This window comes from Tamandua tetradactyla, chromosome 6 (assembly GCF_023851605.1).
Source record: "Tamandua tetradactyla isolate mTamTet1 chromosome 6, mTamTet1.pri, whole genome shotgun sequence".
NCBI classification, from domain to species: domain Eukaryota; kingdom Metazoa; phylum Chordata; class Mammalia; order Pilosa; family Myrmecophagidae; genus Tamandua; species Tamandua tetradactyla.
In genome coordinates, this window is record NC_135332.1 from 103,670,007 (window position 1) to 103,953,303 (window position 283,297).

Below are 283,297 nucleotides of genomic sequence, written 5' to 3' on the forward strand. Positions count from 1 at the left end.
AGAACGTCATTTTGTCTTACTGCTGCATAATATTCCATTGTATGTATATACCACATTTTGTTGATCCACTCATCTGTTGATGGACACTTGGTTTCTTTCCATCTTTTGGGAATTTTGAATAATGCTGCCATGAACATCAGTGTGCAATGTCTGTTTGTGTTGTTGCTTTCAGCTCTTCTGGGTATAAACCAAGTAGCGCTATTTCTAGGTCATAGGGCAGCTTGATATTCAGTTTCTTGAGAAACCACCAAACAGTCTTCCATAGTGACTGCACCATCATACTTTCCCACCAGCAGTGCCCAAGTGTCCCAGTTTCTCTACATCTCTCCAACATTCATAGTTTCCAGTTTGTTTAATAGCAGCCATTTGTACAGGTGTGAGGTGATAGCTCATTATAGTCTTGATCTGCTATTCCCTTATAGCTAATGAAAATGATCATCTCTTCATGTGCTTTTGAGCCATCTGTATTTGCTCTTCAGAAAAATGCCTATTTATATCTTTAGCACATTTTATAATTGACTTGTTTGTTCTTTTTTTCCTCGAGTTGTATGATTTCTTTGTATATACAGGAAATTAAACATTTGTCCAATATGGGATTTCCAAATATTTCTCCCATTGAGTTGGCTGCCTCTTCACCTTCTTGACAAAGTCTTTTGGGGTGCAGAAGCATTTGATTTTGAGGAGTTCCCATTTATCTATTTTTTCTTTTGCTGCTTTTGCTTTGGGTGTAAGGTTTAGGAAGCTACCTCCTATTGCTAGGTTTTGAAGATGTTTCCCTATATTTTCTTCTTGAAGCTTTGTGGTGCTAGTTTTTATATTTAGGTGTTTGATCCACTTTGAGTCCATTTTTGCGTGGGATATAAGATAGGGGTCTTCTTTCATTCTCTTGGCTATTGATATCAAGTTCTTTCATGCCTAATTATTGAAAAGACTATTTTGTCCCAATTCAGAGGATTTGGGGGCCTTGTCAAAAATTTGTTGATCATAGATTTAGTGGTCTATTTCTGCACTCTTGATTCAATTCCATTGGTCGATGCTTCTTTCTTTGTGCCAGTACCATGGTGTTTTGACCACTGTGGCTTTATAATAGGTTTTAAAGTCAGGGAGTCTTAATCTTCCCGCTTTGGTCTTCTTTTTTTAGGATGCTTTTGGCTGTTTGGGGTCTGTTTCCCTTCCAGATGAATTTGATAGTTAACTTTTCCAACTCCTCAAAATAGGTTATTGGAATTTTTATTGGTACTGTGTTGAAACTGTAGATCAACTTGGGGTGAATTGACATCTTAACCATATTTAGCCTTCTCATCCATGAGCAGGGAATGTCTTTCCACCTATTTAGATTTCCTTTTATTCCTTTTATTTCTTTCAGCAGTGTTATGTAGTTTTCTGTGTACAAGTCCTTTACATCCCTAGTTAAGTTCATTCCTAAATATTTGATTCTTTTAATTGCAGTTTTGAATGGAATTTTTCCTTAATTGACTCCTCAGCTAGCTCATTGCTTGTGTATAGAAATGCTACTGATTTTTGCACATTAATTTTTTATCTCACCACCTTGCTGAATTTTGTTTATTACCTCAAGTAGCTTTGATGCAATTTTCTCAGGATCTTCCAAGTATAGTATCATATCATCTGCAAATAATGAGAGTTTTACTTCTTCCTTTACAATTTGCATGTATTTTATATCTTTGCCTGCCTGATTGCTCTAGCTAGAACTTCTAGCACAATGTTGAATAATAGTGGTATAGTGGGCATTCTTGTCTTGTATCTGATCTTAGGGGGAAAGCTTTCCATCTCTCTCCATTGAATATGATGCTGGCTATCGGTTTTTCATATATTTCCTTTATCATGTTGAGGTAGTTACCTTAGATTCCTATCTTTTGGAGTGTTTTTATCAGAAAAGGATGCTGAATTTTGTCAAATGCTTTTTCAGCATCAATCGAGGTGTGATTTTTCCCTTTCAATTTGTTAATGTGTTGTATTACATTAATTAATTTTCTTGTGTTGAATCATCCTTGCATTCCTGGTATAAACCCCACTAGGTCATGGTGTATAATTCTTTTAATGTGTTGTTGGATTCAATTTGCTAATATTTTATTGAGAATTTTTGCCTCTATGTTCATTAGGGAGACTGGTCTGTGGTTTTCCTTTCTTATAGCATCTTTACCCAGTTTTGGTATTAAAATGATATTAGCTTCATAAAATGAATTAGATAGAATTCTTTTGTCCTCAGTCTTTTGGAAAAGTTTGAGCATGGTTGGTGTTAGTTCTTCCTGGAAAGTTTGATAAAATTCCCCTGTAATACCATCTAGCCCTGGGCTTTTCTTTGTAGGAAGATTTTTGATGACTGATTGAATCTCTCTACTTGTGATTGGTTTGTTGAGATCTTCTACTTCTTCCTGAGTCAGTGTACTTAATTCCAGGAATTTGTCCATTTCATCTAAGTTGCCTAATTTGTTGGCATATTGTTGTTCATGGTATCCTGTTAAGATTTCTTTTATTTCTTCAGGGTCTGTGGTAATGTACCCTTTCTCATTTCAGATTTTGTTTATTTGCATCCTCTCTCTCTTTTTTTTTTTTTTTGTCAGTCTTGCTAGTGACCCATCAATTTTATTGATTTTCTCAAAGAACCAACTTTCGATTTTGTTGATTCATTTTATTGTTCTTCTGTTCTTCCATTCATTTATCTCTGCTTTAATCTTTGTTATTTCTCTTCTTCTATTTGCTTTGGAATTGGTTTGCTGTTCTTTCTCAAGCTCCTCCAGGTTTGCTGTTAAGGCTTTGATTTTTGCTCTTTCATGTTTTTTAATATAACCATTTAAGGCAATAAATTTCCCCTCTCTGCACAGCCTTTGCTGCATCCCATAAGTTCTGATAAGTTGTTTTCTCATTTTCATTCATCTCCAGATAGCTACTGATTTCTCTAGCAATTTCTTCTTTGACTCATTGGTTGTTTAAGAGTATGTTGTTTAATCTCCATATATTTGTGAATGTACTCATTCTTTGATGGTTATTTAGATACAGCTTCATTCCATTGTGACCAGAGAAAGTGCTTTGAATAATTACAACATTTTTAAATTTATAAAGACCTCTTTTATGCCCCAGCATATGATCTATCCTAGAGAATATTCCATGAGCACTAGAGAAGAATGTATAACCTTGTGCTTTGAGGTGCAATGACCTGTATATGTCTGTTAGGTCTAATTCATTTACCAAGTAATTTATCTTCTCTATTTCCTTGTTGATCTTCTGTCTGGTTTTTCCATCTATAGAGGAGAGTGGTGTATGGAAGTTTTCTACTACTATTATTGAAACATCTATCACTCCCTTCAGTTTTGCCAATGTCTGTCTCATGTACTTTGGAACTCCTTGACTGGGGGCATAAACATTTATAATTGTTATATCTTCTTGATGAATTGATCCTTTAATTAGTATATAGTGTCCTTCTTTGTCTCTTACTATGTCTTTACATTTAAAGTCTATATTGTCCGATATTAGTATAGCTACTCCTGCTTTCTTTTGGTCACCACTTACACAGAAAATCTTTTTCCATCTTTTCACTTTCAATCTATTTGTATTCTTGTGTTTAAGATGATTCTCTTGTAAGCAGTATATAACTGGATTATGTTTCTTAATCCATTCTGCCAATCTGTATCTTTTAAATGGTAAGTTTAGTCTGCTAACATTCAAAGTTATTACTGAAAAGGCATTTCTAGATTCTACCATCTTATCTTTTTTATTTTGTTTGCCACATTATATATTTTTTTCTCACTTTCTTTTTGTATTCTTTAAATTACCCTTAGTGATACTCTTCAATTCTGTGTCCTCCTCCAGACCTCCCTTGCCTGTCTTTTTTTTTCCAGCCGGCAGAACTCCTTTTAGTATTTCTTGTAGGGACAGTCTCTTGTTGACAAACTCTTTCAGGACTTCTTTGTCTGTGAAAACTTTAATCTCTCTCTCAAATTTGAAAGACAATTTGGCTGGGTACAGAATTCTTGGCTGGAATTCCTTCTCCTTCAGGATCTTCAATATATCATACCACTGCCTTCTCACCTCCAGGGTGCAAGTTGAGTATCTGAACTCAGTGTTTTTTATTTCCCTTGTGTGTAGTAGATTGTTTGTCTCTTGCTGCTTTCAGGATTTTCTACTTTTCTTCAACATTTGACAGATTGATTAGCATGTGCCCTGGGAAAGACTTATTTGGATTTATTCTGTTTGGAGTTCTTTGGGCTTCTTTGACTTTATATGTCTGTCCTTTATGTGGGTTGGGAAGTTTTTCCCCATTATATCCTCAAAGTTTTCTTCCTAGCCCTGTACTCCTCTCTTCTCCTTCTGGGACACCAGTGATTCTTATATTTGTATGCTTTGTTTTGTTTATCATTTCCCTGGGTTCCCATTCAATTTTTTCCATCTTTTTTACCATTTGCTGTTTTGAGTCTTTGAAGTCAATTATCCTGTCCTTTATATCATTAAATCTGGTATTGTGTGCCTCTAGTATGTTTTTTATTTGGTCAACAGAGTCTTTAATGTCTGTGATTTTTGCTATTTTTCTATTTATTCTTTCAAATTCCTCTTTGTGATCCTCTACTGTCTTCTTGATCTCCTTTATGTCATTTGCTATCCCACTTATTTTATTAACTAGAATTGTATGAACATCCTTGATTAGTTTTTCCAATGTCTGTGTCTCCTCTGGTGTTTTAATTTGGTCATTAGGCAGGACTATATCTGTCTGCATTGTGATACGCTTAATGAGCTTCTGCTGTCTTCATCGCATGTAGATATCTTGAGTGGTTTACTTTGGGAGTTGATTTCTTGCAGTAATCTAAGGCCTTGTGTTTACGAGATGATTGTACAGCAGGGACCAGGGCATGGGGTGGAGCACTCAGTATGGTGATTTGTTTCAGGACAGGTATGGGTGCAGACTGGGGATGTTGTGCTGATGCTTGTGAATGTGGGCATCCAGTGGCCAGAGAGGACGTAGCTGTGCTGGTGCACTGGTCTGGGGAATGTAACCCTGATGTGCACTGGTCTAAGGCATGGGGCCCTTTGTGTGCATGTGTAAAGCTGTGGCAGCAGGTGAGCATTATGCCTTCATGGATTAGGGGCAGATATGGCCTGGCTGTGCAGGTCAACGCTTTCTCATAGCTGGGAAGTGAGGCTGAGGGCTGTGCACATGCACGGTTCTAGGTCTGCTATAAAGTGCGATTCCCAGAGCTGAATGATGTGATTGTGAGCCCATGCACATGTGTGGGCCTGGGAGTGCCATAAAGAGATTCACTGAGCTCAGGGAAGGCAGGGTGAGGCTGTGAGATACTATGAGTGGAGCCTGGGGTAACCTAGGTATGGAGTTGCAACCTGCAGGGAACAGGGAGGAAGAGGTCAAGAATGTGCACTGGGGTCTGGTGGGGTGGGGGTGCCTGGAGTGTGGGGAATGGGAGAGGGTGATGGGGTTCAGGTGCATGGTGAGTGGGGCAAGTTGCCAGCCATGGGGCTGCACCAGTGAGGGTAACATGCCCAAGGAATGTGGCCTGGCTTACTTCCTAGTCCTGCACACCAGTCCCTGCACTCCCACAGGCTCTGCAGCTTCATGCCTCCATGCAAGGCTCCAGCCTTCTGCCTCTCAGTTCCTCGGACTCTGCAACCAGGGCTGCCACATGTGGTGCAGAAGGCTCTCTCAGGTCTGGCATACTCCCGAAGCACCACCTCAGTCGCCCTCCTGTCCCCTCTCCAACCTTTCCAGGGACAGGGTTAATTTCGAACCACTCTAGTCAACCATCTTCCCAGAAGTCCCCAATTTGGATTCCTTTTATTTCTTTTTCCTTCCTGACTAGTTTAGCTAGAACTTCTAGTACAATGTTGAATAATGATGGTGACAGAGGGCATCCTTTTCTCATTCCCAATCTTAGGGGAAAGGTTTTCAATCTCTCATCATTGAATATAATGCTGGGTATGGTTTTTTCATATATGCCCTGTTCTAGTTTGCTAACTGCCGGAATGCAACACACCAGAGATGGATTGGCTTTTAATAAAAGGGAATTTATTTTGTTAGTTCTTCAGAGGAAAGGCAGCTAACTTTCCACTGAGGTTCTTTCTTACGTGGAAGGCACAGGGTGGTCTCTACTGGTCTTCTCTCCAGGCCCCTGGGTTCCAACAACTTTCCCTGGAGTGACTTCTTTCTGCATCTCCAAAGGCCTGGGCTGAGCTGTGAGTGCTGAGATGAGGAATGCCGTGCTATGTTGTGATCTCTCATTTAAGCACCAGCCAGTTAAGTCAAACATCACTCATTGCAGCAGACACGCCTCCTAGCTGACTGCAGATGTAATTAGCAACAGATGAGGTTCACGTACCATTGGCTTGTGTCTGCAGCAACAGAACTAGGTATGCTCACCTGGCCAAGTTGACAACTGAATCTAACTAACAGATGCCCTTTATCATATTAAGGATGTTTCCTTAGATTCCTGCCTTTTGAAGTGTTTTTATCAGAAAAGAATGTTGAATTTTGTTGAATGCTTTTTCAGCATCAATTGAGACAAATCATGTGATTTTTCCCTTTCAATTTGTTATTGTGCTATATTACATTGATTGATTTTCTTGTTTTGAACCACCCTCACATTCCTGGTATGAACCCCACTTGGTCATGGTGTATAATTCTTTTAATGTGTCATTGGATTTGATTTCTAAGTATTTTGTTGAGAATTTTTGCATCTGTATTCATTAGGGAGAGTGGGCTGTAGTTTACCTTTCTTGTAGCATCTTTACCTGGTTTGGGTATTAGAGTGATGTTAGCTTCATAAAATGAGTTAGGCAGTGTTCTTTTTTTTTCAATCTTTTGGAAGAATTTGAGCAGCATTGGTGTTAGTTCTTTTTGGAATGTTTGATAAAATTCCCCTGCGAAGGCATGTGACCCTGGGCTCTCCTTTGTAGAAAGATTTTTGATGACTAATGGAATCTCTTTACTTGTGATTGGTTTGTTGAGAACTTCCATTTCTTCTTGAGTCAGTGCAGTTTGTTCATCAGTTTCTAGGAATTTGTCTATTTCAACTAAGGTGTCTAATTTGTAGGTGTATAGTTAGTCATAGTATCCTCTTATTATTATTTTTGTCTCTTCATGGTCCATGGTAATGACCCCCTCTCATTTCTGATTTTGTTTATTTACATTCTCTCTCTTTTTTTTTTTCTTTGACAGCCTAGCTAGGGATCCATCAATTTTATTGATTTTCTCAAAGAACCAACTTTTGGTTTTATTGATTCTTTTCATTGTTTTTTTGTTCTCCTATCCATTTAATTATGCTTTAATCTTTGTTATTTCTCTTCTTCTGTTTGCTTTGAACTTAGTTTACTATTCCTTCTCTAGATGCTCTAGGTGAGCAGCTAAGTCCTCAGTTTTTGTTCTTTCTTCTTTTTTAATATAGACTTTTTTTAAGCTTTTTTTATTGTTTGAATTTTTTTATTAATTAAGAAAGATTAACTAACAAAACATTTAGAAATCATTCCATTCTACATACACAATTAGTAATTCTTAACATCATCACATAGTTGCATATTCATCATTTCTTAGTACATTTGCATCAATTTATAAAAAGAAATAAAAAGACAACAGAAAAAGAAATAAAACGATAATAGAGAGAAAAAAAACACTATACCTAACATGCAGCTTCATTCAATGTTTTAACATAATTACATTACAATTAGGTAGTATTGTGCTGTCCATTTCTGAGTTTTTGTATCCAGTCCTGTTGCACAGTCTGTATCCCTTCAGCTCCAATTACCCATTATCTTACCCTATTTCTATCTCTTGATGGTCTCTGTTACCAATGACATATTCCAAGTTTATTCTCGAATGTCAGTTCACATCAGTGGGACCATACAGTATTTGTCCTTTAGTTTTGGGCTAGACTCACTCAGCATAATGTTCTCTAGGTCCATCCATGTTATTACATGCTTCATAAGTTTATTCTGTCTTAAAGCTGCATAATATTCCATCGTATGTATATACCACAGTTTGTTTAGCCACTCGTCTGTTGATGGACATTTTGGCTGTTTCCATCTCTTTGCAATTGTAAATAATGCTGCTATAAACATTGGTGTGCAAATGTCCGTTTGTGTCTTTGCCCTTAAGTCCTCTGAGTAGATACCTAGCAATGGTATTGCTGGGTCGTATGGCAATTCTATATTCAGCTTTTTGAGGAACCACCAAACTGACTTCCACAGTGGTTGCACCATTTGACATTCCCACCAACAATGGATAAGTGTGCCTCTTTCTCCACATCCTCTCCAGCACTTGTCATTTTCTGTTTTGTTGATAATGGCCATTCTGGTGGGTGTGAGATGATATCTCATTGTGGTTTTGATTTGCATTTCTCTAATGGCCAGGGACATTGAGCATCTTTTCATGTACCTTTTGGCCATTTGTATTTCCTCTTCTGAGAGGTGTCTGTTCAAGTCTTTTTCCCATTTTGTAATTGGGTTGGCTGTCTTTTTGTTGTTGAGTTGAACAATCCCTTTATAAATTCTGGATACTAGACCTTTATCTGATATGTCGTTTCCATTGTGTAGACTGTCCTTCTACTTTCTTGATGAAGTTCTTTGATGCACAAACGTGTTTAATTTTGAGGAGCTCCCATTTATTTATTTCTTTCTTCAGTGCTCTTGCTTTAGGTTTAAGGTCCATAAAACTGCCTCCAATTGTAAGATTCATAAGATATCTCCCTACATTTTCCTCTAATTGTTTTATGGTCTTAGACCTAATGTTTAGATCTTTGATCCATTTTGAGTTAACTTTTGCATAGGGTATGAGATACAGGTCCTCTTTCATTCTTTTGCATATGGATATCCAGTTCTCTAGGCACCATTTATTGAAGAGACTGTTCTGTCCCAGGTGAGTTGGCTTGACTGCCTTATCAAAGATCAAATGTCCATAGATGAGAAGGTCTATATCTGAGCACTCTGTTCGATTCCATTGGTCGATATATCTATCTTTATGCCAGTACCATGCTGTTTTGACCACTGTGGCTTCATAATATGCCTTAAAGTCAGGCAGCATGAGACCTCCAGCTTCGTTTTTTTTCCTCAAGATACTTTTAGCAATTCGGGGCACCCTGCCCTTTCAGATAAATTTGCTTATTGGTTTTTCTATTTCTGAAAAATAAGTTGATGGGATTTTGATTGGTATTGCGTTGAATCTGTAAATCAATTTAGGTAGAATTGACATCTTAACTATGTTTAGTCTTCCAATCCATGAACACGGTATGCCCTTCCATCTATTTAGGTGTTCTGTGATTTCTTTTAACAGTTTTTTGTAGTTTTCTTTGTATAGGTCTTTTGTCTCTTTAGTTAAATTTATTCCTAGGTATTTTATTCTTCTGGTTGCAATTGTAAATGGAATTCGTTTCTTGATTTCCCCCTCCGCTTGTTGGTTGCTAGTGTATAGAAACACTACCGATTTTTGAATGTTGATCTTGTAACCTGCTACTTTGCTGTACTCATTTATTAACTCTAGTAGTTTTGTTGCGGATTTTTCAGGGTTTTCGACATATAGTATCATATCATCTGCAAACAGTGATAGTTTTACTTCTTCCTTTCCAATTCTGATGCCTTCTATTTCTTTTTCTTGTCTAATTGCTCTGGCTAGAACCTCCAACACAATGTTGAATAATAGTGGTGATAATGGACATCCTTGTCTTGTTCCTGATCTTAGGGGGAAAGTTTTCAATTTTTCCCCATTGAGGATGATATTAGCTGTGGGTTTTTCATATATTCCCTCTATCATTTTAAGGAAGTTCCCTTGTATTCCTATCCTTTGAACTGTTTTCAACAGGAAAAGATGTTGAATCTTGTCAAATGCCTTCTCTGCATCAATTGAGATGATCATGTGATTTTTCTGCTTTGATTTGTTGATATGGTGTATTACATTAATTGATTTTCTTGTGTTGAACCATCCTTCCATACCTGGGATGAATCCTGCTTGGTCATGATGTATAATTCTTTTAATGTGTTGCTGGATTCGATTTGCTAGAATTTTGTTGAGGATTTTTGCATCTATATTCATTAGAGAGATTGGTCTGTAGTTTTCTTTTTTTGTAATATCTTTGCCTGGTTTTGGTATGAGGGTGATGTTGGCTTCATAGAATGAATTAGGTAGCTTTCCCTCCACTTCAATTTTTTTGAAGAGTTTGAGCAGGGTTGGTACTAATTCTTTCTGGAATGTTTGGTAGAATTCACATGTGAAGCCGTCTGGTCCTGGACTTTTCTTTTTGGGAAGCTTTTGAATGACTGATTCAATTTCTTTACTTGTGATTGGTTTGTTGAGGTCATCTATGTCTTCTTGAGTCAAAGTTGGTTGTTCATGTCTTTCCAGGAACCCGTCCATTTCATCTAAATTGTTGTATTTATTAGCGTAAAGTTGTTCATAGTATCCTGTTATTACCTCCTTTATTTCTGTGAGGTCAGTGGTTATGTCTCCTTCCATTTCTGTTCTTATTTATTTGCATCCTCTCTCTTCTTCTTTTTGTCAATCTTGCTAAGGGCCCATCAATCTTATTGATTTTCTCATAGAACCAACTTCTGGTCTTATTGATTTTCTCTATTGTTTTCATGTTCTCAATTTCATTTATTTCTGCTCTAATCTTTGTTATTTCTTTCCTTTTGCTTGCTTTGGGATTCGTTTGCTGTTCTTTCTCCAGTTCTTCCAAGTGAACAGTTAATTCCTGCATTTTTGCCTTTTCTTCTTTTCTGATATAGGCATTTAGGGCAATAAATTTCCCTCTTAGCACTGCCTTTGCTGCGTCCCATAAGTTTTGATATGTTGTGTTTTCATTTTCATTCGCCTCTAGGTATTTACTAATTTCTCTTGCAATTTCTTCTTTGACCCACTCGTTGTTTAAGAGTGTGTTGTTGAGCCTCCACGTGTTTGTGAATTTTCTGGCACTCTGCCTATTATTGATTTCCAACTTCATTCCTTTATGATCCGAGAAAGTGTTGTGTATGATTTCAATCTTTTTAAATTTGTTGAGGCTTGCTTTGTGACCCAGCATATGGTCTCTCTTTGAGAATGATCCATAAGCACTTGAGAAAAAGGTGTATCCTGCTGTTGTGGGGTGTAATGTCCTATAAATGTCTGTTAAGTCTAGCTCATTTATTGTAATGTTCAAGTTCTCTGTTTCTTTATTGATCCTCTGTCTAGATGTTCTGTCCATTGATGAGAGTGGCGAATTGAAGTCTCCAACTATTATGGTAGATGTGTCTATTTCCCTTTTCAGTGATTGCAGTGTATTCCTCACGTATTTTGGGGCATTTTGATTCGGTGCATAAATATTTATGATTGTTATGTCTTCTTGTTGAATTGTTCCTTTTATTAGTAGATAGTATCCTTCTTTGTCTCTTTTAACTGTTTTACATTTGAAGTCTAATTTGTTGGATATTAGTATAGCTACTCCTGCTCTTTTCTGGTTGTTATTTGCATGAAATATCTTTTCCCAACCTTTCACTTTCAACCTATGTTTATCTTTGGGTCTAAGATGTGTTTCCTGTAGACAGCATATAGAAGGATCCTGTTTTTTAATCCATTCTGCCAGTCTATGTCTTTTGATTGGGTAATTCAGTCCATTAACATTTAATGTTATTACTGTTTAGGTAATACTTTCCTCTACCATTTTGCCTTTTGTATTATATATATCATATCTGATTTTCCTTCTTTCTACACTCTTCTCCATACCTCTCTCTTCTGTCTTTTCATTTCTGTCTCTAGTGCTCCCTTTAGTATTTCTTGCAGAGCTGGTCTCTTGGTCACAAATTCTCTCAGTGACTTTTTGTCTGAAAATGTTTCAATTTCTCCCTCATTTTTGAAGGACAATTTTGCTGGATATAAGAGTCTTGGTTGGCAGTTTTTCTCTTTTAGTAATTTAAATATATCATCCCACTGTCTTCTAGCCTCCATGGTTTCTGCTGAGAAATCTACACATAGTCTTATTGGGTTTCCCTTGTATGTGATGGATTGTTTTTCTCTTGCTGCTTTCAAGATCCTCTCTTTCTCTTTGACCTCTGACATTCTAACTAGTAAGTGTCTTGGAGAATGCCTATTTGGGTCTATTCTCTTTGGGGTGCGCTGCACTTCTTGGATCTGTAATTTTAGGTCTTTCATAAGAGTTGGGAAATTTTCAGTGATAATTTCTTCCATTAGTTTTTCTCCTCCTTTTCCCTTCTCTTCTCCTTCTGGGACACCCACAACACGTATATTTGTGTACTTCATATTATCATTCAATTCCCTGAGCCCCTGTTCAAATTTTTCCATTCTTTTCCTTATAGTTTCTGTTTCTTTTTGGATTTCTGATGTTCCATCCTCCAGTTCACTAATTCTAACCTCTGTCTCTTGAAATGTGCCATTGTAGATTTCCATTGTTTTTTTCATCTCTTCTACTGTATCTTTCATTCCCATAAGTTCTGTGATTTGTTTTTTCAGACTTTCCATTTCTTCTTTTTGTTCATTCCTTGCCTTCTTCATGTCCTCCCTCAATTTATTGATTTGGTTTTTGAAGGGGTTTTCCATTTCTGTTCGTATATTCAGAATTAGTTGTCTCAGCTCCTGTATCTCATTTGAACTATTGGTTTGTTCCTTTGATTGGGCCATATCTTCAATTTTCCTTGTGTGATTTGTTATTTTTTGCTGGCCTCTGGACATTTAATTACCTTAATTAGTTTATTCTGGAGATTGCTTTCACTTATCTTACCTAGGGTTTTCTTGCTAGATGAATTTGTTGTCTATCTGTTCATTGACCTTCAGTTCAGCTTTTTCTGGGTCTCTAGCTTAAGTTTTGTTTAACAGAGGGTAAATTTTCAGTTCTTATTTTCTTGTTTCTTGTCCTGCTTGTAAGGTGCCTTTTCCCTCCCTAGCCTTAGGAGGGTCTACATAGGTATCACAGACTCCAGCCAGGTTTTCCCGGACTAAGCTGGCCTCCTTTCAGGGGGAAGGAATCACCTGCATCAGTTTTCCCTGAGTGTGAGACCCAGCAGGTTGAAAGACTTTCCTGTGAAGTCTCTGGGCTTTGTTTTTCTTATCCTGCCCAGTATGTGGCACTTGTCTGTCTGCGGGTCCCACCAGCAAAATATATTGTGGCTCCTTTAACTTTGGAAGGCTCTCCCTGCTGGGGGGCATGGTGGAGACAGAGGAAAGGTTGTAGGCTTGTTTTTTTTTTTTTTTTAAGCTTTTTTCACATTTAAATTTTATTACCAAAGGCAATTCACTTGTGCTAGGAAAAGTTTAAAAACATTTTACAAATGTTATACAAATATGTTATAGTCTGATATGAGAGGACATTTCTGAAGAACTTCCATACCTTTAAAAAATAGACATGGCTGAAGATAGTATATCATCAGGTACAAAGACCCTGAGACAAGGGTATGTAAAATACATTCCTTTTGATATGATATCAAGAAAACATTTTTCCCTCTGGAAAGACTTACAGGATTAACTTTAAGAAGATAGTAACCATTTGCCTACTTATTATATTGTGCCTTATGTTTGACTTCAATAAATATGCAAGCTAAATGGATTCTATTGAATTAATAAGATTATCTTTTAAAATCTATTATAAATAGATTATAAAAATCTATTATAAATAGATTATCTTTTTGTTTGTTTGTTTTTGTTTTTGTTTTTGTTTTTTATTAATTAACAGAAAAAAAGAAATTAACCCAACATTTAGAAATCATACCATTCTACATATGCAATCAGTAATTCTTAACATCATCACATAGATGCATGATCGTCATTTCTTAGTACATTTGCATCAGTTTAGAAGAACTAGCAACACAACAGAAAAGGATATAGAATGTTAATATAGAGAAAAAAATAAAAGTAATAATAATAGTAAAAAAAAAACAAAACCTATAGTGTAGGCTTGTTTTAATGGCTTCAAATTGCGAAGCCCTGGGATCTGAATTCCTTGAGAGAGGGACTCCACCTGAGTTGCACCTCACCCCTCCCGTGGGGATGGCCCATGTGGCAGACAGCCCCAAAAGCAGCCTGCTTCTGTGCTTGGGGCAGTTGCAGCCTGTGCAATCCCGGCGCTGAGTCCAGAGGCAACCAAGCCTCCGCAGAAACAGCCGCAGAAGGCTCCGTTTCATCCCCTTTCCTCTCTTTCAGTCAGCCCAACAGGTGACCTCTGCCCCGATCAGTTTCACCTGAGCTGGGGGCCCACCCCTAGTAGTCAGAATTTGTCCATCAATGCCACCACCGGTGTTTGGTTGGACTCAGTCCCTGCTACTGTTGGAAACCCTTTCCTTTCGCTCCGGGAAGCTGCCTGTGGCGCCGGTCGCCAGCCGCCACAGCTTGGTGAACTCACTTTTCCGAGACTTGCAGCCAGTCCAGGAAGCCGCCCGTGAGGGAGGGGCGCCAGCCACCAGCCTCCGCGGCTTGGGGAAGCGCACGCTGCTCGGGAAACTCACCGCTGCGGAGACTCACAGCCGGTCCAGCTGGTCCAGACTGGGGAATGCTGTGTGTCTGGTCTCTGCCTTGGCTCCTGGAGCTGTTCTGTACTGTTTCTGGTCACTTAGTAGTTGTTCTGGAGGAGGAACTAAAATGCACTCACCTTACCAAGCCACCATCTTGGCCCCTCTTTTTTTAAGCTTTTAATGTAGACTTTTAAGACAAAAAATTTCCCTCTCAGGCTGGAGGGAACTGCCTGAAAATGTAGAGCTGTGTTCCAGTAGCCATGTTTCTTGAAGATGATTGTATAATGATATAGCTTTCACAATGTGACTGTGTGATTGTGAAAACCTTGTGTCTGATGCTCCTTTTATCTATGGTATGGACAGATGAGTAAAACATATGGATTAAAAATAAATAAATTATAGGGGAAACAAATGTCAAAATGAATTCAATAGGTTGAAATGTTAGTGATCAATAAAAGGGATTGGTAAGGGGTTGTATTAGTTAGGGTTCTCTAGAGAAACAGAATCAACAGGGAACACTTGCAAATATAAAATTTATGAAAGTGTCTCATGTGACCATAGGAATGCAGAGTCCAAAATCCACAGGGCAGGCTGCGAAGCCGATGACTCCAATGGATGGCCTGGATGAACTCCACAGGAGAGTCTCACCAGCCAAAGCAGGAATGGAACCTGTCTCCTCTGAGTCCTCCTTAAAAGGCTTCCCATGATTGGATTTAGCATCACTAATTGCAGAAGACACTCCCCTTTGGCTGATTACAAATGGAATCAGCTGTGGATGTAGCTGACGTGATCATGTCCTAATCCTATGAAATGTCCTCATTGCAACAGACACACCAGCACTTGCCCAATCAGATGAACAGGTACCACAACTTGGCCAAGTTGACACCTGTCCCTAACCATGACAGTCCACCCCTTGTCAACTTGGCACATATATATATATATATATATCACCTTAGACCATAGTTAATTTCCAAATGAAAACAAATAAGCACACATTTTTTTCTTTTATCTGACAATACTCAACTGTCCTGCATATAACTGGAAACACATTAAATCTCTCCAGAATAGCATGCAAATCCTTGGGCAACATTCATTCTCAAACTTGATATCTTACAACTTAAATAGTATAACACAAACAAAACAGCATTACAGCCCTCGTTTCTGTAACTGATCACGTGGTCAAAGTTCATATTTATCACTACCTTCTTCCACTACCCATTCCATGTTCCCTTTCCCCTCAGCAAGCACTTCAGCTGACCGTGGTTCTTTGCCTGGTGGGGTGACCCAAACCTTCATTCCTGAAGTCTCAGAGCCATTAGTGGTCCTGCCTGGATTGTGTTGTTGCAGTTTTCCATTGATTTTAATCACAGGGCATGGTAGTACTAATAGACGCCCCAGGGGATCTCCTATATTCCAAGAAAACTCTTCTTTACCTCCATTATGTAGTTGCAGTCCTACTTCCTTCTGATAGTCAGGGTCAATTACCCCAGACAATAATGTAATCCCCTTCTTGGTGTGTTGATCCAGAGGCATAAGTAGCCCAAAGTGGCCAGGTGGCAATCTTAACTTCCAGTTCAGTGGTATCACTGTTGTTTTTCCTGGAGAAAGCACACCCCATTTTGGAACTAAAACCTGTAGACAAGCAGAACTCAGGGTAGCAGGAACAGGAAGCAAAAATTTTCCCAGTGGATCACTAGGAGTAATAGTGAGTGGCACCACACCCATTTCCACCCCTTGGTTCCTGGACCCATGGATCCTGGCTATGGGAGAAACAGCACCATACAGCGGATGCTGATTCAGAGCATACACAGCTTCCTGGAGAACATTACCCCAGCCTTTCAAGTTTTTGCCACCTAGTTGGCACCGTAATTGAGTTTTCAAAAGGCCATTCCACCGTTCTATCAATCCAGAAGCTTCTGGATGATGGGGAACATGGTAAGACCAGAGAATTCCATGAGCATGTGCCCATTCCCGCACTTCATTTGCTGTGAAGTGTGTTCCTTGATCCAAAGCAATGCTATGTGGAATACCATGATGATGGATAAGGCATTCTGTAAGCCCACGGATAGTAGTTTTGGCAGAAGCATTGCGTGCAGGGAAAGCAAACCCATATCCAGAGTATGTGTCTATTCCAGTTAGAACAAATTGCTGCCCCTTCCATGAAGGGAGTGGTTCAATGTAATCAACCTGCCACCATGTAGCTGGCTGGTCACCTCGGGGAATGGTGCCATATCGGGGGCTGAGTGTGGGTCTCTGCTGCTGGCAGATTGGGCACTCAGCAGTGGCTGTAGCCAGGTCAGCCTTGGTGAGTGGAAGTCCATGTTGCTGAGCCCATGCATAACCTCCATCCCTACCACCATGACCACTTTGTTCATGAGCCCATTGGGCAATAACAGGAGTTGCTGGGGAAACAGGCTGACTGGTATCCATAGAACGGGTCATCTTATCCACTTGGTTATTAAAATCTTACTCTGCTGAAGTCACCCTCTGGTGTGCATTCGCATGGGACACAAATATCTTCATGTTTTTAGCCCACTCAGAAAGGTCTATCCACATACTTCTTCCCCAGACCTCTTCGTCACCAATTTTCCAATTATGGTCTTTCCAAGTCCCTGACCATCCAGCCAAACCATTAGCAACAGCCCATGAGTCAGTATACAAATGCACCTCTGGCCAGTTTTCCTTCCAAGCAAAATGAACAACCAGGTGCACTGCTCGAAGTTCTGCCCACTGGGAGGATTTCCCCTCACCACTGTCCTTCAAGGACACCCCAGAAAGGGGTTGTAATGCTGCAGCTGTCCACTTTCGGGTGGTACCTGCATATCGTGCTGAACCATCTGTAAACCAGGCCCGAGTTTTCTCTTCCTCAGTCAATTCACTGTAAGGAACACCCCAAGAGGCCATAGCTCTGGTCTGGGAAAGAGAAGGTAATGTGGCAGCAGGAGTGGAAACCATGGGCATTTGTGCCACTTCTTCATGTAACTTACTTGTGCCTTCAGGACCTGCTCTGGCTCTATCTCGTACATACCATTTCCACTTTACAATAGAGTGCTGCTGTGTGCGCCCAACTTTATGGCTTGGTGGGTCAGACAACACCCAACTCATGATAGGCAACTCAGGTCTCATGGTAACTTGGTGGCCCATGGTTAAGCATTCAGTCTCTACTAAGGCCCAGTAGCAGGCCAAAAGCTGTTTCTCAAAAGGAGAGTAGTTATCTGCAGCAGATGGTAAGGCTTTGCTCCAAAATCCTAAGGGTCTGCGTTGTGATTCTCCTACAGAGGCCTGCTAAAGGCTCCAGACAGCATCTCTATTTGCCACTGACACTTCCAGCACCATTGGATCTGCTGGATCATATGGCCCAAGTGGCAGAGCAGCTTGCACAGCAGCCTGGACCTGTCGCAGAGCCTCCTCTTGTTCAGGTCCCCACTCAAAATTAGCAGCTTTTCTGGTCACTCGATAAATGGGCCGGAGTAGCACACCCAAATGAGGAATATGTTGTCGCCAAAATCCAAAAAGACCAACTAGGCGTTGTGCCTCTTTTTTGGATGTGGGAGGGGCCAGATGCAGCAATTTATCCTTCACCTTAGAAGGGATATCTCGACATGCCCCACACCACTGGACACCTAAAAATTTTACTGAGGTGGAAGGCCCCTGTATTTTTGTTGGATTTATCTCCCATCTTCTGACACGCAAATGCCTTACCAGTAAATCTAGAGTAGTTGCTACTTCTTGCTCACTAGGTCCAATCAACATGATATCATCAATATAATGGACCAGTGTGATGTCTTGTGGGAGGGAGAAATGATCAAGGTCTCTGCGAACAAGATTATGACATAGGGCTGGAGAGTTGATATACCCCTGAGGTAGGACAGTGAAAGTATATTGCTGACCTTGCCAGCTGAAAGCAAACTGTTTCTGGTGGTCCTTACTAATAGCTATTGAGAAAAAAGCATTTGCCAGATCAATAGCTGCATACCAGGTACCAGGGGATGTACTGATTTGCTCAAGCAATGATACTACATCTGGAACAGCATCTGCAATTGGAGTTACCACCTGGTTGAGTTTACGATAATCCACTGTCATTCTCCAAGACCCATCTGTTTTCTGCACAGGCCAAATAGGAGAGTTGAATGGGGATGTGGTGGGAATCACCACCCCTGCATCTTTCAAGTCCTTAAGAGTGGCAGTAATCTCTGCAATCCCTCCAGGAATACGGTATTGCTTTTGATTTACTATTTTGCTTGGTAGGGGCAGTTCTAGTGGCTTCCACTTGGCCTTTCCCACCATAATAGCCCTCACTGCACGAGTTAGAGAACCAACGTGGGGATTCTGCCAGTTGCTCAGTATGTCTATGCCAATTATGCATTCCAGAACTGGGAAAATAACTACAGGATGGGTCCGGGGGCCCACTGGACCCACTGTGAGATGGACCTGAGCTAAAACTCCATTGATCACCTGGCCTCCATAAGCCCCCACTCTGACTGGTGGTCCAGAGTGACGTTTTGGGTCCCCTGGAATTAATGTCACTTCTGAACCAGTGTCTAATAATCCCCGAAATATCTGATCATTTCCTTTTCCCCAATGCACAGTTACCGTGGTAAAAAGCCGTCGGTCTCCTTGGGGAAGACTTAGAGGAAGGTTAACAGTATAAATTTGTGGCACTGTAACAGGTTTCTCCCCCATAGGGACCTGGCCTCCCCTTCATTCAAGGGGCTCAGGGTCTGTAAACTGTTTCAAGTCTGGAAATTGGTTAAGGGGCCGTGACTCTGTGTTTTTGTAATTCAGGTTAGACTTCTGTTCCCTTGACCTAGAACTCTTTTGTTTATACAGCTCCAACAAGAATTTAGTAGACTGCCCTTCTATTGTATTTCTAGGCACCCCATGATTTACTAGCCAATGCCACAAATCTCTGCATGTCATATAATTTTGATGCCTCCTTTGAGTTTGTTGTCTATTATAATACCCACGTCTACCCTGTCTTTGGTGATTAAGTGCTGCCACCTGGCTTCTGCCAACTCGGGATCCTGTCATCCCCATTGTGTTTAAGGATTCCAGCTCAGTGACAGCAGTTCCTACAGTAATATCTGACCTACAGAGAAGTGCAACCACAGAGCTCTTGAGGGATCATGGTGCTAGTCTCACAAATTTATTTCTCACTGTTCTGGTAAAAGGTGCATCCTCTGGACATTCCTGGGGTGTAAGAGCAGGCTTTGCATGATAAATCCACTCTAACATCCCAATCTCTCTAAGCCTCTGGATCCCCTCATCTACATTATACCAGGGCAGTTCTGGCATTTCAACCTCAGGTAATGTTGGCCACCTTTTGATCCATGTTTCAACCAACCACCCAAACAAGCTGTTAACACCTTTTCTAACTGCTCTAGCTATAACATTGAATGCAGAATCTCTGCTTAGTGGGCCCATATCAATAAATTCAGCCTGATCCAGCCTTATATTCCTCCCACCATTATCCCACACTCTTAAAATCCATTGCCACACATATTCCCCTGATTTCTGTCTATATAAATTGGAGAACTCACACAGTTCTTTTGGAGTATAACGTACCTCCTCATGTGTGATACTTTGTACCTCACCTTTAGGGGCCTGTTGGGACTTTAGTCTGGTTATAGGTCTAGAAGAAATGAGGGGTGGTGGGGGTGGGTCATGAAAAGAATTAGAAATATCTTCCAAGCCATTTGCTTCAGGGCTTTCATTTGCAATTTCATCTGGTGAAACAGGATTAATAACTCTAGGGCTAATCCCTTCAGGAGGAGGTTGGGTGGCCAATTCCTCAAGGCAGGCTGGAGGTGGGGTGGCTATGTCCTCAGGGCAGACTATTACAGGGTTATCTAAAGAAGGCTCAGCATGGTCTAGGGTTTCAACCTCACCCCCAGCATCATTATCAATCCATATGTCACCATCCCATTTTTCAGGGTCCCACTCCTTTCCAATCAATGCCCTCACTTTAACGGCAGACACCATGCAAGACTGAGATTTCAGTTTACGTTGTAAAGTTGCTACTCTAACAATAAGATTCTGAGTCTGATTTTCAGAGATCTCAAGTCTACGGCTACAGGAAATAAAATTTTCCTTCAGGATACTCATAGAAACCTCTATATCTTTCAGACGGCACTTAAGCTTCTTGTTTGAAGCCTTAAGCCCATCCCTTTCACCCTTTAATGTAGACAGTGTATCTAACAACAACCAACCAACATCTCTATAACTCTTATTTCTACAAAACTCTGTAAAGGTGTCAAAAACATTATCCCCCAGAGTCTGGCTTTGTACAAGCGAAGCATTAGGAGAATCGAATGATGATATTTGACTATCTCCTTTGCCAACTCAGTCCATGGATTGGGAGTGTCATTCTGATTACAGGAATCAGAGTCCTTAGTGTCTCTGAGCCCAGTCAGAGTAGAAAACCATTCATAAAAACCCATTTTTAAGATTCTGTTCCTTAAGAACCACTCCTAGTACCAAGATGTATTAGTTAGGGTTCTCTAGAGAAACAGAATCAACAGGAAACACTTGCAAATATAAAATTTATGAAAGTGTCTCACGTGACCGTAGGAATGCAGAGTCCAAAATCCACAGGGCAGGCTGCGAAGCCAGTGACTCCAATGGATGGCCTGGATGAACTCCACAGGAGAGTCTCACCAGCCAAAGCAGGAATGGAACCTGTCTCCTCTGAGTCCTCCTTAAAAGGCTTCCCATGATTGGATTTAGCATCACTAATTGCAGAAGACACTCCCCTTTGGCTGATTACAAATGGAATCAGCTGTGGATGTAGCTGACGTGATCATGTCCTAATCCTATGAAATGTCCTCATTGCAACAGACACACCAGCACTTGCCCAATCAGATGAACAGGTACCACAACTTGGCCAAGTTGACACCTGTCCCTAACCATGACAGGGGTATAGAAAAAAATAGGGGAAACAAAGGCTAAAATATATTGGATAGATGGAAATACTGGCAGTCAATGAGAGCGAGGGGTAAGGGGTATGGTATGTATCAGTTTTTTTCTTTTTCCTTTTTATTTCTTTTTCTGAATTGATGCAAATGTTCTAAGAAATGATCATGGTGATGAATATACAACTATGCAATGATTTTGTGAGTTATTGATTATATACCAAGAATGGAATGCTCCTATGTTAAGAATGTTCGTGTTTGTATGTTGTTATGCTTAAAATAAATAAATAAATAAATAAGAAAAAAGGGAAAAAACAGATTAAGAGAGAATTTATGTTCTGGAAAGCATCTAAGGAAATAATCTACAATACAACATACAGTGACAAAGAAAAAAACACATGAAAGTCCCAAAAGGAGATAATAGAAAACATGTAGAAGAGAAAAAAATTGAAATAAATAATGGCTGAGAATTGTCCAATATTAATGAAAGAAAAAAATGTTCACATTTAAGAAGTACAAATCTCTGAGCAATATAAATAAAAATAAATCCACATCAGCCTCTCTCTCTCTAAGCCCAACTCTGCAAATGAAATCATTGCCCTCCCCCCTACATGGGACATGACATTCAGGGAAAAAGTCTCCCTGGTGGCATGGGAGGTGAGTCCAGGGATGAGCCTGACCCTGACACCAAGGGATCAACAATGCCATCCTAACCAAAATGGAGAAAAGAAGTATAACAAATAAACTATCATTGGCTGAGAAAATTCAAATAGAGTTGACAGGCTACTCTGAAGGTCACTCTTATGCAAGCTTCAGTTAGACATTGCTAACCTACGATAACTTGCCAAACCCCAGCCAAAACCATTCCTGCCCATCCTAAAGAAACCTAGGACAGTATATAAGATTCTACAAAGACTCCATGTACTAGGGTAACTTTCCAGAAACCTACAACGTCCAGATGGGTCCCTGGTCCAGATAAGTCCTGAAACCTAGCCCAGCCTCTCCAGAACACCAGATAGTTCCACTTCCCTGCCCATATTAGTGACAGATCCTTCCAATATCAAAAATTTAGATAAGTCCTGAAATGTAGAGGGGCCAGCCTTTCCAGAACATCAACTAGTTCCATCCTCCTATCCCATGTTATTGACAGCCCCTTCCAACATGAGAAAGTTAGAATGGGCATAGCACAAATGCCCCTAAAGAGAGGGATAGAAAGATCAAAGGTGATGGTGGAGCTATACAGAGAAGGTACTTTGAGGACTGCCAGGGCTGCATTGCATCCACATGACCCCCATGTCACCCCCCCCAGAACCTCACCCCCTGCACCCCATGTCCCTAAAGTTTAGGATAAGGATAAAATGAGTATGATTGCTGAATCATTATATTGATACTTCTTTTAGTCTCCAGTGTCTTGGAGCAGCTAGAAGGAAAAACCTAAGATTGTGAAACTGAAACCCATACCAAACTCTGAAATCTGTTCTATAACTACTTGTTACAATGTATTTTGAAATTTATTGCTTTTTTGCATATATATTTCACACAAAAAAATGTTAAAAAAGGGAAAAAAAAACCTAAAGAAGACTGGCATTACCAAGAAGAAAAGCACTATGCTGGGACCCCAGGGAAAGCTTCACTGGACATTATCCTTGACTGTGCACCCGAGAGAAACTTGTTTAAAGAAGTCCTAGGCCAGGGACCCTGGAAACAAAGTACAGCTGCCATGGGCTTCCACCTTCTAGTAGGAAACCACCTGAGCTCTCTTTCCACCCATCCTGGAAGGTAATGGGGTAGTGAGCATGCATCTTCACTTACCTGAGCCTCTGCCCCTCCACCTGTAAGTAAAGGTTAGCAGTATTTACCGTAGAGGGCTGTCATAAGTATTAAATGGCATTCCATGCGGCAAAGATTTAACACAGTGTTGTAGGTGGAACTATGTCACCCAAAAAGACGTGTTCCAGTCCTAATTTCAGGACTGTAAATTTGACCTTATGTGGACGTGGGGTCTTTGAAGATGTCATTAGTTAAAATGAGGCCAAACTGGGTCAGGGTGGGCTTGAATTCAATATGGCCATGGCCCTATATGAACGGGAGAAGTGGACACTGATAGAGGGGAGAAGGCCGTGCAAAGACTAAGGCAGGGAACGCTGTACATTGCCAGCAAGCTCCCACCAGAAGCCAGGAGAGAGGCAAGGGACAGATTCTTTCCTAGAGACATCAGAGGGAGCAGGGCCTTGAGACACCTTGACTTAGGACTTCGCGCCTCCAGAACTCTGAGGCAATAGATTCCTGTTGTTGTAAACTAGGCTGTATGTGCTACTTCATTATAGGAGCCCTAGAAAACTAAGACACATGGTGCACTGCTTAAATGTGGTACTCAGTAAATGCTAGTTCCTTCCCCAGACCTCATTTTTCCCCTTAGCAACTTCACTTGACAGGAAAGAACCTGATGCTTGTATTGTAATGTTGGGGCCAAATTGCAAACACAAGTTTTGTTTTATGGTTAAAAATCTCATATCCAGCTTTCACAGAGTGACTGTGTAATTGTTAAAACCTTGTGTCTGATGCTTCTTTTATCTACCTTATGGACAGATGAGTAAAAACTATGGATTAAAAATAAACAAATAATAGGAGGAATAAATGTTAAAATAAATTTAGTCGATTGAAATGCTAGTAATCAAAGAAAGGGAGGGGTAAAGGGCATGGTATGCATGAATATTTTTTATTTTCTTTGTATTTCTTTTTCTGAATTGATGCAAATCTAAGAAATGATGATGATGATGAATATACAACTATGTGATGAGGAAAAAAGAACGTTCATATTGTATGTTGATTGGTTTTATTAATAAAAATTTTTTTAAAATCTCGTATCTTTTCATGGATTTTTCCAGGAAAAAAATCTTGCATTTCAATTCCATATTTTTAGAGTCTTGAAAGCAAAGCGCTTGTGAATATGAATATAAAGACTTTTCAATCACATTCCACAGACAAGATTTGGGAAAAACTTAATCTGAATGATTCGGAGGTATCAGTTTGGAAATAGGGAGTGAGAGAAGGACTAACAGAGAAATGTGTGCATTAAATTTGTGTATTAGGTTTGTATATTAGATATTAGTCAAGATTTCAATTGATTTCTGAGAAACAAAGAATAAGTGACAAAAGTTTATTCTTCACATTCGCAAATGAACAATTAGACAATATTCAATTAAACATAAGCTTTTTCTGTGCAAACATTATTTCAATGTGAAATCATTTACATAAGTGTCACTGTGAAGTCCTTCAGGAAATTGAAAAGTCCTCAGCTCAATTGTTACAAGTGTGCCTTAAATCTGAATTTCCAAATAAAATTCCTCAGTGACTTTCATCTCAAAATTCAAGAGTCACTCCAATTTTTTAAATCCTTTAACTGTTTTCAGTTAGAGGCTGTTACGTTATGAAAGGCACTATTTATCACAACATAACAAGGACTATAGCCACTGAATTTCCATTTCCCAAGTGCCATGATTATTGGAAGGAAAAGTTTCAGAGGGTTCTCCACCATCTCTAAGGAATGTACTTTCCTCTGACTTAACTCTCTAGATTATTCAGTAGCCCTGGGAACAAAGATTTCCAAAAAAATTCACTTATAGACCAATAAGGCAAAGAAATATCTCCCCCACTGTGGGTACCTCTTCTCCTTTGTAGACAGCTGGCTATGGTCAGAATCCCTTGGGTTCTAGAACTATGAGAGCAGAGATCATGGTGGGGGTGGAGTCTACGTCTAAGATTAAGCAGCAGATAAATATGAAAACCACAGGAGTACCACAGTTCAAATTGTCAAGGATGGAGCCAAAGAGTTGCGGGGGGAAGAAGTATTAATTCTGAGTATATAGTTCAGCCCAATACACTAGAGTGAATGCAAAATAGACTTTACAGGGACAAAATGAGCCCACTATTTGAATACTATTAAGCCATAGCTAGTAGAGGATGCTAGTCAAAATGTACAACTACTCCAACCAATAACATACGCAGCTTGCTTTTGTGAGCCAGACCAGGTGTGGGGTATGGGTGAGTCTGTCCAATTTCAAGTGCTGAGAAGTGTGGTGAATGATCAGTGCTCTTTGCTCAATTGTTTATTCCTGAGAAAGCCTCTGCTAAAGAAAGTTTTTGTATGGGGGGGTTAACCAAACTCTCTCATGGGGGACAAGGTGACAATGTATGTCATAGAGGTTGGGACAACATTCTAGGACAGATAGAGTAAAAAGCTCACCGTTCAGCTGACAGCCAGGGCAAGAGAAAGCTCCCAGCCCTGGTGCTAAGAAACTGATGCAAGGAATTTCTGGAGGAGGTTATTAGCAAATAGATTCCATGGAGATGAAACTAAAGGTTACTGGAGGAGGTTATTAGCAAATAGATTCCATGGAAATGAAACTAAAGGTTAAGGGAGTTGTACTGCCAGAAAAAAAATATATATATCCCAAGCCTAGCGAAGAAGGGCCCATGAATTCTCAGCTTCTAAAGTAATTCCTGGATCTGAGTATTTGCACCAATAGCCACTCTTCTGGTGGGCACAGGAAGCAACAATCCAGGAGATTCATCCTAAGGAGATGAAACAGGACTGAACCCAGAAACCCAGGGCAGTTGTGCAACTATGTGTTTTGAGAAGGAAACATCAGATGGCTTTGGAAACACAAAAGGAAGAGAGGCGCCCTTATTTTCTGCCTTGGAAGGTGTTCCATTTTACAAGGCTGTGAAAGGGAGAAGGTTGAACAGGAAAATCACAGGGGGTCTAGGTGAGGAAAAATACAATTGCAGCGCAAGGTAAATTTGGAAGATTTGTCTATAGGAAGGATTTGGCCTCTCAGAAGTTTATCCACAGGAACTCAGAGGGTAAGTCGTGGGATGAATTCATTCACGTACAAGAGGTTATTTCTTTTTCTTCTTTTATTTTCTTTCTTTTTTGTCCTTTGAGCTCAAAGACCAATCCAAGCAATTAAAAAACAAAAAAACAATGTGAGGACGTCACATCCAGGTAAGGTCAGTATCTGTTTACTGCCCAACATGGCAGAAATCCTGTTTGATCTTTATCAAATGCTGGGAATGACATTTGTATAGATGTTATATGTTTCCTTTTTTAAATAATTTTAATTTGGACATTCTGTACTTTAGGAACTAATGAAGTTGTCAAAGTATGGAGGTATTCTTCAATCACTTTCATTATGTTACTATGGATGTGAAGAATTGACAGGTAAAAGTTGAAGTGTTAAGTAATAATCTTTCCTTGGTTCAAAGTAAAAACAAATCAAACAAATATAGCTCACCATTAATCTAGGAAATTAAATTGAATATTTCATATACATATATAATACTGGAATTTAAGTGCGGATATGCATGAGCTTTCAAAATTATCTCCATCTATTTAGCTGACAGCTACTGACTCAAGAAATTGCTATGTGGAAGTATCCCGAAGTCATCTAGTGATGGTTTAATCATCTTTGTGTAACTTTGACTTTTAAGTACAAACACCATACTCATTTTCCCACGCATGGTATACTACTAGCATATGGAAGGGACATGATTTCCTGAAGACTTCCTTACAAATCAGGACTATAGGATGAAGATTTCTCAGAAAACTATGAGCATTCTTTTGCTCCTGCTGTTAAAACATATTTTGTAGACTTAAAATAAACCATGGAACCAAACCTTGTGAGTTTTCATCTTCTGTAACTGGATTTCTCAATATGCCAAGTATTTTTTTTTATGTTGCTCATTTTAGTAAAACCTTTCTTACCCCCCGAGTTCTCAATGGAATGACACCCAGCCCATCACTTTTCTACCTCTTTCGTAAGTACCCTGTTACATTGCCAAGGCAACAGTAACTTACCATGACATCATGATGAGTAGTTGGCCTTTTACTCTATTTCTGATAGCAAATACAATCCTTGGCTTTCAAAAACATGGTGTTTTTAAAAATTCCTACAGTCAAGATTTTTTCTTCAAGAGATATCTGCCTGGTGAGACAGCAAGCCTTCATCTTCCCACTGTGTCTTCAGCCAAAAGCTCTTAGCCAATCCATCCCATTTCTTTCACCTACCAGATTCAGTCTCCTGCAAATAACCTAGATGTGCTGGCGATAGGCAAACACTGGCAGGAAGCTTCACAACAGTAGTTTTTAAACTTCAGTATGACTAGGAATCCCTGGTCTGCCTATCAAAAAACATATCTGGCCTCCACCCTTCCACGTTTCTGATTCAGTAGCTGTAGGGCAGAATCCAAGCATCTTTACCACAAGCTTCTGTGTAGATACTAAGGTGAGAAATAATAGTCTAGGTTTTTAAAATTCAGGAGACCCAGCATCAGATAGTGAGACAGTGTTACGTGGGTTATGTGGAAGTTACATGAAAGTCTTGAGTGTTAGAGGAGTATGTTGTATGCAACCTACTCTCAAATGTTCAGGTAACAGACGATAAATGATAGAGAGATGGTAGGTAGATAGATAAAAAGATAGATAGACAGATAGAAAGATACAATAATAAATGTGGCAAAATGTTAAAAGTTGGTAAAACAGGGTATCTGGGTGAGGGGTATATTTGAGTTCAATGTATTGTTTTTGCATTACTTTTGCAAATTTCTTGTAAGTTTGAAGTCATTTCAAAATAAAAAGTTTAAAAAAGGAAGAAAAAATAAAGAACAAGGGTTACCTGCAATCAGGATTGATAGGGTATTTGATTAGAAATGCACATTCCTAGCCCCCACCCCCTAAATTAGAATCTGAGCTTGGGGTCCAGGGATCTGCATTTTTTTTTCAGCTTGCAAAATTTTGGTCATTTTAATTTTTTTAACAACAACAATAACAACCAAATGGAAGAAATGCCTCCCAAAAATAAGATGAAAAATTTCAAGTAATATGCCAATACCAATAATAATAATAATAAAATTACTGTGGCCAGTCAACACTGAAGATTTTTCTCTTATTGCTGCAAAAATAAGAGGACACATATTTCAAGGGATCTGTATTTTAACGAATGTGTCTAATGACACTAGTAGACCAGGCAAGCCCAGATCCAACTCATAGCTTCGCCACCTGAATAACCATAAGCACATTTTTTTAAACTTCTCTGAATCCGTATCATCTGTAAAAATGATGGCTGTTTCTGAATCAGGTTTGGTGCAGCTAAAGGGGATAGTTAACAGAGCAAAGCAAAAAATTACCATAAAATCTATTTGTGAGAAATGATGGAGTCTTTTATTGGGAGTAAGGGGGCAAAGGTTAAATTTTTATTGTGGTAACATATATGCCATATAAAATTTCCCATTTCCACCACTTTCAAGTATACAATTCAGTGGCATTAATAAAATTCACGATGTTGGGTTACCATCACCTCCAAGCATTACCCAAGCGTCTTCATCACTCCGAAATGATGGAGTCTTTTTAATGTCAGACAAAAAGAGGGTATATTTTTCTTTTCAAAATGTTGTACCATAAAACACCAATAAAGTTTTGAGAGAGGTCTCCTAAGAGATAGAGCAGAGGGCCACAGAAGTGAGGATTTAATTTCGATATCTATCTATCCATAAACTATTCCATATTTCAACAAAATCTGGATTCTAGGGAATGTATTGCACATCTAAAATTCCAGAAGGGAGAAAGGTGGAGAATCTCTGCCTTGGAGAATGGTGCCTGAATATAGTTTACTCCTCTCTGGGTACCCTGCACCAGCAGGACATTTCTTGGATTGAGAAAGAAAGACATTTCTGCCATACTCTTGTTTCCTGAGCGTAGTCCACTTAAAGATCATTCCCCAGCAGTCAATGACCTTCCTGGTTGCCAAGACAGTCAAAATACAGTTGTAATGATGCATCCATAATCAAGAAAGTGAATTACCACCCTCAGATTTCCACTGGCTATCTCACAAATCTGAGGTTGCCAGGCTGTGGTGCAGCTGCTCTGGGGTTAGGGTAAAAGAAAAGCATAAAGGTTCTTTTTCCCCTGTTCCCAATTTCAGGGGAGGCAGTGTCAGCTTCAATTAAAGGCTGCTGTTCACTTCTTAATGGCCCTCTGAAAATAAACAACTTGCAGAAAAATGACTCCCTGCCAGTGGCAGTGATGACTCCAAATGCCCCTGACCCTTTCACTCTGCTCAGCCTCCTCAGCTTGAGGCGTACGGAGAACAGAGGGCCTGATGTTGAGAGTAAAACAATGAAGACAATCAAATAATTGGAAAATAAAACCTTTTGGGAAGGGCTGAAGGAAATAAGATATTTAGCCTGGAGAAGAGGAGGCTGAGAAATGACCTAATTATAGGCTTCAAGTACATGAAGAATTAATCTACAGCAGATGATGACCAGCTGTTTTCAATTCCCATTGAATACAGTACAAGAGAAAATTGGCTTAGGGGGTAATATAAAGGATTTGGGATAGATAAAAGAAGGAATTTACTGGGTTTTGAGGGTCACAAAGGTTAAGAGAGGATAGGCTCTATTACTTAGGGAGGTGACAGATGCTCTTTCTCTGAGATTTCCTGATTTGGACAGGTTTATTGAAGTGCATTGAAGGGGAAGGAGAGCCCAGTTCTGTGGCCGCCCATTACACCTGTGTGTTTTATTCTTACAGCTTCTCCTAGATCTGTTTTTGTTTTCCATAAGTCATTGTGAACACATCACATGATATTCATCAAATGTATGCTGAGGATGGTGAAAGAAAACTCCACGGAGTCCAGTTTATGGCTGTCCAACCTCTAACATTTGACAGTTAGAAACATCTATTGAGTATCTTCTAAGTTTCAGGTGCCGTGGAAAGTCCATGCCTGCCTTAAAACCAAAAAAGGGCTTCTTCTTGAAGCCAAGGGAAAAGGGGGCTTTTATAGAATCTGATTTCTGCTTTTCTGCCCTGGCTGCAGGCCCCACCCCTGGGACCCTGCGACATTGGGCCTGAGAGGCAGGTGTGGAGTCTTGGTCGAGGCCCCTCCCGGTGGCGGGCCCATTGCCCGCTGTTCCCAGCCTCCCTCCCCCTACACTTGGCTGAGGCTTCTCTGTGTGTCCTGTCCGCAGCACCCACCCTGCCCCTAGTCCTGGGGTGAGCTGATTCTCCCAGATACCGCCTGCTCTTGCTTTTCTGGTATTTTATTTAGACAAGAGATGGGAATGAGTCAGGAGGTAGGAGAAGAAGGAAGAAGATTAGTTTAAGTCTCTCTTCTCTCAGCTTTAGAGCCAGAACCAGGCAACCGCTGGGTCAGTGGAGGTCAAGGTTAAGTGGGTTTCAGGGAAAGAAGGAGAGGGAAGCCTATTAGAAAGGGTGAGAGCCTGCTGGAGCCCCACCCCAGAGGAGAGGGTTGAGAAGGGGTAGAGAGAGTGTGGCAATGGTCTTACCTCCCCACTTCTCATTCGCAGCCCTCCCCTCCTCCCCAAATCAATCCACTCGTTGTTTCTTTAAAATAAACAAACAAAAATATGGTAGTGTTTCTCAATGACACTGTAAATGCGTATGTGTGTGTGTGAGTGTTGGGTAGGTAGCAGGGAAAGCATTTTATAATCAGTTGAGGTACTTTTTAAGCAAGGACACACCTGTCTCCTCCCACCAGAGATTCTGATATGCCTTTAGTGGGCTGCCATTCCATCACATTCTACCAAATCATAATCATCCCTTTCGAGTTCAGAATCTCCATTCTTTGCTACAAACTGTTGTAAGAAATACATTTTAAATTGTGATCCAAGATAACATGCACACACACATGCAACTGAAAAGAAGAGAGTTCACAGAACAGTACCTTGTACTACTTTCATATGTTCTATTCTGTTCTATTTCAGTCACTTTTTTAAAAATGCTGATCTACTTCACTAAATTGATTTTAACCCAGAGGTTGGAAATAACTACCATAGGGAAAAGGTGGCAGCTTTGCTCCAGGCCTGAGACACAAGAACTCATATTTTTATGTCTCCTGCCAACCCTAGGGTGTGGGCCTAAGATAAGGGAAATAGGCCAAGTATCAAACTCAGCCTCTCTATTCTAGAACTTAAACTTAAAGGGTTAAAAGAATCCTAGAGGCTTAAACCGGTAATAAAGGACACATTTGTTGGGATTGTCCTTGTACTTTATGCATCCTTTGGAGTGCTTCTGGTGGTGGGAGCTGAGCAAAGAAAATGTGGGGATTCAGGATCCTAATAAAGAAGGCCTATTTGATATGAAGAAGATGCCAAGCATAGAGGGAACCTAGCAAAATGGAGAGAGGAATATTGAATTCCAAGCACAGCTATGTCTCTTCAGTGAAGCCCAGATTCTATTTCATGTCTTTTGAAACAAAGCAGCAAAATCAACCACAAATGACTGTGGGCATCGCCAACCCCAGTGGCTACTATAAATCAGAGGTCTTTCTCCTCCACTGCAGGGCTGTTAGTCAAAGCTGGCCTGAAAAAATGGCACTAGGGCTGAGTGTAGAGAGCTTTTGCAATGGAAACAACAGCAAAGGTTAGACTACCAGAGCGATTTGATATCAACCATTGAGTTCCAGAAGGATATAGGATCCTCAACTCCCTTACCGGTAAAATGGAGATTATTTTCCTTGTAATTATGGGACCAGATTTTGGTTCAGGGCTCAGCCAGGCAGCCATACTAGGACCAGGGTGTGTTACACCAAGACTTTGCTTCATTTTACTATACCTACTGAGCGGTGTCATATGCAGAGGAAACAAGTATGGCTGTGGAAGCTGACCATACAAGGAAACTGAGTAGTCCACCAGAAAAAAACACTGCATGTGCATATGTGTGCACATAAATATTCATATAAATATTCAAATGGAATAATGCATGTGCTGGTTTGAAACTGTTATGTACTCCAGAAAAGCAATGCTCTTTTAATCCAATCTTGTGGATGCTGACCAGTTGTAGGTGGGACCTTTTGATTAGGTTGTTTCCACGGAGATGGGACCCTGCCTGTTCAAGGTGGGTCTTAATCTGCTTGCTGGAGTCCTTTAAGGGACAGACATTTTGGAGAGAGCTCAAAGCCAGGAGAAGCTAAGAGAGAAAGAAAACACGTACAGAGACATTTTGGATCAAAGGACCAGCAGATGTCACCATGTGCCTTCGCATGTAACAGAAGAACCCTGGATGCCAGGAGACTTCTTTGAGAAGGTATCCTCTTTTTTGGTGAATTAATTTGGACATTTTCACAGCCTTAGAATTGTAACTTGTAACTTAATAAATCCCCTTTGTAAAAGTCAGTCCATTTCTGGCATTTTGGCAGCTTTAGCAAACTGAAATGATACACTCAGACAAATCATGATTCCTACTCTCAGAAAGCTCCCGAGTTAATAGAGGATGTCAGAGGTAGAAATAAATTACTGAAATAAGGCATCTTGCAGGCTATGATAGAAATGTGAGTTAAAAAATGGAAGCATCTGACTCTAACCCTAGCCTCCTATATTTCCAGTTCACTTTCTCTAACACTGGTTCTCTGTTAGGCTAAACTGCACTTCCCTCCAAGGGGAATATAGAAAAGTGTCAAGTATTTTTGGTTGTCAGATGACAAGAGGGTGCTGCTGGCATGTAATGGGTGAGACTCAAGAATACTAAATGCCATATGTCTTGTAATATGTGGAACAATCTGGCTCAAACTGCTAACAGCTCCCTTATTGAGAAAATTTTCTTGTAACTCCACCCCAACAATTCTTTGAGCCCATTGGAATCTCCAATCCATTGACTCTACCATTTCTTCATTCATTAAAATACTCATCAAGTGTCTACTATATGACAGGTTAGATATAGCTAAACCCAGATCCACTCCTCCTGCCATTAGGGAGTTTACATTCTAATGGGGCAGTAGAAAAAAGATTGATAAAAAAAATAAATAATATAATACCAGATGGTGGGAAGTGCTTTGAAGAAAGCAAAGTAGGGTCTTGGATAAGAAAGTGACTTGGGAAAGAGTAGCTATTTTAGATAGGATGGTCATAGAAAATATCTCTGTAGAGTAGATATTTGGGTAGAGACTAGCAGTAAGTGAGATAAGTGTTCACCATGTAAAAATCAGGAGGAAAACATTTCAGGCAGAAGGAATAGCAAGTGCAGAGCCTCTGAGTCTAGGGTGTGTTTGGCATACCGTAGGTCCAACAAGGAGGCTGAAGCAAAGGAAAGAATGGTAGGAAACAAACATGGAGATTTAGCCAGTGGTCCATCATATAGGACCTTATAGGCCATGATTAAGACTTCGAATTTGATATTAAATAAGATAGAAACCCAGTGGAAGATTTTGAGCAGGGAGTAACATGATCTGTTATATGTTTTTTAGAAAGATCAGTCTGTGGAAAAGAAATAGAAGAGGACAAATTTGGTAGAGGTGAAGCCAAATTTAAAGTCCAAAGAGGAGCATCCAACTAGCCAAGTACCTGCCATGAACCTACACCACAGCCACAGGGAAAGAGAGAGGAAGTACCACCTTCTGAAGGGAGTGGAGGCAGAATTCTGACTCCTGCCAAGTCTCACATGAAACAGGAGTCCCCCAGACAGAAAAAGGAATCAGATCCTGAAGCATCAAGAAAATGAGAAATGGCCACAACACAGTGGGCTCAAAAGGACTTGGTGACTGGATAACACAGCCATGGAGAGGGAGACAGAGGATGGCAGCCCAGTTCTCTGGTTTTGGTGACTAGGTAGATATTCACATTTATTCATCAAGATAAGAAACACAAGACAAAGCTGCTTTTGTGGGGAAAGGTGCTTAAAGTAGACCCAAGTTATGCTAAATCCAGCAGGGAGTTGATGATAGAAGAACTCCAGGGTATGGCCTAAGCGAAAGATACAGATGTAGAATACTGTGATGTTTGTGGTAATTACAGCCATAAAAGTGAAAGTGAATGAAGTCTGTTAGGGAGCGTGGAGAGAGAGAGAGGGTAGACTTCTGAGCTCAGCAGCTAGAAAACACCAAAGTTTAAAAGGTGGGCAAAAGGAAAGGGAGAAAGCAAAAGAAATGAGAAGAAAGAGAAGTATAGGAGAAGACCCAGTAGAAAGAAAGAACCAAGGAGTGGTCAAAAGCGTTAAATGCTCAAGTTAGGGCTGGTAGCCCTCCCCACCCCCCCCTTAGTCCACCATGGCCCCCAGACATCCCCATAATGTGGTAGTACTCTAATTTCTTGCCTCTATCCTCTCCTAAACTATAAGCAGTGTGAGGTCAGGGACTGTGTCTATTTTGGTCATTACTGAACCCAGAGCCCAACTTATCTTATAGTGGCACTAGATAAATATTTATTCAATTGCCACAAAGAAGACTGAGCTACAGAGAGACAGTTATTCAAGATCTTTGCCAGAGCATTTGTAGTGAAATGGTAAGTGAAAGTCTAATGACAGTTGGCTAAAATGTACATGAGAATTGAGAAAATAGAGAAATCACACAAAAAGAACTACAATCCATACCTTACATGATATAAACTCCAAATGTATCATAGACCTAAATGTAAATACTATAACTATAAAACTTGCATACAAAGATTTAGAAGAAAATGTCTGTGGTATGGAATCAGGCAAAGATTTCTTTGATCCAGCATTGAAAGCACAATCCCTAAAAGAACAAATGGGTAGACTAACTTTCATCAAAAGTAAAAAATTCTTATCTTCAGCATCACTGACAACTCCTCGTAGTGGCTGTGGTTTGGGTGAGATGAGAGGTGACAGAGCTGCAGACCTGGTGGGGCATGTGCCCAGCTCTGGCTGGGCCTCCATCTGCCCCCCTGTCTCTGGACCCCCGAGGCTGCACAGGTGCTGAGCCTGCCAGGCCAGGACACTGGGAAAGTACTTCCTGGTCCAGAGCCTGCTCCGGAGTCCCTGGGACCAACTGTTCACTGCCTTCTGCCAGCGGTACCAGAATCCTTATGGCACCCCGTCAGCATGGAAGATGACCCCCCAGGGATGAGCCTGGCCCTGACACCATGGGATCAACAATGCCAACCTGACAAAAAGGGGGGAAAGAAGCATAACAAATAAGGTATCAGTGGCTGGGAGAGTTCAAATAGAGGCAAGATGCTACACTGGAGGTCACTCTTATGCATGCTTCAGTTAGACACTGCTACCTATCATAACTTGCCAAACTCCAACCAAAACCATTCCTGTCAATCCTAAAGAATACCAAGGGCATTATATGAGATTCTACAAAGATTCCATGGGCTAGAGTAATTTTCAAAAACCTACAAACTCCAGATGGGTCCCTGGACCAGATAAGTCCTGAAATACAGAGGGACCAGCCTTTCCAGTACATCACCTAGTTCCATCCCCCTGTCCCATATTATCGACAGCCCCTTCCAAAATGAAAAAGTTAGAATGATGTATTAACCATGTGAACTTTAATAATAGTGGGTGGACCAAAATCTGCCAGGTCTCCTCTGGCTTATTTAGCATCTCCAGAGCTGTGCAGAATTTGGTCTGCCCTGGTTCACTAATTGTGGTGATGAGCTTTGAACTTTATGGAAGGAAAGAAAAGTTGATTGTGATGATAAAAAAGTGTTTAAGCCCTCTAGCTTCCTATATTCTGGAGCAGCTAGAAGGAAACATACGAGAGGATCATATGGTAGCCAATGACAAACTCTGGGATCTATCCTGTAACCACTTTTTGAAGAGTGCTTGAAAACTACTGCTTTTTTATTTCTTTGTTTTGTATATATGTTATACTATACAATAAAAAAGTTTTTTAAAAAATGGTAAATGAAAAAGGCATAAGAAATTGTTTATAGGATATTACCTCATTTTTTATATTTGTTTAAGCAGAGAAAAACATTAGGAAAAAAATACACTACACATTAAGCAGTAATTATTTCTGCACTGGAAGGTTAGGGTAATTTCTTTTTCCTCTTTATTCTTCTCTGATGTCTCCAAATTTTCTATATAAAAAGACAAAGTTACGTTTAAAAAGAAAAAAAGACATTGCTTCTCACTAAGGCTGTGGGAGAGACATAAATGAACTACTCTGAAAATCTAAATAATAAATCTTTAGCAAAACAATAGAAGCTTTAAAAATAAAATCAACTGGACTCATCTTCCAGAAGGTAGATACAGTTCCTAATGGTTTGCAAGCTTTGCCAGTTTTCTATGCCTGCAGTTGGAATAAACTTTTCCATTATTGTATACTGGAGCATCTTGGTGAAATCTCCTAGAAAGTGGTCTGCTTGTGCCCGCCTCAGAAGACTGCAGGTTAAGGTGTGTGGAATTAGCCTTGAGAGCCTTCAACCAGAGACTTACTCAGATTTGAAATCACTATAGATCTTCCTTCTTTAGCCTTCATGAATCCACCCATAACATGATCGTCTATCTGCATTTTTCCTATTTGTGCTAAAAATGCTGGAATTGATTCTGAGCTTGACTACTCCTGACAAGTCATTGGCTATATTTGATCACCAATAATTAGTCATAAAATTGCTAAATATTCTTATTTTTCTCTCCCAAGTGTAGCTACTCTTGTTTCTAACTTCTAAATTTACTCCCCTCGAATCTGCTTGAAGGAGAAGAATTGGGATGTTTAACAACTGGTCTAAGTGAATTTGGAAGAATTCAGGGAGCTAAGAGGAAAAGCAATTTTTGAGAATATAAAGATTGAAATATTGATTACTTTTATGTTGCGACCAAGGCAAAACATGCATTAAATTACAGTTATCCATGTTGAACTTAGCAACTACATAAGTCGGGTAACAAAAGACAGGATGTAGCATGTGCCCTGACCAATTCAGTCTTGTTCTCTTGGTTCCTTTGGATTAATCTTTGTCAGCGGCTTTCAATCTTTTGACTGTGACTCTTTGGAAGAAATACATTTTACATTGCTTCCCAGGATGTGAATCTACTTACTCTAATTTTGTATGATGCACTCATATTTTCAAATATTCTTTTTTTAAAATATTGATTGTAGCCCACTAAATTTATTTCCAACTAAATAAAAAAATTGGAACAGATCACATGCCTAAAGTTGAAAGTTGAAACTCTAAAGTTTCTAGAGAAAAGCATAGGAGACTATTTGTACAGCCTATGCAACAAAGTTTACTTAAACAGGACACAAAAGGCATTTGTCATATAAGAAGAAAATTGTACATTAGATTTAACCACTCATGTTTCAGTTTGTTAATGCTGCTGGATTGTAATATACCAGAAATGGACTGGCTTTTATAAAGGGATTTATTAAGTTATAAGTTACAATTCAAAGGCTGTGAAAATGTTCAAACTAAGGCATCAACAAGAGGTTATCTTCTCTTAAGAAAGACCAATCACGTCCAGAGTTTCTCTGTCACATAAAAAGGCACATAGTGATGTCTGCTGGCCCTTCTCTCCTGAGTGGATTTCAAAATAGTTCTCTCGGCTCCTGTGGGTCCTTCCTTAACATCTCCCAGGGCATTTTGTCTCCAAGCATCCGCTCTCTGTGCCAGCTCTCCAAACATCTGTGCTTTCTCCAAAATGTCTCCCTTGTAAAAGACTCCAGTAAGGGGATTAAGACCCACCTTGAATGGACAGGAGTACATATCCATGAAAACAACCTAATCAAAATGTCCCACACAATAAGTCAATAAATCTGCCCCCTCAAGATTGGATTAGAAGAACATGGTTTTTCTAGGGTACATAACAGTTTCAAACCAGCACAGCACATTACTTGGTTTAAAAAAAAAGAAGAAAAATTTTTATGTTTTAATGCATTTGGACGTTCCCCATTTCAAAATGTCTACATCAGGCAGGCCATGGTAGCTCAGCAGGCAGAGTTCTCACCTGCCATGCCAAAGACCCGGGTTCAATTCCCAGTGCCTGTCCATGAAAAAAAAAAATGTCTGCATCAAAATTCCTGATCACCTGCTCTGTGAGGTATGCTGACAAGTACTCATGGATTCTAAAAGATGAGCAAGATGTGCTCCTACCACCCAAGAGTTTGAATATTTAGTAAGGAGGGTTAAAGAGGTATGTAATAACTATTTCCCCTTAGAGTGAGTCACAAAGGACCAGTATCACATGTGGTCCCAGAAAGCTCATCAGTTCAATAAATCACATGTTCACCAAAAACATGCAGGTTTCTTGGGGCATGTGGGAAGGGAGTCTCACATAAATCTTGTCTTATCTCAGAAGTCCTTTAGGTTACTCTTTTCATTTTCCAGAGCTGCTATGACAAATACCACACACTGTGTTGGCTTACACAACAAGGATTTAATGGCTCACAGTTTTAGAGGCCAGAGACCCCCAAATCAAGGTATTGGCAAGCCATTGCTTTCTCTTGGAGTCTGTAACATTCTCGTGATGCTTGCCATAATCCTTGGGGTTCCTTGCATTGCATCTCTGCCTCCATCACACAGCAATGTTCTTGTTCTCTTCCTGTTGCTTTCTCTGATTTCTGGCTTCTATGTCTTCTGGCTTCTTCCTGTTTCTGGTTCCTACTGACTGCTTGTCCAAATTTTCTCTTTATAAAGCTTCCTGAAATATGGATCAAGACCCACCCTGATTCAATCTGACCACATTTTAACTAATAAAAAAATCTTCAAAAGATGCTGTTTACAAATGGGTTCACACCCCTAGGAACTCAGATTAAGATTAAAAGCATGTTTTTGTGGGGGTATAGGATTCAATCTACCATAGTTACCAACAGGGATAATAGTTCAGTTTTTAGAGACTCTTTCAAAAATCTCAAAGCCCTCAAAGACTCCATGAAACCCCTGAAACGATAAGGAAAAAAATATTATATATCTTTATGTACATGTTCTGGGAAGAGATCTACAACTTTAATTAGACTGTCATATCACTCTGTAATTCAAAAAAATTTCCCTTAGATTTATTTTAGTTATTTGAGCAAGTAATTGTTACTCATTTGATGAGGAATTGACTGTAACTTCAATGGCAATAACTGTTAAAATCATGTAGATGGAAATATGGTTTGAAAGTATTTATGTACTGTAGAAAAGCCATGTTTTAATCCAAATCAATTGCATGGGAGCAACAGTTTCTTCTAATCCTTATTCAGTACTGTAGGTTGGAAACTTGATTAGGTCATCTCCATGGAGATGTGACTCAATCAATTGTGGGTATTAAACTTGATTTGACGGAGACATGTCTCCACCCATTCTATGTGGGTCTTGATTAGTTTGCTGGAATCTTGGAGAAGCCTTCAGAATGCCACAGAACCACGAAGCAGAGAGTCCACTAGTCAGCAACCTTTGGAGATGAAGAAGGAAAACATCTCCCAGGGAGCTTCATGAAGCTCGAAGCTTAGAGAGTAAGCTAGCAGATGACGCCGTGTTCACCATGTTCCCTTCCAGTGTTCCAACACTGAACATCATTGGCCTTCTTGAACCAAGGTATCTTTCTTTGGATGCCTTTGATTGGACATTTCTATAGCCTTGTTTTAATTGGAATATTTTCTCAGCCTTAGAACTGTAAACTAGCAATTTATTAAATTCTCCTTTTTAAATGCCATTCTGTTTCTGGCAGATCACATTCTGGCAGCTAGCAAACTAGAAAAGTGTTAATCAGCTGATTTGTGCTTCTATTTGTCTGAAGACTATGGCTTTAGGTACATCATTCTGATGGCTCTCAAAATTTCCTATAGTTTGAAAGTGAACTGGAAATATAAGGAGTTTTATTGACTTTACTTCTAATTAAACATCATAAGTCATCATTAGATTTCATCCTACTTAGTAAGCAGCCTGTCCATTTATTAATCATTTGCCTTGGGCAATTAAACTCTGTATCTCAATTTCTTCATTTATAAAAAGGGGATAATAATAAAACCTACCATATAGGGTTGTCATGATAATTAAATATGTTAATATTTGTCAACATTTAGAGTAATACATGGCCCAAAATAAATGGCATAGATGTGATAAATAGATACATAGCTTTGACTTTAATGTCAAAGTCCACGAATTTATCCTAGTCAGCCTTGGATAATATGTGCAGTAGAAGTTCTTGACAAGCTTTTTGTTGCTCACTTTCTGTAAGAAACTTAGATGTAAGAATTGTTGTCTGAGGTGAGGCCTCAGTTTCTCTAAGCCCAACTCTGCAAGTGAAATCATTGCCCTCCCCACTATGTGGGACATGACATCCAGGAGTGGAAGTCTCCCTGGTGACCTGGGAGAGGACTTCCAGGGATGAATCCAGACCTGGCACCATGGGACCAACAATTTCATCCTGACCAAATGGGGGAAAAGAAGTGTAACTAATAAAGTATCAATGGCAGAGAGAGTTCAAATAGAGTCGAGAGGCTACTCTGGAGGTTGCTCTTACGCAAGCTTCAGGTAAAACTTGCTACCTATCATAACCTGCCAACCCCCAACCAGGACCATTCCAGCCAATCCTAAAGAACACCTAGGACAATTTATAAGATTCCACAAGGGTTCCAGGCACTAGAGTAACTTGCCTGTAACCTACAACCTCCAGATGGGTCCCTGGTCCAGATAAGTCCTGAAACCAAGCCCAGCCTCTTCAGAACAACAGATAGTTTCATTTCCCCACCCCGTATCAATGACAGACCCTTCCAATATAAAAAATTTAGAATTGCCATAACCCAAGCAACCCCAGTGAGAGGTATGGAAAGATCAAAGGTAATGGTGGAATTATACATAGAAGATAATACTTAACAAATGAATATGAATGCTGAATCATTAAATTGATATCTCTTTTAGTCTCCAGTATTTTAGAGCAGCTAGAAGTAAAAACCTAAAATTGTAAAATTGTAACCCATGTCAAAGTCCAAAATATGTTAATTGTGGTGCTGTGCTTGGAAATTTATAGCTTCTTTTGTATATATGTTATTGTTCACAAAAAAAAGAAGGAAAAAAAGTCAATTGTGATGATAAAAAATTAAAAAAAAAGTAAGTCCTTGATATAGTATAACAGAGAAGACAGGATTTAACAAATGAGTGTGACTGCTGAATCATTATATTGATATTTCTGTTTTGTCTTGGAGCAGCTAGAAGAAAAAAACGAAAATTCATGGAACTGTAACCTATACCAAACTTTAAAATCTGTTCTATAACTGCTTGTTAAAATGTACTTGGAAACTTATTGGGTTTTTTTTTTTTTTGTATATTTGTTATAGGTCATAATAAAAAAAGACTAAAAAAACACTATAAAAAAAGATTTAGTGTCAGAGGAAGCTTGCTTAAAGAGAAAGCAGACTATCCATATCTTAGATATTCTAAATTATGTCCCTGTATAGGACTAGGCCTCAACTGAGATTTATACTTTGTCGCATTTGCCTTGGCACTTATTGCATTTACTGAACTGTGCTTCTCCTATGCCGGTGAATTTACACTGAGAGGCACTTCAAGAGGTAGTTACTTAATTTCTCCCTGTGTTTATTAGGGAAATCAATGGGATGTTATTCATTCTAGAAGACGTTGTTGGTACACCACCCAGAGTTCTTTACCAGGCTCATTCACCCATCCATGCACCCATCCCTAGTTACCTGTTCTTCAGATGATAACAGTTCAAAGCATTACCAGTCTCATTCACAGATGTCTCGCAGACAGCATGACACACTTCCCAGCTCCAGTGGCAGGCCTTAGCCAATGGCTGACTGATAGAGGGGTGCAAAAGCCAAGCCACCTTAGCTCAAGGCAGGACAATTCCATGCTGCCTCTCAAGCTCTAAAGCCCCTCATGGGAGCAGGTGTCCTTCAGTTGAACCCACTTCTTTCTGGGATCCTTTCCCTGCTCCATCCTGCTTCCCTCACTTACTTTCACATTCCCTTGAGAACACCCCATTATTAAATCACTCGTGCAAGAAACCCATCTTAGGCTCCACTTCTAGGGAACCCAACCTAAAATCTTCCCTATATCAGGCAGTAATCATGTATGCTAAGTGTAAGGTAGAGTATTTACTCCTAGTATTCAGTGCCAGGAACTGTTGTGCTCCTTCAACCTTTTCTTAGTTTTTATCTTATTTTCCCTATGAATCTTCTAACTGAAGGTGTTTTTCTCTTTACTTTGGTTACTGTCTTAGCTTGTCAGAGCTGCTGCAACAAAGTATCACAAACTGGCTAGCTTACACAAAAGGAACTTATTGTCTCAGGGGTTAGGAGATTAGAAATCCAAAATTCAGGTGTTGGCACGATCATGGTCTCCCTGAAGTTTGTGGCATTCTGGTGTTAACTTGCTGGCAATGCATAGCTCAATATCTGCCTCCATCACGTGGCCATCTGTCTCCTTCTGTCTCCTGCTACTGAGTCCAAAATTTCCTCTGCTTATAAGGACTCCAGCTGTTTCTGTTTGCTAAAGCTGTCAGAATGCAATATAAAAGAAATAGGTTGGCTTCTCCAATGGAAATTTATTAGGGTATAAATTTATAGTTCAAAGGCCATAAAAATGTCCAAATTAAGATATCAGGAGAAAGATAACATCTGGGGTTCCTCTGTCCCATGAGAAGGCATCTGGTAATGTCCACCGGTCCTTCTCTCCAAATTGTCTCGGAGCTTCTATGGAGGTTTGACTCCTGGGTTCTGGTTTCAATGGCTCTGTCCAAAATGTCCCTGCCTTTTATTCTCTTATAAAGGACTCCAATGAGGAACATCTCAATTGAAATGGCACCAAAAGGTCCCACCCACAATAGGTCTGCCCCCATAGGTATGGACTAAAAGAACACAGGCTTTTCTGGGCTACATAACAGACTCAAACCAGCACACCAGCTGTATTGGATTAAGGTTTACCCTGATGCAGTCTGACCTCATCTACCTGAAAACATCTCCAAGGATCCTATTTACAAATGGGCTCACACCAACAGAACTGAGAGCTGACCTGAACATGTCTTTATAGGGATGTGTTTCAATGCACAACAGGTACCAAATTGTCAGCCCATTTCTGTTATGGACTGATATCATGCTATGTATTTCTGCATAGCAACTTTAGCCTTAGCTTTATCTTACTGTTTTACATTTTTTTCCTCTGTCATATCAATTCATCAATATATGCTTTGAAACTAGGTAGAATATAGCTGATTTTAAAAGAAGTCACAGTTAGTTTCCCTAATTCTTTTTTTGCAGAATGAATTGGACATTATTGCCTTTGGCCTGCCCAAATGCCAATTCCCTTCGTTCCAGTTCCAGCGTGCTCAGTTTCCCTTCTGGAACCGCAGTATCTGAATTCAGCTCTTGTGGTTCAGGTGTGGTGGCTCCATTCCCTTACTCCAGGAGTGGGTGCAGCCAGGCTAGTCACAAAATCAGAGCAGTGTAGACCCCGGCTATTAAATGAACTCGGAACTAGGAAGGTATGGAGTACAACTGAAGTCATGAGGTTCCCTTCCAAGAACTTCAGTCAGATTAGTGGGAAAGGAAAACCTTTCTCCTCACCCCCAAACACCCCTGGGGTTGCTGAGAAAACAAACCTGGGGTGATTAGCAGCTATCCATCCTGCCCCAATAAGAGGCTGTCAAGGATGGAGTCAAGGCCAAGAAAAGTAAAGATAACTGTGCATGAGAGAGAGACCTCATCTTAATGACATAAATTGAGTTTGTTATTTTCAGTTGTGTACCAGTTTGAAACAATTATGTATCCCAGAAAAGCCAGGTTTCAATCCTGACTCAATCTTTTGGGGTCAGACCTATTGTTTAGGGTAGGAAATTTTGGGTTGTTTCCATGGGGCTATTACACACCCGATTATGGTGTGGCCTTTGGATTAGATAGAGATGTGACCTCCATTTGAGGTGAGTCTTGTTTAATTTACCAGAGTCCTTTCTTTTTTGCATGGGCAAACTCCAGGAATTGAACCCAGGTCTCTGACATGACAGGTGACAAATTTTCCATTGAGCCACTGCTGCACCACCCTAGAGTCCTTTACAAGGGAAAACATTTTGGAGAAATAGCAGATGCAAATGCTTGGAGAGCGGAAGCAACAAAGGGAAGTCAAGAAATGAAACCCAGCCCTCCAGAAGGCAAGTGAGGAACAGAAAATAGAGGCTGGGAACAACAGAGCCCAGGAGCAGGGGACCAGCAGATGATAGCCAGGTGCCTTTCCAGCTGACAGAGGTGTTCTGGATGGCATTAGCCTTTCTTGAGTGAAGGTCACCTCTGGTCAGTACCTTAATTTGGACATTTTCACCACCTTAGAACTGTAAACTGGTACTATAATAAAGTCCCTTTATAAAAGCAATTCCATTTTTGTTATGTTGCATTGCAGCAGCTTTAACAAACTAATACAAGTTGCATGAACTTTCCCCTAAATCCAATTTGACTTGGATTTCTGTCACCTGCAAACAAAAGATTCCTGAGTAATGCATGAGCCTTTGTAACATAATCACAAAGCCACTGAAATATAAGGCTATTTTAATGGGTAAAATCCACATAAGGGACAATGGCTGCAGATGATAGCGTGTATAAACCAACACAAATAATAGGTTTTTCTGTGTTACTTGTTCTAAAGTTCAGAAAATTCAGAGACAAAAAATTGTTTGCAACCTAAGCTTTAATGCTACATATGTGTTTGTCTTCCTTGTTATACAAATTTGTGAGGCTATTTCTATGCATCCTGAAAAAGTAGAATTCTTAGAGCAATTTTCCAGTTGAAATTGATTTTATAGCCTTAAAAATTTTAACAGCAATTGTCCAAAAGAAGGTAACTTTGAGCACAGTAGAAAAAGAGGTTGACAATTTGAAAAAAGGCACATCTTAGTGAAGATAATTGCATGTTCAGGCAGGGTGTAGGGGGTGCATCCATCTCAGTGTTCATGGAGGATGGCTGCTGCCTGCTGGGTTAGTATCATGTTTCCCATTCTCCATGATTGTTTTCAATGGTACTCGAAGTTATGAGTGTCCACATTTTGTATTGGCTGTCCCCAGAGTATTCAGAGCCTAAGAAATAGAACCAAACTTCGGGAACTTTTTTTTTTAAGTTTATTTTGGGCTTATTATTTAGGTCCTTGAGCTTCGAATAATGGCAGGGTCTGAAATCCCTGTACTACCATTAACTAGTCCTGTGACCTAATGAAAAGTAACTTCCCCTACTTCATCAAGCTTTGGTTTTCTCTTCTGAAAATAGGAATAGGAGTGGCACCTTTCCCATATGATTAGATGAGGTAATGGATTCAAAGAGCTAAGAACAGTGCTTGGCACAAAATAAGCACTCAATAAATGTTAGCTTGAAGAGGGGTAAGCCAACTCAGCATTCCATTAAGGAATAAGGAATTAAGGAAGTGATTTCCACACAAACCAAAAGGTTTTCAACACAGTTGAATTCAGGGGCTCCTAGGACATACCAGTACATACTCTCTCCCTACCTCTTGTCTCTTCTTTCTTTTATGGGGCCCTGAGTCTCAGGCAGGCTTTCCTCAAGATGGCCCCAGCAACTCCAGGCTTATATTGTCCTAGAGATAATCTAATCAAAAGGGTTTCCACCCTACAATATGAATCAGGATTAAAGGGCATGCTTTCCTGAGGTACACAACACTTTCAACCAGCGCAGTTTGTTTACCTGGATGTTTGTTAGGGAGTACCTTAGGGACCAACACCATGGAAGGGAGGGGATGGAAGCAGGATATGGTGTAGGGAGATATAAGGTTGAAATGCCCATAACAGCCTTCACTGACACTCCGTCCCCCATCCCTCACGGGGAGGAATCCCAAGTTAGGGCTGAGAGCTGGCCTTTTATACTCTTGTATCTATCAGTCATTAGATGTGCACGGCCTGGAGAAGGTGGGATCTTGAGCAAGACAGCTGAGGCAGTTCCTGCAGGGGCTGACAACAGAGGGCTGCCTGAAGATAGCACCCTGAGTAGCAGGGAGTGGGGGTGTAGGGTTGGGGGGTCAGGACTGCGGCAGCACATCAGAGACCACCAGGGGGGCAAGTAAGTAGTGGTGGGCGACCAAGCTTTGTCCTGGTCCCCTGAGATGCAGGGAGTACACCATGTTAACTAATAATTTTATAAATGTTAACAGCCAGTAAGAATATTGAATTAAAATTAAAAGTTGAAATGAGGACAGTTGTGTGCTTGTTACCCCAAATGTCAAAACGGCTAGTTGGTCTGCTTAAGGTGATTCCTGTGATTGGATCCTATGGGAATTCTGAATCGATTGTGGATGGCAGCAGTCTGGAACAGCTACCAGTTTCAAGAGGATAAAGGTGAGCTGAGAGCATCTGCAACCTGGAAGAATTTATGATTCCCAAGGCTGGGAGTAATAGCCTACCCTGAGGCTTATGGGTATCCCTGCATCCTTCTGGCTGAATTGTCTCTCTTTTGATTGATGCAGTATTTAGGTCAAAGAATGAGCTGTATCTTTCCTGCTGCCATCAAATGCCTGTATCTCACAGAGCTTATGATTTCAGGGAGCCTCACAGCATGAGCGTGGGTGTGGAAAGGTGGATAACCTCAGTCAGTGTTGGAAGGGCCTCACCAAGTTAAAAATAAGAATACCTTTCCCTCACCTTCCAGATTTGCCTTTTCCCATGATTCACAGCAGCTGGCAGTGAAAGATCGTTAATAACCAGAAAAAATGCAAAAGAAAAAAAATGCTTGGTAAGAGGGCAGGGCTTAGGAGAAAGGAGCTTGTGCGAGTAGGGAACAAATACCACTATCACCAGAATTTTAACATACCTGATAAGGTATTTCGAATGGATTGTATATTAAAAATGAAAAACAGGTGGTGCAAGGGTATTCAGTGGTAGAATTCTCGCCTGCCATGCAGGAGACCTGGGTTCAATTCCAGGCCCATGCACTTTCAAAAAAAATAATAATAATCAACAAATGGTGCTGCAATTACAGGCTACTCACATGGAAAAAGAGTGAAATAGAGTCCAAACTAAGCCATCTGGAGAAAGATACCGTGACTCAAGAAAGTCTGATGGGAACATCTCTGACAGCTGGGAAAGTATGTGGCTGGCATCTGCTGGGGTCTTTGGCTTCTGGTTTCAAACAGCTCCGCTGGGGGCATTTACTTTCTTCACCTCCAGACTTCTGGGTCTCATGTTGCTCTCTTGCTCCATCAGCTCTGAAACTTTTTCCAAAATAGTTGCCTCTTAAAGGACTCTAGTTAGCGAACCACCTTGAATGGATGGAGAAACATCTCCATGGAAATCACCTAATCAAAAGGTCCCACCCACAACTGGGTGGGTTACAGCTCCATGGAAACAACCTAATCAAAAAGATCCCTCTCAAAAAAAAAAAGGATAAAAAATAAAAATTAAATAAATAATGGGGGGCATAAAGGATAAAAAAACAGATAGATTGAAATACTAATAGTCAGTGAGAGGGAGGGGTAAGTGGTATGGGATGTATGAATATTTTTCTTTTAATTTCTTTTTCTGGAGTGATGCAAATGTTCTAAAAAGGATCGTGGTGATGAACACACAACTATGTGATTATATTGTGAGCCACTGATTGTACACTGTGGATGGACTGTATGTGTGTGTGAAGATGTCTCAATAAAAGAATATATATACGAAGATCCCACTCAATAATATTGATTCAGGAGTAAAGGACATGGCTTTTCTAGGGTACACAGTAGTTTCAAATTGGCACAAGGACTAACACCACACCCTGACTTTTGTTTGCACAGGTTTCTCCTCTCCTACTCTCCAGATTGAAAAGGAGGAGCTCTGTGTTACTACTTTTTTCTACTTATATAACTTTTATTTTTTATTTTTTTATTTTTAATTTTTTTAAAAACATAACAACATACAAATACGAACATTCTTAATGTATGAGCATTCTATTCTTGGTATATAATCAATAACTCACAATATCATCACATAGTTATATATTCATCACCATGATCATTTCTTAGAATATTTGCATCGATTCGGAAAAAGAAATTAAAAAAAAAGAAAAAAGCTCATACATACCATACCCCTTATCCCTCCCTCTCATTGACTGCTAGTATTTCCATCTACCCAATATTTTAGCCTTTCTTTCCCCTATTTCTTTTCTATACCCCTTATCACTCCCTTTCATTGATCACTATCATTTCAATCTACTAAGTTTATTTTAACATTTGTTCCCACTATTATTTATTTATTTTTAATCCAAATGTTTTTCTTTGTTACTTTTGCAACATGAGTTCATCTCAGCCTCAACTCTTAGGGATCCAATACTCTTGACATCATTGTAACACGGATTATTGGTATAATAAAATGAACATTGATGACAGTTTTTACAGGGGTGAGTGACAGTCTTGTCATCAATTGCTTATGGTTTTGCTGCTTTCTTTCCAGTGAAATTCAAGGCTAGCTGGACCTCAAAAGAGTTAATGACTTGTCCAAGGTAAATTAGTCAGGGGTAGACTCGGAATTCAACTCCTAGAACAAGCTCTTTCCACCATAATTAACTCATTTATTTGTTCAACAGACACAGACATACATCTATACTATAGGTCTGATTCTGGGCTAGGTGCTCACAATACAAAAGTGAATGAGAAATTGATTCCCCATCTAGTCAGGAATTAATTGTATTTTATGTGCATACTACATGTATAAATAAATAAGCACAATAAAGTGTTTCAGATGATATGTTCAAAGTAAGTCTTTGAACATTTGACTTTACTGAGAACATTAGAAAAGACTTGGCAGTAGAGGTGACTCTTGAGTCTCGAAACATGAGTGACTGATCACTGAATGGATATTTGGGGTCAAGTTGGAAGAAAGCACACTCCAGGCAGACAAGCAGTTTAACAGTATTATGGAGATGTGAAAGGCAGCCTGATGTGTCTAAGTAGCTAGATGGGTAGGGAGTTGGATCAGTCAAGGTCCTTCAGAGAAACAGCTCCAACAGGATAAATGTATATTCTCATACATACATTAAGAGATTTTTTTTAGGAACTGGTTCACACAATTGCACTGGCTGGCAAGGTAGAGGTTGGAAATTCCAGTAAAAGTGATGTTGAAGTTTTACGCCTGATTTCTTTGGGGAAACACATCTGTCCAGGAACTGTCACAAGAGTGCAGTCTTGTGACAGAATTTTTTCTCTCTAGAACCCTCGATTCTTTGCTCTTAAGGTTTTCAACTGATTGGATAAGGTAGACTCATATTGCTGAATGTAATCTCCTTTACTTTAAGTCAACTGATTGTAGATTCCATCTACAAAATACCTCCACAGCAACATCTAGGCCAGTGTTTGACCAAACAACTGGACACCATAACCTTGCCAAGTTGCCAATCACAGGCATTACATTAAAGCAGAGCAGGTCCAGACATAGAGAATTTTTATGTCACCCTAGAAATTTAGGCTAAATCCTATTGGCAGTAGGGGGCAATTAAAGGATTTAAGTGGGGAAGAGATTAATCTATTTCTAGAACATTATCCCAAGGAAATGAATATAGAACCATGCCAAGATTTAGCTACAAGTTATTCATCTGAATATGATTTTTAATGTTACAAAAAAACCCCAACAATTTGAATGTACACTAGTAGGGGACTGGTTTGAACCAATTATGTTCTATGCAGGGCAGATTTACTGTGAAGCTAATGAAATTTAGGCTTTGTGCCTCTCACTTGCATAGGCCCTTTCAGTGCTCTCAGAAGAGCCCTTATGATTTTGTATAAATAATTGTATAGTCTTTTCCTTAAAGAGGGCTCCAAAAATTGTATAAGCTTTTTAGGGCTTCTTAAACCTAGATTTCTCCAGAGCCTGCTTATATAGTTATAAAAATTAAGTTGGTATTCAATAATATGAAAAGCAATCCTCTCCCTCCTCCTGCCGAAATGGGCCAACAACTTCAACAGTCACTTCATTGTGGAAGAGATCCTGATGTGATTGGGAAATGCAAATTACAACCACAATGAGATACCACTTCACCTCTTCCAGAATAATTTTTCAATATTTTCAAATGTTGGTGAGGATGCAGAGCAACAAGATCTTTCATCTTTTACTGGTGGGAATGTAAAATGGTAGAACCACTTTGGAAAACAGTTTGGCAGCTTCTTATAAAGTTAAACATATACTCACCATATGACTCGGTAACACAACTCCTAGGTATTTCAACTCAAGAGAATTGAAAATATAGGTCCATACAAAGACCTGTACATGAATTTTTATAGCATCTTTATTCACAGTCACCAAAATGATCTATTGATATAGGCAATAGCATGAATGAACCTCAAAAGCCTTATTTCAAGTGAAAGAAACTGGACACACACTCAAAATGACTGCATATTGTATAATTCCATTTATATGGCATTTTGGAAAAGGCAAAACTAGAGGGAAAGAAACCAATTTCCAAGGACTAGAGATGGGGATGAGAAATTTGGGGGATGACAGAAATATTCTAATATCTTACTTTTCAGGATGGTTTGACACAATTGTATATATTTGTCAAAATCATCAAACTTGAAAACTTAAGAAGGGTGAGTTTTATTATGTGTAAATTATACCTCAATAAATCTGACCAAAAAAAAATTGAAGATGTAGGAAAATACCTGATGACATGGAATAGTTGCTGCATTAGATAGAGTTCTCTAGAGAAACAGAATCAGCAGGAGATATCCATAGATATAAAATTTATAAAAGTGTCTCATGTAACCATGGGAATATAGCATCCAAGGTCTGTAGTGCAGGCTGCAAGCTGGCAACTCCAGTGAAGGTCCTCAACAAACTCTCAGGAGAGGCTAGCTGGGAAACCATGGGAATGGAAGAGTCTGAAATCCATAGGGCAGGCTGTGAAGCTGGCAGCTCCAACGAAGGGTCTGGATGAACTCCACAGGAGGGGCTCACTGGCTAAAGCAGAAAGAGTCACTGTCTCTTCTGAATCCTCTTTAAAAATCCTTCTGATGATTAGATTAAGCATCACTCATTGCAGAAGACACTCCCCTTAGCTGCTTACAGATGCAGTCAGCTGTGGTTGCAGCCAATGTAATCATGATTTAAGTCCATGAAATGTCTTCATAGCAACACGTAAGTGCCAACACTTGCCTGACCAGATAATTGGACACCACCACCTGGTCAAGTTTACACATGAACCTGACCATGACAGTTGCCTATTATATTAATAATAAGTAAAGAAAGCAGAAACAAGTTTCAAAATAATCTTTATTCTTGTGTGTGTGTGTGTAGATAGGTAGGTAAAGTAAAGAAGAATATGAACCAACATTTCAACTGCACTTGCTTTGTTGGAATTGGATGAATGAATTTTAACTTTATTCTCTTTAATTATGTATATTTTCTAAATTTTCTTCAGTGAACACATATCTTACTCATGTCATTAAAAAAAAAATGGGTTTTTGTTAATGGAATGGGAATGGGATGGTTTAAGAACTTACCAGAAGGGAAGAACTAGAGACAGTGACTGTAGCCAGTTCTGACTGACTCAGCTGTTTAGAGGGAAAGTTACTCAGTTGTGCTGGTTTGAAAGGATTATGCGCCCTAGAAAAGCCATGTTTTAATCCTGATCTGTCTTGTAGAGGCAGCCATTTCTTTTTATCCCTATCCAGCACTGTAGGTTGGAGATTTGATTGGATTATATCCACAGAGATGTGACAGGCCCAATTGTGGGTATTAACCTTTGATTAGAGAGAGATGTGACTCCACCCATTCTAAGTGGGTCTTGATTAGTTTACTGGACTCCTTCAAAAGAGGAACCATTTGGAAAAAGCAGAGACCTTTGGAGATGAAGAAAGAAAATACCACAGGGGGAGCTTCATGAAACCAGAAGCCTAGAGAGAAAGTTAGCAGACATTACCGTGTTTGCCATGTGACTTTCCAGTGATTTTCTTGGACTGAGAGAGAAACCTTGAACATCATTGGCCTTCTTAAACTAAGGTATCCATAGATGACTTAGATTGGACATTTTTATAGCCTTCCTTTAATTTGAACATTTTCACGGTATTAGAACATTTAAACTTGCAACTTAAAAAAATTCCTCTTTTTAAAAGCCGTTCTGTTTCTGGTATAGCACATTCTAGCAGCTTACTAACTAGAACATCAGTCCAAGGACAAAGTTTTTATTTTGTTTTGTTGTGCTTTTTATTCCCCCAAGGAAAGAGGGAGAACTAATCAGTCCAAGAAAATCAATTGTTAACATACTTCTTGAAAGGCACAATCAGAGAACAAAGTTGGGAGAAGTCACAGTAATGCTCCAAAACCTGATGATTCACCACTCTGTAAATGAAGCTTCCCATGATACTGCCCCAATCTTTTGTTCCATCTTTTTTTCTACTACTCACTGGCAAATACTTTGTGCTCTAGCCAAAAGCTTACTCATCATTCCCAACCACAAGCTGAACTTTTCTTCTCCATGTCTCCACACCCTGTCTGGAATGCAGTCCCCATTCCTCCTTCTCATCAAATAAGAAGCAACAATTCCCCTGCACTCCTACAACACTGCCTGAACCTCCTTTCTGCTTTCACCTCTACACTGTCTTACCTGTGACTTCCCCTCCCTCATTAGGCACTTCAATATTTTCCACAGCACTGAACATAGTACCTTATAAATATTTGTTGAACTTCATTGAAGATGACATCCAGTTGAGGAATTTTAGGATTACTTGATAAGTCCCACAGTCTGATTAGTAAAAGTAGGAGAATAATTCCAGAACATAAGACCTTACACCTTGGAGTTAACAAGTGATGACATGGAAATGGTCTTCCAACACAGAACAGAAGCATAAATAGAATGGAATTAGGATTTCTTTAAACAATATTCAAAGTCTCTTCTTTAAACAAGCAGGTCTTTCAAATCTGTATCTGCTTCCAAGTATGATTTCAAAGACAACCGCTGCCTTATTTTTACTATTGAATGTTGCATCAGCGTGTTTTCTGAAAAAGGGACTGGATGTTGTTTTTATAGAAATAAATGCCGTGGATCATGAACTGGCTGATTGAGTTATTCAGTTCTTGACTGTAAACGTGCAATTATGACAAACTGCAATTAATGGAAATATCCAAACCATGCTCACTCTTATAAATAATTGGCCTGGACATCACTAAATGCAAGTAATCCAATGAAGGTGCTTAAAATATTCTTATAAATCATTCTAATACATATAGCCCATCAGCCTTCCTACACATGGCCTGGATCACCTGGGAATGTGGAGTTAGGCATGAAGGTGGGTTCAGTCAGATGGAAGCTGAGACTCCCAGGACAGCTATACTCAGACCGAGCCACCTTTAGGACAAAACTTGTGGCTCTACTCATAGATGGGAGGAACTCCTGATAAGGGCACAAAACCTGCCAGACACCTCCACCAGCATCATCAAAGTCCTTGGCTGTGTGAATTGGAGGCTTAGCATTGGTTGAGGGAACATCAGCCTAGAGGTGGTGATTGAAATCATGGGTGTCTGTGATCATGGAGAGAAAATGAGTAGTGAGAAAAAAGGGAAAGGGATGTTTTAAGTAGTGGGTCAAAGAAAAACAACATTGAGAGAGCAGAGAATAGTCAGAAGCAAAAGTAAACCTGGGAGCGTGATGGCATGACATGTGCGGTTAGGAGTGTCTGATATCAAACAGATTAGAAAGCATGCAAATTAAAAATGGCCACAAATGCCTCTCTCTCTCAGACAACACAACAAGCAAACTCACTGTCCTCCCCCTCTCTATGTGGGACATGACTCCCAGGGGTGTGGACCTTCTTGGCAACATGGGACAGAAATCCTAGAATGAGCTGAGACACAGCACCAAGGGATTGAGAAAAACTTCTTGACCAAAAGGGGGAAGAAAGAAATGAGACAAAATAAAGTGTTAATGGCTGAGAGATTCCAAACAGAGTTGAGAGGTTATCCTGGAGGTTATTCTTATGCATTAAATAGACATCACGTTTTTGGTTAAGCTGTAACAGAGAGGCTGGAGAGAACTGCCTTAAACGGTTGCCATGTTTCTTAATGTGACTGTGTGATTGTGAAAACCCTGTGTTTGATGCTTCTTTTATGGACAGATGAGTAAAACATATGGATTAAAAATAAATAAATAATAGAGGGAACAAATGTTAAAATAAATTTAGTAGATTGAAATGCTAATGATCAATGAAAGGGAGGGGTTAGGGGTATGGTATGTGTTCTAGTTCACCAGCTGCTGGAATGCAATATACCAGAAACGGAATGGCTTTTAAAAGGAGAATTTAATAAATTGCTAGTTTACAGTTCTAAGGCAAAGAAAATGTCCCAACTAAAACAAGTCTATAGAAACGTCCAATCAAAGGCATCCATCCAGGGAAAGATACCTTGGTTCAAGAAGGCCGATGAAGTCCAGGGTTTCTCTCTCAAGTGAGAAGGCACATGATGAACACAGTCAGGGCTTCTCTCTTGGCTGGAAGGGCACATGGCAAACATGGTATCATCTGCTAGTTTTCTCTCCTGGCTTCCTGTTTCATGAAGCTCCCCGGGAGGCATTTTCCTTCTTCATCTCTAAAGGTCGCTGGCTGGTTCTCTCTGCTTCTGGTGGCTATATTGTTCTTCTCTGCTCTTTCTGAACCTCATTCTCCAAAATGTTCCCTCTTTTATAGGACTTCAGAAACTAATCAAGACCCACGCAGATGGGTGGAGACATGTCACCTAATCCAGCTTCTTAACCACTCTTGATTAAATCACATCTCCGGGGAGATGATCTAATTACAGTTTCAAGCATACAATGCTGAGTAGGGATTAGAAGAAATGGCTGCCTTTACAAAATGGGATTAGGTTTAAAACATGACTTTTCTAGGGTACATACATCATTTCAAACCAGCAAAGTATGTATGAATTTTTTTCTGTTTTCTTTTTCACAATTGATGCAAATGTTCTAAGAAATGATCATGATGATGAACATACAACTATGTGATGATATTGTGAATTACTGATTATATATGTACAATGGAATGATCATATGGTAAGAATGTTTGTGTTTGTATGTTGGTATGTTTAATAAATAAAATAATTTTTTAAAAAAAAAAGCCACAAGATATTTGATACTTCTTCCATTAAGAAGTGGGTTTCTCCTTGAGTAGGGCATAAGATTTTTTAGGTTTGTCCAGAGTGATGCCCCAATAAATCCCACAGTGATTTGAACAGTGAATATAAAAGTATTTGCAAAATCCCCTTGGGGAAATGGTGAGAAAAGGGGAAAACTCAACTTCCCCAAGTGGAGAATTCTTGATATTCTCACAAGCAGTGGGGACAACCAAAACAATAGCTGAGCCCCTGTGCTGGTTTGAAAGGATATATGTCCTCTAGAAAAGCCATGTTTTAATCTAAATCCCATTTCATTAAGGCAGAACACTCCCTATTCAATACTGTATGTTTGAAATTGTAATTAGATCATCTCCCTGGAGATGTGATTTAATCGAGAGTGGTTGTTAAACTGGATTAGGTGATGGCATGTCTCCACCCATTTGGGTGGATCTTGATAAGTTTCTGGAGTCCTATAAAATAGGAAACATTTTGGAAAATGAAAGAGATTCAGAGAGAGCGGAGCAGAGTGACACAGCCACAAGAAGTAGAGTCCACCAGCCAGCGAACTTTGGAGATGAAGAAAGAAAACACCTGTGCTGGTTTGAAAGGAAGTATGCCCCCTAGAAAAGCCATGTTTTAATCAAAATCTCAGTTCATAAAGGTAGAATAATCCCTATTCAATACTGTATGTTTGAAACTGTAATCAAATCATCTCCCTGGATGATGTTATTTAGTCAAGAGTGGTTGTTAAACTGGATTAGGTGACGACGTGTCTCCACCCATTCGGGTGGGTCTTGATTGGTTTATTGGAGCCCTATAAAAGAGGAAACATTTTGGAGAATGGGAGATTCAGAGAGAGCATAGAATGCTGCAGCACCACTAAGCAGACAGTCCATGGGCCAGCGACCTTTGGAAATGAAGAAGGAAACCACCTCCCGGGAGTTCATGAAACCAGAAGCCAGGAGAGAAAGCTAGCAGATGATGCCATGTCTGCCATGTGCCCTTCCAGATGAGAAACAAACCCGGAACTTCATCGGCCTCCTTGAACCAAGGTATCTTTCCCTAGATACCTTTGATTGGACATTTCTATAGACTTGTAATTGGGACATTTTCTTGGCCTTAGAACTGTAAACTAGCAACTTATTAAATTCCTCTTTTTAAAAGCCATTCCATTTCTGGTATATTGCATTCTGGCAACTAGCAAACTTGACCAGCCCCCAATCCTGGGATTTGTTCACATGAAATTTAACCCCACAAAGGATAGGTTAAGCCTACTTAAAATTAGGCCTGAGAGTCACCCCCCAAGAGAACCACTTTTGTTGCTGAGTTGTGGTCTCTCTCTCTCAGCCAACACAGTAAGCATACTCACCACCCTCCTCCTCTCTACATGGGACATGACTTCCAGGGGTGTGGACCTTTCTAGCAACATGGGACAGAAATCCTAGAACAAGCTGGGACTCAGCATCAAGGGATTGAGAAAACCTTCTCCACCAAAAGGGGGAAAAGCAAAATGACACAAAGTGTCAATGGCTGAGAGATTCCAAACAGAGCTGACAGGTTATCCTAGAGGTTATTCTTATGCATTAAATAGATAATCACCTTGTTAGTTAAGATACAATGCAGAGGCTGCAGGGAACTGCCTGAAAATGTACAGCTGTGTTCCAATAGCCATGTTTCTTAAAGATGATTGTATAATGATATAGCTTTCACAATATGACTGTGATTCTTGTGTCTGATGCTCTGATGGAGAAGCCATAAAATATTGCCAACATGGCTGCCATGGCTGATGGAAGGCAACACAAAATGGCCTAACCCGCAACCGGCTTTCTTCCCGGAACTGGAGGTGGTTCACGCCAAAAGCGCTAACCTTAAATCTGCCCTCCGCTCTAGCAACAACGGTGACCAATCCCAGAAATCTGCCCTCCACCCTAGCAACAACGGTGACCAATCCCAGCCTGACACATGTCTCTGCATGCTCCCAGCCTATATAAACCTGTGCACTTCCTCAATAAAGCAGATGCCTTTCACTCACCCCTGAGGGTTGTCTCCTGAGTCATGTGCTGTGTGCTGTGTGTCTGTGTGACTGACTCAGTACAGCCGCTTACCCCCAGCCATCAGCTAACCAACAATGCTCCTTTTATCTACCTTATCAACAGATGAGTAAAACATATGGAATAAAAATAAATAAGAGGGAGAACAAATGTTAAAATAAATTTAGTAGATTAAAAAAAAAGTGGGGTTTCTCTATCCCATCTTCTTAAATCTGGGTGGGTTTTGTGATTGTTTTGCCCAAAAGAATATAGTGGAAGTGATACTATGCCAACTCTCAGTTCTTGACCTTAAGAACTGAAAGCAGCTTCCACTTCCTTTCTCTTGGAGTACTCGGATGTAAGAATTCTACAGGTATTGTATAGAGAGTTCCATACTTAACCCCATCTTCACACTTGGTACACTGATTCTTCAACTATTAACATCTTGCACTAGTATGATATATTTGTTATGATTAATGAACCAATATTGACACATAATTATTAACTAAAGTCTATAGTTAACATTAAGATTTGCACTTTGTGTTGTACATTTTTATGGGTTTTGGCAAAGGTATGCCATCATATTTAAGCCAATGCAATATACTGCAGAATATTTTCACTACACTAAAAATCCCCTCTCCTTCACCTGTTCATCCCTCCCCTCTCTCACCCCAAACTCCTGGTAATCAAAAATTTTTTCACTGTCTCTGTAGCACTTTTTTTTTTTTTTTTTTTTACCTTTTCCCAAATGTCATATGTGCCAGTTTGAATCTGTGGTGTACCCCAGAAAAGCCATGTCCTTGAATCCTCATTCAATATTTCTGGATGGGAGCTTTTTGATTATGGAGATGTGACCCACCCAGTTGTGGGTTGTAACTTTTGATTAGATGGTTTCTATGGCAATATGTCTCCACCAATTCAAGGTCAGATTGCTTACTGGAGCCCTTTAAAAGGGAATCATTTTTGGGAAAAGCTTCAGAGCCTTGAGAGCCCATGCAGCTAGAGAGACTTTTGGAGATGAAGAAGGAAACGCCCCCAGGGGAGTTTCATGAAACAAGAAGTCTGGAGGGAAAGCTAGCAGACATCATGTTTACCATATGCCTTTCCAGTTGAGAGAGAAACCCTGAACGTCCTCAGCCTTCTTGAACAAAGGTATCTTTTCCTGGATGCCTTAGGTTGGACATTTCTGTAAGCTTGCTTTAATTTGGACATTTTCATGAACTTAGAGCGGTAAACTTGCAACTTATTGAATTCCCCTTTTTAAAAGCTGTTCCATTTCTGGTATCTTGCATTCCAGCAGCTTTCAAACATCAAATAATTGGAATTATCCATGTAGCATTTTCAGATTGGCTTCTTTCACTTAGCAATATACATTTAAGTTTCCTCCATGTATTTTCATTGCTCATTTCTTCTTATGGCAGAGTAAAATTCCATTGCATGAATATTCATGACTTGTTTTTGTGTGAATATGCACTTTCAACCCAATTGGGCAAATACCTAAGAAGTGATTGCTGGATCATATGGTAAGACTATGTGTAGTTTTGTAAGCAATTGTCAACTGTCTTTCAAAGCAGCTGTGCCATTTTACATCCCCACCAACAATGAATGAGTGATCCTGTTGTTCCATATTCTCACTAGTATTTGGTAGCATTTTTTTTTTTAATCCTGCCATTCTAATAGATGTGTAGTAGTATCTCATTTTGATTTGCAATTTACTAATGATATATGATGTTGATCTTTTCTAAGCTTCTTCAAATTTACTTTCTATCTGTACATTTTCTTCATTTAGATCTTGCATATATTTTGTTTCATTTATACATAAGTATTCCAAATTATTTTGGTGCTAATGTAAATCATGTTGTATTTTTTTATTTCAAATTCCAGTTTTTCATTGCTGGTATATAGGAAAGCAATTGACTTTTGTATATTAACTTCAAACCTGAAACCTTGCTATAATCACCTGCTAGTTTTTTTTTATTGTTGTTGGTGGTGACTCTTTGGGATTTTCTATGTAGAATATCATATCGCCTGTGAACAGACACAGTTTTATTTATTATTTCCTATCTGTTTACCATTAATTTCCCTTTCTTATCTTATTGCGTTATCTAGGACTTCTAGTATGAGGTTCAATAGAAGTGGTAAGAGGAGACATCCTTACCTTGTGCCTGATTATTTTAGGGGGAATCCATCCAGTTTCTCACCATTCTGTGTCATGACAGCTGTAGGTTTTTTTAGATGTTCTTTATCAAGTCTCGGAAGTTCCCCACTATTCCTAGTTTGTGGAGAGTTTTTACCATGAATAAGTGTGGGATTTTGTCAAATGCTTTTTTCTATATCTATTGATATGATCATATAATTTTTCTTCTTTAGCCTGTTGAAATGATGGATTACATTAAATTAGTTGGTTTTCAAATGTTGAGCCAGTCTTGTATAACTAGAATAAATGCCACTTGGTCATGGTATGGAATTCTTTTTATATGTTATTAGATTTGTCTTGGTAATATTTTGTCGAGGATTTTTGCATCTATGTTAATGAGAGTATTGCTCTATTTTCCTTTCTTTTAATGTCTTTATCTAGCTTTGTTATTAAAGCAATACTGGCCTCATAGAATGAGTTAAAAATTGTTCTCTCTGCTTCTATTTTTTGGAATACACTGTAGAGAATTGTGATCATTCTTCCTTAAATGTTTGGAATTCACCAGAGAAACAATCTGGGTCTGATACTTTCTTTTATAGAACATTATTAATTATTGATTCAATTTCTTTAATAAATATAGTCAATATTTAGGTAAATAGGATTTTAGGCCAAAGAGGTGGAACCAGAGGAAAAGCAAGACCTGATTTTCTGTTACTCTCCCAACCAAAACCATCTTAACACAATGCAATATGCAATGATTGAATATGCATGCTTACACAAACCATATGCATATATGTATACATGAATGAAGAATAATTGAGAAACTACATTACAGGAAAGCACAGGGATAAAGTAACAAATTGGCAAGAGAGTGAAATAACATTTAAGTTTTATCTTAAAGGAAAACTAGGGATTCAGCAGGTAAAGTCAGGAAAGCATAATGCAGACAAAATCAGAAGTTCAAAAACACTTGGTCGGGCAGGCCACGGTGGCTCAGCAGGTAAGAATGCTTGCCTGCCATGCTCGAGGATCCGGGTTCGATTCCCGGTGCCTGCCCACGTGAAAACAAACAAACAAACAAAAAACTTGATCATTAAAAGACATGGAATGGTGTTTGAAAAGTTAAGTTAGCTGGAACATTGTCCAGAGAAGGCATAATGCATGATAGGGCCCTGAGAACTGGGGGAGGACTGATAGGTAGAAACATAAATGTAGTTGAAGACGCGATTCTATGTTTCACAGACCATCGTAAGGAATTTAGACTTTTCTGTCAGTAACATGTAGCAGTCACGGATTTTAAGCATGAGAGTCACATACTTACATCTGAGAAAGTATGAAATAAATCTCAAGATAAAACAGCATTAAAACATAAATAGTAGTATCGTACAATTTCTTAAAAGTCAAAAAATAAGAAAATGCATAAAGAAGTTAAAGTGCTAACAGCTCCTTCAGGAGAGTCCATCAAGGAAGAATGAGCTGCCCAGCCTAGATGTGGATGGAACCAAGGACCCAGAAGCTTCAGGTCTGCCTCAGCTGCAGAGGACTGTCACACCTGCCTGAGGCCAGAAGCCCCAAACCTCAAAGTCATGCACTTTTAAAAAAATTCTATTTTTTAAAATTTCAGATGTTTTTCATTCAGAGTTTCTCCAAATAAATAAAACAGAAAAAGCTAACAATCTGATCAAATGTACAGTTCAAAAATGTCTTTTGGCATTTAACAAGTCCTAGGAAACAAAACTACAGCGTTATCTTAAATGGAACGAAGTTACCACTGGCAAGTTTGTGGCACTAGCAAAACAAAAATAAAAAATTAACTCTCTGGATCATATAGATATATCTATGAAAATCTTTCTTCATAAATTAATTTTTTACTAATTTAATGGCTGTCAACTATGTGATGTTTAACTGATTTTTATGTGTATACAGAGGTTATGTTTCCCAAATCTTACCTAGGCATGTTTGGCACCTAGTTCAGACATTTCTAGCAGCAGAATTTTTCCTCCCTTCTAACTGAGATATCAAATATCTGCCTTCACTAATACAAAAATATCAAATGGTGAGTAACCCAAGTTTATAAACCTACTAGGTACAGGGAAGGTGTTGTGTTCAGTCTGGATTTTCACAAAGCGGTAATATTCCAAGGAGCATGGAACCAATAATGCCACAACTTAAAAAAAGGAAACAAAACAAAAGCACATTTCTCTTATGACTATGTAATTTTCACTAGAATCTACACTTCTCAGAGCAAGGACTTTTGAAACTATGAAATGCCACTGGCAACTCTATAATCAAATGCAAGCATAAAATTTAAGAACTAAAAAATGCTCACAAGAAGTAACTGCATAGCCCTAGCTCCTGAGCTAGGAGGCTTTGGTCTGTGGAAACAGGAAAGACCAGCAAACTGTTCCAGCACAAAAGAAAATAAGACCCGGAAGTAGATAACTGATCATACACAGTTGACCAGAGAAGTACACAATTTTGGAAGACTACTTAATTTACCATCGCTTTTAAAACGTAAGCAATTTTCTTAATAAAAGAACTTTAATAATAGTGGATTATCTTATATTTACTAAAGTCAAAATAACTGTGTGTTTACAAATCAGGTATTTCATAGCTTCAAAATTAATTTTTCTTTACACTTAACACTTGTAGTGAAGATGTAAAATGTGGCACAGTTTGGATCCAAATCTTCCTTCGAGCTTTTTGGTTTGTTTGTGTGTGTACATGCATCAATTAAAATTATAAAATCTAAATGCAAAGGTACAAAGAAAAAGGCATATTCCTCTAACCACAAACGGGTCCCACTAACTAAAGAGCACAGATGTGATGCTGAGACAAGTTGGAGCTATTATTACTTGCTCTTCGGTTTTTGGTGAAGTTACTTTTAAAAATACCACATCATTTTTATTTGTAAAATTTACCTAAGAGACAGAGAGAGAGCTAGTAACCAATCATTTTCTTTCTATTCACATCTCAGGTTATGTTTGAAGATAAATCCTTACTTGTAGCTTTTGTCATTTAGCTGCAATAGCAACCTTTTTTTTCTTTTTTGGCCAGGGGTGGGGGTGGGGGTGGTTTGCCAGCTTCCAGGCAGAATTCTCTCTTAAGCACTATCATTAGTATAAAGGAAGTAGAAAACATTCAGTAGGTTAGGTGCTTTTGCCTGTGCCCGAGGGAGGCCCAGCCCTTTCACCTACTGGTGGGATAACCCTGAGCACAGCAAGCAGGGTTTGGTTTAGGTCTGCGTGACACCTCAACTTCTCCCTCTGCCCCATCCTGCTTCCTCCTTTTTCCTTTCATGGGTGTTGATCCTTAGTAAATATCTGGTGCCCCAACTCGGTCTCCATGTCTGCCTCTGTAGAGGCCTAACTGGGTGGCATGTCACAGCAGAAAGATGTGAATTTTGAAGCAAGACTGATTCAGCTTTGAATTGCAGCTCAGTGACTCGTTAGCTGTGTGACATCAGACAAGTAATTCAACCTCTCTGTGCCTTCGTTTTCTCATCAGTGAAAGGTGTACCTACCTACGCCGCAGGGTTGCCAGACAAATTAGAAAAAAATACCTGTGACATGTCTGGCACATTGGAGACACTCGATAAATGGAGCTAAAGTCTTATAGAAGCCATTTGGGGGCAGGTCTGCCTACTTCATGCCCAGCTTTCTCTGGCAGCCATTCCTTCATTCAACTGCTTAGCAAGAGGTTCCTGGGACAATCCCAGGACTGTTTGGACTGTCTGGGCCCTCGATGTCTACAAATATCCTCAGATAAATATTTTTTAAAAAATAGTTGGATTTCAAAAATTAATTTTATTTACAAACACTCCATTTCTAACAAACTTGCTCTCTCTTTTCTACCCTCCACTCAACCCATGGTAATCTCTAATCTACTTTTTATCTCTGTGAATTTGCCATTTCTAGATATCTCATAAGTGAAATCAAGCAGTATTTGTCCTTATGTGAATTGCTTATTTCACTGAGCATAATGTTTTCAAGGTTATTCATGTTGGAGCAGGTCTTAGAACTTCATTCTTTCTTATGGTTGAACAATATTCCATTGTGCCCACATACCACATTTTGTTTATGCATTCATCTGTAGATGGACACTTGGGTTGTTTCCAACTTTTGACTATGTGAATATGGTAGATTTTTTTTAATTGAGTCTGACAATCATGATCTCTTTATTATTATAATAATAGATTTTTACTTTTAGAGCAATTTTAGGTTTACAGAAAGTACAGAGACTCCCCACATACACCTACGACACACATGGATTCATCTATTATTGACATCTTGCATTAGCGAATATCGTATTTTTATCACCAAACTGTCTCCTGAATTAGTCAAAGCCTCGTAAGTTCCAGCAAACTCACAGGGGCACCGTGGGATGTTTTAAATTTAGGGGAGAAATACAAAGACACTCTGAATCTGGCAGACACCACAGAAACTACCAGCCTGAGGAAGTTCACACATCCAACATTATACACGCCACATTCTTTTTGATGATATTATATCTTTGTGAAGCTGGGATTTTGGCAATTTTATTTTATGAAGGTATGTGAGGAGCAATATGTATCAGGGAGTAAGTGTGGCAGTGTCCCACCTGATTCCAAGATTTTAAAAGTTATCAAGGGCCCAACAGGTAAGCCATCCCATTAGTAAATCATTTGTGGTTATTTAAGAATGAAATCAAAATACTATTTTTTAATGCATGCTTGCGATTTTTTCAAGCAGCTGCTATGCTGTTAGGCCATAAAAACTTATCAAGTTTTTTGGACCTAATTACTTATTCAACAGAACTGTTAGATATTTCTTTTGGTACAGAGGCATGTGAAAATCTGAGACACTAAAACCCTAAAATGAAGGAAGTTTGGGAACCTTTGGTATAGACTGAGAACTATAAAGTGGGCTGATGCAACCTTAATACAATGGGGCTCCAGAGCTGTGTTTGAAAAGTCAGAGGGTGACTGACTGTCAGCTAAATATTTTTTCCAAGAAGTGAATTACTTATCTAGGAACCAACCCTGGGTTGTCAGGTACTATGAATAAGAGGAAATAAAACTACATAGAATAGGCTCCATAAATAAAGAGGCCCTGGTGTCCCCCATATTGAATGGGACATATCTATGCTAAAAAAGTATTTGTTGTTTATCTGAAATTGAAATTTAACTGAGTGTCCTGAATCTTATTTGACAGCCGTGCTATAGGAGGTCCTCTCAGGCAGGACTGTTATCAGAACTCCCCCAGGACAAACTCCCACCTCTGTCCACCTTTGATGAAGTACAGCCCACTCCCAAAGAAGTCTCCCTGCTTAGCTCAGCCATTTTTATGTATTATTTTCACTTTTGTGTATTTTATCTATTTCCTATCAGGAGTCAGACACAGATTACTGTGTCACCACCAAAATCCAAAGGTTGTATATTTAGTTCTCCAAGTAGCTTTTGGAATCCCTGTCACTTGACTTAAGGTGAGAGGAAGCATTCCTCTTCCCTCACCCAGGATAGGGGAGGGAGCACAGCCACAGCACACATGTAACTCTCTACAAAATAGTGTGGAGGTGGTTGATGGGTTCACACTAGCCAGACCAGCTTTGGACCAATCCTTTTTGCAAGGGTGGGGCCTATTGCTAGTTTCTCAACCATTTGGGCATCTTCCAAACCTTCCATGCTCATTTAAGATTCTGTTCCACAATGATCAGCAAAAACAAAATAGGTCCCTGTTTTCACAGATTTTAGAGACTTCAGGAAGAAAGAAAGCCTATTAAATAAAAACATACAAAAATACATCATTGCAAACAATTATGAGTGCTATGATGGGAAGTTTCACCAGATGTTGTAGACTTTGTTGGCCCCCAATAAACCACCCCTCTTGATGTTTGTTGCCCCCTTGCATGTAGACGCTGGGCCTGGCTATGTGATTAATTTTGACCAATGGGACAAGCAAGCATGGTGTAAGCAGAGATTTGATAAACTCTTGCACAAAGGGCTTGACCTCTAGAAATGCACTTTCTTAGAATCCACCTGCCATTCTGTGAGGAAGCCCAAGCAGCTACACAGAGAAGCCTGCGTGGAGGATAAACAAGTGCCTGACCAGTAATCCCAGTTGACCTCCAGTAAGTGGACAGAATGGTATGCCAGCTGCCTCACCATCCCAGCCAGCATCATATAAGGCAAAAGAACTGATTCCCATAGAATTGTGAGAAATAATACGCAACTGGGGTTTAAACCATTGACTTTGGGGGAGGTTTATTACATAGAAACAGATAAACAAAATCAGGCTATGAGAACACAAACAAAAGAAACTGCCTACTCTGGAAAATAAAGGAGACCTTTCCAGACTTAGCTAGAATCTGAAAGAAAACTGAAAGTTAACTTCAAAAACAAAGGGCACTACAGACAAAGGCCTCAGTTTGAAAGAGGCAAGATGCATTCAAAAGCAGAATGAATGAAGGTCATTTTCTTATGCCTCTTGAACTAATTATGAAACATATAGGAGATAAATATATATATGCACATATATATCTTATCTACTTTATACAGAAATGGTATATTTAAGAAGGCAATGAAAGCCCAAAGCTAAAACCATATGTCTATTCTGGATTAATAATACAGACTTGCTATCAATGAGCCATCTGTGACATGAACACATTGTGCTTAGACCATCTGTCATGTTCCTAATCTAATGGTTTAGATGATGGATTATGCCCTCATTAGAAGATATTAGCACCTCAAAAAGCATTTGTTGGGAATCGCAAGGTACTGATCCCTTCAGATATTATCAAATGGTTACACAGTAAACTAATGCATAGCAGGGCAAGGAGAAAGGAAACTAGCATGTACTGAGCCCCGTCTAACGACCAGGAAAATTGACAGATTCTGTATATATTTGCTCCTAAACCCTCAGCAATCTCATGAAGAAGAAATTATTGTTCCATTTTTAAATTTATTTTGTTATTTTGAAATACTTTCAACTTGCAGGTCAATTATAAAAATAACACAAATCCCATACAGAAAACTTCGACATGACTGCACCCCCTAACCCATTTAGACAGGTCCACCAATTTCAACATATTGCCACATTTGCCATATCACTCTATATGTATATATCTATCCATCTATCTATCTAGCCATTTTCTGAACACTTGAGTGTAGGTTTTAAACATTATGCTCTTTTTATTTTGGTGGGAGGATTCAATCATCTTTATTAATTTAGCAATGCTACATTTTGTACATAATATCAAGTTGTCTTCTTAAAGGGATCTACTTTAGTATATCATGTTAATAGTAAAAAGCCAAGTAAGATGGCTAAACCTCAACATAACATTTTAATATCCTCTGGACAAGGCAAGCTAGAAAGTCAATCACTTTACACATATTTAATAGTAGTGTCGCCAAGTAAAATAACTAGAAAGCTGCTATAATTCCAAGCAGGAGAGGAAAAAAATTCATCTTGGTCTTTTTTCATGTTCCAGAAAACTATGCTTTCATTTAACAGAAACAATGTTACTGATGTTTAAAAAAAAATGCTCTGCTTTTTAAATTTCTGAGCTTCAATACAAATTAAAATAAAATAGTAGTATTGAAGTCTTTGGGGAGGCAAATATCTAACGGCTGTATTCATCAGTATAGCTGAACCTCCTTATTGATGCCCAGGTCCAGGTTGGGTATAGCCCTGACCGAAGGGAGGTCAGTTACGTGCATAAGGATCAGATCCATTTAGAAAAGGGGTCACAGTACTTCCAGGAGGTGGACTAAAATGACTCCGGGTTAGCTTGGAGTCATTCCAGGTTATGAAATAGGGGCCAGAGTGTTATTACTAGGCAGAGAACTTTGGGTGGTATAAATTGGTGGAGGATAATTGCTCGCCTGGTACTGCTGCAGTGGTTAAGCAGGCAGTTGCTGAGGCTGACCAGGAAAGTCAGCAGCTGGTGCCTGGGAAGCTGGTTGCTGACCATATCTCTGGAACTGCTGTGGTTGTTGGGGCCCAGTCTGCTGACTATAGCCTGAATACTGAATATCATACTGCTGTGGCGACTGAGGAGGAGCCTGTGACGGCTGAGCACCATCGCCAGCCTGTTTTTGGTACATCTGATCTGCTTGTGGCTGAGCTCCTGTATATGGTGGCTTTTGTGGCTGAACTCCTGGTGGGTGAGCTGCTGAGGAAGAAGAAGCAATGCTGTCAGGCACTCCTGAATGGTCTTCTGCAGAAGTACTGGGTGACCCTGAAACCTGATCATCTGTTGATACAAATGCAGACATGACATTTTTGTTGATTTCGTCTTGGATTTTTAAGAAATCAGGGCCGACATACTTGCAGCCATAACTTGAGTAGACTGCTTTGCAGAAGAATCAGAAGCAGCCGGCTTTTCTTCCCTACCATCAACAGTATCATTTTCAAGAATATTGGTGGAAGGTCCTGGTTCTCCGGGTGGTTCTAAGCTATCTAATAAGTGATTAATTTTATTTTGAAGTTCTATCAGTTCTCCACGGAGATATTTCACCTGGCTTCATCCAAGGGGACTTGGTTGGCCATTAACAAACAATGTCAGTTTCAGTTTCCCACTAAAGTGAATTGCAAAGGAAAGGTCAGAACTATGAAAAATTGTGATAAGATGTCCATCTTTATCCTTATTCCTTATAATAACTTCATCATTACTCAGAACTTTTCCTCTGAAAACTTGTTGCATCATTAGCACTAATTCATCATAAGTAATATCTTCATTATGAATGAGAATTTGTCAAATATCTTCCTCAAGTTCAGCTTTGATAATTAGCCTCCCACTTAGGCCAACTGCCCATTCGTGGTGGACTCCAGGATGCTCTTTATATATATACATCTCTGGATAAAGATAAAGACCGCTTGCCAAGGCTGCTGCTGTCGCCTTCCCGCAGGTCTTCGCTGACCACGCTGGTTCAAGGCTGCTGCTGTTGCTGCTGTTGCCATCAGGCTCCAGGGGTCAGGGAGACACTGTGGTCACTATCAGCTCCATTGCCCTCTGCCACCTCTGCACCTTGCTCACTGATTTCACACTGGCCTGGCTAATTGCACAGACCCAACAAGTGTAGCTCAAGCTTGGGCCTAGTATGTGGCAGGTGGAGGCAATGTTACGTTCTTTGAACACTTAATACCACTACGTACATTCCCTAGAAGAAGGATTCACTTTTAAAACCACCTTAAACACATTTATCACGTTCAATAAATTTTACATTGATATAAATCTTACATGGAGTCTATATTCCAGTTTTTTTGTAAGTCCCTTTGAGTCTTTCCTTTATCCTTGCCAGATCCTATCCAGGATCACATATTGCATTTATTGTCATTGCCTCTTTCCTTTCTTTTTGAGTTTTTTAATTGTGGGAACATATATACAACATAAACTTTCCCATCTGAACCACTCCCAAGCATAGCATTCAGTGGGATTAGTATTCACAACACTGTGGTATTCTCACCACCTTCCATTACTAAAACTTCCCCATCTCTCCAAACAAAAACCCTACACCCATTATGCATTAACTCTCTATGTACCCTGTCACCCACCCCTGGCAACTTATACTCTAATTTCTGTCTCCATGAACTTGCATATTCTCCAATATTTTATTTGTAGTTACTATGAGGCTCAAATTAGATATCCTAAATCTATAACAAGCTCATTTGCTTTGATACTATCTTAACATCAATAGTGTACACAAACCATATCCCTCCACATTTTTTTTTTTTAAACATGGGCAGGCACCGGGAATCGAACCTGGGTCCTCGGGCATGGCAGGCAAGCACTCTTACCTGCTGAGCCACTGTGGCCCGCCCATCCCTCCACTTTTATGTGTAGTTCTTGACACAAATTGCAAGTTTATACATTAAAAGTCCAAAATCACTGATTCATCATTTCATTTTATGCATTTGCTTTTTAGACCCTGGAGGACTTTAAATATGTCATCCCACTTCCTTCTTGCCTCCATGGTTTCCAATGGGGAAAAAAAAATCAGCACATAATCTTATTGAGGGTCCCTTGTACATGGCATGCTGCTTCTCTGTTACAGCTTTCAAAAAAACTCTCTATTTTTTGGTATTTGACAATGTCATTATATTATGCCACAGTGCGGGCCTACTTGAGCTTATTCTATTTAGAGTTCATTGAACATCTTGGATGCACATATTTGTGTCTTTCATTAAATTTGGGGAGGGTTAACCATTATTTCTTTGAATATTCTCTCTGTCCTCTTTCTTTTCCTTCTGGGACTCCCACAGTGTGTATGTTGGTTTGCTTGATGGTGCCCACAGGTTCCTCAAACTCTGTTCACTTTTCTTCATCCATTCTTCCTTCTGCACTTCAAACTCAGTGATTTCATTATCATATATTCAAGTTCACTGATACTTTGTTCTGCCAGATAGAATCTGTTATTGAAATTTTTGGAGAATTTTTATTTCTTCTACTGTGGTCTTCAGCTCTGTTTAGTTTTTTTTCATAATTTCAGTCTCTATTAATATTCTCTTTGTGTTCATCTGTCATTTTTCTGATTTCTTTGGGTTGTTTGACCACATTTTCCTTTAGCTCTTTGAGTATATTTAGGAACATTTTTTAAAATGTCTTTGTCTGGTATGTCCAGGTCTGGTCCTTCTCGTTGATGGTTCTAATACTTTCAACTTCTCCTTCGCCTGGGCCATCATGCTATTGCTTCCTGTTTCTTTGTATGTTTTGTAATCTTTTCTTGAAACCTGGACATTCTGATATTTCAATATATTATCGCTGAAATTTAGACTGAGACATCTGTTCTTTAAGCTTGTATGCAGTTACCACTGCTATGACAGATTTTCCTTCAGTGCCTGGAGCTAACAAAAAAAAAGAGAAGAAGAAATGAAAATATCTTTCCCAGTCTTTGCATATTGAACTGGGCAAGTACTCTCAGGGTTTATACACCCAAAGAGTTTAGAGAATAGCTACAGGCCAAAGCATAGGGGCCTCCCTGATCCTTTCTGTTGGAATGTCTTATCTGGAACATGTGCATATGCCCCTAGGAAATATCCTGTTTACATGAATTCAGATAACCCTTCTTCCCTTAAGAAAGTGCATCCACTTTCTCTTGCCTTCCTGTTTTGTTCTGGGTTTTTTTTTTTGGCATGAGCAGGCACCAGGAATCGTACCCAGCTTTCCAGCATGGCAGGCAAGAACTCTGCCACTGAGCCACCATCGCCTACCCCCTTCCTGATTTTTGTTCAGATATCCATGAAGACAGTGAGTTTCACCAATGGACCAGTGGTCTACAGTAATATTTCTTAACTGTGCATGAGTTTGGTATTTGGGGCTGGCCAGTGGTCTCTTCTGCAGGACAGATTCATGCATCTTACGATGTTTAGCATCCCTAGTCCCCACTTATAATCACTTCAGCCACACCAAATATCCAGACACACCCCCACATGTTAGTGCCTCTGCATGAAAATGGCTTGTCCACAGGGAATGCTGTGTCTCTTACCTGTGGTTGAAACTCAGATGTCAGCCATTGCTAAATGGAATTTCCCGGGCCACTGGGGTTGCTTGAGGAACAGAAAAGTGTTCTGGGTTGGGTCCCTGAGATGGGAGGGGAGATTTGCTGAGCTATGGAAGTTTACACATTCCTTCTAGAAGAAAGAGACCTGAAACCCCTCAGCCATGTCGCTGCCAGCCTGAAGATGAAGCTCAAACATGGAGGCCAGCAGAGCTGAATAAACCTTAAAAACGTGGCTGTGATATGACTGATTTCTGCCCCATTTCTGGACTTTTTCAGTTGAATGAGCCAGTAATTCACCTTTATTCTTTTATCCAATGAAGTTAAATAATAAATCCCAAATGTTGAACTTTTGGCTATTGATAGAAGCAAATATTCTAATTGGTATAGCATATCTTAAAAGATATATATGATTAAAAAGATGTATGTAATTGCATAGTTCAATGAGTCTTGACAAATATTCACCATTGTGCAACCACCACAACAATCAAAATATAGAATATTTCCATCACCCCAAATTTTCTCTTGATGCCCTTTTGCAGTCAATCCTCCCCTACCCTTGCTGCACGCCAGGCCCAGGCAATCCTCTTATCTACTTTCTGTCAAAAATGACTTAACTCCTAGAATTTTTAAAAAATGGTATCATATAATATATACCATCTTTGGTCTGGCTTCTTTAATTCAGAAAAGTGTTTTTGAGATTAAATTATGCTGTGTGTTTTAGTAGATTGTTACTCTTTATTACTGATTAATATTTCAATATATGGGTATACAAAATTATGTATCTATGGATAGACATTTACTTTATTTCCAGTTTGGGGTTATTAGAAATAAAATTACTATGAACATTTTGTACAAGTTTCTCTCTCTATATATATATATTTCTCCTGGGTAAATAATTTAGGAGTGGAATTACTGTGTCATATGCTATATGTATGTATATCTAACTTTATGAAAAACTACCAAACAATGGCATAGCATCTCTTTAAGGCCCTCTCTTTAGAGTTAACGACATGCCCACATGGGCCAGTGACAGCAAAGTGTAGGACAAAGGCACACAAGTTCGAGTTATAGACTTGTTCATCTTTCTGTCTTCTATTTTGTTTTTTTTTTTTTTCCCTGCAACTGACTTCCATGGTCCTTCTTCCTCGCAGTAGAAGAGTCTTTCCTCAATCAATTCAAGGTAAATTCCTTTGCTTACTTTTTTACTTTTTAACTATAACCACAACCTTTTTACTAAAGCTTGCTATTTTATGGGTCAGGAGTCCAGGCAGAGCTCTGCTGGGTGGTTCTTCCATTCTACGTGGCATCACTTGGTGGTTTTGGCTATGGATAGGCTGGTCTGGAGGGTCTGAAATGGTGTCATGCACATGTCTGGTCTTGTTGGGAGAATGGTGGAAAAGCTGCCTTCAGCTGGCACTTTTGACAGAGTGCCTGCAAGGTCTATTCAGTGCTCTCTCTCTTGATCCAACTCCCCATACCTCCTCAGAGATCTTGCTTCATGGATTTTTCCCTCCATCTTGATTCTCCACTCTCTCCTTTTCTATGGCTCTTTCCCCAAAGCATGTCCATAAGCCTCTTCCCTAAGCACCAAGCCCTCCTCAGACCAAGCGCTTCTTATCTGTGGCACTTCCCTCTCATGCCCCTCACAACCAAGTTCCTTAAAAGTGGTATTTCGTCCTTTGCCTCCACTTCCTCACAGGCCCCCACCCCCACCCCTACCCAGTTAATCCTTAAAGTACTACTATATGTATTTACATCACCAACTTCTCTAATGCACTGGCAATGTTCACACTTTATACCCTAAATGATAAGCACAAAAACATCTTCATCTTTACGACTTCTGCTCTTTCTGCCAAATGTTTAACCAGTTTCTCTCTTGAAAATTCTCTTTGTATAACTGTGCTACCACTCTCTACTGCATGGATTATTAACCTGGATAGGAAAAATTATACCTTTATTTTTATTAACTCTAACTGAAATTTAACATTTCCCTCTATTATGAATGTTGGCAGCAAACCAAGAGATATTAGCAGTAACTATAACTTTATCACCAGTATAGGTATTCTCATAGCATGATATAATTGGTACAAATATCTAGTAATATTTTTATACTCATCCTTACTGCTGAATTATGGCCATCATCTGACCTGTTGTTAGATCTTGCTATCTAATGTGTTAATAAACAAGCACATATATTACTCTAATACAATATGTTTTTGTAATATTTTAATAATTATTTCAATATAATTGATTTTTTCTGTGAATCTCTGTTGTTTGTTTTTGATTTTTGCACTTTTTTTAAAAAATTTTTATTTAATTTTTTTAAATACCAAAAAAAAACACCAAATAAACACAAACATTCCTATTTTGGTCATTCCGTTCTACATATATAATCAGTAATTCACAATATCATCACATAGTTGCATATTCATCATCATGATCATTTCTTAGAACATTTGCATCAATTCAGAAAAAGAAATAAAAAGACAACAGAAAAATAAAACAAAAACAGAAAAAGAAATTATACATACCATACCCTTTACTCTTCCCTTTCACTGATCACTAGCATTTCAAACTAAATTTATTTTAACATTTGTTCCCCCTATTATTTATTTTTACTCCATATGTTCTACTTGTCTGTTGACAAGGTAGATAAAAGGAGCATCAGACACAAGGTTTTCACAATCACACAGTCACATTGCGAAAGCTATATCATTATACAATCATCTTCAAGAAACATGGCTACTGGAACACAGCTCCACATTTTCAGGCAGTTCCCTCCAGCCTCTCCATTACATCTTGGATAACAAGGTGATATCTACTTAATGTGTAAAAATAATCTCCAAGATAACCTCTCAACTCTGTTTGGAATCTCTCAGCCATTGACACTTTGTCTCATTTCACTCTTCCCCCTTTTGGTGGAGACAGTTTTCTCAATCCCTTGATGCTGAGTCTCAGGTCATTCTAGGATTTCTGTCCCACGTTGCCAGGAAGGTCCACACCCCTGGGAGTCACGTCCCACGTAGACAGGGGGAGGGTGGTGAGTTTGCTTGTTGTGTTGGATGGAGAGAGAGGCTTTAAAGCCATTATTCTGAGAAGGCATCCATAGGCCTCACAAAATTGCTAAAGGGATCTGTTGCTAAAAGAAAAAAAAATTAAATAAAACAAAACGCTGCCTTAATGGTTTAAAAATTCTCTCTGGTTACCACTTCTCAGTCCAATTTGAGGCTCATTCTATAATGTGGGCATTACCATCACCACTCCCTGTTTTTGTTTTCAGCCTTATTACCACCTGCTACTGATGTTACAGTCACTGAGCTTCACAGCAAAGTTCACCTAAGAACGTGGAGGTATGTTTTCACTCTGAAAAGTCAACAGATAATGACAATACACTGGTCATAAGTATGGATAAAATGTGCTGAGTGCTTTTCACATCTCCAATACTGCACAGAAACTCTGTGGCTTTGACATTCTTTTCTCCCTTTTATAGATTAAGAAACTGAAGCACAGAGAGACTCAATGGCTTGAGTTAGGTCATACGGTCAGTCATTAATGAGGTTGGCACCTATTATGCTGCAAAAATAAATTTGTGGTGGTGACCTAAAGATCCAGATTGGTTCCCAGAGCCAGAACTTGCTGGTAATTTGATTTTGTTAAAGTATCTAAAGAGACTCTCTACCCAAAGAGAGGTCTTGCCAGCCTTAAGGATTCAAAAAAAGAAAGATTAAGTTCAGAGATTAAGATAAAAATTGGTTGTCTTTATTGAAACACTACACAAAGGAGTTGTTCACACATGGAACCCTTCAGTACTTAGGTAAGGTCTTTGGGCTACGGTTACAAATGTATTTAGAAGTGAAACAGATAAGTCATGCAGGTCATAGGGAGACAGTAGAGTGTGTCTGGGACCGATGAAATGAGAGAGTGAAGGCAATGGGAGTCCTAGATTTTCTTCCCTGGAAGGACCATCCCAAGAGTGAAATAGAAGCTTCCTGTTCTCTCATCTTGAGGCTATTATATATTCCATTTACTTTATTCTTTGCCCAGGATAAGAAGAAGCTAGATGCATGGATTTTAAATATTCCTTTCTCAGGGATTTCTCATTGTGATTTGACATTTTGCTTTTATAAATCAGATCTATACACTAGGTTAATATGAGTCCATTCTGGAAAGATGGATTCAATCTTTTTTTTATTATTAATTTAAAAAATTAACAACAAACAAACAAAACAATAAGGTATCATTCCATTCTACATATATAATCAGTAATTCTTAATATCATCACATAGTTGCATATTCATCATTTCTTAGAACATTTGCATCGATTTAGAAAAAGAAATAAAAAGACAACAGAAAAAGAAATAAAACGATAATAGAGGAAAAAAAGTTATACATACCATACCCCTTACCCCTTGCTTTCATTTACCACTAGCATTTCAAACTAAATTTATTTTAACATTTGTTCCCTCTATTATTTATTTTTATTACATATGTTCTACTTGTCTGTTGATATGGTAGATAAAAGGAGCATCAGACACAAGGTTTTCACATTCACAGAGTCACATTGTGAAAGCTCTATCATTGTTCAATCATCATCAAGAAACGTGGCTACTGGAACACGGCTCTACATTTTCAGGCAGTTCCCTCCAGCCTCTCCACTACATCTTGAACAACAAGGTGATATCTACTTAATGCGTAAGAATAACCTCTCGACTCTGTTTGGAATCTCTCAGCCATTGACACTTAGTCTCATTTCACTCTTCCCCCTTTTGGTCGAGAAGGTTCTCAATCCCTTGATGTTAATTCTCAGCTCATTCTAGAGTTTTTCTCAATCTCGTGAAAGATGGATTCAATCTTGATGTGTAGAGAAATCAGGCTTCTAGCCTGATTTACTATGTAATACCATCCGTGAGCTCTCTTGGGGGACTCAGTATATGCCTTCCTGTGAAAATAAAGCTTGCATCACTTCTTCGTGGAGGAGAAATACGGTTTTGTTTTGTTTTTTTGGTCATATGTTGCTGACTCTTGAATTTATATGTGGAGGTCAGAATCCTCATTAGCTCCAGATCCATATATCCAACTTTTAGTACTGCCACATATTAGCTATCATGACATTAAAAATTATTTAATCTCGGGCGGGCCGCGGTGGCTCAGCGGGCAAAGTGCTTGCCTGCCATGCCGGAGGACCTCGGTTCGATTCCCGGCCCCAGCCCATGTAAAAAACAAACAAACAAACAAAATACAATAAAACAAGAAAATGTTTAAAGATGTTTCCCTTTCTTCCTTCCTTCCTTCCTTCTCTCTGTCTTTCCTTCCCTTCCTCCCTCTTTCTTAAAAAAAAAAAAAAAAAAAAAAAAAATTATTTAATCTCTTTAAGCCTCAGTTTCTTTATATTTAGAATAAAAGAAAACAACCCTATATCAGGTTTGTTGTGATAATTAGAGGCAGTGGAGTGGTTTGTTACAGAGCAATATATAATTGATATAGCTTTATAGATTAAGGAAAATAAACCTTTGTCTTTTTTTAAACATTTTCCCAATTTGTTATTTGCTTTGAAATGTAGTTTTGTTTTGAATATTCCAAAATATCTCACTTTAAATTTATATGTTTCCTGCCCCCATCAAGAGACACTTCAAGATTCCAGGCCCCCACAGAAACTTTGAACAACCAGCCCAAGAACTGGCAGAAACATCTTTCTCAAAGCTCCAGAAAATAGTTAAAAGCCTGTAGTAACAGGGTAAGCACCAAATCAAGACAAAGGCTACATAGAAGACGTAGGATCCCACCTCTGTGCCCCTACTTACTGGCTAGCATGGAGCCAACGCACCTTCCAGTGCAGATCCCTGATCGTGGTTCCGAAGGGAGCAGAGTAACCCTTATGCATATTCTGGAAACAGGTATGTCTGCTAAATTGTCTGGTGGTGACTTGAGGGTCAAGCCAAACCGGAAGTTGCTGTGTGTGTGGAAAGCAGTTCGTAGGCTCTCCTACAAAACACTGTGGGAGAGCACTCACGTACCTGGGGCAAGGGATCGCTGGACATTCAGTGCCTTCAGTGGACCATGAAGAAACTGTTATTCAGGGAAGAAGGGACATTAATATCTATGTAATAGAGGAATTCCCAGGGCCACATTCATATGCCCAAGACAAGATGCACATCGAAAAGAATCAAGAAGGCCCTTGTAGCCTCCTAACTTGTCTTAATTCCCAGCCCTCTGTTGGACACCAGACATTAAGAGAATTTCTTCATGAGGTCAAAGAGAAAAATATATATTCTTGTGTGTCAGTACTTGTGATGTGCAAGGAGTTCTAAATTGCAGGATTCCAGGCAGGGTCCCCTTTCATTTGAGTCTAAGGAAGGCACTGAGCCTATCATTAATTCTTTTCAAAAAGTATTGCCCACTTTTAATGAACTACTGCTTTTGGTGTGTTCTGCAAAAATTTTATTGTAATTTAATTCTTTCTGACAGCTTAATATTCATTACTTTTATTCCTCATCTATATTACTTTTATTGGATATTCTGTTCATTTTTTGTTTCTTTTAAAGCAGTTTTATTTATACACAATACAATCCATCCAACACATACAACCAATGGCTTCCAGTATAATCAGAGAGTTGTGCATTGATCACCACGATCAATTTTAGAATATTTTCATGCTCTAAAAAGAAAAACTGCATATCCCTTATACTCCTACCCCATTACTGACACTTAGCATTGGTGTGGTACCTTTATTACAATTGATATAAGAACGTTATAACATTACTGTTAACTAGAGTCCCTAGTTGGCATTAAGAGTATTTTTTTCCCACATGCCACCCTAGTTTTAACACCTTATAATAGTGACACATATTTATTCTAGTTCATGGAAGTATACAGCAAATGGGTATATATACTCTGTTCACTTTAATGAACAATAATGTGTACAGTTTGTAATAATCTGTTACTCAGCAACAGAAAACTAATACAATAAGATAAGCTTATATAGAAATGTGACCTTGACTCCATATGATGCAGTGTGAGTTAGCACAACAGGGACTGATGTATTTCTGGAAGTCATTTCTAAATGGACAACTCGCAGCATTTCAACTGCATATCAAAGTGACCAAAGAAATATATCCTACAAAATTAAATGTATCCCCAGCTCAACTTGTCCTTAATCAGAACCCCCAAAATATTTGTGGACACTCCAGTGCCTGGCAACACAAGGGAAATGTGATATATGAGACATCAAAATAGAAAGAGACAGCAGAATTGAGGTTAAAACATCTTAATTTTATGCATTTTACACACACATAAAATGGACTATTTGAACACATTTGCCTCGGAAGGGGTTCATGCAAGTGAGTGACCCTAAAGCTTAAACTTCATTGGGTTCATGGTAAATCTACCTCTTTCTGTAACTTAGCACCTGGCATGGTATCTGGCATACAAATGACAGGTCTCAAGTAATTCTTTCATGTATTGCTATATTATATTCATGATTAAATGGTTATTTACTTAAGTAAGTTAGTGACTTTAAAATTTTCACAAGTAAATTAACATTAATTGAGGGATACCTGTCTATTGAATTTACTGTCAATTTCCTGCATACTGACTCACTTATAATAAAACATTTTATAGTATTTATTTCCTCATTTCATTTTCTTTCCATGAAAAAAAGGTAAATAATTCAGTTTTTGTATTTCAAGTAGTAATTCAAGCACCTCTGTCTGTTCCTTTAAAATTAAACAAAATAGCTTATCTCAGAGTTCAGATAAGACAATCTCACATTTAGTGTTTGGATTCAATATCTTCTGGGGTGAATTGAAAAGAGAACTTCCCAGAAATGTATTCAGTTGATTCAAAGAAAAGAAGAAGGCTCTAGTTCTGAAGAGGGTTTTGTCTAGAATTGATTTTTCTGAAGTAAATTTAACAAAAAAGTATAGTAATCAACATTTAATAAACTGCTTTAACAAATGGTTTTTGTATTATAATTTGTATCAAGTTCAGTAAGGTACCAAGAAAATGAAAATATCCATTTACTAAGAGTAAAAAATGTTCTCCATTAAACTTCAAGATAAGATTCCAAATGATGTAAGACATCAATTCTTCTATTAAGGATTACTAAAAGTGCAATGCAAAGTAGAAAAGTCTACTTTGAGGGACTAAGATGAGAGTGAAGCTTTCTTTCTGGTTTGTACCTTAAACTTGCTTAGCTGGAGAGAGTGCTGTCACCACTGTTATTTAATATAGATTTTTTAAAAGAAAACTTAAAATGCATAATTAATGGCTACAATAATTTGGATATAGACATTTTCCCAGGAAGAAAAATATTCAGTGCCCATAAAATTATTCAAAGAAGTTTATGAAAAAATGGAGATAAACTTTTGCTCTGTTGTAAAGGATTCCCATTGATTCCTAAGAACTTGGGTTGGAAGTCAACAGCAACTCTTTTGAAAAATGGTTTTATGGAGCCACTTTGGTATTATATGCCCTCCTCAACTGTTTTAAATATAAGTTTTTAAAACTAAACAGTAATATTTCTCTTCCTTTCCCAACTATAACATAATTTTTCTCAGATCCTTTAAAACATTTTAGAAGGGCATAAAACCAGAACTACAGTAAACATCTTTATAGACTTTTCCACTCATAGTAAGAAGTTTATTGCATATAGACAGATCTGAACATGATGTAACCCAAACCATCAGAAGATGGTTAGACAGTTATTAGATCCTTGTTTTTACTTCTTGATCCCTTGAGGATTGTTAGAGAGTTTCCATGATGGTATCCAATCGTCCCTGACTCTGGTGTTAATGCTCTTGTATGGTTTCCTCCCACATTTTATCATGCCTGATCTATGAACCCAATAGATTATAGCTGAAGCAATGGTACATGGCTTCTGAGGCCAAGTCTTGAAAGACAATGAATGGTTTTTTCCTTTCTCTCTCATATCACTTACTCTGGAAGAAACCAGCTGCCATATCTTAAGAACAATCAAGCAGTCCTATGAATGGCATAGGCATTCAGGAACTGAGGCCTCGTGCCATCAGTCATGGGAAGGAGTCATCCTGGAAGGGGTTCCCTAGCCCAAGTCAAAGCCAAATCTTCAGAACACAGCAGCCCTGGACAACAGACTGACTATGACCCAGGAGAGAACCGAGCCAGAACCACCCAGCTAAGCAGCTCTAAGATTCCTGACCCACAATAACTGTGTGAGAGAATATTTAATGCGGCTTTAAGGTTTGTTCAGTACTTACTCATAATCTGGTTTTTTGAAGAGGTTCTTGAGAATTGATCTCCAGATTCCTTAAAATGTGTAATTTAACATAGAAATAGAAAGGCAACAAATGGTGCAAACCCAAACTCACTGTGCAGATTTTTAAATGTGAGCCCTTTGAATAGATTTTAGTTTTTGAACTATAGACTTATTATTTTAATAACTTAACTTATTTTTTTTAAATAAGTAAATTTGGGAAAATAGTCTTATTTTTCTCCAGAGTAGAAGTGAAATATGATCCTATAATGGACATTTGCCCCTCTCTCAACTCCATATGTTGAAAACTCTGATAATGATATCGTTAGAAGTGGAGATAAAGATTATAAAGGAGGGAGATAGAAGAGGGTTGAAATCTGATCTCACAATTCCCTGTACCACTTATGTTCTAAAATCTCATTTCACACAAAAGACATCAGTGACAGCAGGTTTCCTCTGTCCACACCTCCCATTGGGACTTAACTAGGTTATCATTTACTCAAAATTGGAGAGAAAACTGATTTCTCTTTATCAAAATGTAAACACCTTTAGAGATAAAGATTAAAATAAATTGAGGCACCTATGAGAGTAGTAAGTTGCTCTCTCCTAGGAGTAACATGAGGGATATCCCTTAGGCATCCCCATTCTTATGTCAATCCCAACTTTTCCAAAGCAAGAAATACCTACCAATTAACACAAGACATAGAGCACGTTAAAGATAGATGGAGAGTAGGGTTCGAAACAATTATAAGATCTAGTCTCCACAGACAAAAGACCAACAATGCAGAAAATAAAATATTACTCATATTATAAATTTTTGTAAGTTTTTAAAATATACTTAGCCGAATCTGCAGACCATCATGCACCCGCTATTTGGTATATATGCTCTTCCCCAGCAATAATGCATTTTTCAGAATATTTTCATATCTATCTCTCAGCAATTCTATAATGGAAACAACTGAAATTATTACTTCTGTTTAACAGATGAAGAAACGCTCAGAGAGAATTGTTTAAAAGTTAGCCAATTACTGGCAAGAAAGAGACTATAACTCAGATCCCCTGGAATCTAATATTAAGCCTTTATCCAAAATAAATACTCTGCTGAAAGCACTAGTAAAATCTTAGGGACTCAGAAAAAATAATTTAAGAACACTATTCAGTTTTTTAACTCACTTTTAAGTTTTTAATTTATTATTAATTCAAAATATTTCATATGGTGTTTTAGTTTATTAAGCTGCTGAAATGCAATGTACCAGAAATAGAACGGCTTTTTAAAAAGGAATTTAAAAATTTACAAGTTTACAGTCTAAGCCTGTGAAAATGTCCAAATTAAGGCAGCAACAAGAGATTTTCTTCACTGAAGAAAAGCTGATGTTATCCAGAACACCTCTGTCAGCTGGGAAGGCACATGGCTGGCATCTGCTGGACTCTTGCTCCTAGGATCTGTTGCTTGCAGCCTCTGTTTCCTGTGGTTTCCTCTCTAAGTGTCTGTGGGCCTTCACTTAGCTCCTCTGGAATAAAGCTCTGGGTTTTGGCTTGCTTAGCATCTCATGGGAAGACACATGGTGCCACTCTGCTGAGCTCTGCCTATGTCTAGGTTTCTGCTCTCTCTGTCAGCACTCCAAGCACCTCAAAATATCCACGCCCCTGTCAGCTCTGAAGTAACTGTTCTCTAAATGTCTGCATCTACATCTGAGGTTTATTCAAGATGCTTCCCCATTTAAAGGACTCTAGTAAACTAATCAGGACCCACCTTGAATGGGTGGAGACACATCTCTATCTCATCAAAAGGCCACACCACAATTGGGCATGGCACATTTCCATGGAGATGATCTATTCAAAAGTTTCCACCCTACAATACTGAATCAGGATTAAAAGAAGTGGCTGCCCCCACAAGACTGGATCGGGATTAAAACCTGGCTTTTATGGGGTACATAATAGTTTCAAATCGGCACACATGGTTACAGTTTTTAACCCACAGTTTTATAAAACGAGCTTATGGTTAATCCAATATTCACTGTTTCTCAGGGTTATGCACTCATCTAGGTCCCCTCCACTACTCACAATCAACCCACTGGTCAAAAGAATAGCCTATAGGGACTTCTGGGCCAAGAGGGCGGCTTAACAACATGAGCATTTTAGTTCGTCCTCCAGAACAACTACTAAATAACCAGAAACAATACAGAACAGCTCCTGGGGCCACATCAGTGACTGGACACACAGCGTACCCCAATCTGGACCAGCTGAACAGGCTGTGAGCCCCCCAGAACCGTGAGTTCCCTGAGCTGTGGTGGCCAGTGCCCCTCCCCTACAGGCTGCTTCCCAGTGGGGGAAGGAAAGAGACTTTACCAGCAGCAGGGGCTGAGCCCAACCAAACATCAACTGTGGAATTAATTAACAAATTCTGACCACTAAAAATAGACCCGCAGCTTAGGTGAATCTGGTCAAAGCAGAGGTCGCTCATTTTTGCCCCAGCACCTTCCCCAGGGGAGGGGTGAAGCCCAACTCAGGTGGAATCCCTCTCTCAAGGAATTCAACACCAGGGCTTGGTAATATGAAACCATTAAAACCAGCCTACAACCTCTCCTTGGTCTCCACCACGCCCCCAGACAAAGTAAAAGGTACTGCATCATCTTATGCTGGTGGGACCTGCAGGCAGACAAGCACCACATACTGGGCAGGATAAGAAAAACAGAGTTCAGAGACTACACAGGAAAGTCTTTCAACCTGCTGGGTCTCACCCTTGGGGAAAACCAATGCAGGTGACTCTTTCTTCCTGATAGGAAGCCAGTTTGGTCTGGGAAAATCCGGCTGTGGTCTATAATACCTAAGTAGACCCTCCTAAATGTGGGGGGGAAAGGTACCATACAAGCAGGGTAAGAAACAAGAAAACAAAAACTGAAAAATTCTCCTCTGTTAAACAAATCTTAAGCTAAAGGTCCAGATAAAGCTGAACAGAATGTCAAAGAACAGACAGACAACAAATTCATCCAGCAAGAAAACCCTAGGTAAAAGAAGTGCAAGCAATCTCCAGAATAAACTAATTAAGGTAATTAAATGACTAGATGCCAGCAAAAAATAACAAATCACCCTAGGAAAATTGAAGAAGTGGCTCAAAGGAACAAACCAACAATTCAAATGAGATACAGGAGCTGAAACATTTAATTCAGAATGTATGAACAGATATGGAAAACCTTATCAAAAACCAAATCAACGAATTGAGGAAGGATATAAAGAAGGCAAGGAATGAACAAAAAGAAGAAATTGAAAATCTGAAAAAACAAATCACAGAACTTATGGGAATGAAAGTCATGGTAGAAGAGATGAAAAAAACAATGGAAACCTACAACAGTAGATTTCGAGAGACAGAACATAGGATTTCTGAACTGGAGGATGAGACATTGAAATCTGGCAAGAAAAAGAAAATATAGGGAAAAAAATGGGAAAATATAAGCAGGAACTCAGGGAACTGAAAGACAATATGAGGCGCACGAATATACGTGTTGTGGGTGTCCCAGAAGGAGAAAAGAAGGGAAAAGGAGGAGAAAAACTAATGGAGGAAATTATCACTGAAAATTTCCCAACTCTTATGAAAGACTTAAAATTACAGATCCAAGAAGTGCAGCATACCCTTAAGAGAATAGATCCAAATAAATGTACTCCAAGACACTTACTGATCACAATGTCAGAGGTCAAAGAGAAAGAGAGAATCTTGAAAGCAGCAAGAGAAAAGCAATCCATCACATACAAGGGGAGCCTGATAAGACTATGCATAGATTTCTCAGCAGAAACCATGGAGGTGAGAAGACAGTGGGATGATATATTTAAATTATTAAAAGAGAAAAACTGCCAACCAAGAATTCTATATCCAGCAAAATTGTCCTTCAAAAATGAAGGAGAAATTAAAACATTTTCAGACAAAAAATCACTGAGAGAATTTGTGACCAATAGACCAGCTCTGCAAGAAATACTAAAGGGAACACTAGAGACAGATATGAAGACAGAAGAGAGAGATATGGAGAAGAGTGTAGAAAGGAAGACTATGAGTAAAGGTAAAAAGAAAGAAAATTAGATATGACAGATAAAATCCAAAAAGCAAAATGGTAGAAGAAAGTACTACCCATGCAGTATTAACACTAAATGTTAATGGATTAAACCCCCCAATCAAAAGACATAGACTGGCAGAATGGATTAAAAAACAAGACCCATCTACACGCTGTCTCTACTCAAAGGACATGAGAGCAAGGACACAATGGACATTTACACACCAATGTTTATAGCAGCATTATTTACAATTACCAAGAGATGGAAACAGCCAAAATGTCCATCAATGGATGGGTGGCTAAACAAACTGTGGCATACACATATGATGGAATATTATGCAGCTGTAAGAATAAAGTTATGAAGTATGTAACAACATGGATGGACCTTAAGGACATTATCCTGAGTGTGATTAGCCAAAAACAAAAGGACAAATACTGTATGATCTCACTAATATGAGCTGACATTACTGAATAAACTGGGAATATTTTGTTGGTAACAGAGACCATCAGGATATAGAACTAGGGTAAGATATTGGGTAACTGGATTTGAGAAGATACAGCTTGCACAACAAGACTGAATATAAAAACTCAGAAATGGACAGCACAACACTACCTAACTGTAATGCAATTATGTTAAAACACTAAATGAAGCTGAATGTGAGAATGGTAGAGGGAGGAGTGCTGGGGGCATAAATGAAAACATAAAGAAAGAGACAATAAAGGTTGAGATGGTATAATCTAGGAATGCCTAGAGTGTATAATGATAATGACTAAATGTACAAATTTTAAAATGTTTCTGCATGAGGAAGAACAAAGGAATGTCATTACTACAGGGTGCTGAAAATAGATGATAATTAATATTTTAAAATTTCAACTTATGTGTGAGACTAAATAAAAAAATGTCTATTTGGTACAAAATTTATATTTTGACTAATGCGTCTCCTAATATAACTTATGTAGATAGTTGGTTGAACAACATAAGTACATGGAACCTTGGGTAAGGCATTAGATTTTATTGGTTTGCCCAGAGAGATGTCCCAGTGAATCCCAGAGTGATTTGATCAGTAAGTGGAAAAGTATTTGCAAAGTCCCCTCCGGGAAATGGTGAGAATGGGGGAAAATTCAACCTCCCCAAGTTGAATTCTTGATATTCTCACAAGCAGTGCGGACAACCAAAGCTATAGGTTGAGCCCCCAGTCTTGGGGTTTGTTCACATGAAACTTAACCCCACAAAGGATAGGTCAAGCCTACTTAAAATTAGGCCTAAATGTCACCCCCAGGAGAACCTCTTTTGTTGCTCAGATGTGGCTTCTATTTGCAGCCAATACAACAAGCAAACTCACCACTTTCCCTCTGTCTATGTGGGACATGACTCCCAGGGGTGTGGACCTTCCTGGCAATGTGGGACAGAAAACCTAGAATGACCTGAGACTCAGCGTCAAGGGATTGAGAAAAACTCCTGAATGAGCTGAGACCCAGCATCGAGGGATTGAGAAAAACTTCTCGACTAAAAGGGGGAAGAGTGAAATGAGGTGAAGTGTCAATGGCTGAGAGATTCCAAACAGAGTTGAGAATTTATCCTGGAGGTTATTCTTACACATTAAGTAGATATCACCTTGTTATTCAAGAGGTAATGGAAAAGCTGGAAGGAACTGTCTGAAAATGTAGAGCTGTGTTCCAGTAGCCATGTTTCTTGATGATGATTGTATAATGATATAGCTTTCACAATGTGACTGTGTGATTGTGAAAACCTTGTGTTTGATGCTCCTTTTATCTACCTTGTCAACAGACGAGTAGAACACACGGAATAAAAATAAATAATAGGGGAACAAATGTTAAAATAAATTCAGTTTCAAATGCTAGTGATCAATGAAAGGGAGGGGTAAGGGATATGGTATGTAAAATTCTTTTTTTCTTTTTCTGCTTTTGTTTTATTTTTCTGTTGACTTTTTATTTCTTTTTCTGAATTGATGCAAATGTTCTAAGAAATGATCATGATGATGAATATGCAACTATGTGATGATATTGTGAATTACTGATTATATATGTAGAGCAGAATAAGCATATATTAAGGATGTTTGCTTTTCTTGTAATTTTTTTAATTAATAAAAAATTATATATATAAAAAAAGAATAGCCTATATACAAATAGAAGTTTCTTCACCCACCTACACACATTCATTGAATAAAGTTGTGAACTTGAGATCAGTTCTTTTGACTCTTGAAGTAAGCTTTTGAAGCATGAGCAGACTGGAGTAGAAGAGAGAAAACACTCATATCTGGATTGGATAGAGGGGTCATAAATAGGTTGTGAATAGAGGACTAAAACAGGAAATACTGAGTATGTTCCCCAACCGAACAGAAATGGCAGATAGGATGGAAAAGGAAAGCAAAGTGCAATGGAGAGGGCTGACAAAGGATCAAGGTGCTCTCTCCTGGAATGCTAGTTTAAAGCAATAGCTATAAAAGATATTGCCATTTAATAACCAGCTTAAATCATTCTTCCTTTTTAAAGCATTCCCTCATTACTCAGAATGAAATTATCTCCTCTGAAATAACTGTAACTCTTCTGTGGCATCACCCAAGTACATGACTTAGCACAAGGAGACTGTAATCCCCTAGAAGTCAGGTCCCTATCGGGCTCTTTTAACTCCTATTGTGTCTAATGACAGATGTGGGTGGAGGACAGGGAGGGGATGAAAGGAAAGGGAAGTTACTTCAGTGTTTGATTCGTGTCCACCATGTACTTGGCACCGTGCTAAATATGTCATGGGGAAACTAAGTTTTAAGATTTCAATCATTTACTCCAGATCACTTAACTGACAAGTGGTAGTCAAGATTTGAACCTTCAAAACTGGTGCTGAGCTTTTAATTATTTGTTGGAAAATTAGTTCTGTTTTGGTATTTTAAAATGAGTAAAGAAGGTATTCCATAGTGGTTCTTAAACATTTCTGAATCATGAACCCCTACAAGAATCTTTTTCACAAAAATGCACATACAAACATAATACAGCATTTTGCATACGATTTCAGGGAGGCTCACCAGAGCACATTTGAGAACTGGCTAGGGAGCCATGGAAACCAGGTTAAGAACCTCTGGGTTACAGTATTTTAAGCTACCCTCATCCCGCTCCACTCCACCCTACCTTTTTTTTCAATCTGAGCGTAATCAAAACCAGAGAAAAGTTAAACATAAGAAAAGTCTGATTAGGAGTACGAAATGCAAAATACCAATATAGTACTCTACTTCTAAATGTCACAGAGAACTTGAATAAGGAGACCTTGGAGAATATAGTCTTACAGTTTTAAAATTTCGTAGTTATGACCTTCAGACTATGTATGATGTAAGTCTGAGAGATGCGATTCTCGGAATTCATCCCCAAGAGAAAGAAATAGCTGAAAATCAAACTCAGCAGAAAATCCCAGGAAGTATACTACTACCTAAGGCAAAAGAGGTTTATTTCTGTCATTTCATCTCATGAATTTTTCTTTTTTTTGACAGGTGGGAACTCTGCCTGCTAAGCCACCATGGCCCATCCTTGATGAATTTTTTCCTGAAAAACATTTTTGGAGCTTATGGACTAAAAGTATATGTTTAAATGAGGCTTGTGTGGTTTTATTTATATCCTATATTGTTTCCAAGAGGATTTAAGAGATCCTCCAAGTTTAGAGAAGATATAACAAAATATTATGAATGACACATAGGAAAAAAATTAAGGTAGAGACATAAAATAGAGCCCAGATTGAAGTAATTCCTTTAAAAAGTATTTATAAGCCTTTACCCCTCAAAACAATTTCTAAAAATTATCCAATTATAAGAATTTTATGCATTACATTTACAACTTTCATAATCTATAAAATATCTTCATATACATTATATCACTTGATCCTGAAATGACTTTGTGAGGCAGTTATTATTCACATTTTCCAGGTAACAAACTGGTTCAGGGAATGATTTGAAAATCGGGTCCATACTCTTTTCAGTGATTACACTGCTATGCAGCAAATAATCATTACAATTCCTGTGCACAAATAAGTAAAGTATTTCAGTTCTATGAAGAAGTAATACGCATGACTGACTCCTTTGGTCCTGACATTGTCATGAAAAAATGTCATGTCTTCTTTACAGTTGGGTTTTCTATTGGAAGTTGGATAGACATAACATTGTAGGACTTTAGAGTTGGAAAAGCCCTTCTAGAAGAACACCAATCTCTTTCATTTTATAGATGAGTACACTGAGGTTCTTTGCAAAGCCAAACAACTTGTCGTAATCACCCAATCAGTCAGTGTTAGGGCGATACCGGAATCCAGGTTTCCGGAGTTCTTTTCTTTACACTGCACTGCCTTCATATTTCTATATCCATTTGTATGATGTTTTCACATACCTGATTCCAACCATCTTTCTCTTTGCAAGTTTCCTTGTGTCCACTGGGTAAAATTCTACATGCTTAACATGGCATACTCCACCCTGCATGACCTGATGCAAGCTACTTCTTCATGAGTGGAAGCATGCCCTTGATGCCTAAAGATGGTAAGCTGTTGTGTAATATCCTGGCAGAGCTGTCCTGCTGAGGCCATCAGTAAAGTTCACACCCCTGGTAGGACTTGAGTTTCTGCTTGAAGGAAGGAATAGTCTAGATATCTATGGCCCAGGAAAGACTAGAGGGAAGGTACTCATGAGGGACAAGGTGGCCTCAGGAATCACACGTCTTGAGCAGAGACTTTTCCCCTCTAAACTAAAGATGAGTGAGCCAGATTAAGAAGCTACAGGTATCTGTTCACACCAATGCCCGAGCCTTTGGTAAAACTCCCTGCAAATATTCCAGGAAAAAACTTGGGAATCCACACTTGGCAAGGTCATTCAAGCCACATATGATATGTTAGTAGTAATTACATAATGAAAGAGGGATCCCCAAAAAAGAGGGGAGAGTTTTAGGCAACTGAATAAGAATCAGGGGCACTGAATCCCTGGTAATGATTTTCCTTCTATTACCAACCTTAGAGGACATGGGTTAGTAAATTAGCTTTCTTATTCAACTTTCAATTTCCTCAACTCTGCACATTCCGTCCCTTATGCCTGAACCTGGGTTGCTGTCTCCAAATCTTTGTCCATTTGGCACAGTCTTCCTCATCATTCATAATCCTGGCTCAACCATCATCTCTGTAGCCTTCCCTGACACCCCGGGAAACAGTAAAATGGCTGTCCTCTACTTTCTCCTCCAAAATCTGTGTTGTTTAACAACAGGGTCTGCTTCTAGCTGCAATACCTAGCATTGACAAATAGTATGTACTCAAAGCATGCTAGTTGAATACTCTGATTTTTCCTTTTAACGTGTTTTTTCAAAAGTTGATTCATGAACTCTGCAAAAAATTTCAAACTGCACACATTCAAAATATTCGGTGGAAAGATTTATCTCTCAATCTCATCTCTCCTTTGTTATCAGTTATGCTTCCTGCCAGAGATGGACTAGACAAATAGGGTTGTGTGTATTTCCGTCATTTTTCACACAGTGCTGTGTGTGTGTGTATACATATACCTAGAATTCTGTACCTTGTTTTCCATTAATATAAACACAGGCTTCATTTATTATTATTTTTTTAAAAGCAGCGTCGTATTCCACCCGAGGGGCTTAAGCATAATTGATTTGGCTGTCTCTGATTCATGGTTTCTAATTTACAAATATTTTTACTTTCCCTCTCAGTGCCTTCGCCCCCCAAAACAGAAAATGCCATTCTTCCTCCCCCGCCCTCCCCTCACGTCTCTAAAGGGCTCCCACATATTCAAACACGTCTCCGCAAACCCTAGGTCGGGCCTCGCTCCGAAAGCGACCTCCGCCGGCCCTGAACCCCACTCTTCGGGCGGAAGTACGCAGCATCCGCGCGCAAGGCGGTGACGGAACCGAGCCCCCTCTCCCTTCCCCAAGCGTCTCTGGCGCCCAGGTCGCCCGCTCAAACGTTCAGTTCGCCCGCGCCCGGCCTCGCCAGGATTTTGGCTGACAGGGCGACAGGGAGACAGGGCGACAGGGCGACAGGGCGCGGTCGCCAGGGCGCTGGGCGGCGCTGTGGCTCTGGCTGGGCGGGGCTCCGGTTGGGCGGGACTCCGGCCAGGCAGGCGCGGCCGGCGTGAGGGGCCCCTCCCCCTCCCACCAACGGCGCCGGGGGCCGCAGCACTTCCGGGTCGGCGCTGAGGTGGGGCGAAGGCGCTGCGGAGGCCGTTATTGTTCGCTGGGCTCTGCCGGGCGGTGTTTTCCTTCGGCTTCGCCGGTGTCAGTTGGTTCGGCTTTCCTTCGCCTCCTCACTCCCGGCGGTTGGCGACGGCGGCAGCGGGCGTGGCCTGGAGTTTCGAGGGTGAGCGGCCTTGGAGTGAGGAGCGCCGAGGAGGAGGAGCAGCAGCAGGAGGAGGAGCCGTGTGCCCTGGCACCAAGCGGCCGCGGCCATGGCGTACGCCTATCTCTTCAAATACATCATCATCGGCGATACTGGTGAGGACCCCCGGCGGGGGCGGCGGCGGCGGCCGCAGCAGCGGCCTCAGGGCCCGGGCGGAGGGGGAAGCGGCGCCTGGGGGCGGCGTCCGGTCGCGTCGCTCCATTTCCGCAGTGCTGGAGCTGGTGACGTGGGCACTACGAGCGGCCGCGGCCTGGCCAGGCCCAAGTCCACTGGCCCCCGTCCGGCTACCCCGGTCGGCGGCGCAGTCGGGGCCGTGGCAGCGGTTTGCGATCGGCAATCCGCGAGGGGGATAACAGGAGGGCGGCCCAGCCCTGAGAAGTCAGGGCCTTCTCGACGAGTGCACCCCGTCGTCTGGTCCCCTCACCTTGGGTCTCTTCGCGCCCCCTGAGAAAGACGGGAGGCAGAGGAGAGTAGAAGGTGATGGGGGAGGTCTTGGGTTTCCTGACAGGTCCCACCTTTTCCGTCCTGCGTGAATCTGTCTGCCAGGGCCTGAGCAACTCCTGGTGTGGGACAGCCCACTGAAGAAGAAAAACGTTTTATTATTATTAGTTTCCTAAAGACCCTCAACTCCCCAAGTCGAAAGGAGTTACATCCCATTACTTGGTGACTGGGGAACCCTTTCGAGGTCATTAAAGCTATAAAAGAATTCGGTCGACTTTTGCCACGTGTAAACTGAGGTTATCTAATAGTACGGGAAGGCCTCTCAGTGTTCTGTGTGTGTGTGTGTGTATTGTTTTCTGAGAATACGGTGCATTTTTCAGATACATCAAATCCAGGGTCACAATTGCTAATTTTCAGGTAACCTAACAGTGTCCATTTGAGTAGAAGGAAATTCAGTTATTCTTACTGAAAATAAAATCCGAGTATATTTCACAACTAAGTAAACAACCTTATTGTAAAATATTTTATAATACCTGTGATTTTGGCATTGCTTTGAATCTAATAATAAACCTAAAGCATTTTCAGGTGTTATAACTATTAATAAACCAGAGTCTGATTTCAGAGGAGACTCTTGCACAACTTTAGACTCTGCACAACTTTGGAAATGTAAGCAACAGCTTGTGGTTGCTCCAGTAATGTCGCCTGTTCTATAAGTTAACACAAGAAGCATGTTGACTGCTGCATAAAAGAACTCTCTCCTGTAAACATGGTTATTTAGCAAGATTTTTTGGTGTGTGTGTGTGTGTGTGTGTGTGTGTGTGTGGAAACTAGATGATTTTCTGTGTAAAATCTTGGGGAAGGCAGTATTTTGCAAATGTTTTCTTTAGTAGCAAATTTATGTTCTTGAAAAACGGCTGTGACATTTGAAAAGAGGAAAAGAGGAGTTCTGAAGGTGCCAAAATATTATTTTGGTTATAAAAATGATATTAGAAAAGAAATTCACCTTAGCTGTGAATGGGTTTGAGAAATAGAAGAGTGCTTATGGCTATTTGGCTATCTTAGCAGTAGTCAAAGTTGGAAATTACACTTTGCAGACCTTCTTTTAGCTTATTATATTCCAATATAATGGGTAAAGTATTATACTATGGGTAAAGTGTTATACTGGGAGTAGTGGGGCTACAGATATTAACAAGTCTGTTCTCTTGGAATTTACCTTCATCCAAAATAATCTTGGCAGTTTAAAAGGGAAGAAATTTCTTGTCATTGCTATTGTTGCCACCTGATTCGGGTACTGAATACGTGACACTGGACTGTATACAGCAGCACTTTGTCCCCTCTCCAGTTTAGCTGGTATAGTTTGTGGTCTTCTTAATCTTCCTGAAACATGGCTGTTAGGAATCTACTCCTCTGCTCACGTTCTTTAGTCTGCCCTTCAGAGAACTCCATATTTTGGCCCTTGCTACTTTTCTAGTCTTAATTCCTTCTGTTCACTATTTCCCACTGTGCTTCTGCCATTGAGGCCCACTGGCTGATTCCCCTGCCTTTTCCTGGTTCCTGCTGTTCCCTTTGCTTACAGTGCCTTTAACCACAATCTTCATGTGGAAATTCTTTCAGCCCTTCAGTCTAACCAGAGTCTTCCATGTCTTCAGAGTCAACATATATTAAGTCCTTAAGATGTGACAGGAGTCTCTTATTATCCTGGCTGGAATTGTCTCCTCTGCTGGATTCATGTTTCTCACTTTGTATCAGTGTTCTAATATGAATTCCAGACTATTCTCTAAATACTTGTGTAGGCATTTGTACTCCATTATATATTTCTTGAGGGCAGAAAGAGACGTTTTGTATAGTTTGTTATTTCAGAAAGAGGGTAGTAGAGGCAGGCACTATTTCATTAAATTAATGAAAGAGTAGCAAGCAGGCCATTATATTCCTGTTAAGGTATGCTAATAATTTGACAGCACAATTTTTTGACTTTTAGAATCCTTTACCATATTTCCTTTTATCAAAGTATGTCCATAGTTGTCAGATACATTTAAAATAGGTTCCCCCCTCAAAAATAAAAAGGATGACATTAAAGCAATAGTGTGAGGTCTATCTTGATTTTTTAAAAATATTTCAATGTGAAAAATATGCATTATAGAGTGAAGAAATTTACTATTCTCTCTCTTGTGAAATATGTATTTTTTCTGAGAAAAAAGTGCACATTTTTCCTTTTTAAAGTTCCCTTTTTATAAAAAAGGCATCTTTTAAAGTTTTTAGGTGATCATGATACTTTTGAACTATTTATTTTCTTACTGTAAGGTCAAATACAGTAGAAATATAGTTAAAAAATTTTTTGGTAATATCTCTGAAAAATCTTTTAGGAAAATATGTTGTTAATATCTGGATATAAAGTAGAAAGTGTTTTTTAGCAAGCCTAGCCAAATACCATATGCAGGTAATTATCAAGTATAGAGGGAGAGAAAAATTGTAATAAGCCTATTGTTACTCCTAAAATTCTGGCATGTGCCTACTGCCTACCATTTTAACCTTCTCACACAAAGGCACCAAACTCCATTGCATTTTTTTTTTCCTGTATGGAATGATCTGTCTTGTTCCTGTCTCTCCCAAAAGAAAAGAAAAGATTTAGGTCAAAATTCTCACCTGGCCAACTCCTGTTCATCCATTCTTTTAAGATGGTAACAAACTCCACCACTCTGTTGTGTTATATTGGCCCCACCTCTCTTCTCTCCTTCTCTGTCCCACTTCTCCCCACCTCTACATGGAGTTGAAGTTTGAAAGACTTTTGCCCTTTTTCTTAGATAAAAAGGAAGGCCATTCAATCACATTTTTAGTAGATAAGTAGATGGCTCTTGAGGAGGATTTTGCAAAGGGGTAACTTCTTTAAGTGTGGTACAGAAAGGAAAGGTAGATGTTTGGACTGAAATTCCAATAATGGGTGGGGGTTTGCTAAGTGGGCAAGGTGGAAATGTATGGAAGGTTGTTGGAAGTACATGTTTGCAGCTCACGATAGAATGACCTGGGTTAGAGATTTGAGAACTATCAACATATATTCATGGAGTCCTCATTATCTGAGAATTCATTATCTACATTTTTGAAATTATTGGGTTATATAGGAAAGCAAAGGTTTACATAACATATGACTATTTATTAATAAATTACACTTAAAATTAATCCCTTCCTCAAGTCTGGCCCTGGCACTATGGGATCAGCAATGCCATTCTGACCAAAAGTGGGGAAAGAAGTATAACAAATAAGGTATCAGTGACTGAGAGAGTTCAGATAGACACGACAGGCTACTCTGGAGGTTATTCTTATAAACTTCAATTATACATTGCTACCTATCATAACTTGTCAAACCCCAACCGAAACCATTCCTGCCAATTCTAAAGAACACCTAGGTTAATAAATAAGATTCTGCAAAGATTCCATGCACTAGGGTAACTTTCCAGAAACCTACAACCTCCAGATGGATCCCTGGGCCAGATAATTCCTGAAGCCTAGAGGGGCCAGCCTTTCCAGAACATCAGCTAGTTCCATTTCCCTACCCTTTATTACTGACAGTCCTTCCAACATGAAAAAGTTAGAATGGACATAGCCCAAATACCTCTAAAAAGTGGGAGAAAGATCAAAGGTGATGGTAGTTAACAAATGTATGTGATTGCTGAATCATTATGTTTATGTTTCTTTTAGTCTCCAGTGCCTTAGAGCAGCTAGGAGTGAAAATCTAAAATTCTAGAATTGTAACCCATACCAGACTCTGCAATCTGTTCTACAACTAATTGTTGTACTGTGCTTTGAAATTTATTGCTTTTTTGTATATATGTTACTTTTCACAAAAAAGAAAAAAAATGATGATAAAAAATGTGTATTCCTTCTAGCCTCCAATGTTCTGGAGCAGCTGAAAGGAAAAATCTGAGATGATGGTGTGGTAGCCTGTGACAAACTTTAGGATCTGTCCTGTAACTACTTATTGAAGAGTGCTTTGAAGACTATTGCTTTTTTCTTTCTTTGTTTTGTATATTTGCTATATTATACAACAAAGTTAAAAAAAAAATAAAGGTAAGAATAAAGTAAAAAAATAAATTTAATCCCTTCTGAAATGTCCTTCTCCATTTATCTAATTCTTCCTGCTTTGGCAAAGGGGCTTGCTTATTACACTGTAGTTCAAATGAATTTTATAAGGAAATGATATATCCCACCCAAAATGTAAGATTTTGTTTGATTAAAACTTATTTTGGAACATGAGTTCACCCACTAAACTAATGACAAGTGGGGATCCATCCGAGCTGTTTTCCTGTAATAAAGTGATAGTGAGGGCTCATTGAAGGAAAGAAAGCCTTGGTCATGATGGTTGTAGCCATCAGTGTTCTTGAGGCAGATGGGGGAAAATAAGCAGCAAAGGACACTAACAAGAAAGAGTCAAAAAGGAAAAGAGACTTTGGACAAGTAGTGTCATGGAATCCAGCAGAAGAGCCAGAGTCCAGAGGAAATGACCAATGTTAAATGCAGCAGAAATCAGGAATTGCTGGTTAAATACTACGGAGTCATTCATGTTTTGCTACAATGTTGGACTGAGACTTGAATGAGGGAGAGAAAGCAAGTTACAGAATATTGTAAAAGATACAGTTTCATTTATATAAAAATATGTATTTTTAAAAAAATCCATATATGTGGATTAAAATGCATTTTTATGTATATATATACATATATATATGTGTGTGTGTGTGTACACATATAAATGCATAGGAAATGTCCTGAAAATGATACATTTAACAGGTGATTCTAGGGAGAGGAGTTAAGATTGCATATTTGTATTGAAAGAGTTGTTGTGGCTGCTTTGGGACTTTCTATATTGTAAGGTTCCTTCCCCCTTTTTTTTTCTTTTTAAAATTTTAAATATAAGTGGTTTTAAAAAAAGAAACATTGGAAAGTAAGAAGTAGAGCCACCATGTGGGCTGTTTCTTTGAAAACTTGACAGTGAAAGAGAAGGAAAAGAGAGAAGTTTACAGTTGGAAGCAAGATAGGTGTGTATGTATATGTTTTAAAATAGGGGAAACTTCAAGTTGAAAATATGAGAGAGGAGCAAAATCCTAGGGGATGTAGGGCAGGAATGGGTTCTACTACTCTACTACTCTACGGTAGAGCTTTAGGGGGTGTATGTTTAAAAGAGAGAAAAGATTCAGTGACCCATCTTCCAGAGATTCACTAGATTTGAGATAGAACTTCTTGTTGCAAAACCAATGGCCAATGGCTTAAATAGTTTTATTATATGAAGCAAGTTTATTTGTTAGACTTTTCAGAAAACAAACTGTACAAAATAAACTTGGAAATCCAGAGGTAGAAAACTTCTATTAAGTTTTTATTATGAAATATATCATGCAATCTAAGGAATATCTATCTGTATAATATGGATTAGAGTTTAATAGTTTTAAAGAATAATAAATCTTTTCAAGAATAGTAAATCAAACATGTATGCTAAAGAAATACACATCCTCATCACATTACCCTCCCTCCCTCCGAGAGGTTTCTAACAGCATGAATTTTATGTTAAACTTTCCCTTGCTTTTCTTCATAGTTTTATCTCTTATGTACCCTTAAACTATGTTGTTTAGTTTTACCCTTTTTTAGATGTTTAGCAATTTCATTTATGAAATGAGGGAGCTGAAACATGTCTGAAACATCTTTTAGCTGTAGAATTTACATGATGTCATACTTACGCTTTTGCTCTATGGATGCTGTTTGTAATTTCAAGATTTTTTATTATTATTAAAAAAATAACAAACAAAACATTTAGAAATCATTCCATTCTACATATATAATCAGTAATTCTTAATATCATCACATAGTTGCATATTCATCATTTCTTAGTACATTTGCATCAATTTAGAAAAAGAAATAAAAAGACAACAGAAAAAGAAATAAAATGATAATAGAGAAAAAAAAAACTATACGTACCATACCCCTTACACCTTGCTTTCATTTACCACTATTTCAAACTGAATTTATTTTAACATTTGTTCCCCCTATTATTTATTTTTATTCCATATGTTCTACTCTTCTGTTGATATAGTAGGTAAAAGGAGCATCAGACATAAAGTTTTCACATTCACAGAGTCTCATTGTGAAAGCTATATCATTGTTCAATCATCATCAAGAAACATGGCTACTGGAACACAGCACTACATTTTCAGGCAGTTCCCTCCAGCCTCTCCACTACATCTTGAACAGCAAGGTGATATCTACTTAATGCGTAAGAATAACCTCCAGGATAACCTCTCAACTCTGTTTGGAATCTCTCAGCCATTGACACTTTGCCTCATTTTGCTCTTCCCCCTTTTGGTCGAGAAAGTTCTCTCAGTCTCTTGATGTTAATTCTCAGCTCATTCTAGGGTTTTTCTCAATCCTTTGATGCTGAGTCTTAGCTCATTCCAGGATCTTTGTCCCACGTTGCCAGGAAGGTCCACACCCCTGGGAGTCATGTCCCACGCAGAGAGGGGGAGGGTAGTGAGACTGCTCGTCATGTTGGCTGGAGAGAGAGGCCACATCTGAGCAACAAAAGAGGCTCTCTTGGGGGTGACTCTTAGGCCTAAATTTTAAGTAGACTTGACCTATCTTTTGTGGGGTTAAGTTTCATGTGAACACACCCCAAGACTGGGGGCTCAGCCTATAGCTTTGGTTGTCCACACTGCTTGTGAGAATATCAAGAATTCAACTTGGGGAAGTTGAATTTCTCCCCACTCTCACCATTCCCCGAAGGGGGCTTGCAAATACTTTTCCAGTCACTAATCAAATCATTCTGGAATTCATCGGGGAATCACTCTGGACGAACCAACAAAATTTCATGTGCTACCTGAGATTCCAAGTACTTATGACATTCAGTCGAAGTATCTACATGAATTATATTAGGAAATGCTCTAGTCAAGATCTAAATTTTGTAACAAATAAACGTTTTTTGCTTTAGTCTCACACATATTGTGACATTTTAAAGTATTAGTTATCATCTATTTTCAGCACCCTGCAATAATGACAATCCTTTGTTCTTCCTCATGCCAAAACATTTTTAAAATTTGTACATTGTACATTTCACTATTATTAAACACTCTAGGCATTCCTAGATTATACCATCTTGATCTTTAACATCTTTCTTTCTGATTTCATTTATGTCCCCAGCCCTCTATCATTCTCACATGCAGCTTCATTCAGTGTTTTAACATAATTGCATTACAGTTAGGTAGTATTGTGCTGTCCATTTCTGAGTTTTTATATTCAATCCAGTTGCACAATCAGTATCCCTTCAGCTCCAGTTACCCAATATCTTACCCTATTTCTATCTCCTGATGGTCTCTGTTACCAACAAAATAGTCCAAGTTTATTCACTAATGTCAGTCCATATCAGTGAGATCATACAGTATTTGTCCTTTTGTTTTTGACTAATCTCACTCAGCATAATGTCCTCAAGGTCCATCTATGTTGTTACATACCTCATAACTTTATTCTGTCTTAAAGCTGCATGATATTCCATCGTATGTATATACCACAGTTTGTTTAGCCACTCATCTGTTGATGGGCATTTTGGCTGTTTCCATCCCTTCGCAATTGTAAATAATGCTGCTATAAACATTGGTGTGCAAATGTTGTAATTTCAAGATTTTTGACAGGTCCTTTTCTTTCTCTTTCTCCTATTCCTAATCCAGGTTCTTTGCTATTTTCATTCCCTAGTATTTATATTTCTCCTAGACTTTATGTTGAACCACAACAGCTTTTGGACTCTTTTTTCTTGATGAGCCTATCTCCTTATCATCCCTAATAATGCCCCTCTCTTCCTTCTTGGCACTCTTGTCTTTTAGTCTCTGTTCCATTCCTTTTCCAGCTTTGACATGAAATTAATTTTCTCCTGTATTTCCCCCATTGCCCACCCCAACCCTGAGTTATCTCTCTAGTTTTCCTTCTCTCTCAGTAGCCGGTAATTTTATTGTTTTATTTGAGCAGATTCTAATTTTGCCTGCTCAGCTGTTTTTCTTCTCAGTCTTGTCCAGCTGTGCCTACTCCATTTTATTTTCCTCTTTTCATTGTAAGTCTTTGAGACTGTGTCCTTTGCTATAAGACACAACCACTTTGTCCCCTCTCTAACTTGTTTTCTGCATGAAGCTTTTCCTTTGATTTCATCAGCCTCATTCATTTTCAAGTCATAAAACATTGCTGCCCTTTCTATTGTATCCCTAAATTGTGTATTTTTAAACTCCAGGTACCCTATTAATGAGTTATGAAATCAGTTTACTGGGTTAAAGCCAGCACTTTATTTATTTATTTATTTTAATGGAGCAGAGTAGCATGAAACAGAAAACATAGGACCACATCCTGCATGATAAGGCTGTATTCTGTGATAACTGGTTTCAGTGTGTGTGTGCACATGTGCGTGTGTATACTGGGCCACAATGTAAAATATTATTTCTTATTTCTTGTACGTCACATCCAAAAATGAAAACCAGTGTCAGAAATAGAGCAGTTCTCCCCTACTTTTGAATAATGATCATAATTTTCTTTTTTTTTTTTTGCGTGGGCACCACCATGATTTTCATTTTATGGGTAACAAGAGACATTAGGGATTTCTAAGCAGAGGTTAATACTAAAAAAATTTTTAAAACATTGTTGCAACTACAATTCTTCATTTATAAGTAAAAGATGCCTAGCAAAAAGATGTCAGATTTCCTCTGCTATCATACTTATGTACATAGTTGACTCTTCATTCCTGCAGTGTTTCTCAACTCAAGAGTACTTGGATCTCATCCTCAGAGACATTTAAGTAGCTTCCAATGAGTCCTGGACACCTGTGTTAATGTTAGTAGTAGTAGTACTGTAATGTTTCTCTGCTGGTCAGATATGGGTCCTTTTTTGCCTGTTTTCCCAGAATTGATTCTTTTTGTCTCCTGTCAAATTTTCTGCCTTCTGGGGTTTCATGTAAGTGTTCCCTAAGGTATATCCAGAAATTTCTATGAATTCTCCATTGCACTAGTTTTTTTAAAAAAATTTTTGTTAATGAAATCAGTCAATACACAACACGAACATTAACATATGAACATTCCATACTTGGTGTGCAATCAGTGGTTCACAATATCATCACATAGTTGTATATTCATCACCATGATCATTTCTCAGAACATTTACATCACTCTAGAAAAAGAAAGAAGAAAAAAATCATGCATACCATACCCCTTATCCCTCCATCTCATTGACCACTAGTATTTTCCTCTACCCAATTTATTTTAACATTTGTTCCCCCTTTTATTTTTAGTTAAAAAATTATTTATTTATTTTTAATCCATATTTTTTACTCATGTGTTCATACCGTAGATAAAAGGAGCTTCAGAACAAGGTTTTCACAATTATGCTGTCACTTTGCGAAAGCTGTGTCATTATACAGTCATTTTAAAGAAACATGTCTACTGGAACACAGCTCTACAGTTTTAGACACTTCCCTCTAGCCTCTTAATACACCTTAAACTAAAAAGGGATTATTTATATAATGTGTAAGAATAACCTCCAGGATAACCTTTCAATTCTCTCAGCCACTGACAGTTTATTTTGTCTCATTTCTCTCTTCCCCCTCTCAGTCGAAAAGGTTTTCTCAATCCCTTGATGCTGAGTCCCATCTCGTTCTAGGATTTCTGTCCCACGTTGCCAGGGAGGTTTACTCCCCTGGAAGTCATGTCCCACATAGAGAGGGGGAAGGCAGTGAATTTGCTTGCCGTGTTGGCTGAGATGCCACATCTGAGCAACAAAAGAGGTTCTCTGGGGGTGACTCTTAGGCCTAATTTTAAGTAGGTTTAGCCTATCCTATGTGGGGATGCGTTTCATATGATCAAACCCCAAGATTGTGGGTTCAGCCTATTGATTTTTTTGTCCTTACTGCTTGTGAGAATATCAGGCCTTCTCCAAATAGAAAAGTTGAATTTTCCCCCTTTCTTACCGTTCCCCCAAGGGGACTCTGCAAATACTTTTTTATTCACTGTTCAGATCGCTCTGGGATTTATCAGGGCATAACTCTGGACAAACCTGCAAAATCTCATGCCCTAATTATGGTGTTTAATTAAACTGTCCATATAAGTTATATTAGGAAATGCATAAGTTAAAGTTTAAAAATATGTATTATCATCTATTTTCAACACCCTGCAATATTGACATTCCTTTGTTCTTCATGCAAAAACATTTTTTAATTTGTACATTTAGTCACTATCATTGTACACTCCAGGCACGCCTAGATTATACCATCTCAGTCTTTATTGTCTATCTTTCCTTCTGATTTCATTTGTGCCCCCAGCCTTCCTCCCTCTATCATTCTCATATTCAGCATTGCACTAGCTTTTGAAGCTATGATGAGCAGATTCTTGTGAAGAACCTTTTGTACTTTTTATTGTTTCTACACATTATCGAAGATTTTTTATCTTCTAATTCTTCAACAAATATATGAGATTTCCATTTTATAGATGAAGAAACTGACCTATGTCATTTGGGCAGATCGTTTTATTTAGTGGTGGAGTAGAGAACTACAGCTGTCTGATGCCTGAGGCCATGCTCTTCAACTAGGGTACTCTGGTACTCTGGCTTCATTCCTCTTTGCCCTTTACCTTCATCCATTCTCAGTATTTTCTTTCTTTGGTTATGATGTAACTTTTTAGGTTTCTTCTAGTTCTATCTTCAAAAGGTTCCCATTGACAGGTGTAGTTGGCAGTTACTATGTTTCTCGCCAAATCTGAGGGAGAAAGGAAGATAATGAATATTGATGGATGCATGCTGCAGTGAACTCCTTGGATGCAGCACCAGGCCTGGCACAATTACTGATTCAGTGCATGGTGAATGTGTGCTAGAGAGACTCCTGAGAGGGCGACATGCATTAACTAATTTTTAAAAAATTGATACTCCTCTGTTTCAGAAAGGATTTGAGGGCTTACATTTTTAGTTTTTTTTTTAATGTAAATGAGAGAAGGAGGGTATATTAGTTTTCCATTGCTGCTGTAACAAGTGACCACATTTAGCACCTTAAACAACATAAATTTATTATCTTATACAATTTTGTAATTCAGAAGTTTGGCATGGTTATCACGCAGAGATATGTTTCTTTCTGGAGGTCCTTGTACATTCGGGCAGTTGTCAGAATACATTCCCTTGCAGCTGTAGGATTGAGATCCCCATTTCCTTGCTTGTTGCCACAGGATGGTTGTTTGCAGCTTCTCGAGTCCCCTCACATACCCACATTCCTTGGCCCTTGGACTCCTTCCTCCATCTCCAAGGCCAAGAACAGCGGGCCCACATTTCTCATTTTCCATCTCTCTGTCTTATTCAGTTGCCTCGTCTCTCTCTCTGAGTGAAGCTTTTAAGGACTCATGATTAGATAATCCAGGATGTTCTCCCATCTCAAAGTCTGTAATGTTAATCATATTTGCAAAGTCTCCTTTGCCATGTAAGTTAACACGGGTTCCAGGGTGTGAACATTTTGGGAGAGACATTATTCTACTTACCACAGAGAGTTAAGGGACAAATGATAGAAAAAGTAAGATGAGATCAGATGCATTAATACTAGAAAAATATAATATAGGGTTGTGTATACTTCCTTGAAGTGGGAAGCATATTTAACACTAAGATTTGTCCAAAGGCAATCCTGCTCATTTACCCTAATTAGAATATTCTTTTTTTTTTAAATTTTGGTAATATATATAATACACATAACAAAAAATTCCCATTTTAACCACTCTGAAGCATATAATTCAGTGGTATTAATTACATTCACAATATTGTGCTACCCTCGCTACCATCTTTTACCAAAACTTTTCCATTACCTTAAATAGAAAGTCTGTACCCATTATGCCTTAACTCCCTATCTCCCACCCTGCATTATTTTTTTTAAAAAAGAAAATATATACCTGCATATAGTTAATTATTCTTGATGTTGAGCCCTGAAAGAAATTTCTCTTCTGGTCCCTTTTAAAAACAATACTTTGTAATGTTCTGAAAAAATATTAATATACAACTGATTCTCTAGTGGAGTTTGTCTAGTTTGCACCAGTAGCATGGCTCATTAAATCTGAACAGTACTATCTGTGAGGAAGTCTCTTGTACAGATGAGTAAAGGGAGACAGGTTGTCACATCACACAGCTGGTAACAGACAAAACTGAAATTTGAGCCTAGGTACTTCTAACTCAAAGTCCATGTCCTTTCTCCAATATCATACTTATTTCTTGATTCTCAGGTTCCATATTAGATTTTTTGCCTGATTCATTGAGTTGCTGTGGAATGCATGGTTCTTCACTTTCCTTAAACAGATTTATTTCTTCCCATCCGCCGTCACTAACAGATGGAAAGATTCTTTGATCTCCACTTGTGCAAAATAGGGCAGAACTACCCTGTATAGAGCTAGGATAAAGTCCTTTCTCTTCTACTTACCAGCTGATTGACCATGGGCAACTTAGTTATCCTCCCTGAGTCTTGGTGTCCTCATCTATAAAATGGAAATAAATAAATGAGATAATGTATATAACAGTAACTTGAGTAAGACATGTATAATATCTTACATTAATATCCTTTTATCCTACTCTTTTGAGCGTTTCTATAATTACCCCATATGCATTTGGAAAACAAACCCAATTGACCAGTGGTTTAGTGTCTGATAATGCTGATTATAGCAAAAATAATTTCTTTTGTCCTTCTTGTGTCTCAATATGTTATGCTTTTTTTTTTTTTTTCCACATCCTCACTTAGCTAGCTTATTTTTGGCCAAGCTTATTTTTGGCCAGCAGATACTTTGGGCAGTATGCTGTCCTAGACTAATTGTTTCCTTCTTAGCCTGTGTTGGCATTTTCTTACTTTTCTGGTATTTATCACCTTGTACATAATCGTATTTGTCTTCATCTAGATGTTTTATGTAAAGCTCCTTGCTTTTTCGAGATTGTTTTCATTTATTTTCAGTATCTATATTTTTAGCAGTTTTGCTTAATTTAATCTATATGACCATTCAAGTCCACTGATGATTTACAAAGACTAGGGTTTTGTTTTAGGATGGTCCTATTTGATTACAAGAAACAGAAACCAATTCCACCTAACTCAAGAGAACAGGTTTATGTTCAGGATTTAAAGAGGTCTCATAGGAATCCTGGAGAAGCTGTGTAAACAGATCTTGGGGAACTGGCCACTCCTAAATCTTGTTGTCTTCTGATTCCTTTTTCTGTCTCTTTTTAAATGGGTATACCAAAAAAAAAAAAAAATCATAAAGTACAGGATTCCCATATACCATCTTATTATTAATACCTTGCATTAGTGTGGTACATTTGGTAGAATTGAAAGCACATTCTGATAATTGCACTGTTAACTGTACTCTGTGGTTTACCTTAGAGTGTGTTTGTGTTGTACAGTCCCATAGATTTTTTTAAAAGTTTTATTCTAGTAACATATGTACACATATGCACATCTTTAGCTTTACTAGGAAATCTTAATTACTCACCCAAGTAATTATCAGGTGGTCCACATTCTTGCTATCAGCCCTACCATGTCACCATTTTTCCTGCTATATATAATGTATTTTAACAGCTCAAAACATTATTCAAGTATTTTTTTGTGAAGGGGGCCATCAATTTTATTTTATTTTTTCTTTTTTGTGAAAGATAACATATATACCAAAAAAGGCAATAAATTTCAAAGCAGAGTGCAACAGTTAGTTGTAGAACAGATTACAGAGTTTGATATGGGTTACAGTTCTACAATTTTAGGTTTTTACTTCTAGCTGCTCTAAGATACTGGAGACTGAAAGAAATATCAATATAATGATTCAGCAATAATACTTATTTGTTAAACCCTGCCTTCTCTGTGTAACTCCACCATCATCATTGATCTTTCTGCCACTCTTTAGGGGTATTTGGGCTATGCCCATTCCAACTTTTCCGTGTTGGAAGGGCTATCGATACTGTGGGATGGGGGATGGAACCAGTTGATGTTCTGGAGAGGATGGCCTCTTTAGGTTTCAGCTCTTATCTGGCCCAGGGATCCATCTGGAGGTTGTAGGTTTCTGGAAAGTTACCCTAGTGCATGGAACCTTTGTAGAATCTAATATATTGCCCTAGGTGTTCTTTGGGATTGGCAGGAATGGTTTTGGTTAGGGTTTGGCAAGCTGTCATAGGTAGCAGTGTCTAACTGAAGCTAGCATAAGAGTGACCTTCAAAGTAATCTGTCAACCCTATTTGAACTAATACCAAAATTGGTGGATGACTCCCATTTTATATTTGTCCACCTTTAACAATAACTACCATACAGCTGAGGCAAGTAACGTATTATTCTAAGTCTTCTCTGTTATTTTACCTTAAACAGCACTCTTCTAAGTAGAATATCTTGATTAGTATAGGGCTCGCTGCTTAGTTGTTTTTTTTTTATAATTTTTTATTAATTAAAAAAAATTACAAGAAACGCAAACATCCTTAATATATACTCATTCCGTTCTACATATATAATCAGTAATTCACAGTATCATCACATAGTTGCATATTCATCATCATGATCATTTCTTAGAACATTTGCATCAATTCAGAAAAAGAAACAAAAAGACAACAGAAAAATAAAACAAAAACAGAAAGAGAAAAAAGAATTTTACATACCATACCCCTTACCCCTCCCCTTCATTGATCACCAACATTTCAAACTGAATTTATTTTAACATTTGGCTGCTTAGTTTTGACCTTAGTAAAGTTTAAACCTGCTAATTTTAGTTTGCTCATCTAAAAAAGGCAGCTGTAATGTCTTACCTACTTTGCAGAATTTTTTTGATGCTTAAAATAGTGTGTGCAGGTGCCTTGTAAACTGCGAAGTGTGTAATTAATAGTAATATATCTGTTTAGAGAAAATTTTTCCAATCTGTTGAGCATTTTAAAATAAAGTTAGTTGGGATAGTGTTGCCTATAGAAGAGGCCATCCACTGTGTTGACTTCAAGCTAGTTGCTTGGGGTGAAGGAAACAAGATCATGTGTTAATCTGCAAAATGACAGTTCTCTGATACTTAAATTCCCCCTGGACTCAATAAAAGAAAAGTCTTTTTTTCTCTCAGATGTCCTTAGGAGCCACTTGAGATTGAGAATAACAGGCAGGGGTTTGTCCTTTTCACTTAGTGTTCAGGAATCTGAAGAGTTGGTGAGGCCAGCAGTCTTCTATACTCACTCTTGGCATTCTGAGAACTCAAGTGCTCAAGATACCACTTGAATAATATCTCTCAATTTTCAACCTCTTTGGTAAAAGAGACTATTTTGTAGATCTACAGAAGTCTTCTATATAAATGAATCTTTTGTTCAAAGGTTATCTTACCTCTCTAGATGAAGTATTATTGGTTTATTTTAACTTTTTCAAAGGGCAAAGTAAATATGTCCACATGTCCCAAATCACTTCAAAATTTTACTTGAAACAATATGTAATTAAAAGGAAAATAATCAATTATAAATTAAATCAATAAAAATTGTATGCCTGGCACATGAATTGATTCATCAGTCCACTTAAGTAAAGATATTTATTCACTTTTTCAGGATAACCTTGGATCTGAGATGAAGAAGTTCTGTTTTATAACTAAGTGGGTTTTTAACTGATTTAATGACTGTAGCCATAAAGGGCTGCCCTTATAAGCAAGCTGGAGAGATGGTCCATGCACTCCTGGACTCTCTGCATTTAACATTGTCAGCAACTTGGATAAGGTACGATTTGGTTGAAAGAACTAATGTGTGGAATATAACAAGTAGATTCTAAAATGAAGTTGATAGGCAGAAGGTTTGGCTAAATTTAATAAAGCAAAATTTATTAAAAATGAAGTTAAGGCCCTATATTTTCATTACAAAAATAACTGTACAAATAAAAAATGGAGGTCAGCTGGTTAAATAGCAGTGCATTTCTGAGAATATGATAAGTTTTACATGAGTTGGTTCAGTATGAATCAGATAAGTAATAAAACTAACAAAACAATTAATGTGATGCTAGGTCAGTAAAAGTGTAATGTCCAGACAGGGCTGGTGATAGTTCTGCCCTGGTCAACCATTTATAGAAGTTCTGGCTTGAGAAAACTGGAGTATGCCCAGGAGACCAATCAAGGTAGTTTGAAGACTGTACAATTTGAAGTTTTAAGATGGGTTGAAATACTGAAACATTTTAATATAAAAACAGAGAAAGCTTAAAGGCGAGTAGAATTGTTTCTAACAGATACCAAGGTGACTGTCATATAGAAAAGGGCTGAGACTTACCCTTTGTGACTTTTTGTGGGCAGAACCAGAACCATGAGTTAGAAAAGAGTGAGGTTTGAACACTATATAAAATGGAAAGAGCTTATTAAGTGGTAAGTTGGTTCGTTGCTAGAGCAGTTCAAGCAGGGTCTGGTGGGGCACATATTAGGCCTGGGAAGATGGAATTTATGCAAAGTATAGAGGACTGGAGTCATATCTTTCTTTTGAAGAAATTTAAGATACTATTTTGGTAGTGCTGGACTTAGAAAAAATGAGTGACATGTCCTGCCTTAAAGGGGACCAATTTGCCACAAAAACTACAGAACAGTGTGATAGAGATATGTACAAAGTACAGAAGGAGCATAGAGAGGATTCGTTCTAACTGGAGCAAATGGTTCATCACATATTAAACATTTATTGAGCATATGCTGAGTACTGTGCTGTGGCCTTCATTTGTGTTCTCACAGCAAGAATTTTGACTCCATTTTATAAGTGAATAATAGGTATGACGTGGTCAGTCTTGGTCTTATATGTTTGAAGGGTTCCGCCTGATTATCCTGTAGCATCCTTTTGCTGTTCTGACATCTATCTTTATGTTAGTTATGTGAGGAGAACAGAGGACTGAGCAGAGCTTTTCACAGTTCTTTTATTTTGCCAGGAAGGTTGAATGACCTTATCCCAGAAATGTTATAAAAGTGTGGCAGTATAAGGTTTCTTTTAGGATTTTGTCAGGGAATAAAACAAAAGCAATCTTGGTGCCATGCTGTGGTTTTTTATCCTCTCAACAGCTTCAAATCAGAAGCCTTTTTCCCCACACTCTGAAATGGAGTTAATTTCTACCCTTAACTCAGATTTTCTAACAGTAGTTAATGGTTCTCTTCCTCCATTTAACCATATTTTTCCTTTCTTGGTCTTCTACTCCCACCCTATACCCTTTCCCCTTCTGGCTTAAAGTTTCCATTCTTGGAAAATTTACAGGAGAAATGGAAAAGCCATGTTGGATTTGAGTGCCTGTGAATATGTGAATTTTCAGCTTTAGCCATGAATTTAAGTTTTGTTAAAAAATACTGCTGAATAGATAATGGTAGTATTTATTCTTCAGAGGCTTTTAGGAGGAAAAAAAATTCATGCTCTTCTTTTTCACGACACATTATTTTACTTGTAGGCTTCCTTGTAATTTTCTTAGTAGACTAACATTTAAAATAACTGTTTTTGGTCACACTAGAAAATTTGCTGGTTATTAAAATGCCATGTCATGTCTCTATAGACATAGCTGGATGAGGCCCATGAAAGTATTACTGTGTAGTATTTCTATTAAAAATAGAACCTTTGAAAAACTTGTAAATGCAGCTTTTTTTTTTTTAAATGGTAAAAGTGATGAATGCTCATGGTAAAAAAAAAAAAAGAAAACTGCATCCCACTATCACTTTCCTTATGTAAGCATGGTAAACAATAGATCATTTATTTTCCGGAAATTTTCTATGCATATATAAGCATGCTATGTCCATCTACCGAATCTACATTAGGAATATACAGTACTGGTCTTTACTTTTATTTTTTTCACCTACCTCTAAGTCTTGGGTGTCTTTCATATCACCACATATCTACCACACAAATCTACCTCATTTTTTAAAAACCTACATAGCTAAACAGTGATAAATTTAATTAGTTAATTATTCTGTTGGTCTCGGTCTGTGGTAGTAAACAACAAAAACCAGCTCTGGTTATCTTTAGCCAAAGAAGATTTTTCTGGAAACTAGATGGTTCACAGGGAAGGCAAGACACAATCAAATTTCTGTTGTCAGTAGCTGCGTAAGAAGAAACTGGATGCATGCCACTTGACTCTCCTGGTCTCTGAATTGTAACACTCCTTCAGGATTCCAAGTTCTGGACAGAAACATCTGATTGGCTCAGTCTAGGTCTCCTGTCTAATAGTTGCCAGGGAGCTTACAGAAGGGTGCTCTGATGCTAGGTGTCAGAAATAACAAATGTCTTTCTATACCTATTGATGAATATTTGTTATAAACACTGCTGTGCTAGCATTCTTGTATTGCATATGTGTAATAAATAAAATTTCGGAGTCACGTGATGATAAGTTCTGATAGATACTGCCAAATCACTTTCCATTAAAAATACGCTTTAGAAGTGTGTGTGGGTGTTTCAGTGGTAGAATGCTTGCCTTCCATACTGGAGACCCGGGTTCGATTCCCAGACCATGCACCTAAAATATATATGTATATATATATGATTTAGAATATTTAATTTTGAGCTTGGTATAAAGTGTGCTTAAATTCAACAGGCTAATCTCAACATTAGTTGTTTATGTTGACTGATGCTTAGTCTGTGTTTGAGAATTTAGCAGTGTGATTTATTTACTGTTAACATTTTTTCTTTGCCTCTTTTTTATTATAATCTGCCATTTGCATAAAATAGCTTTTTTTGTTGGCAGCCTTTAATTTTGCTGCCATTTAGATGATAAATAGCTCATTTGTATTTATGTCAAATTGTGCTACTTAAAGATCATATACAATAAATTTGCTGTACGTAGTTATATTTTACATTTATACCCAGAGACCTTCTTCCTTCCATACAGCATCATGAAAAAATATCCTCTTCAAACTTTCTGAGATGTTGCAGTTCCTATTTGAAATCTTTACTTATGAAAGGATTAACAAAGTTGTCAGATTAAAGTGTGTTAATATACCTTATTTATCCATGTGACCCAGCTTGAACATTATTGTTTGGAATAAAACAAGGGCCATAGAAATAGTATTCTCTCCCAACCCCCAACCCCCACCTTCCTTTATTAATTTTCTGCCCCCTCAGAGACACTAGGCTATGGAGCATTCTATTCTTCCTCTTAATATTGCTACTGATACTTGGAAAGTGAGATAGCTTTCTTTTTATTTAGGAGAGCCATTGTTTACAAATAGTAATATGTTCCTGAGAAGTGACAAATTCAGGAGATTAACTGGTAAAGTGGGGGAAAATTAAGATTTGGGATCAAGAACCTCATTTTGAATTTCATCCCTGCCTCTTACTGCGTTTACTTCAAGTATGTCACTTACGCTTCAGTGTATTCATCTTTAAAATGGGGATATAATTCCTACCTTACTGATTTCATAGGTTTATTATTGTGATCAAGTAGGATTGTGTATGTGGGGAGAACATATGGCCACCTTGCAAACTGTCAAAATCAGTGCAGATATTTTAAATACTAATAGAGTACATGCATGTAAACATGATTATATGACTCTGTAGATGCAATAAAAAAGGAATACTTATCTTTATTAGTCCTTTGGGTATTTGGCAGGTAGTGGGGAAATGAAGCTGGCTACATGCAATTTTAGCTGAATAATTGCCAAAAATACCAAGTGAAAACCAGGATAACAGTTTTGAACTCACTTGCTCTGTTATGAAACAAGTATCCAAAAATTTCAATTATCTCTTATGCCAAGTTTGCAGTGGCTTCAGATTAGTTACAACTTGGAAAATAAATTGAAGAGGAATGGGCACTAAAACCAGCATTTTACTTGGATTTGTCTGGAGCAGTTGTTCTCAAAATGTAGTGTACATCACATTCATCTGAAGACCTTGTTAAAACAATTGCTGGGTCCCACACCCCAGATTTCTGATTGAGCAAGTCTGGGTCGAGGCCTGATAATATACATTTCTAACCATTCCCAGGTAATGTTGATGGTACTGGTCTGGGGACCATACTTTGAGAATCACTGATATAGGGGAACCATATAATTTACTATCCAACGCAATCTGTTAATGATTTATTAGGGTAACAGGAGTAATTGAGCTTGCCCTGGCAAATCTGGATGTAAGGTCATCCTAATTTTATCTGATGAAGAAGTCTTCTTACAAAGAGATTTATGTACTAGAAATAAATGTCTTTGGTGGATGACCATGGTACCTAGCTATATGTGTTTGTTTGCTTGTTTGTTTAAGCTAAATTGCCAACAAATAATTCAGTCATATTCCACCCCCACCCAATCGCTATTTTTGTAAATGTCAATTAAAAGTGACTAGATGAGAGTGTATACTGATAGTGACTAAATGTACACATTTTAAAAATGTTTTTCCATGAGAAAGAACAAAGGAATGTCATTAATGCAGGGTGTTGAAAATAGATGGTAATTAATATTTTAAAATTTCAACCTATGTGTGATACTAAAGCAAAAAATGTTTATTTGGTACAAAATTTATATTTTGACTAGTGCATCTCCTAATATAACTTATGTAAATAGCTTAATTGAACACCATAAGTACATGGAACCTTGAGTACGACATGAGATTTTGTTGGTTTGTCCAGAGTGATGCCCCGATAAATTCCAGAGTGATTTGATCAGTGAATAAAAATGGATTTGCAAAGTCCCCTTTGGGAAATGGTGAGAACAGGGGAAAATTCAACCTCCCCCGGTTGAATTCTTGATATTCTCACAAGCAGTGTGGACAACCAAAGCTATAGGCTGAGCCCTCAGTCTTGGGGGTTTGTTCATATGAAACTTAACCCCTCAAAGAATAGGTCAAGCCTACTTAAAATTAGGCCTAAGAGTAACCCCCAAGAGAACCTCTTTTGTTGCTCAGATGTGGCCTCTCTCTCCAGCCAACACAACAAGCAAACTCACCGCCCTCCCTCTGTCTGTGTGGGACATGACTCCCAGGGGTGTAGACTTTCCTGGCATTGTGTGACAGAAATCCTAGAATGAGCTGAGACTCAGCATCAAGGGATTGAGAAAACCTTCTTGACCAAAAGGGGAAAGAGTGAAATGAGACAAAGTGTCAATGACTGAGGGATTCCAAACAGAGCTGAGAGGTTATCCTGGAGGTTATTCTTACGCATTAAGTAGGTATCACCTTGTTATTCAAGATGTAATGGAGAGGCTGGAGGAAACTGCCTGAAAATATAGAGCTGTGTTCCAGTAGCCATGTTTCTTGATGATAATATGATATAACTTTCACAGTGTAACTGTGTGCTTGTGAAAACCTTGTGTCTGAAGCTCCTTTTATCTACCTTGTCAACAGATGAGTAAAACATATGGAAAAAAAATAAATAATATGGGGAACAAATGTTAAAATAACTTTAGTTTGAAATGCTAGTGATCAATGAAAAGGGTACGGGGTATGGAATGTATAATTATTTTTTCTGTTTTCATTTTCTTTTTCTGTTATCTTTTTATTTCTTTTTCTGAATTGATGCAAATGTTCTAACAAATGATCATGATGAATATGCAACTGTGTGATAATGTGAATTACTTATTATGTATTTAGAACGGAAAAAAAGTGACTAGATGTATTCTGGAGGCTTAGCAGTTGGTTTATTTTTTCATGAATACTAGCAAAAATATTGGGGATGGTATCTTTCATTAGGTGTGAGATTCAGTTAGATACAAGAGCAGTAATTAAAAATTTTTATTTGTTTGTTTTGTTTTTGTTTTGCGTGAACAAGCACTGGGAATCAAACCCAGATCTTCATCATGGCAGGCCAGAACTCTGCCTGCTGAGCCACTGTGGCCCTCAAATTTTAGTATTTACAACCCACAGTGTAAAATACATTTTACATTGCAACCTAGTGTTCTCGTCTGTGTGTTAAGTGCGTATATATCTCTAAAACAAAAGTTTCAACACAGTGTTTACCTTAACCTTCTGCCAGAGAGTCAGAAATTTTCTAATTTGCTCTAGTTCATTTTTCATTCTTTTTTTTTTTTTGGAGTATTTTTTCTTTAATTAATTTTTAAATTAAAAAAAAGTAACAACAAACTCAAACTTTCTTATGATCATTCCATTCTACATACATAATCAGTAATTCACGATATCATCACATAGTTGCATATTCATCATCATCATAATTTCTTAGAACATTTGCATCAATTCAGAAAAAAAAATAAAAAGAAAACAGTAAAAAAATTCCTATATACCATACTCCTTACCCCTCCCTTTCATTGATCACTAGCATTTCAATCTAAATTTTATTTATTTATTTATTTAAAATTTAGTTTAACGTTTGTTCCCTCTATTATTTATTTATTTATTTTAAAACTTTTTTTTTTTTTTTTTTTTTTTTTTTAAAGACAGAGAGAAGGAAGGAAGGATGGAAGGAAGGAAGGGAGGAAGAAAGGGAAACATCTTTTAAACATTTTCTTGTTTTATTGTATTTTGTTTGTTTGTTACATGGGCTGGGGCCGGGAATCGAACCGAGGTCCTCCGGCATAGCAGGCAAGCACTTTGCCCGCTGAGCCACCGCGGCCCGCCCTTAAAACTTTTTATTAATTAAAAAAAATTACAAGAAACACGAACATACCCAACACATACACTGAGCAATTCATGATATCATCACATAGTTGCATATCCATCATCATGATCATGTCCCAGAACATTAACATCAATTCAGAAAAAGAAATAAAAAGACAACAGAAAAATATAACAAACAGAAAAAAAAATTTTTACAAGCCATACCCCTTACTGATCCCTTTCATTGATCACTAGCATTTCAAACTGTATCTATTTTAATATTTGTTCCCCCTATTATTTATTTTTATTTCTTATGTTCCTCTCATCTGTTGACAAGGTAGATAAAAGGAGCATCAGACACAAGGTTTTCACAAGCACACAGTCACATTGTGAGAGCTATATCATTATATAATCATCATCAAGAAACATGGCTACTGGAGCACAGCACTACATTTTCAGGCAGTTCCCTCCAGCCTCTCCATTACATCTTGGATAACAAGGTGGTATCTACTTAATGCATAAGAATAACCTCCGGGATAACCTCTCGACTCTGTTTGGAATCTCTCAGCCGTTGACACTTGGTCTCATTTCACTCTTCCCCCTTTTGGTCCAGAAGGTTTTCTCAATCCCTTCATGCTGAATCTCAACTCATTCTGGGATTTCTGTCCCATGCTGCCAGGAAGATCCACAGCCCTGGTAGTCATGTCCCACGTAGGCAGGAGGAGGGTGGTGAGTCTGCTTGCTGTGTTGGCTGGAGAGAGAGGCAACATCTGAGCAACAAAAGAGGTTCTCTTGGGAGTAACTCTTAGGCTTAATTTTTTTTAACTTTTTTTTTATTAATTAAAAAAAATTAACAAACAAAACATTTAGATATCATTCCATTCTACATATACAATCAGTAATTCTTAATATCATCACATAGTTGCATATTCATCATTTCTTAGTATATTTGCATCGATTTAGAAAAAGAAAGAAAAAGACAACAGAAAAAGAAATAAAATGATAATAGAGAAAAAAAAAACTATACGTACCATACCCCTTACACCTTGCTTTCATTTACCACTATTTCAAACTGAATTTATTTTAACATTTGTTCTCCCTATTATTTATTTTTATTCCATATGTTCGACTCTTCTGTTGATATAGTAGGTAAAAGGAGCATCAGACATAAAGTTTTCACATTCACAGAGTCTCATTGTGAAAGCTATATCATTGTTCAATCATCATCAAGAAACATGGCTACTGGAGCACAGCACTACATTTTCAGCCAATTCCCTCCAGCCTCTCCACTACATCTTGAACAGCAAGGTGATATCTACTTGATGCGTAAGAATAACCTCCAGGATAACCTCTCGACTCTGTTTGGAATCTCTCAGCCATTGACACTTTGTCTGATTTTACTCTTCCCCCTTTTGGTCGAGAAGGTTCTCTCTGTCTCTTGATGTTAATTCTCAGCTCATTCTAGGGTTTTTCTCAATCCTTTGATGCTGAGTCTCAGCTCATTCCAGGATCTTTGTCCCACGTTGCCAGGAAGGTCCACACCCTTGGGAGTCATGTCCCACGCAGAGAGGGGGAGGGTGGTGAGACTGCTCGTTGTGTTGGCTGGAGAGAGAGGCCACATCTGAGCAACAAAAGAGGCTCTCTTGGGAGTGACTCTTAGGCCTAAATTTTAAGTAGACTTGACCTATCCTTTGTGGGGTTAAGTTTCATGTGAACACACCCCAAGACTGGGGGCTCAGCCTATAGCTTTGGTTGTCCACACTGCTTGTGAGAATATCAAGAATTCAACTTGGGGAAGTTGAATTTCTCCCCACTCTCACCATTCCCCGAAGGGGGCTTGCAAATACTTTTCCAGTCACTGATCAAATCATTCTGGGATTCATTGGGGGATCACTCTGGACAAACCAACAAAATTTCATGTGCTACCTGAGATTCCAAGTACTTATGACATTCAATCAAACTATCTACATGAGTTATATTAGGAAATGCTCTAGTCAAAATCTAAATTTTGTAACAAACATTTTTTGCTTTAGTCTCACACATAAAGTGACATTTTAAAGTGTTAATTATCTATTTTCAGCACCCTGAAATAATGACATTCCTTTGTTCTTCCTCATGCCAAAACATTTTTAAAATTTGTACATTGTACATTTCACTATTATTATACACTCTAGGCATTCCTAGATTATACCGTGTCGATCTTTAACATCTGTCTTTCTTTCTGATTTCATTTATGTCCCCAGCCCTCCTCCCTCTATCATTCTCACATGCAGCTTCATTCAGTGTTTTAACATAATTGTATTACGGTTAGGTAGTATTGTGCTGTCCATTTCTGAGTTTTTATATTCAATCCAGTTGCTCAGTCAGTATCCCTTCAGCTCCAATTACCCAGTATCTTACCCTACTTCTATCTCCTGATGGTCTCTGTTACCAACAACATATTCCAAGTTTATTCACTAATGTTGGTTCATATCAGTGAGACCATACAGTATTTGTCCTTTAGTTTTTGGCTAGTCTCACTCAGCATAATGTTCTCTACGTCCATCCATGTTGTTATATACTTCATAAGTTTATTCTGTCTTAGAACTGCATAATATTCCATTGTATGTATATACCACAGTTTGTTTAGCCACTCGTCTGTTGATGGACATTTTGGCTATTTCCATCTCCTTGCAATTGTAAATATTGCTGCTATAAACATTGGTGTGCAAATGTCCATTTGTGTCTTTGCCCTTAAGTCTTCTGTGTAGATACCTAGCAGTGGTATTGCTGGGTCATATGACAATTCTATATTCAGCTTTTTGAGGAACCGCCAGACTACCTTCCACAGTGGTTGCACCAGTTGACATTCCCACCAACAGTTAATAAGTGTGTCTTAGGCTTAATTTTAAGTAGGCTTGACCTATCCCCTGTGGGGTTAGTTTCATATGAACAAACCCCAAGACTGGGGGCTCAGCCTATAGCTTTGGTTGTCCACACTGCTTGTGAGAATATCAAGAATTCAACTTGGGGAATTTGAGTTTCCCCCCGTTCTCACCATTCCCCGAATGGGACTTTGCAAATGCGTTTCCACTCACTGATCAAGTCACTCTGGGATTCATCAGGGCATCACCTGGACAAACCAACAAAATCTCATGTCCTACACAAGGTTCCATGTACTTAAGGTGTTCAATCAACTATGTACATAAGTTATATTAGGAGATGCACTAGTCAAAGTATAGATTTGTACCAAATAGACATTTTTTGCTTTAGTCTCACACATTAGTTGAAATTTTAAAATACTAAGTACCATCTATTTTCAGCACTCTGAAGTAAAGACATTCTTTTGTTCTTCCTCATGCAAAAACGTTTTTTAAATTTGTACATTTAGTCACTATCATTATACACTCTAGGCATTCCTAGATTACACCATCTCAATCTTTATCATCTATCTTGCTTTGTGATTTCATTTATGCCCCAGCCCTCCTCCCTCTATCATTCTCATATGCAGCTTCATTCAGTGTTTTAACGTAATTGTATTACAGTTAGGTAATATTGTGCTGTCCATTTCTGAGTTTTTATATTTAGTCCTGTTGCACAATCTGTATCCCTTCAGCTCCAATTACCCAATATCTTACCCTATTTCTATCTTCTGATGGTCTCTGTTACCAAGGAAGTAGTCCAAGTTTATTCACTAATCTCAGTTCATATCAGTGAGGCCATACAGTATTTGTCCTTTTTTTTCTGGCTAATCACACTCAGCATAATGTCCTAAAGGTCCATTCATGTTTGTCACATACTTCATAACTTTATTCTGTCTTACAGCTGCATAATATTCCATCTTATGTAAATGCCACAGTTTGTTTAGCCACTTGTCTGTTGATGGACATTTTGGCTGCTCCCATCTCTTGGTAATTATAAATAATGCTGCTATAAACATTGGTGTGCAAATGTCCATTTGTGTCCTTGCCCTCATGTCCTTTGAGTAGAGACAGCATACAGATGGGTCCCGTTTTGTAATCCATTCTGCCAGACTATGTCTTTTGATTGGGGAGTTTAATTCATTAAAATTCAGTGTTATTACTGCATGGGTAGTACTTTTCTTCTACTATTTTGCCTTCTGGATTTTATATGTCATATCTAATTTTCCTTCTTTTTAACCTTTACTCATAGTCTTCCTTTCTACACTCTTCTCCACACCTCTCTCTTCTGTCTTCATATCTGTCTCTAGTACTCCCTTTAGTATTTCTTGCAGATTGGTCTCTTGGTCACAAATTCTCTCAGTGATTTTTTGTCTGAAAATGTTTTAATTTCTCCCTCATTTTTGAAGGACAATTTTTCTGGATATAGAATTCTTGGTTGGCAGTTTTTCTCTTTTAATAATTTAAATATATCATCCCACTGTCTTCTTGCCTCCATGGTTTCTGCTGAGAGATCTGTGCATAGTCTTATTTGGCTTCCCTTGTATGTGATGAATTGCTTTTCTCTTGCTGCTTTCAAGATCCTCTCTTTCTCTTTGACCTCTGACATTCTGACTAGTAAGTGTCTTGGAGAACATCTATTTGGATCTATTCTCTTTGGGGTACGCTGCACTTCTTGGATCTGTAATTTTAAGTCTTTCATAAGAGTTGGGAAATTTTCAGTGATAATTTCCTCCATTAGTTTTTCTCCTCCTTTTCCCTTCTCTTCTCCTTCTAGGACACCCACAACAGGTATATTTGTGTGCTTCATACTGTCTTTCAGTTACCTGAGTCTCTGCTCATACTTTTCCATTTTTTTCCCTATAGTTTCTGTTTCTTGTCAGATTTCAGATGTTCCGTCCTCCAGTTCAGAAATCCTATGTTCTGTCTCTCGAAATCTACCATTGTAGGTCTCCATTGTTTTTTTTATCTCTTCTACTGTGTCTTTCATTCCCATAAGTTCTGTGATTTGTTTTTTCAGACTTTCAGTTTCTTCTTTTTGTTCTTTCCTTGCCTCTTTATATCCTCCCTCAATTCATTGATTTGGTTTTTGATGAGGTTTTCCATGTCTGTTCATATATTCTGAATTAATTGTTTCAGCTCCTGTATGTCATTTTGGATTGTTGGTTTGTTCCTTTGGGCTATATCTTCAATTTTCCTAGTGTGATTTGTTGTTTTTTGCTGGCGTCTAGGCATTTAATTACCTTAATTATTGTATTCTGGAGATTGCTTTCACTTCTTTTTCTAGGGTTTTCTTGCTGGATGAATTTGTTGTATATCTGTTCTTTGACATTCCGTTCAGCTTTATCTGGACCTTTACCTTAAGTTTTGTTTAACAGAGAAGAATTTTTCAGTTCTTGTTTTCTTGTTTCTTGCCCTGCTTGTATGGTGCCTTTCCGCACACACACACTTAGGAGGGTCTACTTAGATATTATAGACCCCAGCCAGATTTTCCCAGACCAAACTGGCCTCGTATCAGGAGGAAAGAGTCACATGCATCGGTTTTCCCTGGGGGTGAGACCCAGCAGGTTGAAAGACTTTTCTGTGAAGTCTCTGGACTCTGTTTTTCTTATCCTGCCCAGTATGTGGCGCTTGTCTGACTGCAGGTCCCACCAGCATAAGATGATGCAGTACCTTTAACTTCGGCTGACTCTCCCTGCTTGGAGCGTGGTGGAGACAGAGGAGAGGTTATCGGCTGGTTTTAATGGCTTCAAATTACCAAGCCCTGGTGTCTGAATTCCTTAATGGAGGTATTCCACCTAGAGTGGGGCTTCACCCCTCCCCTGGGGAAGGCATAGGCTCCAGATAAGCCCCCCGAAAGAGTTCACTTCTGCCTATGCCTGGGGCAGTTGCAGCCTGAAAAGTCCTGCCACTGTGTCCAGAGGCAGTCAAGCCTTTGTAGATACACAGCCACCAAAACCTCTATTTCCTTCTTTTTTTTTTTTCTTCCCGTTTTTATGTCAGTCCTGCCCCCTTGGCACCAGGGGAAAGATGAACAACTTCTGCTTTGATCAGGTTCACCTAAGCTGGGGGCCTATTTTTGGTAGTCAGAATTTGTTAATTAGTTCCACAATTGGCGTTTGATTGTGCCCAGTCCCTGCTGCTGGTAAAGTCTCTTTCCTTTCCCCTCTGGGAAGCAGCCTGTGGGGGAGGGGCGCTGGCCGCTGCAGCTTTGGAAACTCACGGTTCTGGGGGGTGCTCGCAGTCAGTCCTGCTGGTCCAGAGTGGGATATACTGTGTGTCCGGTCACTGACGTTGCCCCAGGAGCTGTTCTGTACTATTTCTCGTTATTTGGTAGTTGTTCTGGAGGACGAACTAAAATGCGCATGTTGTTAAGCCGCCATCTTGACCTGGAAATCCAGTCACAAGGTTTTCACAGTCACACTTTAAAAGCTCTATAATTATACAGTCTTGTAATCAAGGCTGCTGGATTACAAGTCAATGGTTTCAGGTATTTCATTCTAGCCACCCCAATACACCAAAAGCTGAAAAGGGATGTCTATATACTGTGTAAGAATAACCTCCAGAATAATCTCTTGACTCTATTTGAAATATTTCAGCCACTGTTATTTTATTTTTCTACCCCTTTTTGGTGAAGGCTTTCTCAGTCCCATGATGTTGGAGCCAGGCTCATCCCTGGGAGTCATTTCCCTCATCGCCAGAGATTTCCACCCCTGAGATCATGTCCCACATAGGGAGGAGGGCACTAAGTTCCCCTTTGGAGTTGGCTTAGAGAGTCCACATCTGAACAACAAAAAAGGTTCCCTGGGGGTGACTCTAGACATAATAAGTAGGCTTAGTTTCTCCCTTGCAGGAATACGTTTCATAAGGTCATGACCCAAGATCAAGGGTTCAGCCTATTAAATTGTTAATCCTCAATGCTTGCAAGAATATCAGAAATTCCCCAGGTGGGAAAGTTTAATATTGCGTCCTTTCTCTCCAGTCCTCAAAGGGGACTTTGCAAATACTTTTTTATTCTCTTTGTCCACGTTACTCTGGGATGTATCAGGGCATCCCACTAATCTTTGCAGACCAACAGTATCTCACTTCCTAGTTAAGGTTCTGTGTAATTATGGTGTTCAACTAAATTGACCACCCAAGTTAAATTAGATAACATGCTACCCAAAATATAGATTTTTGTAACAAATAAGTATCTCTTCCTTGGTCTCAGACAGAAGTTGAAGTTTTAAAATATAGTCAATATCATCCTTTACCTTTTAGTCTGATTTTCCTTAGTCCTAACTAGATCAGGCATTATATTCATACACCACAATTCACCCTTCTTCATCAGTTGATATACCCTTAGTTTACCTCCAACCATTGCAAAGTGCAAAATACTCCTACCATAAACACCATTGTGCAAATGTCCATTCATTGTTCCTGCTTTCAGTTCTTTCAAATATCTACCTAATAATGGAGTTGCAGGATCATATGGTAGCCCTGTACTTAGTCTTTGTGAAACCACCACACTGCCCTCCAGAGGGGCTGCATCATTCTACTTCCCTACCAACAGTGAATAGGTACACCCCTTTCTTTACATTTTCTCCAGCACTTGTATCTTTCTGTTAATTAACCTTTTGTATATATAGTATATACAAAGCAAAGAAATAAAAAAGAAATAGTTTTCAAAGCACCCTTCAACAAGTGGTTACAGGACAGATCCCAGATTTTGTCATTGCTACCATATGATCCTCTCAAATTTTACCTTCTTTTTTTTATGAAAAATAACATACATACAAAAATGCTATGAATTTCAAAGCACAGCACGACAGTTAGTTGTAGAACATATTTCAGAGTTTGACATGGGTTACAATTCCACAATTTTGGGTTTTTGCTTCTAGCTGCTCTAAAAATAGGGAGACTAAAAGAGATATCAATTTTTTTTCACAATATCATCACATGGTTGTGTATTCATCATTATGATCATTTCTTAGAATATTTGTATCAATTCAGAAAAAGAAATAAAAAGAAAACAAAAGAATTCATACATACTATATCCTTTCCCCCTCCCTTTCACTGATCACTAGCATTATTTATTTATTTTTAATCCCTGTGTTTTACTCATCTGTCCGTAAGGTAGATAAAAGAAGCAGCAGACACAAGGTTTTCACAGTCACAGTCACATTGAAAAAGCTATGTCATTAAACAATCATCTTCAAGAAAAAAGGCTACTGGAACACAGCTCTGCATTTTCAGGCAGTTCCCTCCAGCCTCTCCATTACACCTTAACTGAAAAGGTGATATCTATTTAACGCATAAGAATATCCTCCAGGATAACCTTTCGACTCTGTTTGGAATCTCTCAGCCATTGACACTTTATTTTGTCTCATTTCTCTCTTTCCCCCTTTTGGTTGAGAAGGTTTTCTCAATCCCTTGATGCTGAGTCCCAGCTCATTAGGATTTCTGTCCCACGTTGCCAGGAAGGTCCAGGACCCCTGGGAGTCATGTCCCACATAGAGAGGATGAGGACAGTGACTTTGCTTGTCGTGTTGGCTGAGAGAGAGAGACCACATCTGAGCAACAAAAGAGGTTCTCTTGGGGGCCTAATTATAAGTAGGCTTAGCCTATCCTTTGCGGGGTTAAATTTCATATGAACAAACCCCAAGATTGGGGGCTCAGCCTATTGCTTTGGTTGTCCTCACTGCTTGTGAGAATATCAAGAATTCTCCACTTGGGGAAGTTGATTTTTCCCCCCTTTCTCTCCATTTCCCCAAGGGGGCTTTGCAAATACTTTTTTATTCACTCTTCAAATCACTCCGAAATTTATTGGGATATCACTCTGGACAAACCTACAAAATCTAAAAGAGATATCAGTTTAATGATTCAGCATTCATATTCATTTGTTAAATTCTAACCTATTTTTAAAAAGGTTAATTCACATACCTTACAGCCCATCCTAATAAGCAATCAGTGGTTCCCAGTATAATCACATAGTTACACATTTACCACCACAATCTATATGAGGACATTTGCATAGAAAGAAGAGGAGAACTTGAAGAATAAAATAATAAAAATAAATTTAAAAGAAGGTGGCCACAGTGGAGCTTTGCACACCTACTGCTTGTCTGGTTGTGAGTGAAAATCCAAAGGAAGGTAGTTGTCAGCTGAGCTGTTGACAAGGTGACAACAATAGTCAAAGACCTTCAAAGATATAGCTGTAGACTACACCCAGGAAGAGTGGGCCTCACTGGATATATTCCAGAGAAAACTGTTGAGAGGAGTGATGCTGAAGAATTATCAATCATCTGGTTTCAGCAGGATGTCAGGTATGCAAAATAGATGTACTTTTCCAGTTGGCACAAGGAGAGGAAGTGTGGAGAGAAGTAATGGGATTTCTTCAAAACCAGAGTCCAGGCAGGAAAAGTACCTGTAAAAAGCAAGAACTGATACTCATGCAACTTACCTACAGGAAGGACAGTTCTGATAAATCATGTTATAGCAGATATTTCCCACTCCAAAGAATTCCTTTCAGTGTACTTATTTGCAAGACGATTCTCCTCTCAGATCCAGTAGTCCAACATCAGTTAACTCCCATGAGAAAGAAACCATGTTTAAGGAAACCACTTTGAGAAATCTCCAGTGACCAGACATCTTTTAGTCCACATAAGCAGATTTACACTAGAAGTAAGTCATACGAATGCCACCAAAGTGCTGAAGCCTTTATTAAAAGCTTTAATAAAGCGCTAATGGATCAATGATGGACAGTTTTTTTTTTGATCAGTGATTGAAAATCTAGAGGGTAAGAACATATATTTTCTTTATTTTTGATCTTAAAGGAAACAAACAATACCATATCTGAGTAATGTAATACAATGACACTCAAACTAGAGATAAGCCATAAGAAGGTATTCAGTGTAGGAAAACTTTCAGTAGACTTTTTGATTTTGGATGACACGAGAGATCTCACACTAGAAGGAAGCCCTGTGAATGTAATCTACAAAAATCCTTCAGTTAGTCTTCTCATTTTCCAAACATAAGAGAGTACACACTGGAGAGAAAAACTGTGAATGCCATACATGTTGAAAAAACTTCAGTCAATAGTCTCATCATAGACAACGTGAGAGAACTCACATGGGAGAGAAATCTTGTGAGTACCAGTAGCATCAGAAAGCTTTGATATGTTCTCAGAAAATATGAGAGAGCACACACTGGAGAGAAACCCCATGAATGTAATCTATATGGAAAAGCTTTCAGTCAGGTTTTAGTCTTCAAAGACATGAGACAATTCATACTATGTGGGAAAGGTTTTCCTCATGGTTCTGCCCTCAGGCAACATGGGAGAATGCACAGTGGATGGAAGCCATAAGAGTGTCATCTGTCTGGGAACACCTTAATTTTTCTATCTTTAGACTATATCAGATTATTAAAAAATGATAGGAAACCTATGAATGTCATCAGTGTGAAAGCCTTCAGTCAATAGTCTGACCTTATATGGGATGAGAGAACTCACATTACACATGTTGCATATGAAAAAGATTTCAGCAATAGCTTTAACCTTTAAACACACCACAGAACTCACATAGTGAAAAAACACTATGTTGAAATCAGTGTGATAGTGCTTTAGTCATCAGTACTATTTCATTTAATATAAAGAAATTTATTCAGGAGAATATTCATATGAATGTCATTTTCAAAGCAAAGCCCTTAGTAGTTGGTCTGATGATGTACCATATGAGAGAACTCAAAATATAAATCTAATGGAAGTGGAAAGTCCTCATATACCACCTTGATAGCAAGCCATAAAAATGACGTTATGAATTCTGTGTCTGTTGTCTTAATTTGTAAGTTAATCTTTAAATAAGTGAACTCCGTAGAAATGATTCACTAAGTCTGTAATTACTGTGCACTGTCATCATTCAGTGTAACGCAAGCCTTGCCGTGCTAAAGAATAGTCAATTTAGGAATAACAACAAAAACATGAAATGAGACGGAATAGTTAAGAAAAAATAAAGTAAGAGGAAGTCTTTTGTCAACATTGCACAGGGAGAAACACTGACAATAGTTCTAGTGTCCCCAGTTTTAAGACAAATGCATTCACCAGTTTTTTAAAATTATGAAAGCAGGGGAAACATTTTCATATACACACGTTCTGTATAATAATTTTCCAAAATCAGTGTCAAGGGCTGGATTTCCATATTTGGACCATCGTAATACCACTATCTATGAACCCTGTAGATTGTGGAATCTATTACCTACTTGATTATTAAGATAATTATTCATGGGAAATATAGAGGTTGAATCTTTGGGGAGGAACTTTAGGTACTTAAATGACATCTGAGACTCAAGAGTTAGAGCTATAAAAGTGAGCAGTACCCCATACAGGAACTTTTTTAAAAAGTTGAAAAAGGGATCAGACTTCAACTAGAGATACAAATGAAGTTGATCTGGATAGGACTAAGGTGTACTAGAAGACTGGGTAAAGAATGATATTGTCCATATTTTAAAACGTCAACTTCTAAGTAAGGCTAAGGAGAGATGTGTTTATTTGGTGCAAAATGTGTATTTTAGGTAGTGCATTTCCAGATTTAACTTTTACGATCAGTTTAGCTGAACACCATAAGTATGTGGAAATCTTAAATAGAGAGTGAGATTTTGTTGGTTTCTCCAGGTTAGTGTAATGCCCTGATAAATCCCAGAGCGATTTTGGCAGTGCATAAAGAAGTATTTGCAAAGTCCCCTCGGGGAAATGGGAAAAAGGAGGAAATATTCAATTCCCCATTTGGAGAATTTCTAATACTCTCACAAGCAATGGGGACAACTAGATCATTAGGCCGAGCTCGCAATCTTGGGTTTTACCCCTGTGAAACTTACTCCTGCAAAGGATAGGCTAAGCCTTCTTAAAATTAGACCTGAGAGTCACCCCCACAGAACCTCTTTTGTTGCTCAGATGTGGCCTCTCTCTCTAAACCAACCCAGCATGTGAACTCACTTGCCTTCCCTCCTACATGGGACATGACTCCCAGGGGGTGTAAATCTCCCTGCAATGTAGGACAAGAAAGTTTGGGATAACCCAGGAAACAGCATCAGGAGATTGAGAAAGTCCTCTTGACCAAAAGGGGGGGAGAAAGAAATGTGACAAAATGAAGTTTCAGTAGCTGAAAAATTTCGGAGTTGAGAGGTTATTCTGGAGGTTTTTCTTACGCATTCATTATATAGATACCTCTGTATACACTAGTTTATGGTGTATTGACGTGACTAGAGGGAAGTACCTGAAACTGTTGGGCTGTATTCCAGTAGCCTAGATTCTTTTTTTTTCTCACTTACATGACATAGACTTTTTAAAAATGTTTTTTATTGTTAAATATATATACAAATAGAAGAAAGAAAAAGCAATGATTTTGGAAGTATACTTCAACAAGTAGTTACAGATTTCAGAGTTTTTTGTGGGTTACCATTCCACTATTTCAGATTATTCTTTCTAGCTGCTCCAAAATGGTGGAGGTTAGAAGAATTTTTTAATTTTTTTTGTGAAAAATAACATACAGGGGCGGGGCCAAGATGGCGGCTTAGTAAGGTACGTGCGTCTTAGTTCCTCCTCCAAAGCAAGTACTAGGTGAACTGAAACAGTGCAGAACAGCTCCCGGGGCCACGGCAGGGAATGGACACACAGCGTACCCCAGTCTGGACTGGCTAGTCTGACTGTGAGAATTGGCTGCGGTGAGATCGCCGAACGGCGCGCAATTTCCCGAGCAGCGGCAGCTGTGGCGGCCGGAGCTCCTCCATCCCTCCTGCCCGGGCCGGCTGAGAGTCTCGGAGAGGCAAGTTTCCCAAGCCAAGGCGGCCGGCGCCCCTCTTTTGTGGGCGGCTTCCTGGTCCGGCTACAAGTCTCGAATCAGAGGGCTACCCAAGCCGCGGTGGCCCTCCCCCGCAGGCGGCTTCCTGGTCCGGTGGGGAATTCCCCAGGCCGCGGCGGCCGGTGACCGACGCCCCTCCCCCGCGGGCGACTTCCTGGCCCGGTGGCGAATTCCCCGGGCCCGCTGCGGCCGGCGACCAGCCACAAGGTCCCCTCAAGCCGCGGCGGCTGACGCCCCCACCACGCGCGGCCCCCCCGAACCAACGGAGAGAATTGGATCGGAAATCCCCAGGCCGTGGAGATTGGTGACCGGGGGGATCCCTTCCAAGCACGTGAGACAAACGTGTGCCACGAGCGCCACCTACTGGGCAGGATAAGAAAAACAGAACCCAGATATTTCACAGAAAAATCTTACAACCTTGTTGGGTCCAACACCCAGGGAAATCTGACTAAATGCCCAGACACCAGAAGCAGAAGATAACGGTCCATGCTCAGAAGATTGAGAATATGGCCCAGTCAAAGGAACAAACCAATAGTTCAAATGAGATTCAGGAGCTGAGACAACTAATGCTGAATATACGAACAGAAATGGAAAACCTCTTCAAAAATGAAATCTATAAATTGAGGGAGGACATGCAGAAGACATGGGCTGAACATAGAGAAGAAATAGGAAAACTGAAAAACAAATCACAGAACTTATGAAAGTGAAGGATAAAGTAGAAAAGATGGAAAAAACAATGGATACCTACAATGATAGATTTAAAGAGACAGAAGATAGAATTAGTGATTTGGAGGATGGAACATCTGAATTCAAAAAGAAACAGAAACTATCGGGAAAAGAATGGAAAAATTTGAACAGGGTATCAGGGAACTTAAGGACAATATGAACCGCACAAATATACGTGTTGTGGGTGTCCCAGAAGGAGAAGAGAAGGGAAAAGGAGGAGAAAAACTAACAGAAGAAATTATCACTGAAAATTTCCCAACTCTTACGAAAGACCTAAAATTACAGATCCAAGAAGTGCAGCGCACCCCAAAGAGATTAGAACCAAATAGGTGTTCTCCAAGACACTTACTAGTTAGAATGTCAGAGGTCAAAGAGAAAGAGAGGATCTTGAATGCAGCAAGAGAAAAACAAATCCATCACATACAGGGGAAACCCAATAAGACTATGTGTAGATTTCTCAGCAGAAACCATGGAAGCTAGAAGACAGTGGGATGATATATGTAAATTACTAAAAGAGAAAAACTGCCAACCAAGACTCCTATATCCAGCAAAATTATCCTTCAAAAATGAGAGAGAAATTAAAACATTCTCAGACAAAAAGTAACTGAGAGAATTTGTGACCAAGAGACCAGCTCTGCAAGAAATACTAAAGGGAGCACTAGAGTCAGAACCGAAAAGACAGAAGAGAGAGGTATGGAGAAGAGTGTAGAAAGAAGGAAAGTCAGATATGATATATATAATACAAAAGGCAAAATGTTAGAGGAAAATATTATCCAAACAGTAATAACACTAAATGTTAATGGACTGAATTCCCCAATCAAAAGACATAGATTGGCAGAATGGATTAAAAAACAGGATCCTTCTATATGCTGTCGACAAGAAATACGTCTTAGACCCAAAGATAAACATAGGTTGAAAGTGAAAGGTTGGGAAAAGATATTTCACGCAAATAACAACCAGAAAAGAGCAGGAGTGGCTATACTAATATCCAACAAATTAGACTTCAAATGTAAAACAGTTAAAAGAGACAAAGAAGGACACTGTATACTAATAAAAGGAACAATTAAACAAGAAGACATAACAATCATAAATATTTACGCACCGAACCAGAATGCCCCAAAATATGTGAGGAATACACTGCAAACACTGAAAAGGGAAATAGACTCATATACCATAATAGTTGGAGACTTCAACTCACCACTCTCATCAATGGACAGAACATCTAGACAGAGGATCAATAAAGAAATAGAGAATCTGAATATTACTATAAATGAGCTAGACTGAAAGACATTTATAGGACATTACATCCCACAACGGCAGGATACACCTTTTTCTCAAGTGCTCATGGATCATTCTCAAAGATAGACCATATGCTGGGTCACAAAGCAAGTCTTAACAAATTTAAAAAGATTGAAATCATACGCAACACTTTCTCGGATCATAAAGGAATGAAGTTGGAAATCAATAATAGGCGGAATGCCAGAAAATTCACAAATACGTGGAGGCTCAACAACACACTCTTAAACAACCAGTGAGTCAAAGAAGAAATTGCAAGAGAAATTAGCAAATACCTCGAGGCGAATGAAAATGAAAACACAACATATCAAAACTTATTGGGGCGGGCCGCGGTGGCTCAGCGGGCAAGAGTGCTTGCCTGCCATGCCGGAGGACCTCGGTTCGATTCCCGGCCCCAGCCCATGTAAAAAACAAACAAACAAACAAAATATAATAAAACAAGAAAATGTTTAAAGATGTTTCCCTTTCTTCCTCCCTTCCTTCCTTCCATCCTTCCTTCCTTCTCTCTGTCTTTCCTTCCCTTCCTCAAAAAAAAAAAAAAAAAAAAAAAAAAAAAAAACTTATGGGACACAGCAAGGCAGTGCTAAGAGGGAAATTTATTGCCCTAAATGCCTATATCAGAAAAGAAGAAAAGGCAAAAATTCAGGAATTAACTATCCATTTGGAAGAACTGGAGAAAGAACAGCAAACTAACCCCAAAGCAAGCAAAAGGAAAGAAATAACAAAGATTAGAGCACAAATAAATGAAGTTGAAAACATGAAAACAATAGAGAAAATCCATAAGGCCAGAAGTTGGTTCTATGAGAAAATCAATAAGATTGATGGGCCCTTAGCAAGATTGACAAAAAGAAGAAGAGAGAGGATGCAAATAAATAAGATCAGAAATGGAAGAGGAGACATGACTACTGACTCACAGAAATAAAGGAGGTAATAACAGGATACTATGAACAACTTTACGCTAATAAATACAACAATTTAGAGGAAATGGACGGGTTCCTGGAAAGACATGAACAACCAACTTTGACTCAAGAAGACATAGATGACCTCAGCAAACCAATCACAAGTAAAGAAATTGAATTAGTCATTCAAAAGCTTCCTAAAAAGAAAGTCCAGGACCAGACGGCTTCACATCTGAATTCTATCAAACATTCCAGAAAGAATTAGTACCAACTCTCCTCAAACTCTTCAAAAAAATCGAAGCGGAGGGAAAACTACCTAATTCATTCTATGAAGCCAATATCACCCTCATACCAAAACCAGGCAAAGATAGTACAAAAAAAGAAAACTACAGACCAATCTCGCTCATGAATATAGATGCAAAAATCCTCAATAAAATTCTAGCAAATCGTATCCAACAACACATTAAAAGAATTATACATCATGACCAAGTAGGATTCATCCCAGGTATGCAAGGATGGTTCAACATAAGAAAATCAATTAATGTAATACACCATATCAACAAATCAAGTTCAGAAAAATCACATGATCATCTCAATTGATGCAGAGAAGGCATTTGACAAGATTCAACATCCTTTCCTGTTGAAAACACTTCAAAAGATAGGAATACAAGGGAACTTCCTTAAAATGATAGAAGGAATATATGAAAAACCCACAGCTAATATCATCCTCAGTGGGGAAAAATTGAAAACTTTCCCCCTAAGATCAGGAACAAGACAAGGATGTCCACTATCACCACTATTATTCAACATTGTGTTGGAGGTTCTAGCCAGAGCAATTAGACAAGAAAAAGAAATACAAGGCATCAAAATTGGAAAGAAGTAAAACTATCACTGTTTGCAGACGATAATGATACTATACGTCGAAAACCCGGAAAAATCCACAACAAAACTACTAGAGCTAATAAATGAGTACAGCAAAGTAGCAGGTTACAAGACCAACATTCAAAAAACTGTAGCATTTCTAAACACTAGCAGTGAACATGCGGAGGGGGAAATCAAGAAACGAATTCCATTTACAATTGCAACTAAAAGAATAAAATACCTAGGAATAAATTTAACTAAAGAGGCAAAAAACCTATATAAAGAAAACTACAAAAAACTGATAAAGAAATCACAGAAGACCTGAATAGATGGAAGGGCATACCGTGTTCATGGATTGGAAGACTAAATATAGTTAAGATGTCAATCCTACCTAAATTGATTTACAGATTCAATGCAATACCAATCAAAATCCCAACAACTTATTTTTCAGAAATAGAAAAACCAATAAGCAAATTTATCTGGAAGGGCAGGGTGCCCCGAATTGCTAAAAACATCTTGAAGAAAAAAAACGAAGCTGGAGGTCTTGCACCGCCTGATTTTAAGGCATATTATGAAGCCACAGTGGTCAAAACAGCATGGTATTGGCCTAAAGATAGATATATCGACCAATGGAATCGAATAGAGTGCTCAGATATAGACCCTCTCATCTATGGACATTTTATCTTTGATAAGGCAGTCAAGCCAACTCACCTGGGACAGAACAGTGTCTTCAATAAATGGTGCCTAGAGAACTGGATATCCATATGCAAAAGAATGAAAGAAGACCCATATCTCGCAAAAGAATGAAAGAAGACCCATATCTCACACCCTACACAAAAGTTAACTCAAAATGGATCAAAGATCTAAACATTAGGTCTAAGACCATAAAACAGTTAGAGGAAAATGTAGGGAGATATCTTATGAATCTTACAATTGGAGGCAGTTTTATGGACCTTAAACCTATAGCAAGAGCAGTGAAGAAGGAAATAAATAAATGGGAACTCCTCAAAATTAAACACTTTTGTGCATGAAAGAACTTCATCAAGAAAGTAGAAAGACAGCCTACACAATGGGAAACAATATTTGGAAAAGACATATCAGGTAAAGGTCTAGTATCCAGAATTTATAAAGAGATTGTTCAACTCAACAACAAAAAGACAGCCAACCCAATTACAAAATGGGAAAAAGACTTGAATAGACACCTCTCAGAGGAGGAAATACAAATGGCCAAAAGGCACATGAAGTGATGCTCAGTGTCCCTGGCCATTAGAGAAATGTAAATCAAAACCGCAATGAGATATCATCTCACACCCACCAGAATGGCCATTATCAACAAAACAGAAAATGACAAGTGCTGGAGAGGATGCGGTGAAAGAGGCACACTTATCCACTGTTGGTGGGAATGTCAAATGGTGCAACCACTGTGGAAGGCAGTTTGGCGGTTCCTCAAAAAGCTGAATATAGAATTGCCATGCAACCCAGCAATACCATTGCTGGGTATCTACTCAAAGGAATTCAGGGCAAAAACTCAAGCGGACATTTGCACACCAATGTTTATAGCAGCGTTATTTACAATTGCAAAGAGATGGAAACAGCCAAAATGTCCATCAACAGACGAGTGGCTAAACAAACTGGTATATACATACGATGGAATATTATGCAGCTTTAAGACAGGATAAAATTATGAAGCATATAATAACATGGATGTACCTAGAGAACATTATGCTGAGTGAGTCTAGCCAAAAACTAAAAGGCAAATACTGTATGGTCCCAATGATGTGAATCGACATTCGAGAATAAACTTGGAATATGTCATTGGTAACAGAGTTCAGCAGGAGTTAGCAACAGGGTAAGATAATGGGTAATTGGAGCTGATGGGATACAGACTGTTCAACAGGACTAGATCCAAAAACTCAAAAATGGACAGCACAATAGTACCTAATTGTAAAGTAATCATGTTAAAACACTGAATGAAGCTGCATCCGAGCTATAGGTTTTTGTTTTGTTTTGTTTTGTTTTGTTCTTACTATTATTACTTTTATATTTTTTGTCTATGTTAACATTCTATATCTTTTTCGGTTGTGTTGCTAGTTCTTCTAAACCGATGCAAATGTACTAAGAAACGATGATCATGCATCTATGTGATGATGTTAAGAATTACTGATTGCATATGTAGAATGGTATGATTTCTAAAAATAAAATAAAATAAAATAACATACATACAAAAAAACCAATACATTTCAGTGTTTGGTCTGGGTTACAGTTCTACAATTTTACTTTTCCTTCTAGCTGCTCTAAGATACTGGAGACTGAAAGATATATCAGTATAATGATTCAGCAATCATACTTATTTGTTAAACACTACCTTCTCTGTATAACTCCACCATCATCTTTGATCTTTTTGGAATGTTACCTTAGTGTATGGAACCTCTGTAGAATCTTATATAGATCATTCTTATTCAGGTTTCCCTCTGTTTGGATTGTTTAAATGATCTAACCAGGCAGGTTAAGTTAGGTTCTGGACAAAATAAACCTTTCTTCCTTAGGTCTCAGAGTAGATGAGGTTCTAAAATATTAACAATGTCCTCCTTACTCCTATACTCTAAATTACTTTAATGCCGACCTGATTGGCTTCTTTCTCATCTCTAAATACCAGGTTATACATACAGAAAACAACCTTTCAAAATCTAGAAATAACATCTCCTGGTCTGGACTCAATATGACAGCTATAAGAGCTTACTATCTAGGCCCTTGTTTTCTTGTTTTTTTTTTTTGATTTTTTAAATTTTTTTAAAAAGTATAACACCAAACGCAAACATTCTTAACTTTTGATCATTCTGATCTACATATATAATTATCAATTCACAATATCATCACATAGTTGCATATTCATCATCATGATCATTTCTTAGAACATTTGCATCAATTCAGAAAAAGAGATAAAAAGAAAACAGAAGAAAATATACCATACCATACCCCTTACCCCTCCCTTTCACTGATCACTAGCATTTCAATCTAAATTTATTTTTAACATTTGTTCCCCCTATTATTTATTTTTATTCCATATGTTTTACTCATCTGTTGATAAGGTGGATAAAAGGAGCATCAGAAACGAGGTTTTCACAATCACACAGTCACATTGTGAAAGCTGTATCCTTATACAATCATCTTCAAGAAACATGGCTACTGGAACATAGCTCTACATTTTCAGGCAGTTCCCTCCAGCCTCTTTATTACGTCTTGACTAACAAGGTGATATCTATTTAATGCATAAGAATAACCTCCAGGATGACCTCTTGACTCTGGAATGTCTCAACCATTGACACTTTCTCTCATTTTACTCTTTCCCCTTTTGGTTGAGAAGATTTTCTCAATCCCTTGATGCTGAGTCTCAGGTCATTCTAGAATTTCTGTCCCATGTTGCCAGGAAGTTCCACACCCCTGGGAGTCATGTCCCATGTAGACAGAGGGTGGTGAGTGTGCTTGTTGTGTTGGATGGAGAGAGAGGCCACATCTGAGCAACAAAAGAAGTGCTCTTGGGGGTGACTCTTAGGCCTAATTTTAAGTAGGCTTGACCTATCCTTTGTGGGGTTAAGTTTCATATGAACAAACCCCAAGATTGGGGGCTTGGTCTATCTATAGCTTGGTTGTCTGCACTGCTTGTGAGAATATCGAGAATTGAACTTGGGGAAGTTGAATTTTTCCCCCTTTCTCACGATTCCCTGAAGGGGACTTCCAGTAGCCTAGATTCTTGAAGATGATTATATAATGATATAGCTTTTGCAGTGTGACTGTGATTGTGAGAGCCTTGTCTGATGCTTCTTTTGTCTAGGACAAAGGAGTAAAAAATATGGCTAAAAAGTAAACAAATACTGGGGGAAAAAGGTTAAAATAAATTGAGTGTATAGAAATGCTAGTGGTCAATGTAGAGGAGGGATGGGGGTGTGGTATGTATGAGTTTTTTCTGTTTTCTGGGGTGATGCAGATGTTCAAAAAGAATGATCATAGTGATGAATGCACAACTATGTGATGATATTGTAAGCCATTGATTGTGCACTATGTGTAGAGAGTGTATGTGTGAAGATTGAAAAAAAAAAAAAACTTAAACTCAAGTGTAAGCTGCCCATAAGTGACTTCCATAGTCACCACCGTAGGGACACTATGGGAAATGGGAACCAAAAAAAGAGTTACCAGATGATCAAGGTTGACATCAACAGTGATAAGTATCATAAGTCACGTTGATACAGTGTGATGCAAATGGCCCTTGACTCCCCAAACCCATGATCCCAGACTAAACATGAAGAGAAATCAGACATCCTATTTGAGGGACATTCTACAGAGCACCTGGCCAGTACTTCTCAAAACTATCAATGTCATCAAAAACAAGCAAAATATGAGCAACTGTCCCAGTCAAGAGTTGTCTAAGGAAATAGGACATCTAAATGTAAAGTAGTATCCTGGATGAGATCCTGGAACATAAAAGGGACATTAGGTTTAAACTAAGGGGGGAATAAAAACAAAGAGCATAAGGAAGAAAGAAACTACTAAGTTAAGTGTATTTTACTCACCTTTCTGTGGCCAGTATAAGTGCTCAGTAAATATTCGCTGAGTAAATAGTGTACTGTATCTTCAATGTATTTCAGTGTCTGGCTTTTTTCTTTCTGAGTCAGGGCTTTATTTGGTTTGCTTGAGTCCCTGCCAACCCAGGTGAGCAAGAAGATTGTCAGTGTTTCTCCCTGTGCTAATGTTGACAAATGGGTGTCTTTTTTTTTTTTCTCTATTTCTTTACAAAATGTTTGGAGTGACCACTAAATTTGTTCGTGGCTTGAGGAAACAGCCAGTTAGTAAAATCGATATGGTTGTTACAGTCTCAGTCTAATACACTTTTCAGCAAGCATTTATGAAGGCTGATAAATATTTATGTGCCGGGTTATGTATTACATACTCTGGATCCAAAAGTGAATAGGATGGTTCTTTATAGCTTAGAATGAGGAACCAGATGATTAAATTAGTTGTATACACACACGCATATGCACAGCCACTAGCATTTCAAACTCCTAAATTTATTTTAACATTAGTTCCCCCTATTATTTATTTTTATTCCCTATGTTTTAGTTGTCTGTTGATAAGGTAGATAAAAGAAGCATCAGACTCAAGGTTTTCACAATCACAGTCTTATTGTGAAATCTATATCATTAAACAATCATCTTTTTAAAGCCTTGTCAAAGCATCTCTTTAATTCCCAGTTTCATGGAGAGGATGAGTTATGTCCTTAAAACTGCATTATCTTGAGAACTTTCTTTTAATTTATGTATTTTTATTACTAAGCTCAGTGCTTTGGAACATAGGCACTCAGTAAATATTTGTGGAATGACTATCTCTCTTTTTTTTAATTTTTAATTTAATTTAATTTTATTATTATTTTTTTTACATGGGCTGGCACCAAGAATTGAACCCAGGTCTCCGGCATGGCAGGCAAGAAGTCTGCCAGTGAAGCACTGTGGCCCGCCCATGATTATCTCTTTTTTTCCTTTCTGGCTTTCATTGGCAGCTTTTCAAATAAATTGTTTCAAATATTCCTGTTTCCTTTTCCTTCAGCACTCACTGTCTTAATGTTTCTTGTGTTTAAGTGAGTTTACTTATTATAATAGAATCAACAAAGAGTGGAAGATTAACAACATAGAAATCTATAAAGAGACAGATGAAGGAACGATGACTCTTGATTAATGTATTAATTTTCCAAGGCTGCCTTAACAAATTACCACAAACTTGGTGACTTCAAACAGCAGAAATGTTTTCTCTCCCAGAAGTCCAAAATCAAGGTATTGTCAAGATTGTGTTCCCTCTGAAGATTCTAGGTCACCTCTTTCAACTTTTGGTAGCCCCAGGCATTCCTTGGCTTCAGCAGCATAGCTTCAAACTTTGTTCCATCTTCCCATGGCTTTTGCACTCTGTGTGTCTGTATCTGTCTTCCTCTTAAAAAGACGCATCATTGATTTTAGCGCCCACCCTAAATCCAGGATGATCTCATCTTGAGATCCTGAACTTAGCTACGTCTGCAAAGACCTTTTTCCAAATAAAGTCACCTCAGTTATCTACCACAACAGGATCTAATTGAAGTAATTGAGAGGAATGCTATCTTGGGTTTGAGGAGAATGATGTTTAGACAATGAATAGTGTAAAAACAGCTCTTTAAATCATTTTGTTGCAAATGAAATTGTAAATGGTGGGTATTTACTTCAGTTACTGTTATAAAATATTTTAATTTTATAAAAAATCCTTAAAATTTTTAATGGAAGCCAGATATATTTGGTTAGAGATTTTGCTATCAGCTATATTTGTCTTGAAGAATTCTCAGTTTAACATTTGTATTAAAATTTTTGAGTTTGCAAAGTCCTTTTACATTTTCTCATTTAAGCTTTCAAGTAAGAATGCTGTATATTATTTTTCCCATTTTAAAGATGTAGAAATGGGCCTCAGGTTCTATAATATGCCTACCATTGAGGGTTATAAAATAATACTGATGAATTTGAGCCCTGTATTACAACTGTAAAACTGTATTCTTTCTGATATACCAAGCTAAGTTTACTGATTTTTTTATTAAAGAAAGGGAGACTGTTTTTTCACGCTTCTCAGTTTGGGTTGTTAGCATGACAATCAAAATTTTCTCTGTTTACAAAATAAGCTACTGATATTTAAAGCAGTCTGTATAATCTTTCTGCAGTCTGCAGTTAAGACCTGTCATTTCTTTGGTATGACTTTTAACACTTTTCAGCAAACATAGTTCTTTGGTGGATTACCTTTAGTCATTCACAGAATTTTTGTTTTGTTTTTCAGGAGCAGTATAGTACTTGATAATATGCAGCCATGTTTTCAGGATCAGATTTAGAGAGAAATTTAGTCAGTTCTTATGTTGAAATTACTATTTTGTCTATATAAGATATTTCAGATAACCATAGGATCCAAAAATCCATCTTAAAATGTATTCTAGCCTAAATTTAGTGTTTTTTCCAAGTATAGAAACATGGCATTTTGGTAAAAGGCCATCTTTCTGTATATCTGCCCAGTGGTACAGGTTACGAAGAAGTTACTCAAAGGATCTGTGCCATGAGTCTTGTAGAGTCACCTGGTTGGTCATTGGTATTCTTTAAGGCTGTTGAATTAAACTTCCATCTAATTTGAGTTTACAGTGGTGTGGCTCATTTAAGTCTGCTGGCTGGAGGTTGTCTTTGCTGTTCATTGTTTTAAATGTGTAGAGTCCCAGTATTTGCAGCAGAGCACTTAAAAACCAGCCTAACTGAAGAATCTGGTTAAACCACAGAGCACTGTTAGCCAGGTTTTTATTTGGGTGGCGGGGGGGTGGTGCATGGTCCAGGAATTAAACCTGGGTCTCCCACATGAAAGGCAGGCGTTCTAACCACTGAACTCCCCATGCAGTTCAGTGTAGACTCTTTTTTAATGCAGTAAAAATTGTCTTTACATGTCAAATTAGTGTGCTGAACCATAAAATCAGGGTCAGCTGTCTTTCTGGAAATATTATAAGATGTATTTGAAGTTGTGCTCTCCTCTTGGTGCCCGTGCCAGTTTGAAGTTGTTATGTACCCCAGAAAAGCTATGTTTTAATCCTGATCCAGTCTTGTGGGGGCAGTCATTTATTTTAATCCTGATTCAGTGTTGTGGGGCAGAGATTTTTGATTAGATTATCTCCACAGAAATGTGGCACACTGAATTGTAGATTAGATGGAGATGTGACTCTATCCATTCCAGGTGAGGCTTGATTAGTTTACTTTAATCCTTTAAAAGAGGAAACATTTTGGAGAGAGCACAGTTGACACAGATGCCAACATTTGGGGACCAGAGACACAGATGTTTGGAGATCCTTGGAGCCCATCAGAAGTTGCCATGAAATGTTAAGCAAGCCAGAACCTGGAGAAAGCCAAGGGAAACAAAGAGATGAAAACCAGCCTCAGAGAAGCAAAGTGAGGAATCCGCACGGGAATAGAGGCTTTTGAAAGGAACAGACCCAGGAGCAAGGAACCAACAGATGCCAGTCACATGACTTCCAGCTGACAAAGGTGTTCCAGACCCCATCGACCTTTCTTAAATTAAGCTATCTTTCTCGATGTCTTAGTTTGGGTATTTTATAGGCTTAGAACTGTAAACTTGCAACTTATTAAATTCTCTTTTTAAAAGCCATTCCATTTCTGGTATATTCCATTATAGCAGCTCTCAGACTAATGCAGTGACATTGTTTTTGTTGTATTTCAACTGAGGAACTGACCTATATTTTTGTAATTATGAGGAAAAAAGACTTCCATTTTTTCATCATATTACTGTACGTTATGGTGTGATGGATCCATGTTTTCCATTCAGGTTTATCAAAAGTTCAGATATTAACTTTAAATCCATGCATAATGAAAATAAAACATTAAAACTTCAAAGCCCTTAAAAAATCATCAGGTTAACTACTCTGCAGTCTTAGAATATAAGAGTTAGAAAGGAGCTTATTGATTATCTGGCTCATTTCTCTTTATACAAAGATAGCAAAATTAGGTCCAAAAAAGATTAAACAATTTGTGCAGCACACAGATGGTTATAATACCCCCTCCCAAGCAGTAATCTTCATGAAAGAGTGAGAAAAAATAAAGATTAGCTGTATGTGCAAATTTTCTCTTCTTTTTAAAGCAACAACAAGATGTTTTTTGGTAGTAAGTGAGGAACCAGGGCAGGAAGAGCCTTTACAGAGTCTGGGCCAAGATGGCAGCTTAGCAATGTGCACATGCTATTTCTTCCTCCAGAACAACTACTAAATAACCAGAAACAGTACAGAACAGCTCCTGGGGCCACGTCAGTGACTGGACACACACCGTACCCCAGTCCGGACCAGCTGGACCGGCTGCAGGCCTCCCCAGAACTGTGAGTTCCCCAAGTCACGGCGGCTGGTGCCCCTCCCCCACAGCCTGCTTCCCAGAGGGGAAAGGAAAGGGACTTTACCAGCAGCAGGGGCTGAGCGCAACCAAAAGCCAATTGTGGAATTAATTCACAAATTCTGACTACTAAAAATAGGCCCCCAGCTCAGGTGAACCTGGTCAAAGCAGACATCACTCACTTTTGCCCTGGTGCCAAGGGGGCAGGGCTGATGGAAAAAGAAAAAAAAGAAACAGAAGTATTTCTGGCTGTTATTTCTACAAAGGCTTGACTGCCTTTGGATATAGCGGCAGGACTTCTCAGGCTGCAACTGCCCCAGGCATAGGCAGAAACAAGCTCTTTTGGGGGCTTGTCTGGAGCCTGTGCCTTCCCCAGAGGAGGGGTGAAGCCCAGCTCAGGTGGAATCCCTACCTCAAGAAATCCAGACACCAGGACTTGGTAATTTGAGGCCATTAAAACCAGCCTACAACCTCTCCTCTGTCTCCACCACGCCCCCAGCAGGGAGAGCCTGCCAAAGTTAAAGGTACTGCATCATCTTATGCTGGTGGGACCTGCAGGCAGACAAGCACCACATACTGGGCAGGATAAGAAAAGCAGAGTCCAGAGACTGCACAGGAAAGTCTTTCAACCTGCTAGGTTTCACCCTCAGGGAAAACCGATGCAGGTGACTGTTTCCTCCTGATAGGAGGCCAGTTTGGTCTGGGAAAATCCCGCTGGGGTCTGTAATACCTACGTAGACCCTGCTAAGGGTGAGGGGGGGAAAGGCACCGTACAAGGAGGGCAAGAAACAAGAAAATAAGAACTGAAAAATTCTCCTCTGTTAAACAAAACCTAAGCTAGAGGTCCAGAAAAAGCTGACTGAATGTTAAAGAATAGATAGACAACAAATTCATCCAGCAAGAAAACCCTAGGTAAAAGAAGTTAAAGCAATTTCCAGAATAAACTAATTAAGGTAATTAAATGCCTAGACGCCAGCAAAAAAATAACAGATCACACTAGGAAAATTGAAGATATGGCCCAGTGAAAGGAACAAACCAACAATTTAAATGACATACAGGAACTGAAACAATTAATTCAGAATGTACAAACAGACATGGAAAACCTCATCAAAAACCAAATCAATGAATTGAGGAAGAATATAAAGAAGGCAAGGAATGAACAAAAAGAGTAGGTCGAAAGTCTGAAAAAACAAATCATAGAAGTTATGGGATTGAAAGGTGTCGTAGAAGAGATGGAAAAAACAATGGAAACCTACAATGGTAGATTTCGAGAGACAGAACATAGGATTTCTGAACTGGAGGACGGAACATCTGAAATCCGACAAGAAAATATAGGCAAAAAATGGAAAAATATGGGCAGCGACTCAGGGAATTGAATGACAATATGAAGCGCACGAATATACGTGTTGTGGGTGTCCCAGAAGGGAAAAGGAGGAGAAAAACTGATGGAGGAAATTATCACTGAAAATTTCCCAGCTCTTATGAAAGACTTAAAATTACAGATCCAAGAAGTGCAGCATACCCCAAAGAGAATAGATCCAAATAGACATACTCCAAGACATTTATAGATCCAAATAGACGTACTCCAAGACACTTGCTAATCAGAATGTCAGAGGTCAAAGAGAAAGAGAGTATATTGAAAGCAGCAAGAGAAAAGCAATCCATCACATACTAGGGAAGCCCAATAAGACTATGTGTAGATTTCTCAGCAGAAACCATGGAGGAGAGAAGACAGTGGGATGATATATTTAAATTACTAAGAGAGAAAAACTGCCAACCAAGAATTCTATATCCAGCAAAATTGTCCTTCAAAAATGAGGGAGAAATTAAAACATTTTCAGACAAAAAATCGCTGAGAGAATTTGTAACCAAGAGACCAGCTCTGCAAGAAATACTAAAGGGAGCACTAGACAGATATGAAAAGAAAGAAGAGCCTTTAGAACACTTCCTTCGGCCTGCTGTGGTTAAATGTGGTGAGCTCTGTCTTAATGGTGCTTATGCTCTGTGAGAGACCATGTTTTGTTGGGGAGAGAGTCTTATATCTCCTTACCTATAATTTATTGTGATATACTTGATTTAAAAATAGTAGCTCTTATTTGAAAACCATCCCTATTCCAGAGTATACGTTTTTGGTTGTTTTGTATAGCAGTGAGGATTTAATCAGAGAAACAGAACCATTGTTGGGGAGGGCAGGGGTGTGTGTATAGATACATAGATTAGATAGATAGATAGATAGGAGGGCAGGGGTGTGTGTATAGATACATAGATTAGATAGATAGGTAGGTAGATAGATAGATAGATAGATAGAGGTGTGTGTGTAGATAGATAGAAGAACAGAAAGATGAATAGAGATGTGTACTGGTTTGAAAGGATGTATGTACCCTAGAAAAGCCATGTTTAAATCCTAGTTCCATTTTGTAAAGGCAGCCATTTCTTCTACTCCCTATTCAGTATTGTATATTTGAAACTAATCAGATCATCCCCCTGGCGATATGATTTAATCAAGAGCAGCTGTTAAGCTGTATTAGCTGGAGGCATGTCTCCACCCATTTACGTGGGTCTTGATTAGTTTCTGGAGTCCTATAAAAGAGAAAACATTTTGGAGAATGAAGGAGATTTGGAGAGAGCAGAGAATTATAGCACCACAAAGCAGAGTCCACCAGCCAGCGACCTTTGGAAATGAAGAAAGAAAACGCCTCCTGGGGAGCTTTATGAAACAGATAGCCAGGAGAGAAAGCTCGCAAATGATGCCGTGTTCACTATGTGCCCTTCCAGCTGAGAGATAAACCCTGTGTTCGCCATGTGCCTTCTCACTTGAGAGAGAGAGACACTTTGAACTTCATCGGCCTTTTTGAACCAAGGTATCTTTCCCTGGATGCCTTTGATTGGACATTTGTATAGATTTGTTTTAATTGGGACATTTTTTTGACCTTAGAACTATAAACTAGCAACTTATTAAATTCTTCTTTTAAAAAGCCATTCCGTCCCCGGTATATTGCCTACTGGCAGCTAGAAAACTAGAACAGATGGAGATAGACTGATATATTAAAAGATGGGTTTATGTGAAAAGGCAATCAAAAACAATGTGGAGAAAACTTCCCATATTTAAGAAATGCATGGAAGTAAAGGAATAGTTGTCCCAGAATTAAGGCATCAGGGAGAAAATTGTAGCGTGACAAAGCCAAAAGAGATCATTTTCAAGGAGGTTGCAACTATATGTTATTTATGGGTGCAATAAGATGAGGAATGAGAAAAGGTTGGCATTTTGGTTTGCTAAAGCTGCTGGAATGCAATATACCAGAAATGGATTGGCTTTTATAAAGGATGTATTAAGTTGCAACTACAATTCTAAAGCCATGGAACTATCCAAAATAAGGCATCAACAAGAGGATGCCTTCACTAAAGAAAGGCCAATTGTATCCTGGTTCCTCTGTCACATGGGAATGCACATGGTGATGTCTGCTGGTCCTCCTGGATTGGTTTCAAAAATGGCTCTTTCACATTGAGACCAATGGAAGAAAAGTTTATTTGGTCTGAAAGTGAAATTTTCTGTAGTGCATAATCTAAATCAGACTGTATAGCTCATTTGAACAGTGGAAACACATAGAGCACAGAATGAAAAAGAGGTCCTTTAATCCTGTATACATTATAGTAATGGCTGGAAACATTCTAGAGTATGTATAAGAAAGTGTTGGTGAAGTTCCCTGAGGAAAGGGAGAAAGACTATGAAACTATTAAACCTTGCCATCAGGGAATCCCCCGATACTCTGTCAAAGTTTAAGGACACCCAAATCAATAGGCCATGCCCTCGATCATGAGGCTTACTCTTGTGAAGCTTATGTAGGTAGCAGAGAAGCTTAGACCACCTATAGACATACCTATGAGTTACTTCTGGAGGACCTCTGTTGCTCAGATGTCGCCTCAGTCTCTCTAAGCCCAACTCTGCAAGTGAAATCATTGCCCTACCACCTTCATGGGACGTGACATCCAGGGGTGAAAAGTCTCCCTGGCGACGTGGGAGAGGACTCCCAGGGATGAATCCAGACCTGGCACTGTGGGATCAACAATTCCATCCTGACCAAAAGTAGGAAAAGAAGTACAATTAATAAAGTATCAGTGGCAGAGAGAGTTCAAATAGAGTTGAGAGGCTGCTATTGCTACCTATCATAACCTGCCAACCCCCTGTATCTACTTGTTGAAGAGTGCTTTGAAAATTACTGCTTTTTTGTTTCTTTACTTTGTATATGTGTTATACTATACAACAACAACAACAAAAAGGTTCTCGGCTCCTGTGGGTCCTTCTGTCTTCTGCTGGACCATTTTCTTTCTTCAAGCATCTGTACTTTCTCCAAAATGTCTTCCTCTTAAAAGGCCCCATAAACAGACAAAGACCTACCTTGAATGGATGGAGTCACATTTCCGTGAAAACAACCTGATCAAAAGATTCCACCCAACAATTTGGATTAGATTGAATTAACCCTAGAAGTGATCTTGACAAGATTGAATTAAAGGAACATGGCTTTTCTGAGGTGGAAAGCAGTTTCCAATCAGCACAGTTGGGCATCTGATTTGGGCTTTGTAAGGTCTTTGATTGTGCGCCAGAAATACCTCAAGTATTCAGAAACAAGTTTACCTGAAATAAAAAGAGAAAAGTTGACAGGTATTGAATATGATAAGGTATCTGTAACTATAACCCACCCTAACAAGTTTGTAGATTTGTGATTAAGTAGACTTGGAAGCGCCACAAGGATACTTGTGTATATTCTCTGCATTGAGAGATAATTTACATGACTATGTGAAGGAAGAATATGGAGTCTTAAAAGGGAGGAAACGAACAGTAACAATTTTCTGTATTTAACCAGCACTTGTAATAATAGTGATATCAATTACTAGTACAAGACATATTCTGTTATGAGGTAGAAAAGGGTTTTCAGGCTCTTCATCACTTAAAAGGGTATCAAACAGTGTTAGATGACATCTTGAAGTTACTCAGTAATAAATCTGTGATTTCTAGTTATAATTTTGAATGTTAAGGATAGATTTGAGATTCATATCTCAGTTGTTCACTATTTTGTACTTTCACCCCTTTTAAAAAGTAGTTTACCCTTTTCATATATTTTGAATGTAGAGCAAATTCCATTTATATGGTTGGTAACCAACAAGTTCAGCAAAGAAAACTATCCTTTCATCTCATCTCCTCGACCTAAAGATTATTCAAAGAAATTAGAAATTAGAAATCTGATAAAGTAAGTTTGACTTTGGGACATTTGTAATGTAAACTAGAAATTATAGATCACAGAAAAAGAGAAAACAGTGTTTTTAGTTTATTTTCAGTTGATTATAAAACCTTCACAGATGAAACATTTCCTAATAAAGGTCATATATTTGCAGAACATTTCTTTGATTTGTATGTTACTGGATGTACCAGTGTGAAAGTATTATGTACCCCAGAAAAGCAGTGTTTTAATCCTGATCCTGTCTTGTGGGGGTAGCCATTTCCTTTCATCCTGATTCAGTATTGCTGGTCAGGGACCTTTGATTAAATTATCTCTACAGAGATGTGGCGTGCCAAATTGTAGGTGTGACTTTTTAAATAGTAGATGGAGATGTGACTCCACCCATTCTGGGTAGATCTTGATTAGTTTACTGGAATCCTTTAAAAGAGGAAACATTCTGAATAGAGTCAGAAATGACAGAGCAGACAGAAACTTCAGAACAGAGCTGACATTTGGAGAACAGAGTCACAGATGTTTGGAGATGCTTGGAGCCCAGCAGATGTAGCCATGAAATATTAAGCAAGCCAGAACTTGGAGAAAGCCAAGGGAAGCCAAGAGATGAAAGCCAGCCCTGGATAAGCAAAGTGAGGAACCACCACAGGAACGGAGGCTGGAAGCAACAGAGCGCAAGAACAAGGGACCAGCAGATGCCAGCCTGGGTCTAGGTGTTCTAGACCCATCAGCCTTTCTTGAGTGATGGTAACCTCTTCTTGGTGCCTTAATTTGAACACTTTCATGTCCTTAGAACCTTTAACTTGTAACTTATTAAATTCCCGGTATAAAAGGCATTCCATCTCTGGTACTGCATTCCTGCAGCTTTCAGACTAATACACTGAGCATTTGACAGTCTCTATAATTTTTGACATTTGGGCCAATTGTTTAGGAAAATTATTAAGTGCCTGTTCTTTGCCACAAGACAAACAGCAAGTGACAAAAGAGTCATTGTCCCATCTTTCATTTGATTTGTAATCTAGAAGACATTAAACAGCTTAGCTTACATGTCACTTCTTCAGAAAGACTTTCTCCAGCCCTTTAGTCTAAATAGTCTCTTCTGTTATTCTTTTCATAGCACTTTATTCTTTCTTTCAAATCACAGTTATGATAATTTCAAATTATAGTTCATATATATTATGTGAGTGTTCGTTTTGTTTAATTCTCCATCTCTACTTGATCATAAGTTCCATAATCAGAAACTATACTGTTTTTCTGCACTGTTATATCAGCAAGTACCTAGTGTAGTACACTTATTAGTACTCAATAAGGACTTTTTGAGTAAATTAATTAGTGATGACTACCTTGAGTATAAGGGAGATGTACAGGAGGCTGTTTATTAGGCAAACTTAGTCTGGTGTGAAACATTTAGGGAATGTTTCTTGAAGGACCTGAAAATGAGTGGGAAGGAGGTGTGATGTGAAATCTCAAATTCTCAGAGAGCAAGTGTAGTGAATATAAAAAAAATTCCTTTGGAATTTAGGAATGTGGAAGTTATTCATTGTTTTAATGAGGTAAATTTTGGTAGCATGAGGGAATGCAATTCACATTAGAGATAATAGTGAAATGAATTAGCAAGAAAATAGAGTAACATTAAACCCTAAGTTAGGCCATGGTTTGTTGTTGGTACAGTTACAGAAATGTGCTTTCATAATTTGTAACAAATATACTGCAACAATGCAAAGTGTTCATAATAGGATGGTGTTGGGACCCTGTATTTTATACATGATAAATTTAAAAGAAAAAGAAAATAGAGCAAGCAACTTTTTCCATAAAAGTAGATTCCAAAGCATATTATTGCTAGCTTATTTACCTATTTATCTGTTTGTTAAATTAAGTGATTGTAGGAGAGCATGAGAAGCTGTAAAATGAGAAAATTACTGTGCTTTTAAATGTTTTCATTATTACGCAAAGAGCAAAATGCAAGGATACTTAACTGCATACAGTCTTGAATAGAAGCTACTAGGAAAAATGGGTAAGTTGCCTTTTAGTAGTTAAGCTGTCACATTATCTTTCATATTGAAGTGTTCAGCGACTAAGAAACAGTGAAAAGGGTGTTTTGGAATGGTTTATACCTTCTACCTAAACCATCAGGGTTTTTTGCCTCTTTTAGTGCACTGAGAAATGATGGTAGATTGTTCAAAGAGTGTGGAAACCAAAGTGTGAACGTCCCACAGCAAGAGCACCAGCAACTATGGCTGCTTCTTTTCTATAAGCTTTTGTAAACTGCTTCTAACTTCCTGTGAGTTTTGCCTCTTATTATTTCTTTTCTTTTTAATTTTCAGGTGTAGGTAAATCGTGTTTATTGCTACAGTTCACAGACAAGAGGTTTCAGCCAGTGCATGACCTTACTATTGGTAAGTTTTATTAAAAAGATGACAAGTACTCAAAAATTATTGATTACAGAAATAAAGAATACTAGAGGATCTATTCTGGTAGTGGTAATTCCAAAAAATAAATGAAACTAGTTTGGTTGCTGTACTAAGCTTAGTCTCCATCACTCTTAGAAATATGAGTGAAGAGAATAAATATTACACAACTTTGTAAAAGTAGCTAAGCTGCAGAAAGACATTAATATTTAAAAATTTTACTGTATTTAATGATGAAACAAATGAAAGAAAGACAACATAGTATTGTGTTAAGAGCAGAGAACTTGGACTGGCTTACCAGAGTTCATATCAAAGCTGTGCCATTAACAACCTGGGTAAGCCACTTCACCACTCCAACCTCAGTGTGTTTATCTATAAAACAAGAATAATAATGGTGGCCAACATGGCAGCTTAGCGAGGTGTGGGATTTAGTTTGTCCTCCAAAACAGCTACTAAATAGCCAGGAACAGTACGGAACAACTGCTGGGGCCACATCAGTAACTGGATACACAGCATACCCCTGTCTGGATCAGCTGGACCAGCTGTGAGCCCCCCCAGAACCATGAGTGCCCCAAGCCACAGCAGCCCGCACCCCTCCCTGACAGACTGCTTCCCAGAAGGGAAAGGAAAGGGGCTTTACTAGCAACAGGGACTGAGCGCAACTAAACTCCAATTGTGGAATTCATTCACAAATTCTGACTACTAAACATAGGCCACCAGCTCAGCTGAACCTCGTCAAAGTGGAGGTTGCTGATTTTTGCCCTGGCATGGACGGGTCAGGGCTGACAGAAAACGAAAAAAAAAGAAACAGAGGTTTTTTTGGGTCGAATAGCTTATAATACTTGAAAGGGTCTGGGCCCTGAAGAAAAGGAGGGGGCACATAGGATCTGAAGGTGAACAAAGCAACATACCAACTTATGCTCTTGATTGACAACCCTGAGGAACAGGGGTCCTGCTCTGAGAAGGATTTTTCTCTTTCTTTTTTGTAGCTGTGTTTCTACAAAGGCTTGACTGCCTTTCGATGCAGCAGCAGGCTTCTCAGGCTGCAACTGCCCCAGGCATAGGCAGAAAAAAGCTTGTTTGAGTGTTTGTCTGGAGCCTGTGCCTTCCTCAGGAGAGGGGTGGGACCAAGCTCAGGTTGATTCCCTCAAGGAATTCAGACCCCGGGGTTTGGAAAATTGAAGCGATTAAAGCCAGCCTACAATCTTTCCTCTGTCTCCACCACACCCACAGTAGGGAGAGCCTGCTGAAGTTAAAGGTACGGCATCACCTTATGCTGGTGGGACCCACAGGCAGACAAGCACCACATACTGGGCAGGATAGGAAAAACATAGAGTCCACAGACTTCATAGGAAAGTCTTTCAACCTGCTGGGTCTCACCCTCAAGGAAAACTGACACAGGTGACTGTTTTCTCCTGACAGGAAGCCAGTTTGGTCTGGGAAAATCCGGCATGGGTCTATAATACCTAAGTGGACCCTCCTGAGGGTGGGGGGTGGGGGGGGAAAAGGACAAGAAATAAGAAAATAAGAACCGAAAAATTCTGCCCTGTTAAACAAAACCTAAGCTAGTGTTCCAGAATAAGCTGAACTGAATGTCAGAGAACCGATAGACAAAGTCACCCAGCAAGAAAATCCTAAGTAAAAAAGTGAAAACAGTCTCCAGAATAAACTAATGTAATTAAATGCCTAGACACCAGCAAAAAAATAACAAATCACACTAGGAAAATTGATGATATGGCCCAGTCAAAGGAACAAACCAACAATTCAAATGACATACAGGAGCTGAAACAATTAATTCAGAATATACAGACATGGAAAACCTCATCAGAAACCAAATCAGTGAATTGAGGGAGGATATAAAGAAGGCAAGGAATGAACAAAAAGAAAAAATTGAAAATCTGAAAAAACAAATCACAGAATTTGTGGGAATGAAAGGCTCAGTAGAAGAAATTGAAAAGACAATGGAAACCTACAATGTCAGATTTCAAGAGGCAGAAGATAGTATTAGTGAACTGGAGGTCGGAACATCTGAAATCCAACAAGCAAAAGAAAATATAGGGAAAAAAATGGAAAAATATGAGCAGGGATTCAGGGAATTGAATGACAACATGCAGTCGGCTAGGAGGCATACCTGCTACAGTGAATGATGTTTGGTTTAATTGGCTGGTGCTTAAATGAGAGAGTTCAAGGTAGCACAACCCAAGCAGCTCAGCCCAGGCCTTTGGAGATAACAGAAAGAAATCACCCTGGGGAAAGTTGTTGGAACCCAGAGGCCTGGAGAAAAGGCCAGAAGAGATCACCCTGAGTCTTCACATGTAAGAAAGACTCTCAGGTAAAGTTATCTGCCTTTCCTCTGATGAACTAACAAAATAAATCCCCTTTTATTAAAAACCAATCTGTCTCTGGTATGTTGCATTCCGGCAGCTAGCAAACTAGAACAGGGAGAGGAAGCTACCTAACTCATTCTACGAAGCCAACATCACCCTCATACCAAAGCCAGACAAAGATATTACAAGAAAAGAAAACTACTGACCAATCTCTCTAATGAATATAGATTCAAAAATCCTCAACAAAATTCTAGCAAATCGAATCCAGCAGCACATTAAAAGAATTATACACCATGACCCAGTAAGATTCATCCCAGCTATGCAGGGATGGTTCAACATAAGAAAATCAATTAAGGTAATATACCATATCAACAAGTCAAAGCAGAAAAGCCTCATGATCATCTCAATTGATGCAGAAAAGGCATTTGAAAAAATTCAACATCCTTTCCTGTTGAAAACACTTCAGAGGATAGGAATAGAAGGGAACTTCCTCAAAATGATAAAGAGAATATATGAAAAACCCATAGCTAACATCATCCTCAGTGGGCAAAAACTGAAAACGTTCCCCTTAAGGTCAGGAAGAAGACAAGGATGTCCACTATCTATCACCATTGTTACTCAACATTGTGTTGGAAGTTTAAGCCAGAGCAGTTAGACAAGAAAAAGAAATACAAGGCATCAGAATTGGAAAGGAAGAAGTAAAACTCTCACAGTTTGCAGATGATATGATACTATATGTCAAAAACCCCGAAAAATCCGCAGCAAAACTGCCTGAGCTAATGAATGAGTACAGGAAAGTGGCAGGTTACAAAATCAGAACTCAAAAATCTTTTTCTATGAGCAGTCTGAGGTAGAAATCAAGAAAAAAATTCCATTTACAATTGCAACCAAAAGAATAAAATATTTGGGAATAAATTTTAACTGAAGAGACGAAAGTCCTATACAAAAAAATCTATACGAAATTGTTAAAAGAAATCACAGAAAACCTAAATAAAATGAAGGACATACTGTGTTCATGTATTTGAAGACTAAATATAGTTTAGATGTCAGTTCAACCTAAATTGATTTACAGATTCAATGCAATACTAATTAAAATCCCAAAACTTACTTTTCAGAAATAGGAAAACTAATAATCAAATTTATCTGGAAGGGCAGTGTACCCCGAATAGCTAAAAGTATCCTGAGAAAGAAAAATGAAGAGGTCTCATGCTACCTGACTTGATGGCATATTATGAAGCTACAGTGGTGAAAACAGCATGGGACTGGCATAGAGATAAATATTCTAGCCAGTGGACTTTAATAGTCTCTTCAGTAAATGGTGCCTAGAGAACTGCATATCCATATGCAAAAGAATGAAAGAGGATCCATATCTCACCCCCTATACAAAAATTAACTCAAAGTGAATCAAAGACCTAAACATTTGATCTAAGACCATAAAATTGTTAGAAGAAAATGTAGGCAAATATCTTATAAATATCGTATAAATATCTTAAAAATATCTTATAAATCTTATTAATAGGAGGTGGTTTTCTAGACTTTACACCGAAAGCATGAGCATTGAAGAAAGAATGAAAGAAATGGAAACTCCTCAAAATTAAACACTTTGTGCATCAAAGAACTTCGTCTAAGAAAATAAAAAAGTAGCCTACACAATGGGAAACAATATTTAAAGGCGATATATCAGATAAAGGTCTAGTATCCAGAATATATAAAGAGATTTTTCAACTCAACAATAAAAGGACAGACAACCCAATTACAAAATGGGCAAAAGACTTTAACAGACACCTCTCAGAAGAGGAAATACAGATGACCAAAAGGCACATGAAAAGATGCTCAACTTCTCTGGCTATTAGGGATATGCAAATCAAAACCACAATGAAATGTCATCTCACACCCACGAGAATAGCCATTATCAGTAAAATAGAAAACGACAAGTGCTGGAGAGGATGTGGACAAAGAGGCACACTTTTCCACTGTTGGTGGGAATGTCAAATGGTGCAACCACTGTGGAAGGCAGTTTGGTGGTTCCTCAGGAAGCTAAGTATGGAATTGCCATATCACCTGACAGTGCTGTTGCTAGGTATCTACTCACAGGACATGAGGGCAAGGATACAAACAGATATTTTCACACCAATGTTTATAGCAGCATTATTTCCAGTCACCAAGAAATGGAAACAGCCAAAATGTCCATCAGCAGATGAGTGGCTAAACAAGCTGTGGTATATACATACAATGGAATATTATGCAGCTGTAAGACAATAAAGTTATGAAGTATGTAACAACCTGGATGGACCTTAAGGACATTATGCTGAGTGAGATTAGCCAGAAACAAAAGGACGAATACTGTGTGGTCACTGATATGAACTAACATTAATGAATGAAATTGGAGAATGTCAGTCAAGAACAGAGATCATCAAGAGATAGAAATAGGGTAGATATTGGATGACTAAATGTACAGATTTTAAAATGTTTTTGCATGAGGAAGAACAAAGGAATGTCATTACTGCAGGGTGTTGAAAATAGATGGTAATTAATATTTAAAATTTTTAACTTACCTGTGAGACTAAAGCAAAAAATATTTATTTGGCACAAAATTTATATTTTGACTAGTGCAATTCCTAATATAACTTATGTGGACAGCTTACTTGAACACCATAAGTACATGGAACCTTGAGTAAGGCATAAGATTTTGCAGTTTTGTCCAGAGTGATACCCCAATAAATCCCAGAGTGATTTGAACAGTGAGTAAAAAAGTATTTGCAAAATCCCCTTGGGGGGGAATGGTGAGAAAGGGGGAAAGTTCAGTTTCCCCAAGTGGAGAATTCTTGATATTCTCACAAGCAGTGGGGACAACCAAAGCAATAGGCTGAGCCCCCAATCTTGAGGTTTGTTCGTATGAAACTTAACCCCACGAAGGATAGGTCAAAGCTACTTAAAATTAGGCCTAAGAGTCACCCCCAATAGAACCTCTTTTGTTGCTCAGATGTGGCCTCTCCAGCCAACACAACAAGCAAACTCACTGCCCTCTCCCTGTCTGTTTGGGACGTGACTCCCAGGTGTGTGGACCTTCCTGGCAGCGTGGGTCAGAAATCCTAGAATGAGCTGAGATTCATCATCAAGGGATTGAGAAAAGCTTCTCAACCAAAAAGGGGAAGCGTGAAATGAGAAAACAAAGTATCAATGGCTGAGAGATTCCAAACAGAGCCATGAGGTTATCCTGGATTTTATTCTTACACATTAAATAGATATCACCTTGTTAGTCAAGATATAATGGAGAGGCTGGAGGGAACTGTCTGAAAGTGTAGAGCTGTGTTCCAGTAGCCATGTTTCTTGAAGATGATTGTATATAACTTACACAGTGTGACTGTGTGATTGTGAAAACTTTGTGTTTGATGCTCCTTTTATCTGCCTTATCAACAGACGATTAAAACATGAATAGAAATAAATAATAGGGGGAACGAATGTTAAAATTTAGATTGAAATGCTAGTGATCAGTCAGAAGGGAGGGGTAAGATATGTTATGTATGAATTTTTTCTGTTGTCTTTTTATGTCTTTTTCTGAATTAATGCAGATATTCTAAGAAATGATCATGTTGATGAATATGCAACTATGTGATGCTATTGTGAATTACTGATTATATATGTAGAGTGTAATGATCATGTGTTAAGAATTTTTTGTTGGTTATATTTTTTAAAAAAACTAAAAGAATAAAAGAATAATAATGGAACCAATCACATGAGGTTATTGTGTATATTCAGTGCTTTAATAAGTGTAAAGCATTGAACAGCGCCTGATGATATAAGTACTGTAGGCAGAATCGTAATTATTTATCAAGAAAAACTATCACTGAAATTTTCAGTTTCCTCAATTGTAAAGATTAAGTAAGACAGTTACTAGTACAGTAGTCAGTAAATGTTAGCTATTTTTATTATATGCAAAGGTATAAAATTATAATGAGTGAAAAGCTAGAAACTTAAGGTATAAATATACTCTTTCTGGGTTTCTGATTTGTTAAAAAAGTAAAAAATGTAGCTGATAAACTCTTCAGTTGTTGCAGCTTCTTAACACCTAGAAATTAGTCAAGTATGAAGAAATAAGCTACTTGGAAATCCAATTAACTTTACAGCTGTTAGCTTGTCACATCTTTCCAGCCACTGATTGCTTTTTTCCTGTAGTTATTAACATTTATAGCATTGATAGCATCTCATTTGATCCTTCTCCAGTCTTTAGGGATATTTGGGCAGTGACCATTCTAACTTCTTCAGACAAAACTTCTTCATGCTCGAAAGGGTTTTTGGCATTATGTGGTAGGGGGATGCAACTGGTTGATGTTCTTGGAAAGACTGAAGCCTCTGGATTTCAGAGCTTATCCAGCATAGAAACAATCTGGAGGTTTCAAGTTTCTGAGAAATAAACTTAGTGAATGAAACTTTTATAGATCCTCAGATAGAGCTCTGGGTATTCTTTAGGATTTTCAGGAATACTGTTGGTTGGGACTTGGCATACCATGGCAATTTCATATTCTAGCTGAAGGTTTCATGAGAATAACCTCCAAAATACCCTCTTGAATCTATTTGAAATCTCTTAGCCACTGATGCCTTATACCTGCATTTCAACAGGATGTCCATGTGACATCCTGTGAACGTTTTAAAAAGTCGAGAAGGAAGCATTAGAGTAGTGGCTTTAAATAATGGTTACCTGCTATGCTGGAGACCTGGATTCACTTCCCAGTGCCTGCCTGCCTGTATGTATGTATGTATGTATGTATGTATGTATGTATAAATAAATAATGGCTGCCAAGCACAAAACATGTTTTGTATCGTCAACCTGTGCACATATACCCACATACATCCTGGCCTGTCATTCTTTTAATTCCTCCCTTCCAGTGATGTTACTTCCACCCTACCTCAGCTACTCACTCACATAGTCACATCCTCCTAGGTGTCACTCTGCAATTATGCCATTTTACCAATATCTGGAACCACTCTGGAATCTCAGTTCTCTACATCTGGCTAATTAACTAACTTCTCATCCTTCTGCCTCACTCCCTCTAGTTCCCAACACTTAACAATTCTTTTACTCTGTCATCACCTATAATTCATTGATCTGCCACTTTTACACACTCTCACCCCACTCATATTCTAATGTCCCTCTTAACCTCTGTAATTATAGCATAATTTCAACCACTGTAATTATAGCATTATAATCACTCCTCCATACATCATTTGAACTCCTGTCCCTCTCTTGCCTTAACATACTCCTATGGTTAAACCACAGATTAAATCCAACTCTGTCTACTCCATGCCTGCAAGTGTACTGCTAGACGTAGCTGGAAAGAAACATGAACATACTATTTTTATTTTTTAACGTTTTTTTATTGTGTAGTATAACATATATACAAAGCAAAGAAATCAGAAAGCAATAGTTTTGAAGCACTCTTCTACAAGTGGTTACAGGAGAGATCCCAGAGTTTGTCTTGGGCTACCATACGATCCTCTTATATTTTTCTTCTAGCTACTCCAGAATATAGGAGGCTAGTGGGTTTAAATACTTTTTTATCATCACAATCTACTTTTTTTTCCTTCTTATGAGAACTCATTCATATTTCTAGTGAGTCAGTGGGACACATAGGTCTATACAACTCTTTTCAATCTTGTTCATCTTCGGTATGGTAATATTACTTCTAGACCCACTGGAGAATCACCTTCGTTCCTATCTATTCCCTTATATTGGAGTTCAACCTCATTAGCTGATAGTTCACCCATCTCTAGCTTCTATGTATCTCTAAATCCCCTATCTTCTGTATTATAAGCCCCTGATTATACCTTTATGCTGGTCATAAAAGTGGACTCATACAGTATCCTTTTGTGTCTGGCTAACTTCTTTCAGCATTATATCCTCAAGGCTCATCCATCTTGTCACATGCTTCAGGACATTTACGTAATATTCCATTTTATGTATATACCACATTTTGTTGATCCACTTGTCAGTTGATGGGCACTTGGTTTGTTTCCATCTTTTGGCAATTGTGAATAATGCTGCTATGAACATCGGTGTGCAAATGTCTGTTTGTGTCATTGCTTTCAGCTCTTCTGAGTATAAACCAAGTAGTGTTCTTGGTAGGTCATAGGGCAACTTGATATTTAGTTTTCTAAGCCAAACAGTGGATGCACCATTATACATTCCTTCCAGGAGTGTATAAGTGTCCCAGTTTCTCCACATCCTCTCCCAACATTTATAGTCTCCTGTTTGTTTAATAGCAGTCATTCTTATAGGTGTGAGGTGGTAGCTCACTGTAGTCTTGATCTGCATTTCCCATAAAGCCAAGGAAAATGAGTATCTCTTCATGTGCTTTTGAGCCATCTGTACTTGCTCTTCAGAAAAATGCCTATTCATATCTTTGGCCCATTTCACAATTGGGTTGTTTGTTCTTTTGTTATTGAGTTGTATGATTTCTTTGAATATACAGGAAATAAAACCTTGGTCCAATGTGTGATTTCCAAATATTTTCTTCCATTGAGTTGGCTGCCTCTTCACCTTTTTGACAAAGTCTTTCGAAGTGCAGAAGCATTTGATTTTGAGGAGTTTCCATTTATCGATTCTTTCTTTTGTTGCTTGTGCTTTTTTTTTCTTTCTTTCTTCTTCTTTTTTTTTACATGGGCAGGCACCAGGAATCGAACCCGGGTCCTCTGGCATGGCAGGCAAGCATTCTTGCCTGCTGAGCCACCGTGGCCCACCCTGTTGCTTGTGCTTTGAGTGTAAAGTTTAGGAAGCTATCTCTTGTTACTAGATCTTGAAGATGTTTCCCTACACTTTCTTCTAGAATCTTTATGGTGATAAAAACTTTATGGTTCTAGTTCTTACATTTAGGTGTTTGATCCACTTTGAGTTCATTTTTGTGTAGGGCGTAAGATAGGGTCCTCTTTCATTCTCTTGGCTATTGATGTCAGTTCTTCCATGCCCAATTATTGAAAAAACTATTTTGTCCCAGTTCAATGGATTTGGGGGCCTTGTCAAAAATCAGTTGACCATAGATTTAGTGGTCTATTACTGCACTCTCGATTCAATTCTGCTGGTCAGTGCTTCTTTGCCAGTCTTTGTGCCAGGACCATGCTGTTTGGACCTCTGTGGCTTTATAATAGGTTTTAAAGTCAGGGAGTGTTAATCTTCCCACTTCGTTCTTCTTTTTGAGGATTCTTTTAGCTATTTGGGGTCTCTTTCCCTTCCAGATGAAATTGAGTAGTTAGCTTTTCCAAATCTTCAGAGTAGGTTGTTGGAATGTTGATTTGTACTGTGTGAATCTTTAGATCAACTTGAGGAGAATTGACATCTTAACTGTATTTAGCCTTCCTTTCCATGAGCAGAAAATGTCTTTCCACCTATTTAGATTTCCTTTGATTTCTTTTAGCATTGTTATGTAGTTTTCTGTGCACAAGTGCTTTACGTCCCTAGTCAAGTTAATTCCTAAATATTTGATTCTTTTAGTTGCTATTTTGAATGGATTTTTTTCCTTAACTGACTCCTCAGCTAGCTTATTGCTTGTTTATAGAAATGTTACTGATTTTTGCATATTAATTTTATATCCATTCACCTTGCTGAATTTATTAGCTCAAGTAAGTTTGCTGTAGATTTCTCAGAATCTCCAAGTATATATGATATCATCTGCAAATAATGAGTTTTACTTCTTCCTTTCCAATTTGAATGCCTTTTATTTCTTTGTTCTGCCTCATTGGTCTAGTTAGAACTTCTAGCACAATGTTGCATAATAGTGGTGACAGTGGGCATGCTTGTCTTGTACATGGTCTTAGCGGGAAAGCTTTCAATCTCTTTCCATTGAATACGATGCTGGCTATCGGTTTTTCATTTATTCCTTTTATCATATTGAGGTAGTTACAGTTGAGTCCTGTCTTTTCGAGTGTTTTTATCAGAAAAAGGTGCTGAATTTTGTTGAATGCTTTTTCAGGATCAATCGAGATGATCATTTTCCCTTTTGATTTGTTAATATATGTATTACATTAATTGATTTTTTGTGTGTTGAACCATCCTTGCATTCCTGGTACAGATCCCACTTGGTCATGGTATATAATTCTTTTAATGTGCTGTTGGATTCAATTTGCTTGTATTTTATTGAGAATTTTTCCATCTATGTTTATTAGGGAGATTGGCCTGTAGTTTTCCTTTCTTACATCATCTTTATCCGGTTTTGGTATTAAAATGATATTAGCTTCATTAAATGAGTTAGGTAAAGTTCCTTTTTCCTCAGTTTTTTGGAAAAGTTTAAGCAGGATTGGTATTACTTTCTATAATGTTTGATCACATTCCCCTGTGAATCCATCTGGCCCTGGGCTTTTCTTTGTAGAAAGATTTTTGATGACTGATTGAATCTCTCTGCTTGTGATTGCTTTGTTGAAATCTTCTATTTTTTCCTGAGTCAGTATTGCTTGTTTGTGTATCTCTAGGAATTTGTTCATTTCATCTAAATTGTCTAGTTTGTTGGCATATAGTGGTTCATAGTATCACGTTATGATTTCTTTTATTTTTTCAGGGTCTGTGATAATGTCTCATTTCTGATTTTGTTTATTTGCATCCTCTTTCTTTTTAAAATTTTCATTCTTGCTAGTGGCTGATCAATTTTATTGATTTTCTCAGAGAACTGACTTTTTGTTTTATTGATTCTTTCTATTGTTCTTTTGTTCTCCCATTCATTTATCTCTGCTTTAATCTTTGTTGTTTCTTTTTACCTATTTGCTCTGGGGTTAGTTTGCTGTTATTTCTCAAGTTCCTCCAGGTTTGCTGTTAAGTCCTCAATTTTTGCTTTTTCTCGTTTTTTAATATAGGCATTTAAGGCAATAAATTTCCCTCTCAGCACAGCCACATCCCATAAGTTCTGATAAGTTTTATTCTTATTTTCATTCATCTCTGAATAGCCTCTGATTTCTGTAGCAATTTCTTATTTGACCCATTGGTTGTTTAGCAATGTGTTATTTAATCTCCATATATTTGTGAATGTTCTTGTTCTTTAGTAGTTACTGAGATCCAGCTTCATCCCATTGTGATCAGAGAAAGCGCTTTGAATAATTTCAGTTTTTAAAAAATTTTAAAGACCTGTTGTGTGCCCCAGCATATGATCTATTCTGTAGAATGTTCCATGAGCACTAGCAAAGAATGTATAACTTGTGCTTTGGTGTGCAATGACCTATATATGTCTATCAGGTCTAATTAATTTATCGAATTATTTAACTTCTCAATTTCCTTGTTGATCTTCTGTATGGTTGTTCTGTCTGTAGAGGAGAATGGTGTATTGAAGTCTTCTACTGTTGCTGTTGAGACATCGATTGCTCTCTTCAGTTTTGCCAATGACTGTCTCATGTATTTTGGAGTTCCTTGATTGGGAGCATGAACATTTAGGATTGTTAGATCATTTAATTAGTTTATAGTGTCCTTCTTTGTCTCTTATGTGTTTACATTTAAAGTCTGTTTTGACCAATGTTAGAATAGCTACTCTTGCTTTCTTTCAGTTACAACTTGTGTGGAAAATCTTTTTCCATCCTTTCACTTTCAATCTATTTGTATCCTTGTGTCTAAGATGATTCTCTTTAAGCAACATATAGCTGGATTATATTTCTTAATCCATTTTGCCAGTCTGTATCTTTTAATTGGTAAGTTTAGTCTGATAACATTCAAAGTTATTACTGCAAGGGTGTTTCTTTCTTTTTAATTAAAAAATATATATATATAGCAACAAACAACCCAACCCACAATCACTCTGTTCTACATATACAATCAACAATTCACAATATCCTCACATGGTTGCACATTCACCACCATGATCATCTCCCAGAACACCTGCATCAATCCAGGAAAAGAAACACAGAGATAGAAAAAAAGTTCATACACACCACACCCCTCCCCTCTCCCCCCCACTGATCACCAGCATTTCAATCCAAATCCATTCTAACATTTGTTCCCCCCACTGTCCACTCTCACTCCACATGCTTTACTCGTTTGTCAACAAGGCAGACAAAAGGAGCACCAGAGACAAGGTTCCCACAGTCATATACATTGTGAAAGCTGTATCGTTATACAGTCATCTCCAAGAAACATGTCCACTGTAACACAGCTCCACATTTTCAGGCAGTTCCCTCCAGCCTCTCCTCTACATCCTGACTAACGAGGTGATATCTATTTAGTGCATAATAACCTCCAGGACAACCCCTCTACTCTGCTTGGAATCTCTCAGCCATTAACACTTTATTTTGTCTCTTTTCATTCTTCCTTCCCCCTTTTGGTTGAGAGGTCTTCTCAACCGCTAGATTCTGAGTCCCAGCTCATTCTAGAATTTCTGTCCCACACTACCAGGAAGGTCCACACCCCTGGGAACCACATCCCATGTAGACGGGGGAGGGCAGTGAGCCCGCCCGATGTGTTGGCTGGAGAGAGAGGCCACATCTGGGCAACAAGAGAGATCCTCCTGGGGATGACTCCCAGGCCCAATTCTAAGTAGGCTTGACCTATCCTTTGTTGGGTTAAGTTTCATGTGAATAAACCCCAAGATTGGGGGCTCAGCCTATTGCTTTGGTTATCCCTACTGTTTGTGAGAATATAAAGAATTCAACTTGGGGAAGCTGAATTGTTGCAAGGGTGTTTCTTGATACCACCATATTGCCTTTTTTTTCTTTGTATTCCTTAAAATTTTATCTTTGTATTCTTTAAATTACCCTTAGTGATACTCTTCAACTCTGTTTCCTCCTCCAGACCTCTCTCTCCTGTCTTTTTTCTTCATCCAGCAGAAGTCCTTTTAGTATTTCTTGTAGGGCTTATCTCTTGTTGACAAATTCTTTCAGGACTTCTTAGTCTGTGAAAACTTTAAACTGTCCCTCAATTTTGAAGGACAATTTGGCTGGGTACAGAATTCTTGGCTGGAATTCTTTCCCTTTCAGAATCTTGAATATATCATACCACTGCCTTCTTGCCTTCAGGGTGCTGGTTGAGCAGTCTGAACTGAGTCTTACTTGATTTCCCTTGTGTGTAGTAGATTGGTTTTCTCTTGCTGCTTTCAGGGTTTTCTGCTTGTCTTCAACATTTGACAGACTGATTAGTATATATCTTGGGGAAGGCCTGTTTGGATTTATTCTGTTTGGAGTTCTTTGGGCTTCTTTGACTTGTATATTTATGTCCTTTATGAGGGTTGGGAAGTTTTCCCCCATTATATCCTCAACTACTCTTCCTAGCCCTTTATTCCTCTCTTCTCCTTCTGGGTCAGCAGTGATTCTTATATTTGTGTGCTTTGTTTTGCCTATCATTTCCTTGAATTCCCATTCAATTTTTTCCATCTTTTTTGCCATTTCCTGTTTTGAGTCTTCGAATTCAATTATCCTGTCCTTTGTATCACTTATTCTTTCTTTGTCTCTTCAAATCTGGTATTGTGTTCTCCTCTGGTGTTTTAATTTGGTCATTTGTCAGGGTTATATCTGTCTGCATTGGGATATGTTTAGTGATACTCTGCTGTCTTCGTGCCATGTAGAAGATATCTTGACTGATTTACTTTGGGAGGTGATTTATTTCAGTAGTCTAAGGCCTTGTGTTTGTGGAATGGTTAAACAGCAGGGAGCAGGACATGGGGTGGAGCACCCAGTACAGTGTATGGACTCAGCTTGGGGATGTTATGCAGATGCTTGTGAATGTGGTCGCCCAGCAGCCAGGGAGGATGTAGCTGTGCAGGTGCACTGGTCTGGGGGGGTATAACCCCAGTGTGCGCTGGTCTAAGGTACGGGGCCCTCTGTGCACATGCATAGAGCTGTGGCATCAGGTCAGCATTACGCCTTCATGGAATCGGGGCATATGTGACCCAGCTGTGCAAGTCAATACTTTCTCAGAGCTGGGAAGTGGAGCTGAGGGCCCTGCGCATGCACAGGAGAACTGCTGTAAAATGCGGTTCCCAGAACTGAATGACGTGATTGTGGGTCCATGCGCATGCATGGGACTGGGAGTGCTGTAAAGGGATGCACTGAGCTCAGGGAGGGCGGTGTGAGGTTGTGTGACACTGTGGGTTGGGGGTGGGGGAAACCTAGGTATGAAGGTTAGTGCTCACAGCCTTTATGTGATGGCAACAGCCTGCAGGGAACAGGGAAGGGGAGGTAGTGCTCGGGAGGGGTGCAGGAGAGGTGTGTTGGGCTGCACTTAGGGTGGGGATGGGGGCAGGTACATGTATTAGGGGCTGGTGGAGTGGGGAATGGGAGAGGGTAATGGGTGTCAGGTGTGTGGCGTGTGGGGTGAATCGCTGATCACGGAACTGTGCTGGTGAGGGTAGTGTACACAAGGAACACGGACTGGCTTACTTCCTAGTCCTGTGCTCCCGTCAGTACACTCCTGCAGGCTCTGCACCTCTGCACCAGGCTCTAGCCTTCTGCCTCTCAGATCCTCGGCCTCCACAACCAGGGCTGCTGCATGTGGTGTAGAAGGTTCTCCCAGGTCAACCACGCTCCCAAATCGCCATCTCAGTTGCCCTCCTGTCCCCTCTACAACCTTTCTGTGGAACAGAGCTAATCTCTAGCCACTCTAGTCTGCCATCTTGCTGGATGTCTAGGTATTTTCATTTTAATTTCTTGGACACTAATTTCAAGTATACCTTTCATACAGCCCAGCAGTTACGCTTCATTTTAGCTCATTCGCTCTCCACTTTCCTCTGTAACTATTTTATGCCTTCCTGCTTTTTAAGCATGCAGCACCTGTCCTATCTTCACCCTTGGCAGATAAATGTGGATTCTCTTTCACTCAGAAATCTCACTCCTATGTCTATCCACCTGTGTTGTGCCCATAAACTCAGTATGTCCCATATAGTTCTGATTTTTTCCTTCCATGTCTCCACACATGTACACATACACAAGCACACACCCATATCCATCCTCCTACCCAGATTTATTTTTTACCTTAACTTTTTTGTTGTTAAAATGGCATTTCATTTTTAATTTGCATTTTGAGTACGAGTGTAGTGGAAGTTTTGTTTTTTGTGTGTGTGCTGTATGGCAGGGGTCAAATTTCATCGTTTTTCTATGTGAGTATCCCATAATTGCAGCACCATTTGTTGAATTTTTTGTTTATTTTCTTGGTTTTCTGGTAGTTTGCTCGTTTATTTGTTTTTAGGGGGAAGTGCATAGGCCAGGAATTGAACCTGGGTCTCCCACATGGCAGGTGAGAATTCTACCAATGAACTACCCTTTGTACCCCCTACCTTAACTTTTTATACAAATAGTGATTTTTTGATCCCTACCAATACAGGTAAGATCCATGACAGCAGAGTTATCTGCTTTGTTCATTGCTCTGTCCCCGGCATTAGGTTCATATTAGAGTCTTTCTGCCTGCCTTTCTATCTGTGAGAAAGCTTCATAAAGCAATACTTAGGATTACAGCACTTGATGGGTACATTGCTTTATTTTCCATTCGGTTATGTTGTTTACAAATAATGCTAGTTACAGTCCACTAAATTCCCACTGCATTTATTTCACCACCTACTAATGCACAGTTTGGCAAGCACTGGTCTAGAGGCTAGACCGTTTATATGGTGATTCCACCTTACTATCTGTCTCCCTCACATCTTTCGAATAGGTCGATCTGTAAGAAATGACTGCTAGAAGTCAGAGTGTATATTTGGGAAAAGATGGTAGAATTGAAGCTTCATTTCTTCCATTAGGCTCCCCACAGTTTTTTGTTAAGAAGTATTTATTTATTTGGGTTTCAATTTCATGGTAGCTTGAGTTATCTAGAACAACATTGCCAAGAACTAGGACGATAGCCGAAAAGAAATCCTGAGCATCTAATTTAGATTCCAGAAAGTCTATGTAGATGATTTTTAAACTGTATATTTACTTTCCTGACTGTATAGGATCATTATGAAAAAACTATAAAAATCCAGAGTAAGTTGAGTTCCTTTATAACTTGTCTTTGACCCTCTAGCAACCGTTGTTAACAATTTAGTGTATATACAGCCTTCTAGAGTTTTATAGTATATTCATAAATATGCACACAAAGCTCTTCTAATTCACATTCCTATCACTAGTATACTAATGTGCCCATTTCTCTTCATGCTCGCCTAAACTAAAACATATTAATATTTTTCATTTGTGAATTTTATAGGCAAATATGGTTGCTATTTTACTTTTCAGATATTTAATTATTAGTGAAGCTGAGCAGTTTTTTTTCTTATTTTTTTATTTTGAAATTCTTTCAAACTTACCAAACAGTTACCAAAACCCCATACAGAGAACTCAAACATACCCTACCACCCCAGATACCCCATTTTAACATTTTGCTACATGTGCCCTATCATTCTATTGGTCTGTCTTTATCTATGTATCATCATCTATCTATAAATCCATTTTCTAAACACATGAAGGTTATATACATTATGCTCTTTGAACACTTAACCCTGCCATGCACTTTTCATAAGATACAAGATATTCACTTAAATAACCACCTTTTGTAGAGTTAAGTTCAAGAAATGTAACATTGATCTAAAGCTCACAGCCTATATTCCAGTTTTTTCATATGTGCTAATATTGTCCGTTTGAGTCTTTTTTCCTCCCTTGCTAGAGCCCATCCAGAATCATGTATTGCATTAATTGTCATTGTCTCTTTAGTTACTCTTTTCTCCTTCTTGACACACACAACATTAACTTTCCCATCATAACTACTCCAAAGCATACATTGAATGAAATTAATCACATTCACTATATTGTAGTACTTTCTCCAAATTCTATCACTAAAACTTTCCCATGTCCCCAAACAGAAACCCTGAATTTATTGTGCCTTAATTCCCTAATACCCTTATCCCCACCTATGGCAACCTGTACTCTAATGTCTGTCTCTATGAGGTTGCGTATTCTCCAGTTTGGTAATCACAGTATTTTTTTGCAGTTACCATGCAGCTTACATTTATGATACTAAATCTTTATCAATCTTGTTTGCTTGATAGTAGTTTAAAAAATTCAGTAACATGTATAAACTATGCTCCAGTGTCACAAATTACATATTTATACATGATGGCTCTGGTGCCATTGATTTATTATACATTTTATGTATTTACATTTTAGATCCTGTAGGAAGTTAAAAGTGGAGTTACAAACCAGTAATGCTATAGTACTAGCGTTTATATTTACACATTTTTTGCCCACACTGGAAATCTTTATTTCTTTAGGTGACTTCATTCTGTTGGCAATTGCCATTTCCTTTCAACCTGCAGAACTCTCTTTGACATCTTTTTTAGGAGATGTGAAACTCCCTCAGCTTTTGTTTATCTGGTACTGTCCTAATATCACCCTCATTTTGCAAAGAGAGTTTTACTGGATATAAAATTCTTGTTTGGCAGTTTTTTTTTTTGCTTTCAGCACTTTAAATATGATTTCCCACTGCCTTCTTACCTCCATGGTTTCTGATAAGAAATTAGCACGTATCTTATTGAGCTACACATTTGTACATAACATGCTGCTTCTCTCTTGTGAGTTTCAAATACTCTCTTTGAAATTCAAGTTTGGTTTTTTTTATTAATTAAAAAAGTTAACAACAAACAAAACATTAAGATATCATTCCATTCTACATATATAATCAGTAATTCTTAATATCATCACATAGTTGCATATTCATCATTTCTTAGAACATTTGCATTGATTTAAAAAAAGAAGAAAAAAGACAACAGAAAAAGAAATAAAACGATAACAGAGATAAAAGGTTATACATACCATACCCCTTACCCCCAGGCTTTCATTTACCACCAGCATTTCAAACTAAATTTATTTTAACATTTGTTCCCCCTGTTATTTATTCTTATTGCATATGTTCTACTCTTCTGTTGATATGGTAGATAAAAGAAGCATCACACAAGGTTTTCACATTCACAGAGTCACATTGTGAAAGCTGTATCATTGTTCAATCATCATCAAGAAACATGGCTACTGGAACACAGCTCTACTTTTCAGGCAGTTCCCTCCAGCCTCTCCACTACATCTTGAGCAACAAGGTGATAGCTACTTAATGCGTAAGAATAACCTCCAGGATAACCTCTCAACTCTGTTTGGAATCTCTCAGCCATTGACACTTTGTCTCATTTCACTCTTCCCCCTTTTGGTCGAGAAGGTTCTCTTAATCCCTTGATGTTAATTCTCAGCTCATTCTAGGGTTTTTCTGAGTCCCTTGATGCTGAGTCTCAGCTCATTCCAGGATCTCTGTCCCACGTTGCCAGGAAGGTCCACACCCTTGGGAGTCATGTCCCATGCAGAGAAGGGGAGGGTGGTGAAACTGCTCGTCATGTTGGCTGGAGAGAAAGGCCACATCTGAGCAACAAAAGAGGCTCTTTTGGGGGTGACTCTTAGGCCTAAATTTTAAGTAGACTTGACCTATCCTTTGTGGGGTTAAGTTTCGTATGAACAAACCCCAAGACTTGGGGCTCAGCCTATAGCTTTGGTAGTCCACACTGCTTGTGAGAATATCAGAAATTCAACTTGGGGAAGTTGATTTCTCCCCGTTCTCACCATTCCCCGAAGGGGGCTTGCAAATACTTTTCCAGTCACTGATCAAATCCCTTTGGGATTCATTGGGGCATCACTCTGTACAATCCAACAAAATCTCATGTCCTACCTGAGATTCCAAGTACTTACGATGTTCAATCAAACTATCTACATAAGTTATATTAGGAAATGCACTAGTCAAAATATAAATTTTTTACCAAATAAATATTTTTTGCTTTAGTCTCACACATAAGGTGACATTTTAAAATATTAATTACCATCTATTTTCAGCACCCTGCAATAATGACATTTCTTTGTTCTTCCTCATGCAAAAACATTTTTAAAACTTGCACATTGTACATTTCACTATTATTATACACTCTAGGCATTCCTAGATTATACCATCTCAATCTTTAACGTCTAGCTTTCTTTCTGATTTCATTTATGTCCCCAGTCCTCCTCCCTCTATCGTTCTCACGTGCAACTTCATTCAGTGTTTTAACATAATTATATTACAGTTAGGTAATATTGTGCTGTCCATTTCTGAGTTTTTGTATCCAGTCCTGTTGCACAGTCTGTATCCCTTCAGCTCCAATTAGCCAATATCTTAACCCTATTTCTATCTCCTGATGATCTCTGTTACCAACAACATATTCCAAGTTTATTCCCTAATGTCAGTTCATATCAGTGAGACCATACAGTATTTGTCCTTTAGTTTTTGGCTGGTCTCACTCAGCATAATGTTCTCAAGGTCCATCCATGTTGTTACATACTTCATAAGTTTATTCTGTCTTAAAGCTGCATAATATTCCATCGTATGTATATACCAGTTTGTTTAGCCCCTCGTCTGTTGATGGACATTTTGACTGTTTCCATCTCTTTGCAATCATAAATAATGCTGCTATAAACATTGGTGTGCAAGTGTCCGTTTGTGTCTTTGTTCGTAAGTCCTCTCAGTAGATACCTAGCAGTGGTATTACTGGGTCATATGGCAATTCTATATTCAGCTTTTTGAGGAACCGCCAAATTGCCTTCCACAGTGGTTGCACCATTTGACATTCCCACCAACAGTGGATAAGTGTGCCTCTTTCTCCACATCCTCTCCATCACTTGTCATTTTCTGTTTTGTTGATAATGGCCATTGAGCAGTTTTTTTAATATTTTTAAATCACTTCTGTATTTTCTGTTATTTTACTTTTCAGATATTTAATTTTTTTTAAGTTGGTTTTTTAATCATTATTTTGGTCTCAGAACCCCTTATACCTTTAAACATTAGTGAAGATGCAAAGAATTTTTGGTTATGTGGAGAGGGGCCAGCCCTTCTAGAACATTAACTAGTTCCATCCCCCATCAGTATTATTGACAACCCCTTCCAACATGAAAAAGTTAGAATGGGCATGGCTCAAATACCCCTAAAGAGTAAGAGAAAGATCCAAGGTGATGGTGGGATTATACAGAGAAGATTGGGTTTAACAAATAAGTATGAGTGCTGAATCGTTATACTGATATTTCTTTTATTTAGCCTCCAGTACTTTAGAGCAGCTAGAAATAAAAACCTAAAATTGTGAAATTGTAACCCATACCAAACTCTGCAGTTTTTCTACACTTATTGTTGTGATGGTCTTTGAAATGTATTGCTTTTATGTATATATGTTATTTGAAGAGAAGGAGGAGTATAACAAAGAAGATAGGATTTAACAGATGAGTATGACTGCTGAATCATTCATTACATTGATATTTCTGCTGGTCTCCAGTATCTTGGAGCAGGTAGAAGAAAACCTGAAAAAATCATGGAACTATAACCCCTGCCGAAATTTAAAATCTGGTCTGTAACTTCTAGTTTAAATGTACTTGGAAATTTATTGCTTTTTTGTATATATGTTATATTTCACAGTTAAAAAAAAAAAGTTAGAAAGAAATCTGCTATATAACTACTTGTTAAAATGTTCTTGAAAACTTCCTGCTTTTTCATATATCTGTTATATTTCACAGTTTAAAAAATGTTAAGTAAAAAACAAAGGAAGTTAAAGAGAAAATGGAGCAGAAAAAATATTTGATAAGATAATGGCCAGAAATTTCCCAAATGACTTGAGAAGATTCAGCATAAAGATACAAGAAGCAGTTATCCCCAAGCAGAATGAATACAAGCAATACCACACCATATGATATCAAATGCTGAAATCCAAAGATAAAGGGAAAATCTTAAAATCAGCCAGATAAAATTGACATATCTTATACAAAGGCATAATGATGCAAATTACTTAGACTTGACTTATCAGCAATAATGGAGGCCACCAGAAATGAAATGACATTCATTAAATGATGAAATCATAAAACTGACAACCAAGAATTCTCTGCCTAGTGAAATTATTCATCAAAAATAGGGTTTGATTCCCGGAGTCTGCCCGTGCCCAAAAATAAATAAATAAATAAATAATAAAGGCAAAATAAAAACATTTTCAATTAAAAAGATTCATAACCAGGATATTTGCTCCACACAAAATGCTGAAAGAAGTTCTTTTGGCTGAAGAGAAATGACAGCAGATGGAAATTTAGACAAATAAAAAGTAATAAATATTACTAAAAACTTTTTTTTTTTTTTTTTTTTTTTTTTTTTTTTAAGAGAAAGGGAGGAAGGGAAGGAAAGACAGAGAGAAGGAAGGAAGGATGGAAGGAAGGAAGGAAGAGAAAGTTTTCCTTAACTTCTCTTATTTTCTTTAAAAATGACATTTTTCCTTTTTTAAAAAATTTTTTATTAATTTAAAAAAATTACAAGAAACAAGCATTTTTAACATATACTCATTCTGTTCTACATATATAATCAGTAATTCACAATATCATCACATAGTTGCATATTCACCATCATGATCGTTTCTTAGAACATTTGCATCAATTCAGAAAAAGAAATAAAAAGACAACAGAAAAATAAAATGAAGACAGAAGAAAAAAAAATTACATACCATACTCTTTACCCCTCCCTCTCATTGATCACTAGCATTTCAATCTGTTAGATTTATTTTAGCATTTGTTTCCTCTATTACATTTTTATTCCATTTGTTTTACTCATCTGTTGACAAGGTAGATAAAAGGAGCATCAGACACAAGGTTTTCACAATCACATTGTGAAAGCTATATCATTATAAAATCATCATCAAGATACATGTGTGCTGAAACACAGCTCTACATTTTCAGGCAGTTCCCTCCAACCTCTCCATTACATCTTAGATAACCAGGTGATATCTACTTAATGCGTAAGAATAACCTCCAGGATGACCTCTCAACTCTGTTTAGACTCTCTCAGCCATTGATACTGTCTTGTTTTACTCTTCCCCCTTTTGGTCAAGAAGGTTTTCTCAATCCCTTGATGCTGGGTCTCAGCTTATTCTAGAGTTTTTCTCAATCCCTTGATGCTGAATCTCAGCTCATTCTGGGATTTCTGTCCCATGTTGCCATGAAGGTCCACACCCCTGGGAGTCATGTCCCACGTAGACAGAGGAAGGGTGATAAGTGTGCTTGTTGTGTTGGCTGGAGAGAGAGGCTACATCTGAGCAACAAAAGAGGTTCCTTTGGGGGTGACTCTTAGGTCTAATTTTAAGTATCCTTTGTGGGATTAAGGCCTAATTTTAACTGTCCTTTGTGGGGTTAAGTTTCATATGAACAAACCCCAATACTGGGAGCTCAGCCTATAGCTTTGGTTGTCCACACTGCTTGTGAGAATATCAAGAATTCAACTTGAGGAGGTTGAATTTTCCCCCATTCTCACCATTCCCCAAAGGGAACTTTGCAAATACTTTTCCACTCACTGGTCATATCACTCTGGGATTCATCAGGGCATCACCCTGGGCAAACCAACAAAATCTCATATCCTACCCAAGGTTCCATGTACTTATGGTATTCATCCAACTATCTACATAAGTTATATTAGGAGATGTACTAGTCAAAATATAAATTTTGTACCAAATAAACATTTTTTGCTTTAGTCTCATAGATAAGTTGAAATTTTAAAGTATTTATTACCATCTATTTTAGCACCCTGCAGTAATGATATTCCTTTGTTCTTCCTCATGCAAAAACATAAAAATGACTTTTTAACAAAAGAAAATGTAAATAAAAACCTAAAATTAAGGAATTATAATCCATGCCAAACTCTGAAATATATTCTTCAACTCATTGTGGTGCTGTTCCTTGAAATTTACAGCTCTTTTGTATATATGGTATTTTTCACAAAAAAAAAAGAAAAGAAATTTGATTGTGGTGCTAAAAAATATATATTATTTTTCTAGTTTCCTCTGTTCTGGAGCAGCTAGAAGGAAAAATATGAGCGGATTGTGTGGTAGCCCATGACAAGCTCTGGGGTCTGTCCTGTAAAACTACTGGTTGAAGAGCGCTTTGATTGGTTTTTTCTTTCTTTGCTTCTGTATGTATGTTATATTATACAATAAAAAAGTTTTAAAAAAAGGAAAATGTAATATTTTGTTGTATTAATAGTATGTATAGCTTGTATAATATATGCATGTCTGTGCAATGTGTTTGTAATACAGAAAATATGAGATATCAATGAAACTATACAGTTGCAAGTTCCTATACTCTATTGGAGCAATACAAACTTCATATCGTAAAAACACAAAAAGAGGTATGGCTAAAAACCCAGTTGAAGAAAAATAAAATTACTTGATTAACTGGAAACCAGGCAGGAAAGGTGGGGTAGAGGAACAAAAAACTAAATGGGAGAAATACCAAACTAGTAGTAATATGATAGATCTAAGTCAATAATATCAATAATTACATGATTGTAAATGGACTAAACCCTCAAATGAAAGGCAGAAATCATTAAACTGTATTAAAAACAAAGAGTCATACCCACAACTGAGAGCATCACATCTCCCTGGTGATAATCTAATCAAAAATGTCCACCCTGCAAAATTGAATCAGGATTAAAATGTCTGCCCCCACAAGATTGGATTAGGGCTAAAGTATGGCTTTTTCTGGGTTACTTAAGTTAATAGTTTCAAACCGGCACCGACACCATCAGACATATCCATATACATGTTATGGAAGTCCCAGATGGATAAAAAAGGGGCAGAGAGAATATTAAAATAAACAATGGCTGAAAACTTACCAGGTTTAATGGAAGATGTGAATATACAAATATACACATCCAGATTGCTCAGTGAAGCCAAACAAGATAAATCCAAATAGACCCATACTGTGGCATATTATAATCAAACTGTCCAATACAAAAGATAGAGAATTCTATAAGCCCCGTGATAAAAGTAACATGTCCTGTACAAGGGAACCTCAAAAAGATTAAGTGCTGATTTCTGTTCAGAAACCATGGAGGTCAGAGGCAATAGGATGATTAAATGCTGTTAGCAAATAATGACCAACTAAGGATTATATATCCTGCAAAACCATCTTCAAAAATGGAAAGATTAAGACATTCCCAGTTAAACAAAAGCTGAGAGAGTTGGTCACCACTTTATCAATCTGTGGAGGTGCTAAAGAGGTTGAAAGGAAAAGACATTAGAAAAGAGATCAAAGCCACATGAAGAAATAAAGATTTCTGGTGAATAACCACAGAGGTAAATGTAAATGTCCTTACTAGAGTATTTTTGGTTTGGAACTTCGTTTTTTAAAAATTTTGTACAGGATCTAAAAGCCAAAAGTATTAAATGTAATGGTTTTTAACTTTAAAATGTATAAACATGTAGTTTGTGACAAGAGCTACATAAAGGTGGAATTACAAAGGGGTCTAGGAACATAATTTGTGTATACTGTTGAAGTTAGTTGATATAAAAGGCAGTGAGCTAATTACAGATTTAGAATGTTAAATGAGAAAATATACAAACTCCTGGAGACAGAATTTAAAGTACAGGTTACCAATAGCAGGGGTCAAGGGGAATGGGGAATTAGTGTAAAATAGGTATAGGGTTTCTGTTTGAGGAGTTGGGGCAGGTTTTAGTATTGGAAGGTGGTGAGGGTATTGCAGCATTGTGAATGTAATTAGTCCCTTGAATGGTATGCTTGGAAGTGGTTAAGATGGCAGAGTTTATGATATATATATTTTCTCACAATTAAAAAAGTAATGAAAGAAAAAGCAACTAAAGAGACAATGACTATTAAATGCAGTACGTGGTCCTGGATGGGATCTAACAAGAGAGGAGAAAAGGCTTAAAGGGATATTTTTGGACATGAAAAAATTCGAATATAGTCTAAGTTTTATATCAATGTTAAATTTCTTGAACTTGTTAAGTACACTTAAGGTGGTTTACGTAAGTGAATATCCCTTGTTCTTATGAAATCCACATGGCACTATTAAGTGTTCAAGGAGCATAATGTCTACAACCTAACCTACACTTAAGTATTCAGAAATGAATAGATAGGGAGGGAAGGGAATTGTGGCAAAATGTTGAAATGGTGAATCTGGATATCTGGGGTTGTTAGGGTTTGTTTGAGTTCTCTTATGGGGTTTGTATTACTTTTGTAAGTATCCTGTACGTTGGAAAGTATTTTAAAATAAAAAGTTGGGAAAAAAAAAATAAAAGCACCACTCCCTTATACGGCAGGTAAATCAGCCTTTGCCTTGGCTATCTAAATAGTTTCTCTGGCAGCTAAACTGACTGTTAACTGAAAATATATCTGGGAAGAGAACCCAAAATACATAAAGGATGATGATTTATCCCATAAACAAGATAATGAAACCTTTCTAAATGAGAGTCTCAAGGACGTATACATTTAAGGGAGTGGATTAAAAAATTTTAACAACCCAGAAGACAAATAAGATATTTGTTTTGTTTGTTGTTGTTTATTTCTAAGATTTCCAGGACACTAGGTTTTGGTAACTTCTTTTGCCACATATCATGCAAGAGGCAGAAGTAGTAAAACCTATATTGGATCCAGGTCTGAGAAGATGAATGGGAATGGATTTTGTTTCTCAAGCTGAATTGAAGGCTGTTTTTCTTTCATTTGATGGAAAAACAAAAATCATTGTTTTTCAGTAATCAATAACATTTGTCAATTTTCCCTTTTGAGATATTTATTTGTTTTTCCTACCACCATTGTTTATCTCATGTCTAAGATAATAAGTAGCCTTTTAACGGTTTTTTTTTTTTTGCCTCTTATCTTTTTAGTCTCCACATGACCCCATTGATAAATGAAGTTAAAAATCAGTTTTTTTTAAATCTCCCTGCTTTGGAAACAATCTTGATTTTCATATAACAGATTTATTTTAAAAGGGTGTATAGAGAAACTCTTTTTTAAAGACTTTAAGCTTCAGCAACCTCTGTCTACTTTGAATAAAATGATAAACATATCAAAACCCACTTCTGGGTAAGTTAAGCAAAAAGAAGTATAGTTGAATTTCTGGAAAGGAAATGTGGGCTTTCAAATGGACAACAAAGCATCTTTGAAAACCAGGAGGTAGAAACCATAAAAGTCGTTATAAGGACAGTCTTGTTTTGCTAGGATGTAATAGGTCATCAATCAATTTCTTTTTCCCTCTGCTCAAGGTGTCATTCCCTGAGAGGGAGTATCTGCTTGCCCTCCCTTGCCTTGCTTCCCCACCACTTGGTATTAGTAGCATTCATTTGTCTGTTTCTAGTTTGTATTTGGCTTTTGTCCAGTATGATTTTGTACATCAAATAGAGAAACCATGAATCTCAATGAAGATTGCAGCTGGTTTTGGAAGGTAGTTTAAAAGCCCACTTGTGGGTACATGTGTGGTTCAGTGGTACACCTGGATTGAATTCCCAGGCCGTACATCACCACCAACACCCCCCCCCCCCCCACCAAAACTAACCCATCGCTGATAAAGGAAGCAAAAATAGGATTTTTCTCTCTCTGATTTGTGGGTTAAAACAATAGATTGATGAAAAGGTTTCTGCTATCTCGATACAGTTGTCTGTTCCTTTTATATGCTGGATGTTTCAAGGAACATTTGTACCATACATAGCTCTTCTCATTTTCATGTCATTAAAAGGAAGATGGTAGGTGCTAGTTTTGTGTGCCCCCCTCTTGGCACAAAACAGGCATGAAATATATATGTAAACATCATAATGGTTTTATGTGGCATCATTTTACAATTTTTCAGTCTAATGAATCATGGTTCCTGGGTTCCTTTCCTCTAGCTTTCTTGTATTTCTGAGCCTCTGAAACATAAACAGCACAATTAATTTCTTGGTATTACTATGCCCCTAGGATGGAAGTAAGTTTTAAAATATGAAATGAAAACCCCAGCAAGTTAAGGACAAATTCCCTTTCTGTCTTACCCTCCAGATAATACAGTTGGGGGAATTACAGGAGTTGATAAACTAGACCACTGACATTGGGCAGTATGCCCTTCCTTGGGCACCTAGAAGTTGTCTTTCTGCCAGGATGTCATCTTATTTGTGGAAACCTCATGTCTCCCCTTCACCTTGAATCTGATCTAAATACTGATAGAACACCCTCAGACAGTAATGATTTGGTCCAATACAAATGATATGCTTCTTTCAGAGTCATCTTTACAGCTTTTTCTGGTCACAGATGATCCTTTTTCTCCTCCTAGTTTGGTGATTGAATGACCTTGAGAAAAGATGGTAAAGGCAAGTGAAAAGGCTTAAGTAGTAAATGTACAAGCATAAAGTCTGTATTCCCTTTCAGTTGCTACCCTATTCCCTATAATTTACCTAAAGTCATGCTCATAAGTTGTAAAATGAATACAGAAAGTTCGTTTCAGCATTTACTCTTCAGTAAAAATTTGTGAACAGCCTAAGTTTATAGAGAGTACTGTTTACTAAATTTTGTATATGTATATTCATTTATATTTGTGTGTGTATGAATGTATATGTGTGTGTGTGTATATATATATATAAAGTAATAACATACAGACTTCAGAAATAATATAGTTACATATTTATTGAGTTTCAAAGTTGTTCATGGTATAGAATAATGTCCAAAACATATTGTTAAATAGAAATCAGTTTTCAGAACAGCATTTGTAATGTACTCCCATTTATGTAAGTAGAAACATGTTTTTGAATTTCTAGTCTATTTCTGAATGTGTTTTTATTCATAGAGCAGTGTCTGGAAATATGTTCACCAGAGTATAAACAGCTGTTATCAATAGTGGACAGATTTGGAGATTTCTTTCCTAGTTGATAACCTGTGCCATGAATGAAGAGTAGAGTGTTGAAATTCATCTGTTCCACTTAGTTATTTCATACTGTCTTAATTGAAGTTTTAAGAAACTAGTATTTAATATTTATTAGCTAGTAAAATATGGCTCTTGAATTTCTTTCTCATTGTTTCTATATTGCTGAGTATAAGAAACATGAAGACCACAGTTGGTTTCTTGGGGAATATGCTGGACTTGAATATTTTAGTGTTAATTATGTGTTTTTGCTTATGATTTATCAGCATCTCTGCCTTAGTTTATAAGTCTTCTAAGAATCGGAACTATATTTGTTAAAATTGATCTGTGTATCACCTAGCATGGTATGTTTTAGAAATAGACATCTTTTTTTTTAATCCTTAAATCTCAAATATCTTCCCAACAGTTTGTGTAATACATTGTTTTCTCTTCTATTAAGGTGTAGAGTTTGGTGCTCGAATGATAACTATTGATGGAAAACAGATAAAACTTCAGATATGGGATACAGTAAGTATAGCAAAAGTACTTCATATAACTTCAATAAAGCCGATTTCTAAAAATGCAGTGTATGTTTTGTTTTCATGTTATTTTCTGTCTGGTATCATGGTTTGTTAGATACTGTACCTGTAGCCATGAGACGAGGTATGGAGAATGTGGTTTTTCTTAGGCAGTTTTTCAGCAGTTATACCAAAGGTGTTGGGTGTGGGTATTAGTATGCATATCTAAGTAAATGCTCACTCTGTGTGCTCTAAACAGAAATGCTCTAGAAACTGGTTTTAAGAAAAGCAGTCAGTATTTCTAAAACATGCATATAAAAATATGAATCAATACCATAGCATTTCTTAACCTGTTGATGGCTTATTAATTCATTTTATGAGTTTGATTTAGTTCCAACCACTTGAAACCACCCTACTGCTCGTTTAGTATCCTAATTCTATTATTCATCTTTTATTCACTAAATGTCTACCACATGCCATGCTATATAGTTTTTAATGGTGGTTTTTCTTCTGAAGCACAAAATGCAGGAAATGATTTGTGACTTTTTTATTTTTCCATTTTAGATGCAGAGGAAAGAAATATACAAGGATGCCTTAAGGCAGCAGTTCTTAAACTTTTTGGTCTTAGAACCCCCCTATACCTTTAAACATTAGTGAGGATTCAAAGAATTTTTGGTTATGTTGGTTATAGCTAGCTGTTGATAATTGCCATATAGAAAGTATAACTGAGAAACTTATGATATTCAATTATTAATTCAGTTAAAAATAATATTAAGAATGTGTTTCTTTCTTGTCATTTTTTCTTTTTTTTAATTTTAATTTAAAAAAAAGAATGCTGCTGAACATCTTAGAATTCACAGGCCAGCACCTTCCCCACAAACAATAAAGAATTATCTGTTCAACAACAAAATAATAATAATAAGCCTTGTACATGTTAGGGTACATAATGCAATTTTTGTAAAAGTTAACTGTATTTTCCCAAAGCAGAGGTTTAGTGATAAAAGTGTTGCTATGTTACATTGTACTTCCAGTACAGTGTTGAATAACAGTGATATTGGTGGGCATCGTGGTCTTCTTCCTGATCCTTAGTGGGAGACTGTAGTCTTTCACCATTGAATATGATGTTAGCTGTGAGTTTTTCACTATGCCCTTTATCATGTTGAGAAAGTTTTCTTCTATTCCTAGCGTTTTAAGTATTTTTAACAAAAAGTAGGGGGTTGAATTTTGTCAAATGCCTTTTCTGTATCAATGGAGGTAATTATAGGTTTTTCCGTTCTTTCCGTTAATATGGTGTATTTATGTTAATTCAGTTTCTTAGGTTGAACCACCCTGGCATACCTGAGATAGATCCCACTAGTTTATGGTGTATAATTCTCTTAATGTGCTGTTGGATTCATTTTGCTTATATTTGTTGAGAATTTTTGTATCTATTTTCATAAAGGATATTATGTTGTAATTTTATCTGACTTTGGTATGAGTGTTGTGTTGATCATAGAATGAGTTAGGAAGTATCCATGCCTCTTTAATTTTTTGGAAGAATTTCAGCAGGATTGGGGTTAATTATTCTTGGAATGTTTAGTAAAATTCACCATTAAAGCCATTTCATCCTAGGCTTTTCTTTTCTTTTTAACTTTTTTATTGTATAATATGACACACATAAAGGAAACAAAGGAAAAAGCAATAGTCTTCAAAGCACTCTTCAACAAGTAGAGGGCAGGTCCCAAAATTCTACCTCACCAAAATGTCCCGAACATTCATTCACGTTGTTGCTTTCCTCAGAACTTTGTTCCTTTTTGTAGCAGCACAACATTCAATCATATGTGTACACCATCATTTGTGAATCTACTTCTCAGTCAGTGCATCCTTCAGCCACCTGCATTCATCAGGCACCATGTATAATGCCCAAAGCCCACAGTCCATCAACACTGTCAATTTTAGATAATTTCGTTGTTCCCAAGAGAAAACTAACCAATGAACACACCCTCACCAAATAGGAAATCTAAACCTCTTCATAACTCTTGTCCCTCTCCCCATTATTTATCTCTCCTGTTGCTGTGGTAATGCTGATGGTTTCCTTTTAAAAATAGCCCATTGCATGCAATAACAGTTTTCCCCCTGTACCCTGGACTTAAACACTCTTTGTACATGAATCATAGCTTTGAAATAGTTCTTGAAAGAACTGATTTTTATTTCTAGTGTTAATTAGCCAGACCTAGTGTTAATTGTACAGACCTATGTACATAGGTCTGTACAACCCCTTTCAATCTTGTTCATCTTCAATGTGCTAATATTACTTATAGACCCACTAGAGGACCTCCTTCACATCTGTCTATTCCCTTACGTTGGAGTTCAACCTCATTAGCTAACTGTCCACCCATCTCTAGCTTCTATGTATCTCTATTATTCTATTTTATAAGCCTCTGATTTTACCTTTACCATGGCCATAAAAGTGAAATCATACAGTATCTATCCTTTTGTGTCTGGTTTATTTCACTCAGTATTATGTCTTCAAGGCTTATCCATCTTGGTCATGTGCTTCAGGAAGTCATTTTGTCTTACTGCTGTATAATACTCCATCGTATGTATACACCACATTTTGTTAGTCTACTCTGTTCATGAGCATTTGGTTTGTTTCCATCTTTTGGCGATTGTGAATAACGCTGCTTTGAACACCGGTGTGCATTCAGCTTTTCTGGGTATATACCAAGTAGTGCTACTGCTGGGTCATAGTGCAGCTCAATATTTAGTTTCCTGAAGAACAGCCAAACAGTCTTCCATAGTGGTTGCGCCATTATACATTCCCACCAGCAGTGCGTAAGTATCCCAATTTTTCCACATCCTCTCCAACAATTATAGTTTCCTATCTGTTTTAATAGCAGCCATTCTTATCAGTGTGAGGTGGTATCTCATTGTAGGCTTTATCTACATTTCCCTTACAGGCAGTGAAAATGAACATCTCTTCGTGTGCTTTTCTGTATTTGCTTCTCAGAAAAATGCCTACTCATATCTTTAGCCCATTTTATAATTGGGTTGTTTGTTCTTTTATGGTTGAGTTGCATGATTTCTTTATCTATAGAAGACATCAAACCTTTGATATGTGATTTCCAAATATGTTCTCCCATTGAGTTGTCTGCCTCTTTTTTGACAAAGTCTTTTGGGGTGCAGAAGCATTTGATTTTGAGGAGTTCCCATTTGTCTATTCTTTCCTTTGCTGCTTGTTCTTTGGGTGTAAAGTTTAGGAAACTACTTCCTATTGCTAGTCTTGAAGATGTTTCCCTACATTTTCTACTGGAAGCTTTGGTACTACCTCTTATATTTAGGTGTTTGATCCACTTTGAGTTAATTTTGTATAGGGTGTAAGGTAGAGGTCCTCTTTCATTCTTTTGGCTGTTGATGGCCAGTTCTCCCATACCTATTTATTGAAAAGACTATTCTGTCCCAGTTCAGTGGATTTGGGGGCCTTGGTCAAAAATCAGTTGGTCATAGATTTGGTGTTCTATTTCTCTACTCTCAGTTCTCTTCCATTGGCTGATACTTCTTTGTGCCAGTACCATGCTGTTTTGACCACTCTGGCTTTATAATAGGTTTTAATGTCAGGGAGTATTAATTCTCCCACTTTGTTCCTTTTTAGGAGATGTTTAGGTATTTGGGGTCTTTTCCCCTTCCAAATGAACTTAGTATCTAGCTTTTCCAAATCTTCAAATAGGTTGTTGGAATTTTGATTGGTACTGTGTTGAATTTGTAGATCAATTTGGGTAGAATTGATATCTTAACTATATTTAGCTTTCCTATCTATGAGCAGGGAAATGTCTTTCCGCCTATTTAGATCTCCTTTGATTTCTTTTAGCAATGTTATCTAGTTTTCTGTATACAAGTCCTTTATATCCCTAGGTTCATTCTTAAGTATCTGATTTTTTTAGTTGCTATTTTGAATGGAGTTTTTTTCCTTAACTTACTCTTTACGTCATGGCTTGTGTATAGAAACGTTACTGATTTTTGCACATTAATTTTATACCCTACTGCCTTGCTGAATTTATCAGCTCAAGTAACTGCTGTAGATTTCTCAGGATCTTCCAAGTATACTATCATGTCATCTGCAAATAGTGAAAGTTTTACATCTTCCTTTCCAATTTGAATGGCTTTTATTTCTTTGTCCTGCCTGATTGCTCTAGCTAGAACTTCTAGCACAATGTTGAATAATAGTGGTGACAGTGGGCATCCTTGTCTAATTCCTGGTCTTAGGGGGAAAGTTTTCAGTGTCTCTCCATTGAGTACAATGCTGGCTGTTGGTTTTTCACATATTCCCTTTATCATACTGAGGAAATTACCTTTGATTCCTGTCTTTTGAAGTGTTTTTATCAGACAAGGATGCTGAATTTTGTTGAATGCTTTTTCAGCATCAGTCGAGATGATCATGTGATTTTTCCCTTTTGATTTGTTAATGTGCTATACTACATTAATTGATTTTCTTGCATTCCTGGTATAATCCCCACTTAGTCGTGGTGTATAATTGTTTTAATGTGCTGTTGGATTTGATGTGCTAATATTTTATTGAAAATTTTTTGCAACTGTGTTCTTTAGAAAGATTGGCCTGTAGTTTTCCTTTCTTGTAGCATCTTTACCTGGTTTTGGTGTTAAATATTAACTTTATAAAATGAGTTGGGTAGACCTTTTTTTTCCTCAGTTTTTTGGAAAAGTTTGAGCAGGATTGGTATTAGTTCTTTTGGGGATGTTTGATAAAATTCACCTGTGAAGCCATCTGGTCCTGGGCTTTTCTCTGTAGGAAGATTTTTGATTACTGAATCTCTTAAGTTGTGATTGGTTTGTTCAGATCTTCTATTTCTTCCTGAGTCAGTGTAGCTTGTTTGTGTGTTTCCAGGAATTTGTCCATTTCATCTAAGTTGCCTGCTTTATTGGCATATAATTGTTTGTAGTATCTTCTTCTGATTTATTTCTTCAGGGTCTGTGGTAACACACCCCTTCTTATTTCTGATTTTGTTTATTTGCATCCTCTCTCTTTTTTTCTTTGTCAGCCTTGCTAGTGGCCCATCAATTTTATTGATTTTCTCAAAGAACCAACTTTTTGGTTTTATTGATTCTATTGTTCTTTTCTTCTGTTCATTTTAATCTGCTTTAATCTCTATTATTTCTCTTCTGTTTGCTTTGGGGTTAGTTTTCTGTTCTTTCTCAAGTTACTCCAGGTGAGCAATTAAGTCCTTAATTTTTTCTCTTTCTTGTTTTTTAATATAGGCATTTAAGGCAATAAATTTCCCTCCCAGCACAGCCTTTGCCACATCCCTTAAGTTCTCATATTTTGTATTCTCATTTTCATTCATCTCCAGGTAGCTATTGATTTCTCTAGCAATTTCTTCTTTGACCCATTGGTTGTTTAAGAGTATGTTATTTAATCTCCATATATTCGTGAATATTCTCATTCTTTGGTGGTTTTTGAGATCCATCTTCATTCCATTGTGATCAGAGAAAGTGCTTTGAATGATTACAATTTATAAAGACCTGGTTTGTGCCCTAGCTTATGATCTATTCTGGAGAATGTTCCATGAGCACTAGAGAAGAATGTATATCCTGATGTTTTGGGGTGCAGTGACTTATATATGTCTGTTAGGTCTAATTCACTTATCAAGTTAACTTCTGTTTTCTTGTTAATCTTCTGTGTGTCCTCTCTATAGAGGAGAATGGTGTATTGAAGTCTCCTGCTGTTATTTTTGAAATGTCTGTTGCTCCCTTCAATTTTGCCAATGCCTGTCTCATGTACTTTGGAGCACCTTGTTTGGAAGCATAAACATTTAGGATTGTTATTTCTTCTTGGTGAATTGTCCCTTTAATTAATATATAGTGTCCTTCTTTGTCTTTTATAATGTCTTTGAGTTTAAAGTGTATTTTGTTTGATATTAGTATAGCTACTTCTGTTTTCTTTTGGTTACAACTTGGGTGGAAAATCTTTTTCCATCCTTTCATTTTCAGTCTGTTTGTAACCTTGTGTCTAAGATGAGTTTTTTGTGAGCAGCATGTAGCTGAATTGTATTTCTTAATCCATTCAGCCAGTATGTATCTTTTGTTAAGTTTAGTCCATTAAAATTCAAAGTTGGTATTGAAAAGGCATTTCTTGAATGCACCATTTTATCTTTTGGATTTTGTCAAATCTGTGTATTCTTTTCCCTCTTTTACTTTTTATCCTGTGAATTACCCTTACTGGTACTTTTCAGTTCTGTGCCCTCCTCCACACCTCCCTCTCCTGTCTTTTTTTTTTTCAACTGGCAGAACTCCCTTTAGTATTTCTTATAGGGCCAGTCTCTTGTTGACAAATTCTTTCAGGACTTTGTTTGTTAAAATTGTAATCTCTCCCTCAGTTTTGAAGAATGGTTTGTCTGGGTGCAGAATTCTTGGCTGGAAGTCTTTCTTTTTAAGGATCTTGAATATGTCATACCACTGTTCTCTTACCTCCGTGGTTCCAGTTGAGTAGTCTGAACTCAGTCTTATGTGGTTTCCCTTGTATGTAGTATATTGTTTTTTCTTGACACTTTCAAAATTTTCTGTTTCTCTTCAGCATTTGGCAGACTTACTCGTATGTGTCTTGGGGAAGGCCTGTTTGGATTTATTCTATTTGGGGTTCATTGAGCTTCTTTGACTTGTGTATTTATGTCCTTCATAAAGGTTCCAAAGTTTCCCCCCATCATATCCTCAACTACTCTTCCTAGCCGTTTACTCCTTTCTTCTCCTTCTGGGACACCTGTGATTCTTAATATTTGTTGCTTTGTTTTGTCTATCATTTACCTGAGATCCAATTAAAATTTTTTCCATCTTTTTTGCCATTTGCTGTTTTGGGTGTTTGAAATCAGTTATCCTGTCCTCTAGGTCACTTATGTTTTCTTCTGCCTCTTCAGATCTGCTGTTGTGTGTCTCTAGTTTGTTTTTTATTTGGTCGATAGAATCTTTCATCTCTGTGATACCTGCTATTTTTCTATTTATTCTTTCAGATTCCTGTTAAGCTCTTCTGGTGTCTTCTTGATTTCCTTTATGTCATTAGCCATCTCACTTATTTTATTTAGTAGCGCTGTGTGAACATCTTTGACTAGTTGTTCCAATGTCTGTGTCTCTTCTGGTGTTTTAGTTTGGTCATTAGGCTGGGCTATATCTGCTGCATTGTGATATGCTTAGTGACCTTCTGTTATTTTCACTGCATGTAAGTATCTTGATTGATTTACTTTGGAAATTGATTTCTTTCAGTAGCCTAAAGCCTTGTGTTTGCAGGATGGATGTGTAGCAGGATGCAGTGCATGAGGCGGGGCACAACAGTGCAGTGATGCATTGCAGTACAGGTATAGGTGCAGATGAAGGATGCTACTCTGGTGCCTGTGAGTGTGGGCGCCCAGTAGCTGGGGAAGATGTGACTGTGCGGGTGCATGGGTCTGGTGTGTGTAGCCCTAGTGTGCTGATCGAGGACACGGGGCCCTTTGTACACATGTGCACATCTGTGGCAGTGGGTCTGCCCTGTGCCTTCCTGGGCTGGGGGTAGATGTGGCCCAACTGTGCAGGTCAGTGCTTTCTCAGAACTAGAGGGTATGGCTAGGGGCCATTCACATGCGTGGGTCTAGGAATGCCGTAAACTAATGTACCTGTGCGGAGAGCTCAGGGGTTCAGGATGGGGCTGTGCAACTATGGGCTGGAGGAAGGTGTAGCCTGTATATAGAGGTAAGCACTGCGGCCTTTATGCACTGGCGACAACCTGCAGGGAGCAGGGAGGGGGAGATAGTGCTCAGGAGGGGCACAGGAGAGGTGGGTTGGGCTGCACTGGGATTGGGGGTATGTGGTGAGATGTGCAGGAGGGGGTTGTGGGAGGGAGGTGCTTGGAGCATGGAGAGTGGAGGTGAATGATGGGGTTCAAGTGTGTGGGGCTTGGAGTGAGTTGCGGGTCGCAGGCCTGGCGCTGGTGAGGGTAGCGCATTCAAGGAACACAGCTCGGCTTACTTCCTAGGCCCTATCTCCCCATCCATGCACTCCTGAGGACTCCAGACTTCCCTTTTAGGCTCCAGTTCTCTGCTTCTCAGTTCCTCACATTTTGCAAACAGGGCCAGCCTTTGTGGTGCAGAAGACTCTCCCAGGTCAGTTACACTCTGGAATCACCATCTCAGTCACTCTCCCATCCCTTCTCTAACTTTTCCTTGGAGCAGGGCTGAACTCGATCTGTCCTATTCCACCGTCTTCCTGGAACTCCCTGGGCTTTTCTTTATTGAGAACTTTTAGATTATTAAATCAGTCTCCTTTGTTGTTACAGTTCTGTTGAGATCTTTTAATTTTTCCTGAGTCGGTATAGGCAGATTGTGTGATTGTCCATATCATCTAGGTTATCTAATTTGTTGGCATACAGCTGTTCATAGTATCTTCTTATGATCTTTTTTAGTTCTGTGGGATCCATAGCCATGTTTTCGCTTTCACTTACGATTTTGGTTATTTCTCTTTTTGCTTTACATTTCTAGCTAAAGGTGTGCTGTTTTATTGATTGTTTCAAAGAAACAACTTTTGGTTTTGTTGATTCTATTTCTTTAGTCTGTATTTCATTAATCGCTGCTGTTATCTTTGTTATTTCCTTCCTTCCACTCACTTTGATTTTAGTTTGATCTTCTTTTTCTAGATCCTTCTGTTGTAAGGTTAGTTCTAATTTGAGATTTCTTTTTTTAATATAAGCATTTAGAGCTGTAAATTTCCCTCTCAACAGTACCTTTAGTTTTGGTGTGTTGTGTTTTCATTTACATTCACTTGAAGATACTTCTGAATTTCTCTTATAATTTCTTCTTTGACTCTATTGATTGTTTAGAGTACATTGTTTAATTTGTGAATTTTTCAATTCTCCCTCTGTTATTGATTTCTAGCTTAATTCCATTCTCATCAGAGAAAATACATTGCACAATTTCAGCATTTTGGAATCTATTGAGACTTACTTTGTGACCCAACATAGGGTCTATCCTGGAAAATGACGCACACTTGGTAGAGAAGAATGCGTACTCTGGTGCTGTTGGTTGTTGTGTTCTCTATATGTCTGTTAGATCTAGTTGGGTTAGAATACCATTCAGACCTTCTATTTTCTTACTGCTCTTCCATATTCATGTTTTATGCATTATTGAAAGTGGTATATTAAAGTTTCCTGCTGTGCATGTAGAACCATCTATTTCTTCCTTTAGATCATTCAATATATGTTTCATATATTGGGAGATTCTACTGTTAGGAGCATACATATTTATAGTTGGCACATGTTGTCGAATTCACTCCATCAGTATATAGTGACTTTCTTTGTCCCTTGTTAATGGTTTTTTACTTAAAATCTGCTTTATCTGTTATTAGTATGGCTACACCAGCTTTCTTTTGGTTAGCTTTTGTATGGTGTATTTTTTCCATCCTTTCACTTTCAACCAGCTTATGTCTTTGAATTTAAGGTGAGTCTTTTGTAAAACAGCATATGTTTTGGTCATTCTTATTTATCCATTCTGCCAGTCTCTGTCTTTTGACTGGAGAATTTAATCCATAATTACCCATATGGTTACCTTTACTGAAGGTTTTTATTACTTGTTGCCTCTTTGATCCACTGTCTAGAGTCCTTTCCTTTCAGTCTAAAGAACTCCCCCTAGCATTGCTTGTAGAGTACGTCTAGCAATTACTAACTCCCTCAGCTTTTGTTTATCTGAGAATGTCTTAGTCTCTCCCTCATTTTTGAAAGGCAGCCCTTATGGATATGAAATTTTTAATTAGCAATTGTTTTCTTTTAGCATTTTACTTCATCCTTTTCCTTCTGGTCTCCTTGATTACTGATGAGAAGTAGTACTTAATCTTATTGGGACTCCCTTGTACATAACATTTTGCTTTTCTTGTGGATCTTTCAAAACTCTCTCCTTGTGCTTGGCATTGTGTGTGTCTTGTGGTGGTTCTCTTTGCATTTATCCTGTTTGAGGTTCATTGGGATTCTTGAATTGCATATGTTACTGGACAAAGGCCAAGGATTCTTTTGCCCAACACAGTCAGTAACCAATTCCTGAGATACCGTGGTTTCGAAGAGAGAAAGAGTTTATTACTAGGAGCATATGTAGTAGAAGAGCAAATGGTCTAGTGGCCCAAAATCTGTCTCCCCGAGTTTAGGGAGGTCAGAGTTTTTAAAGATATTAATAAGAGGAGATGAAGTCATTACAATTTCAAATAGCATGTTCTAAGCAGAAAAGGAGACAGTGTTATCATTTCAATAGAACATAGGCTGAAAGGAAGGGAGGCAGAGCTATCATTTTAATACTGAAGGTATAAGCCAAAAGGAAGGGAGATAAGTTATCTTTCATTAGCAGAGTCTAGCCCATACGATTGACGAATGTCTGGGACTGAAACTGGTTAATGACTTCAAATTCTTCATTAGTACGTAACAGCTCTTAGAATCACAAAGGCTTTTACAATCATTTCAGATATTAGGGCAGCTGAATTATAGTTTAGGAATATCAAGTATTCTCCTCTATCTACTCTAATATTCCAGAAAGCAAAAAGGAATATCTATATAATGACTCAGTAATCAAAATGATCTCTTAAATCCTAATTTCTCAGTTACATGTATTCACTCCTTTGATTAGACTTGGGAAGTTTTCATCTATTATTTCCTTGAATATTCCTTCTACCTTTTACTCTCTTTCTTCTCCTGGGACTTCCATAATGTATATATTGATATGCTTGAAAGTGTCCCACAGGTCTTTTAAGCTCAGTTTACTTTTTTTTTGTTCTTTTTCTTTCTGTTCCTCAGCCTGAATCATTTCATTTGTGTTTTCTTTGAGTTCACTCATTCTGTCTTCTGCTGGCTTTAATGTGTGTGTGTGTGTGTGTGTGTGTGTGTGTGTGTGTTTAATGTGTTTTTGATATCCTCTAGGGAATTTTTCATTTAGTTTATTGTGGTCTTCAATTCCAGTATCTGTTTGGTTCCTTCTTTTTGAAAATTTCTATTTCTTTTTCAAGATTCTCACATTATTTTTCTTAGTTCTTTCACTGTTTTATTTTATCCCCTTGAGTATATTGAGGATCATAATCTTTGACCAGTATGTCCAAATTCTGGTGGTCTTTGTTGATAGTTTCTGGAATTTTATATTGTGCCTTTGAATGAGCTGTCATTTCGTGTTTCATCATCTTTTTTTGTACTTACTATAAATTTTCATGCTTTAAGGGGTTAACTGTGGGGATTATTCCCTGAGCTTATCTGTTCCTTAAATTTGTATCCAGCTGGTGATATGACAGAAATTTCCTTTAGTACCAGGAGCAAACAAAAACAAGCAAACCAACACTTAAGCACAAAAAACACATTTTATAGTCTTTGCAAATTGGGGCTCTCCTATCAGAAATATCACAGGATGAAAATGAAATGTAGGGTCCTCTCTCATTTCTGAGCCTGTGCCATATTCTTGCTTGTGCAATCTCCTGCCCTTAGAAATTCTCCCAATTACAGAAATTCCAATGCCTGGAACATAGACTTTTCACTCCTCCCTAGGGTTTTGTATTTCTTAAGCAGGTAATCCTTGCCCTAGGCCATTTTCACTTATTTGTTTCTTAAATTGCCTTAGCTATCTGCAAACAGCTTTTGCCTATAGGGTAGTTTCTGGGGGATGAACCAAAGATGAGTTCCCTGATTTGAGTTTTTCAGGCTCCCTCTGGATGGATTGGTGCCTGCATATAGACACCCTAATATATGTATCCAGTTACTCTACTCCCTCAGAAAAGGACTGGGGAGTTAACAATGGTAGCCCAGGTTGGGAAGGGCCATGTTCTAGTTTGCTAGCTGCTAGAATGCAATATACCAGAAATGGAACAGCTTTTGAAAGGCGGAATTTATTAAGTTACAAGTTTACAATTCTGTAACCATGAAAATGTCCCAATTAAAGCAAATCCTGAATCAGAGCCCTCGAGTTTTTGAGTTGAGTCTGTGTAGTAAAAACCTAAGGCTTGTTGAGCATTGTGACAGCTTATTTAGCTATCTTTTTTTTTCTTCTTTTGCTCCTAGGCTATATTTTGCATGGCTGAAGTTGTTAGATCAATGGCCTGTAACTAAGGGTGATACTGTGTAATCCTCACAAATCTTGATTTTCTAACTATTGGCTCTTTGGAATCAATCAGGATATAATCTTCTGCACAAATGTCCCATGACTCTGTTTTTAATACTATGCATGGCTGAAAATGAGCGTGAACGTTTCTCAAGGCCTGTTTGCTCTACTCTACTTTTTTTTTTTTGCTTATCTAGCTATCTTGCCAATTAAAAAAAAAATCAAACAGCTCGTGATTCTTTCTGACCGTGAAACTGGCCTACCCTAGATTTATTTGTTTTCTGGTGCTGTTCGCTTAGCCAGTCATCGTTCCCATCTTTTCTTTTTGAGGGTGCTTGGTCCAGGAATCAAACCCGGGTCTCTCACGTGAAAAGTGAACATTCTGACCACTGAACTACCCATGCATCCCATTCCCATCTTTTTTAAGTGCATTTTTCTTTGCACCCTAAGCTATTACCGGGAACCCCATACTACAAAGAAATCTGCATCCTGTTCAATTTCAAAGTTCTAGAACCCCTTTAAACCAACTCTTCATAGTAAAGAGGATCTAGGTTGACATTCTTTTTCACTTAAAACAATGTAGATCAACTGGCGTTCCAACAAGTTAAAGTACTTTTTAAAATCTAGATTACTTTGCTTCAGTATGATCAACAGTTAACAATTGGACTAGCTTTGCACAGTTGATTGTTTTTGTTTAATAGCTTATAGTTAGAGAACCTATGATAGAACACTTTATTGGGCGAGATTTCTTTCACTGCTGCCAATACCATTAGCAGGGAGATTGAGCCCAGAGTCGATGTTTTTCATACATACTAAGTCTCAAGAATGTTGAAATTCTATTCTTTGTTCATTATAAAGTAATGAGATTTTAAGAGGCATAACTACATTCATCATCTTCCATTGGAGTGTGTGGTTTTTATTTGCTTAGATTTTAGTTTGGTATTGTAGTCATGAGCAAAATCAAATTTGGCAGATTCAGTATAAAGCAATACTTTACGTAAATTATCTCAAAACACGTTGGAACATATTTGTTCTTTGCAAAAATCATTTGGGAAGAATGAAAATGGTGTAGAGATGTATACTATTCTCATTTTTCTAAGTTTATTTGCCCCTTTACTATTTTAGTATATCATTTCTAGGCTGGAAACAGTGACATTTTTGATTCTGTAGTGGTGTTTTCTCAGTGTGTTTATTTTAATCATCCATCAGTGTCCTGGCAAGATTGTTTTAAAGAGCTTGTACTTTTGCTTGACATTTAAGCATGAGAGATACAAGAGCTCTGAACTTGATTTTTATTTTGAACTAGTAAAATATTTCTTTTCTTTTTTTTAATTTATTACTCTCCACAGAACCCCTCCTTAGTATTTATGACTCATGCTGAGATGAAGTGCCACAGTTGCTCTTATAGTACTCAGAGAAGGTCTAATTGTTAGTTTTCATGCAGGAGAAGTTATTTTTACTGTCTTAGCATTTTAGAATTTTTCTGATGTCCAGTCATTTAGATATGATGGAGTGATGACCATTTGCTACATGTGACAAAGACATATGAATTCATTCACTCAGCAGACTTTTTCTGCATGCCTGCTGTGGGCCAGACCTAGTGCTAGGCACTGAGTGGGAGGAGAAAGAGTAGAATAGGACTGCCAGCTAAAGCAAAGAATTATAGTGTCAGGTGTTAGAATAGGGCAGAACATGAGCTGTCTGTGTGTGCATTCTGAGTGTGAAGGGACTTAATATTTGTATTGTAAGATCAGAATGCGGAGTATGTAAACATGAGTATTTTCCAAGAAGTTAACTTTTGAATACAGAAATTGTTCAACTAGATTGAAAAATACAGTAGCAATTGCAAAAAAGTTCTTTTGATAGAAACTGTCCATGTTAAATTCAGAGGCAGTAGGCATATCCCTCACCAGTCTACCTTTAAAAACAGAATGTTAGTGCCACTAGTAAAAGAGAGAAATTAACTGATTTTGCATAATATCTGGTGTCTCTTTCACAAGTGGATAATAAAGATGACTTTTACATCCTGTTGCCTTTTGAACAAGCATTATATGTCAGATGCAGAGAAAACTGATTGTGTAGAGAAAAAATACATAAATTAAATTCAGAACCGTTTTCTGTTTTTTGTAATAAAATGATTGCTCAAAGAATTCCATCTTATGACTGTTGAAAGCTTGCTGCAGTTTATGATATAACTGATAAAACCTGCATCCTTGGCCTTCCAACAACCTTTACACCAGCAGATGGTGGGCGTAAAGATGTCATTCATCATTTATTTACAATGGGCTTTATTTATTCTAGTGTCAACAGCTGCCCCAGGGAGTGGGTTATTGAATTCAAATGTGAGGCTCTGGGTTATTTGCTTCCTTTCAAATTTGTCTTCAGAGCTTAGTTGCTAGGAGTCCATTCTGTGCTCTAATAATGATTCATGTATTGTGAAGCCATTCAGTAAATTGGGTTGTCAGGGATTGCCAAAAAGGTCTTGTTCTTGGGGGGTGGGGAGGGAGTGTCTGCCTGTATGTCTGGTTGACTTGAGCGATAGTGGTATTGTGATTTTTCTAATGCTGCTGAAGTAACGTTTTCTCCTTTTCCTTTATACATCCATTCCTTACTTGTATAGTCATTCTGCATATGTATGATATGAAAATGAAGAGAATTGTTCATTAAAGGAAAACTCTCCACCTTTTCTTTCCCTACAGGCAGGGCAGGAGTCCTTTCGTTCCATCACAAGGTCATATTACAGAGGTGCAGCAGGGGCTTTGCTAGTGTATGATATTACAAGGTGAGAACTTGGCAATATTTTGGTTCTGTGGGTAGTTCAAAGATTTTTCTAAATTAATAAGGATACCTGTAATAAAGGTATAGTTTTGCCTTTATATGCCCTAGTTCTTTGCCTTGAAAACTTTGTATCTTGAATCAAATTTAAATCTGCAACTATAATATTTTTCTTATATGCATAAGCTCCCCCAAATTAATCACTTCAGTAATATTATTTATACATGGAATTTTCTAAACTTTCGTAAAATTTCATTTCTAAAATGAGATGTAGTCAGTGAACTCTAAACCCAGACGCTGTACTTGAAATCTGTTTCTCATTACATAAATGGATAGCCTTCAAAATATAGTTCCCTTTAATGAAAATATATTCATTGTATTTAGTGTTAGGGAGCAGTACTTTGAAAAATGTAATCAAATTATCATTTATGTCTAGGAGAGATACATTCAACCACTTGACAACCTGGTTAGAAGACGCCCGCCAGCATTCCAATTCCAACATGGTTATTATGCTTATTGGAAATAAAAGGTAAAAAGACTAATTTAGAGTTTACGTTGCATTAATGATGAAAACTGGGGATTGCAATTATGTAACTAATTTTCCTATACATTTGTCTTAAGTGTAAATTATTGCCTAAATAGTAAAGTTTTGAAAATTCTAAAATATTTCTTTTAGTTTTGAAAGTGCTGAGAATAAAATAAACTTGTTAGAAATCGTTACTGTTACCGTTTTTGTTAGAAATTACTTTCATTTTCAGAGGTATGCTTTAAAAAATAATATGACAGCATTTTAATCTGATTAGTAATTTAAAAATAAAACCCACTGATTTATTTGAGGAAGGGAAGATGATTAAATATTATCCAAATAGTTTGAAATATTTGGTATTAGAAATAAGTATCTGGCAGAATTCAGAAAAATGTTTTTTCCCTTTTTTCATGGCCTACTGTGAATTTCATGAATTAATGCAATGCATAGATTAATCAGGTATACTTCTGCTTAAAATCCTGAAACACTTATACTATTGTTCAGTAGATATCATGTTAGTAAGTATTTATAAGCTTACTTTTAAGCCTATAGCTAAGGCTTTATATTAATAGCCAAAAACTAGAAACAACCCTAATGTCCATTAACAGATGAATGGATGAATAAATTGTGATACAGCTGTACAGTGGAATACTGTCCAGCAATAAAGAGGAAGTAACTATTGATAGATGCAACAAATGGATGAATCTTAATTATGCCAATGAGAAAAAAAAAACAGTCAAAAAAAAGGAACACATACTGTAAGGTTCTGTTTATGGAAAATTCAGACTAGTCTGTAGTGGTAGAAGGCAGATCTGTGGCTCTATGGAGTTCAGGGGAAGGAGGAGATGGATGACAGTGGATTATGAGGAAATTTGGGGGAGTTGATAGTTTCTCAGTTATACATGTGTTAAAACTCATCATATCTTAAACTTAATGAATATATACAGTTTTTTGTTTGCAGCTCAGTAAAGCTGTAAACAAAATGATGAGATAGCAAATAACGTAATACTATATAAATTTGCTTTTGGAAATTATTATTTTAATGGAAGTAGAGGTTTGATATTCACAGAATATAATTGACATTTCCATGTTTTAAAAAGCCAACTATTGATAACTTTTTTGTAACTAGAAAATCCAGTCAAGATCTTATCCAGTCAAGGTCTTTCTTGGGTATTCTTTCCTCGTTTAACATCATCTCATTAACCTTTCAAGGTTAAGACTATTGTAAGGAAGTTTAATCTTTGTATGATGGAAGTGTTCTTTCCATCATTCAGTGGTGTGGTGTGAACTAAAAGAATATTCAAGATAGTTTTCTTACTTCGTTTAGCTTGCCAGTTTTTTCCCTGTGTCTGTGTGCTGGTTTGAAAGGATGTATGTACCCTTGAAAAGCCATGTTTTCATCAAAATCTCATTTCATAAAGGTAGAATAATCCCTATTCAATACTGTATGTTTGAAACTGTAATCAGATCATCTCCCTGGAGACATGATTTAATCAAGAGTCGTTGTTAAACTGGATTAGGTGATGATATGTCTCCACCCATTTGGGTGGGTCTTGGTAAGTTTTTGGAGTCCTATAAAAGAGGAAACATTTTGGAGAATGAAGAGATTCAGAGAGAGTAGAGCAGAACGACATAGCCACAAGAAGCAGAGTCTACTAGCCAGCGACCTTTGGAGATGAAGAAGGAACATGCCTCCCGGGGAGCTTCATGAAACAGGAAGCCAGGAGAAGTAGCTAGCAGATGAGAGGGGAACCTGACTGTGTTCACCATGTGCCTTTCCAAATGAGAGAGAAACTCTTGACTGTGTTCGCCATGTGCCTTCTCAGTTAAGAAACCCTGAACTTCATCGGCCTTCTTGAACCAAGGTATCTTTCCTTGGATGCCTTAGATTGGACATTTCTATAGACTTGCTTTAATTGAAACATTTTCTTGGCCTTAGAACTGTAAACTACCAACTTGTTAAATTCCCCCTTTTTAAAAGCCATTCTGTTTCTGGTGTGTTGCATTCCGGCAACTAGCAAACTAAAACAATCTGAAACACCATGAGTAACAACATTAAAACCTTAAAAATTGTTGAAGGTCACCCTCTGTTTTTAGACATCTTATTATTGTATTTAAAAGGAAAAGGAAATTCTTGATTTTGTAATGTTACTTTATTTAGTGTTCTTTTTTTTTCTTACTGGATTATTGGTGGCTAAAATTTGGTTGTTGCCCTTGGGGAGTTTATAATCCAAATGTGAAAAGGGAAGGTGGAGTAGAGTTTATAACATCAGATTCCAATGAATCCTAGATGGGTGACTTTATAAATAGAACTAAAGTAGCTGAGGAAAGAAATTTCAAGGAAGAAGCTAGGAGAAAGGAAAAATAGAGGAGTATATGACATGCAAAGAATGAATAGTAAATAACAGGGAGTTAAATGAATGATTATTATTAGCTGAACTGAATTAGGGTAGACGTGAACACAGAATGAGCAATTTTTAAATTAAATCCATTAAGCAGTAAGGAGCCATTGAGGGAATTTTAGAAAGGCACTCGGTCACAGTTCTCTTGTTACATTTTAAATTGGTTATGCAAGCAATAGGGTGCAGAGTCTAAGAAGATGAAAGTTTTAATATGCAAACAAGAAGTGGGCATAGATAAAAACAATGGCTTAGGATAGAGTGCTGTTTACTTAATGGGGACAACTTAATGATGTTTAAAGAGTGGGCAAAAGTTACTGAAAACAGTCTGATTATGTACCTGGAAAACTGAAAAAGTGTCCAAAGTAAAGAACACTGATATTTAGTCTGAACTGGTAGTAAAACAGAAAGAAAAGGTACAGGCCATGGTGGCTGCTCAAAAGTTCTCGCCTGTCATACTGAAGACCTGGGTTTGATTCCTGGTGCCTGCCCATGAAAAAAAAGAAAACAGAAAAGAGCACAGTGATACTCAGTCTGAACTAGTGGTAGAGCAGAAAGATCGTGAATTACTAAACTGCTGCTTTCTCTTTTTTGAACATTCCCCCTGAACATGCACATCCTTAAACCCTTTTTGCTTTGATGCCTTTACAAATGCAAACATCCAGAAATACTGGTAGTGGAAACTAGAAATGACTTAAAATGTCCAAAGATAGGGGATTCACATAAAATGAGATTAAGGGCACATAAACAAAATAGTATTTTCTCAAAAAATTGTACAATTGGAAGTTAATTTCCCCTTAAACATGCTTGTCAAATGATGGGACAAAATTCCACAAGCACATTACTGCATCACTAGCTAGCATGGCCCCACCCCACCCTGCTTTTTATCCCTACTAGAATGTCAGCTCCGTGAGGCCAGGGTATTTTGGATTTTTGTTTCTTGTTGAGTGATTTATCCTCATATCTAGGAAAAGGCTTGGTAAATGGGAGATACTCAGATAATAATTGGATAAATTATCCTTGCCCAGTTATGCTATAAGTTTTACAAACCTAAAGTTAATAGACTTTAAGCTGCTTTTTGTATCATCTTTTGTTTTTTTTTTTTTAATATTTTTACTGGGCAGTGGCTCAGTGACAGAGTTTTTCCCTGCCATGCCGGAGACCCAAGTTCAGTTCCCAGAGCCTGCCCATGCAAAAAATGTATATATATTGATAAATCTTAATACATAAACATTCTACACATGGTGTACAATCATGTGGCTCACAGTATCATCACATAGCCGTGCATTCATCACCGTGATCATCCTTCAGAACATTTGCATCACACCAGAAAAAGAAAAAAAAAAAGAAAACTCATACATACCATTCCCTTTCTCCTCCCTCTCATTGACCACCAGTATTTCCATCTACCCAATTTATTTTAACCTTTATCCCCCCTCCCATTATTTGTTTATTTCCAATCCACACTTTTTACTCATCTGTCCATATCCTAGATGAAAGGAGCATTAGACACAAGGTTTTCGCAGTCACACAGTCACACTGCAAAAGATATATTTTTATGGGGGTGCACAGGTGGTTCAGTGGGAGAATGTTTGCCTTTCATGTGGGAGACCCAGGTTAGTTTCCCGGACAATGCACCCCCTCCCCCCCCCCACAAAAAAAATGCTCAAAAAGATATATCGTTATACAATCATCTTCAAAAAATCAAGACCACTGGAACACAGCTCAACAGTTTCAGGCATCTCCCTCCAGCCATTCCGATACACCATAAACTGAGAAAGGATATCCGTTTAATGCATAAGGATAACCTGTCGACTCTGTTTGAAATCTCTCAGCCACTGAAACTTTGTCTCGTTTATCTCTTCCTCCTTTTGGTCAAGAAAGGTTTCTCAGTCCCTTGCTACTGGGTCCTACTCATCCTGGAATTTCTGTCCCATTTTGCCAGGGAGATTTACACCTCTGGGAGTCATGTCCCACATAGGGAGTAGGGGTGTAAGTTCACTTGCCATGTTGACCACATCTGAGCAACAAAAGCTTCTCTGGGGGTGACACTTAAGCTTAATTTTTTTTTAATGTTTTTAAACATAACAACATACAAATATGAACATTCTTACCATATGATCATTCCGTTCTTGGTATATAATCAGTAACTCACAGTATCATCACATAGTTGTATATTCATCACCATGATCATTTCTTAGAACATTTGCATCAATTCAGAAAAAGAAATAAGAAAAAAGAAAAAACTCATGCATACCATACCCCTCACCATTCCCTCTCATTGCTTGCTAGTATTTTCATCTACCCAATATATTTTAGCCTTTGTTTCCCCTATTTTTTTCCTATACCCCTTACCACTCCCTTTCATTGATCACTATCATTCAGTCTACTAAATTTATTTTAACATTTGTTTCCCCTATTATGTACTTATTTTTAATCTGTATGTTTTACTCATCTGTCCATACCGTAGATAAAAGAAGCATCAGATTCAAGGTTTTCATAATCACACAGTCACATTGCGAAAGCTATAACGTTATACAATCATCTTCATGAAACATGGTTAAGCTTAATTTTAAGTAGGCTTAGATTATCCTTTGCAGGAGTAAGTTTCATGGGGACAAACCCCAAGATCAAGGGCTTGGCCCACTGACTTGGATGACTCCCCTGCTTGCAAGAATATCAGAAATTCTCCAGATGGGGAGGTTGAATATTTCCTTCTTTCTCCCAAGTGCCCCAAGGGGACTTTGCAAATGCTTCTTTATTCACAGCCCAAATTACTCTGGGATATATCAGGGCATCATGCTAACCTGAACAAACCAAACCAACAAAGTCTCATACCCTATTCAAGATTCCATATACTTACGGTGTTCAACTAAACTGACCATACAAGTGAAATTAGGAAATGCACTACCCAAATGCAAATTTTGTACCAAATAAACATCTCTCCCTTTAGTCTCACACAGAACTTGAACTTTTAAAATATGGACGGTATCATCCTATACCCTGTATTCTGATTTACCTCCTATCCAAATCAGCTTCATTCATATCTCTAATTGGAGTCAGATCCTTTTTTCATCATTTCATGTGTGGGGTACTGCTGACTTTCATAGCTTCAGAGCTCTAATTCTGAGTATGAGGTGTCACATAAATACCCAAAGTTTCTGGAAAGGACCAGGTTATAAACAAACAGCTCAATATCTCAGAATTTAGAAATAACATAACTAACTCCTGAATATATGTGACTGCTGTAAGAGCTTACAATTTAGTACCCTTTACAATAGGCTCTCCAACCTGATAACCCATGCTCTCGACTTCAGTTCACCGAGTTTTTATATTATAGTTAGTCCATGTGAGTGAGGCATGATAATATTTGTCTTTTTGTTTCTGACATTTCATTCAACATGGAGTCCTTAAGGTTCGTTCACCTACTTGCATGGCTCACAACTTCATTCCTTCTTGCAGCTGCTCAATAGTCCATTGTATGTATACACCATAGTTCTGCTTTCCATTCTCAGTCATTGTACCCTTAGGCTGCCTCCATTCATTGTGGATTGAGAAGGTTGTCACCATAGACACCAGTGTGCAAATGTCCTTTTGTGTCCTTGCCCTCAGGTCCTCAGAGTATATCCTTAGTAATGGGATTGCTGAATCATATGGCAGTTCTATACTTATCCTGAGGAACTGTCAAACTGCTTTCCAGAGCATTTGTACCATTTTACATTCCCACCAGCAGTGGATAAGTGTGCCTCTTTCTCCACATCCTCTCCAGTACTGGCCATTCTCTTAGGTGTCACATAATATCTCATTGTGGTTTTGTTTTGCATTTCCCTAATAGCCAATGAAGTTGAACGTCTTTTCATGTGCCTTTTAGCCATTTGTATTTCCTGTTCTGAGAAGTGTTTGCTCATGTCTTTTGCCCATTTTTTAATTGGATTATCTTTTTGTGGAGTTGAAGAATCTCTTTACATATTCTGCATACTAAACGCTTATCTGTTATGTGGTTTCCAAATGTCGTCTCCCATTGCATAGGGTGCCTTTTTACTTTCTTGACAAAGTTCTCTGATACGCAAAAGTGTTTAATTTTGAGGAGTTCCCATTTATCTATTTATTTCTTCAGTGCCCATGCTTTGGGTGTAAGGTCTAGGAAACTGCCTCCTGTTACAAGTTTTCTAAGATATTTCCCTATATTTTCTTTTAAAGTTTTATAATCTGGGCGGGCCATGGTGGCTCAGCAGGTGCCTGCCCATGTAAAAATAAAAAAAAGAAATCAAGTTTTATAATCTTAGCTCTGATGTTTAGGTCTTTGATCCATTTTGAGTTCATCTTTGTATTGTATGTGAGATATGGATCCTCTTTCATTTTTTTTGCATATGGATATCCAGTTCTCTCAGCACCATTTATTGAAGAGGGTGCTCTGTCCTCAGAGGTGGGTTGCCTTGACTGCCTTATCAAAAATCAGGTGTCTCTAGATGAGAGGGTCTATATTCTAGTTTGCTAGCTGCTGGAATGCAATATACCAGAAACCGAACAGCTTTTAAAATGGGGAATTTATTAAGTTACAAGTTTACAGTTCTAAATCCTTGAAAATGTCCTACTTAAAGCAAGTCTATAAAAATGTCAAAATTAAGGCACCAACAAAAGGTTACCTTCACTCAAAAAAGGCCAGTGAACCAAAAGGGGAAAGAGAGAAATGAGACAAAATAAAGTGTCAGTGGCTGAGAGATTTCAAACAGAGTCGAGAGGTTATCCTGGAGGTTATTCTTAGACATTATATGGATATCCCTTTTTTAGTTTAAGGTGTATTTGAGAGGCTAGAGGGAAGTACCTGAAACTGTAGAGCTGTGTCCAGTAGCCATTTTTCTTGAGGATGATTGTGTAATGATATAGCTTTTGCAGTGTGATTGTGTGATTGTGAAAGCCTTCTGTCTGATGCTCCTTTTGTCTACAATATGGACAGATAAGTAAAACGTATGGATTAAAAATAAATAAATAATTGGGGGAACAATGTTAAATTGAGCAGATTGAAATACTAGTAATCAGTGAAAGGGAGTGGTAAGGTGCAAAGAAGAAAAATAGGGGAACAAAGGTTGAAATATATTGGGTAGATGAAAATACTAGCAGTCAATGAGAGGGAGGGATAAGGAGTATGGTATGTATGAGTTTTTTCTTATTTCTTTTTCTGGAGTGATGCAAATGTTCTAAGGAATGATCATGGCGATGAATATACACTGTGTGATGATATTGTGAGTCATTGATTGTATACCAAGAATGGAATGATCATATGTTAAGAATGTTCGTGTTTGTATGTTGTTATGTTTTGTCGGTAAAAATATAAAAAATAAACAAATAATAGGCCGATGAAATTCAGGGTTTCTTTCTCATCTGGAAAGGGGGATGGGGAACATGCAACTTTTGCTAACTTTCTCTCCAGACTCCTTGTTTCATGAAGCTCCCCCAAAGGTGCATTCTCTCCTCTTTTCTGAAGGTTTTTGGCTGTGTGGGCTGTCGTGGTTTTTGTGCTCTCTCATGGCTCTCTCCCTTTCTCAAAAACATCTCCTCTTTTAAAGGATTCCTGTAAACTAATGAAGACCCTTCTGGAATGGTTAATCCTAATCAAAGGTTAATGTCTTTAATCAAACCACACAAGTGAAATTAGGAAATGAACTACCCAAAATACAAACTTTGTACCAAATAAGCATCTATCCCTTTGTTCTCACATAGAAGTTGAAGTTTTAAAATATGGACGATATCATCCTCTACCCTGTATTCTGATTTTCCTTAGTTCTATCCAAATCAGCGTCATTCATATCTCTACTCAGAGTCAGATCCCTTTTTCATCTTTTTAAACAGTTCCTGTATGGGGTACTACCTCTCTCAAATCAAAGGTTTGATTCCTGTAATCAAACTGCCTCTTATTGCAAGTTTTATAAGATACTCATATCTTATAAAAGGTATAATCTTTTATATTTCCCTCTAATCAAAGGTTAACACCCACAAATGGATGTGTCACATCTCCATGGAAATAACCTAATTAAGTTTCCAACCTACAGTACTGAATAAGGATTAGAAAATCCACAAGATGGATCAGTATTAAAACATGGCTTTTCTAGGATACATATTCCTTTCAAACCAGCACGGTCTATATCTAAACACTCTATTCAATTCCATTGGTCAGTATGTCTGTCTTCATGCCAGTACCATGCTGTTTTGACCACTGTAGCTTCCTAATATGTTTTAAAGTTAGGTAGTGTGAGACCTCTTGCTTCATTTTTTCTGTTGCTGCAGAGTAGGTTTTTGGGATTTTAATTTTTATTGCATTAAATCTAGAAGTCAATTTGGGTAGAATTGACATTTTAACTATATTTAGTCTTCCCATCCGTGAACACAGTATTCCCTTCCATGTGTTTAGGTCTTCCATGATTTCTTTTGCAATTTCTTATAGTTTTCTGTGTTTAGGTCTTTTGTATCCTTAGTTAAATTTATTCCTAAATATTTGATTCTTTTGTTTGCTATTGTAAATGGAATTTTTTTATTGACTTCCTCCTCAGGTTGCTCATTACTAGTGTATAGAAACACTACTGATTTTGGGGTGTTGATATTGTACCCAGCCACTTTGCTGCATGTAGCTTTGCTGTAGAGTTTTGGGGATTTTTAACATATAGTATCATATCTGCAAACAGTGCGAGTTTTACTTCTTCCTTTCCAATTTGGATCCCTTTTATTTATTTTTCTTGTATAATTGCTTTGACTGGAAGTTAACATTTAATAACAATAATGACAGTGGACATCCTTGTCTTGTTTCTGATCTTAGAGGGAAAGCTTTCAGTCTTTCCCCATTGAGGATGATGTTAGCTGTGGGTTTCCATATATTCCCTTTATCACATTGAGGGAGTTCCCTCCTATTTCTATCCTTTGAAGTATTTTCATCAAGAAAGAATGTTGGATTTTGTCAAATGCCTTTTCTGTATCAATCAAGATGATCATGTGGTTTTTCTGCTTTGATATGCTGATATGATATATTAATTGATTTTCTTATGTTGAGCCATCACTGCATACCTGAAATAAATCCCACTTGGTCATGTTGTATAATTCTTTTCATGTGCTGCTGAATTTGATTTGCAAGTATTTTGTTGAGGATTTTTCTTATAGTATCTGTGTCTGCCTTTGGTATTAGGTGTAACAGAATGAGTGAGGTAGCGTTCCCTCCTCTTCAGTTTTTTGAAGAGTTTGAGCAAGATTGGTACTAATTCTTTCTTTAATGCTGGGTAGAATTCACATGTGAAGCTATCTGGTCCTGGACTTTTCTTTTTGGGGGGCTTCTTGATGATTGATTTAGTTTCTTTACTTGTGATAGATTTGTTGAAGTTGTCTGTTCTTGTGTTGATGTTGGTTGTTTATGCCTTTCTAGGAAGATGTCCATTTCATCTATGTTGTCTAGTTTTATTAGCATATAGTTGCTCATTGTATCCTCTCATTACCTCCTTTTTTTCTGCGGGGTCAATGGTTGTGTCTCCTCTTCCATTTCTGATTTTATTTGCATCTTGTTCTTGTTGTTGTTGTCAACCTAGCTAAGGGCCCATTGATTTTACTGATTTTCTCAAAGAACCAACTTCTGATTTTATTCATTTTCTCAGTTGTTTTCATGTTCTCAATTTCATTTATTTCTGCTCTAATCTTCGTTATTTCTTTCCCTTTCTTTGCTTTGGGGTTGGTTTTCTGTTCTTTCTCTAGTTCTTCTGAGTAGAGAGTTAATTCCTCAGTTTTTCATCTTTTTTCTCTTTTAATACATGTGTTTAAGGCAGTAAATTTCCTTCCCAGCACTGCCTTTGCTGCATGCTAGAAATTTTGATATGTTGTATTTTTATTTTCATTTGCCTTGAGATGTTGAATGATTTCTTTTGGAATTTCTTCCTTGACCCACTGATTGTTTAAGAGTGTGTTGTTTAGCCTCCATATATTTATGAATTTTCTGGCCCTCTGCTTGTTATTTTCTAACTTCATTGCATTATATCTAAGAAAGTGTTCTGTATGATTTCAATCTTTTTAAATTTGAGACTTGCTTTGTGACCCAGCATGTGGTCTGTCCTTGAGAATGATCCTGGCACTTGAGAAAAATGTATTATCTTGCTGTTGTGGGTTGTAATGTTCTATAAGTGTTAAGTCTAGTTCGTTTAATGTATTATTCAAATTCTGTTTCTTTATTGATCCTCTGTCTGGATGTTCTGTCCATTGATGAGAGCGGGAAATTGAAGTCTCCAACTATTATGGTAGATGTGTCCCTTTCTCTTTTCAGTGTTTGACTCATATTTTGGAACACTCTGGCTCGGTGCATAAATGTGTGTGATTGTTACATCTTCTTGTTGAATTGTTTCTTTTATTAATATATAGTGTCCTTCTTTGTGTCTTTTGATTGTTTTACATTTGAAGTCTAATTTTTTGGATATTAGTATAGCTCCTCTTGCTCTTTTCTGATTGTTGTATGCATGAAATATCATTTCTCAACCTTTCACTTTCAACCTGTACTTGTCCTTGGATCTAAAATGCATCTCCTATAGACAGTATATAGATGAGTCCTGTTTTTTTAATCCATCCTGCCAGTCTGTGTGTTTGATTGGGGAGTTTACTCCATTAACATTCAGTGTTTTTACTTTAAGTACTTTCTTCTACCTTTTGCCTTTTGGATTTTATATGTCATATCTAATTTTTCCTCTTTTTACCTTTACTGATAGTCTTCATTTCTAAATTCTTCTCCACATCTCTCTCTCCTGTCTTTTCCTATCTGTCTCTAGTGATCCGTTTACTATTTCTTACAGAGCCTTTCTCTTGATCACAAATTCTCCATGATTTTTTGTGTGAAAATATTTTTATTTCCCCCTCATTTTTGAAGGACGATTTTGCTGGATATAGAATTCTTGGGTGACAGTTTTTCTTTTTCCCAGTCTTAAATGTATACCACTGCTTTCTTGCCCCCATGGTTTCTACTGGGAGGTCCATACTTAGTCTTATTGGGCTTCCCTTATATGTGATGGGTTGCTTTTCTCTCACTGTTTTCAGAATTCTTTCTTTCTGTTTAATATCTGACAATCTCATTAGTAAATGTCTTGAAGCATGTCTATTTGAATCTCTTCTGTTTGGGGTACAGTGCACTTCTTGGGTCTGTACTTTTATGTCTTCCTAATAGAACGGAAATGTTCCATGTTAGTTTCCTCTATTATTAGTTTTTCTCCTCCTTTTCCTTTCTCTTTTCCTCTGGGACACCCTCAGCATGTATATTCATGCACTTTATGTTGTCATTCAGTTCCTTGAGACCCTGCTCATATTTTTCCATTCTTTTTCCTATATTTTCTTTTGTGTGTTAGATTTCTGATATCCAGTCCTCTAGTCACTAATCCTTTCTTCTGCCTCTTCATATCTATTGTTGTAGGTTTCCATTGGTTTTTTTTTTCATCTCTTCTATCGTACCTTTCATTTCCTTAAATTCTGTGATTGCTTTTTCAAACTTGTGATTTCTTCTTTTTGTTAATCCAGTGTCTTCTTTATATCCTCCCTCAGCTCATTGATTTGAGTTTTGATGAGATTTTCCATGTCTCTTCGAATATCCTGAGTTAGTTGTTTTAACTCCTGTATCTCATTTGAATTGTTGGTTTGTTCCTTCAACTAGGCCATGTCTTCAATTTTCCTAATATGACTTATTGTTTTTTTCTTGGCATCTAGGCATTTTATTTCCTTAATTAGTTTATTTTGGTGGTGGTTTTCACTCTTTTACCTAGGATTTTCTAGCTGGGTGGCTTTGTTCTCTGTCTGTTCTTTGACATTCAGTTCATCTTACTCTAGACCTCTAGCATAGCTTCTGGTTAACTGATCAAAATTTTTCAGTTCTTCGGAATTATATGTTAATGTTTTTGTATGTTCTTAATTTTTTTAATTAATAAATTTTTAAAAAAAGAAAAAATATCAGTATTAAAAAAACAAAAAAAAATTTTTCAGTTCTTGTTTTTCTGTTTCTTGCCCTGCCTATATCAAGCCTTTTGTTTGTTTGTTTTGAGGAGGGTCTCCTCAGATATTGTATACCCCAGTCATATTTTTCCAGACTGGACTGGCCCATGTCTCAGGAGGAAAGAGTCACCAGCATCAGCCAGATATGGTGAATAATGCGTATATGTATATGTGGCATAAGAACAATTAGAATTATATTCACCAAGTTGTTAATTATCTGTAGATAGAGAAATGGTGGGTAGCTATTTTCTTCTTTGTGTTTGTCAGTATTTTGTGAAAAATTCTTCAATATCTCAATTAGTATCAGAAAAATAATCATTGATAAAACTTACTTAATAGTGTAGCATAGCAGTTTGGAATCAACCTGCCTGTATTAGAAAACCAATTCTTCCTTGTAGTGTGAGCTTGGCTGTTTTACTTAACCTCTTTGTGCCTCAGTTTCATCTGTAAAATGGATTAAATGTAATAGTGTACGGAAAACACTTGTCTAGTCCTTGGCACCTATTATGTTAAGCTCCTCTTGTCATCTAACAGTAAGGAAAAGGTTAAGGAAATTGTGATATATTTACTTCATGGGATAGTATACTCACTAAAAATGATGTTTGTAGAAAAGTAATGACATAAATAAAGTATTAGGTGAAAAAAATCAGGTCACAAAGTTGCAGATACAGCATTACTATATATATAAAGCAAGGTCCATCTATGGGTAGAAAACAAAACTAAAAAGAAAGAAATGCAGAGTCAGTTAATTATAGGATGTCCACACTACATGACATCCTAAAGAGTAGCCTTCCTCCTTACCCTGGCACTCCTCTTTCCACTTGTTCTGTCACACTTGAATACTTACTAACATAATATATCCTTTATTCACATATTCTTAATCTGTCTTTCCCCTATTGGTATTTTAACTTTTATATCTTCTTTAATTTGTAATCACTTGTAATAATAAGAAATTATAAATAACTGTCAAGTGGAGAATTAAAAATTGATTGTGCAAGTGGAGGTGCAAGGGTAGTTCAGTGATAGAATTCTTGCCTGCCATGTGGGAGACCCAGGTTCAATTCCTGGCCCATGCACTTCCCACCCCATGCCCCCCCCAAAAAAAAAAAATTCAGCAAATGGTGCTGCAATAATGGAATAGTTACATGGAAAAAGAATGAATCTTGACCCCTACCATACAGCATACAAAAAAAAATTGTACATTCATTCAATGGAATATTATACAGCAGGAAAAATAAACTAGATGTGCATATATCTTGTGGATAAAGCTGCAAAATGTAATGTTGACCAAAATTAACAAGTTGCAGAATGATACCTACATACGCAATTTAAAACATACCAAAAAATACTTTGTGTTGTATAGCTGTAAACATGTGAGTATTTAGACACACATTATAATAAAGACACCAAATTCAGACAGTAGTGGTTATCTATGGGGTCACTGGAAAGAGAATGAGATCAGAGATAGGCATATGGGAAGTGAGACAACTGTATGTATCTCTATTGATTTTATTTCTTAAAAGAAAAAGTCTGAAACAAATCTGGCCAAATATTAGTATCTGTCAGGGCAGATGGAGAATACAAAGGCATTATATTATTCTCCATCCTTTTCTGTATGTGTAAATGATTTTATAATAACGTTTTTGAACTTTTACAATAAAACACACTTGAAAGACACTGCTGTTTTCCCCCATCTCACTAGTACAATTCAATGTGATAAAATGGAATGTCCTGCTTTCATCACAATTTCTAAGACTTTGATTCTCTCTCTCTCTCTCTCTCTTATATATATATATATAGTTCTTGTTTGTTTTTAGCATCTTTTGTTCTGTTAAACTATTTCCTATAGCTTCTAAGAGTTCTGTGACTTATTATTTTATCACTTTCGTAGGAACTCTCTTGGACTGGCTGAAGGCTGAGGAGACTTGAGTAGTCCTGCTCACTTATTATTGGTTATTTTGAGCACAGTGGTACACTTCTTGGTCCTCACTATATTCAAAAGGCACCAAGAGAATGTTGGACTAGATGCGTCTTTCAGTTTTCTCCTAGTTCTGGCATTTTGGGACTCTAACTCATAATCTTTATTTTGCTGGAAGGTAAATTCTTTGAAACTGGGTAGTATACTGTAAACACTTTGACCTTAAAATACTTTGTATAATTTAGTTAATTATTATGTTAAAAATTAATTTAAAGAATTATCAGCACAACCTTGACTCCCATCATACATTTACCACAGATGCCTCTCTCTGTACTGTCTTGGTTAATAACATGGCATTTTCTTCCCCACATTTAGCGATTTAGAATCTAGAAGAGAAGTAAAAAAAGAAGAAGGCGAAGCTTTTGCACGAGAACATGGACTTATCTTCATGGAAACTTCTGCTAAGACTGCTTCCAATGTAGAAGAGGTAAGAGGCCCTTTTAAATGTTTATCATCATCTTACTAATAGAAATGTTTTATATACCTTAACATTCACTTACTGGCATTTTTTCCTTATGGAAGATTGTCCTTTGGTTCAAAAGAACTGTTAGCCCAGAATCCCGTATTTATCAGAAATATCTTTCTGGAATGAAAGGAAAATTAAGACATTCTAAGATGAAAGAAAATTAAGAATCTCTCAGATTTACCATTAAAAGATGTCTATAGGTAGTTTCCTAAAAGAAAGGGTATTATAAAAGAAGGAGTCTTGGAACACTTGGAAGAAAGAGCACAGTAACCAAAAACATGGATAAACACAGTAGACCTCTTTTTCCTTTTGAAAGAATTGTGTTCGACAAATGAAGCAAAAATATCACACTGATGTGCTTCACAATTTATATAAAGGAAATATTTAAGACCATTATAAACTGGGAACAAAAAAGGGCTGTGAAGGGAAATTAGGTTTCTGTTTTTGATTTGGATAAATTACACCAATAGACTGTGATGAGTTATGTATATATGATACAATACCTGGAGCAACTACTATAAAAAATTAAGCTAAACTAAAAATCATCATTGGTAAATGAATATGGAATTCTAAAAGTTGTTCAGTTAACACACAGGAAGGTAAGAAAAAAAACATTTTAAAATCAGAAAACAAAAAAGGAAAATGGCATGTAACTAAATTACATTAAATGTCAGTGAACCAAGTGCACCAAACATTAGACAGAATGGATTAAATAACATGACCCAACTATATGATGTGTATAAGAAATTCCCTTCAAATGTAACAGTATAGGCAGATTGAATATAAAAGGATGGAGAAAGATATGTTACGCAAACATTAAGAAAGCAGGGGTGACTAGGTTGACATCAGATAAAGTAGATCCAGAGTAAAGGACTCATCTGTTAGTACGATATAGCAGTCCTAAATGTTTATGCATTAAACAACAGAGTTGCAAAATATGTGAAGCAGAAAGCAATAGAACTGAAAGAAATAGACAAAACCACAATTAGAGTTGGAAACTTTAACAGCCCTATCACAACTATTGAGGCAACAACTAAACCAAAAAACAAAAAGCAAGGATATAAGACTCAACAATACCATCAACCAACAGATATAATCAGCATTTATAGACTACATCCCTAGCAACAGCAGAATACACCTTCTTTTCAAGTGCCTGCAGAATATATACCAAGATAGACCACATCCCGGGCCATAAAATGAACTTCAGTTGATTTAAAAATATTGATATAATACAGAATATTCTCCAGTCACAATGGAATTAAACTAAAATTCAGTAACAAATAACAGAAAAATCTTCAATACTTGGAAGTTTGACAGTGCATTTCTAAATAATCTGTATGTCGAAGCAGAGTTCTCAAGGGAAATTTAAAAGATGCATTGGACTGAATTAAAATGAAAATGCAACATACCAAAATTTGTGAGACACAGCTAAATAGTGTGAAGAGGGAAGTTTATAGCTTTAAGTGCATATATTGGGATGGAGGAAAAGTCTTACATCAATAATCCAAGCTCCTACCTCAAGAACCCAAAGCAAATAATCCACAAAAAAAAGAGGAATAAAATAAACCCAAAACATCCAGAAGAAAGAAATTAATTAAGATTAAAGCAGAAATCAGAGAGAGGGGTCACAAATTACCAATATCAGGAATGAAACAGAAGGTACCACTACAGACCCTGCAGAGATCAAAAGGATAATAAGAATTGTGTGAACAGCACTACACACATAAATTTGTCAACTTAGATGAAATGACCAATTCCTTGGAAAACAGACACCACAACTTGCCCGATATGAAATAGATAACTTGAATAGCACTATAACTCATTAGAAGTTTGAATTTGTAATTTTAAAACTCCAGGGAAAAAACTCTCTAGGCACAAATGATTTAACTAGAGAATTGTACAGCAAATATTTAAAGAAGACTTCACATCAATTCTGTACCGTTTCATCCAGAAAATAGAAGAAAGGAAACATTTCCCAATTCATTTAATGAAGCTTATACCAATCTGATACCAAAACAAAGACAGTGGGGAAAAATATCCCTTTTAAATATATAAGCAAAAATCCTCACCAAATATCAACAAATATAATTTCACATATATAAAGTTATTAATATGTAAATATATAATGTATATATATGTTATGGCTAAATGAGTTTATTTTAAGAAATTAATGCTGGTACAGTGTTTTAAAATCTATTAATGTAATCCCAGTATTTGAAAAGCTAAAGAAGAATAACCATATGGTCAGGTCCATTGATGCTTAAGAAGCGTTTGATGAATTTCAGCACCAATTCATGATTAAAAATTCCAGGAAAAAGTAAAAGGACTCTCTTCAACTTTTCAAAGAGCATCTACAGAAAACCTGTGGCTTTCATTATACTTACTAGTGAAAGACTGAAAGTTTTCCCCTTAAATCAGGAACAAGGATGTCTGCTCTTACCATTCTTATTTACCACTGTGGTGCTATTCTGGCCGTCACAACAAGGCAAGAAACGGGAATAAATGGCATTCAGATCACAAAGGAAGAAATAAAACTATTCCTATTTGTGAATGACATGTATTGTCTATATAGGAAATCCCAAGGAAGTTACCAACCCCCCCAAAAATAAAAATCCTGGAACCGTTAAGTGAGTTCAGTATGGTTGAAATATATCAAAATCAATTATATTTCTATATACTAGCAATAAACACATGAGCACTAAATTAAAAATATTAATAATCACAAAAAAGAATGAAATACTTCTGTGTAACTCTAAAAACTTTGAAAACATGTACAGGATATATATGCTGAAAATTACAGTACACTGATGAAAAAAATCATAGAAGATCTAAATAAATGAAGAGGCATACCACGTTCATGGATTGAAAGACAGCCTATTAAGATACCCCTCTCCTCAAACAGATATGTCAGTTAAAGCAATTATTATCAAAATTCCAACAGGATTTTTTTGTAGGTATAGATCAAATTATTTAAAAATTTGTATGGAAAAAATAGAAGAACTAGGGTAGCTACCACAGTTTTGAAAAATAATGAAAGAGGAATCACTTGACCCAACTTCAGGTTGTAGAGCTAGTCATTAAGATTGTGTGACATTCCACTTATCCACTGTTGGTGGAAACTTAGAATGGTACAACCACTCTGGAAGGCAGTTTGATGGTTCCTCAGGAAGCTAAGTACAGAATTGCCATATGATCCAGCAATCCCATTACTATGTATTTATCCAGAGGAACTGAAGGCAAGGACACAAACAGATATTTGCACACCAATGTTTATAGCAGCATTATTTAAGATTGCCAAGAGGTGGAAACAGCCCAAATGTCCATCAACCGAAGAGTGGCTTAAACAATCTGTGGTACGTATATACATATGTATATAATGTGGCATATTATGCAACTGTAAGACAGAATAAAGTCATAAAATGTAATAATGTGGATTAATCTTGAGGATATTATGCTGAGTGAAATTAGCCAGAAGCAAAAGAACAAATACTGTATGTCCTCACTAATATGAGTTGACATTAATGAGTAAACTTTGAGAGTTAAAGTTGAGAACACAGGTTATCAGGAGATAGAGGAAGGGTGGAGATTGGGCATTTGATGGTGAAGGAGTACAGAATGTTCAACAGAACTGATTGTGAAGACCCAGAAATGGATAGCACAGTACTACCTGATGGTAGCACAATGTAGTAAATAGTGAATACAGCTGAGTGTGATTATGGTTGAGGGAGGTAGGGCGTGTATGACACAAGAAAGAAAGAGGATAAGAACGGTGATGGTATAACTTTGCAATGTCTAGAATGAGCAGTGATGGTGATTAAATGTACAAATAGAATGTTTTTGCATGAGAAAGAACAAATGAATGTCAGCATTACACGGTGTTGAAAATGGGATGGTATACGAGAAAAATATAATCAATGCTTAGCAGGGTCTGCAGTTAACAGTAACATTGTAATATGCTTCCATTTAATGTAACAAAGGCAATAAGCCAAAGCTAAATGTCAGTAAGCAGGGGATATAGGAGAGGGTTATGGGATTCTTTGTGGAAGAAATGGAAATGTCCTCGTGTGGATTGTGGTAGTGACCACATGGCTATATAATTATACCGGAATTGTTTTTTACTTAAGTTGGATTGTTTGCTGTGTGAATAAAACTGTTTAAAAAAGAAGAAAAAAAAAAAAAGACTGTGTGACATCGGTGAAAGGTTAGACACGTAGACAGGTGGACCAGAATAGAGAACCCAGAAATTGGCCCATACAAATATGCCCAACAGCGATACAACAGCAATTCAGTGGAACAATGGTGATTCAGTGGCAGAATTCTCACCTGCCATGCTGGAGACCCAGATTTGATTCCCAGAGCCTGCCCATGCCAAAAAGAAAAAAGCAGTTCATTAGAGGAAAGGTAGCCTTTTCAATAAATGGTGCTGGCAAAATTGGACGTCCAAAAGCAAAAAATGTGAACATTGGCTTAAGTTTCACACCTTAAACAAAAATTAACTCAGAAGAAAAAGAATAGTAGGGCGGGCCACGGTGGCTCAGCAGGCAGAGTGCTTGCCTGCCATGCCAGAGGACCCAGGTTCAATTCCCAGTGCCTGCCCATGTAAAAAAAAATAAGTAAATAAAAATAAAAAGCCATAAGGAGAAAAAGAGCTTGCTAATTTAAAAAAAAAAGAATAGTACCCAGTGCATAGAAAGTAAGTACCTCATAAATATTAGATATAGCACATCATTGGAGCTGTATATGTGTATCAAAAAAGGGGGGGCTTGTTTAGGTTTCACCTTAGACAGACTATCTTATCCAAAGGACAAAGCTAATATATCAGATTGCTGTTTTTATATTTCTTGTTGTTATACTTTTCTTAAAAAAAAATTAACTCAAAGTAAATCAAGAACTTAATGTAAAACTTAAAACTACTTATCTTTTAGAAAAACAACATATGCAGAAATCTTCAGTATCTGGTACTTGGGAAACTTGTCACCAAAAGCATGATCCATAGAAGGAAAATTTGGTAAATTAGACTTCATCAAAATTCATAACTTTTGCTTTGTGAAACACCCTAGTAAGAGGATGAAAAAATAAACTACAGAGTGGGAGAAAATATTTGCCAAATAAATATCTGACAGAGAAATAGTGTCTAGCATATATAAAGAAATCTCAAAACTCAGTTAAAAAAAATTAGAAAATAAGCAGAAGACATGAACAGATATTTCGTCAAAGAGGAAATACAGGTGACAAACAAGCACTTGAGAAGATGTTCAATATCACTAGCCATTAGGGAAATGCAAAATAAAACTTCAGCCAGATAACACCATACCCTATCAGAATAGCTAAATTAAAAAATAGCAACAACCCTAGTTGCTGGCAAGGATTTAGAGAGACTGGATCACTCATACATTGCTCGTGGAAATATAAAATGATAAAGTCACTCTGGAAACAGCTTGACAGTTTCGTAAAAAAACAAACATGCAACTAACATACAACCCAGCAATTTATCCCAGAGGAATTAAGACATGCAGGATGATCACACAGAAACTTGTGCACTAATGTTTATAGCAGTTCTATTCCTAATAGCCCAAAACTGGAAACATCCAGATGTCTTTCAGTGAGTGAGTGGTTAAACAAGTACTAATACATCCCTACCAAGGAACACTTCTTACCAATAAAAAGGAATGAATTATGGGCACATACAGCAACTTGGTGAATCTCCAGACAATTAATGTTGAGTAAATAAAGCCAATCCCAGAAACTATGAAATATGACCTTCTCAAAATAATAAAATTATAGAAATGGAGAACAGATTAAGAGAGTATGGGCAGAAGAAAGGTGAACATGGCTATAAAAGAACAGCATGAGGGATCTGTGTGTTAATGGAAACATTCTGTACCCTGACTACATCAATGTCAGTATTTGATTGTGACAGTGTAATTTAATTTAATGTGTTCTTTAACAACTCATTAGCAATTTAAAAATTAAAAATTTGGAATTAAAAGACTTTACTATCATATTATAATAAAATATTAATGTGAGAATATGGAATATGGTTATAAAAGCTTAAATGATAAATTTGTGAAGATTTCTTTTTCAAGTTCTTTTAATTACTAATTTTTGAAATTATATTACTAATCTAATAAGCATTTGTTAATTATGGACTTTTCATAAGTCTCTTTGTCACATTTCTGCCAGAACCAATTTTTATACAACATCCATACCCCTCCATGCAAAATTCTACTTGGTTAGCTTATGTCTAACAAACAATGGTGTTAGTGCTGAGATTTATGCAATGCATAGACTTTCTTAATAACATTTTCAGAAGTAGCTGAAGATGGAATTATACTAAATAATGTGATATAATATATTACAATATACTTTTATAATTAGACAGCTAGACTCTATGGAGTAAGAAAGACGTGCATGGAAAATACTGATGAATATTTCATTTTGAAAAATAACTAAGGGAAGAGCACCAAAAATGAACATTAGACATTTGACTTTTTTGCATTTTAATATGTGAACTGTTTTTTTTAAACAAAACAAAGTTCATTTATGATCTCTTTATATATCAGATTTTTAAATACAGCTAAATAAAAAAATACATCAAGTGCATCATTAACTAGAGGGCATTTGTATGGCAGTACACTTTTTTAAGTAAAACACTTTTTTAAAATTTATTTTATTTATTAAGCATACTAACATATAAACACAAACATTCTTACCATATGATCATTCCATTCTTGTTATATAATCAGTAACTCACAAAATGATTACATAGTTGTATATTCCTCATCATGATCATTTCTTAGAACATTTGCATCAATTTAGAAAAAAAAAAGAAAACACAAAATTCATACATACCATACCCTTTACCCCTTCCTTTCATTGATCACTAGCATTTCAATCAACTAAATTTATTTTAACATTTGTGCCCCCTATTATTTATTTTTGATCCATATGTTTATTCATCTGTCCATACAGTAGATAAAAGAAGCATCAGACACAAGATTTTCACAGTCACACAGTCACATTGCAAAACCTGTATCATTATACAGTCTCTTCAAGAAACATGGCTACTGGAACACAGCTCTACATTTTCAGGCAGTTCCCTCCAGTCTCTCCATTACGCCTTAACTAAAAAGGTGATATCTATTTAATGCGTGTGAATAACCTCCAGGATAACCTCTCAACTCTTTTTGGAATCTTTCAGCCATTGACTATTTTGTCTCATTTTGCTCTTCCCCCTTTGGTTTGAGAAGGTTTTCTCAATCCCTTGATGCTGAGTCCCAGCTCATTCTAGGGTTTCTGTCCCACATTGCCAAGAAGGTCCACACCCCTGGGATTCATGCCCCACGTAGAGAAGGGGAGAACAGTGACTTTGCTTGTTTTGCTGGCTGAGAGAGAGAGGCCACATTTGAACAACAAAACAGGTTCTCTTGGGGGTGACTCTCAGGCCTAATTTTAAGTAGGCTTAGCCTGTCCTTTGCGGGGTTAAGTTTCATATGAACAGACCCCAAGATTGGGGGCTCAGCCTATTGCTTTGGTTGTCCCCAATGCTTGTGAGAATATCAGGAATTCTCCACTTGGGAAAGTTGACTTTTCCCCGTTTCTCACCATTCCCCCAAGGGGACTTGGCAAATACTTTTTTATTCACTGTTCAGATCACTCTGGGATTTATTGGGGCATCACTCTGGACAAACCTACAAAATCTCATGCCCTACTTAAGGTTCCATGTACTTGTGGTGTTTAAATTAAACTGTCCACATAAGTTATATTAGGAAATACACTAGTCAAAATAAAAATTTTGTACTAAATAAATATTTTTTGCTTTAGTCTCACACATAAGTTAAAGTTTTAAAATATTAATTACCGTCTATTTTCAACACCGTGCAGTATTGACATTCCTTTTGTTCTTCCTCATTCAAAAACATTTTTGAATTTGTGCCTTTAGTCACTATCATTATACACTCTAGGCATTCCTGGATTATAACATCTCGGTCTTTATCGTCTGTCTTTCCTTCTGATTTCATTTGTGCCCCCAGGCCTCCTCCCTCTATGATTCTCACATTCAGCATTCTCACATTATTGTATTACAATTAGGTAGTATTGTGCTATCCATTTCTGAATTTTTACAATCATTCCCGTTGCACAGTCTGTATCCCTTCAGTTCCAATTACCCAGTTTCTACCCAATTTCTGTCTCCTGATGACCTCTGTTCTGAACTGAAATTCTCCAAGTTCATTCATTAATGTTAGTTTGTATTAGCCTTTTGTTTCTGGCTAATCTCACTCAGCATAATGTCCTTAAGGTCCATCCATGTTGTTACATACTTCATAACTTTATTCTGTCTTATGGCTGCATAATATTCTATCGTATGTATATTCCACCGCTTGTTTAGCCACTTGTCTGTTGATGGACATTTTGGCTGTTTCCATCTCTTGGCAATTGTAAATAATGCTGCTATAAACATTCATGTGCAAATGTCCATTTGTATCCTTGCCTTCATGTCTCTGAGTAGATACCTAGCAATGGTATTGCTGGGTCATATGGCAATTCTGTATTTAGCTTCCTGAGGAACTGCCAAACTGCCTTCCACAGCGATTATACCATTTGACATTCCCACCAACAGTGGATAAGTGTTCCTCTTTCTCCACATCCTCTCCAGCATTTGTTGTTGTCTATTTTATTGATAATGGCCATTCTGGTGGGTGTGAGATGATATCTCATTGTGGTTTTGATTTGCATTTCCATAATAGCCAGGGAAGTTGAGAATCTTTTCATGTGCCTTTTGGCCCTTGTATTTCTTCTTCTGAGAAGTGTCTGTTGAAATCTTTTGCCCATTTTGTAATTGGGTTGTCTGTCTTTTTTGTTGTTGAGTTGAACTAGACCTTTATCTAATAAATCGTTTCCAAATATGTCTCCCATTGTGTAGGCTGTCTTTCTACTTTGTTGACAAAGTTTTTTGATGCACAAAAGTGTAAAACACTCTTTTCTTGACTCAACCTAGTTTTTAATAATATTATGAAATTGTTACTACCTCCAACACACTTTACTAGAGGAGTCTTTTCAACCATAAGCCTTTTATGAAAGAATGCTTTTATTCATTAGTTTTATTTTTCTAAAGCAATTTGTCAGAGTAAAATTGAGCCACTATTTTAAATCAATTTAAACATGCCACCATTTTAAAAAGCAAACCCATACAGGCATTCCGCATAAACCTGTTTCACCATTTTGATAATCTTATTTTATTTACATCCCTTTTTTTTTTCTTTTTTGGCTTGGGCAGGCTCCAGGAATCGAACCTGGGTCGCTGGGATGGCAAGTAAGGATTCTGCCCCTGCACCACCATTGTACTGCCCCATCCCATTTTTTTTTTAAAGCAAATTCCAGAAATATTTTTCACATGTAAATATTTCAGTAGTAGTAATTTAAAAATATATAACCATGATACCTGTATTAGTTAGGGTTCTCTAGAGAAACAGAACCAACAGGGAACACTTGCAAATATAAAATTTATGAAAGTGTCTCACGTGACCGTAGGAATGCAGAGTCCAAAATCCACAGGGCAGGCTGCGAAGCCGATGACTCCAATGGATGGCCTGGACAAACTCCACAGGAGAGGCTCACCAGCCAAAGCAGGAATGGAACCTGTCTCCTCTGAGTCCTCCTTAAAAGGCTTCCCATGATTGGATTTAGCATCACTAATTGCAGAAGACACTCCCCTTTGGCTGATTACAAATGGAATCAGCTGTGGATGTAGCTGACGTGATCATGACCTAATCCTATGAAATGTCCTCATTGCAACAGACACGCCAGCGCTTGCCCAATCAGATGAACAGGTACCACAACTTGGCCAAGTTGACACCTGTCCCTAACCATGACGATACCTAACAAGCTTAATAATTCCTTAATATCTGATACTAAATCTGAACCCTGTCCTTTTTATTTCATTCAGGACTTAATGGTGAAAGCAAGTGTTTAGTTTCTTTCTTTTTTGTCTGGGAAAGACTAGTGAAAGGTATTCTTCTACTTAGGGAAACAGGAGGTTAAGAGAACTAAACCAGCACTTATTAAGCATCTGCCTTTGGCCTGTGTCTTTCATTTGTAGAGGGAGGCCTGCATTGACAGTATGGGGATGCCTTGAAAACTCCGGTAGGGTTGCTAACTGTTTTGCAATAAATAGCAAGACAATTTAAGTTTAGCAAAAAGAAAAAAAATTTGCCAAGTAGCAGTGGCCATGCCTGGCCCCTTTTTAAGAGTCTTACATATGGCCACAGAGACAGAACAGATGGCAGAAGCAACAGCCCGCCAGCACCACTTCCTTGTGGTAAGAGAACTGTGGCATCTAGTGTAAAGTATCCAATTGAAAAGATTGCAGTGTCCTTTCTCTAGGTGATGAGCTGGAATTGAATATAATAAGCAAGAGCTAGTCTGTTAGAATTAGATCCAAAGTGGAATCATGGTGAAATACAGAAGATAAATATGTTAGTTTTGCAAGATCTAAAGATTCCTGATCAGGTATTCCCTGGAACAGAATGAGTTGGCAGTGTAGTTGAAGAAAATAGCAATTAATTTTGGGAAAATTTGTTCTGAGTGCTCTACCTTATGTTTTTGCTTTCTAAGGACTCAAGTTTGCCTAATTATCTTACTCTCCCTTAAGAGGATAAGCAAAGCTCCTTGGGAGAAGCATTTAACACAGTGGGTGGAAACTCACGCTGTGGGGTCAGACAGGTATCCATCCTCAGTTTACTCCCTGTACTCAGAGGACCCTCTTTTGTTAGAGTTGATGCAAGTGAGGAGTTAAGAAGATCAGGCAAGTATCCCAGTTATATATCCTTGTTGTCCAGTGAGAGCAGTGAGATTGGTGTTCGGGCAGCTTCGGAGAGTCCTCATCCTCTCTTTGTATACCATATTGGGGATTATTCAGTTTCTTGCCCATCCTTAGCTCTCATGTTAAGGCAAATTGGGAACCCTGTGTACTAAAATAACCTTCTTAATAGATTTTAAAAAATATATAAGTTACTTGACAGTAATTAAGTTAAAAGGTAAAGAGTAATTTGTATAAATGCCAGTATCCTGGTTATGGACCATCTGACTAAGGGTTCTTTTGGAAATTTAAGACTACATGATTATTCATTAAAGTTAAACCAGAGGGAGGGTACAGTGGTTTGTTTCCATTTAAACTGGATCTTTTACCTTCTGCTATGTGCAGGAATTTATTTATGCATCTTAACCAAGATCCAGTTATTGTAACATGATATTTAACTCTTGTGTTTCTCTGTAAAGGGTTACACAGTTTCATCATAAGATAACACCATCTTTCCAGCCTCAACTGTGTTTATGCTGGAAATAGGTTTACTGCTAATATTTGGGAGTAGGTTTTAGCCAGTGAGTCTACTGATTACTCCCCTTAATGATTTCATTCATGAAGGCTCTTTTGAGGGGCAGAAGGAGCAAGGTGGTGTTAGAGAGAAATACACGAAACAGTCTTCCCACAACAAAGAATTGTGTGGTCCAAAGTATCAGTCTTATCAAGGTCTAGAAACCCTGAGTTAGAATAATAAAATATAGATAAAGTCAAGGAAGTGAGGCACCAACAGCTCAGCATAATACAGGAATCCTCTTTATTCTTTACTAGTAGGAGGGATGATGCTATGACTTTGATGTTTAAAATGCTTCATTTAACTGATCACCTGGAAAGGGAGTAAAGACTGAAAAATAATGTTGTGCAGCAGCACGATTTGTGTTTTATAGGCTATCTCTGACTTAGGAGTCCTATAGTGAGTAGTATCCTCAAATGTTTCAACATCTGCCCTAATGATATTGACCCCTAAATCTACATTCATTGTATTCTTGGACTGTACTGACCAAATTCTTTCCATTTAAGGTACCCACATGAACAGTATCAGCATTGCTCTACTTATAATACATTGGATTTATTTCCCTTTAACTATAGCCTCCTAATTTGTCACTTGTTTTGCTCCGACTTAACTTAATGCTGCCTCTGAACTAGGTTCTTTCAGTTTAAAATGGAACCCAAGACTAAACTTGCAAATTAATTTCTAAGGAGCATAAAAACAAAATGATACCCTAGCCTTCCTAAATTAGGTATCAACCTGCAGAAGTAAGAATTTGTCAGATAGGATCTACTATTTAGGTGCAAGTAAGATACCATATTATAACATACAATAATAGCATTAATAAATATACACAGGCATGTATTATACACACATACACAGAAACTTTCTCCTTATAAAACTTCTCTGTGTTAGGAAATCACTGTGGTATTCAATATTATGTTTAAATATATTTGTTTCCAAATTATAATTTCCAAGTTACAGGTTATAAAAAAAGGAAATTCATTGCTTCTATGAAAAGCGTTTTAATCAGCTTTATACAACATGGATGGCTCCACATGAGCTATTATCATTTATCCTTTTGGTTATTCACTAAGAAATTACACTCATAAATGTGATAAATATAAGTACCTCCTTGAGTTTATCTCAATATCAAGAAAATCAAAAGGCCAATTTCAACCAAAATATTCTTGTCTGTGTGGTGTATCCCATAGTAATAGAGGAAACTGAACTCATACTTTGTGTTTTCAAGTCCTATTACTGATTTTTTTAATGTAATATTGGAATGTCATACTTGTTTATTTGACCTTGCAGCATATAGAAAAAAAACAAACCATCCATTTTAGCTGCCTGTCATTTATTCAAGTAATATTTATGCTGAATGTGCTTAACATTTATATTGTCATTACACTTTATATTAGGAAAATGAGGTGTTGAGTTTTTTACTTCTGATTGACAAAATAAAAAAAATTCTTTTGACTTCTGTTTTACTAAAGAGTTTGCTGATGAGGAAATAATCATGTGATCAGCAATAAGTACTTTTTAATATTTATTTATTACATATGGCTTTGAAATAAATGGTCCTAATCAAATTCTTAACCCATATATTGTCAGCTGAATCTTGAAGGTCCTTAAGAACACCAAGAAATCATGTCAAGTGTACTACCTTGTCTTCCCATAGGACATGTCTCCTCTGTCCAGTACTGCTACCCTGCAGCTCACTCCAGACCCATAACTTTTGTTTGCAGTGTCCTACTCTAGAGAGTTCTAGGAAGATCTGACCCTTATGGTCTGTGGTGAATGACTAAGGAGTCCCTATGAAGAGTATGAGATGCTCCTTCTCATGTCATTGGAATCACATAATCTTGATTGCACACATGTGCTATCCACCTGAGAAGAGAGGCTTTTAAAGGGAAGATTTTCTTTCAGAAGTGTTTTCAAATGATTAAAGCATGTCAGTACCTGAAATAATAATATAGTCATATATATATATATACATATGTATGGCCCTTTGTCTAAATTCTTCCGCATACATTACTCCCATTTATATAGAAGACTCAAACCCAGGTGTTCCAGTTCCCCCTCCATTCCTTTTTTTATTATACCAAACTTCAGAGAATAGCAGTAACTATAAGCTTTTAATTAAAAGTTTGAAAAGCTTTAATTAAAGTAGCCACTTCTTGGTCCCAGGATCAAGCAAGTTTAGGAAAAGCTATAAGATATCTCCCTTCTAAAGAATCAGAATTCACAAAAGCATATTAGTTTCTGAGAACCCACTGTTAAAAAAAACTCGCTGACTTTTATTTAACCCAGAGTTTTCCAAATATTATTTAGCCATGGAATTGAATACCCCATAGTCTTGTAGGAAGGACTGATATCTCTCTTATTTTGCTTAGTCTCTTACTTCTCAGTAACCTGTAGCAGAGAGGGAATATGGATTCTGCTTTTTTCCTTAAGTTCACAATATCTCCAAATATATATATTTAACATGCAGTTGTATTTTAGAGCAGAGCTTCTCAAGCATTAATGTGCATAAGATCACCTCAGGATCCTGTTAAAATGCAGTTTCTGGTTCACTAGGTCTAGGCTGTAACACCAGAGTCTGCATTTCTCACCAGCCAAGCAGTATCAAATCTGAATTTATATGCTTTCTTTCTGTATTTATTCCTATGTAATCCTGGGCCCGAATTTATCTGAGTACTCTGTCAACATACCTGTTTCTCATGACAGGCTACCATAAGGTCAGAGTTCCTTGAAGACAGGACTATGACTTTCCATCTCTAAATCCCCAATACCTAGCACAGCACCTTCCCCCACACAGGAGAGAACACGTCTTTGGCTGGTCACATGTTTGTTCAGTTATGTCAACCCTGCTCTTCCTTTCTTCCTTTATTTTTAGTAAGATTTTGCTTTGGTCCCACTTGTTACATGTAGGTGGATTTCATTCCCAACCCTGTCCTTGCCCTAGGCATTCTATAATTTATGAAATTTTAGAAAAGCCAGATGAGTAAATTTTTGAAGATTTCAGAGTACCCCAGAAGTGATGTATTTACTTCCCTGTTTTTCTCTGTGTATTTCCCTCTAAAGGAACACTTATTTGCTCAGAGTTGTTACAAAAACTCACAGTATTCTCTTCCCTCTAAGACCTCTAAAAGCTTAATAAAACCAAATGAAGAGTGAATGATCATTAAACTTGCCATTTATTCAATAGTTGTCACTTTTTCAGATATTTTTCTCAATCTTTTAGCCATTTGCAAGTTTACTTCCTGTCTTCATCAAGAGAAAAGAACTTTAAGTTTGTGAGTACTCAGGAATGGAAATTCCTGTCTTGGCTGCTAAAGTACTGAAGATACAGCCAAGACAGTGGCTGAAAATATAGTTAACTAGCCCTAAAACAGATGGCAGTGACTGCCTAATAGGTTGGATGGATATCTATGAGTACAACACATGAATTAATAAGACTTAACTAAGACCAATAGCTAACAAAGGCCCCTTGCTAATAATTGTGATCTGTCCCTATTTTTGAAAATCTACAGACTTAATTTGCATTGAGAGGATAACCTTACTTGCCTTGGGCTTTGCTGTAAGTGGAGAAACAGGTATTTTTAGGAATTCGGAATGTGGTTGTCAAAGAAAAGCTTTGTTGTCCCCTTAACACTGTTCTCAGTGTTGGGCAATAAATGCTGAAGCCTCCACAAGACTTGGCCTAAAATCGGACCTCGCCTTGCCAAGCTTCCAGCATCACTTGAGGATAGTTTAGTTTAAAAATATCTACCACTTTCCTCTATATTATTGGAAGGCTTTGGTCACCGTCTCCACTCTTTGTTTGGAATTAAAACTCCAAATTAAACTCTTTGACAGTTATATCCATTTTCTCGGTTCTTAAACCAGCATAGCTAAATATCACTGAAGAAAATCATGTTAATCATGATTTGCATATACACACACATTTGTGTATAGTTTATATTCATATATAGCCACACAATTATATAGATCTTCATCTTCCAAGACTTTACCCCACATACAGGTACAACAAGCATTAGAATTTCACATGTACATTCCCTCCTTGAAACCTGATTGGTCTCAGTTCATGGCATAACCTCCCTTCTCAGCCTCTCAAACCAAAAGGAGTCACTATTAAAGACCTTACCACTGTTACCCTATCACTTACTAAAACCTGGCAGTCTCTTCAAAGTAGCTATTAAATTTGATCTTTGTTTTCCATTCTTATTGCCACTGTCTTGATTTGTCAGGCCTTCATTTCTTCTGGGTTATTGTTTTAGACTTCTCACTGCTCTTCCATTGCCAGCCCTGCCCACTTATAATTCATCCTCCATACTGCCCTCCCCTGTTTCTGTCCTTTTCGAAGTTCCTTGATGCTGTGAGACCTCCTCTCTAACCTCCTCACATGCCTTCTTGTCCACAGCTTCTAATGAATGAACTTTGTCCTTTTTCCTCTCCATAATGGTCTTTCCTCCCCTTAATTCTCTAATAAATGAATGGGAGTTAATCATTCAGGCCTTTGCTCACACGTCTTTCTTGATGGATTTTTTACTGTCAGACATAGTCATGCCAACTTCTAAAGAACTGTTCTGGAATTTTCTTGCTATTTCTAATTTTGGACTTGCATCTATCTTCCACTACTACATCCTTCAGGTCAAAGATACTCATATTTACCTGAGGGTTCTTGGTGCCTACTACAAATCAAGGACTTAGTAAATGCTTGTTGGATGGAAGAACTAAGACTAAGGAATGAAATAAATCTCTCTGTTATCTCTGATGGAAGGTAGAAATACAAGATTCTTAGTATGGTGATTCCAGTCCCCTAACCTTTCTAATCTAGTGCTTCTGATTTCTTCCCCCTTTACTTCATTGCTAAAATTGATCAGAATTTGTTTAAATCACCTCGTTTTTCCTTCTTAATGAGCATTCAGTGGTGGTGTGGTGAATTTTTTTGAAAGAGAAGGAAGGAAACAAGCTATATACTTGCAGAATAATCCTAGAAATCCAAAATATCTAGCTATAGCTAGGTTTTTGAAGGATGTGGGAAATATGTGCTTTTTATGTTTAATTTTAACTGTAATGTAAACAAAATAAATGAAAATTCCTTTGACTTTTGTTAAAGATAAATATTTCTAATAAAGGGAATATTAATATGGTGGAAAAAATATCAGATACTAATTCTGTCTCTGCTATAATTAAATATGGTCTCAGGCAAGTAGTTTTTTTTTGCAACTCGGCCACATCTATAACATGAGAGATTTATTGTAAATCAGTAGCTTTACCTGTGACACCCATTCTTCCCCGGAGACTATATGGAAAAACTAAAAGCAGAACTTGTCTAATTTGGAAGCAGAGATATTTTGCAGAATGAGGGGGGAAAGGAGTAGGCAGTAGGCTATCCCCTATTCCCCAACTCTTCCCCAGGATGTCGCTCCTGCAGAATTTCACTGAAAGAGGATTTGAAAGCCACTGCTTTGGATGACGTGTGATTCCTCTTCCACTAAGTTAAATCACAGCTCATCAGAACATTTTTAAAGTCACAGAATCTGAAAGAGTTTTGTGTTTACAGAGTTCCTTTCATAGGACTTTCTCCTATCCTATCTTGTCTCAGTGTAACTTATTCTCTAAAGGCTCACTGTACATCCAAAAGAATAATACATAATGTGTTAATTCACTTTTTTAATGGTTCAGTTTTATTAACTTAATGAAGATATTTTAACTGATTGAGAGCACTATTCATTGTTACCTCTTTCTTTACGGTGTTTGCCAAGAATGTTCACATTTAGCACCTGTGCCACTGCCTCTTCCCTGTATTTATCATTGCTCCCAGACATTCACAGTGATGAAAGCTAACAGGCACTGAGTACTTACTATATGCCAGGCACTGTTCCCAGTGTTTTACATTAATCTTCACAAAAGTTCTTTGAAATAGGCACCATTTTCCTCATTTTACAGAAAAGGTAAGTAAAGGTTACAAAGCAACACAGTAAGAGGTGACACTGGACCATACGCTGTGGGTTTTCCTTGGCTATTCTGCTAGTTTTACAGGTGTAACTTCATTTTATAAACATCAATTTTCTTAAAACTGAAAGGCAATTAAAATCAATTTACTTCTTTTTATACATATTGCAATTTCCCTTTCAGAGATAATGAAAATCCATGTAATGACTCATGTAGCACAATGTCTGGCACATAGTAACTAGTTAGTAAACGTTGGTTAGCATTGATTTAGGCAAATGGATACCTGTATTGTGCATAGCATTGATCAGCAGTTTAGAAGAAAATTAGACAACATTCTTTTTTTCTCATGTTTACTAGCTCAGAGAAAACTGAACATTCAATTTACAAGATACTTTATTCTCTAGCATCTGCTGAAAATGTTTAAATTAAATCATCTAAAATACGTTACTTGATAGTTTTTTTACCTCACAGGTGCTGTAACTTTATATTGCCACCAGGTGGCAGCATGTTACATAAGGAAATAATTTAAAAGTTAATTCTCTTGTACACTATAAAAGAATTTATCTTCAGCATTTATTTTTGCCTTAAAAACTGTTAAATCATAATAATAATATTCAGTGTTCTTCTTTGCCTCTCTTTTGTTAGGACGGTTTTGAAGACCTCTAAATACTTTGCCCACAGTGTTGAGTTCAGCTTGCCTCAGCCCTATTTTGCCCTCGTTCTCTCAGTGAATGGAGAAAATTAATGTTTTCTGCAACTTTAACAGCCTGTGTGCTTTGGTTCCCTCAATTAAATTGTTTTAATTCCACTATTTCTTCCCCTTCTTTGTATCTTCCATAGTACCTGGAGAAGTTCTGAATATGTAGTAACAATGTGATAGGTGCTCTTGGTTAAATTACAGATGATATGTAAGATACACATCAACCTGTGGGTATTTGTTTTTTCTGATAGCTAAGTATTTGTCTGAATTATTCTGCATTTATAGTTCGTTATGGTTATGTTTATTTTAATTTTGTGGTATAGACACCCCTAAAAATTCACTTAGGTTTAGGTATTATCAGTATTATTCAGGTAACTTCTGCCAAGCATTGAAAGATTAGTGGCTGGGGCAGAAGGCGAGAGAATTAATGGCTAATGAGGAAAATAAAAGGTAAGGATTGTACGTGGCAGTCAAGATAGGGGGCGTGTTAGAAGTGTAATGAAGACAGAGTCTGGCGTCTATTAAGAGAATGGATCCCTGCAAAGGAAAAGCAAGAGGATCACCACATTTAGTTGACTGCAGAGAAATCTTTTAATACTTCATAATCGTGGATCTGCCTGGATATTGTTTGTTTCAGAGTACTAATGAAATAATTTGACAATAAAGAAACATCAGTTTCTCAGCAAACATTTTTTCCTATTCTGTAATACTAAGTAATATTCAGATTTGACTATTTGAAATGTAGGGTGTGTAGATGAGTATAATGTTGTTCTTACTGGGACTTCCAACATGTATGTAACCAAATACATAATGTTTAATTTAAGATTTCATATTTTAAAATCAAATTTCACTTATATGAAACGATTAAATCTGCTGCACCCAGGGGGGAAAAATCAAATTTTAAAAGTATCACATTAACTAATACTAACATTTACTGTAAGTATACCATCAGCTTAGTTCATTTTTCTGATATTAAGGAACTAAGTATTCAGGAAAGATGAATTTGCCCGTTGCAAAATCTTACCCTGTTAAACATCAAAACTTGTAAAAATAATTGTTTTAACTTCTTGTTTTGAAATACTTTAAAAAATAATACAAACCCCATACAGAGAGCTCCAGCATATCATTCATTTTACCACATTTGCTGTATCTGTCATTTCATTTTCTGAACACCTGAATGTAGGTTATATGCAGCATACTCCTAGAACACTTAATACTGCTTTGTATATTTCTTTAGAACAAGGATATTCAATTATGTATCCACATTAAGTACAGTTATCAACTTAGAGAAATTCAACTTTAATATAACACTTACAACCTATATTCTAGTTTTTTCATAAGTCCTAATAATGTCTCTTTGAGCCCTCTCTCCTCCCTTGCTAGATCCCACCCAAGATTACATATTACATTTAATTCTCATTGTCTCTTTCTTTCTTTTTTTTTTTTGTGGGAATATATATACAACATAAACTTCCCCATCACAGTCACTCCCAAACATATCATTCAGTGGGATTAATATAGTCACATATTGTGGTACCATCATCATCTTCCATTACTAAAAGTTTCCCAGCTCCCCAAGCAGAAACCCTGTACCCATTATGCATGAATTCCCCATTTTCCTTACACCCACCCTGGCAACCATATTCTACTTTGTATCTTTATGAGCTTACGTATTCTCATATTTTCTTTATTTTATTATGGAACTTACATTTAACATCCTAAATCTATAACACATTTGCTTTGATACCAATGTAACTTCAGTAGTATACACAGATTTTGTTCCTGTACACCTCTGTAACCCTACCTTTATGTAGTTCTTGTTGCAAATTAAATGTTTATGCATAATGAGTCCAAAGCCACTGATACCTCATTACATTTTATATATTTGCCTTTTAGATCCTGTAGCAAGTAAAAAGTGAAGTTCTAAACCAAAAATAGCACAATACTGACATCTATATCTATCCCTGTGGTTACCCTCACCAGAGATCTTTATTTATTCAGGCAGCTTTGATATATTGTCTATTGTCCTTTCCTTTTAGTCTGCAGAACTCTCTCAAGTGTCTCTTTAAGGGCTAGTCTAGTGGTGGCAAACTCCCTCAGCCTTGTCTTAACCTGGAAATGCCTTAATCTCTCATTTTTGAAAGACAATTTTGCTGGATATTGACTTGTTGGTTGGCAGTTTTTGCTTTCAGCACTTATTAAATGTGCCGTCCTTCTTCCTTCTTGCCTCCATGGTTTTTGAGGAGAAATCAGCACTTACTCTTATTGAGCAGCTCCTTTGTATGTGATACATTGTCCCTCTCTTGCGGCTTTCAGAATTCTGTCTTTAGCATTTGACAGTTTGATTTTAATATGTTGCGGCATGGGTCTCTTTGGGTGTGGGTATCTTGTTTGGAGGTCATTGAGCATCTTGGATGTGTCTCTTCATGACTTTCATTAAATTGGGGGAATTTTCAGCCATTATTTCCCTAAATATATTCTCTGCCCCTTTCTATGTGTCTTCTTCTTCTGGGATTCCCACAACTTGTAAATTTGTATACTTTATGGTATCCCACAGGTTCCTCAGGCTCTGTTCACTTTTCTTCATCCTTTTTCTCAGTCTGGAGGATTTCAATTATCTTTTAACTTCAGGTTCACTGATTCTTTGTTCTGCCAGCTCCAGCTTGCTATTGAAGCCCTCTAGGGAATTTTTAATTGCTGTTTCTGTGGTCAGCTCTGTTTGGCCTTGTCATAATTTCCATCTCTCAATTGATATTCTCTTTCTGCTTATTTGTGGGTTTCCTGATTTCCTTTTCTTCTTTGTCCATGTTTTCCTTTAGTTCTCTGGGCATCTTTATGACCATTCTTTTTAAAGTCTTTCTCTGGTATGTCCCTGGTCTGTTCCTCCTCACTGATGTTTTCTAATTCTTTAATCACCTCCTCCACCTGAACTATCACTTCCTGTTTTTTGTATATTTTGTAACCCTGTTTTGGAGCCTGTATATTTTGATATTTTAATGTATTATTGCTGGAATTTAGACTGCATCTATTTCTTAAGTTTGTATCCAGATAGTATTATGAAAGAGCTTTCTTGATTGTCAAGAAGTGATAAAAAAGAGAGAGAGAGAGAGAACACCTTTCCCAGTCTTTGCAGTTTGCCCTGTGCAAGTGCTCTCCTTGGGGGCTCATCCAAAAGAGTTTAGCGAACAGCTCCTGGCCAAAGTATATGAGCCTCCCTGGTCCTTTCAGCTCTTTCATCTTGTTTTGGGCATGCACCGTGTGGTCCTAGAAATCCCCCCATTTACATGTTTCCAAATGTCCCCTCTACCCTAGGAAACAGTTTCCTCCTGGTCAGGCACTGCGCTGTGTGTCCTACAGCCAAGGATCCCTTGACCCAAGCAGCATGACTTGACTGCTCTCCTGTTATGTTCTGTAGGAGAACTCTGTGAGCTGCTTTCTTCATGCAGGGCGTATTCTGGGACAGCAAGTCCCTCAGGCTACCAACAGACAAATTAGGGCAGACATATGTGCTCCCAGTGTGTGGCCATGGGTTATGCTGCTTTCTCTAGAACTGGGACCATGGAATCACTATGGTACCAGCTCCAGAGCATCATGACATCCTACTGCTTTTTTAACTGGCCTTTTTCTTGATTCAATACTCCCCTTTAACTGCAGTCCTTTAACTGTTTCCTAGAGCTTTGAGAAAGATATTTCAGGCAATTCTTGCTGATTATTCAAAGACTCTCTGGGGGGATGGAAGCCTGAATCATTTAATTCTACCATCTCAAACATAAAAAAAAATTTTCCATGAAAGCTATTTGAAAACTTATTCTCTATTTCTTTAACTGCAGATAATGACTTTCCCTCTTCTTGATGCCTTGTGCCATCATCAGAAACACTGCTGTGCTCTGCCATTGGAAATGTTGGAGATAGCCCTGTCTACTGCTCCCGTAGCCTTGAGTACTAGGCCCCCATTGTCTCTCCCCTGGCAACATGTACTCTCCCAGGCATTCTTTCTTTTTTTCTCTCCCTCTCATAATTTGCTTCTAAAACCTGGGAAATAGAAAAAATAAGACTGGTTAAAATTAGGTCTAAAATTAGAAGGAATTTTGAGTTAAGACTTCTAATAATGGTACAAAATTTATATTTTGACTAGTGCAGTTCCTAATATAACTTATGTGGACAGCTTAATTGAACACCATAAGTACATGGAACCTTGAGTAGGGCATAAGATTTTATAGGTTTGTCCAGAGTGATGCCCCAGTAAATCCCAGAGTGATTTGAACAGTGAGTAAAAAAGTATTTGCAAAGTCCCCTTGAGGGAATGGTGAGAAAGGGGTAAAATTCAGCTTCCCCAAGTAGAGAATTCTTGATATTCTCCCAAGCAGTGGGGACAACCAAAACAATAGGCTGAGCCCCCGTCTTGGAGTTTGTTCATATGAGACTTAACCCCTCAAAGAATAGGTCAAGCCTACTTAAAATTAGGCCTAAGAGTCACTCCCAAGAGAACCTCTTTTGTTGCTCAGATGTGGCCTCTCTCTCCAGCCAACACAACAAGCAGATTCACCGCCCTCCCCCTGTCTACGTGGGAAATGACTCCCAGGGGTGTGAACCTTCCTGGCAGCGTGGGACAAATCCTAGAATGAGCTGAGACTCATTATCAAGGGATTGAGAAAACCTTCTCAACCAAAAAGGAGAAGAGTGAAATGAGACAAAATAAACTGTCACTGGCTGAGAGATTCCAGACAGTCGAGAGGTTATCCTGGAGTTTATTCTTATGCATTAAATAGATATCACCTTGTTAGTCAAGATATAATGGAGAGGCTGGAAGGAACTGCCTGAAAATGTAGAACTGTGTTCCAGTAGCCATATTTCTTGAAGATGATTGTATAATGATACAGCTTTCACAATGTGACTGTGTGATTGTGAAAACCTTGTGTCTGATGCTCCTTTTATCTACTTCATCAACAGTTGAGTTAAGCAGATGGAATAAAAATATAAATAATAGAGGAAACAAATGTTAAAATAAATCTAGTAGATTGAGATGCTAGTGATCAATGAAAGGGAGGGGTAAAGGGTATGATATGTATGAGTTTTTTTCTGTTGTCTTTTTATTTCTTTTTCTGAATTGATGCAAATGTTCTAAGAAATGATCATGATGAATATGCAACTATATAATGATATGAATTACTGATTATGTATTAGAACAGAATGATATGTTAAGAATGTATCTGTTTGTTATATTTTTTTAAAAATTTAAAATTTAATTTAAAAAAAAGGCTTCTACATTTTAAGCAGGAGTGTTATCTTATTGCATTTATGACAGGGCTCAGCAAACTTTTTCTTAGAAGAGATAGATGGTGCTGTTGCGTGGATTCAACTCTGCTAACTGCAGTATGAAAACAACAATAGGCAAGAAGTAAATGAATGGGCTTGGCTGTGCTTCAATAAAACTTTATTTATAAAAACAAAAACAAAAAAAAGGCTACTAGTAAACCACAAGCTTTAGTGTGAAGGCTTTGTAATATCTATTAATCTGTTGTTGCTAATTTCCTAATAGTTTTCCTATATTCCAGTAATACAGGTTCTTAGGTCACTGACCTACGGAAAAGTTAGTTTTTTCAAATTTGATTATTGTCCTATAAATGTTTTAAGATGAAAATCTGGTTACGATTACTTAAAATATTCTTCTTGATTTAAATAATAAGAGTAAATTTGGCCTTTTTTCCCCCTCAAAATAAGATTATGATTAGATTTGTTTTACCTGTGTTTGCCTCTTGGTAAAGTCTCAAATATGAGAGCCCAATGAGGTAGCGTACATAAACAGAAAGAAACCAGGATTTCATTCATGTAATCCTCGTAAACCCTTCAGCTATTTCCTTACTAGGAATAATTGAGTTTAATGAAGGATTTTTAAGTACCAGCTCTGTTTAGATACTGCACTACACACTTGAGATTCAAAAATAAATAATATATAATGTCTACAGATAAAACATTTTTAAAGAAACAGCTCAGCCATTCATATTAAAATGATTATTTAAGGATATATTACTACTTCCTTAGATATTTACAAAATTACTTAAAATGTATTTTTATGTATTATGTATTTCCATAAAGAAGTCAGTAGTTTAAAGTTGTATTAGACAAATCTCTACCTTGAAAAGTATATATGGAGATTGCTTTCTGATGAACAGAGGAAGATAAGTAATTAAAAATCCCTGCCAGCTATTATAATATATACATATCTCTCACCTTCAGAGTTCTTGACATTTTTTGTAACATTAGTGAGCAGATACTGCCTGACACCCAAGGCTCTCAAATGAGAAGTTTTATTTGACCTTGAATAAGCCTTAGGGTATTTGGTTAATATTCATTGTATTGGGGAACTCAACAATTTGAGTCCCTAGCCATATGCTTTTAAAACAGGTGTGCTAATATCTGTGTTTGTGTTGTTGTGCTAATATCTGTATTTGAATTGTTGAGTTTAAAGGCTGAGGACTCATTAAAATTAGTATATTTAGAAATAAGATTTTTTTCTGTGATAACGTATATAAAACCATCCGTTTAAATAGTATCCTTTCTACGATATGTTCAGAGAGGTGGAAAATGTTTTAATGTCTTATTGTGTATTCAGACATGTTGAGTGACAGGTAAATGTAGTATTGTCCAAAGATTACTTCATTAGGTTAGTAGAAATTAGAAAATATCACTACTTATTATATTTGAAACTATAATGAAATTATTGCAAGTCTTTCAAATATAAAATAGATCTTAAACATACGACTATGTTTGAGCTGCTTAATAAAGTGCTAAATACTATTTATGTAATGAAATTGGTATTGACTTGTGGAATTTTATATAGCATAACTTTCTTAAGCTGGTTTTTAAAATGATTCATGAACAGATTTGCAAAATTGGCATTTATTTACACAAATTGGCAAATTTAATGATGACTTCTGTAATAGAAGTGCCTGTTTATATGAAGTTATAACTCATTTATGGGACCTTGTAGTTCTGTCTAATGTACTAGTGAAATGTGCACACATGGATGCCCCTATAAGGAATTCAACCCTGTGAATTTATAAATCTGTTGACTTCAATATTTAGTTATCCTGGTTTCTAAAGCCATAACAGTAATTGACATGTTATTGGAAATAAAGTTGTTTTTCCTTATTTATACAGATAACTTCCATTTTGAAGAATGTGAATCAATTCATAGTTGGCTGAAAGCCAGGTTCTCTCACTTAAACTCCAGCACACACGTGAAAAACACACTCACTTCCTAAGTGCCTTGTGAATCTGCAGTGATTAATTCTTCTCATTATTTTGCTGCAAATTTTCATGACCCTCTGTGATGATTCGATCAGCCACTTAGCGTTTATGCATATTCATATCTCTGTGTTTCTGCCACATTCGCCCGAATCTCCTTCACATACTGTGGTGTGTGCTTGGTGCAGTAATTGAGCTGCAGTAGATTGATTACTCTGGGGAGTGGTAAGGCCTTTAAAGGTGAAAACATATCAGTCCTGTTAATTAGGAAACAAAAGCTCTGGTGGCAAGTTCAGCAGTCCAGTGTTTCCAATGTAGAAAAGACAGAAGGTAGGATTTGTTCCTTGCCGTAAACCCTGTTTACTTTTTAAAATTTGAATTAGGTGTGTGTCAATGGTACAGAGCCACTTTCAAGAATAGTATTCTTGTACAGATTTTCATAGAATGCTAATTGAAGAGAATCTAACTTATAATATCAATTAGTATGATTATCTTGATCTCTCAAATATGATGGTTTAGAACCTGTCTGCATTGATATACCCCTTCTTCAGCATGGGCAAATTTTATTTTATATAAATACAGAATACTTGTGGATTAAATGCGGTCTGGAGAGGTTTAATTTGGTCTCATATTCTAACATTAATTTTTTGGGTCTAATTAGTAGTACGTTATAATGGGAAAAGGGTGAAGCTTTACTCAATATAATATAGAAGTTAGGGCTGACTTTTAGCTCTTTATCATAAGCATCCTTTGAATCCTTCCAATTGTGCCCTGTATGTAACAGTGTCCTCCAAAAATAGTTTCAACAAGGAAGGCTATAATTTACATTGTGTTTTTCTCATGTGTGCTGTTTGTGCATCTTCATACTCTTTTTTCCCCCACGATCATGAAAGTTGCTTTTGAGATATAATTCATATACCATAAAATTCATCCTTTTTAAGTGTACAGTTCAATATATATATTCACAAAGTTTGCAACCATCACCAGTATCTAATTCCAGAGTGCTCTCATTACCCCAGAAAGAAACCCATACCAGCTTGCAGTCATTCCCCTTCCCTCCTCTTCCCAGCACCTGTCAACTACTAATCTATTTTCTTTCTCCGTGGATTTGCTTGTTTGAGCATTTCATGTAAATGGAGTCATGTATTGTATGGCCTTCTGTGTCTGACATCTTTCACCTAGCATAATGGTTTCAAGGTTTATCCATGATGTCACCTATATCAGCGCCTCCCATGTATAAGATCTCATTGTATGGCTAGACCACATTTGTTTTTCTGTTCATTGGGTGATGAACAATCATATTGTTTCCACTTTTTGGCCATTGTGAATAATGCCACTAATGAATGTTCACATACATCCTTGCCTTGTTCCTGATCTTTGGGGAAAAGCTTTCAATCCTGTGCCACTAAGGAGGATGTTAGCTTTGCGTTTTTTAATAGATACCCTTTATCAGTTTGGAGACATTCCCTTCTATTTCTAGTTTTTTTTTAATGTTTTTTAATGTTTCTAGTTTTTTTAATGTTTTTGTCTTGAAAGGTCTTTGGATGTTGTCTGATGCTTTTCTGCATCTATTGCAGTAATCAAATGGATCATTAAGTCCATATGATGGACTACATTTATTTTCATATGTTGAACATTATGATAATTTTGTAGAGCTTTTATGTAGTGTTCTTTTACTGTTGTGGTTTTAAATAATTTGCACCAATTTCTCTACTTTATATTTCAGGCATTCATTAATACAGCAAAAGAAATTTATGAAAAAATCCAAGAAGGAGTTTTTGACATTAATAATGAGGTATCTACATATCAATACTGTTGCCTAATATTAACTTAGATTTGAATTTTAGATATACTAATTGAATTCATGATTTTACATTTTTTAATTCTTAAGCACATTTGTGATCATTTACGCATTTTGTTTACAATCACCTAACTGAAAATATATATGTAGTATAAATAGTTAAATGTTATTACAATAGAGTGTCACTTTAACTTTGAAAATGGATTAAAGTAAGTGACCCTGGTCACTTACTGCAAGCAATGCAAAACTGAAAAAATCCCCCAAAGAGAGGAAAAAGTCACTTTCACCCACCTGTCCATGTGGTGCTGTCTAGTTTGGGGAATAATTTTCTAGTGTGTAAACACATGTGCTTTGTCACTAATACAGGAAGCCCTCTCTGTTGTCTGGTATGAAAATGGGGGCAGGATTACTCAGTTAGGAAATTGCACCCAGTCTAGCATAGCATATTTTCAGGAGACTAAACATGTGTAATTGGCAGTGAGTTTTTGCTAAAGTTATTTTGAATTGGCTGTGAATCAATGTGATTAGGATAAAATGTAATTCACAGTATTCACCAAAGGTCATTGTTTAGATCCAAATTCTCACTGTGCATTCAGTCTTATTTATTTCAGTGTCTGTATGGATATAGCATATTTAATCTTACATAAATATTTTTGCCATTCTATATTAATATTTTTTGTTGCCAGAAGAAACCCTGATTCCTCCACCAATTGCATCTAGGAAAGCACTGGGTTAGGAAACCATTGCTTTTTGTGTGTCTTGGCCTGTGTGTAAACAAGGCTCTCTAATTATTCGTCTTGATATTCTTTGCTAAAACAAACAGTAGTTTGCCTAAGGTTTCCAGAAAGTACTTCATTTTCTTGTTCCTTTAAATTTCTGATACCATTTTTAAATCCTATCTTCTTGACTGTTACACCAATAAGTTTTGAGTTCATTTAAAGGCAACACCACTCGGAGACTAATGCCATATAAATTGAACAGTAATTGGGCCTCTCTAAACAGGAACATTCATTGTTTCTGTCTAGTTTCATATAGTAGCTGACTGCTTTACTGTGCCTTATGGAGCTTTGATTGTAATATGCTGTCAAGAGCCAACAGTCCGTGCTATTTATTTGGCCTAATGCCAAGTCTGACTCCTTGCTTCCTCAAGAAGTTGCTACCAGCCCAGAGGGGCAAAACCAATGAGCCATAGGGCATGCTTTTTATTAAAGAGGAGTCAAAAGAGCGAAAAGAAACCACATCAGCTGCTGTCAATACTGAGCTAGTGCCAGAAACCCCAAGGCTACTACTGTTGCAGAACAACTGCCAAGCACTATAAATCTGAGATTTACTGTGATGTAAAGTTTCCTTAAGAGCTTAATTTCTGAAGCTACTGTATTACTTTTCTCAAAGTGTTGTATTTTTAGGTAAAATCCACTTGAGGGAGTGAGGGTTAAGATAGAAGTGTGAGTTTGATGAATGAAAGCACTACTCTGTGTGTGGGTTCTTGGCAAGCTGCCATGTGTTGGGGCATCATAGAAATTATTGATGACACAGACACTCATATGGTCTTAGCCTGTGCAGCTGATTCCAACGGAACAGAAGAACTGTCAAGAGAAAAGACTTTATATTGTATTAAAGCAGCAAAGGCATTGTGAATATTTTTGTCCTTTCCAGATTACACGTAATAATTTTTTTAAAACAATTTCTACATTATGAGATTTCTCTGAAAAACAACATTATCCTATTTCTGCTTACTCAATGCCTGGGATGATAAAGAGTTCTTCTCAACCTTGTTTCCACAGTTATGTGTTTCGTTTTTTTAAAGGAAGGAATAGCCTCTGAAGATAGTTTTAATTGTTGCTAAATCTGCTTGATATTGATATATTTTGCTAAGTTGTTTGACAAATTTGGATCATTAAGAGTAAGATGGGGGAAAATTAAACCACGCTGTCTGGTTGGATCCAATTATATTTATTGTCCTTTTCTCTTTTATTTTAGGCAAATGGCATTAAAATTGGCCCTCAGCATGCTGCTACTAATGCGACGCATGCATGCAATCAGGGAGGACAGCAGGCTGGGGGAGGCTGCTGCTGAGTCTCTTTTTACTGTCTAGCTGCCCATGGGGCCTACTCACTTGTTCTTTCAACCCTCTCTCCTCCTGCTCAGCTGAGACATGAAGCTATTTGACATGGCTTTATGTCACAGAAGACTTTAATCCTTCAAATTCTTGTATAACTTTGAATGTTCACTTTAAAAGACAGATTTTGGAGATTGTGTTCATATCTATTTGCATTTGATTTCTAGGTCAATTGATGTGATTATTTTTGTTAAATGTTGTCTTGTGCCCTTGACTACAAACTGAATTGTATTAAACACTACCAAGTCATCTTGAATATTTTAAATCAGTTTGTTGTAGTTAGGCTTCCCAACACCTGTGGTTACTTAATGTTTAATATTATAGAACTGTCCTCAAAAAGTTTGTCACTTTTCAAGGCTATAAGGAAAAACAGAAGGACTCTTAATTCTGTATTTATCATTTACTTTCTGTATATATAGTTTAATATCCTGCTTGGGTGGAATTTGCCAAGCTTGAATTCTTTAATGCATTTGCATAAATTCTATACTGTTCAGAGCTTAAAGCTACAGAAGCATTGTTAGGAATTGCTTGGACGCTGAATTTTGAACTTTTTGACATTGTTAACAAGCATGTTCATCTTTTCTTGTTACTAGTCCAAGAAAAATATGCTTAAATGTATATTACTAAAGGCTGTGTAATGTGTTTAACCTGTTTTAATGCCAAAAGTTTGCAATTTGTTCACAATTTCCTTAAGGCCTCTTCAGAAAAGGATTTGTTTGCCTTAATAGATACTGTTGATTAAAAACACGGTATGATGAGTGAAAAGGGCAGAAGCAAGGAATCCCTACAATAAAAGCAACTCCCAGAAGAATGAGTATCCACGTTTAGATGGCACATTGTGAGGACTTTAATCTTTTCCTTAAACACAATAATGTTTTTTTTTTCCTTTCTTTTTTTTCTTTGTATGCTGTATGGTGTGGTCACATTTCATTCTTTTTCCATGTGAGTATCCCGTTATTACAGCACCATTTGTTGAATTTTTGTTTGTTTTGCTTGTTTGTTTGTTTTGGGGAAGTGCATGGACCGGGAATCGAACCTGGGTCTCCCGCATGGCAGGCGAGAATTCTACCACTGAACTACCCTTGTACCCCTTCCTTTTCTTTTATTCACATGATTTCTATATTTTTCATGCAGGACAGTTTTTCAACCTTGATGTACAGTGACTATGTAAAATTTTTCTTTCAGTGGCAACCCAAAATCTTTAAAATATGGTAAGCATCTTGTCTGTTTTGAAGAGGATATGACATAAATCTATCAGATGGAAAATCCTGTTAAAAGTGGAAAAGCTTTAGTAATTGACTCAATGTGGTGGTTTTATCCTTCTTTTCTTTTCCTCCTTGGCCTATAATGAAATTGTTACAGCAGTGCAAAATAAAATCCTGTGTATAAAAGTGTTCTTTTTTATTATATCCACATCTTTTTTAAAAACTGTATTTTTTTTAGTCCAGCACAGCTTTTCATGTAGTTAAGAATGTTTAAAAGAAAAAAAAAAAAAAAGAGTGGTTAGCACCCTTTTTTTTTTTTTACTAAAATATGGTAAAACCCTTTAACTGTTGAAATTTTTTTGTGTGATGATGATATATAAGCAAGTATTTTCTACTCCTAAACCAGCACAAAAGAGAATTTAAACAGTAAGGAAGCATAAACAAGTTCTGCATTTGAAGCTAATTACTTTCAGCTCACACAATAACTCCAGCTTTATACAGGTCTGTTTTGAAGACAGGAACATTTTGTCAAAGCTTCAACATTACTTAAGGAAAAGTACTTGAGGTTATCATATTTGGTTTTAACTAGCTCCTAGAGGACAGAGAAAGGTGAAGGGAATCTAATTTCATGCATATTTTTCTTATAAATTTTTTTTCTGTAATGTCGTCATATCAGATTTACCGATCTTACCAACTCTCTCTTTACTGGTGAGTAGAAAAAGTTAAGCCAACTAGAACATTTTGTGGCATGTACCAAGAAGAGGATGATTCTCTGGAAATTGTTATTTTGCAATTGTTGTTGACTTTTCCCACAGTTTAATGTGTTTCTTTTCCATGCTCTTTCTACTAACTTTTATCAACCAAGAATAAGATGAGAAACCAATGGTAAAATCAAACAACAACATCAAACCAGCATATGTATTTTAATATCCTAAGAAAAGATCAAGCCCTCAAATACATCTCCTACCACAGCCACTTTAGTCTTCTTCAGTCTTGGGCAGTGGGAGCAACTGATGGACTTTTCTGTAAGTTCATTGCCACTTTCTCTACAAATCTCGTCTGCCATTAAAGACTATATGTTACGAATTCTTTATGCTAATTGACAATGAAACATTATTGTCTGTGATTTCCACTCTTTGCTCATTTATTATCACTATCACAAATAATGTAATATTGGTACCTGTAATGGAATATTTAATACTCTGGTCAGTTTTTGTAGCATCTGTGCACGAGGTTCAGTAGCTAGAAAATTAACTGCTAAAAAATAAATATAGCTTTTAAAGTCTCAACATGTAACATTCCAAAATTGTGATCTTCATAAAGATAGTTGTTACCATTTGTCTTCTGAATTTAAGACAACTGAATGGTACATTTTTGAAAGAGTGACATATATAGTTAATTATACAGTTCAGACAATATGTGGGAGTTGAATTGAATCTTCATGCACCGTTTGTTTTTTTCAGAATATTTTTAAATAGCCTGTTGATAGAAAAATAGTCCCTAATTATCTGCTACTGGTCAAGAGGATAGGGATGTAAATGGTACTAAAATGTATATCAATCATTCAAAAAAAAAAAGATTTATGTCTGACTTTGGAACACAATAAAAACTTATTCTCTTATAGGCAGTGCAGTCACATCTAAGCTTGGTCCTGGGGTTGGAGCCTGGGATTTGACTAAATGAGCTAAAAAATAGTAACAATAAAAGATAAGCCTCCCTCATACTAAGCAAGAATTGACTATACAAATAGATTAACCAATATATCTACCTTTGTCTCTTAAAAAGAGTTTATTCTAGATGTGCTTTGATCTTCAAGTTAAAATACAGCCTGACCTTATGCGTGAACATCTCATATTCCATTGGTATATACTAGATAATATTACTAAATCTGTTGAAGTCATGGTAAAAAAAAAAAAAAAAAGAAAAAAGCTTCACAAATGCCAGTATACATATTTAGTCTTCATTAGCTTTAAACAATTTTGAGGCCAACTTTTTAAAAATTGAAGGCCAAAACTTGATTAGAAAAATGGAAAAAGATATAAGCACACAATTCAGACACGTATTTAAATGCCTATTAAAAATTCAAACACAGAAATCCAAATTAAAACTGGGATACCAGTTACCACCTATGAGATTGGCAGTGAAGAAAAAGTATGACAATGTGTCATGTTGGTTAAGCTGTGGGAGAGGCACACTCATAGGTTGTTGGTGAAAGTACAAACGGCGCTCCCTTTCCAGAGGGGGATTTGGCAGTGCCTAATACACCTACATAGACACTTACCTTTTGACTCCGACGTCCCACTTCTAGGAATATGCCCTGAAGATGATCTCCCCAGTACAAATCACATATGCACAGAATTACTCGTCGTTAATGGCAAAATACTGAAAATTATTTTCCTGCCTGTGTTTAGGAGAGTAGGTGATTTCAATAACTGGTGCATGCACATGATGGGGGTATGACAGGGCTGCGAAACAATTAGAATGGTAGCTCTGAATGATGTAGTGATTTCCAAACATGTCATTAAGTGAGAAGAGCAAAAGAGCATCTGTAGTTTGCCATCCTTCGTGTAATAAAGTGATGTAAGAAAATAACCATGTGTAACTGCTCATTGGTGCAAAGGAATAATAAACCAGAAATTAGGGAGACTTTATCTACAGAAAGTGGGTGAGGACAGGGTGAGCGAAAAGGAGAATCGGGAATGGGCAATTTGTACAGGTGGAAAGAGGTTCTTCTCAATACACTTTTTTTGTGTAGCTCTGACTCAGAACTATAGTAACATTTCACATACTTCCCAAAATAAATCAACCATGATGTGCAAGAAACTTGAAGTACAAACTAATGAATGAACTTAACTATATTACAAATGAATAATAAGCATGCTGAAGGAGATAGGGAAGAAAATGGACATAGATTACTTTGAAAAACAGTATTTTGAATATATACCATAAGGATAAAGACAAAATGAACCAAATACAAATATTATATTCTAGCATATTTGTTTTTCCCAGGGGAGAAACTACCTTTGTATGTAAACTAGGATTGAGTAAATTGTATATGAGAGCAAGGTTTTTCATCAATGGAAAAGGGAGTTAAAAATAGAAAAAGGTGAAAAGCTAGAGTGAATCTTGTGATGTTGAATTGGAATCGAGGATCTTATGTAACTCATGGTTCTATTATGTATAGATGGGTAGATAAGGAAATACAGATGTATTTGTGAGAGAGAATGCATACATTTCTTAGTTCCCACTGAGAACATCTGGAAGCAAAGACACCCTGGTAGCAATGAGCATACCTGGTGCCCAGATCTTGTTTCTAAAAACTGTTCACCAGTGAAAAGAACTGGGGCTCCATGAAGAGATGGTAGATTCTAGGGCTGAAGCAAGGAGATAAGAAAATGAGCTTTTGATGCCATAAAGTAAGGAAATGCTCATAAGATGATGGGATGCATGTTGAAAGAGCATAGAAGCCAACTTGAAGTTGTTTCCTATGGCCAAATCTGGGACAATGAACAGCAAAATAAATAATGCTGGTAATAGATTGTAATCCATAGGATAAAATAAATATCCATGAGTCTATACTGGTATAAACGATTAAATATATAAGAAAGAGACAGTTCTTAAAGTAGAATGAATGCTAATTAGTAAAGATGGAAGCACAATGTAAATAGAAAATGAAGCAACAATAGTTGTTAAAGGCGTGAATCAGTACTGGATGCTCAATTAATGGGCAAAAGTATATTGAGAAATAGAATATTATAGTCTCAAACCATCTCTCCACAAGATACTGTTAGTTGCAAAAGGAAAAACACTAAACAATGTAAAAACCTGGCAGGCACCACCTTGAACAATTAAGGCATGAAGTTGTTTTGTACCTCCTGATGGGATGCACTGGGAAGGGCACGATTCTGCGGAATTCTTGCCCAAAATGCATAACCTCTATCAAATCATGAGGAAATATCAGAGAAATCTAAATTGAGGAACATTCTACAAAATAACTGGCCAATACTTTTCAAAAATATCAAGGATGTGAAATATACAGAGAGAATGATGAATTGCCACAGACTGGAAAGGATATAAGGAGATAAGACAAATAATTGTACTGTGGGATCCTGGACCCAAGAAAAGGCCATGAATGGGAAAATTGGTGACATAAGAATAAGATCAGTAGAATAGGTAATATTATTGGATCGGTGTTCCTGGTTTTGATCATTGCTATGTGGTTATGTAAGATGGTGACATTAGGGGAAGATAGGTATATAGAAACCGTACTGTTTTTGAAACTTTTCTCTAAGTCTAAGATTATTTCAAAATAAAAAGTTTTGAAATTCAAAGAAGTAGGGTGGACCACGGTTCAATGGCAGAGTTCTTGCCTTCCATGCCTGAGACCTGCATTCATTTCCCGATGCCTGCCCATGCAAAAAAAAACAGCAATAAAGCTGCAGAGGCACAACTTTTTCTACTACTACTGCTATTTCTTGTGTCACACGATTGTCCCTGTCTAAAAATACTTCCTTCATACTTAGCTAAAAATATTTAACTCAAAGCAAATATTCTTCCCCAAAGTCTTTGTAAAATGTACACTACCCAGAGAACCACCCCTTGAGACCTTTGAAGTTTGGTGTTCTTCAAAGAAATGCTATACTTTATAGCATTGGGCTTGTAAGTCAATGTTTATTTTTATAGGTGTTAAAACAGATGGGCCTTCTGGGGCATTTTATCTTTATCCAATTTTAAGAGCCAATCTGTAAAAAAAATTTACAGCTTTATTTTTACCCCATGTATTAGTTTTCTATAAACTGCGATTACAAATTACTGCAAACTCAGTGGTTTAAAACAACACAAGCTTAATATCTAACAGTTCTGGATCAGAAGTCCAAGATGGCTCTCACTGGGCTAAGATCAAGGTTTTGGGGAGGGCTGTATCCTTTTTGTATGTTCTTGGCTTTAGGAGATAATCTATGTTCTTGCCTTTTCCAATTTATAAAGACTGTTGCATTCCTTGGTTGTGGACTCCTTCCTTCCTCTTCAAAGCCACCAATGGCTGGTTGAATCACACCCCTCATCTGACACTGACTCCACATTTAAGCTCCCATGTGATCTTATTGGGCCCACACAGTAATGCAGCACAAGCTCCGTATCAGGTTAGCTCATTAGCAATCTTAAATCCATTTATAAATTTAATCCTTCATTGCATGTAACAAAGCATATTCACAACTTCCAGGCATTAGGAAATGGGCATCTTTTAGAGGCAGGGGGAGGAAACATCCTGCTCACCACACTAGTTTTTTGGGTTTTTTTGTTTTTTTGGTTTTTTTACATGGGCAGGCAAGCACTCTTACCTGCTGAGCCATCATGGCCCACCCCCTAGTTTCTTATTGATCATATTCTTTTAGAGGAAAAACACCATATAATCATGTAGGACTTCCTAAGAATATTAATAGGGTTGAGATGTTGATACTACCCAAAGTGATTTACAGATTTAAATCAATCCAAATCAAATTTCCAATTGCATTCTTCACAGAAATCATCAGTTTGAGATGGAAAAGCAATGGGCTCCAAATCACCAAAAAACCATCCTAAAAATGAAAAAATGGACTCTTGCTTCCCAATTTCAAAGCTTATTGCAAAGCTACAGTAATAAAAGAGTGTAGTACTGGTCCAGAATATATGGGCCAATAGAATTTCACAAATAAACCTACACCTCTGGGGTCAACTGATTCTTTACAAGGGTGCCAAGTCTACTCCATGTATAAAAAATAGTCTCTCTCGGCAGTACGATGGGGGCTCAGTGGCAGAATTCTCACCTGCCATTCCAGAGACTCGGGTTCGATTGCCAGTGCCTGCCCATGTGAAAAAAGCAAAAAAAGAAAAATGGACCCTTACCTCACACCATGTACAAAAAAATTAACTCAAAATGGCTCAATGACCTAAATAGCTGAAATTTTTAGCAAAAAAGCATAGGAAAATATCCTCAGGTCCTTATAACAGGCAATGGATTCTTAGACTTTACACCAAAAACATGAGCAACAAGAGGGAAAATGGATAAATTGGGCATCAACAAATTTTAAAACTTTTCTGCATCAAAGGACATTATCAAGAAAGTGAAAAGACAGTCCACAGAATGGGAGAAAATATTTGGAAATCATGTATCTGATAAGGGTTTAATATCCAGAATATATAAAGAATGTCTACAACTCAACAATGGAAGGACGAACCGATTTTAAAAATAGGCCAAGGATTTGAATAAACATTTCACCAAAGAAGATACAAAAATGCTCAATAAGTACATGAAAAGATGCTCAACATCATTAGCCAATAAGGAAATGCAAATCAAAACTATGAGATACCAACTCACACCCAGTAGAATGTGACTTACTTAAAAAAACAAAACAAGTGCTAGTGAAGATACAGCGTAATAGGAATCTTAGTATATTGGTGGGAATGTAACATGGTGTAGCTGCTGTGGAAACTGGTTATTCCTCAGAAAGTTAAACGTAGAACCACCATATGATCTGGCACAATTGAATGCAGGGACTCGGACAGAGATTTGTACATTGATGTTCATAGAAGCATTACAACGCAAATGTCCATAAACAAAATGCATACAATAGAAAATTATTCAGCCAGAACTCAATGGAATGGAGTTCTGATACATGCTACTTCATGAATGAACATTGAAGACATGTTGAATGAAATAAGTGAGACACAAAAGGACAGCTATTGTATGATTCCACTTACATGAGATAGCTAGAATGTGCAAATTCATAAAGACGTGTTTTGGGGGAAGAGGAAAAGAAGATGGGAAAATACATAACGGGAGCAGAGTTTCTGTTTGGGATGATGGGAAAGTTCTGATAATGGATGGTGGTGAGGATAGCATAACATTGTAAATGTGATTAGTCCCACCAAATTTTATTATCCAAAGTGGTTGAGATGGGAAAGTTTATATTGTATATATGTTTCCATATTTTTTTTCCATTTTGTAGTGTTTATTTTGTCCTCCTGCTTTCCTGAACTCTTAAAAGTTTTTTTTATTGTGAAAAATAACATATATACAAAACAAATTTCCAGATACATTTTAAAGAAGCAGTTATACGACAGATTTCAAAGTTTGGTATGAGTTACAGTTCCACAATTTTTCATTTTTTCTACTAGTTGCTCCAAGACACTGGAGACCAAAAGAAATATCAATGTATTGATTCAGCAGTCATACTCATTTGTTAAATCCTATCTTCTCTATTATACTCTTCCTTCTCTTTGTTTTTCTTTTTTTTGTGAAAAATAATAATATACAAAATAGCAATAAATTTCAAAGTACATCACAACAAGTAGTTGTAGAACAGATTTCAGAGTTCGGTGTGAGTTACAGTTCCACAATTTTAGGTTTTTACTTCTAGCTGCTCTAAGGTATATGTTTCCACAATTTAAAAAGAGAGAGACCAAAGAGACAATGACCTTAAATGCAATGCATGCTCCTGGAACATATCTAGTAATGGAAGAGAAAATGCCCAAAAGGACATTATTTATACAATTTAAAATATTGGAATATAGACTATAAGCTTTGTATCAATGCTAAATTTTGAACTTGATAAGTATGGTTGTCAGCTGTAATTACCTAAGTGAATATCTTGTTCTTAGGAAATGTACATAGAAGTATTAAATGTTGACAAAACATGATGTGTTCAGTCTACTGTCAAGTGTTTAGGCAATAGATAGATGATAGATTAGAGATAGATGGTAAGAGATGATAGAATATGGCAAATATTACAAGTCAGTGAATTTGGGTATCTGGAGGGGACAATATATTAGAGTTCTCTGTATGGTTTTATATTATTTTTCAACTGTCCTATAGGTTTTTAATTATTTCAAAATAAACAATATTTATCATGTACTGTCTTTCCCCATGGAATGCTTGAATTTCTTGAAACTCCTAAAGTCAACTACTTCAAGGAATATATATATATATATATATGGTACAGCTACAGATATATAAATCAATATGAACTTCTTAATACCTAGAGTTAGTTCAATGAAAGATTCTTCCTCTGTACCCCTGTGATGGCTTTCTTTTTTAAAGCCCTAATAGCTCATTGCTTATATGATAGTGACTGTGTGTGTGCTAGTTATAAACATTGGCTCACCATTTATTCTCATCACCTAGCGTAGTGCTTTGCACATAGTAGGCATTTAATTCTGTCAAATTTAATTATTTTAGGATTAATTAATGCCTAATTAATACCTAGTTAATCAATGCCTAATTAAATAAATAATTAGAGACCAGCCTTACAGATCTCTTCGATTTCCAGAACAGTTTCTGATCCAGAAATAGCCAAACACCTGTGGGAAGCTTGGTTGCAGCCTTCAGCACTTCACAACAAATGAGAAAAAGGTAGAGCAGCCCAGAGATCACATGAACTGGCCAATACTCTGTGTAAAACAGAAATTATGGCTTAGCATAAAATTCTAAATATTTAAATCTTGTTCAAAGTAAAAATCACTGTTATATAAAGGAATATCCTTTTAGTGGAAACGTTTAGAAGGTGGGAGATTAGAAAAGGGTAAGAAAGAAGAGTGACATGGTTGCTGCAGGGGTAGAAATGGCAGCAGGGTGGAGTGAAAAGCCAATGTTCTGCTAATGGAAAGAAGAAATGGACTAGAAGTTTACAGTAAGGGACAGTCAGCTCCCCTTGATTCATGGGTATGTAGGGCACTGAAGAAGGAGAAGGTGGGGTGGGGGAGGGAAGCTGCAGCTTAATAGCTCTTGAAAAGACCATGTTACCCACTGGGTCTTAATTGAGGCTGGGAAGACATTCATAACATAGCCACGAGGAAGTTAACCCCCAGTACATTCCAGTTTGGTACCCATGCTCAAGAGAGGAACTGGAAAGCATCACAAGAAAATTAGATGCCCAAAGGAATAAATCCCAATATTTCCCTCTGAAAAAAATAAAATGCATTCATGCATTTGACTAAACATTTAAAAGGAGTGAATAATTTGCATTTTGATTTAGGAAAGAAGAGCACAGAAAACACCTGACAGATCACTGTTGCTATACTTGATTCAGCTGTTTGCTATTGAGGACATTGCACAATATGATATATTTGACAAAATTAAATACAACTTGGTCTCTTGAGAATTAAAAAAAATAACCACTATTGACTTTACCCTGATCAAGATGGCAGAGTGAGAAACTTCAGGGCTCCATACCCCCCTACAGAAACTTTGAACAACCAACAAAAAACTGGCAAAACCAACTTTCTCAACACTCCAGAAAACAGTTAAAGGATTGCATGCTGAATCAAGAGAATGGCCACATAAAAGCAATAGAATCTCATAGTGTCCTGACTGGCCCCTCTCCTACTCCTCCCTAGCTCAGTGCAGAGCTGGGCCATACTCCCAGTGCAGATCCCTGGTTCCAGTTCCAGAGGGAACAGAGTAACCCTCAAGCACATACTGGCACTGTGTATGTCTGGCACAATCTGTCTGGTGATGGCCTGAGAGATTCACTGTCCCATAAGTTGCCCAGTATATAGAAGGCAGCTCACCAAGCTCTCCTACAGAATGCGATGGGAGAGCAGTTAAGTTCTGCTGCCTGAGGCAAAGAATTGCTGGCTGTAGGACATAGAGTACAGGACCCAGGGCCAGATAGAAACTGTTTCCTAGAGAAGAGGAGACATTTGTATTGATTTAAATAAGGGAATACCCAGGGCCACACTCAACATGCCCAAGACAAGACGCATGTGCAGAAAGGACCAAAGGAGTTCCCTATGCTTTAGCCCAGAGTATTCTCCAAGTTCATTGTATCTATAAGCGCTGAAGAACACTACACAGGTGTCTGCAAAAACTGGGCATGTTGTTTTCTTTTTTTACTCCTTCTCCACCTTCTCCTCCTCCTCTTTCTCTTCCTCTTCCTCTTCTCGTTCTCCTCCTTCTAATTCTCCCTCCTCCTCCTCCTCCTCCTTCTCCTCCTCCTCCATTTCTTTAGCTCCTGACATTCAAGGAAAGCTGTCAATAACACTAACCACATACAAACTTAAGGAACAGACACCTCAGAGTCTAAATTCCAGCAACAGCATATTAAAGTATCAAAGTATCCAGGTTTCAAAAACAATCACAAAACATACAAAGAAACAGGAAGCTGTGGCACAGGTTAAGAAGAGATTAAAGTATTATAAAACATCAATAAGGAGGACCAGACCTGGGACATACCAGACAAAGACTTTTAAAAAATAGTCCTAAATATGCTCAAAGAGCTAAAGGAAAACATGAAGAAAGAACTAAAGAAATGAGGAAAACTATAGATGAACACAAAGGGAATATCAATAGAAGAATGGAGATTATGAAAAGGAACCAAGAAGAGCTAAAGTCCACAGTAACAGAAATTTAAAATTTCCTAGGAGGTTTCAACAGCAAATTGGAGCTGGCAGAACAAAGAATTAGGGGACCTGAATATAAGACAATTGAAACCATCTGGTCTGAGGACCAGAAGGAAGAAAGGATGAGGAAAAACAAACAGAGCCTGAGAAAAATGTGAGACACCATCAAGTGTACCAATTTACACATGAGGGACTCACAGAAGAAACAGAAAGAGGCAGAGAGAATATTCAAAGAAATAACTGAAAGGTTTAGGAGGCAAAAGAGTGAGAAAGAAGGAAGGTAGACTGGGAAATTTAAAGCGGGCGGGTTTATTTCTACGCTCCTGGGCTAAGCTCACCAAATTCAAGATGGAGGGAGGTGAGTCAGCGCCTGGGTGATGGCGTGGGCAGTTTTTAAGCAAGGGGCTCAGGTGACGTCTGTAAGGGGCAGTTCTCCGGAAGTCAGGTGTCCGGAAGGGGTGGTTCCAGAAGCCATGTTGGGAGGGTCAACACAGCCTCCGCAGCTCCAATTGCAGTGCCCTTCCCCATTCCCCCGACCTAACATTCCAGCCTTTTTGTGATAATAGGGTGTCAAGATTCTTCTGGCTACTTCCTGCTGTACTGGGGTGACGTGGGGTGATAGGCTGGGGTTGTCACGGTCAGAAGAGGGAGGAGGTTAGCTATAGGAATCTGGTGAGGAGGGTAGGCAGTGGTAATGATGCAGGAGCATTTGGTTGGCTGCTACCCGTGACAGTTCCTTTATGCATCCCTGAAGGAAGTTGAGGAGGCAGGGAGCTAGGAGAAAAAAAAGACAGATTAGGATAACTGGTCCTAGTAGCAGGAGGAGCCATGTCGCCAGGGGGGAAGAAAACCAGTCTAAGGCAAGGTTGGTTCCTTGTTTTCTGTGGTAGAGGTCCTCTTTTAGTTTGCTCAAGGTTTGAATATTTTGTTCCAAAAGACCTGACTCGTTGACATAATAGCAGTATTCTTTTTGAAGGAATATGCACATTCCTCCTTTCTCAGCTATTAGCAGGTCTAAGGCCCTTCGATTTTGAAGAGTTACCTGGGCTAAGTGAGGTAAGTTGATGTTGTAGAGAGGAAAGAGATTCTGATGTCGATTCCAGGGCTGCTTGTAGTCGAGTCTCAAAGTTTTGAGAGGTTAAAATACCATGTCCCAGCACCCCTCCCACTGCAGCTGAGGCTGCGACTGAGGCAGTTAGGCTGATGCCTACCAGGATGGGAAAAAAGTCAGCCCTTATGGAGTGAGGAGAGGGCAGTACCCAAGTTAGTTCAGACTCTCCATAGAGGGTTAATTGAGGAACACTAGTTACCAGGAAGCATGATCCTGGGGAAGTGGAGTTAAGGCACTTGGCAAGAGTTCCATTACACCAGAAATATTATCCTTTGGGGGATGGGTGGTGTTGTGGATAGTGACATTAGTTTGGCATTTATTATGCAGTTTTGTCTGATTTACAGTTGTGTGTGTGAGGTAGCAGATTTTAAGGGGATAGGGAAGGTTTTCAGGCTCTGGTTCCCATAGGGGGATGTTCTTTAGAGTGGTATGGCAGGAATCAGGGCTATGATTGTGTATTTGGGTTAGATTTATAGGGACAGCTGCTAATAGTGGCCTATTTAATTATACACAGAGGAAACAGTGGGTTACTTTAGGGAGTATTTGTGTTTGGTTGAGGAAAAGTAAGGTTTGTTGGAGGATTTGGAGCCATGTAAGAGAGGCTGGTGAGGCAGAGGTTTGGGCGAGGTGGCTGGAGAGACTCTGCTCAACTCGCGAAATGTTGACAGATACGTGGGTAAGAGTGGCATTAATGAGGGCATAGGCAGGGTCTGGAGGGATTGTGAAGAAGGCGTCTTTAAGGTCCAGGACAGAATAATGAGTGGTTTGAGGGGGTATGTGTGAGAGAAGAGTATATGGATTGGGAACTACTGGGTGGATGGGGATGACAGCCTCATTGATCAGTTGCAGTTGGAGGTCTTGGACTAAATGGTAAGAACCATCAGGTTTCTTGACAGGCAAGATGGGGGTGTTATAAGGCGAGTTAGTGGGTATGAGGAGTCCCTTTCCCTTGAACTGGCTAATGATGGGTTGGAGTCCTTTCTGATGGGTTATGAGGATAGGAAACTGTGGCCTAGATGGGAATGAGGATGGATCTTTTAGTCAGATAAGAACTGGTTTATGATGGGAAGCTATCAGGGGAGTTGAGGTATTCCATACTCCTGGGTTTACTAGGTGAGGTGGTAGGGGAAGAGCAGGAGGGGTGGAACCCTGAGTGGAGGTGGAGGCCACACATAAGGGTAATAGTAAATTTGTTTGGGGTTTTTGTAGCCAGTGAAGTGAGGCCCCTAACTTGGTGAGAAGATCCCGCCCCATTAGTGGGCTGGGACAGGAAGGTGTCACCAAGAAAGAGTGTGTAGAGGGGTAGCCTTCTATTAAACATATAAGTGGCCCAGTAGTTAAGGGGCACAAAGGATGGCCATCTATGCCCATAACCGTGACTCAGGAAGGAAGGAGTTGACCTGAATAGGAGGGGAGGATGGAGAAGGTAGCCCCTGTGTCCACCAAAAAGGAGGTGGACTTACCCACTACCTTGATTGTTACCTTGGGCTCAACGAGGGTGATTGAGGTCACTGAGGCCAGGCAGCGTCTGTGGCCAGGCCCAGGACTGCCAGCGGTGGGTCAGGGGTTGGAAGGACAGCCCCTTCACGGCCAGGCGCCAAGGGACAGTCACTTTTCCAATGTTCCCTTTTCCCACAGAGAGGCCACAGTCCCTTGGGCGGTCGAGGATTGGGGCACTGGCAGGACCAGTGTCCATCAAGGCCACATTTGAAGCACTTTCCTGGTGGTACATTAGTCATAGCCAGCATCTTGTCTGTTGAAGGGGGCCACAGGGCTGTAATCAAGGATTGGATTTGTAAATTCACCCTTCAGTGGTCCCGGGATTCCTTTTCTGCCCTCTCTAACTCATCACGAATATTAAAAATTTTAAACGCCGTGTTTATCAGGTCACGAATAGGGGCCTGAGGACCGTCCTCGATTTTTCTAAGCTTGCACCTAATGTCTGGGGCTGACTGGGATATAAAATGTGTGGCTAAAACGGTTTTACCAGCCTCCAAGTCAGGGTGTAGGCAGGTATATTGGAAGAGGGCTTCTGTGAGCTGGTTTAGAAAAGCGGCAGGATTTTCTTCAGGACCTTGAGTAATCTCCCTCAGTTTATGGAAGTTTACGACATTATGGGAAACTTTCTGCATGATGGCTATGAGGCATGTAAGCGTTTTGTCTCGCCTAATTCGTCCGTTTCTCCCTGCTGGGGTGTCAATTTGATAGTCCCACCCTGGCTCTTGATCTGGCACTGCCTCGGCCCCCACCGGCATGGTGTGGTCAGTTATATGCACCTGGTTAGCATGAGCCCTGGCCACACTGAAAATGCAATCCATTTCATCGGTAGTGAGGGAAGAAGAGCAGATTACATGGATACCATGCCAGGTAAGTCCGTAGGCATTAGCCAGATATTGGAATTCTTTTGTATAGGTAGTTGGGTCATTAGAGAAGGAGCCCAACCATTTCTCAATGTGTGAGAGATCGGCCAGGGAGAATGGAGTGTGTACTCAGATTAACCCTTCAGGTCCTGCAACTTCCTGGAGGGGACAGAGTAAAGTACTTTTTGAGTGGGTATGGGAGCTTACAGGTGAGGATGGCAAGGCTGTTGAGGATGGTGAAGAATTAGGTGGTGGCAGAAGAGCCGGTGGAGAGGAAAGAGGGTGGGGAAGAGGGCACGGTGGTGGTTGGAAAGCCGCTGGAGTAGAAGGAGAAAGGGAAGGAGAAGATGGCGGCTGGATAGCTGCTAGTGACTTACCCAATCTGTGGTGGATGGAGCGGCGGGCTGAGAGATTCCCTGTTACTGGCTTTGTGGAGGAAGGAGGAGAGAGGAAGCCAGGGCATCCCTGGCCAGGCGGGCAGCACCCGCACTCCTCTCTTGGGTTTCGGCACCAAGATGAAAGGTTTAGGAGGCGAAAGGGTGAGAAAAAAGGATGGTAGACCAGGAAATTTAAAGCAGGAGGGTTTATTTCTGCGTTCCTGGCTGAGCTCACCAAATCCAAGATGGAGGGAGGTGAGTCAGCACCTGGGTGATGGTGTGGGCAGTTTTTAAACAAGGGGGTCAGGTGACGTCTGGAAGGGGTGGTTCTCCAGAAGTCAGGTGTCTGGAAGGGGCGGTTCCAGAAGCCATGTTGGGAGGAGCGACACAGCCTCCGCAGCTCCAATTGCAGTGCCTGTCCCTGTTCCCCTGACCTAATAATAATGGTTATTAAATTAAACTTTTCAAATTTAATGAAAGACATGAAAAGACACATCCAAGAAACTCAATGGCCTCCAAACAGTATCAACCCAAATAGATCCATGCCACAGCATGTTATATTCAAATTGTCAAGCGCCAAAAACAAAGAGTCCTGAAAGCCACAAGAAAGGAGCAACATGCCATGTACAGGGGAGCCTTAAAAAGATGTAGGGCTGATTTCTCCTCCGAAACCATGGAGGCAAGAAGGAAGAGAGAAGACATATTTCAAGTGTTAAAAGCAAAATTGCCAACCAAGACAAAACTGTCTTTCAAAAATGAGAGAGAGATTAAGACATTTCCAGGTTAAAACAAAGCTGAGGGAGTTTGCCACAACTAGACCAGTTCTACAAGGGATGCTTAGAGAGTTCTGCAGGCTGAAATGGAAGGACGATAGACAATAGATCATGTTTTTTTCTATACATGTTATATTTTGTAATAAAAATGCTTAAGTAATACCATTGCTAGGTATCTACTCAGAGGACATGAGGGCAAGGACACAAACAGACATTTGCACACCAATGTTTATAGCAGCATTAGTTACAATTGCTAAGAGATGGAAACAGCCAAAATGTCCATCAACAGACGGGTGGCTAAACAAACTGTGGCATATACATATGATGGAATATTATGTAGCCATAAGACAGAATAAATTTATGAAGTATGTAACAACATGGATGGACCTTGAGGACATTATGCTGAGTGAGATTAGCCAGAAACAAAAGGACAAATACTGTATGGTCTCACTGATATGAACTGACATTAGTGAATAAACTTGGAGAATTTTCATTGGTAACAGAGACAGACCATCAGGAGGTAGAAATAGGGTAAGATATTGGGTAATTGGAACTGAAGGGATACACATTGTTCAACAGGACTGAATGTAAGAACTCAGAAATGGACAGCACAATACTACCTAACTGTAATACAATTATGTTAAAACACTGAATGAAGCTGAATGTGAGAATGATAGAGGGAGGAGGGCTGGGGGTACAAATGAAATCAAAAAGAAAGATAGGGTGGGCCACAGTGGCTCAGCAGGTAAGAATGCTTGCCTGCCAAGCCCGAGGACCCGGGTTCAATTCCCGGTGCCTGCCCATGTAAAAAAAAAAAAAAAGAAAGAAAGATAGACGATAAAGACTGAGCTGTTATAATCTAGGAATGCCTAGAGTGTATCATGATAGGGACTAAATGTACAAAATTAAGAAGTGTTTTTGCATGAGGAAGAACAAAGGAATGTCATTACTGCAGGGTGCTGAAAATATATGGTAATTAATATTTTAAAATTTCAACTTATATGTGAGACTAAAGCAAAAAATGTTTATTTGGTACAAAATTTATATTTTGACTAGTGCATTTCCTAATATAACTTATGTAGACAGCTTAATTGAACACCATAAGTACATGGAAGGACATGAGATTGAGTAGGACATGAGATTTTGTTGGTTTGTCCAGAGTGATGCCCTGATAAATCCCAGAGTAATTTGAACAGTGAATAAAAAAGTATTTGCAAAGTCCCCTTGGAGGAGTGTTGAGAAAGGGGAAAAGTTCAACTTCCCCAAGTTGAATTCTTGATATTCTCACAAGCAGTGCGGACAATCAAAGCTATAGGCTGAGCCCCCAATCTTGGTGTTTGTTCATATGAGACTTAACCCCACAAAGGGCAGGTCAAGCCTACTTAAAATTAGGCCTAAGAGTCACCCCCAATAGAACCTCTTTTGTTGCTCAGATGTGGCCTCTCTCTACAGCCAACACAACAAACAAACTCACCACCTTTCCCCTGTCTACATGGGATATGACTCCCAGGGTGTGGACCTTCCTGGCAACGTGGAACAGAAATCCTAGAATGAGCTGAGACTCAGCATCAAGGGATTGAAAAAAACCCCAGAATGAGCTGAGATTCAGCCTCAGAGGATTGAGAAAACCTTCTCGATCAAAAAGGGGAAGAGTGAAATGAGACAAAATAAAGTGTCAATGGCTGAGAGAATCCAAACAGAGTTAAGAGGTTATCCTGGAGGTTATTCTTACACATTAAATAGATATCACCTTGTTAGTCAAGATGTAATGTTGAGGCTGGAGGGAACTGCCTGAAATGTGGAGCTGTGTTCCAGGAGCCATGTTTCTTGAAGATGATTGTATAATGACATAGCTTTCACAATGTGACTATGTGATTGTGAAAACCTTGTGTCTGATGCTCCTTTTATCTACCTTATCAACAGATGAGTAAAACATATGGAACAAAGATGAATAATAGGGGGAACAAATGTTAAAATAAATTTAGACTGAAATGTTGGTGATTGGTGAGTGGGAGGGGTGGGGGGTTTGGTATGTATGAATTTTTTTTCTGTTTTCTTTTAATTTCTTTTCCTGAATTGGTGTAAATATTCCAAGAAATGATTATGATGATGAATAGGCAACTATGTGATGATATTGTGAATTACTGATTACATATGTAGAATGGAATGATCAAAAGTTACAAATGTTTACATTTGTTTACTGGTGTTTTTTTGGTATTTAAAAAAAATTGTTTTAATGCTTAAAAAATAGACAATAAATCAAAGCTTCATGGAGAAATAAAGATCTCTGGTGAGGGTAATCACAGGGATAAATATAAATGCAGTACTATGAGTCTCTTTGTTTGGAACTTCATTTTTTACTTGTTACAGGATCTAAAAGGCAATAAGAAATCAGTGGGTTTGGGCTCATAATGCATAAAGATGTAATTTGTGACAAGAAACTACATAAAGGTGTCATCATGGAGGGGTATAGGAACATAATTTGTGTATGCTATTGAAGTTATGTTGGTATCAAGGCAAACAAGATTGTTACAGATTTAGGATGCTAAAATTAAGCCCCTAGTAACTACAAAGCAACTATCAGAAAGTATCAAGCCTCATAGAGTCACAAGATTTTAATATCACAGGGGCAGAAGATAAGGGCTATACAGCCATTATCAGAAATTAAGGCAGCTGGATTACAATTTAGAGATTTCAGGAGTTTCCCTCTGTCTATCCAATATACCAGAAAGCAAAAAAGGAGTATCTATAGAAATGATTCAGTAATCAAAATCATCCCTTAAATCCTGATTTCTCAGTAACAATTCCTCCCTCTCATTTGCTAATTACCTGTCAATCTTGAGGGATAACTGAGCAATGACTCTGCTTCAAGGCTGAAAAGGGGTGTTGTTGCTAAGGGGCAAAGGGATGAAACAAGTTGTTATCCTTGGAGAGTCCAGTATCTGAGTTTCAGAGCTTCTCTGGCATTGGAACAATCTGGAGAATTCAAGTCTCTGAAAAACAAACTTAATAAGTATAATTTTATAGAACACAGGATATCTCTCAGCGTATCCAGGATCACTGTTGGTTGGGGGTTGCCATATTGTGGCAATTTGCAATAAACTGGCTGAAACTTGCATAAGAGTAACCTCTAGAATGACCTCTCAACTTGACTTGAAATTTCTTTGCCAATGAAACTCTATTTCTTTACCCACTTTTGGTCAACTAATCCATGATGCCAGGGCCAGGTTCATCCTTGGAACTTAAGTCTCATGATGCCAGGACCAGCTATGTCCTGTGATGCCAGGGCCAAATTATGTTTCATGCTGTTAGGGCCAGGCTGACACCCCTGGAAATTATGTCCCACATGGTGGGGATACTCAGAGTTTGGCTTAGAGAGAGACCACATTTGAGCAACAGCAGAGATTTTCCGAGATAACTCTGAGGCACTAATCATAAGTAGATTCAGTTTTCTAATACAGAAAAAAGTTTCATAAAGGCAAGCCCCAAAATTGAAGCCTTGGCTTATTAAATTGGGAGCCCCTCTTGCTTAAGAAAATGTCATGAATTCCCCAGGTGGGGTAGATTACATATATTTTAAAATTCTCTATAGCAAATGGGTAAAAGACATGGACAGTCACTTCGCAAAAGAAGAAATCCAAATGGTGAATAAATATTTGAAAGAAATGTTCAGCCCCAAGACTAATCAGGGAAATGCAAATTTAAAGCTCATAGTGGGAGTATGGAAACTCAAATGGGCAAAGAGTCAAAAATCTTACAATGTCAAATGTTGGCAAGGTTGTGAAGCAAAGGAAATCTTCACACATTACTGGTAGGAGTGTGAATTGGTGCACTCACCTTGGAAAACAATTTGAAGGTAGATGCATTCCACACAACCTGCAATTTGCTCCCAGGATATACACCATAGAGAAACTCAAACACATGCACACCGGATGCTTCTACCATAAGGCTCACAGTATTATATGCAATAGGCTTATGCCAATTTGAAAGTATTATGTACCCCAGAAAAGCTATGTTTTAATCCTAATCCAATCTTGTAGGAACAGCCATTTCTTTTAATGCTGATTCAGTACTGTAGGTTGGAATCTTTTCATTAGATTTTCTCCACGGAGATGTGACATACCCAATTGTGGGTGTGACCGCTGATTAGATGGAGATGTGACTCCACCCATTCCAAGTGGGTCTTGATTAGTTTAATGAGATAAAAAGAGAGAACATTTTGGAGAGAGTCCTAAATGACAGAGCCAGAGAAATGACAGAAGGCAGAGCTAACAGAAACTTCACAGCAGAGCTGACACAGATGCAGACACATGGAACAGAGACATGGATATTTGCAGATACTTGAAGCCCAACAGATGTCGCCATGAGATGTTAAGCAAGCCAAAACCTGGAGATAGCCAAGGAAGCCAAGGGATGAAAGCCAGCCTCAGAGAAGCAAAGTGGGGACCCACTACAGAAGCAGAGGCTTAAAGCAATGAAGCCCAGGAGCAAGGGACAAGCAGATGCCAGCCACATGACTACCCAGCTGACAGAGGTGTTCCTGACCCGCCATCCTTTCTTGAGTGATGGCAACCTCTTGTTGGACACTTCCACTTCCTTAGAACTGTAAATTTGTCACTTATTAAATTCCCTTTTTAGAAAGTCATTCCAGTTCTGGTGTATGGCATTGCAGCAGCTAGCAAACTAACACAAGCCCCAAACTGGAAGCAATCCTTGATGTCCATCAATAGAGTGGGCAAATCATGGTATATGCACAGGATATATATAGAGTGATAATATATAGTGATAAAAATGAATTGGACTGCAGCAACTCGCAGCAACATGCAAACATAATGAGTGAAAATCATACACAAAAGAATGCATACAGTATCATTTCCTGGATGCTAAAGGTAAGTGTTATCACAAAAGTCAGGATATTGGTTACTGCTAATGGAAGAGGGGTTTGTGACTTAAGAGGGATACCCAGGGTATTGCCTGGTACTATAATGTTCTGTTTCTTAAGCGGGCATTACATGGGTCTTTGCTTTATAATCCTTTAAACTATGCCTAGGTATTTAAGGTAGATTGCTGTAAATTACAGCTAAGTCTCAATTAAACAAATAAAATACCACCCTTATGAATCGCCTTCAAAACTGGAATGTGTGACATTTCCCTTGGGAAATATTTTTATCACCTTATATCTTGAAAACAAAGACATTTTCCCCATTGGTAGCCTCTGGTCCTTCAGTGAAGGGTCACGCAACCTTATAGAACCTTAGCAAAGCTTCTTCACTGCTCGCATTTGTCAAGCTCATCCTAACAGAAGCAAAGTTCATCTCCAGGAATATTCCTTTTGCATTTTCCTGCCTCACCATAATTTAATTTATGCTCCAAGATGCTATTCAGGATATGAAATATCTGTACACAAGAGACACAAGAGCCTGGGTATACCCAGGCCTTCTTGTTATCATATTGGAGATACCATTTTTAATGTTTCTTACTCCAAGAATTCAGTTTAAAATTGAGGCTGATGTCCCTCTACATGGGACATGACTCCCACAAGTGTAAATCTCCCTGGCAACGTGGGACAGAACTCTCAGGATGAGCTGGGACTCAGTACCAGGGGATTGAGAAAGCCTTCTTGAACATAAGGGGAAGAGAGAAATGAGACAAAATAAAGTTTTAGTAGCTGAAGAATTTCAAACAGAGTTGAGAGGTTATCATGGAGGTTATTCTTATGTATTATATAGATATCCCTTTTTAGTTTATGGTGTATTGGGTGGCTGGAGGGAAGTACTTTTAAAACTGTTAAGCTGTGTCCCAAGCAGTCTTGATTCTTGAAGATGATTGTACAAAGATAGAACATTTACAAATAACTGTGTGATTGTGAGAACCATGTGTTTGATGCTCCTTTTATCCAGGGTATGAACAGATGAGTTAAAAAAAAAAAAGGATAATAAGTAAATAAATAGTCGGGGGAAGGGTAAAATAAATTGGGTAAATGGAAATACTAGTGGTCAATGAGAGGGAGGGGTAAGGGGTATGGTACATATGAGTTTTTCTTCTTTCTTTTTTTTATGGAGTGATGCAAATTTTCTAAAAAGTGATCATGGTGATGAATACACAACTATGTGATGATATTGTGAGCCATTGATTGTACACCATGTATAGGCTGTATGTGTGAAAAGATGTGTCAATAAAAATATTTTTCAAAAATTTAAATAAAAAAAAATTGGAACTGATGTCAAATACACCCACGTGTGAACGTCCAGTGATTATGATGTCAACAATGAAAATGGAGAAATTACACAAATTACAGCAAAGATTTCCTTCCCTTGTTGGAAATAAACGAGTATGGATGGATTAAAGAGTGGGTGCAAGCTGACAAGAGGAGTTTTGTTTTGCATTTGAGATCCTGACATCATGTTTGATCATTTGAATATTGCTAACGAGGTAAAAAGCAGCAGTGACAAGAGTGAAGAGAACTAGCTGGAGGGTGAGCAAACCACCCGGGAGAAGGCCTCTTCAGTCTAATATTCGACAATTAATTTTGCATTAAAATAGTTCCATCGCAGTACCCAGGAGATGCAGCTGCTGCACAGAACTCCTATTTACAAGAACATGGTGACTGAGCCCAAAGCCAGCCCTCGCTTCTGCCTGAGCTGGGGACTGCCCAGTACAAGGTATTCCTATCCACTTCATGCCTTTCCTTCCCGTGTGTGGTGATTTACGTCAAAGCACTGAGAGGCAACATCCATTTTGCAAGTCTGGTTATAAAAGCATGTATTAAGGACTTATAATCATAGATGGTTCTGTCAGGGGGTGTAGCCAAAGAATTATCTGTTCCTAGGACCTGACCTATGGAAACCTACAATGTAAAAGGACCACGACTTTGACCATTGGCTCTGTATGACCAGCCAATAAATGATTGCTGGACTATGTATGCAGGTAATATGTATGTTAAGGGTGAAAAGCGGGGGTTAATCTATACTGTAGTTATGGATTACGGGTTTTACAGAGTAAGAAAAGGGGGCACTCAGGTCTTTAATCAGCCCAGAAAGGGATAAAACGGGGACTCAGGAATCACTTCAGATGACGCAGATGACAGCAGCATGTTGGATGTAAAGAGGTTTTAAAGAACGCTTCTTCGGCAGTACCTTATTTTCATCCAGGAGTCTCCTGAATCGAGACAGAAGCTCAGCATGTGAAATCATCCCTTTCAGAATCCTGAACGTCTCACTTCTTGATCAGGTACATTAGACACGCGGGCCCCTCCGCCCCTTGAGCTCTCACGGCTGCCCGGGGGTGGGGGTGGGGGTGGGGGGGAGGGCTGGGGGGAGGAGAGACACAGCGCTGCCTGCTTTCAGGGCCAGGGGGTATCCCAGCAGGAGGCATCGCCGCTCTTCATGGCAAAATGCCTGAAAATATCGCATGTTGGGTAATATTGAAGGCCCCTAATTCTTCTTGCCTTCCCACTCCGTTTTTTTTTCTTTCTTTTTTTTTTTTAATTTCTGATCTTACTTATTTGTAACTCTTTAAAAATCTTATTTTTGCCTGGACTCAGACTTAGAGGTAGAAGGTCTCAGAGTATGGCCTCCATCATCTGGCGCTCTGTTCCTGGCATTTTCCTTTGGCCTCCTTCATTCTCTCCATCAGAAGTTTAGCATATTCGGCAGCCAATTCCTTATTTTTCTTAGTACGCTGCTTCTTCAGGACAATATATTGATATTTGTGTTGCAGGACGCATGGGGTGACAAGATGCTGAATCTCGGGCGCTGTGGTCCTGGGTCTCTTACGTTCTTTGTTCAGGGGCTGTCTCCCAACATGCTGGCAGACATCATCTTCTTAAGGGAGGCTGAGGGGTTTGCAGATTCTACTGGCCCTTTTGGGCCCCAAGCGACAAGGCAAGTAGTATCAGTAAGTCCAGGAATTTCCCTGTCTCCTTTTTTTTTTTTTTTACAATAACCAAGTGGAGAACCCTCAGATAAGCATCCACAACGCAACCCCGGACAGATTTGCACCTACTTTCTGCAGTGTTCCTTGGCTGTAACAGGAATGCCCCTTATTGGGAAAAAGCGGGCACGGCCATGGGTCAAGACACCCTGCTTCGTAGGGAAACCTCGTTGGTCGGTTTCACCACTGATTCGGACAACGTAATGCTTCCAACTCACACCCAGAGCGGGAGCAACAGCTTCTGTGGCCATTCCTTCTCATAAAAGGTATGGAGTTCACGTTCATCGTCCACTTCAGTGAGCTTCTGGCCACCAGCGGTTGGGAAGGAGATGGTCACCTTCATGCTGGGGCCACCGACCGCCTCCGAGGCACCATGAAAAAGACCCCACTCCTTTTCAGTTGGAATACTTTTTTCTTTCTTTTCTTAAAATTGAGATAACGTACAATTAACCAGTGAACACTCGAATGGCATTTCGTACATTTTCATCACCCCAGAAGGAAACCTCCATACACATTAAGCAGACCCTCCCCTCTGCCTTCTGTGTCTGCGGATTTGCCCTTTCAGGACGTTTCACAGAAACGGATCATGCAGTATCTGACTCTTAGTGTCTGGCTTCTTTTGCTCAGCACAATGTTTTCAAAGCTCATTCACATAGTAGCAGGAGTCAGCACTTCATTCCTTTTTATGAGTGAATAATATTCCATCATCTGTGTTTTAGTTTCATAAGTGCTTAAAACAGTGTCATAAATTGGTTCCGCTTAAGCAATGGGAATTTTATTCACTTACAGTTAGAGTCCAGGGAAATGTCCAGATCAAGAGTCCAAATCAAGATGTCCAAAGCATCAGGGTGATACTTTCTTCCCAGAGACCAAAGAGATCCTTGGCCCCGCCACCACATGGCAAGGCACAAGGTGGCATCTGCTGGTCTCTCCCTTCTCTTTCCAGTTTCATTGATTGCAGCTTCTTGCTGCCATGGCTTTCTCCTTGTCTGAATTTACATTCTCTTATAAAGGACTCCAGTAAGAGGATTCAGACCCATCCTGGAGGTGGGTCACACCTTAACTGAAGTTACCTTATCAAAAGACCCTACTTACAATGAATTCACACCCACAGGAATGGATTAAATTTAAGAACATGTCTTTTGGGGGTTCACCCCGCTTCAAACCACCACAATATTTGTATACTGCAATCCGTTTCTCCATTCATTCACCAATGGGCATCAGAGCTGTTTCCACCCTTCGGCTGTTGTAATTTTTCCTGCTCTGGATGTGCCTGTACATGTAGCATTCTGAATACTACATAGTGATTGTCACCAACTATAGCCAATTTTTCAAAATTTAAATAACAAAAACATTCCTTCAATATTTTATAAAAATTTATTAAACTTACCCATGCACATAGTTTTGTTTTTTTCCAAACAGTCAAATAGTGTTCTAAAGCTTATAATCAAAAGCCTCATCTCTCATCCCATTTGTCCCCACCTCGCAATTTCACTGCTTAGAGTTCTTATCCCCACTTCTCACCCTTATTTTCCTTTGTACAGGTCTAAGCCAGTGATCCCAGAACTCAACGTCCAGCTCCTGAATGGGCAGTGAGAGAGGGTGGACCCCAGCGGTGCAGGGTTGAAGGGGGAATGCAGGTCGAGCCCTCCCTGTCCCCCAGTGTCTGCCATTGCCCTCCGCCTCAGGCTTGCCTTCCCTGGCCCTCACCCCTCCAAGCCCAAACCTTCCATAGCTAACGCATTCCGATCTGCTAAATCAAAATATCTGTTGGAATTTCTTGCACACTGCTATCACCTCTCTTATTCTCTTTTTCTTTGTGCATTTATTCTTCTTATTTCCTGAATGCCATTTATTGAGGTCTTGGAGGATAAATACCTGTGTTTAAGCCACCTTTTTTAAGTAGAGCTTTGGGAAATTCCTTCTAAGTTATAACTTTGTCTGCCTTTCAACCTATTAGTATGCAACGTGTTAACTGCAGAAAACATAAATAAAGGTAAATGAAAGGAGAAAAATCGTAAAATACTCTCCAAATTGGGATTTCCCACAAAGCAAGCTCTGAGACGAGATATGGCTGCGAGTACTTCTGGGAATCTCAGTGAGGGAGTGTGGAAATGAGAACAGGCTGGTGCAATTCTTTATTGAGCCATTGCTAGAGGTACCTGGGGCTTGCTCCCACTGGGGGCCATCTAAGAAACTTGATGGGATTCTAGGGAAGGGCCACTCCTGGATATCACTGCCCCGTCCTTCTGGCCTGCTCTGTACCCACCCCAGAGTGTTCACTGGTCCTTAGGCAGAGAGACCAGGAGACTCAGCCTGTCACAAAGGAGACTAAGGGAGTGACTGAGTGTGAGCCCCCAGCACCACCAGCTCTGCTCCACCCACCTAGAGCCCCATCACCAGAAGAGAAAGACTTAGTCCCCTAGGTGTTTTCTTTCCAGTTTCATTCTATTAATACGTACACATATATTATCTAACTATAATGGGACCATACAGTACATGCTGCTGGGTTTTTTCTTTGCTTGGCCTGGGATATCATTTAAAGCTTCCAAAGTGGTGGCGTCACCTTCTTGGCATAATAATTAGGAAGTGTGAGTCCAGGAGTCTCGCCACACATCAAATGCTGACTCTACCGTGAAGGAGCAACGGGATGCATGTTAATTTGTAAAACGGAGGCTGTAACAGTCCTGTCTCCCAGGGCTGTGAGAGTGAAATGTCTTATCAAGTCGAAAGTTCTCAGAACTGGCCTTGCCAAGGAACACGTACTTAATAAATGTGAGCTCCTTATTTGTCTCCCTAATTCTGATGGCTATATAGTTTTTCATGATGTGGATATGCTATAGTTTTATCTAACCATCCCCTTCGATTGTGTATGTAAGTTTATAAATGATTTAGACAAAAAAATCAACACTCATTTAGCATCCTTAGAGTTAAATCAACATTTATTTCCTTAGACTACATTCTCAGAAATGCATTTACTGGTTCATAAAATGTAGACATTGTTAAAGACTTTCAATACATAATTCTTTCCAGAAATGTACCAGTCCATACTCCCACTAGACCTGAAGCAGGCCCACTTTCCTGTACTCTCTCTATTGCCAAAAAAATAAGAATTTTTCTTTTATTTTAAGATGTTATTGGCCACATGATCATCTCGATTGATGCTGAAAAAACGTTTGACAAAGTTCAGCATCCTTTTCTGATAAAAAACCTCCAAAAGAGAGGAATCAAAGGTAACTACCTCAATATGATAAAGGGTATATATGAAAAACCAATAGCCAGCATCATACTCAATCTAGAGAGATTGAAAGCCTTCCCCCTAAGATCAAGTACAGGACAAGGATGCCCACTGTCACCACTATTAGTCAATATTGTGCTAGAAGTTCTAGCTAGAGCAATAAGGCAGGACAAAGAAATAAAAGGCATCCAAATTGGAAAGGAAGAAGTAAAACTCTCATTATTCGCAGATGATATGATAGTATATTTGGAAGATCCTGAGAAATCTACAGCAAAGTTACTTGAGCTAATAAACAAATTCAGCAAGGTGGCAGGATGTAAAATTAATGTGCAAAAGTCAGTAACATTTCTACACAAAGCAATGACCTAGCTGAAGAGTCGGTTAAGGAAAAAAATTCCATTCAAAATAGTAACTAAAAGAATTAAATACTTAGGAATGAACTTAACTAGGGACGTAAAGGACTTGTACCCAGAAAACTACATAACATTGCCAAAAGAAATCAAAGGAGATCTAAATAGGTGGAAAGATATTCCCTGCCCATGGATAGGAGGGCTAAATATAGTTAAGATGTCAACCCCCCCCAAATTGATCTACAGATTCAACACAGTACCAATCAAAATTCCAACAACCTACTTTGAAGATCTGGAAAAGCTAACTACCAAATTCATCTGGAAGGGAAAGAGACCCCTGAATAGCTAAAAGCATCCTAAAAAAGAAGAACAAAGTGGGAGGATTAACACTCCCTGGCTTTAAAACCTATTATAAAGCCATAGTGGTCAAAACACATGGTACTGGCACAAAAATAGAAGAACTGACCAATAAACTCAAATCGAGAGTGCAGAAATACACCACCAAATCTATGGTCAACTGATTTTTGACAAGGCCCCCAAATACTCTGAATTGGGACAAAATAGTCTTTTCAATAATTGGGCATGGAACAACTGGCTATCAATAGCCAAGAGAACGAAAGAGGACCCCTATCTTACTCCCTATACAAAAATTAACTCAAAGTGGATCAAACACCTAAATGTAAGAACTAGCACCATAAAGTTTCTAGAAGAAAATGTAGGGAAACATCTTCAAGACCTAGTAACAGGAGGTAGCTTCTTAAACTTTATACCCAAAGCACAAGCAACAAGATAAAAAATAGATAAATGAGAACTAACTGCTAGCCAAAGAGGTTGAACTCCAATATAAGGGAATAGCTAGGCGCGAAGGTGATTCTCTAGTGGGTCTAGAAGTAATATTACCATATTGAAGATGAACAAGATTGAAAGGGGTTGTATAGACCTACATGCCCCACTGACACACTAGAAATATGAATGAGTTCTTGTAAAAATTACTTCAATGATATGATTCTTGTATAAAGAGTGTTTAAGTCCAGAATACATGGGGGAAACTGCTATTGCATCCTATGAGCTATGTTCAAAAGGAAATCATCAGGTCAAGATGGCAGCTTAACAATGTGTACATTTTAGTTCGTCCTCCAGAACAAATACTAAATAACCAGAAATAGTACAGAACAGCTCCTCGAGCCACGTCAGTGACCAGACACACAGCGTACCCCAGTCTGGACCAGCTGGACTGGCTGCGAGCCCCCCCAGAACCCAAGGAGAGTCTGTCAAAGTTAAAGGTACCACATCATCTTACACTGGTGGGACCTGCAGGCAGACAAGCACCACATACTGGGCAGGATAAGAAACACAGAGTTCAGAGACTTCACAGGAAAGCCTTTCAACCTGCTAGGTCTCACCCTCAGAGAACACTGACACAGGTGACTCTTTCTTCCTGATAGGAGGCCAGTTTGGTCTGGGAAAATCCAGCTTGGGTCTATAATACCTAAGTAGACCCTCCTAAGGGGGGGAGGGGTGCAGGCATCATACAAGCAGGGCAAGAAACAAGAAAACAAGAACTGAAAAATTGTCTTCTGTTAAACAAAGCTTAAGCTAGAGGCCCAGATAAAGCTGAATTGAATGTCAAAGAACAGATAGACAACAAATTCATCCAGCAGGAAAACCCTAGGTAAAAGAAGTTAAAGCAATCTCCAGAATAAACTAATTAAGGTAATTAAATGCCTAGATGCCAGCAAAAAATAACAAATCACACCAGGAAAATTGAAGATATAGCCCAGTCAAAGGAACAAACCAGCAATTCAAATGACATACAGGAGCTGAAACAATTAATTCAAAATATATGAACAGACATGGAAAAACCTCATCAAAAACCAAATAAATGAATTGAGGGAGGATATAAAGAAGGCAAGGAATGAACAAAATGAAGAAACTGAAAGTCTGAAAAAACAAATCACAGAACTTATGGGAATGAAAGGCAAGGTAGAAGAGATGAAAAAAACAATGGAAACCTACAACAGTAGATTTCGAGAGACAGAACATAGGATTAGTGAACTGGAGGATGGAACATCTTAAATCCAGCAAGAAAAAGAAAATATAGGGAAAAAAATGGAAAAATATAAGCAGGGACTCAGGGAATTGAAAGACAACATGAAGCACATGAATATAAGTGTTGCGGATATCCCAGAAGGAGAAGAGAAGGGAAAAGGAGGAGAAAAACTAATGGAGGGAATTATTACTGAAAATTTCCCAACTCTTATGAAAGACTTAAAATTACAGATCCAAGAAGTGCAGCGTACCCCAAAGAGAATAGATCCAAATAGATGTTCTCCAAGACACTTACTAGTCAGAATGTCAGAGGTCAAAGAGAAAGAGAGGATCTTGAAAGCAGCAAGAGAAAAGCAATTCATCACATACAAGGGAAGCCAAATAAGACTATGCACAGATCTCTCAGCAGAAACCATGGAGGCAAGAAGACAGTGGGATGATATATTTAAATTATTAAAAGAGAAAAACTGCCAACCAAGAATTCTATATCCAGAAAAATTGTCCTTCAAAAATGAGGGAGAAATTAAAACATTTTCAGACAAAAAATCACTGAGAGAATTTGTGACCAAGAGACCAACTCTGCAAGAAATACTAAAGGGAACACTAGAGACAGATGTGAAGACAGAAGAGAGAGGTGTGGAGAAGAGTGTAGAAAGGAAGACTATGAGTAAAGGTTAAAAAGAAGGAAAATTAGATATGACATATAAAATCCAGAAGGCAAAATAGTAGAAGAAAGTACTACCCATGCAGTAATAACACTGAATTTTAATGAATTAAACTCCCCAATCAAAAGACATAGTCTGGCAGAATGGATTACAAAATGGGACCCATCTGTATGCCGTCTCTACTCAAAGGACATGAGGGCAAGGACACAAATGGACATTTGCACACCAATGTTTATAGCAGCATTATTTATAATTACCAAGAGATGGGAGCAGCCAAAATGTCCATCAACAGACAAGTGGCTAAACAAACTGTGGCATTTACATAAGATGGAATATTATGCAGCTGTAAAACAGAATAAAGTCATGAAGCATATAACAGCGTGAATGGACCTTAAGGACATTATGCTGAGTGTTATTAGCCAGAAACCAAAGAACAAATACTGTATGGTCTCACTGATATGAACTGACATTAGTGAATAAACTCAGAATATTTCGTTGGTAACAGAGACCATCAGGAGATAGAAATAAGGTAAGATATTGGGTAATTGGAGCTGAAGGGATACAAACTGTGCAACAGGACTGAATATAAAAACTCAGAAATGGACAGCACAATAGTACCTAACTGTAATACAATTATGTTAAAATACTGAATGAAGCTGAATGTGAGAATGATAAAGGGAGGAGGCTGGGGGCACAAATGAAATCAGAAAGAAAGATAGACAATAAAGACTAAGATGGTATAATCTAGGAATGCCTAGAGTGTATAATGATAGTGACTAAATGTACAAATTTAAAAAATGTTTTTGCATGAGGAAGAACAAAGAATGTCATTACTACAGGGTGCTGAAAATAGATGGTAATTAATATTTAAAAATTACAACTTATGTGTGAGACTAAAGCAAAAAATGTTTATTTGTTACAAATTTATATTTTGACTAGTGCATCTCCTAATATAACTTATGTAGCTAGTTGGTTGAACACCTTAAGTACATGGAACTTTGGGTAGGACATGAGACTTTGTTGGTTTGTCCAGGTGATGCCCTGATGAATCCCAGAGTGATTTGATCAGTGAGTGGAAAACTATCATGATTGTATAATGATATAGCTTTCACAATGTGACTGTGTGATTGTGAAAACCTTGTGTCTGATGCTCCTTTTATCTACTTTGTCGACAGATGAGTAGAACATATGGAATAAAAATAAATAATGGGGGAACAAATGTTAAAATAAATTTAGTTTGAAATGCTAGTGATCAATGAAAGGGAGGGGTAAGGGATATGGTATGTAAAATTTTTTTTTCTGTTTTTGTTTTATTTTTCTGTTGTCATTTTATTTCTTTTTCTGAATTGATGCAAATGTTCTGGGAAATGATCATGATAATGAATATGCAACTATGTGATGATACTGTGAATTGCTGAGTGTATGTGTTGGGAATGTTTGTGTTTCTTTCTTGTAATTTTTTTTTTTAATTAATAAAAAATTTTTAAAAAAAAGGAAACCATCAGCACTACCACAGCAACAGCAGAGGTAAATAATGAGGGGAGGGACAAGAGTTAAGAGGGGGTTTAGCTTTCCTATTTGGTGAGGGTGTGTTTATTGGTTTCTTGTCTCTTGGGAACAATGAAATTATCTAAAATTGAGATTGTTGATGGACTGTGAAATTTGGGCCCTCTACATGATGCCTTCAGCAGGGGCTGAAGGATGTACTGATGGAGAAGTAGAATGCGAACGATGGTGTATACTTATGAACGAAGGTTGCGCTGCTACAAAAAGGAACAATGTCATGAAGCATGCAATGATGTGAATGAACATGTGGGACATTTGGTGAGACAAAATAAGCCAGAAACAAAAAAACAACAATGGTATGGTCACCTTTAGAAAATGCTTATAAGAAAACAGGGGCCTAAATTGTAAGCTTTTACAGCAGACACATTAAGTCCAGAGTGGTGATTATTAATTTCTGGATTTTGAGAGGCTGTTTTATATATATAGCCTGATATTTAGAGATAAAAATGAAGCCAAACAGGTTGACGTTAAAGTAATTCAGAACATAGGGGTAAGGAAGACAGTGTCTATATTTTAGAACCATACATACTCTTTTGAGACCAATGGAAGAAAGGTTTATTTGATCTGGAACTGAAATTTTCTGTAGTGCATAATCTAATTCAGCTTATCTGTATAGCTCATTTGAACAACTGAAACACAGGAAGAACAGAATCAGAAAGAGGTCCTTTAATCCAGTATAGGTTATTGTAATACCTGGAAACATCCTAGAGTATATTAAGCAGATAATCAAAAAGTATTGGCAAAGTCCCCTGAGGGAGGGAGAAAGACTGTGGAACTATTAAACCGGATACTGTGTCAAATTTTAGGGACACCCAAATCAATAGGCCATGCCCTCGATCATGAGGCTTACACTTGTGAAGCTTATGTAGGTAGCAGAGAAGCTTAGACTACTTATAGACATGCTTAAGAGTTACTTCTTGAGGACCTCCATTGTTGCTCAGATCTGGCCCCAGTCTCTCCAAGCCCAACTCTGGAAATGAAATCATTGCCCTACCTGCGACGTGGGACATGACATCCAGGCGTGAAATTCTCCCTGGCGACGTGGGAGATGACTCCTAGGGATGAATCCAGACCGACACTGCGGGATCAACAATTCCATCCTTACCAAAAGTTGGGAAAGAAATATAATTAATAAAGTATCAGTGGTAGGGAGAGTTCAAATAGAGTCAAGAGGCTACTCTTGAGTTTGCTTTTATGTGAGCTTCTGGTAGCTCTTGCTACTTATAGTAACCTGCCAACCCCAGGACATTCCAGCCAATCCTAAAGAACACCTAGGGCAATATATAAGATTCCACAAGGGTCCCAGGCACTAGAGTAACTTACCAGAAACCTACAACCTCCAGATGGGTCTCTGGTCCACATAAGTCCTGAAACCTAGCTCAGCCTCTCCAGAACATCAGAGAGTTTCATCTTCCTACCCCATATTAGTGACAGACCTTTCCAATATAAAAACAACCCCAAAGAGAGATATGGAAAGACCAAAGGTAATGGTGGAATTATACATCGAAGATAGGATTTAACAAATGAATATGATTGCTGAATCATTAAGTTGGTATCTCTTTTAGTCTCCAGTATTTTAGAACAACTAGAAGTAAAAACCTAAAATTGTGAAATTGTAACCCATGTCAAAGTGTGAAATATGTTCTACAACTAATTGTGCTGTGCTTTGAAATTTATAACTTTTTGTTATTGTTCACAAAAAGAGAAGGAAAAAAAGTCAATTGTCATAATAAAAAAGTATTTAAGCCCGCTAGCCTCTTATATTCTGGAGAAGCTGGAAGGAAAAATATGAGAGGATTGTGTGGTAGCCCATGACAAACTCTGGAATCTGTCCTGTAATCACTTGTTGAAGAGTGCTTTGAAAACTATTGCTTTTATATTTATTGCTTTGTATATATGTTATACTATACAATTTTAAAAGTTTAACAAAAAAGTTATTGGCAATTTGATGTGCACCAGAAAACCATCCTTTATTTGAACATCAGTTGTTTTGTTTCAACAGCTTTTACTAGGCAGTTCATGTTTTTCTCCCTAAATGGAAGTTTTTTCATTTAAGACAAAATTTTTAGATGCCTATTTGGAACTTGTTTCTGAAATGTTTGTTGTGTCATGGATTTCTATGTTTCTATTCTAGCACCTTTCTCAAGTCCCTCAAAATTCTGTTGAGATTTTTTTTTAAGTGGTGTTAAATGTATGGATTGATTTTGAGAAAAAGCTAAAACTTTATAATATTAAATATTCTCATCCAGGAACATGATATATTTGTGAACAAAGGCTTTTTAAAACTATTTAGTGATAATGGTATTCCTTCCGTCTGAGGCTCCCTGTTTGTTCTCAAAATCTAAAATTAATTTTGCTTCTACATTTTAGAAGCATTTTAAGGAAGAAACTTCTGCTCTTTCAACGTATCGTTTGACCAAATCTAAGGCTTTTTTACAATTTCCACTAACTTTCGTTGCCGTCAGTTCTTGTTATTTTAATTTTTCAACTGCTTGCTTTTACTTCTATACATCTCTTAATTAACCGTAAAAAAAGAATCATTCTCTTAGTTTAGCCATAGAATGTCACCATAAAATAAACAGCATTGATAGATTAACTATGCATTTGATTCAACTCAATACTGAATATTTGCAGGTAAATACAGGAAATGGTGTTAATATGCTGCTTGATAATATAACGTGATAGTTTTCCATATTTAGCATCCAAAACATTAAAAAATCTTGTCAGAGGCATTGCTTGTGGCTGAATAATCGGCCTCTCCACCAGGTAACCCTCCAGCAGGCTGGCTTTTGTTGGCTTCCTTTAACCTTGTCCTCAAGACAAATCGCACTTAATAGGCACGTGTCTTCTCTCTGTAGGCTCCTTTCTAACCACACCAATCCCTCCAGCCCTTCTTTCTCCTACTTGTTTTGGCAGCTCCTTCTGCCTGATTTCCTTCAGGACCTGATTTCCTGCCCCTCTCCTCTCTGGCTTCTTGCTGTGTCCCTGGGATATTTGCTGCAGCTCTCTGAAATAACCAAAAATTGGAAACAACTTACACCCATCAATAAGGGAATTTTAGCATAAAGTTTCGATATTTATTCTGCTACTAACACTGTGATCTTGAGCAAGTGACTTGGTCTCTTTGTGTCTCAGTTTCCTTGAGAAAATGGAGACCTCAATTGCACCTATCCCATTAGCTTGGTTTGGTAGTTAAATGTGCTAGTATTGTAAAGCACTATGAGAGTAACCATCGCCCAGGGACCATGTAATACAAGTTGGTTAAACAGAAAGAGAAAAAATAAATTCATAAAATACAAAGTAACAGTAAAGAAAAATCAGCAGGCAGAGTTCTCACCTGTCATGCCAGAGACCCGGGTTCCATTCCCAGTGCCTGCCCATTCAAAAAAAAAAAAATTCATGCAAAGGGAAGTTTCTTGAAGGAAAAGTATAAAGGCTGAGCTTCACATTTCCCGCCAGAACTCCTGATTGGAAAACCATGAACAGAGCCCCTTATTTTTTATGATAGCTCAATCGCTACTTCAGCTCACAGACATTCCCAGATGTGCATTCTGTCTCCCACGTGCCCTGAGTGAAGAGGTAATACTCAGTCCTCTGGAGTACCCTCTTCCTTTAGCTTCTGTGGGGTTCCCACAGTTCATTTGCCTGGACTTCTGTGAGGTCTCTCGGCTTCAAGTTCAGTCCCAGTGAGAATGCAAATTCCATGAGGGCAGGCTATTGCCATTGTTTTGTTGGTGAACGTGTCTCCTGCCCCTAGAACAATGCCTCATTCGTAGAAGGAGTGTAAGAAACACTTGGTGAATGGATGAAGGGGTTGAGAAGGAAAGGAAAAATAGATACACGTCTTTTTTCCTCCTAGTTGTTCTTTTTTGGGGAAAAAAAATCTCTTTTTTCTCTAAGATTATATCGCACCTCCTTATTTGGTGTTAAAATGGCTCTTCTGTAATCATAGCAATTAGCTCTATGGGAAAGACATGGAACTCTCACTGCCACCCTTCAGATCTAATAAAGATCAAATGGACAAATTAAAAAATAAATTTAAAAGACCTGGCTTTTAGGGTGGTACTTTTTAATGTCCTTAATTATCAGAATAAAAGTTGATAAGATTTTTAGATTTGATTATCTTAATACCAATAGCAAATCCCAAAGCACAGTACCTTTAGAGGACCAGGATCTTGTGCTAACTTGACTTTTAACTATTTGATGAGGGAATGACCTGCCTCTGGGGGACACAGCTCGGAGTAATGGATGAACTCCACAGCCTTAAAGCAGCTGTGACACACCGTGAAGGCCCTCGCCACCTGCCTCTCTAATGCCAAACTCCTAACGGCCCTCTCTGGCGCGAAGGTCGCGTCTCCACACTTTCCCCCCAGACTGTGCCGGCAGGTGCTGGCGGGTCTGTGCCCCGGGCAGGGCTGGTGCGGACTGGGAGGGACGCGAGCCTTCTCTCAGGTCCCGAAGCCCACAGGCCAGCTGCAACGGGCCTCGTCTTCCCACGTCAGAATCCTTTGGGGCGTGTTACAAATACAGATTCCAAGGCCTCGGAGTCACGACCTGGAGGCAGAGGGGAACCCTATCCACTGCGGGCACCCTCCCGGCATCCCTGTCCTCCGTGCTGCCCCTGCGCTTTCTCCTCCCCGGATTGCTGGAGGTTGAGGGGCAGCAACTTTTGCCTCCCCTTTGTATCCCCAGGGTCTGGCACTGGCAGGGCCCAGAGGGCAGGATTTATTCCGTTTTTAATTTTCTCAAATGAAATAAAGACCAGTCTGTGATTAGCTTTTCACTAATTTACCAGCTTACCCCATAATTAGTCCAAAGGAGTGAAGGTTTACTATGAAGACATAGGATTTTAAAATGCCATATGCAGTCCCACTACTTGTTCCCCTTGGAGCTGATGATGTAGTCTGCACTACATGTATTGAGCAAGCTCCAAGAGGTATGTTCTACTTTTTTACCCCCAAAAAAACCTTTTCCCCCAATATATGCTAAAATGGCACATGAAACTGACAAGAGGATGCCCAGTTTGAGTTTATCCTCAGCATGGGCCATGCCCTAAGCACGGCTTGTGACGCTGCCCCATGAAGGAATGCCCTGCTCCGTGTTCAAGTGTTGACTTGGGTTTAGGAGGACCTGGAAAGTGGGGAGCCCTGTCACCATGGAGGCTGCTGCTCCTTAGGCCACACTTTGAGCAGCAAGGTCTTTGGTTCACAGTCCCACCAGGTCCTGTGAAAAACAATGTGCTAGCTAGAAAGAAGCCAGGGATGGATTTGCAGAAAGAAAGATTTCCCATTGTTTTGTTTTGCTAAAGCTGTTGGAATGCAGTGTAACAGAAATGGGTTAGCTTTAAGATGAGGATTTATTAACTTACAATTTACAGCTCTAAGGCCACGAAGATGTCCAGCTCAAGGCATCATGCAGATGATACCTTCTCTGAAGACATGCTGCCGGCATCTGGGACACCTCTGTCACCTGGGAAGTCATGTGGTTGGTGTCTGTTGGTCCTTTGCTTCTGGGTTTCATTGCTCTCAGCTTCAGGTTCCAATGGCTCCTTCTCTGAGCTTCTGTGGGCCCTCAATTAGCTTCTTTGGGGCTTTTCCCTAAACTTCTCTGTCTTTTATCCTCTTAGAAAGGACACCAATAAGAAGATTAAGACGCATCTTGAATGGGGTGGGTCACATCTCAATTGAAATAACCTAATCAATAACCTAATCAAAAGGTCCCACCCACAACAGATCTGCACCCACAGGAATGGATGAAAAGAACCTGATCCTTTCTGGGGTACAAACAACTAAAAACCATACACTAGTCATGGGTATGAACTAGTCATGGGTATGAATCAAGGAATAGAATCCTATCCCCTAGCCCTGGCACACCTGCTCTAAGGGAACAGTAACAAGGGGATAACTTCCCTTGGTTGGGTTAATTCTAATGCTTGCCCAGTTCTTAGGTCTTTAGGGTTCCAATTTACCAATGAAGAAATGGTTAAAATGTCGTGCATGAGGGGCCAAGATGGCAGCTTAGTAAGGTACGTACGTCTTAGTTCCTCCTCCAAAGCAACTACTAGGTGAACTGAAACAGTGCAGAACAGCTCCCGGGGCCACGGCAGGGAATGGACACACAGCGTACCCCAGTCTGGACTGGCTAGTCTGACTGCGAGACTCGGCGGCGGTGAGATCCCCGAGCGGCGCGCGATTTCCCAAGCAGCGGCAGCTGTGGCGGCCGGAATTCCTCCCTCCCTCCCTCCCGGGCCGGCTGAGAGTCTCGGAGAGGCAAGTTTCCCAAGCCGAGGCGGCCAGCGCCCCTCTTTTGCGGGCAGCTTCCTGGTCTGGCTACGAGTCTCGGATCAGAGGGCTACCCAAGCCACGGTGGCCCTCCCCCACGGGCGACTTCCTGGTCCGGTGGCGAATTCCCCGGGCCCGCTGTGGCCAGCGACCAGCCAGAGGGTCCCCTCAAGCCTCGGCGGCTGACGCCCCCACCACACGCGGCCCCTGAACCAACGGAGAGAATTGGATCGGAAATCCCCAGGCCGCGGAGATCGGTGACCAGGGGGATCCCTTCCAAACACGTGAGACAAACGTGTGCCACGAGCACCACCTACTGGGCAGGATAAGAAAAACAGAACCCAGAGATTTCACAGAAAAATCTTACAACCTTGTGGGGTCCGACACCCAGGGAAATCTGACTAAATGCCCAGACGCCAGCAGCAAAAGATAACGGTCCACGCTCAGAAGATTGAGAATATGGCCCAGTCAAAGGAACAAACCAATAGTTCAAATGAGATACAAGAGCTGAGACAACTAATGCTGAATATACGAACAGAAATGGAAAACCTCTTAAAAAATCAAATCGATAAATTCAGGGAGGACATGAAGAAGACATGGGCTGAACATAAAGAAGAAATAGAAAAACTGAAAAGACAAATCACAGAACTTATGGAAGTGAAGGACAAAGTAGAAAAGATAGAAAAAACAATGGATACCTACAATGATAGATTTAAAGAAACAGAAGATAGAATTAGTGATTTGGAGGATGGAACATCTGAATTCCAAAAAGAAACAGAAACTATCAGGAAAAGAATGGAAAAATTTGAACAAGGTATCAGGAAACTCAAGGACAATATGAACCGCACAAATATACGTGTTGTGGGTGTCCCAGAAGGAGAAGAGAAGGGAAAAGGAGGAGAAAAACTAATGGAAGAAATTATCACTGAAAATTTCCCAACTCTTATGAAAGACCTAAAATTACAGATCCAAGAAGTGCAGCGCACCCCAAAGAGATTAGACCCAAATAGGCGTTCTCCAAGACACTTACTAGTTAGAATGTCAGAGGTCAAAGAGAAAGAGAGGATCTTGAAAGCAGCAAGAGAAAAACAATCCATCACATACAAGGGAAACCCAATAAGACTCTGTGTAGATTTCTCAGCAGAAACCATGGAAGCTAGAAGACAGTGGGATGATATATTTAAATTACTAAAAGGGAAAACTGCCAACCAAGACTCCTATATCCAGCAAAATTATCCTTCAAAGATGAGGGAGAAATTAAAACATTCTCAGACAAAAAGTAACTGAGAGAATTTGTGACCAAGAGACCAGCTCTGCAAGAAATACTAAAGGGAGCACTAGAGTCAGAACGAAAAAGACAGAAGAGAGAGGTATGGAGAAGAGTGTAGAAAGAAGGAAAATCAGATATGATATATATAATACAAAAGGCAAAATGTTAGAGGAAAATATTATCCAAACAGTAATAACACTAAATGTTAATGGACTGAATTCCCCAATCAAAAAAAATCTGACATAGATTGGCAGAATGAATTAAAAAACAGGATCCTTCTATATGCTGTCTACAGGAAACACATCTTAGACCCAAAGATAAACATAGGTTGAAAGTGAAAGGTTGGGAAAAGATATTTCATGCAAATAACAACCAGAAAAGAGCAGGAGTGGCTATACTAATATCCAACAAATTAGACTTCAAATGTAAAACAGTTAAAAGAGACAAAGAAGGACACTATATACTAATAAAAGGAACAATTAAACAAGAAGACATAATAATCATAAATATTTACGCACCGAACCAGAATGCCCCAAAATACGTGAGGAATACACTGCAAACACTGAAAAGGGAAATAGACCCATATACCATAATAGTTGGAGACTTCAATTCACCACTCTCATCAATGGACAGAACATCTAGACAGAGGATCAATAAAGAAATAGAGAATCTGAATATTACTATAAATGAGCTAGACTTAACAGACATTTATAGGACATTACATCCCACAACAGCAGGATACACCTTTTTCTCAAGTGCTCATGGATCATTCTCAAAGATAGACCATATGCTGGGTCACAAAGCAAGTCTTAACAAATTTAAAAAGATCGAAATCATGTACAACACTTTCTCGGATCATAAAGGAATGAAGTTGGAAATCAAAAATAGGCGGAGTGCCAGAAAGTTCACAAATATGTGGAGGCTCAACAACACACTCTTAAACAACGAGTGGGTGAAAGAAGAAATTGCTAGAGAAATTAGAAAATACCTCGAGGTGAATGAAAATGAAAACACAACATATCAAAACTTATGGGATGCAGCAAAGGCAGTGCTAAGAGGGAAATTTATTGCCCTAAATGCCTATATCAGAAAAGAAGAAAAGGCAAAAATGCAGGAATTAACTGTTCACTTGGAAGAACTGGAGAAAGAACAGCAAACTAATCTCAAAGCAAGCAAAAGGAAAGAAATAACAAAGATTAGAGCAGAAATAAATGAAATTGAAAACATGAAAACAATAGAGAAAATCAATAAGGCCAGAAGTTGGTTCTATGAGAAAATCAATAAGATTGATGGGCCCTTAGCAAGATTGACAAAAAGAAGAAGAGAGAGGATGCAAATAAATAAGATCAGAAATGGAAGAGGAGACATAACTACTGACCTCACAGAAATAAAGGAGGTAATAACAGGATACTATGAACAACTTTACGCTAATAAATACAAAATTTAGAGGAAATGGACGGGTTCCTGGAAAGACATGAACAACCAACTTTGACTCAAGAAGACATAGATGACCTCAACAAACCAATCACAAGTAAAGAAATTGAATTAGTCATTCAAAAGCTTCCTAAAAAGAAAAGTCCAGGACCAGACGGCTTCACATCTGAATTCTATCAAACATTCCAGAAAGAATTAGTACCAACTCTCCTCAAACTCTTCAAAAAAATCGAAGCGGAGGGAAAACTACCTAATTCATTCTATGAAGCCAACATCACCCTCATACCAAAACCAGGCAAAGATAGTACAAAAAAAGAAAACTACAGGCCAATCTCTCTAATGAATATAGATGCAAAAATCCTCAATAAAATTCTAGCAAATCGTATCCAACAACACATTAAAAGAATTATTCATCATGACCAAGTAGGATTCATCCCAGGTATGCCAGGATGGTTCAACATAAGAAAATCAATTAATGTAATACACCATATCAACAAATCAAAGCAGAAAAATCACATGATCATCTCAATTGATGCAGAGAAGGCATTTGACAAGATTCAACATCCTTTCCTGTTGAAAACACTTCAAAAGATAGGAATACAAGGGAACTTCCTTAAAATGATAGAGGGAATATATGAAAAACCCACAGCTAATATCATCCTCAATGGGGAAAAATTGAAAACTTTCCCCCTAAGATCAGGAACAAGACAAGGATGTCCACTATCACCACTATTATTCAACATTGTGTTGGAGGTTCTAGCCAGAGCAATTAGACAAGAAAAAGAAATACAAGGCATCAAAATTGGAAAGGAAGAAGTAAAACTATCACTGTTTGCAGACGATATGATACTATACGTCGAAAACCCGGAAAAATCCACAACAAAACTACTAGAGCTAATAAATGAGTACAGCAAAGTAGCAGGTTACAAGATCAACATTCAAAAATCTGTAGCATTTCTATACACTAGCAATGAACAAGCGGAGGGGGAAATCAAGAAACGAATCCCATTTACAATCGCAACTAAAAGAATAAAATACCTAGGAATAAATTTAACTAAAGAGACAAAAAACCTATATAAAGAAAACTACAAAAAACTGCTAAAAGAAATCAGAGAAGACCTAAATAGATGGAAGGGCATACCGTGTTCATGGATTGGAAGACTAAATATAGTTAAGATGTCAATCCTTCCTTAATTGATTTACAGATTCAATGCAATACCAATCAAAATCCCAACAACTTATTTTTCAGAAATAGAAAAACCAATAAGAAAATTTATCTGGAAGGGCAGGGTGCCCCGAATTGCTAAAAACATCTTGAGGAAAAAAAACGAAGCTGGAGGTCTTGCACTGCCTGACTTTAAGGCATATTATGAAGCCACAGTGGTCAAAACAGCATGGTATTGGCATAAAGATAGATATATCGACCAATGGAATCGAATAGAGTGCTCAGATATAGACCCTCCCATCTATGGACATTTGATCTTTGATAAGGCAGTCAAGCCAACTCACCTGGGACAGAACAGTCTCTTCAATAAATGGTGCCTAGAGAACTGGATATCCATATGCAAAAGAATGAAAGAAGACCCATATCTCACACCCTATACAAAAGTTAACTCAAAATGGATCAAAGATCTAAACATTAGGTCTAAGACCATAAAACAGTTAGAGGAAAATGTAGGGAGATATCTTATGAATCTTACAATTGGAGGCAGTTTTATGGACCTTAAACCTAAAGCAAGAGCACTGAAGAAGGAAATAAATAAATGGGAACTCCTCAAAATTAAACACTTTTGTGCATCAAAGAACTTCATCAAGAAAGTAGAAAGACAGCCTACACAATGGGAAACAATATTTGGAAACGACATATCAGATAAAGGTCTAGTATCCAGAATTTATAAAGAGATTGTTCAACTCAACAACAAAAAGACAGCCAACCCAATTACAAAATGGGAAAAAGACTTGAATAGACACCTCTCAGAGGAGGAAATACAAATGGCCAAAAGGAACATGAAGAGATGCTCAATGTCCCTGGCCATTAGAGAAATGCAAATCAAAACCACAATGAGATATCATCTCACACCCACCAGAATGGCCATTATCAACAAAACAGAAAATGACAAGTGCTGGAGAGGATGCGGTGAAAGAGGCACACTTATCCACTGTTGGTGGGAATGTCAAATGGTGCAACCACTGTGGAAGGCAGTTTGGCGGTTCCTCAAAAAGCTGAATATAGAATTGCCATACGACCCAGCAATACCATTGCTGGGAATCTACTCAAAGGAATTAAGGGCAAAAACTCAAACGGACATTTGCACACCAATGTTTATAGCAGCGTTATTTAGAATTGCAAAGAGATGGAAACAGCCAAAATGTCCATCAACAGACGAGTGGCTAAACAAACTGTGGTATATACATATGATGGAATATTATGCAGCTTTAAGACAGGATAAAATTATGAAGCATGTAATAACATGGATGGACCTAGAGATCATTATGCTGAGTGAGTCTAGCCAAAAACTAAAAGACAAATACTGTATGGTCCCAATGATGTGAATCGACATTCGAGAATAAACTTGGAATATGTCATTGGTAACAGAGTTCAGCAGGAGTTAGAAACAGGGTAAGATAATGGGTAATTGGAGCTGATGGGATACAGACTGTGCAACAGAACTAGATACAAAAACTCAAAAATGGACAGCACAATAATACCTAATTGTAAAGTAATCATGTTAAAACACTGAATGAAGCTGCATCCGAGCTATAGGTTTTTGTTTTGTTTTGTTTTGTTTTGTTCTTACTATTATTACTTTTATTTTTTTTCTCTATATTAACATTCTATATCTTTTTCGGTTGTGTTGCTAGTTCTTCTAAACCGATGCAAGTGTACTAAGAAACAATGATCATGCATCTATGTGATGATGTTAAGAATTACTGATTGCATATGTAGAATGGTATGATTTCTAAATGTTGGGTTAATTTCTTTTTTTCCATTAATTAATAAAAAATAAAAATGTCGTGCACGAAACCACAGAGATTTTCTTTTCAGCTCCATAGTTCCCTGCTTGCCAGCTGCCTCTGATCTTTCTGTGGCATTCTTAACTCTCCCTAAGTCTCGATACCCCAACACTTGAAGATGCTCTTTCCCCACAATAATTTAAAAAGGAGTCTAAATGTTTTCATTGTCAAACATCTAATTTATGAACATGGAGAATTTACAGTGGGAGTACTTTAAACACCTTTTCCAGTGATGCAGGTGAGGTGGACTACAATACAAGCTACTTGTTGCTTTTTATATTGCACTCACAATGTGGGAAACAAACTTCATCCGATTAATTGCAGTCTCACGGATAAATCAGAAGCTTGTACCTCAAATAAGCTTTTGTTCCTTTGGAGCATGCAGCTTTCGGTGTAATCGTGACCTTCCACTTATCCCAATAAGGAGAAGTGCTGGACGTTTGGATGTCCACTCTCGTACTAGGGAGGAACTGCAATCCCCCCCATGCAGATAACTCTTCCCTTTGTGCATCACCGATTCTATTTCTTTAGTGGGTTTTATTACCGTAGAGAGAACCTTTTTTATTTCTACTGCCTGATTGTACCCTAGCAGTTATTTAAAAGATCTTAACAAAATCAAAGCTATGACAAAAACCAGTGCCTTGCCTATGTATCATTTTTATTCTTGGGACTGGTTTTTATTATTTTTGGAACTATTACAAGACTTCTGTTAAACATGCTGAATGTTAAAAGGAAACAGACTCTTGGCAAATGTGGAAAACCAATTACAGAAAGTGTCCCTGCCAGAGCTGGAGAAACACAACAGAGAGACCCAGGAGAAGTTTGTCCTCTCCTTTCTCTAAGTACCAAAAACACACAGACGATGGAATCACCTTGAAGGAAGTGCTGCTGTTAGATCACTCTCTTTACTTTCAGATTTATAGCCAAGGACAGCGAAGTGGTACTTCACCTGTTACATCCGCTTCTAGTGTGGCAGGATACAACGTAGCATTACTTTCCTTGAGGCAGATCTGATAAAAGAAAAAGTAATATATAAATAATAAATAATAAAATAATGAAAAGTATGAAATAAAATAAATAACAATGATTTTTTTTTTGCTGTATAAGAACAAAGGTTCACCTCTACTAAACAAATCAAATTGCATTAAGTGGAAAAAAACATTTGAATTATAAATATTAATTTCTTCAGCTTTCCAGGAGCATGTCTATACCACATGAAATGTGGTAAATGCATCGGTATCATGGAAATATCGAGGGAGGGATAGAATTGTACGTTTCAGTTTCTTAAAGGAGGAAAAATGCACTATACCAGAAATGGGTTGGCTTTTACAATGGGGATTTGTTAACTTAAAATTTACAGTTCTTAGGCTGTGAAAATGTCCAACTAAAGGCATCAGCAAGGATGATACCTGGACTCTGAAGACAGGCTGCAGACATCCAGGACACCTCTGTCACATGGGAAGGCACGTGGCAGCATCTGCTGAGCCTTCAAATCGTAGGTCTCATTACTTTCAGTTTCTGGCTTCAGTGGCTTCCTTAGTTAGCTTCTGGAAGAGGGCTTTTTCTGTGAGTTTCTCATAATTTCATCTCTTCTGTGTTTTATTCTCTTATAAAGGACTCAGTAAGAGGATTAAGAGTCACTCTGGGACATGCCTCAACTGAAAGTAACCTAACCAAAAAGTTCCACCCGTAATAGGTCTACACCCACAGGAATGGGTTAAAAGAACACAATTCTTTTCTGGGGTCCATAACAACTTCAAACTAACACACTGTATTTACATAAATATTGGCAAGATTGAGATAAAAGCAACCTCAAATTTTGCATTGATTTTATTTGGAACAAACTAGAAAACTGACTGAGAAAAGGAATCAATGGAGGAAACAAAACTTGTTTTCCCTTTTTCTTTAACTATTATTTCCTGATGTTCTACCAGGCGTGGTAGAATGGTGTTTGGTGTAAGCACCTAAGATATGTGGGTGAATGTAACACAGGCTTTGACCTCAAGGAATTTCCGGTTTGGGCAAGGTGAAGGAGCAATTAAAATACAGTGTGACAAATACAATGATAGGGGCAGCCCAGGGGGAAGGAGGCCAGGGAAGGCTTGGGAGAGTATTCTTGGCAGGAAGAACAGCAGCTGCAAGGTTCAGAGGGTGTGTGTATGGGGCGGGGGTGAGGGCGAGATTTGGTGTGCTGAATCAGAGAGAACAAGGAAGCAGAAGGGAAAGGACCAGGTTGACCTGGAGGTGGAGGCTGGGGGCAGATCATCTTGGAGCCCTGATTCAGACGTGGTCCCAGGAGGAAATAGCAGGCACATTCATCTGGCGGTTTCGAAATGACTTAGGAAGTATGGGCAGAGGTCAGGGGACTAGCCCAGTAGGAAGCTGCCACCACCCTGGCTGAGGGACTTCACTGAAAGGATGTTAGTACCAGGGTCTCGCCATGTACTAGAGCCATGGGAACTGGCCTCCTGGGAGAAGTTGCAGTCAGCCGAGGATGCAAACACTGTCAGAAGCAAGAAGGGAGCAGGAGGAATAAATACCCCAGCCTCTCTCTTCCTCCCATCCTATCTCCTGACACAGTCTCCCATGGGTTAAACCAAAGAGAAGTCAGTGGATTCGAGACCCCAGATGAGGCAGTCCTTCCAGGTCCGACTGCCGAGATGCACAGAGAATGGAGCTTGGAGGGGGGAGGGGTAAAGAGAACCTTGCAGTCCATGTGGCTTTTTTCTGTTGTTAGTTTTGTTTTTATTCTCCTTTGTGAAGCAGTTTGTCAGAGCAAATGCAGTGAAATTCTTTTTTTTTTTTTTTTTGGATTTTTTTCCCCAGTTTTATTTTGGTGTATGCACATATATACACACACATATACTAACAATGTTTTTCTGCACACTTCTACAACTTGCTTTTCTCATTGAAAATAGTTTCAACATGTTTGTAAATCAAAAGACCTGTGTCTTCCTAAGGAGGCAGAGAGGGTGGTCATAGCTACTGGCCCAGCACTCAACTGTGTCTGTCAATGGGCTCTTTGTTGCCTCTCTTCCGTCTTCTTCTAATTGCTTTTAGTTTTTTGTTGTTGTTGTTGTTTTCCCTCAGAAGTTTATGTGGTTTTCTTAAGCTGCCTGTTAAGAAGTTTGCCTGCTATGTAAATTAGGCTCCTTGCTATTTCTTTCATATGCATTACTTCTAAAATGATATTTTGTCCTGGCTTTTTTTTTCTTAGCTCTTCCTGCTCCCTTGTTTTAGCCCATTCAGCTGACTTATCTCTACCTCTGTTGCATGCTGTGGAGCTGGACCTTAATGCCATAAGCACCAGAGAACGGCAGCAGAGCTTTAAGCAGGCGACTGGTTAGAATGGTGTTAGGTGTAAAAGATCCTTCTGTGAACTTAGAGGATGGGGAAGCAGCTGAGGGCTTGTTTTCAATAGCTCAGTGGAAGGTTGATGAAGACCTGAACAAGGAATGTACATTGAGGGGGGATATAGGAAAGAGAACTAATATCTACTCAATAGAATCAACAGAAATTAAACATTTAATATATGGGACATAAGAGAGAGGAGAGAGTCATACATCACTTCCTACTTGTCAACTGTTCCAAAAAAAACAAGGTCATCATTTCCTGTGGGCCATTGCTGGTAGGTGACACTGCACATATACGGGTCATCCCACAGGAATGTCATATGAACAAAAAGAAGTGACAAAAGGACCCTGGGGGCCACCCTGCTCAGGCCTTCTCAATGAGTGTGCTGCTGGTAGTTCTGTGGGGGTTGGGCTATTGGTAGATCCCTCAGCAAGGAGTACCAGGAACTCCTGGCTTATTCTTCGTTCTAGACCAACCCGAACCATTTACTCCAGTGTCCAAACAAATATTATTATTATTACATGTGCCATGTGGGGCTGGAGGAACCAACAGCAACCAGGAAGCCCTGAGTTCAGGGGTAGATAGGGGAGTTTGGGGTAACAATGAGATAGGACGAGAACCATCCAAGAGTGGTACATTGGCAACCAACAGCATGGAGGGGACATAACATACTGCAGAGGGACAAGTGAATAAGGGCTTTAGTTAGGGTAAATGTGTCCAGTGGAAGTTTCTGGCGAACTTGCTAACCCCTGGTTTAGTGGGAGCTCTGAAGGCAAGGGTATATTGCTGGCAATCAAATGGGAGGTGAATTTTCAGGTGTATGAACAACACTGGAAAAGTTGAGTTATGAGGAAAGGAGAAATTATCTGGTAAATGGAGAAATACCAAGTGGAAGGATTTCAGAGCTGGAGAAACCGGATGATGTCTATGGGCAGAGTGGAAGGTGGCAGTGAAAAGAATACACAGGAATGAAAGGGGAAATGACAATGCAATGATCTCAAGATGGGAGAGAGAGGGAATGAAGAGAAGACCAGGAGAGCTTGCCCTTGTGTTGGAGGAAATGCGGATGGATGGATGTAGCTGTAGAAAGCAGGGCAGGATACAGAGCTATTTCACACTTGAGAACTCAGTTTTCCCTGTGAAGGAAGAAGGGAGTAAGATGAGTAGTCATGTGTGACATGGAGCTTGAAGAGGTACTTAAGGTTTGGAAGAGCCTCCGAGGGAATTGGAAGAGAAGGCTGATCAGGAATGCGAAGATGAACAAGGTAATAATTTTTTTTTTTAAAGTGAGTCCTAGGGTGGGCAATGGTGGCACAGTGGCAGGGTTCTTTTTTTTTTAATTTTTAAATTTTTTTTAAAATACCAAAAAACACCAAACAAATGCAAACATTTGTAATTTTTGATCATTCTGTTCTACATATTTAATTAATAATTCACAATATCATCACATAGTTGCATATTCATCATCATGATCATTTCTTGGAACATTTGCATCTATTCAGAAAAAGAAATAAAAAGACAACAGAAAAAAATTTGTACATACCATAACCCCCACCCCTCCCTCTCACTGATCACCAGCATTTCACTCTAAATTTATTTGAACATTTGTTCCCTCTATTATTCATCTTTGTTCCATATGTTTTACTCGTCTGTTGATAAGGTAGATAAAAGCAGCATCAGACAGAA

The 283,297-nt window shown here is 38.1% G+C and overlaps 1 protein-coding gene and 1 pseudogene across 1 annotated transcript; one reads left to right on the forward strand and one right to left on the reverse strand.

The window, feature by feature from the left end:
- Positions 1-66,909: 66,909 nt before the first annotated feature.
- On the reverse strand, positions 66,910-89,900 carry LOC143686781 (protein TFG pseudogene; annotated as a pseudogene).
- Positions 89,901-90,161: 261 nt separating this feature from the next.
- Positions 90,162-240,457, forward strand: RAB2A (RAB2A, member RAS oncogene family). Its single transcript, XM_077166840.1, has 8 exons — positions 90,162-90,506; positions 146,326-146,397; positions 174,806-174,873; positions 189,634-189,716; positions 190,146-190,238; positions 204,924-205,035; positions 232,061-232,129; positions 234,116-240,457. The coding sequence occupies exons 1-8, from the start codon at positions 90,461-90,463 to the stop codon at positions 234,209-234,211; spliced, it is 639 nt and encodes a 212-aa protein (XP_077022955.1). The 5' UTR covers positions 90,162-90,460; the 3' UTR covers positions 234,212-240,457.
- Positions 240,458-283,297: the final 42,840 nt, after the last annotated feature.

Excerpts from the sequence above, each read along its gene's own strand:
- RAB2A (XM_077166840.1), top strand. The coding sequence starts at position 90,461 with ATGGCGTACGCCTATCTCTTCAAATACATCATCATCGGCGATACTG. Across the intron at positions 90,507-146,325 it reads CATCATCATCGGCGATACTG|GTGTAGGTAAATCGTGTTTA; the intron begins GTGAGGACCCCC and ends TTTAATTTTCAG. Across the intron at positions 146,398-174,805 it reads AGTGCATGACCTTACTATTG|GTGTAGAGTTTGGTGCTCGA; the intron begins GTAAGTTTTATT and ends TCTTCTATTAAG.